Consider the following 258,457-nt stretch of genomic DNA (forward strand, 5'->3'; position numbering starts at 1 on the left):
TCTGGGGTGGCCCCCGGAGGGGATTACCGGAGGGTCTTATTACAGTTCCCAAGTCTGGCCCTGCTAATGAGTTCAGGGGCAGGTGGCAAGGTGAGCTCCCGGCTGTTTCCACGTCACCCTGGGAACAGCGTCCCTTGGACCAGGTGCCGAGAGCGCTTCCTGAGTGCCGGCTGAGCAGACACAGGGCTGGGTTGGCCGTGGCCCAGAGAGCCAGGTGACCACACAGGCAGTGTCCCTGGGCTTATAGGGCTGACGGGCCAGCAGACAGGTGGGCGAACAAGCCACACACCAGCAAGAGACTCTGACATGGTTATGAGGTCGCTAAAGGAAAGGAAGTGGGAAGATGAGACCAGAGGGGGCCTGGCTGGGCAGAGATGCCAGCCAGGGAGGGCCTCCCCTGGGTGGGGGACGTTTAAACCAAGGCTTTGATGACCGGCTGGAGTGGGTCACCAGAGGAGCCTTACTTTACAGCCAGGGCATAAGTGCCAAAGCCCTGAGGCTGGGAGGAGCTGGTGCCAGGAGTGGGAGGGGGCCGCCACGCAGAGGAGACAGAAGCGCCCAGAACCCAGGGGGATGGGTGGGACCTGGGGGAAGCAAACAAGGTCTGAGGCTCGGTGGGGACCTAAGTGGAGGGGTCTAGGCAGGGAGTGACCTCATCTGACTGGCTGTCACCTGGGTCTATGGGGACTATGGATGGAGCAGAAAGGGGCATCGAAGGACCTGCAGGGGTCCCCGGGCCATGTCAGCACAGGGTCACCAGGTGGGAAAGAGCTGCCCTGGGGCGAGTGTGGGGGCCTCTGTGTCTGAGCAGAGGGTGGGCGGGCAGCCTCTGCGATGAGATGGGCTACGGGTTATGCCTGAGCCTGGGTGGCAGCCAGGGGGCAGCACAGGCCCCAGTGATGGGGGGACCAGGCCGTGCCAGGTGGGCTCCATTTCACAGAGGAGGAAACGGAAGGTCAGGAAGGGTCAGAGGCAGTGCCCTGGTGATACGGCAGGGGGTCCAGGCAGGATCAGACCCCGCCTGGGGTGTCCGCCTGCCCTAGTGATGACCAGTGCCGGGGCCCACCCCTCCGGGGGTTCCTGACCCGGGCTAGCGCCCTGTCCCTCCTGGACCTGCAGAGGGGAGCTCAGCCTGGGCACAGCCAGGTCCCCCAGCGCTGGGCGGCCTCTACTGCCCCCTGGCTGCCACCCTGGCCCGGGCAGCGTCAACACAACCATCTATTACCTCGAGACTGTCTGCGCCCAACCTGGGATTTTGCAAACAGGTTCACCAAATTGTCAATTAAGTGAAAATCAATCTCTAGCCATTCATCACAGGCTGCTGGGGCCGTCCACGGGCCGCCATCGATCGGGGCCCCTGGGGAGCGATTGAGGCCAAGTGCAGCCCACATGTGCTGCATCAGGGCAGACGCCGCGATCCATCATCCCAAACGGCCGGAGCGCCCACTGGGGGCCGGGCTTGCCCAGGAGGGAGGGCAAGTGGCAGGGGCACGGCGCCCTTGGAACTTGTCCACACTGTGGCCACGGCGCCGGATCCCTGGAAGCCCCTCCCTCCTCACCAGGCCCCGTGGCCCTGTCCGCTCCCACCAGCCCTTCTCCCAGTGACGGGGGTGGGGGCACTTTGACATCTCTCCATGAAGGGCCATCGCCCTGAGGCCGTGGCAGGGGCTGGGGGAAGTCAGGTGCAGGAGCACGGCCCTCTCCTCACCCTCAGCCTCCTGCCTCTGCTGACCCTGGGGGCGAGCCCCCTCTGCCTGGCAGTGCACACTGGGCATCCCGACTTCTCCTCCCTTTCATCACCGTTTGTCCCCTCCTCTCCCAACCTGGCGCAAGGCTGTGATCCCGGAAGGCACCTTACATGCACTGGGCTGAGCTTCAGGGCCTTCCCCTCTGTGGGGTCAAAGTCAGGTGAGGCCCCATCTAGGGTGTCAGTGCCCAGACAGCAGGGCCGGGATCTCCCCCGAGGGCCAGAGCTCTCCCCGTGACTCCCGCAAGAGCGCCTGCCCACGCTGGGGAAAAGCACCAGCCCGGAAACGCCCGGATTTCCATCATTTCTTTATAGTGGGGTCCGCTGCTTGTCACTTTGATGTTGAGGGGAAGTAAAGCCTCCCCGCCCCTCCTGCAGACAGCCCCCAGGGCCCCCATGCTGGGGCTGGACCAACCCAGACTTCTGGACTCATCTCAGGCTTTCAGGAGCTGAAAGGCCTTTTGCTTGAAGGCTTCCTGGGAACATCATTCATTCATTCATCAAGAAATAGTTGTTAAACCATTAAAGGACTGTTGCTTCTAACCGTGGTGAAATACAGAGGCTGTATTTGTGCTCTGAAGTGCGGTGTATGTGGTTTTCTGACATTGAAAGCTGGGCAGCACCACACGATGATCCCTGGGAGACGGCAAGCGAGGGAGGCAAGCCCTCCAAGTCACCCCACCTCACTGCCAGGCCTCAGTGCAGGAAGGGGAAACCCAAAGAGAGCCCACCGTCCTCCCCGTGTTGACAAAACAGAGTTGAAAAGCTGGGGAGACCAGGACAAAGAGCTGGAGGGGAGAGAGCAGGGTGAAAGGAGAGAGTGAGGCCGGGCACCACGGCTCACGCCCATCATCCCAGCACTTTGGGAGGCCGAGGCAGGCAGATCACGAGGTCAGAAGTTTGAGACCAGCCTGACCAACATGGGGAAACCCCATCTCCACTAAAAATAAAAAAATTAGCCAGGTATGGTGGCACATGCCTGTAGTCCCAGCTACTCAGGAGGCTGAGACAGGAGAATCGCTTGAATCTGGGAGGCAGAGGTTGCAGTGAGCCAAGATCGTGCCATTGCACTCCAGCCTGGGCAAGACGAGTGAAATTCTGTCTCAAAAAAAAAAAAAAAGAAAGAAAGAAAGGACAGAGTTGCAGAGAGAGAGGAAGCGCTCCTGAGACCTGCAGAGGATCCCCTCCGGTCAGCAGCTGAGGACTGACCAGCATGGGTATGTGAGGACAGCTCCCAAGGCTGGGAAAGAACCACAGAGAAGCGGAGGGAGCAATGTTTGGAATCACACAGGGCTGAGAGTAGTTCATGCTTCTGTCAGACACAGTGAAAAGTCCTCGTAACATGTGGGGCATCGGGTGCAGCGCCCTGAAGGGTATTGTTTTAGGATTGGTGCAAAATCATCCCTGAACAGAAGTGTTCTAGCCTAACATGATAAAAGCCAAGGTCAAGCCTCCAAAGGATCCAACCCTTTCCAGTAATTTAGCAATGTGGGGAACAAAGGTCAGGAATGTTTATAGGAACACAAAACTAACCCCAGCACACAACGAGACACAATTCACAAGGCTGGCGTCCAAACACAAATGATCAGGCATGACCAGAAGCAGAGGAGACAGAACCCATCCTGAGGTCCATCGATGCAATTACTCAGAACTGGCACCGATGAGAGAATTGGTCAAGGACGCAGAGCCACGTTCCATAGGTTCAGGAAGGCAGAGGGAAGACGGAGCATGTTAAAGAGAGACGTGGAGGCCGGGCGCGGTGGCTCAAGCCTGTAATCCCAGCACTTTGGGAGGCCGAGTCGGATGGATCACGAGGTCAAGAGATTGAGACCATCCTGGTCAACATGGTGAAACCCCATCTCTACTAAAAATACAAAAAATTAGCTGGGCATGGTGGCGCGTGCCTGTAATCCCAGCTACTCAGGAGGCTGAGGCAGGAGAATTGCCTGAACCCAGGAGGCGGAGGTTGCGGTGAGCCGAGATCGCGCCATTGCACTCCAGCCTGGGTAACGAGAGCGAAACTCCGTCTCAAAAAAAAAAAAAAAAAAAAAGAGAGAGAGAGAGAGAGAGACGTGGAAGACAGCAGAAGGCTTCGATCAAATTCTTAAAAATACACGGGGTACAATTAACAGCAGAGCTGACATGCAAGAAGAAAAGGTGAGTGACTCTGAGAACGTAGCAAGAGAGAAAAAGACCAGAAACGTGGTACAGCCTCACGTGGCCTAATACACCTGCAGTTGGAGTCCTTGAAGGAGAGAAGAGATGATGAGTAACTACATTTTCCTCCTCACCATTGTTTTAAGATTTTTTATTTTACTGTGTCTCAGTGTCCATATCTCTTGTGATTGGGATTTGTTGAGCTTCTTGGGCTTGTTGGTTTATAGATTTCATCACATTGGAGAAGTTTTTCTTTTCTTTCTTTCTTTTTTTTTTTTTTTTGAGACAGAGTCTTGCTCTGTTGCCAGGTGCAGTGGCGGGATCTCAGCTCACTGCAACTTCCGCCTCCTGGGTTCAAGCGATTCTCCTGCCTCAGCCTCCTGAATAGCTGGGACTACAGGCACACACCACTACGCCCAGCTAATTTTTGTATTTTTAGTAGAGACAGGGTTTCACCATGTTGGCCAGGCTGGTCTCGAAATCTTGACTTCATGATACACCCGCCTCAGCCTCCCAAAGTGCTGGGGTTACAGGTGTGAGCCACCGTGCCCGGCCAGAAGTTTTTATTTTCTTTGATACAGGGTCTTGCTCTGTCAACCAGGCTGGAATGCAATGGTGAGATCTCAGATCACTGCAGCCTCGACCTCCTGGGCTCAAGCTATTTATCCTTCTACCTCAGCTCCCTGAGTAGCTGGGATTACAGCTACTGCATCTGGCTAATTTTTGTAACTTTTTTTTTGTAGAGATGGGGGTCTCACTGTGTTGCCCATGCTTGTCTCAAACTCCTGGGTTGGAGCAGTCTGCCTGCCTCCGCCTCCCAAAGTACTGGGATTGCAGGCATGAGCCACTGCACCTGGCTGGAGTTACTTATACTGTACATGAAGTACTATAATATCACTTGAAGATAGATTGTGATAAATTTAAGATGTGTAAACCTGAAAGCACCCACTAAAAACACAAAACAAAGGGTTATAAGTAAAGCCAAGAAACAAGATAAAATGAGGCTAGGCGCGGTGGCTCACGTCTGTAATCCCTGCACTTTGGGAGGTCGAGGTGGGCAGATCGCTTGAGGTCAGGAGTTCAAGACCAGCCTGGCCAACATGGTGAAACCCTGTTTCTACTAAAAATACAAAAACTAGCTGGGTGTGGTGGTGGGTGCCTGTAATCTCAGCTACTTGGGAGGCCGAGGCAAGAGAATCACTTGAACCCAGGAGGCAGAGGTTGCAGTGAGCTGAGATCGCACCATTGCACTCCAGCCTGGGCAACAGAGCAAGACTCCATCTCAAAGAAAAAAAAAAAGAAGATAAAATGAAATAATAAAAATACTTAATGAAGCCTGGGCAACAAGGTGAATCCCAGACTCTACAAAAAAAAAATAAAATAAAGATTAGCTGGGTATGATGGTGTACACCTGTAGTCCTACCTACTTGACAGGGCTGAGGTGGGAGGATCACTTGAGCTCAGGAGGTTGAGGCTCTAGTGAATGATGATTGTGCCACTGCATGCCAGTCTGGGCAACGGAGCAAGACCCTATCTCAAAAAGAAAACAAAAAACAGAACAAAACAAACAAATAAATAAAACCACTTGATTAATTCAAAGGAAGGTAGAAAAAAGGGAAAAGAGAATAGAGAACAGATGGGAGGAATCAAAACAAGTAGCAGGTGATATCAATAATCACATTAAGTGTAAATGATCTAAACACCCAATTAAAAGGCAGTGACTGTTATTCAGTTATAAAAGAAATGGAATTTTGACACATACTACAACATGCATAAACCTTGAGGACATTTGTTGAATGAAATAAACCTGTCACAAAAAGACAAATACTGTATGATTCCACTTACATGAGGTATCTAAAGGAGTCAACTTTGTAGAGACAGAACGTAGAAGAGTGGTTACTAGGAACCAGGAGAGGAAAGAATGGGACTCATTGTGTCATGATCACAGTGTTTCGTTTGGGGTGATAAAAAGTTTTGAAAATAGTGGTAGTAGTTGCACAAAAATGTGAATGTATTAAATGCCACTGAATTACACACTTAAAATGGTTAAAATGGCAACTGTTATGTTTCACCTAAATTTTTAAAATTAATTATGTAATATACCAGAACCCACTGAATTATACAATTTAAGTGGGTGAATTACATGGTATGAGAATTATAACTATCAGCTCACTGCAACCTCTGTCTCCTGTGTTCAAGTGATTCTTCTGCCTCAGCCTCCCAAGTAGCTGGGACTACAGGTATGTGCCACCATGCCTGGCTAATTTTTGTTTTTTTTTCTGTAGAGACAGGGTTTCACCATATTGGCCAGGCTGGTCTCAAACTTCTGACCTCGTTATCTGCCTGCCTTGGCCTCCCAAAGTGCTGGGATTATAGGCGTGAGCCACTGCATCTGACCAGAATCTATTTTAAAAATCATCCCATAGGTACTGTGTACCAGGCACTGTTCTGACACTGAAGATTGAGCAGGAAACAGAAGCCAGCTTGGTGGGGCCCACCTGCTGGAGGTGGGACAGGCAAGAAGCAGGGAGTGGAAAGGAGGGAGAGAGGTGACTCCCTGAGGGGCTGGGTGGGCCTCCCTAGATGGGACCCTCTGGCTAGGAGGGACCCCCATGGGCACCAGGGAGAGACAGAGCAGCCCAGGGGGCCGCCAGGCAGAGGCTGCTGCACTGTACCTGCATGGACATGTCATTTACAAAGGCAAAGAAATAGCATCCCAGCCTGGCATGGTGGCTCAGGCCTGTAATCCCGGCACTTTGAAAGGCCGAGGCAGGCCAATTATTGAGCCCAGGAGTTCAAGACCAGCCTGGACAACATGGTGACACCTCGAGCCTATGAAAAATACAGAAATAGCTGGTGCAGTGGGTCCTGCCTGAGTCCCAGCTAATCAGGAGGCTGAAGTGGGAGGATCACTTGAGCCCAGGAGGTGGAGGTTGCAGCGAGCTGTGATCCCACCACTGCACTCCAGCCTGGGACAGAGAGAGATCCTGTTTCCAAAGAAAGAAAAGAGGGGAGGGGAGGGGAGAGGAGAGGAGAGATCCTCAAAAGGCCTGGAGGAAAGGGAAGGCTGCTCAGGGTTTTATGCTGCAGCCCATCCCCTGAGTTTCTGTAGCTGTTACAAATACATTTTTGAAAAAGAGAAGTAGGATTCAATAACTTGGGGAAATGTCTGTTACATTGGGTAAAAAACAGGAAGTAAAACTGATAATGTGCAGCTAATGTGCTGCTAAAGCACAGCACATGCCCACACACTACATACGCATATGTGCCATGTATACACACATGCACACGCCCACACACTACTGCACACACACACATGCCATGTACACGCATGCACACGCCCACACACTACTACACACGCACACATGCCATACACACACATGCACACGCCCACGCACTACTACACACGCACACATGCCATACACACACATGCACACGCCCACACACTACCGCACACGCACACATGCCATACACACACATGCACACGCCCACACACTACCGCACACGCACACATGCCATACACACACATGCACATGTCCACACACTATTACACACGTACACATGCCATGTACACACATGCACACGCCCACGCACACGCACACGTGCCATCTACACACATATGCATATACCACATACATGCATGTGTACAGAAACATACTATGTGCCATCTACTACACACGCACATGTGCCATCTACACACACATGCATATACCACATACATGCATGTGTACAGAAACATACTATGCACACCACACACATGCACACACCTAGACATGCACACACCCACACACATGCACACATCTACACACATGCACCCACACCCACACATGCACACACACGTGTACACACATGCACATGCCCACACACATGCACACACACCCACACATGCATACACCCACACGTGCACACACACGTACACGCATGCACACACCCACACATGCACCCACACATGCACACACGTGTACATACATGCACACGCCAACACACACCTACACACATGCACACATCCACACAGCACACACATGCACAGCCACACATGCACACATCCACACATGCACAACCCCCACACACACATATGCACACACTCACACATGCACAGCCACACATGCACACACACACACATGCAGATGCACCCACACATCTCCCCTGCAGATGAGGGTTGAGGCCAGGCAATGTGGTGACCACTTGCCTAGGGCTAGAGAACTGTGTGGTGCCCTCTGGGGCGGTCCCTTCCCACCAGAGTGCCTCCTCATGGCTTCTCTCAAGGTTGACTCCGCCCCAGAGATCTGGTGACATCTCCCTGTCACCATGACTGCCGCTGGCTGAGCAGTGAGACCCCTGCCCGGAACCCCAGCCAGGCCAGGCTGTGCCCCATGTCAGGGCATGTAAACAGCAAGGGCTTGGCCCGTATCCTCAATGCGCTGATCCCGCCGTCTCAGGAACAAATTAGAATCTTACTCGAATCCTCATAAATCTTCCGTTCCTGACAAATCCAAGGGAAGATGGGGGAGAAGGGCAGGGGGAGGGGAGGGAGCCGGAGTCCCTCGCTAATTCCTCCAAACTGCTGTTTATTGAAATGAGACACCAGGGATGAACGGGAGCAGGATCAATAAAGGCCTGTCTAATACAATCAGCGGCCGCCAGCTTCCTGCCCTCCTTCCAGGGGACACGGGAGGGGGGCGAGGGGCCTGAGGAGTGCAGCCAGGACTTCCTGCTCCTGGGAACCTCCCCTTCCACACTGCCCTGAAGAAGCCGTTCGCCTGCTGACACGGCCCACGGCACGTTCCTGCAGCTGCTTCTTCCAGGCTGCCCCTCAGCTGGGCCAGCCTCCCTGCAGGTGTCCGCTCCCCAGGGAGAACCAGAGGGGCCAGCTCATGGGAAGCAGGGCCCAAGACCAGCCCTCTGATCCCCACCATCTCCAAGCCTCGTCTCTGCAGCGCCCAGCCACCTCCCAACACACCCCACACACTCCAGCTTGCTTGCCCCTCCTCCTGGGCACCTTGCTGGGCGGGGGGGTGGGCCCTCAAGCAGTGGCTTCTCCTGAGTCATCCCCACACCTGCCTCAGGTCTGTCCTGGGAATAACTGGCCACTCCTCTTCCTGGGTAACTGCGAGTCCCATACTGGGGCCTGGGCTCTGAGCAGCCCCTTCCGCGGTGCAGGAGCTCTCGGGGTCAGGAGGCTCACTCGGTGCTGGGCTCTTGGAAGGGGTTTTCGTTTTACTTAGGCAAGCAGAGGCTGACGGGGTCTTCAGGGCTGGACTGTTAGCCGGCTGCCAGTGGTGGAATCCCTGACACAGACTTCACCCAGCCCAGGCCTCCCACATGCTCTGACCCAGCTGGCTCCAGGCACCTGCCACACACTGGCAAAGGCCTCGGGCAGCCACTTCAGGCTCCCGTTGTGGGGAGATGGGCAGCAGGAGAGGGGCAAACAGCCCCCCTGGCAGGAGCCTACATCTCCATGCAGCAGATTTGACGCTCTCAGGTGCACCAGGCCCTGGCCGCCTGGTCACATCCAGGCCTCTGACCCCTGCAGCAGATTCCGCTGAGGGACCCAGGCAACCCCGAATCCGTCTCAGCAGATCTGGAGAACGAGCAGGGGGCTCTCGGGGTGCAGGAACCCCTCAGGCCAGCTTGGAAGACTTGGGGTCATCTAGGCTCCAGCTCCTAGGGTGACAGACCCCCGCTGCCCCAGCCTGCCCCCAACTCTCCCAATGAGGGTCCTGCTTTCTGAGCGTCCCCCTTTCACCTTCAAAGTTGACATCTGAAAATAACTAGGATTGACAACCTCAGTGAGCCCTGAATGAGTGTTTTCAGGAGAGCGTTCCCCATTCCCAGCCGTCAGCTGTGGAATTTTACAGGTGGGAGGAGAAGCAGAAAGCCCCACAGTGCAGCCGTGGGTGATCTACGGCCGCGAACGTCGCTGCAGAATTCATCAATTGTTTGAAAAATAGGCCTGCGTGCCCATGTGGCCCGCTCCACCAAGGCTCTGAAGATGCGCCCGGTCCGTTGTCTGCCAGGCAGTGGAAATCGATCTCCGCACAGCGGCCACGTCCTGGCCAGCACAGCCCAGGTGTGCAAATGTCCCTGTGGAATACCCCGAGGGAGGTGGATTTCATTACAGAGCTGGTCGGCCTTGAATCTCAGAGCCCTCGGCCGGGCTTCCGGGACAGGCAGGTGGGTTTGCCTAATCCTTCCCAGGTCCATGGGAGGGAGGCCAGTCCATACCATCTCTCACACGCGTTTTGGTGGTGGGCTGGGTTAGGACCGGCGGCTGCGGTGCGTAGGGTGAGGGTGGGGTCAGCTGTGCTGTGCAACAGGCCGCTCTGGGGAAGGGGTCAGGAAGTTTCATGTCAATCAATCAGTCACCAAATCCAATGCCGAACTTGGATGGAGCTCGAGGGTCAGGACAGCACCTGTGCAGACCTTGATGAGCGAACTTTGGGAGGCTTATTGTCTCTGTCCAGAAGGCTCCAAGACAAATGTACGTGTTCAGCTCCATCAGGGTGCACGGTTAAGGGGTGAGCGCACAAACGCGCAAACGCCCAAGGAGGCCAGTTTTCGAGGGCCCCCCAGCTGAGGGACGTGACAGCCCCGCTTCCTGGCTGCAGAAGCGGAAAGATGAATGGGTTGAGCCCCTGGCCGTGCTTCTCCCACAGGGCTCCATGCACCCGTTCTGGCAGATGCAGGCTTTTCTGGAGCCGCCTGGCCCAGAGCGGGGTGTGCCTATGTCACCCTGCAGGGACACAGCAGCGCAGCAGCCAGCAGCGAGGCACAAGGCCTGGCCTTCACCCATCACAGGGTGGCCACCCGGCATCTCTGGCCCTTTCTTCCTCCAGGAAGCGTCTTCTCCATGGCAGGTCACACATGCTTTCCTCCCTGTGGCCACAGGACAGTGCTACTGCAGACACTCGGTGACCCTCACGAAAGAGACCCGGGGAAGGGGAGGCCACCTGGGCCACCCGGAGATGCTGAGCAGCCACCTCCGGGCCCCTGTTCCTGGAAGCCTGGGCCCAGCACTCCTCACCGGGGCTCCCGCTATAGGCAGCGACATCCCTGGAAAACCCAGCAGCAGCCGCAGGAATGAAACCACCTTTGTACTCTGGCCCCTTACCCCGAGTTCTTTAGTCCACGAGTGACCCTGTGGCCCCGCCAGTGTCCCCGGGGCTGCCCTTGGCAGGCCCACATGGCCCGGAGGCCTGCAGCACACGGGGGAACAGCAGAGACTCTCAGCAGGTGGGACCCCGCAGAGCCGCCCAGAGCTGCAGGGAAGTCACTCCCAAGGAGACCTTTGGTGGCCCAAGGGTTGAAGGGACGGCATTGTACTCACATAAAGTCAGGCACTGCGAGGCAAGGCCTCCCACGCATGGGATGGTTGCCTCCTGTCCTTGCCCTGGAGACCCCAACTTAGTGGGCCTGGGAGGAGCAGAGCATCTGGGGGTCGTGAAAGCCCCCAGCAGGGCTGGACCTCAGAGGTAGGAGCTCTGACCCGGCCTTGGCCATTGTGACTCTGTTCCCATGGTCTCCACAGCGGTCGGAGTCCTGTGCTTGTGTCCACGCCTTCCACCAAAGCCAAGCCCACCCTGGGTTCAGCTCCACTTCTGCCTATCTGGGGAGACCGTCCCCTCTGGCCCCAGCTCCCCTCTGTAGGGTGAGGGGATTGCGACTCCTCTCTCTGGTTCTGCTGCACTGACGCTGATCACTAATTGAAGCATTGTTCGGCAGGAGGAGATGGTTCGGTTTCTGCAAGCTCAACTGAGGGACGGTGCGATGGTTTTGTTGGACACCCGGTTTTTTAAAAGCCCCTGGTAACGGACGAGCTAATTGGGAAATCTTGAAGAGAGAGGGCTGGGGGCGTGGGAGGTGGCCACGCTGGGAGACGACCCCGTCAGCCATCAGTTGAGAAAAGACCCTCTCTAAGTAGACCAGCCGATACCGAGTGGGGAGCCCCCCGGCAGGTGCCCTGACAAAGAGGGGGCCCCACCACGCGAGGGCCCGGGGCTCCTAAATGATGATGGTGGGGGAGAACAGAGGCTACGAGGAAATCAAAAGCAAATTATTTTCGGGATTATAGCTCTTGAGCCCCAGCAAGATATTACCCATTTTTCACAGCAGACAAAAACATTTTCCAAGGGATCAATTTTGCCTGCGGAAGTCGCCTTCTTCCAACCCACAATCCATCATATTTCCCCATTTGCAATTTCTTGGTGTCTGAGTGTTTTAAGTTTCCTATGAATTATTTTATAAAGCTTTCTTTCTTCCTGCCGAAATGAGGTGTTCTGGCCCTGCCGTGAGGGCCTGACGCCATTGGGTGGGGGACGGAGGGGCCGGCAGTGTCCCAGCGGGGACGTGACAGCTGGGGTGGACTTGGTCAGAGCCAGCCCTGGTGGCCCCCAGACCACCCCCAGCTCAGAGCCAGCCTCCTGGGACCCAGGGAGGTGTCCAGCGGGGACCAGGGCAGAGCGTCCCAGCCCAGCCAGCCGGAAGGGACGCAAGTGGGCACGGCCCTGGAGAGTTCGGGGGAGGCCACCAGCCACTCGGGGCCCAGGGGAGGTGGGCCCGGGGGAAAGTTTTTGAAGAGATTTATTCTGATGCGCTGCTGAGGGGGACTCATCCTTCAAGAGGCGGCGTGTGTAAAAATTCCCCGGCCTGTTGATTGGTCTGTCACGGTGATTTGTGGCTCTTCCCCCAAGGTAATGGGAGCCACAGGGCCGGTGAAAGGCAGCCGGACAGATTGCTGAACAGAGCGGGCGGGAGGCCGCACAGCCGGCGAGATTTATTGACCTCAACCCACGGAGGTCCCTTCCAGGCTTTCAATCCCGCCTTTCAGCCGTCACTCTGGCAATTGCCACCCGGCAGGTCCTGGAGCCCCACAGCGAGGAGGCACCAGATGAGGGTGCTGCACCCCAGGGGACCTCGCCATCTGTCCCCCGAGGAGGAGGGGAGAAGGGAGGGCGCCGTCCTCGGCTGCCCTGATTCACCGTTCCCTGGGGCTGCTGCTTTTTTGAACAACGGCTTTGCTGAGATGTAATTCACAAACTGCACAAGTCACTCGTTTGAAGGGCGCCGTTCAGAATACGCTAAACACAGGGGTGTTCTGTATATTGACAGAGCTGCACAGCCATCAGCACAGTCCAGCTTAGAACCTCTGACCTCTGTGTCCCCTCAAAAAGAAAGCCTATGCCTTCGGTCACCTCCCCGGCCCTCCACGCCAGCCCTGGCAACCTCGGCTCTGCTTTCCATCCTACAGATGTCTCTGTCCTCGGCTCTGCCTGTACGTGGCGTCTCACAGCGTGGCCTCTGTGCCTTCTGGCTTCTTGCCCTCGGCGTGACGCAGCAGGCTCACCGATTTTTCCCGAGTGCCAAAGCTGAGTCCTTTTGACGCCTAAATCACGCCCCACAGCGCGGTTAGACCACATGTTAGTCCCCCCACCTGCCGGCGGATGCTCGGGCTGTTTCCACCTTCCGGCTGCTGTGAATGACGCTGCTGTGACCGTGGGTGTGCCCGTCTCTGTGGGCCTGCCTTCCCTCTCTCGGGCAGACCCTGGGAGGGAGTTTCCGGGCTGTGTGGTGACCTGTGTTTAACGCAGCAGCCTGAGGGAATGGCTGGGTTGCTGACTGCTGGCCTCTTCGGTTTCATTCTCCACCTTTTCCTGATGATCCAAGTCAGACACGCTCATCATCCCAACTGTAAAATACAGAAAACTGTGAAGAAACACCACGCCCCTCCCCGTCCGTCCACAGGTCCCCGGCAGCCCCTCTCCTTCATTTTCTGCTGTGTGCTCTTTGTACGCTGAGAACATGATCCCATAGATCCCACTTCCGAGCCAGCCTTTGCTCGCCGCGGACCTCCCTGTGTTATTGGAAACTCTCTTACATGTCATTTTTGACAGCTGCATAATACTCCATGCCATGGAAGCCCCACCACTTGCTTCGTGGATCTTCCCAGGAGCTCCCAGGGCAGAGAGGATGATGATGCCAGGGGCTGAACAGCCATCCCTGGGGGCCGGCGTCCACGTACGTATCCAGTTCACCCCTTCTAGGAGCCAGGGCCTGGCTATGGCCTTGACCGGCTTCAGGTCCCAGTGGCGGAGACTAGGGCCGACGCACAGGACCCAGAATGCATCTGGACTCTCTCTCCATGGCAATCTGTTCCCACAGAGTCCTCTCTTCCATCTGGGCCTCGCTGACCCTGGGGGGTATTCTCCACAGGGTCCAAAAGGCACCACTGACCCCCGAGCCCCTCACGGATGGCTGCCAAAGTCAGCGGGAGGGCAGGAGAGGAGAGACGGGCCATGGGGCTCCCTTCTTGTTCCCACGGATGCTCATCCAGCGTCTGAAGCTGGTTCTGGAGCAGATGCAACTGTCTTCCAAGCAGACCCGCTCCTCTCCTAACACGCCTGGCACATGGAGACCTAATTCCTCACAGACCTAGCCGCCCGCACAGGCCCATCCTGTGTGCTGGGCTCTGCGCTAAGCCTCTGACATGGGACTGCTTGCTTCAGCACACCACAGGGTAGCGGCTGCTGTTCATCCATTTCACAGATGAGCCGACTGCAGGAGGAGAGGCGAAGCCAGCGGGTGGCAGAGCCTGCCCCGCCCCGTGTGGCACCTTTTATGGCAGTGTCTCTGCCACCTGCCAGGCAGCCTTTCCAGGAGGGTGCAGCCAGGGTGACCTTCTGCCCTTGCCCAAAGCCGAGACCAGCAGGGCAGCCGCTGGCACTGAGGGCAGGCCGGGAGCCTAGGCTGCTTCTCATGCCAGGAGTCTCACCACTGGGTGGACACATACACCCAAGCTCAGCCTCAAGTGCCACGGACAGCAAAGCCACTCACCAGCTTTGGGACATACTGGTTGCAGGCTCCGAGCCTCAGTTTCCCTTCATGAAAAATGAAGTCTTGGGCCTGTGATCAGCTCAGCGGGATCTCTGAGCTGTGTATCCCTCTTCCCCTGACCCCTCCAGCCTCCGACGTGGGTAACAGCGTTGAGAGGTGGGCGCCGCCCAGGCAGCGACAGTGGGACCCTGGTCCTGGGAAGTGTCTGGGCTTCTGGGGGAGGGTTACAGAGCTGAAGCTCTCTTCTTCCCACAGTGAATTCACTGGATGGTCAGGGTGAGCGTCTACCAGGCTGAGGGCCAGCGACGAGGCTCGCCTGTGACCTGCCTGGCAGCTCCACCTCCTGAGCCCACACTCTGCTGTGGTAGAGGGAGAAATCCACTCCTCTGGCCTCTATGGAGCCTCATTCTCCTTCCCAACTCCTCCAGCCTCCCTGACCTCACTTCTGCTCAGCCATCCCTTCCTGACCACAGCCACACACTGAGCCCTGTTCCTGTCAGACTCTGACCGCCGACCCTGGCCGTCAATCTAAATCTCTGTCTCAGACCAGGCCCTGATCCCGCTCGCAGACCAGCCCCCGATCCCAGACACAGACCAGGCCCCGATCCCCATCACAGACCAGACCCCGATCCCCATCGCAGACCAGGCCTCGATCTCGGTCTCAGACCAGGCCTGGGACTCGGGACTGGGGCTCCCCAGCTGCCTCCTTCACAGGACTAAGTCCCCTTTCTCCAGAGCTCCAGTGTTCACATTTCAATCGTAACTTCAGCTAAAACCAGCAGTGGGACAGATGCTGACAGGAAGTGACACAGAGCTGCCACACAGTGCTCCCAGAGACCCTTTCCTGAAGCTCCTCCGCACAGAGTTCTGTGGGCGGCCGCAGCACCGCAATCTATTCTGAGTTTGCAAGTGGAAATTAAATTCTCTGTAGCCAAAATGAGCCTCCGCTTCAATCAGCCTGAAGCCTGTCCTCCCATTCCCCGCCGCCCTCCTTGGCAGTATCTTTTAAATATGCAAATGGAGACACCTTGCTAAATGGTCAGCAGGATTGATCCTGCTGTTTTCATCAAGGAAATAAAATTAAAACGGAATCTGGTGGCTATTGGGCTGCCCTGAGCGCTCCCCAAGGGCTGTGCCCTTCAGCCGCTTGGGTATTCTCCAGACAGACGCTCTCCAGGCCCCGACCCTGCCCCTCAGGGGACCTCGCTGACCTTGAGAACTTCCGGAGGGGCTGCTGCTGGCAGGGGGCTTGGGCACCTGCCTCCGGACCCCAGCTGTGTCTGATCCCACAAGAGCCAAGTGGCAGGGTCCCAGCTGTGCCCCCACACCGTTTGTTCCTGCCCTGTCCCCTCTCTGAGCTGTTGTTTTTTCAGCAATAAGGTCAGGGCTCCCCAGATCCGAGTCCCACAGCATGGCCTGTGGCCCCCCCTGGGCTGGAGAGTGTGATCACAACTCAGGCCCCAGCCCCCTGCAGGCACCAGAGTCAGGATGGGGGGTGCTGGGGGCTGGCCTGCTTCCTCTTCTGGGGGTTTGATGCACAATCCCTGAAAGACCCAGATTTCTAACACATTTCTTCATTCACTCATCCATTCATTCACTCGCTCATTCACCCCGCAGACGTCTGGTGTCTGGTGTACTGGGTCCTGAAGACACGGATAAGATGGACTGTGCCTCCCAGGCTGCTCACAGCCCTGCCAGTCAGACCGGCTTTCCACCAGGGCCCTGGGAGAGGGAGGGGCTTCCAGGCTCAAGAGAATGGCTCTGGCGTAGTGGGACCTCAGGCTTGGGAGCAGGGGGCTGGAGGGACCTGTGGCTGAGCCTCCTCCCAGGGCCCTGACCCCAGGCCTGCAGAGAGGGCCGACTCCTGTCTGTCCCGGAGAGCCTGGTGGCAGCTGCCTCCCAGAAAGCAGAAGCCTGTTTCCAGGGTGAGGGTGGCCGGAGACAGGTCCAAAGGCCTCCAAGGCCACGGTCGCCTGTCCAGAGCTGTCCCAGTGCCACACTCCACTCAGGCCACCCTGGAGGAGGGACAGGTCAGGCCCAGACCCACCCCAAGGACCCATGGCCCACAGGGTCACAGGCCTGGCCCATGGGACTAATGGTTGTCCAGAGCACAGCGTGGCATCAGCAGCAGCGTCTGGCCCTTCCTGAGCCAAGTCTGCTGCCAGACGGGGTCCCGGAATCCACCGGCGGCTGCCGGGCCTGTTTCCGTCGCTGTCCACATTCTACAGTGCAGTGTGCGATGTGCCAGGTCCCTGCACAGGGCAGAATCAGCCCCCGTGGGCAAACGTGGTGGCTTAATCAGCCCCCGTGGGCAAACGTGGTAGCTTCTCCTGGTGGGTCCTACGTTCCGCCGCTGCCGTGCCAGGCCGTGAAGCGGGAAGGCCCCTCCCCCATCTTTGATTTAAAGCTGTAATGTTAATTATGATGCGTGATTCTCACTGTAATTAAACTGATTCATTTCCAACAATCAAGGCTACACTGAATAATATATTTAATTAGCCAGATCTCCTGTGCACGTGGGCAGGACGGAACTGGCAAGTTCTCGGTGTAATACACTTAATTCCGAAATAAATCATTGTTTGGATTGATGCACACGGGGCCTGCCCCCTCTCAGGGGACCCAAGGCACCGAGGGGTGGGCTTTGGCTCTGCTGCAGTGGGCTGGAATGACCAGCTCTTCTACCCAGTACTTGAGGTGTGGGAGGAGGGCGGAGGCAGGGGTAGGGAAGAGGCTGAGGGGTGGAACCAGCTCCCCCTGGGGCTGCCTGTCGGGGGCTCAAGGCCTGAGGCTGTGTGCTGGGGTCTAGGAAGTGCACAAACCTCTGGGCTGCCATTTTCACAGAGTGAGGACCAGAAAACCTGTCTTTCAAGTAAAGATGGGGACCCAGAAATGCCCCCACATCTCTGCCCCCAACCCTAACCATGGGCTGTGTCCTAGACTACGGTGCCCATCCCGGCCCACTCAGAGGTGCAGCAGGGCTGTGGTGCCCTCCTGGACACCCCCCTTTCCCACCCCGCTGTCTGACGCCAGCCTGGCCTCAGCTCCCCTCGGGGTGCTATGCACCTCTGGGCATGGGCGAGGGGCTTTGGTGACTGGTTCTCCCGCGAAAGTCAGGTGTTGCCAGCTTACCAGCTGCTCAGGGAAGCCTGAGGCACCAGCTCGGGAACACCAGGCCAGGAGTCCCCTTGGCCAGGACAGGCCCCTGGCCTCCGCCCCCTGGGCCCCAGGTCCCTCATTACAGCCTAGCCCCTGGTGCCCAGCACGTGCTGGCTGTCTCGTCTTGGGAGACACAGGTCCGGCGCTGGCCCTCTTTCCCCCACCCCTTCCCTGGCTGGGCCAGGCCCCTGCCCTCTTGGCACCGGCACTGCCTCCGGCTTCCTGTGAGCTCTGCAGGCCCAGGTGCCCCACCCAGAACAGGACAAACAAGGCTGCACCCTCCGTCTGGAATTCAAAGAGGAACAAACGCACTTCAGGATGACATTCTTGGGACCTGAATTATGGGGGCCCTCGGTCCCTTGCAGTGGAATCCTAGAGGGGGGCTGTCCCCGTGTGCCCGGGAAGAGCGACGGGGGAGGGGAGGGTGCCCTGCCTGCCCCGACTCCGGTTACTGCGTGGGCCGCCATCTGCCACCGTGCGGCCTGGCCTCCTGCATAATTCAGGCACCTGAGAGAGGCCCCAGCGAATGAGTATTGACGAGCTGAATGGCCTGATCGGATGTCTGGACACTGGACACTTGCTGAACAGGACACGTGTCCTTTTGCCCCATTTGTGTTGCGGTGACAGGCCAGGCAGGGTGCCGTGTGGTGGTCTCTGTGCTCAGGAGAGGGGGTCGAGTTGGCTGCTGGTGCCACGGAGGCAGCCACGTGCCAGGTGGCTGAGGGCTGAGCCTTGGTGGGTGGGCTTGGTCCCAGCTCCACCCCCCCACACCTACTATGTGGCCTTGATCGGGTTGCTGCCTCCTCAGGCCTCAGTTTCCTCATCTGTGAAATGGACCCAGGGCAGGACCTGGCTTCGGTGGTGGGAGAGGGCATGAGGATGACTGCCAAGTGGCCCCTGGAGGCCCAGCAAGGTAGGGCAGCGCGGGGCTGGAGTTTTCCAACCTCAGCTCTGGCTCTGGCCCTGAGGATCCCACTTCTCCCTCCACGCTGCACCCTCTGCTGTACGAAGTCAGAGAGGCAATTCCACCCTCAGGTTCAACTCTAAAATGAGATCTTGGACCTTGGCATGCGCTGCCAGGGACCCACGGGGGCCAACAGCATCTCCGCCTAGATGCACACTGCAGCTGCCATGCCGGTGTCCCGAGGCCATGGGCTCACCCTCCTGGCCCCACCAAGGGTGGGCTGGCAGCTCAATGCTCACTCGCCGTAGAGGGAATGGGGGGAGGTCAGCCTCTCACCGCCCTGCCGCCAGCCAGCCCCAGCGGACAGTGAGGGGCTGGACACAGGGCACAGAGGAGCCAGCCACAAGCCCTTAATTCTGCCCTCCCAAGACATGCGCTACCCCCTCCCACCAGGAAGCGCAGCCCATGAGCAGGCACAGCCCCCTCTGTCATCCCCTCCGCCAGGCACCCTGGGGGGCTGTTGTGAGGATCAAGAGATCAGAGCCCCCGAAAGTCCAGGCAGGGAGGGAGTGCAGGAGAGGGTCTTCCAGCTGAGGGACCCTCCCTCCTGAGCAGCTGTACCAGGAGGCTGACCCAGCTCACTGAGAGGCCTGGGGCTCTGCTCCTCCCTGCAACCGAGTTGGCACCTGCAGACCAGGTAACCTGAGGCGCTCCTGTGTGCTGGTGCTGCTGCTTTTTTTTTTAAGAAAAGAGGGAGCCCTCCCCTTAAATAATTGATGAAAGATATTAACAATTGAATCCTGGAGAACATCTGGCAGGTAGGGAGCTTTTCACCCTGGCGGCAGCAATCAGATTAAACCAGCTTTGAGAGGCAGGGGCACTGGCTGGGTGGAGGCGGGGACTGCCCTGCCGGGATCTGGGAGGTGAATCCTGCCCACGCACTGCTCTGCGGCCGCTGCCCCTTCCACACTGCAGGTGGCCTGTGCCTGGAACTTCATCAGCGAGGGGGCTTTGTGGACTCCCAGAGCCGCCGCTTTCAGCCTGGGCCCCGTCTCCCAAGGCACGCGTGGACTCATATGCACGGCCATGCACCCACATGTGGCACACATCACACAGTACGTATGCATTTGTGCACACGCACACACACATCACATGTGCATGCTTGAAAACTGTCTACCACGTGTATGCACATCTGCTTGCCTAGGCACATGCACACACCACACAGCACGCATGTGGGTTTGCACACAGATCATGCATAGACACGCGTACACACGTGTGCATGTAGGCCACTTGCCCATGCGCACATGGACTTGTTCACGTTTATACATCACACACACACAGATGCACGTGCACAAGCAGTCACACTGTGGACACACACCACACACACAGGGACACTTCCTTTCCTGAAGGTGACCCGCCTTCCTCTGCCCTGAATCTGGGGGCCCATTGGAGGCTCCAGGGACCTCAGGGTAAGAAAAATCCCTTCATGGCTCTGCCCTCCGAACTTGGGAAGAAGGACCGTGGAGCCGGGAGGCCGTGGGCCCTGCCCAGTCTGGCACCTCATTGTAGAAGCAGCAGCTCTTTCCTTCTAAGTCCCTAGAGGAGGGGGTCAGGGGTGGGGGCCTGGTGAGCAGGGTGTGGCTGCCGGGGCTGGAGTGGCAGCCAGATGGGTCCTCAGGATGGCCTCTGTTTCTTAGAACCACCTGAGCGTGGAGACAGGCATCATCTTGAGGCGCTCCCTTAGGCATCCCCAGCGTGGCTGCTCTCAGGACAGAATGAGCCAAGCCCCTTCCTCTCACTGGATTCTCTTTAAGCCTCACAGCCTGGCCTCATTGTTCCATTTCACAGATGAGAACACTGAGGCCAGGGGTAGGGAAGAACTTGCCCAGTGCTACCCAGCTCCCAACCAGGTGGCCAGATGTCCACAGCCAAGTTCCGAAAGCCCTCCTGCCACCCATACCCTGACCTCGGGGCTCTGCTTCCCGACACAGTGATAACGGGGGCTCCACCATCCCCCAATGTGCCAGGCAGCCAGGGCAGCTGGCGAGGTGGGGGTCCCCTGCCCATCGGAGGCCCATCTGGATGGTACCACTCCAAGTAGATTCACTCCAGTTCCACCTGGAGGCCCCAAGGGCAGGCAGCCTGAGCAAGGGGCTTCCTAACAGGTGAGGGAGGCCAAGGTCTCACCTACGGGCTGAGTTGGGGGAAAGCAGCTCAGGCTCCAGAACCTTCCAGGGCTTGAGGACTGGGTGTAGGAGTGATGTCTGCAGAGAGGAAATGGAAGAGGATCGCAGTCAGGCAGTGCCCCCGGCGTGGAGGATGAGGAAGGGAGACGGGAGCTGGTGGACTCACACGTCCTGTCCCGGGAGCCCAGGGTAGGTGGAGAAGAAACAGATGCCCAAGTTCTGCTCAGAGCGGACGCCGTCTGGGGGCCTGGGGCGGCACCCCTTCTTTCCTGCCACTCCCCAAGTCCCAGCCACACCCATGGGCAACTCACACCTGCGGGTCACTGTCCAGTGGGTCCTACAGGACCTGTCCAGATGCCAGCCCCCCAGCTCCGGTGATGGTGCCCTTCTAGGCATGCCCCAAACGCCCCCATGAGAGTCAATGATTTCCTCCTTACAGAAACACAGCTGCAGAATCCCTCAATTGTGCCTAAGCTACTGGGCTTTGGAGGACCAGGACTCTGGGGCACACTGGCCTGCTGGAGAGCCTCTGATGCCCTTGGCCTGGGCAGAGCTGCCCGGGCCTTCTAAGCAGGTGGGCCACCGGGCACTGACAGCAGCCTCGTCCTGAGAACGCTGACCCCTGGGGAACTGCCGGGCAGAGAGGATCCCAGAGGCATGCGTCTGTGTTGCGACCAGGATTTGAGCCTGTGTCCTTCCTGTGGGTGCCTTCTGGGGCCTCAGCATTCCCACCTGTCCAATGGGGCTGGAGTCCCTGACGTCCTTCTTACAAAATGCACTCCTAATGCTCAATCCACACAGCACCCCGAGGACGCAGGGTGGCTGGACCGGAGCTCCGGGGATTTATCTCCTCGAGTCCTTGCCATCACCCTGGCCTCCCCTGCAAAGCTCAGACCCGTTGTGCAGATGAGGAAATCAAGACCTGGGAGCGGAAGCCACCTGCTTCCTGACCTGGTGTGTTTGTAAGCGGCGGGCTGGGCCGCAGAGCGGGGCCAATAGGCCGGAGCGGGTGGCGGGTGAGGCATGCGTGTGCTTCAGGAGAACCCGGGCGGAGCTATTCCCAGGAGCTGAGCGTGGGTGGCCAAGGCCTTTGTCCCCACCTTCCAAGCCAAAAGTCAAATGGTGGAACACTAATTGGCAAGCAGCATCCAGCCATCCGGCCACTGGCTGGGGCTCCTAGACGGTGCTGTGGCCCAGCAGAGGGAAGGCTCGGGTTCTCCATTTGGTGGACGTGTCACCCTCTGCAGAGGTCAAAGCCAGGGAGCCCAGGCGGGTGGGGAGGGCAGGAGCCTTTGCCCTGGGCCCTGGCAGAGCCCCCTCAATAGCCTCTCCCCAGGCCTGCAGGAGACTCCAGCTGCCAGGCCCTTCCAGTCCAGACTGACCAGCTCAGGGCCTGAGCAGGTATGCACCGCAGAGCCAGCCAGGGGGCTGTTCCTGGCTCCTCCGGGGCCCCAGTATCCCAGCAGCCAACTTCTGTCGGCTCAGAGGCATGAACCCTAGTGCACCCACGGGGAATCTGAGGCCAAGGAGATGAAATCAGGTGCTCCATGAGCCTGCCTGAGACAGGATGGGGTGACCAGGGTGTCTCTGGAGCTACCTAAATGCTTAGAGGGAGAGGGGTGAGGTGGGGGCTGGGCTGCAGAAATGGGTGGGCCTCTGGGGAGCAGAGATTCTGGCTGCTGGGGACCGGGGCAATCCAGAGTGGGCTGGAGGAACAGGTGAAAAGTCGAGGATCCCTCCCCAGCAGGCACAGGCTTCCAAGGCCAAGGCGGGGTCCCAGGCCCACTGGATGTAGCTAGGCTGGCCCCAGCAGGCACGAAGGTCCTACTGTCCCTGTAACTGGTCCCAGCTGGTTTTAAAACCCTCCCAAGCGTGAGCAGTGGGGAAGGGAACCCTCGCAGGGACTGCTTGGATAAATGCCGCTGGGGTGAGGCGCTTGGGTTGGGCCTCTGGGGAGGGGCGATAAAGGGACCCCTCCGGGGAGGCTGCAGGCCTGGCGTTGGAACCCTGTACATGGAGTGCACGTTCTTGCTGGTTCCTCACCCTCCTGGAAGCACAAGGGCAGATCCGGAGGCCAAGGGAAGGCGAGGCCTCAGCTCCCCGGCCCGGCCCCAGGCCGCTCCGCTCCTCCTCTTCCCCCACCCCCATGGGTCCTGTAGACTCCGACTTGGAGGACTTCGATGGGGAGAATCGCGGGCCTTGAGTGTCCCTTGAGCGCCCCCTGGTTTCACAACCACAAGCCTGGGGCCCTAGGAGGGTGGGAGACGTTCCAGGTCTCATGGGAAGAGGCAGAGCCGGGACTCCCTGTTCAGGACTTTGCCTCAGTTTCCCCTTCCACTAGACGGACTGGAGCCCCTGCCTCTCCAGGACCTCTGGGAGGTGGCTTCCCTGGGCAGCCTGAAGGAGAGCACAGGACTGGCCCCCAGGCCGTGGGGCCCGGACGGACCTGTGGCCCAGCCCACCAGCCAGGAACGGGGGATGGTCGTGGCAGCTCAAGCTGAGGGCCTCGGCACCTTGGCACCTTCGTGCTTGAGAGGTTCTCCCCACCTGCATCCATGCCCAGGGCCAGGCGTCCCCACCTGCTTCTGTGCCCAGGGCCAGGACCCCTCCTTCCCTCAGAGCCCAGCCAACCTCAGAGGCCACCTGGGACACATGGAAACAGATGAATAATATGTTTTAAATTTTTCCAGTTTTACAACCTGGAGACAGGCTTTTAAACAGTCTGGCCTGCCAGAGGGTGGGGGTCTCGCTTTCCAAGGGAAGTGGCTGCCCTGAGCAGGCGGGGTATGCCGGCCCCCGCCCTCACCCAAGGATCCTTCCCAAGCCCCCAGGGAGCCCCAGGCCATGAGCGATGATGATTCCGAGAGCCCGGGGGACTGTCCCTTCAGCTCGTAGAATAGTGATTCCGGCCTGCGTGCATTGATCTCTCTGAGTTTTTAAAGGAAATTTTATTTGTTTAGGGTTTCTAGTCATTAAGTTAAAACCAGTAAAATAGAGCAAAATCAATACCTATAGGACCCAGCACAACCAGTCCGCATTACGATGCTAAATAGGCTGAATAAATGGTGGGCTGGGGTTAGGCTGGGGGAAGGGCCTGGCAAGTGGGGGAGCCCAGGGAGAGAGGGAGGGAGCCGGGGAGGGAGGGAGCCACGGGAGGTGGAGAGGGAGCTCGGGAGGGGGGAGAGTGGGGTCCTACAGGCGTCTCTGAGCTTGAGGGGAGCTGCTAGGGCTGCAGGGGCCAGGGCTGGTGGAGGCATCGACTTTGTGGGACAGAAATGGTGATCTCGAAGTCAGAGGATCTCAGGCCTCCCTGCTGCCCCTCACACCCTCTGCCCTTTGAACCCTGAAAGCGCACAGGGACCCTCAGCTCCTTGGGCACACCAGCTGTGCAGAGGATGCCGACTGCCCTAGGCTTTGCCTCCTTCTCAGTAATGTCTGATACAGTAGTGGCAGGAGGAGGCCCTGCCCAGGGTGGGTCCTGCCAGCCTCCCACTGGGAGCCTGCCCTGGGCTGTGTCCCCATGAGGCCGCTGAGAGGTGGCATTGCTGTCTGGTCTGCAGGGAGGATGAGCCCTGGGCTGTGGGCTCCTTGAGGTGGGCACTGGCCACAGATGGGACTAGGTGAGAGCAGAATTAAACTTTGGAGACTGGCTGGGACTGCAGTTGCTGCGTTGGAAAGCTCCAGAATGCTCTGGAAAGCTCCCCGTGCTGCCAGGAGCCCAGAGCTGGCAGGAGCTGAGGGTGAGCTGGGGTGGGTAGAGACAAGGGGGCTCTGCCGGGGTGGGGCAGGCTCAGCAGGGAAGGAAGCTGGCTCACTGGCTCAGTGCTGGGTGCCATGAGTTTCCAGAAGCTTCTTGTCTTGGGGGAGCCACATGTGTGCCTCAGCCAACAGGGCCTGGCTGGAAAATCCACAACCTCTGGTCTCTAGAGCTCAGCCCCTCACAGGACAGGGAATGAGGCAGGCAGGTGGCCGGCATGCAACCTCTGTATTTTATTTATTAATTTTTTATTTTTATTTATTTTTATTGTTTTTTTGAGGTGGAGTCCCCTCTGTTGCCCAGGCTGGAGTGCTGTGACAGGATCTCAGCTCACTGCAACCTCCGCCTCCCAGGTTCAATCGATTCTCCTGCCTCAGCCTCCTGAGCAGCTGGAACAACAGGCATGTGCTGCCGCGCCCAGTTAATTTTTGTGTTTTTAGTAGAGACGGGTTTCGCCGTGTTGGCCAGGCTGGTCTCAAACTCCTGACCTCAGGTGATCTGCCACCTCGGCCTCCCAAAGTGCTGGGATTACAGGTGTGAGCCACTCCACCCAGCTGACTTCTATATTTTAAATAACAGCTTTATTGAGATAGAACTCACGTCCCATCCGACTGATCCAGTTAGAGCTTATGAGTCAACGGTTTTCTGTGCGCTCACGGACGTGTGCAGCTACCACCGCAGTCAATTTGGGAACATTTTCTTCACTTCAGAAACAAACTGCAGAAAATTCTGGCACGAGCTGCGATGGGGATGGGCCCGGAGGAGCTGTGCTCAGGGAAAGGAGCCAGCTGTGAAAAGACAAGGCCTGTGTGATTCCTCCTACGAGAGGCCCTGGGGACAGACGGCAAGGGATGCGTGCCAGAGCGGGTGGGCACAGAGCTTCAGTTTGGAAAGATGGAGGGTTCTGTTGATGGAGGGAGCTGATGTTTGTACAGAAATGTGCATGTGCTTACTGCCACTGAAGCGCGCGGCTCAAAATAGCGAAGACGGGAAGATGGTTTTTTTTTTTTTGAGACGGAGTTTCGCTCTTGTTATCCAGTCTGGAGTGCAATGGCGCGATCTCAGCTCACCGAAACCTCTGCCTCCTGGGTCCAGGCAATTCTCCTGCCTCAGCCTCCTGAGTAGCTGGGATTAAAGGCACGTGCCACCATGCCCAGCTAATTTTTTTTTTAATATTTTTAGTAGAGACGGGATTTCACCGTGTTGACCAGGATGGTCTTGATCTCTTGACCTCGTGATCCACCCGCCTCGGCCTCCCAAAGTGCTGGGATTACAGGCTTGAGCCACCGTGCCCGGAGGGAAGATGGTTTTTGTTTGTTTGCTTGTTTGAGACGGAGTCTTGCTCTGTCACCAGGCTGGAGGGCAGTGGCACGATCTCGGCTCACTGCAACCTCTGCCTCCATGGTTCAAGTGATTCTCCTGCCTCAGCCTCCCGAGTAGCTGGGATTACAGGTGCGCACTCCCACACCAGGCTAATTTTTTGTATTTTTAGTAGAGATGGGTTTCACCATGTTAGCCAGGATGATCTTGATCTCCTGACCTCGTGATCCGCTCACCTTGACCTCCAAAAGTGCTGAGGTTATAGGCATGAGCCACCGCGCCTGGCTGATGTGATGGTTCATTTTATGTGTTAACTTGACTTGGCTGCTGAGTTCCTAGACATTCGTTTGAAGATTTGGCCAGGTGCAGTGGCTCACGCCTGTAATCCCAACACTTTGGGAGGCTGAGGCCAGAGGATCGCTTGAACCCAGGAGTTTGAGACTAGCCTGGGCAACATAGTGACACCTGGACTCTACAACAATAAATAAATTAGGCTGGGCACAATAGCACACGCCTGGAATCCCAGCCCTTTGGGAGGTCAGGGCGGGTGGATCACTTGAGGCTAGGAGTTTGAGACCAGCCTGGCCAACGTGGTAAACCCCATCTCTACTAAAAAATACAAACATTAGCCAGGCGGGTGGTGCACACCTGTAATCCCAGCTACTTGGGAGGCTGAGGCACAAGAATTGCTTGAACCCGAGAGGCAGAGGTGCAGTCAGCTGAGTTCATGTCACTGCGCTCTAGCCTGAGCGGCAGAGTGAGACTCTGTCTCAACAGATAGATAAAGATAGATAGAAAGAAAGAGAGAGAGAGAGAGAGAGAAAGAGATAAAAATTAGCTGGGCATGGTGGTATGCACCTGTAGTCTCAGCTACTCAGGAGGTTGAGGTGGGAGGAACGCATGAGCCCAGGAGGTCGAGGCCGCAGTGACCTGAGATCACGCCACTGCACTCCAGTCTGGGTGACAGACTCCATCTCAAAAACCATCACACTTCTGGGTGCGCGTGAGGGTGTGTCGGGAAGAGATGAGGATTGGAACTGAACTGAGACAGCCCTGCTGAGTGTGGGGGGGCTCGTCCGTCTATGGAGGGACCAGAGAGAACGCAGGCCTCGGAGGGCATGTCCCCGCTCTGCCTGCTCCAGCTGAGGCCTCGGTCTCCTGCCCTGGGGCTTCCACCCTCGGCACTCTGAGTTCAGCCTTCAGACTTGAATGGGAACCACGCAGGGCGTTCCTGGGTCTCCAGGTTGCAGGAAGTCAGCAGGTCAAGGGGCTTCTCAGTCTCCCTCATCACACGAGCTCACCCCTCAGAATAAATCTTTCTACATATACCTACATCAATATAGCAAGAGATTTATTATGATTTTTTTGAGGGTCTCGCTCTGTCACCCAGGCTGGAGTGCAGTGGGGCCATCACAGCTCACTGCAGCCTCGGCCTCCTCCGACCTCAGCCTCCAAGGTAGCAGAGATAACAGTGGGTGTGGCCACCATACTAAGCAAATTGTTTTTTTTTTTTTTTGGTTTTTGTAGATGTAGGGTCTCAGTTTGTTGCCCAGGCTGTTCTCAAACTCCTGGGCGCAAGCAATCCTTCCGCCTCAGCCTCCCAAAGTGCTGGGATGGTGGGCATGAACCAGCATACCCGGCTATTACAGTCTTTAAGGATGAGATTTTTGCAGAGGAGACAGATAGACACTAGTAGAGATGGTACAAGTTTTGTTAGCTTTCTTCAAATCACAGTTTTCACCATGATAAAAAGGAAGGAAAGAGAAAGGGAGCTTGTGGCCACTGACCCACGTCCTGTCTCCAGGGAGCATTCCCTGTCCGTGGAATCGTGCGCCCCGTGGCCTGTGCCTGTGGCTCTCCTCACTCAGCCAGTGTCCTCAAGCACCACATTTCAGCATCAATTGGTAATTCGTTCCTTTTTAGGTCCAAATCAGTTCCTGCAATAGATCCATTGTTCACCCACTCACACCCCCCCCCCGCCACGGGCCTGGGGGTGGTCTCCATGGCTTGGCTTTTGCGAGTGATGCTGCTGTGAAGATTCCTGGGCAGGTTCTTGGGGGGACCTGTTTTCATTTCTTGTGGGTTCGAACTCGGGAATTGAATTGCTTGGTCACAGGGTAACTGCCCTTCAGAGTTTGAAGAACCACCAGACTGTTTTTGCAAAGCTCAATTATTTTATTGTATTGTATTATTTCTTTTGGAGACAGAGTCCTGCTCTGTCGCCCAGGCTGGAGTGCAGTGGCTCGATCTCAGCTTACTGCAACCTCCACCTCCCAGGCTCAAGCAATTCTCCTGCCTCATCCTTCTGAGTAGCAGTAATTACAGGCATGAGCCACCATGCCCAGCTCATTTTTGTATTTTTAGTAGAGAAGGGGGTTTCACTATGTTAGCCAGGCTGGTCTTGAACTCCTGACCCCAGGTGATCCACCTGCCTTGGCCTCCTAAAGTGCTGGGATTACAGGTATGAGCCACCACGCCTGGCCCTTATCTCTGTTTGATTGGTTGATTTTTGGTTTTTTTTGTTTTGTTTTGTTTTTGTAAGAGACAAGGGTCTCACTCTGTCATCCAGGCTGAAGTACAGCAGTGCTCTCACAGCTCCTGGCAGCCTTGAACTACTGGGCTCAGACAATCTCCCACCTCAGCCTCCTGAGTAGCTAGGACTACTCAGTGCACCACCACACCTGGCAATTTTTTTTCTTTAATTATTTTTTGTAGAGATGGAGTCTGGCCATGTTGCCCAGGCTGGTCTCGAACTCCAGGCTTCGATCAGTCCTCCCACCTCGGCCTCCCAAAGTGCTGGGATCACAAGCATGAGCCCCCATGCCCGGCCACCAACCTCTAGTTTTAAAAGCGGCTTTTATGCTCTACCCCAACTAGGAAAGAGAAATTTCCTCCCGCAGAAGGTATTCTCCGGCCCTGGAGGAGCCGAGTCCCAGGTCACCGGTGCGTACTGGATAGGAGGCCTTCCGTCCTCCTGAGGTTGCCGGAGTTCCAGATGCTCCGGGTGGCGGTGGGGGCTTTAATTTCCAGGTGAGTGGGAGGCTCGTGCATCCTGCAGAGGGCACTGGTGTTCTCGGGAGACAGGTAAGTGGAGGATTCCTGGGCGCAAACACCCCACTGATTTCTTTTGTGTCCCGCTCCTTCCTGAGGACATCAAGCCCCGGTGCAGCCACCCACGGCTTGGTGCTCTGTCCTCTAGAGGCCTGGCTGGAGACACGTGGAGCAGGCCTACAGGAGCAAGGCAGGGCTGAAGGTGGCCAGGAAGGACCAAACTTCCCAAAAATAACCCACAAAATGGATTCCCTGCACCCCACATCCTCATCCCCATCCAGAGGCCCCCCTGGGATCATCTAAGGAAACCCCTCTCCACCGCCAGCCTGGGGACCAGCAAAGACGTGTGCCACCGTGGGATTTCCAGGAACCCCACCTGGCAGCAAGGGCGGCCTTTTGGTTGGGAAAAACCCTTGGCCAAGGGAAGGAGGTTTTTTGGGGGGCAGGTCCGCAGGGGATTCTGCCCTCGCGGCTGCGAGACAAAACCTCACCCAGTGAGGCAGGATTTTCCTTTTCGGCCCTCTGTCTCCACCTGCCAAAATTCAGGAGCTCACACAATGGAGGTGTTTGGCACTTGAATTCCACAGAAAATTAAATCAATTACCAAGTCTAATAAAGAACTCCAGGTTTTTAATTAAACTAAGTTTAATTAAATGGTGAGCATGCCGTTCTGTCGATGCCCTGATCGGGCTCTGGGGGCTGGGAGCGTCTGAGTGGCCCGTGCTGGTGCTGGCCGCTGGCAGGGGTGTGAGGGGGGGATCGATGGGTTGCTTCAGAGCAGTGCATGGCAGGGTGACAGGCAGCCGGGGTCCCAGCCTGCCCCAAAGAACCAGACTCTGCAGAGAATTGGGGACTTGCAGCTGGACAGACCCTGGCGACCTCCCAGCCCTGTGACAGATGGGGCCTGCACCACTGAGCCAATGGCACGCCAAAGGTTGGGGTACCCCTGGAAGCCCCGCAGCCCAGCCCCCACCCTCCCCTCTGCCTGCAGGTGGCCAGTTTCCAGGAGTCTTGGCCGCACTGGTGGGGTCTCTGCCTGGTGGCTGCTTGCAAAGCCCTGGGCTGGGCACCCTGCACCCAGTTCCTTACTGGGACTCTTCCCTCTTCCCTGCTCACCTAGCCCTGCCCGTCCCGGTTCCTGGTGCATTCTTGGTCCTGAGCCCAGGTCCACTAGCAGTCGGAGGAAGCAAAGGCCTGATCCAGCCAAAGGCTGCCATTATTTCCCTAGAACCATCTGTGCCAGAGCCATGACCCAGGCAGGGGAGACTCAGGGAGAAAACATCTCTCCCAGGCGCCCACTCTGCCAGACCCAGTGCCCTGCTCCCGCCGGACCTCAGACCGCCTACTGCCAGCCCTAGGTGCTGACTGCTGCAGGGTGCCCCTGACCACACGCCCCTGCCTGGTCTGCAGTGGGCAAGCACAGATAGACCTGAGAATGCTTTCTGGGTGTGAAGGCTCAGGAAGGCACAAGGACTCTGCTTCAGAGCCTAGGGAGGGCCACGGCCCGCAGGAAACAGCCCCGGTTTCCAGCGCTGCTCGCCTCGCTGTGACTTCACGCTCTGGGCTCTGCAAGGTGGAGGTGGGAACAGCCCTGCTTCCCGGCTGGCTGCGTGCGGGGTTCAGCTTCATCCCAGGCAGGTAATAGCCCCGATTCCCAGCCCGCTGCAGGGTTCCCAGGCACGTGAAGTGCTCATGGAGGCCCCACAATGGCCCACAGAACCAAGCCAAATCCAAGGTGCCCAAAAGAGATCCCGGCAGGCCCCCTTTCCACCGCCTGCCCCCCACCAACCTGAAACCTCAAGAACATCAGGGATCGCAGGTCTGCTGGTTCTGATGAAGTCTCTTCTCTTCTGCTCAGGCAGCACCAGGGGCAACTGAGTGGCCCTTGTCCCAGGCACCTCTACAAGGTCACCTGAGTGGCCCCTGCCCTGGACACCTCCCCTGGGCAGCACCAGAGGTCCCACTCTGCAGTGGGGACCACCCCAACCCACCGGCCCTGCAATTCCAGCCGAAGTGCTCAGGACGCCGGCATGCCCATGGGGTCTTCAAGCCTCACCCTTTCCCTGAGGCGGCCTTGTGTCCCCTCCCCAACTCCACTCAGCCCGCCTGGGCCCCCGAGGCTGATGGATGTGTGTCGACAGTGGTGTGCTGGGAGCATCCCACCCCTGGCACCAAGAACCAAATGCATAATAAAAAAATAGAACCTTCACTGCAATTGTCTGGTCTATATTTATTTCATAACATGCAGAATTAATAAGATACTGGATTTAAAGCTACCATGGCAACCGAATGCAGAAAGGCCTGTCCCAGGAAATAGATGAATTCATAAATAACCCCGAAGTGCTGATATCAACAGTCTCGGGACCCCCCTGCACTGCTAATTTGACGCCCATGCCCCCTGAGGCCTGTGTGCGGAGCATGCTGGGCGTCTGGGGCAAGGGATGCTTGTGGCTTCCACCACAGGTGTCACTCCAGGGGCAGCAGACCGGATGCTGTTTCCTGGAGTCTGGATGTGATGGGTGAGTCCTCAAGGCCGGACAGAGTGGAGCCCTTGCCAAGCTCTGCAGACAAATGGCCATCGGGAGGTGGTGCGGTGGACACAGTGGGCCACCCTATCGCCCCATAGTTCCGACAGCCAGGTAGGGAGCCTCTGGTCCTGCCTCTGTAGGCAGCAAGGCAGTTCACGGAGGAAGGCATCCGCTCATTCACGCCATCAGGCATTCCTTTGATGAATGCCTCCGGGCCACCAAGCTTGTGGGCACACAGCCAGGCAGGCTGGGCGGGGAGCAGCCTCTGGACACTCAAGCAGCTGACTCGCCTCACTGGCCGACGGTAGGAGGTGCTGGGGCCACATCAGTGTGGGTGAAAGGTCTCACAAGTGCTGAAGCAAGAGACTGAAGCCTCAGCCAGTTCCTGTTTAAATAAATAGACTACAGAAAGAAGAATCTAGTCAGGAATAAGTAGCATGAGTGATTAGATATCAGTCTTATTAACATTAAGCCTTGATTAAAGCCTTCTTGTGCTTCACGCATGATTACCTGGGAACTTCGGGTTGCTGTGCTCAGGGACTGACAGGGACACTGTGCAATGTGGCCACGAGGCAAGAGGACACCTGTCCGACGTGGACTGGGGGCGCCCAGCAGGGACAACCTGCTGAACGCTGAAGCCCAGTCCTCTGTCACACCCGCAGCAGGGCTTCAGGAGGACGTCTAAAATCTCTGCGGCAACGTCAGTGCTGGGGAAGCACCCCTCACTCAGCAGACCTCGGAAGGGAACGTCCCTGTCCTCCGGCGAGTCGGAGAACACTCCACTCCCCCGCGCTCTTGAGGCAGGACCGAGCTCGATCAGCCCGACGCAGCTACCCGGGGGCTTCGCTGTCTCTATATGGTGTGTGCTCTGTTGGTCACAATCTGGGTCGCTTTCCCTCCCTACTTCGGCACCTGCTTCCTCTTTTGTAGACAGCAAGAAGTCGCATGATTCTGGAAGCCGTTGTTCTCACCTGACGGGCCTAACGCGAAGTGCTGACGCATCCTGCGGCCCCTCACGTCGGCTGCTTGCAAGCCCTGGGCCACTTGCTCTTTAGACTCGTGGTCACCCTGCTTGCCCTGCCCCGTTTTGTACCCAATAAAAGTCAGAGCGTCCGGGTAGTTGGGGCCACTGCCGCTCTCCGAACACTGGTGGCGATGGTCCCCTGGGCCAACTGTTTTTCTCTTGATTTCAGTATCCTGTCTTTACTTCCACGGTCTCTCGTCTGCGCACCCGTAGATAGTACCCTTGAGACCCAGCAGGCTGGACCCCACACCTCACGGCTGCCTGCTCCACACCAGGAGACAGCCCTGCTGCTGACATTCGCGGAGCGCGTGGCTAAGAGCGGGTCACCTGCTGCCTGTGCCACTGTGGTCCTCCACGACCCTCGTGTTCCACAACAGAACAGCTCCCCGTGGCCATGATTGTGCCAAGGGGCATGAGTAGCCAGCGGGACCATGGCAGCTGCCCGTGGGACCGCCCCCAGGATGGGGCTAAGCCATATTTCCAGGGGTGTGGCCCTGGCCTCAAGTCAGTCCTCAGGTCCAGGAGCCTGTCTCCTGTCTGAGTGAGGTGAGAACCTGCCCCCGTCGGGCCAGAATCCCGAGAAAGAATCCAATAGAATCAGGGGAACCCGAGGCAGGGGTGAAGGTGGCATGCAGTGAGCCAGGGATTCTTAGGGCGGGAAACTATTGTGAAGAGTGAACCTAAAATTGCTCTAAAAAATAAAGTCTAGCCGGGCGCGGTGGCTCAAGCCCGTAATCCCAGCACTTTGGGAGGCCGAGGCGGGTGGATCACGAGGTCAAGAGATCGAGACCATCCTGGTCAACATGGTGAAACCCCGTCTCTATTAAAAATACAAAAAATTAGCTGGGCATGGTGGCGCATGCCTGTAATCCCAGCTACTCAGGAGGCTGAGGCAGGAGAATTGCCTGAACTCAGGAGGCGGAGGTTGCGGTGAGCCAAGATCGCGCCATTGCACTCCAGCCCGGGTAATAAGAGCGAAACTCCGTCTCAAAATAAATAAATAAATAAATAAATAAATAAATAAACAAACAAATAAATAAATAAAGTATAGTCCAGGCGAAGCAGCTCACGCCTGTAATCCCAGCACTTTGGGAGGCTGAGGCGGGCAGATCACTTGAGGTCAGGAGTTCAAAGCCAGCCTGGCCAACATGGTAAAACCCCGTCTCTACTAAAAATATAAAAATTGGCCAGGTGTGGTGGCTCATGCCTGTAGTCCCAACTATTTGGGAGGCTGAGGCAGGAGAATGGCTTGAACTCAGGAGGCAGAGGCTGCAGTGAGCCAAGACTGTGCCACTGTACTCCAGCCTGGGCGACAGAGTGAGACTCCAGCTAAAAAAAAAAAAAAAACAACAGTCTATATACACATAATGTTTAGTTTTTCTTTGTTTTTCTTTTTTGGAGGGAAAGTCTCACTCTGTTGCCCATGCTGGAGTGCAGCGTGCAGTGGCTGATCACGGCCTGCTGCAGCCTCCACCTCCTGGGCATCAGCAATCCTCCTGCCTCAGCCTCCCAAGAAGCTAGGACTGCATGTGCATGCCACCATGCCTGGCTAACTTTTAAAAAAATCTTTTCATAGAGACAGGAGTCTTGCCACGTTGCCCAGCTGGTCTCAAACTCCTGGCCTCAAGTAATCCTCACGCCTTGGCTTCCCAAAGGGCTGGGATTACGGATGTGAGCCACGCTCGGACCATGATCACACAAATGCTTTTGTGGGACCGACTCCTTTTTGAACTGTCCCTCCCTGTCCACTAGAGCTAACAAGAGCTTTCTTTCCAGAAAGCTCAGGGCATCATCGACTACCGCTGGCCTGCCAACCTGTCTCCTGTCTGAAGCTGTCTCTGTGTTTGGAAGAGCCATTCACCCAGCTGGTGACTGTCTTATGTCGGAGTTGCTGAGTTGGGCAGCTAGGGACTCTGGAGGGTGGCGATGGAGCTGCTGCCGGCGGGGAGGTGGTGGAGATGACCAGGCTGTACCCAAGCTTCAGAGAACGAGGCGAGCCAGTCCCTGGGCTGTGAGACCCTGTCCACATCTGCCCTCAGCGGCCCAGACCACCTAGAGGGAGGCAGTGGTGCCAGCAGGGACCAGCGGCTGGAGGGTCTTTGTGCAGAGTGCGGGGCACCCTTGAAAGGCCAAGTCCTTTCCCTTGCACCCACTGACCTTACCAGCAGCACTCACTGCCGCCTCCCCAAGGGCTCTGTCCCTGCAGCAGCCTGTCAGCTCCGAGACAGAGCACTTCCTCCCCACGGCCTCACTGCCCGCCCCAGGGAGACTGTGGAGCGTCCTGGGGGAACCCGGGACCCCGCACTGTCTCCTTGGGAGGTGGCCGGTGCCAGCCTGGCTCACCCGAGGCCTGGCGCACAGCAGGGCTTCGCGCCAACCCCATGCCCCTGGCACTCTTGCCCGAGAAGTGGGGTCTCCCTCTCTGTCTCTCTCCCCACTTCTCTCTCTCTCTTCTCTGTCCCGCTCTCTCTCCCTGTCTCTCTGTACCCCCCCACCTTCCTTCTCTCTGTCTCCACACCCCATCCCACTGCTGCTGATTGCAGGGTGACCCTCTGGGGTGGGCGCCGAGCACACACCCGCCCCTGGCCTGGGTCCCCACCCCGAGCCTGTGCTCTTGCGACAAAAGCCCGCTCCCGGCTCTGCCAGCCTCCGGAGGAAGGGAAGGGGCGCAGGGGTGTCGGGCGGTCTCTCCTCCCCAGCACGTGGGGGTCCCGGCGCCGCGGGAAGGACAAGGCCGCCCCCTGGCGCTGGCAAGCGGCGCTGCAGCTCCCGGGACCAGCTCGGAGCCCGCGTGGGGGCGGCGCGGCTGCGGGAGCGGGGCGGGCTGGAGTTAGGGGCGGGCTTGGGGCGGGGCGGGCTGAGGGGTGGGGGCAGGGGTGGGGGCGGGGCTGGGGACGCGAGAGGTGGCAGGGTTGGAGGGGGCACCGGGGCAGGGGCGGGGCAGGTTCCGGGCGCGGTGGACTCTTGCTCTAGGGGCCTTCCGGGCGGCACTGGCACAGCGCCCCGCCTGGGGCTGCCCACGCCCCCCACGCCCCTCTGTCCTCCGCCACTGCACCCCAGGGACTCCGCAAACAGACGGTGCGAGCCCCCGGACTCCGGCTCTGCGGCGCCCTTGCGCGCGGGCCGCCTCGGGAGTCCTGGTTCCCGCAGCAGCGCCGGCCTCGCGCTGAGGTTCCCGAGCCAGGGTTCCACTTCCCGCTCAGCGGACCCCAGGAGTAAACAGGCACACAGAGAGCCGGGTGCGCCGGGGTGCAGGAGCCGCACAGGGAGGATGGAGACTCAACCGGACCAAGGCGGGGACCCAACCGAGCCGCGGACCCCAGTGAGGTCGGGCGCCGGTCCCGGGCCAGGGGCGCCCCCTGCTGGCCACGCGGCGGCCGTTTCCCCCAACTCCCGACGCCTTCGTGGGGGGACACCCCCCCCAGCGGGTCTTTCCCTGTTCCATACCAGGACCGGGCGGCGGGGCGCGAACCCCTACCTGCAGGGATGCGGGGCGCAGTGGGAAGGGGCGCTCTCTCCGGGGCTCAGTCTCCGGGGGTCGAGCAGAGAGGCGCAGGCGGCCCTGCAGGCATCCAACCTGCCTCACTCCTCAAACAGGAAGAAGGCTGGGGCGAGGGGCCTGCTCGGGACAGTCCAGCTGGAAGGAGTGGGCAGCAGTGGCCACCTGCCCACACCCTGCATGAGGCCTGAGTGTCCAGACTGCGCAGGAGGGCTTGGGCGACCCCAAAACACAAACCCTACCTAGCCCTGCGCCTCGGCCCTCCCAGGGGCGTGGGTAGGCAGCCACGGAAGGGAAGGGGTTATTTGGTCCCCAGTGTCACCCAGGGAGGCAGGAGACCCAGCCACCGATGAGAACACACTTCTGAGGACTGGGCTTTAGGACAGCAGCATGTGCCACAGCTGCCCCTCTGTGATGATGGGTGCCTGCCTGGGTTACATTCAGCTTGTGCCCATCAGAGACACACTAACCACCCCCACCCCAACACACACACACACACTGCACAGAGCAGCACTCCAGCCTTGGCCCCCTGGACTTGGGGCGCCTGATCTCAGGGGTCTGTGCCTGGTGATGAGGTTGAAAGTGTCAGGAATCAGGGTTCGCTTGCTCACACGGACCATGCTTTTATGGGACCATCTCCCGTCTGAACTCTTCTGTCCTGCCCCACAGACCGAATGGAAAGAACTTTCCAGAGACCTCAGAACACTGGAGGCCGTCGCTGGCCGGCCCACCCCATTCTTTGTCTGGGAAGACCCCAAAGACAAACCATTCATTCAGTGTCTTCTGATGCCATTGCTGAGAGGCAGGTGACGGGGTGGACCTGCCCAGGGGGAAGATGACCAGGCTGTGTCCAAGCCGCAGCCCAAATGCCCCCAGAAAAGGACACCGTGAGTCAGTCCCCAGGCTGTGGGACTCCCACCTAGAGGGAGACGATGCGTCAGCAGGACCAGCGGCAGGGGCTTCATGCAGCACAGGGCACCCCGACACGCCCCGTCCTTGCTGTTGCAAACACCGATTTTGCCAGCAGCACTAACCGCTGCCTCCCTGAGGGCTCGGTCTGCCTGCAGCCTGTCCAGGCCACTCACATTCACCTCTGTGACACGTCACTTCATACCCACGGTCTCGAAGCCACATCCGGCACCACCCCCAGGCTCCCCTCCCCCAGCACCCACACCCTGCTTAGAAGGCCGTTAGCCTTACCCGAGGCTTGTTCTCCCGAAGGCCCAGGCCCACACTCCAGGCTGCAGGGGGAGCTCTCTCAGGGGCCCGCCCTCCACCCTCCGCCCTCCTGATTCCTGTTTGGCCTTCTCTAGACCCCCGCCTGCCCCATTCCCTACTTGAGTACTCCTAGAGGCAGGTCCAGCATGGCCTTGGTGTCCAGGAACCCTGCCAGGACAGAGGACAGAGCAATGAGACGCAGGGGCCTGCCCGGGACAGCCGAGACAGTGCAGCTGTCAAGAACGTTTTGTCAGAGATGCCCAGAGAGCCTTTCTCTCATTCCAACCAGAACAGCCCTGCCTGAAGAGAGCGCGTGACGAAGCAAGTGACAGGGGTGCAGACAGTCCCTCCCCACCCCCCGCAGCTGGTTCTGGGACAGGCACTGGGTGAGCCAGCCCTAGGTCAGGAAGTCTTCCTGGAAGAGGAGGCCTTGAGCTGAATTTTGAGAGATACAAAAGGAAGAGTTTGCGGGGGGTGAGAGACTGCCAAGAAGTTGGGGCCACGTGGGCAGAGGTTCAGGGGCGTCGGGGGCATGGCCCCTGGCCATGGGCAGCCTGCTGTCCGGGGGGCAGGGTGGCCTCAGCCACGACTGGGCTGAGCTAGAGTCTCTAGATGCTCAGAAAGGAGCTTGGCCTCCGGCCTGTGGGTCAGGCTTGCCTTTGAGAAGGTTCCCGCTGAATGGGAGACAGCTGCTGGAGGACCCGTGGAAGCATCTAGAAGGATGGGGCCGGCGCTATTGGGTGTGATGCGGAGAGGGGACAGATCATAGTTGGAAAGGCGTTGGCACTGCAGGTACAGGAGCAGCCAAGCAGAGACCCCAGAGCCTCCCTGTCCATACCCCCAGGGAGAGCCTCGAAGCTGTGCAGGCGGGTGAGGACGCCTGTGCTCTGCTGCAGAGGGGCTCCAGGACAGACAGTCCAGGCCTTGGGTCCCTGACCACAGAGGCGTGCGTGCTTCCAGCCTGCATGCAAGAGGCAGGATGAGTAAGAACTAACCCTCTGATTCCACTCATGCAGTTCCCAGGGTCCCCAGAGCCACAGAGACAGGAAGTAAGAGGGAAGGGACGGGAGTGAGTGTTCAGGGGACAGAGCTTCGGATTGGGAGGGTGGTGGCGGGTGCAGGACTGTGTGTGTGCTCAGGGACACTGAATCCTGCACTTGGAAGTGGTTAAGACGATACGTTTTGTTATGCATCTTTTGCCACAATTAAAAAAAAAAAAGAAGAAGTAAAGAAAAGGGGAATGAAAACATACATTCCCAATCACAGCCAGGATGCGGTTTGATCTTTATTCATGGAAATGTCATATCTACTAAAAAATTACATCTAAAAAATGATAATGGGGCCAGGTGCAGGGGCTCATGCTTACAATCCCAGCACTTTGGGAGGCCAAGGTGAGCAGATCATCTGAGGTCAGGAATTCGAGACCAGTCTGCCCAATGTGGTGAAACCCCATCTCTACTAAAAATACAAAAATTAGCTGGGCGTGGTAGTGCACGCCTGTAATCCCAGCTACTCGGGAGGCTGAGGCAGGAGAATCACTTGAACCCGGGAGGCAGAGGTTGCAGTGAGCTGAGATCGCATCACTGCCTGCATTCCAGCCTGCGTGACAAGAGTAAAACTCGGTCTCAAAAAAATAAATAAATAAAAGACAGGTCATGACAGTAAGATTGGCCGACAGGAGTGATAGTGAGGAGGGGAGTCTAGGACACCCCTTGTCCCTGCGCCGGGGGTGAGTGGTCTCTGGAGCCCCAGATGCCAGAGTGGGATGGGAGGCTGTTTCCAGCAACAGCTGCGCCGTGGCCTTAGAAGCTCTGGGAACACCTGTCCTTCTACCGTCGGCTCAGGGTCCGTCCATGGTGGCCCTGCTTGGTTCACTGTGAGTGACCCAGCCTGGACCCCGTCAACCTGGCAGCCTGGGAGCCTCCAAAGGCAGGCGTGGGGATGCCCGTCAGGATGTGTCCCGGCCTCCATTTGTCCCAGAGCCTGTCCCGTGTAGACCTGCTTTCCCGGCAGAGCGTTTATTTCAATTCTCTTCAAAGAGAAGCTGCCCAGAGGTGCTGGAATCGGGAGTTTGGATGAAAACGGCTCTCACTGTGACCTTCCAGCCTTCCTCACTTTCCCCAGCCTCTGCCTGGGCTCCCTGTCTGTCCCTTTTGATCCTCCTTTTTTTTCTTTCTTTCTTTTTATTGTGGTAAAATACACATAATTCACCAACTTACTGTTTGTCTTTTTGAGGTGGAGTCTCGCTCTGTAGACAAGGCTGGCATGCAGTGGCGCGATCTTGGCTCACTGCAACCTCCACCTCCCAGGTTCAAGCAATTCTCCTGCCTCCGCCTCCTGAGTAGCTGGGATTAGAGGCACGCACTTGGCTAACTTTTGTATTTTTAGTAGGGAGGGGGTTTCACCACGTTGGCCAGGCTGGTCTTTAACTCCTGACCTGTGATCTGCCCGCCTTGGCCTCCCAAAGTGCTGGAATTACAGGCATGAGCCCCCGCACCTGGCCCGTCTTAAAATTAAGCCCATGGTTCAGTGGCCCTGAGCCCATTCACATGACCGTGCAGCTGTTGCCTCCCTCTGTCCACAGAAGTCTCCATCTTCCCCACTGTAGCTCTGTCTGCATGGAACGCTCAGCGCCCTCCCCAGCCCCCAGCATCCACCTTTCCACCTGCAGTCTGTGGGCATGAAGAGTCACATGGTGGTTTGTCCCTTGGCCTACTGACCCTGGCTGCGGCATGCCAGTGTCTCCTTTCCAGGGATGTCACCCTCCCAGCTTCCAGCCAGGTCACAGATCAGCAGCTCCCCAGGGGCTTCAGGCTTTCCCTTCCAGAGACAGATGCTCCTGAGCCCCTCAGCTCCCCATCTCCTCCCTGCAAGGGGCACGCTCAGCTGCCTGCATTGGAAGTGGCTGATGCCAGTCCCGCCACCGCCACCCTCACCTGCCCTCCCTGGGGTCTTCTGAGAGGCAGCGAGGCTGTTTCTCCATGGCTGGTGGGCAGCACAGAGCTTGCCGGGGCACATGTCAGCAGCCTCAGAAAGGTCTGCCCCACCGGCAGGTCCAACCGGAGGGCGGCATTTGAATTGTGCGTGCGCACAGATTCATGTGCAGGGATGTCCATCACAGCATTACTTATATTAACAAAAAATTGGGGCCGGGCGCGGTGGCTCACGCCTGTAATCCCAGCACTTTGGGAGGCTGAGGTGGGTGCATCACGAGGTCATGAGATCGAGACCATCCTGGTCAACATGGTGAAACCCCGTCTCTACTAAAAATACAAAAAATTAGCTGGGCATGGTGGCGCATGCCTGTAATCCCAGCTACTCAGGAGGCTGAGGCAGGAGAATTGCCTGAGTCCAGGAGGCGGAGGTTGCGGTGAGCCGAGATCGCGCCATTGCACTCCAGCCTGGGTAACAAGAGCGAAACTCCGTCTCAAAAAAAAAAAAAAAAAAGTTGGCACCAACTCACACCCCAATCGGAGAAGAACAGCGGGGTGAATGATGGTGTGTCTGAGCTCTGGGACACAGCATGGCCGCTGAACCAGATTCCTGAGGGGTACTTGGACTTGGGAAAACGTTCATTCCATAAGGTCAAGCAGGGAAAAGCCGAACGCAAGCCTGTGTATGTCCCGTGAGTCCTATTTTGAAACTCAATAAAATAGAGCATTTCACCAGCTGGAGAGCAGGGGCCGCTGCTGAGCGTCCCGGGCTGGGCTGGAGCCTGATCTGCGCAGGGCCCCACGGGGATGCGTGCGGAGGGCTTCACGGAGATCCTGCACCAAGAGGTGGAGGGAAGCGGGGGGTCCCGAGGTGGGTTCAGGCAGCAGCCAGGGCCTCGGACTGCACCAGTGATTCAGCCCACCATCAGCTCAGAACAGGCACGTGCCAACCTCCTCCTCCTCCCTCTGTCTCCATCTCTTTCGTTTTTGTCTCTGTCTCTGTCCCTCTCTCTGCCTCTCCTCCTCTCTCTGCCTTCCTCTGTCTCTCTCTCTCTGTATCATCTCTTCCTCATCCACTAGAATGATGCAATAAGCAGGTTTGACTCTGGTTGAATTAGATTCATTAAATTTCACAAAAACACCCACAAAACTTTGATTCCACTTTTAAGCACAAACACCTGTGTGGGTCTCCTGGCATCATTGCAGTTTGCCTGGGTTTGGGGTTCCTGCGGGACGGGGCAGCCTTCCGCTGTGGCTGAGTAAGCCTGGGGCGCAGCCACGGATGCCTGAGAGGCTCCGTTCCCACGGTGCGGGTCCTGCCTCCAGCCCGTGGTGTGGAGACAGGCCCCTTCCCCCAGAAAAAGACATAACCCTGATTTAATCTGGAGCCTTAGGCAGGCACGGGCGGGCTCTGAGGGGTGACGTGGATGGAAACAGCCATTCTGAGCACATTTGGGTTCTCATTGTTCTGAAAAAGACACGGGGACGCAGGCCGAGGTTGGTGGGGCCAAGCAAAACCAGGGTGGAGCTTCTTCCGGATGGCGCTTCCCAGGTCTGGCTGTTCAGAACGAGGCTGCCCCAAGCCAGACAGCAGTGAAGTCGAACCCTGTACCCAGTGGATAGAATCTACTTCCACGTCGGGGAGTGACCGTGGCAGCTCTTCAGGTGGAAAGACAGCTGGTTCTCGGCGCCCACTCGGAAGGCCTTCCGCTCCAGCCTCGGTGTCCCGTACCCCCCTGGGCTGGTGTTCACAGGACTCATCATTTCCCAGCCTCTAGATTACTCTGGGGCTGATTAAATTAGCGAATGCAATCACCATCTGAAGCAAGTTAATTGAGAGAATTTATTTGGGCCTGACAGTTTTATGCATGTTTGATTAAGTATTATAAGGTTTGTTTTTTATTTTGCATAATTTAACTTTAAATCCTGTGTGTGTGGGGGGGGACCATCAGCCATTAATGATCAAAATAAACCTCTTTTAAGATGCATCTTTTTATGATTTATTTCTGAATGCAATATCTTCCAGGTTTGTTTTTGATGCTATTACCAAAGTGACAAATATGTTTAAATTTTGAGCCATCCCATTCATGCTGTAAATCTTCCAGAATGTATACGATTCATTAAAAGTTTTGAAAGAAGTACAAGTTAGCATTTCTATTGCAACAAGTGACATATAAATGCGTATGTTTGTCTTCCAAGTGTGCCATAAAATATATCCCCGGTGTGAGCTCCCCGGAGCCATACCAATCGTCCACGCTCTGGGGTAATGATGAACTTGGCCACAAATCTTCACTGCTGTCAACACGAAGCTGTTCAATCAACAGGAGTATGAGTTGTGTGTTTTGTGAAATTAGCACAGGAGACAATACAGCCCAGGCCCGGGTCTAGGGACATTGGTGGCACTGGGAGGGCCTCAGCCCAAGGTGAGTGCTAACCTTGAATGCAGGCGTCCTAAGCCCCCTCTGTAATCTGAGTCTCGGTGTTAGGAGGCCACTTGCATTAGGCGGCCAAGGGTCTGCTGCCCAGAGAAGTCCAGAGCCACCAAGAAGACGGGCAAGGAGCCCTGTCCTCCCCACACGGACGGACTGGGGCTTCCACGCATGAGCCAGGCCAATGGGCTGCATTCCACGAACATCGCTGCTTTCCAGTGGTGGAGTTTATCAGCACTTACTCCACTGTGGTGTGTCCACGGCTTCTCCCGTGAGTGATCCCAGAGACCGTAAGGCGGAAGCCTCAAGGCCGCGTGTGACCCAGCCTCGAAGTGCGCATCTTCCTGCCTTGCCCTCTGGCTCACACAGGTCACCCTATCCAGGGTGGTGGGGACTGCACAGGGCAGGGAGCCGTTGTGGGCCACCTTGGGGGCTGGCTCCCCATAAGCTGGGGACAGGCCCTCTTCTGCAGGCTCCATGCAGGCCGGCAAAGCTGGTTCCTACAGCATCCTTCTAAGCCCACGTGTCCTTATCACCACTTTATAGATGAAGGGACTGAGGTTCAGAGAGGCTGGGATTTTGCCCACAGCGAGGAAGTGGTAGAGCTGGGAGTCACATCGGGCTAGGTCTAGAACATTTGCTCTGGGCCACTCTGCACAGCCGTCCATAAATAGTCTGCTATTTCTGTGGCGAACAAAATGTCTGCCTGACATGGGGACATCTGCCAGGGGAGGCAAAGCTGTTTATCCTGAAGGCGGCCATGAGGATTTGAAGTGACACATTCTTTCTCTGAAACCATCTGGGCACATCACAGACCACCCCAGACTTGGTGGCACAAAACAGCCACCATTTAGTGACACTCAAAGAGTCCATGGGGAAGGGCCAGGCAGGGCTTCTCTGCTCCACGCTGTCTAGGGCTCAGCTGGGGAGGCGCAGGGTGGTGGGTGCTCTGGTCTCCCAGAGACTTGTCCACACTGGGGCCAGCTTCTCCCAGCAGGTGCTGGGAGCTAAGAGGAGGCAGTGTGCAGGAGGCAGGGGCAGCCCCAGGTGGAAACCAAAACTGTCTGGCTGCAGGACAGTTTTGCAGGAAAGAACTGGCTTGGTCTCCTGCTGGGTAAGTGGGGAGGTGGCTGCGGAAGGGCCCGGGTGGAGACGTCTGTGCAGCCGAGAGCGCGCCAGTTTCCTGTGCTGTGTCCTTCACTGGCCTCTGGGGTCGGCTCCATGGGGCCACAGGACCCCCTCCCAGAGACGTGCAGAGGGGCTTTTTCAGCGGACTTGAAGTCGCACTGGCCCTGTCCAACCACCGGTTAAATGATCCTGGAGGCATCCATCCCCTCCCCTCCCCTCCCCTCCCCTCCCCTCCCCTCCCCTCCCCTGGCCCCAGCCCTGCACGGCAGCTGGTGTCAGAGATCAGGACTCTGCTCCCCAGGCGTCTACTGTCCCGGCAGCAAGAGCCACTCCCTGCCGGGAACCTGAAGTCAACTGGCTGGACACAATCCCCACGGTGACCCCATCCTCCGCCACCAGCCCCAGCAAGTAGAGAGACAGAGGGATGGTGCTGGAGGGGCTAGGGGTGGGTGCCAACCTGCCCCATACCCAGAGGTGGCACTCCTTCCACGAACTTGGCACCCCTTGTCAGCATGTGCCCTGGGCCAGCCTCGGTGGGGAAAGTGCTCCTTCCAGGTAGGGGTTGGCTCGCTGTCCCTTCAATGGCCCAACAAGTGTTCTAGGCCGTGCAGCCGGAGGGTCTTTCCTGGCTCTGAGTTGGCAGTGAGTGCCACATTCGGCCCCAACTTAAAGTCTCCCATAAACCTGGAGCCACGGGTCCTTCCCGAGTTTGGCGGCACTGTAGGCATCAGCCCAGCAGATGGCGCTAGGCCACTGCCCACAGCATGGCGGGAGGCCTGGCGGGGACAAGGACGGGGAGGAGCTGATGGGGACCCTGCTGGAGTGCGGGGACAGGGACTTGGAGGCTGATGGGGACCCGGCTGGACCTCACGTGCCAGGGTAGCCTGTGGCAAACCCCCAGCACATGGAGGTCCTGGGGCGACCGAGCCGTGGCCAGGCCACAGGTGCAGGAGGGTGCAGAACTCGGAGTGGGTAAGGGGCCAGAGCAGCCGCCGCCGGGGAGGAACGCGCTGTCTGGAGAAGCCACTTGAGCTGTGCACGCGCGGACTGGGTCACGAGGTGGAAACCCATCTCACGGTGGCCACAGCAAGAGAGCACTGGGCCAGAGGAGTCACAGGTCACCAACAGGGGGTCGGCTTTGCGTGTGGAGGAGGGGGAGGCGGGAGCAGTCAGATGCCCCCACCACCGGGGACAGGGGCAGCAGGAGACCGGAGGTGCTTCCCAGAGATGGGGCATTCGAGCTGGGTCCGGAAGGGCAAGTGGGAGCTTGGAAGGTAGAGGAGGGGCACAGAGAGAAAAAAGGCCCCTGTAGAGGGGTGCTCCCTCCCTAACACCCGGCTTCACAGGGAGTTACGGGAGGCTGGCGGGTTCTGGGGGATCAGCCAGGGAAGGGCAACCCCAACTGTCAGAACAAAGACCAGAACCCAAACCCGGGACACAGGCGCTTCCATGGGTGCAGAGCTGGCAGATCTCCAGACAGACAGGACTCGCCCTTTAATCCAAAGCACGTGAAGTGCTTCCCTGACCAGGACACCTCTGTTGAAGTAAAATAATAAACAAGTCCGCACTGAAATGCTTGTTCTCCTGGGAAAGGGCAACCAGGGCTCCCTCTCACTGTCCCTTCATTGTCCCCTTACACCAACTGCTATCCCAACCTTGGAAGCAATGGGCAGCAGGCAGCAGGCTCAGCCTAGGAAGCTGCCCTCATGGCTGGAGTGGCCAACCCCACCAGGGCCGGCAGGGGCTGGCGAGAGAGCGTGGGATCACCAACACAGCCAGGTATGAGGGGTGGCTGCACCCTTGGGAACTAACTCAGGACACAGAGCCCTCCTGCAGGGGGAACACGTGACCGGGGGCCCAGCCTGAGGTACTGGTGAGTGAGGGTCCCCGCTTTCCTGGAGATTCTGATACAGGAACAGGTTCAGGCCACTCCAGCATGTGTCCAAATCTAGCTTTTTTTTTTTTTTTTTTTTTTTGGTCATATTGAAAACATAAAATCAGAAAGTACAGAAATATTAAAAAGAAAGCAAAATGTATTAATTTCTCTAATCCCACCACAGACACATAATCTCTGCTAACATTTATCTGCTTCCAGGACTTCACCCAGAAACGGACACTGGAGAATATGTTTGTGCTGACAAGGGGATCACACCAGACATGACTTTGTGAACCACTTTTGACTCAGCCTGGAGGGCCATCTTCTGGGCTCAGTTGGCAGTGGGTTCACCTGACCCTGAGGTTAGCAGCAGAAGCTTCAAGGCCTATGCCTAATTTTTTATTTGTAATTTTGTATTCTTTTCTTAAGGAAGGTCCCTCAAGCCACAGAGCCTCAGGCCCCACACAACCTGCGTCCACCCCTGCTGTATGACGCTCCAGGGTCCAGGTACAGCCAGGGCCAGCCACAGCCTCACTAGCTGGCTGCTCCCTTCCAGGTCTCCTCATTAGCAGCTCGTGCTGACAGCCACGCCCACCAAGGGAACTCCTTGGCCTTTGGCTTGGGGCGATGCTGACCCACTGGAGGGAGTTCTGGCCCAGCAGTCCCGGGACATCTCCTGTATGAAGATCATGTCTGCCGTGAAACTTGCCACCCTTTCCGGTCAATTGCCCCTTGGCCTGTCCCTGTCACAAGACGGCAGGTGCCTCGAGGGTGGGGACTCTGTTGTCCCTGGGTCCTGGGACCCAGAGCAGGGCAGCAGTGTGGGTGGTTGCCCGGCTCGCAAGCGCAGACACACATGCCATGCTTCTCTGGACGGCTGCACAGAGGGAGGCAGGGCTATCTAATCCAGAGTTGGAGCCAGGGGACTGCATGGCAGGGAGGGCGAGGGAAACCCACAGCCAGGAGGGGGCTGTGGCTCTGCTGCTCCCGTGGCACAGCCACCAAATGGACCAGGTGTGAACCATGACCTACGGACACGCGACCACCCTCACCAGCATAACAGCAGCCCAGAGTGACAGGTGACCACCTGGTTTACACACCATCCTCTTCCTGGCCACGGGTGCTATCTCCCGGTGCCGGTGGCCCAGCAGGAGCTGCATGGGAGGGGAGAATTCTCTCTGGTTTGTTTCTAGTGGTCTTTAAAACAGAAAACAAAAAACGAAGGCAGGCATCAAGATGCTTTTTCTTATCTCAATGTTTTTATTTTTAAAATTTTTGCTGTATTTATTTTTGTGGAGACCATGTTGCCAGCCATGCCGCTCAGGCTAGTCTGGAACTCCTGGGCACAAGAGATCCCGAGGCTGGAATGGCAGGTGTGAGCAGCACACCAGGCCTTACCTCAACGGCTAAACGTGTGGATCGACCTCACATCTGCGGAGGGAGAGAAGTGAACCAGCAACGGGGTTATCGAGAAAGAAAGAAGACCTATTTATTGATTTTAATTTTTTTTATAGAGACTATGTTTGCCCAGGCTGGTCTCAAACTTCTGGACGCAAGTGATGCCCCCGCCTTGGCCTCCCCAAGCAGTGAACCTTCTCCCGACACCTGTTTCTTCTGGAATATCTGCCTCCAGCCATCGATAAAGAAATGGGTTCTTGGCCTTTTTGCTGTGCTACCTCCTGGTGGCCTTTGCTCGTCCAGATGCCCGGGTAAAGGCGGCGCTCTCCCCCCGCGGCGGGGACGTGGGCCCCGGAGCCAGCTTGCCGGCTGGGAGGCCTGCAGCCAATGACGGGCCTGATGGGCAGGGGGGCCCAGCTCCTTGTTCCAGTGCCACGAATCTGAGGGGCCACCCACTTTCTGGTCGCCTTGTGAGCTGCTGACCCGGCCTTCCCTTTCCCCCTCCCACCCAGCAGCGCTCCCCAGTACACTCCTTGCTGGGAAACCCCCAGGACAGCCGCCGGCCTGTCCGGACCGGGCGCAGTGACACCATCGCAGGTGTCCTTCTTTCACTGGGGAGCCCTGGGGCGGCTGCGAGGCCTGCTCGCTCTCTGGGGCTGTCCCCCACTCCGGCTGCCGATGTCGCCGACGGCCCTCTGGGCCTCGCCGCTACTCGCCCGCTCCCTGTCGCCCCGGTCCGCGCGGCGTCGGCCGCCCCCACCCCTCCCCGCCCTCCCGGAGCCTCCCGGGGCGCCCCCATTCCCGCCGCTGCCCAGTCCTCCCAGCCCCAGGCCGGAGGAGCGCAGGGCGCTTCCGGACACGGCCCTGCGCGGACCAGACCCGCTCCCGGGCCCTGGGCTGCCCAGCACCACCTACAAGGCGGCTTCCCCGGCGGCCCGGCCCCACCCCAGAGCCGGGCAGCAGTGCGCCGGGTCGCAGACACCGGGTCGCAGACACCGGAGGCGGGGGCCGGGACCAGGGTCAAGCCGTCTCGTGGAACCAGACGACTCCGCGAGAGCGCGCGTGCGCACTGGGCTGCCTCGGAGTGCGGCGGCGCGTGCGCAGAGGCGCTGCCCAGGACCGGGACGCGCAGGCCAGCTATCTGCGCCTGCGCAGGATCACGCGCGGCGCCGACGCCGGCGAGGAGGCTACGGACAGCTCGCGGTGTGTGCGCGCACGCACGGGCGCACGCCTCGGGAAGCATCGAGTCCCGGACGCCCAGCGCGGCCCGGAGCAGGGGGAAGGGAGGCGCGGCTCGGGCGGCGCGGGCGGAGGGGGCGTGAGGCCGCCCTACGGTGGCCGTCGAGGGAAGAAGTTACGGCGCCCACGCTGGGCCAAACGCCCCCGGCGGCCGCGCCGCAGCGCGCCTTCCTCCGCCGGGCGACCCCAGCCCGGGACGCGTGAGCCACCCCCGCAGCCGCCCCGCCGGCCCCCCAGCTGCGCGCCCCGGCACCATGCGGCCGCCCTGCGCACGGAGCCCCGGGGGACAGGGGCGCCCGCAGGCCCGGCCTCCAGCACCGCCGGCCGGCCCCGAAGTCCGGGACGCCGGCGCCGCCGCGGAGAGGGCACCGGGTGAGCGGCGGGCGGGAACCCGGCCTTGGCGGGGCCGTCTCCGGGGCGACGCGCGGCGCGGGACCCGGAAGTGGCTCCGGCAGGGGCTCTGCGGCCGCGGGGCCAGACGCGGCGCGGGCCCGGTGCTCACGAGGAATGGGCCGAGCGCGGGGCCCCTAGGAAACGGTCCTGGCCCGGCCGCGGGCCTGGCGGGCGTCCGCGGAAAGACGGGGACCCGCGCGGAGCTGCGGACCGCGAGAGCCGGCGGGGACACAGCCCCGCCGAGCCGTGTTTGAGGGGCGCCGCCATGGCTGGGGCTCTGGCCCCGGCGCCGCGTGAAGGAACCGGGCCCTGCGGCGCGGGAGGGTCGGGCGGCCCCGGCCCCTCCCACCTCCGCCCGGCCGGGTCCCCGCGGCGGAGCCCCAGGCTGAACCCGCCTGACGGCCGGCCCGGCTCTTGGCTACAGTCCCCTGCTCCGTGACCAGCTTTCCTTCGGTTTGATACCCCCTGACCTTTGAGTGCATTCCGCTCCGCGGATTACTTAGGCGAGCTCTAAACGGCATTTCCTAGGTGAAGCTAGAGCCAGATGCCACGTGCGCTCTTTGCAGCCGGGTCTGTGGGGCCGCCGCGCAGCCCCTTCCCTCCTACAGGACAAACAGGAGCCGTCTTGGGGTCTTGTGACCTGCCCAAGGTCAAAAGGCCAAGAACCCAAGGGAAGGACAGTGCCGGGGTTCAGGCCCGGCAGGGTGACCCCGGGGCCCCCCAGCCGTCCATTCGGCCCCCGGCACTTGTCAGGCTGCTGGAGGCAGCTGCCCCGCGGGCTCGTTCTCAGTTTACCTGTCTCTCTTCCTGGCCCCGTGGTGGCTTCTTGCAGGTGCCATTCAAGGGCCAATGTCAGCCCTGGGTCAGGCAGCCGCGGAAGGCCAGGGCGGTAACGGGCAAATGCATAAGGGCAGAAGGCGTTCCAGCGAGTGGGGGGCTGCGAGGATCTTGTGGGAAAGAGCCACGCCGGCCCCTTCTCGTCCATTTTGGCATTGATCGCCGCCGCCCCCACCACCGCCCTGAAGGCCTAGAGCAAACACTTTGGCATTCGCAGGTGGCGGGCCCCTTGGAAGCATCCTTGGGAGGGTTTGAGAAACGAGTAAGCCCAGGAGTGCCCGCAGATCCCGCCCTGGACTCCGTTTTCCCTAAGTCCAGGCACTGGAGTTTGTGTCTGCTTTCACCCGCTGATGCCTGAGGAGGGGTCCACATGGCATCCTCACACTGACCAGGGTTTCGTGGTTCTCCCCACAGGCCGACGCCTCCCCTGAGGCTCAGCTGCGGGCTCCCAGGCCTAGGCGCCCATGACCCCTACGCTGACCGCGCCTGGACGCCACCGCCGGGGCCCAATGCCGGTCATGCCCATCCCGCGGCGGGTGCGCTCCTTCCACGGCCCGCATACCACCTGCCTGCATGCGGCCTGCGGGCCCGTGCGCGCCTCTCACCTGGCCCGCACCAAGTACAACAACTTCGACGTGTACATCAAGACGCGCTGGCTGTACGGCTTCATCCGCTTCCTGCTCTACTTCAGCTGCAGTCTGTTCACCGCAGCGCTCTGGGGCGCGCTGGCTGCGCTCTTCTGCCTGCAGTACCTGGGCGTGCGCGTCCTGCTGCGCTTCCAGCGCAAGCTGTCGGTGCTGCTGCTGCTGCTGGGCCGCCGGCGTGTGGACTTCCGCCTGGTGAACGAGCTGCTCATCTACGGCATCCACGTCACCATGCTGCTGGTGGGGGGCCTCGGCTGGTGCTTCATGGTCTTCGTGGACATGTGAGGGCCGTGGGCGCGAGCTGGATTCATTGTCCTGGCCTGTGGCTGTGTTTTCTCCAAGGGTGGGGTTGGCCAGCACCTTCCCTTCTGCCCATCCCGCAGGCAGGCACCGCTGCCTGGGTGCCCGCGGAGAGAAAAGAAAGGGCTGAGACTTAACGTGGTGGGGGTGCGGGTGCTGCCCCTAGGCTGGCTAACTGCACCCACCCTCCTCTCGTGCACTCAGGGGCGGCGCCCACCTCCCGGTGGCTCCTGCTCACACGTCTTCAGGTTGTACTTCGGAGTAGGCCTCTCTCCAGGACCACACCTGCCAGGGACTTTAGACATCACCCTGGGAGACCCCTGGACACAGAGGACTGTGTGCCCAAGAGCAAATCCTGAGGGCCTCCCTCACTGACACACCACACACTGCCACAAAGCTGCTCACTCTGCCAGGGGCCATCTGAGGCCTGGCACTGCCCTCTGTCACCCTGAAGGGCTGTGGGTCCTGAGTCCCAGGCCAGCCTTCAGAGTCTCCTTGGTTGTGTAGATGCAGTCTAGCAGGGGCCTCCGCAGGTTCCCAGCTCGGGGGCTAGCCTGGGGGAACCCTGAGAGCCAGGGGACCGACTCCAGCAACACTGGCCTGTCTGCCTGTTCCGAGAGGGCTGTCAAAATGTCCCGTAGAATCTGTGGATTTCTGGGGAGGCATCTCCATTCCTTTCTGGCTTTTCTTGCCGGGAGTGGGGGATTGGGCCTCTTTATTTGAGGGAACACCCTCAAAGGAAGCCTGGGAGATGGAGGCTGCAGTGAGCTGGGATGGAGACTTTGTCCTGAGTGTCTGGAGCAGGGAGCGGAGGCTTCAGTGCGGCAACCACTGACCTGGAGCCTGTGTGGCACCAGCAGCCTCTTGCAGCCCCGGGCATATGCCAAGGTTCTACCCACGCCGTCCTCCAGTGACTGGGGGCTCTGGATGACAGCACAGGGGCAGGGGGCTGGAGGGGCGCAGGTGCCTGTGTTCAGGGAGGGTGGCCACCGTGGGCCAGGCTCTCACCTAGGGCAGCATGCTCTGTTCCTCAGCCTTGCAGCCACTGCACCACTATGGCAACTGCCCACAGCTGTGTGACTTTGGGGGCAGATGGGAGGGCGGCCTGAATGATGATTGCAGGGACGACGGCAGAGGCCGCCCTGGAGCAGGACACAGGTTGGCAGCGCTCAGATGGTGACCCTAGCTTCACACCAGTCCATGTCCCCACATCCGGGCATGGGTGGACCCTGCCAGGCGGACCAGTGGCCCAGGAGCCGTGAGGACAGTTGTGTGCCGCCGGAAGAAAAACTTTTGGAGAAACCCTAAATCAGGTAGAGAAAGCAAAAAAATACTTGGCCATAAACCGTGCTCTCTGATTTGTTGGCAGCTTCTGTGGATGACCTCCGAGGAGCCCCGCGGCGTCCAGACCCCGGGCAGGTGGGCGGGGAGCTTCCTTGCGGGGGTCTCATTTCTTGCTGCAGAGAATCTTTTGCACTAAGTCACGCTATTTCCTCAAAGAAGCTTTGTTTTTTGTTAACGTGTTACTCAGAGTCGCCCAAGCCCCTTGGCAGAGGGAGAAGGAGTGGCGGGAGGGGCTGGCGGTGCTGCTCACTGGGTGTCAGCACCGCAGGGAGGGGCAGCACCCTGGTGCGCTCTGAGCACCTGGCTGCCTGCTGTCCCCAGTGCCTGTGAATTCGTCATGAGATGAACCACCTGCATTAAACCTATTTTTTTAACATGTTGATGGAGTGATTGCTTAAAGCTCAACTTTTTAATTCCGTTTTTAAGGACATAGTAATCAGCTAGAGCACCATCAAAACCATATTGTCCTACAAGTGGAAAAGTTTTCACAAACTGCTGGGATACAGGGATGCTTGGTAAGGAACCCCTGAGGCTAGGGTTCTTCTTGTGGGAAGCTGCCCTGGGGAGGTGGCCTAGCTGACGAGCAAGGATTTGTCATCATGGTAGTCCCCAGGACACTGCTGTGCAGGCCGGTGGAAATTGCTTTCAGCTGACTGGGCAGTTGAGAGTCTTTGGAGATTTGCTTTTGTCGCCCGGGCTGGAGTGCAATGACATGATCTTGGCTCACCACAACCTCCGCCTCCCGGGTTCAAGCGATTCTCACACCCCAGCCTCCTGAGTAGTTGGAATTATAGCCCCCTGCCACCAAGCCCAGCTAGTTTTTGTATTTTTATTAGAGATGGAATTTTACCGTGTTGCCCAGGCTGGTCTCAAACTCCTGACCTCAGGTGATCTACCTGCCAAGGCCTCCCAAAGTGCTGGGATTCCAGGTGTGAGCCACCCGGCCTACCTAGTTCAGTCTTGGATTAAAGCTGGAGTGGTGTTTCCCATGCTGTTGAAAGGAAAGAAGCCTCGGGGCTGTGAGTGAGCCCTGCTGATGGACCTCAAGGGAAGGTGAACGTGCATAAAAAAAAAGTTTAGAAGAAGAAGAAAACCAAAGTTCTTACCTAAAAACCTGTTTGAGGCCAGGTGCAGTGGCTCACACCTGCAATCCCTGCACTTTGGGAAGCCAAGGCAGGAGGGTTACATGAGCCCAGGAGTTCAAGACCAGCCTGGACAACATAGTGAGACCCCACCTCTACAAAAAATTGGCTGGCTGTGGTAGTGGGTCCCTAGGAGGTCAAGGCTGCGGGGAGCCGTGACTGTACCGCTGCACTGGATGACAGAGTCAGACTCTCTCAAAAAAAAAAAAAAACATAGTTTGAAGATTGAGAGACATGCTCTTCTTCAGTCTTTGCTTCGTAAAGGCTTCCTTAGCTTCAGTGAAAGGAGGAAGTTCACGTTTCTCATTTTTTCACTGGCAGAGGCTTCTAACAACATGAAGATGACAACAGTTTCCCCCCCAGGCAGTCATTATGGCCAGAAAGTGCCACTTAAGGGGAAACCAGCTGGGTACAGTGGCTCACACCTGCAATTCCAACACTGGGAGGCCAAGGTGGGAGGATCACTTGAGCCCTGGAGTTCCAGATCAGCCTGGGCAGCAGAGAGGGCGACTCCGTCTCTACAAAAAATATTTTAAAGTTAGGTGTAGTGTGTTCACCTCTAATTCCAGCTACTTGCTTGGGAGGCCGAGGTGGGACGAGGTGGAGGCTACAGTGAGCCATGATTTTGACACTGCTCTCCAGCCTAGGTGACAGCAAGACCCCATCTCAAGAAAATAAAGGAAAACTATCCATAAACTGTTTCACTAAACTAAATTTTTGGGGTTTCATTTTTGATGGCAGAGTTTGTGAAATCCTTACCAGAACTTTGCCCCAAAAAGCTTAGGAGGGTGACATTTGTTTCACCAAACCCAGGGCTAAGGCTTGATGTGGGGCACTGCTTCACAGACCAGGCTTCTGATCTGAGGGTCTGGGGCTCTGTGTGCCCTACAGGGGATGCCGGGCCGCAGCCGAGCCCCGAGGTGGGCGCAGGGCCAGATACACAGCAATAGCTGTGCGCATGAAGCTGGGGCAGTTAGCAAACGGGCCGCTGAGACTCGGCCAGGGACAGCAGCCGGCACATGGCTTTGCCGGGTGGGTGTGGGTGAAGGTGGCTCGGCCCTTGATGGCGGTCACACCTGGCCACACACCACACCTGAGAGGCTGTGCGGGGCTCCTGCCTTCCCCGGGGCTTCCTTGGCCCTCCCCACCCGGCTTCACTCTGGTTTTCAGTGGATTTGGCATGTTTTCAGATGTTCCCTGCCTGGGCCATCCCCATCTGACAGAACTCCCGTGACCGTGGCAACACCTCATCTGCACTGCCTCATACAGGAGCCACCAGCCCACGGGGCCACTGAGCATGTAGACAGGCGCCACTGTGACCACGGAATGTCTCATCAGACCCAAGGAAACAGTTCCTACAGAAGGAGCCACTCATGGCTAGATTATAACAAGAGCATTTTTTTTTCTTTTTTTTTCAGAGATGGGGCCTTGCTCCATTGCCCAGGCTGCAGTGGCATGATCACAGCTCATTGCAGCCTCCACCTCCTGGGCTCAGGCTGTTCCCCTGAGCAGGGGCATGTCACAGGCTCCAAGAGCCAAGGAGCTTCCCCGTGGCCACGATGCGCGGCCTTGTGGGAGCCCCGCTGAGCCGGCTCCTCTGGGGGCTGAGGAGCCCTGTGGGGGATCTCTAAGTGGGGCAGAGCTGCTTACCACCGCTCCCCAGCAGACCTGCCATCCTCAGGCTGTGTTAACCAGGCGTTTCCCCTGTTTTATTTTTTTGAGACGGAGTCTTGCTCTGTCACCAGGCTGGAGTGCAGTGGCACGATCTCGGCTCACTGCAACCTCCACGCCCTGGGTTCAAGCGATTCTCCTACCTCAGCCTCCTGAGTAGCTGAGATTACAGGCGCCCACGACCGCGCCCGACTAATTTTTGTATTTTTAGTAAAGACGGGATTTCCCTGTGTTGGTTAGGATGGTCTCGATTTCTTGACCGCATGATCTGCCCGCCTCAGTCTCCCAAAGTGCTTGGGTTACAGGCGTGCACCACCGCACCCGGCCCGCCCTGTTTGACAGGTTCCGTTTTCAAAGTTGTTCTCCCCTTGAGGCCCCACATGACAGGCTGAGCTGTGCCGGGGCTCCTCGGAGGTTGTCCCCTGACCCTTTGTCCTCAGTGACAGACACGCAGACCAGACCATGCTGCAGTGACTGGTAAGGGCAAGCCCAGAGAGGGATCTCCAGGGCCGCCCATGGTGCTGCATGTCCGGGGCTGTCTGTCCTGCGCAGCCTGGATCCTCCTAGCAGCTGGGTGGGAAGACACGCCAGGACCACTGCCTGGGGACCAGGGCATTCCACGGAATCGTCGCATTTAGAGCAGCCTGGTTTGCTCATGATGGGCTCTATGTGTCTGAAAGCATGCGAGTGATCTGCACGCCTGGAGGCTTCCAGGGGCGTCCAGCTGTGGTGAGGAGTCAAGGACTGGGATGGTGTTGAGAGGGAACCAGGCCTGAGCACGCGGCTGCCGCTGCCTCCTGCAGAGGTCTCAGGCGGTGCGCAGCCGCTTTGCAGGGAGCTGGGAGCTGGATAGGAGACAGGATCCATGCTTACGAGGCAGTCCACTCAGCTGTTCCCTTCCCGCTGCAAGTGGACCAGGTTGTGAGGGAGAGAAGTGGCCTGGACACTCAGGGTGGCAGCTGGACCTGAGCGAGCTGGGAAGGACAGGTGTGGGCAGGGAGGGCCACTGGCTGCTCCTGGGGACGTGGGAAGTGGAGGTAGCTGCAGACCGGCCTGGAGATCAGGAGCATGCTGGGAAGGTTCTGGAATCAGAGCTGCCCAGCACAGGCTGGATGAGAGGCCCCAGTAATAGCACTGGATAGCAGTGGATTTGGGAGTCATGGCTTTGGGAGAGGAGCCTGGCACCAGAGCTCCCTGTTCGTTCTGGAGGATGGGAGAGGGTGGGCAGCCCTGGTCCAATCCCCTGGACCACAGAGAAGGCCTCTCCGCTAAGGCAGGGGTGAAGCTGAGGGGAAGCAGGGTGGGCTGGGGTGGGAGAAGTGAAGAGTCAGAGCGTTCCTAGGGAGGGCAGCCCCTGGGCAGAGATGGGTGGGAGGGAGGCCTGGAGGTGCAGAGCGGCTCCGTATCAGGCTGAGCAGAGTGCAGAGTCAGGAAGTCACAGCCAGGCACGGGGTGTGGAAGAAGCCACCATAGCCAGCCCAGGGCTGCTGACCTAGTGGGGTCTGATTTTCAGTCTGTCCCTAGCCCAGGGGGATTGTGCCAAGTGGCTCCCAGAACCCCCCATTCCCCATCATCCATCACACGGGGACAGCAGCTCGGGCACAGACCAGGGGTCTCTGTTTCGGAAGAGGGGAACCCGAGCCAAGGAGCCAGTAGAGGGCGGGCGAAGGCAGGAAGGGGTCGCTGGGGATCTGGAAAGGTAAGATGCTGGGCCGAGTGCTGTCCCGTCCACAGCGCTGGGTGCACAGGGGGCCTCGGAAGGCTGCCCTGGCAGAGCCCCTTCTGCAGCTTCCGCAGGCAGAACCACCCAACACATACACACACTCAGGAATGTCATCCACCTCCCACCCCTCCCAGGCGGCAGGACGGGATGGCAGGGGCTGAGGGGGAAGGGGCCGGGCTCCAGACACGCAGCTCCCAGCGGGAAGGACGGCAGGGCCAGGCACGGACCAGAGCTCGACCCCCGGCTGCCGCATCGATGCTAATATTGATGCTCCGTGACCTTGGGAGGGCCTGTCCCCTCCAGCGTGCAAATGGAGGCGGGTGAGGGCCCGGCAGTGCCATGAATGCTGATTCAGCATTTTCTGGGGGCGGCAAACGTGCTTTGATCTGCAGAGGCCAGGGCGATGCTCTTCTTCCTTACGGGTCTCCTTTGGGAAGGGCCCCTCTCTGCCCAGGCCCTCCCCGCAGGCCTCCACGCATGCCCTCGGAGGCTGGGGCCGCTCTGCCCCCAGCCCCCGTGAGTAGCCTTTCTCATTCAGGCGGCTGCAGAGGCCCAAGTCCAGAAACCCACCCTCCACCCAGCCTGGCGTGCCTCCTGACAGTTCCCAAAAGAGCGAGCGCCCTGCAGCACCAGCATCCTTGCCCAGGCGGGGCGTCCGGGTGCAGCTGATTCAGCGGCTTCGGGCCCGGCGCCCCTCCCCCAGCCCAGCTGGGCAGCGTGCCCGGGCCTGCCAGCAGCTGTGTCACACGGGCTCTGGCAGGGCTGCTGTGGCTCGAGGTGTGTGGCCCGCACTGCGCCTGGGGGCGGGGTGGCAGGCTGCTGCCTCTGCGGGCGGGCTGCCAGGCGCCCCCTCCCTGTGGGGCCGCTCCCCCTGCAGTCCTGTGCAGCCTCCTGCAGAGGAGAGGCAGGTAGGAGGTGGGTGGGCGGCCGAGCTGGGTCTTGATGCTCTCGCGATACATCAGCCCCCAGGAAATAATCACGTCTGACGCCCTGTCAGCGGGTCCACGGCCGCACTTGGAGTCTCCCCATAGCCCAGGTTGGGCATCGTTCCTCCATGTCAGGCCAATCCCGCTGCGGCCACCTGCCATCCTGACCTGGGCAGAGACTGGAAGGGGCGGGTGGGGCAGGGCCCCCGCAGAGCCCCACTCGATCGATCGATGGGGACAGCTGGGGCGTGCAGGGGTGAGCCACAGCACCCAGAGCCCCTCCTGCCGGCCTCACCACGCCCAGGAGCTTGGGTTTGCCTCTAGCTGAGGGCACCAGGCAGGCCTGGGAAGCCGGTGGGTGCTGACCCAGCCCCAGGGCCCAGGGGAGGAGGGTGCCAGCTGTTTGGAAAGTGGGCTCTGTAAAGGGGCTTGGTTAGTTTGTGCAAGGACTTTGGTGTCCCTGTCCTGTGAGGGCCATGGGTGTGGGGAGAACACAGGGTAGGGAGGGGAGAGGGGTCAGGCTGAGCAGGAGAAGCAGGGGTGAGATCAGGGAAGAAGATGGGGGTGAGGAGGGCACAGCTGGCCGAGGCTGGGTCGGGTGAGGACACGGTGGCAGGCGAAGGCCATGGGGCATGTGGGGTGGCCAGGAGGTCCATGGTCAGAGGGTGGGTGCTGGCGGGGCCTGGAGATGGCCGTGCTGCCCCTGCCCTCCCGAGCCTGGAGGCCTGATGAGTCCACAGCCACCGTGGCGTCAGCAGCACGGTGACCGTCGCTCAGTACACGGGGAGGGTGTCCGTTCCGCTTCCTGAGAATGTTAAGGACGGTCCCCGCAGAATGCTGTATGAATATTCATATGGAGATCAATCAAGCCTGGGCTGGCAGATGGCTCAGGGAAGGGGCCGTGACAGGCTGGGCCCAGGTACCAGTGGGCACACCTTGGCAGGGCGTGGCTGTAAGTCTCTGCCAGCTCCAGCCAGGATCCGCCTCCCTCAGGATGGGATGGGCCTGGGCCTGCTGTTGGCCACAGCCACAAGAGACCAGACGGGTGACATCCTCACTCAGTGACCGCCCTCGTCCTGGGGCCCGGAGGCTGGGGCGGGGCTCCTTCCAGAGAGACCCAGAGAAGTTCATCTCAGGTTTAACAGGGGCACTGCTGCCTCAGCTGCTGGGCAGTGTAGGGGGAGGTCCCTGTCCTCACTGGGGCCTGCAGCCGAGGACGGGCCACCGAGGCCCAGGCCAGCCACAGGGATGCTGAGTGGCCCGGGGAGTCCCGTAGCCCCTTGGGCCTGCCTGCCCCAGGCTCTCACGGTAGGAGAGGCTTCCTCCCAGCCTGGTGGCTGAAGCACTGGTGAAGGAATTTGCAGGCCAGGAGGACATGGACTTCCAGTTCTTCCCAGCGGGTGCATACAGGCCGGCACCCTCTCCCTCACCTTTGGGGAAAACTCGGGTGCCGATAGACCCTTGGCCCTGCTCACCGTGCTGGGCCTCGCTCCACCCCCGTTTCCTCCCAGCAAGGGTGGCCGCTGGGCTCCTCTGAACCGGGCTGCTTCCAAGTTTGCTTCTCAGCACCAAGCAGGACTGGCACTATGCCCTGCCTACCTGTCCAGGGGTGGGGGCTGCCCTTTGAAGCTATCAATCTGGATTTTAAGTGTGGATTCATTATTTACAACACCATGACATCATGCTGGCATGAATTATTTGTATGTTTTTGAAATTGTGCTGTGATAACCCTGGCTGCCTTCCTGCTCCCGCAGTGGATAAAAGCATTCTAAAGAATCCGCGTCTCCCTTCCCCCTTCTCCTGCAGCTGGGCCAGCCGGAGCTCGGTCACCACCTGTGCACGGTGCAGCCTGCCTTGACCCCACCTCCTGCACCTGGCTGGGGTGCATGCCTTGGTACACGTGTGTATGCACGTGTGTGCATGTGGGTATGCGGCACCGTGTGCCCCAGCGTTTCCGGATGCCCTGTTCCACTTCCCAGCCCTGCCGCCCTCCCTCCGTGGCTCCTTCCCATGCTCCCTCCAGAGTACAGAGGGACGGAGGCCCCTTGAGGAACCGGGAAGCCCCTGCCTGGGTAGCCATTGGCAGGTGAGTCCCCTGTTCCTGCTCAGAAAAAGTCTACTCTCAAACGTGGACAGGCAAGGACTCCTTTTGTGGTCCCCGCACTTGGGGTCGCCAGTCGCTGGGCTGATTGGCCGGAAGTGGTGGGGCTCCCTGACCCCCAAGCCCCTCTGGTCTGCCCCTCTCCGGGCCCAGCTCTTCCTGTGAGATAAGGGGGCGGGAACCCAGGGAGGGTGGGCCCACAGCCTGCAGTGGGGTGGGGCGCTGGACTGGCTCTTCCCAGGCCGAGCCCAGGGAAAGCCCCAGGCCTGATTTCTGTCCCCAGGTGGCAAGTGCAGGGAGGAAGAACCAGGGCTGGGGCTGGACTCGGGTGAGGGTTCACCACAGCGCGGCCGCTGCAGTGGGCCAGGGAGCTCCAGATTCCCTGGTCACTGTTTTCCCAGGGCCTGGGGCGGGGCTGTGGGACCCTCGATGCCACACTGGAGGCTGCGCTCTGCTCCTGCTGGAACTGGGCAGACCCTCTCCGTGAGGGAAGGTGCCAGGGGCTGGCTGCATGCCCTGCCTGAGGCACAGCTGATGACCCTGGGCCAGGCCAGCATGGCCGCCTGTGGCCCAAACCCTTTCCTGGGGCTTGTTCTCAGGGACGCATCCTGGTGCTGGGTGTCTCCAGGGGTCGGTTTATAGAACGCTAGACCTTCTCTTGGAGCTCTGAGCCTGACACTCCGCGGTCAGGTGAATGATTGATTGAAGGGACAAACCCAAGAACAGGTGGGTGTCCCATGGGTCCCTGGGGCCTGGGGCATAGCGGGCCTTCAGCACTCACTCTCTGAATGACTGTGCCAGGGCAGTAGAGGCCTCGGTGAGTGTGACTTGCAGCAGGATGTCTCCCGGGAGCTGCTCGTCTATTGCCAAGTTACAACTAACCCCACCCCCAGGCCAGGTGTGGTGGCTCTGCCTGTAATCCCAGCACTTTGTGAGGCTGAGGTGGGTGGATCACCTGAGGTCAGGAGTTTGATACCAGCCTGGCCAATATAGTAGAACCCTGTCTCTACTAAAAATTCAAAAATTAGCCGGGTGTGGTGGCATGCACCTGTAATCCCAGCTACTCTGGAGCCTAAGGCAGGAGAATCACTTAAACCTGGGAGGCGGAGGCTGCAGTGAGCCAAGATTGTGCCACTGCACTCCAGCCTGGGCAACAGAGCAAGACTCTGTCTCAAAAACAAACAACTACCCCCGCCTCACCGCCCAACACCCACCAGAAAGGCAGCCCTGCTGTTTGGGACTCGAACCCTCGGAGTCCTTCCGTCTGTCTTACCTGGGAGCCTCCAGCTGTTGCCAAGGGCTTTCCCAAGCCTAGCTCTCACGTGTGTCCTGCAAAGGGCACTGGCTGGCCCCTGAGCCTGACTTGGCCAAGGGGCTCTGCAGTGTCCCCCAGGAGGAGGTGAGTCACTGCAGCCGCCCGACCTCAGCCCTCTCTGGAGCAGGAGGCAGCAGCTGCTTCACAGCTGCGTAAAACATTAGAGGGAAATTTAGGACAAAAGAGGAAGACGATTAGAGCACCCAATTTAAACCGAGAGAGGGCATGCGGAACCCAAAATGGCACTGCCCTAATTCAGGAGCAGAGGGAGGCTCGGGCTCTGCAGCCGCGGACGAGAACCAAAATACTCACCCGTTTCTCCTGCGAGACCCAAACGCGCCTGACAAGGAGCCCACAGATGTCCCGGCCCTGCGGGAGCCGACCTCCTCCGCGGAGGATGATGTGGCCTGTCCCGTGCCCATGCCAGCTGGCCCTGGGCACAGCAGATGCCCTGGCTCACCATCCTTCCAGGGACCTGGCTTAGGACCCTGGGATGTTCTGTTCTTTCTGCCAAGATGCTGTGGGCACTGCTGTGGCAGGTCCGAGCAAGGTTGCGAAGTGCCAGGGAAGCAGCCACATTCAACCGTGCAGGGAGCCCCCCGGCTCCATCCCTGCTCTTTGCACTCCCTGGACCGACGGGCCCAGTCTAAGGCCGTGGAGGGCCTGCACAGCAGGGTCTGATCCCAGCCTTCCTGGGCCTGGGTCACCGCACTCTTCCTCTCAGGGCAGTGCCTGCAATGGTGCCTTCGTCCCGGGGACAGGGGCGCGACCCCCTTGGCTGGTCAGCTCTGCCGTGCCCCTCGGCTCTTGCCCTCAGCTGGAGAAGATGATCCCGGGAAGCAGAGGCTACCCCCAGAGGGGGCTTTTTGGGAGGAGTGTGAGGCTTTCCGGAAGGGGTGTGGGGCCCGATGAGCAAGTGTCTATCCCCAGACCAGCCTTCAGCAACCTCCAGCTTCGAGATGAGGACACCGGCCTCACTAACCACAGGCCCGTGCTTTTCCACAGGGGAAAGCAGAACAAGCGAGGCTGGTGGTTTGGGGACCCTGGCGCTGCCCTCGGGAACACACTGGACCTGCCTGCTGGGGTTGGTCTGTAAGCCAGTGAGCACTCCCACTCACCATGCACCAGCACCTGAGCTCCTGGGGTCCCCTTTGACCCCGGCAGTGCAGGTGTGCTGGTGCCACTGGCCATTTCCACGGTGCTGGGCCCTGGCTTAGCCTCCTGTGGAGCCGGGTCTACCAGATGACCCCAGCCCCGGGCTGGAGAAACCGAGGGAAGTGAGACCCTCTCAGCGGGAGACTCCAGGGAACGCAGGAATCTCTGAAGCAAATGCAGCTTCAATCACAGACCACTGCTTGAGCAGATTAGCAGGATGTGAAACCGACTGACATTCCTGCCCTTGGTCCTTGTAAGGTGAAATCGCATCATAAAACAAATGTGCTCTGCCCAGGTTTGTGGAGGGGAGGTGGTTTATGTGACCATCAGCTGCCTGTTTCGTCCTTCGGCTTGTCTGGAAGAAGCACCAGGAAACACCCCTCCCCCATGGACACTAAAGCGGGGACTGTTTTGTCACAGAGCCCCCACCTCCAGATGTCTGTGCGCCTGCACCCCGGCTGGCACACCTGCCTGGAGCCAGGTACACTCCCTGTCCCTGGAGAAGTGCTGAGCTTGCTTGCGCAGGCTGCGGGGGAAGGGGGGCAGGCTGGGGCGGGACATCACTGCTCACTCTCCCTGAGACCGTACTCCTGGGACCCGGCACGAAGGTCGCAGATGGGCAGTGTTTGGCCACATTTGCTGGGGGCTTCGGGGCTGCTCTAGCAGCAGCAGGCTGTGCCCGAGCCCAGCATCTGGGCAGGCACTCAGCAGGGTGGCTCCCTGGCCCTGCGCTGCTACTCTGGAATTGACACCCGAGTCCCTGGTGACGCTTCACTCTCCCATCCCTCCATGGCACAGAGGCCCCGGCTGCTTTGTAAGATGATGCTCTGGTTGCTCTGGGATACATTCCTGGGAGCCTGGCCTCCCCTCCCACCCTCCCAAGTTCCTTGAACCACGACAAACACACGGCCATGAGGCCGGCAGGCAGGAGGCCAGAGATTCAGCGTGGATACCTTGGGGCCCCTATGCACAGGGTGTGGGGGCAGCACTCATCCCGCTGGGGTGCACCAGGGTGGACAGAGAGTAGTCAGACCGTGGGCACCTGGAGGAAAGGGCTCTGCTGGCACCTGTGCCACTGTCTGCACCCCCAGCCTAGAGGGGACCCATGTGCCAGCTCCCTCTTCTCCTGGTGGGGACCTTCCCGTCACCTCTACCGCCCTGGGCAGCTCTTCTCCCTCACTCACGCTCGCTCCATGGCAGCTTTGGGAGACCAAGAGCCTCCCTTTCCTCCTGGGGCCAGATCCCGAGCTGGCTCCGCAGGTGCCAGCAGGTCCCAGGAAGGAGCCCACTGCCCTGCAGCTTGGAGCGGAGGACAGGCTGCGCTCAGGGGCTGCCCCCAGGTTCCATCTTGGACTCCAGCGTGCACACCGGTCACCTGAGATTCGGATTCAGTGGGCCTGGCCCTGGGACTCTGTGATTCCAACGGCCCGGCCTGTCTGAGAGGCAGCTGCTCTGCCCTGGGGGGCTCGAGGGCCGGAGGGCGGGCAGAGGAGGAGCATCCAAGAGGCTGGAAAGCCCAGGAGAGCAGAGTGGCTCCAGAGCCACTAGAAGAAGGTGGAGGAGGGCCGAGTGGCTGTGGCCAGATGCAAGAAGGTAAGGCAGGACCAGGCACTGGGGGCGGATTTGGAGCAACGGTTACCACGAGTTACCTCTGGCCCCCAGTGGCCTCGTCCAGCCGTAGAGACCATCCCTGCATCATTGACCCCAGCCCGGTCTGGCCCGGACTCCCTGGACACTTGAGAATCCAGCGGCAACTGCCTGTTCCTACCTGGAGGGCCACAGCAGCCCGTCTGTCCCCATCTTCTCCATCCCAGGACGTGGTGTGGCCTTCATGGGTACCTACCTGCCTGGCCTTGGTCTGAACACTCCCCACCTCCGCTTCCCTCCCAGTCCCTCTCGCTCCTCGTGGCTCCGCCGCCACCCCACCCTCACCCACCCCAGGGAGAGAACCCACAGGTCCCCTGCAGCCTTCCCCGCAGAGTCCCGGCCCAAGCTTCTTCCTTCACCACTTCCTGCCGCCTCCATGGCAGACCTGGGTCTCTTTTTAACCAGCCTGCCACCCCGGATACTAGAACAGGAGGAGCAGGGGCCAGTGACCTTGTTCTCAAGGGGGCCAAGTGCCTTCCTGTGCCTCTGCGGAGTCAGGGGTGCCGGCCCGCCCACGTAGCCCAGCAGGATGGAGGGCCTCGCCTGCAGCCCTACTGGCCGCCTTCCCTCTTGGCCAGCTGGCCTCCAAACCTGGCCCTTCAGGGAAACTGCAGATGCCTCTGCTGTGGCCACTGGGCTCCTGGCTCCTCCAGCAAGTGGTCCCTCCTCATCTGGGGGCCGGTGATGTAAGTTCAGCTGCATCAAGGGTCCTGAGGAGGGACCCTGGTGCTGGGAGGGCCACTGGAGCATCAGAGACCGCTTTCTGATGTCCTGAGTTGGCCCTGGGTGCAAACTGGTGCTCACCTGCCACCTGCCAGAGAGGGGGTCCTGGCAGAGGCAACTCGGGAGAAAAGGCCCTGTGTCAGCGGCTCAGAGAGAGCCCAGCTGCTGCAAGGGACAGCGTGGGTGGAGGGACGGAGGCTGGGGAGTGGGCGAGGTCAGCAGCTCAGGTTGGGAGGGACGTCCCTGAGCACAGAGGGACAGCTTCGCTACAGGGCAAGCTGGGTCCTTCCGGCCTCCTGGAGCTAGCCCTGTCCCCTCCATGCAGCCCAGTGCCTGTACACGGGCCTCAAATGGTCAGCCCCGCAGGCAGAGGTGGGAGCTGCCAGGGTCAGCACGCTGGGCTTCGTGGTGGTCACAGCAGTGACACCAAAAAGAGCCAGCAGGATGGCAGGTGTTCCCAGTATCCGTGGCCCATGGAGGTGCCCTGGAGCCCAGCAGGGTCCTAATCAGGGTGGGGACCCCCGAGGGGTGGTGAGCCCAGGGCTGCCCTGCCCAGGCTTTGAACCCATTTGCCAGAAAAACCGCCCTAAAGACAGAAATGGCAGTGGGAGGGGGACGGGCTCTGGCCAGCTCCGCAGGAGACACAGGGGTCTTGAAGTGTCACAAACACCGCCGGCATCTCCCATTGTCCTGCGGGTGGGTGGAGCCGCCACTCCCTAACCCTAACCGCACCCTCACCTGCAGCTGGGGGTGGGGGCGGGGCCAGCTGGGCTTGGTCTTGCAAACAGCATGCCTTCTAGGAGCTGCTCCAGAACCAAAGAGGGGGGTGGGTGCCTCAGGACCCCAAGGAGTGGTGCTCAAGGTGGACTCCCTGGGGGCCTGCCAAGGCCTGATGTTCTGAGTGGGGCTTTGGCTGTCGTGTGGCCTGGGTCCCTGGGTGGCCAGGTGGGTGAGGCCCTGTCCAGCATCTGGGTCCCTGGGTGGCCAGGCGGGTGAGGCCCTGTCCAGCATCCAGGTCCCTGGGTGGACAGGTGGGCGTGGCCCTGTCCAGCATCCAGGTTCCTGGGTGGCCAGGCGGGTGAGGCCCTGTCCAGCGTCCTGTGCCATTCTGCTGTGCACAGCCCTCATCCCCTGGGCTCTGGGGGCCCCAGCCCCTCACTGTCCTCCAGGGTTCAGCAGGCACCACCCTGGGCTCCTGGGCTGACTTCCTCCGGGAGGAGGCTGCCTCCGGGAGCAGCCTGGGAGCTAGAGGATGGGGACTGTTTTACTAAAAAAAAGGGACAATGGCCTCAATTTGAACCCCAAGCTGGAGATACCAGGCAAAAACCCCAGTTGGTAAAACTCAGGGCCTGGCTTCTACAAATTTGGGGACTGCACCCAGGGCCCAGGGTGAGGTTGGTGGGCCCAGCTCAGCCCCCAACCCAATGGCTGGCACAGAGCAGGGCCCTGACAAGCGAGGCACTGGAGCAGCCAGGGACTTCTGGAGCCTCTCTTTAGCGAGGCAGGAGTGGGGCAGGAGCGAGGCTGGCACTCTGATACATAACCATGGACTCTGATGGGGGAAAGGAACGGGCAGGGAAGCAGAAAGGGGGCCTCACGCAGAGCATGGAGGAAGCGCTGCCAGGAGAGCCCTGAGCGCGGGAAGCAGGGGAGACAGCGGGCAGGGACCAAGGCTGCTTGGGAGGCCTGGGAATGTGCTGAATGCCACCGAGTTGTTCACATGGGAGTGGCTGCTGTCAGGTTACGTGAATCTCACCTTGAGTTGGAAAACAATGCAAAAAAAGGGGAAAGAGCCCACTCTAAGTCAGTCTCTCCCTTTCTGGTTCAGAGTCTGCGGCCCTGCCTGCTGGACCGCAAGCCCTCTGAGGCCAGGCATTGGGGCAGCTTCACAGGACAGACCCCCCTTGGGTGGAGGCATGGGTGCCGGCCCTGGCGGGCAGGGGTTACCGTCACGCCTCCACCCCTGCAGACCCCCACCTCCTCACCCATTCCTCGAATAGGAGCAGGCTTCTCCCACCATCTCACTGAGTGCACATGTCTTCATGGGCCTTTATCATCCGCTGCATGTAAGCCACAAGGCCGGGGCCTGGCCACCTCTTCCCTAAACCCACTGTTGGGACTGGGGTGTCTGCGGGGTACCCCCAAGGCTCCCAGTGAGCAGGAAAGCCCTCCCTCCGCGCAGGCCCCACCCCAGGAAGGCAGAGGTTTCTCTTGCCCCAGGTGAACTGCCCTTCAGGCACTGAAAGCGGCTTCCTCCGGAGATGGCCTCACCACTGGCCGTCTCACCGAAGGCTGTTCTGCTCCTCTTTTCTGTGTTGACAGGTGAGATGCAAGAGAGAGAGTGGGCACGGAAGCCCTCTGGCCATCCTCCTGACTCAGGGTGCGGTGGCTCGGGGAGCTGCCCGGAGCGCAGCTGACAGCCTGCGCTGGGCTGGTGAGAGGCTCCGGGTCCTGCTGGGGTCTTCTCAGCCCAACAGCCCTGGCCAAGGGCTGACCCACACAGCAGCACCAGGGAGGTGCCTGCCACTTCCCTTTCTGCTGACGGAGCTCCCTGGATGCTCTGAGGACTGGGAAGAGGCACCAGAGCTTGGCGGGTGGAGGGGGCTGGGGCACAGTATCCCCAGCATCCCCTGGAAATGGGGCAGAGAGAGATGGAGCCTTAGGCTCCAATTCTGAGAGTCCTCAGGGCACCTGCTCTGTGCCAGGCACTCCACTGGGCCAGTGAAGAGACAGTGGACAAAGTGGGAGGCTGTACGGATAGAACCCAAGGGAGGACCAGTGTCAGGACGGGGTCTGGGGTTCCCATTGCTGATGGCCATGTGGCTCTTTTATAAGGAAGGGTCAGGGAAGGCTTCCTGAGCCAGGGATATTGGGGCAGAGACTCGACGGAAGTGACAGAGCAAGCCTTGGAGACACAGGGGTGGAAGATTCAGGCAGTGGGAAGAGCAGGTGCAGCGAAGCCAGCGTGGGAGAGGATGCCGCGGGGGTGGGATGTGGGGCATGGGCGGCGTAGGGGGGTGAGGCAGGGGTGGGGAGCTGGATCCAGGTCACACAATCACCTGGGCTGGTGCGCCGAGCAAGAAGTGCTCTGGGGAGCTCTTGGGGGTTCTGAGCTGGTGGGGGTGATCCGACAGGTTTAGAAGCAGCCCTGTGCTGCTGTGTGGTGACAGGCTGGTGGCGGGTGGTGGCAGTCACTGGAGAACAGGGCAGCTGCAGACCAGGAGGGTGGCACTAAGACTTTAATACACAGCTGTTAGGTTGGGCACAGACTGGATCTGGTGTGAGACTGGGGTGGGGTGGGTGTCAGCACCTACACAAGAGCAGCAGCACCTGGAGGCCCCCAGAGGCTTCTCCCATCCAGGGGAGGACAGGCAGGTGGCCACGCCAACAGGCTGGTCCTCTGTGTGTGGCTCCCGAGCACACCCAGGGGCTCCGCAGTGTCTGCAGATGTGGTTTGTGACCGCCTGCACCCCGCCATGCTTTCTGGATGGAAGGGGAAAAATCAAGCTATGAGGCCATGAGAACTCAGGCCCAGATCCCGGACGGGGCCTCTGCGCGGAAGGCCCAGGGCAGCATGCTGCTGTGCTCAGATGGGACTGTGGCCACCAGGCCCTCGTATCGCCAGGAATCAACAAGCTCAAACACCGGGAGAGATGCGGAGGATGCCCTTGCTCTGCGACCTCCACTCAGCCCAGGTCCTGCTGGGGACTCCTGAGTGAGTGAGCCCCAGGCTAAGCTGTAAAACAGGAATAAGGCCGGATGCAGTGGCTCATGCCTGTAATCCCAGCACTTTGGGAGGCTGAGGTGGGCGGATCACCTGAGGTCAGGAGTTTGAGACCAGCCTGGCCAACATGGTGAAACCCTGTCTCTACTAAAAATACAAAAATTAGCTGGGTGTGATGGTGCATGCCTGTAATCCCAGCTACTTGGGAGCCTGAGGCAGGAGAATCTCTTGAACCTGGGAGGTGGAGGTTGCAGTGAGCCAAGATTGCGCCACTGCACTCCAGCCTGGGCAATAGACTGAGACTCTGTCTCAAAAACAAAAAAAATAAAAAATCAAATCAAAACAAAACAAAAAAATGGAAATAAACAGCTCACTTCATGGGACTGTCGTGAACGTTAAATGCGGTAAGGTGTACAACATCAGTGTCACAGGCCTGGAACTCAGTAGGGATGCAGGGTTTGCTTTAAAAGGTGCAAGTCAGGCTGAGCTCGGTGGCTCACGCCTGTAATCCTAACACTTTGGGAGGCCAAGGTGGGTGGATCACGAGGTCAGTAGTTTGAGACCAGCCTGGACAGCATAGTGAAACCCCGTCTCTACTAAAACTACAAAGAATTAGCTGGGCATGGTGGCAGGTGCCTGTAATCCCAGCTACTTGGGAGGCTGAGGCAGGAGAATTGCTTAAACCGGAGAGGCAGAAGTTGCAGTGAGCCAAGAATGCACCACTGCACTCCAGCCCAGGCGACAGTGTGAGACAGTCTCTAAAAAAAAGTGTATGTTGATGAATGTTGGTGTACATACATGTAGACAAACGAATATTGGGGTACTGATTTTTGAGTATCCGAGATCTTCTAAACACTTTGCCATGCCTTCCAAATATCCTTCACTGAAGAAGATGTCTTTAATATTTAGAAAATAAAAGTGATTAAAACAATCAGTCCCATGCCTGCAGGGCCGGGGGTTATAGCGCGTAGGCTCTTGGGGTCTGCTCCGGGACTGGAAGCAGCTCTGGGCATCTGTGTCTGGGATTCAGGATTCCCGGGGGCCTGGGCGAGCCCTGCTCACTGAGAGAGCCTGCAGAGATCGTAGTCAGGCTTAGGAACCACTGAACCCCGAGGCTGCTGAGCGGCCTGGTTGTGGGAGGTGCTCGGAACCCTCCTTCCCCACCTGGCGCCCAGGGCCTCCCGGCTCCACCTGTGCTGAGCAGGTGACACCAATGCACAGCTGTTGTCTGTCCACCTGTCCCTCTCACCCTGCCCCTTGTGGGCCAGGACCACAAGTCCACACACCAAGCCACGTGTGGCCAAGTGTCTCCAGCCTGTAGAGTCCTGCCTCCTTCCCAAAGTAGACAGTGCTGCAGTTTGGCAGTGGCAGTGGGCAGGGTTGGGTGTGGGACCTTCGACTGCACTTAGGCCTAGTGGGGTGGGTTCTGAGGGAGAGCTCAGAGTCCCTTCAGGGTTCCATACTCGCCCCCAGAGGGCAAGCCAGGGAGGGAGCTTGGTGTGTGGGTGTTCTGGCCAGGGAGCTGAGTAGAACCTAAGGCTGTGGTCAAGGGCCAGCCTGTGGCCGAGATCAAGGGGCTAGCCTGAGGCTGGGGGAACGGGAACCTGGCCAAGCTCTGCTGATTTGTCCAGGGAATGACGCTGGCTGGCTATGCCAGGGCTTTAGCCCCAGGCCTCTGATCCCAGAACTCCAGAGGCTCTGGGACACGGGTGGGCTTCTCCTTCTCAACCCTTCTCCCAGGGTCCTCAGTTGGGGCCGCTGAGGTGGTATCACGCCATTCTCCCGCCAGGACTCTGGAGCCGGCTGTGGGGGTGAGGCTGGCTCGGCCTCCGAGGACCACTGCAGCCTGTCTTGATTTCAGGCCCCAGGTTGGGGGGCAGCTGTGGAGGGGTCTCTGGGTCCTTTTGGGTGTGTGGCTGGTTTTATTTTCCTTGTGCCCTTGTTTTAAAACTGCACCTCTGTCCTCAGGAGCGTGGCCTCGGGCAGATGGAGAGCTGCGTGGCCGGTACCTTATGGCTGTCTATGCGCCAGTGCACCCGTATCACACCAGGCCTGAAGGCAGCACCGGGCCACATCCCGGCAGCTTGCAGTTCCAGGGCCGCAGGGACGGGCGACGGAGCCCCGCAGAGGTTCGCCCGAGGGCGCTCCCGCACTCACGTCTTCCAGGGCCCGCCCGAGCGTCCAGGGCTGCTGCGGATGCCCGCACTTCCCGCCAGGATCCCGAAGGCCGCACGGTGCAGACGCGGTCCCCGCAGGGAGGGCGTGCGCGAGGGGGTGGGTCGGGGGCTCTCCCGGGCTTAGCGAGTCCGGCGGGGCCGGGGCCGGGGAGGGCTGAGGGCGGCGCTCCAGGTCCTTCCCTGGCCCAGACGTCGAGCCCCGTCCTCTGCACCCCGGTGTCCGGCTTCCGTCTCGCCCGGTGTCCCGCGCAGGGTCGGCCGCCGGCAGCTCCGGAAGGAGGACACGCGAGGGGCGAGAAGCTGCCGCCTCCCCTCCCCCGCGCTCGGGACCCCCCCAGCCCCGCCGGACCCCTCGGGACCCTCCCGGCCCCCGGTCCCCCCAGACCCGGCCCCCGGCGCCCACCTGGCTGCCAGTGCGCGCGCGCGCGCGTCCGGCGCGCTGTCCCTTTAACGGCCCGCGGGCACCTCCCCCGCCGCCGCCCCGCCCCCGCCGCGGTGCGGCCGCCGGTGCTGGGCGAGGTCGGAGAAAGTCCATGGGAGCCGGAGCGCCGGGACGCCGAGCACTTCCTGCCGCGGGCGGCGCGCCGCAGCTGCCCAGGCCGGACCGGGCCGGGCGCCCGCAGGTACCGCCAAGTTGGCGCGCGCGGCCGCCCCTGTGTTGCGCCGCCGGGCGGGGTCGTCCCGCGACCGGGCCCGCACTTCCCGCAACTCCGCGGCCGCCCAACTTGGCGCGGACCGCTGCCGCAGTGCCGGCCGCGCGGGGCGGGTGCGGCCGAGTTCCGCGGCCGGGCGTGCGCGCGGGAGCCGGGCTCGGGAGCCCGCGGAGGGGGCCGGGCGGGGCCGGGGAGTCCCGGCGGAGGCGCCCGCGACCCGGGGCTCGGAGCCCGCACAGCGCGTTCTGGGGAGACCACAGCCCCGGGCGTCCCGGGGCGCTCCTCCCCCCGTGCCCCCTGCTCTCCGGGTGTCTCTGAATTTCTGGGGACCCGCGGCCTCCCCGGGGACCAGACTGGCCGATCCAGCCCTCCGGCTGGGGGAAGCCAGGGCCACAGTGGCCTGGAGCCAGGGCGGAGCGACCCACCCCTCCCGGCGGGGTCCGAGGCCCGCGGCGCATCTGCGCAGCTGCCTGGCTCGGCCCGGCCCGCGCCTTGCCCTCCTGGTCCAGGTGGGCCCGTTCGTGGATCGCCACTGCCTCCCGCTCCTCCTTCCCGCGGGCCCCAGCCTGGGTTGAAACTGGGGTCGGGCCGCAGGGAGCGGGGGCTCCGCCTCTCGCCGGCGTCTGGTCTCTGCGGAGCTGAGGTCTGGGGGCCCAGCCTCTTTTCTAAGAAACTCAGCGGAGCCCCGGGCCGCCGGGCACCCCGCACGGCCTGGGCGGACCAGGTCTTCCCATCGAGTTTCCTGCTTCTGTTGCTGGGACAGTGTGGGGTCGGGGGTCAGAGATCACCTCCCGGCCCCTCTGCCAGGCGCTGGGGGAAGTTTGGTCTTGGCTTCTGGTTGTGGAGCCGCTTGAACCTGTGGGTCTGCGGGTCCCTGTGGTTGGCCTCCCCGGCCGCTCCACTCCCTCCCCCACCCCGCGCGAGGCCTCCGGATTGGAGGTGTTTCACCCACGTGCTGTGGCCCCGTCTCCCTGGGCCGCTGGGCGCCCTGCGCTGTGTTCTCTGCTGCGCGTTCCTTCCTGTGTGTGGCGGGGTTGTTGACCTGGGGCGCCCCAGGCAGCCGCCTCTCTGCCGCCCCGACTGCCATCCCTGGAGCTGCCTCCGGGAGCCTGCGCACCTTTGTGTCCCTGCCCTCCTGCCAGCATCCCCGCCCTGTCCTGCAATGATCCGGGTCCCTCCAGGTCGCCCCTTCTTCCCACCCACCCCTCTTTTCCTCTGGCCAGCTCCTGACCCCCTTCCCCGCTGCTCTCTAGTGGGACGCTCACCTCAGCGCTCTGCGGGGGGGTTTAGCCTGTAGCACCCCCAGCAGGGGTGCTGGAGTCAGGTCAAGGGTCTGGCAGCCCGCCCACCTCTCAGCCACCCGCCCCTTCTTCTCCCGGCCATCTTTGGAGCCCTCCTCCCGTCCCCTGTGGGGCCTTTCCCAGCCCCTCCCTTCGGGAAGGCCTCTTGGCGTCTTCCCCTGGTGTCACTGTTGGGTGGCAGCCAGGCCAGAGTCCAAGGAGAGGAAATAGAAGGAGCTGCCACCCAAGGTGGTGGCCCCCTGTCCTTTCGGCAGAGCGACTTGGAATGGGCTCAGAAAGTAGAACAAGATATCACTTGTCACCTCTCAGTGGCCAGGGATCTTTTTGCAGTGGTCACACCCAGGACACGATGGCGCTGGCCCTGGACTGGCGGCAGGGCGGGCCGCTGCAGCGGAGGAGCCTCCCGGGAGATCCCGTGCTGGGAGCAGGGGGAGCTGGGCTGCGGTCCGGCTGCAAGAACAGCCTCTGTGCTTTACTGCTGGCTGCTGGAAGGGTGCGCAGGGCCGCTCTGCCCTGCGCTGGGGGCTGGTGGTGAGTTTTTAAAAATTCCTCAGTCCTCCCTGTGTTTTCCAACAAGAACACGAGCCTGCAACATTCATGAAACAGCCGTGCTGCTCTCTGAGTGGCCTTCCAGGCCTGGGTTCCTCTCGGCCTCCACGTCTGGAGTCGGCTTTCCTAGTTTTGAGCCGTGTTCTCTGGGTCGGCCTTTCCGGATGTTGAGTTTCCAGGGCTCCACTTCCCCTGAGGTCTGTGCCTCTGACCTGTGTCCTTGGGACGCACGGGGCACTGAGTGCCCACCGGCCCCGGCCACCGTCAGTGGGCAGAGCCCCTGTTCCTTCCTCAGCCAGCCTTGTCCTTGCCGACCCCACGCACTGTCCCCAAGCTGCCTCTCTGCATGTCACGGCCCCTCTGGGTCACTCTGTCCCCTTTGCGGGGTCACATCTTCGGTTCTGAGGTCCAGCTGGACTGTGGCCTGTGGAATGAGGCTATGAGTCCATGAGGGGGGGCAGCAGGTGGCACCCCTTACTCCAGGATACACCAGTGCATTTCTCCGGAGGACCAGGGCCTGCTACAGACGCCAGCGTAACGAACACACTTTCGAACTTGACTGCGGGGCCTGACTGCCGCTCACACTGCCAAGTAGCCCGAGTGCCTGCCTTGGTGGTCCAGGCTGGCCGACCTCCCACTGTGGTTCTCAGGACAAGGGGGCCGCCTTCCACATCAGGGTCACATTTGGCCAGGGCTGTCCGGTGGCCAGAAGTGCCCTGGGCTGAGGAAACCTGGGGCTGGGCTTCCAGGCCTGGACTTTGAAGAAGCAAAGCCACGGCGCATCCTCCGAGGCGGGCAGAAGCGCCAGCCCCTGTCTGGACGCGAGACCTGAGCCGCCTTCTGATGCGTGTGGGTGTCTGGGCCGGTCCCACCGTGGGACTTTGTGAGGTTGGTTGGGTCTGGGTCGGACTGGGGGCTGTGGACGTAGCACGGGCTCTCTGGGACCTCTCGCCCCAGCTTCCGTCAGGCTGTCTGGCCACGAGTGTCTGTAGACCCGGCTCTCTGGGTTCTGGGCCTTCTCCTCTCCCTGGCGCTTCGTTCCTCTCCTGGCAGCTTGTCTGGGCACACCCTTGGTCCTCCCAGAGGTAGGCAGTCAGGTCTGGGGCCGGGGAGCTTGGCCGGCCTTTCTCTACTGTCGCCCGACTGCACCCCAGTTCAGAGCTGCGTGTGGCCCCCACGCCGGCCTCCCCTGAGGCTCCTGCTAAGCCCCACACGAGTCTTTTCCCTTCCAGCCTGTCCAGAGTCACCGAGACGTGATGGAAGGTTGTATTGTCTTTGGGCTTGGGCCTTGGCTCTGGGGCCCGGGCGCGGGTTTCCCAGGCCGGGGCTGCTGCTCACACCTGCCCCCGCCTCTCTCACGGGGCAGGGATCCTGGGGACCTCTGTTACTTTTTTCGCAAATCCTTGCTCGCACCAACCCTGGCTCTTGGTAGGATGAGATCATTTGCAAAATATGCTTCTCGGCTGGCCAGGGCTCTCCCACTGTGTCACCTGCAGCTGCTCATTTGCTGCCCGTCCCCCTCCCCCACCCGCCCTCAGCTTCGGCCTCACTGCTTTTGTTTAGAGTTTGGCTTTTGGAAGCACACTCCCGTGTGTAGGGTCTCAAGGGCGCAGGTGGGTGGGCGGGCGTGGAGGTGTCTATCTGGAAGTACTGGGTGCTTGTCATCTGGGGACATGAACTCCAGGACCGGCCCTCACCCCTGTCTGAACAGGGGTCAGCCTGGGCGCCGGTCTGAGTAGGGAGGGCATTTGGCAGCCCTGACCCAGGGCTCTTGGGACCCCGCCCCATCCCCAGTGTCTGCTTGCTGGGCCTGGGTCCTTACTGGAGCACTTGGCAGCCAGAACCCTGGGTTCAGGTCTCCTGGGAGAACTCCAGCCCCGGCTGTGTGACCTTGAGTGAGGAGCCCGTCCTCCGAGGCCATCCTGCTACACAGTAGCATCCTCTGCCTCCTCCTCCGAGGGAGGCTGAACGTGGCAGCCCTGCCTTTCCGCCTTCACGCTGGCAGGGCTGGCCTGGGGGCTGCTGGGGTAGTGAAGCCCCGGAATCCCGGGCGAGGCTCATTACCCTTTAGGAGGAAGCCGCCATTGAGTCTCCCGGGAGAACCAGGGGCAGGCTCTTCTCCAGATGTTGTTTGCAGGGACTCGGCGGGAGGAGAGGCTGGCTCCAGGTCTCTCTGAAGGAATCTCCCCTCCCCCAGTGCGGGGCCCTGGCATTCAGGAGGGCACAGGGCCATGGACAGCCATGAGCTCCTGGGCCCGCCCAGCTCCTGCCCCTGTGCCTGGGAAGCAGGCAGGGCTGGGGGCGGGGAGCAGCGGGGCCTGAAAGTGCCCATATATAGTCACCGGGGTGAGCACTGAGCCACGCTGCAGGGATGTCTCCCAAGCCCAGCGCTGGCCGGCCCCAACCCAGCCTCTGGGTCCCCGAGGGCAGCCTGGCCCAGGGCTGGTGTTGGCCTCTTGGTAGTCTGTGAAGGGGCAGAGCATCAACTGCAGCATAGCCATGCCTCAAGAAATGTTTGTTGATTGAAAATAAAAATCTCCCCAGCCCTCCATAGTCAGGCTTGAGTACTTTTCAGGAGCCCATGTCGGAAGCTGGAGGCTGGAATCCGTGGCCGTGCTGTTGGCCAGAGCTGCCTGGGGTCCCTCTCGCAGGGTGGAGGCCACTGGGAGCTGGGTGCCTGCTGAGAGGAGGCTCGCTAGAAACCCAGCCCCACCCACAACATGTCGGAGCCTCCCTCATTACAGTGACACTTTAGATGTCCCCTCCCCACCCGCGCTGTCCCGTAGCTCCCTCTCAGTTGGCTGGTGTTTTCTGGGAGAGTTCTCTCCTCACTCCTGGGTGCTGCCTGGAGTCCAGGCAGCTATGGGCCTGCCTTGGTGTTTCTTGGGTGTCCCCCTGAGGCATCCCCTCCGGCCAGGGCCCTCACCCAGGTCCTGGGCATCTGCCCAGCAGGCCGTGCCCATCTCCCTTCTCCCACCTAGCTGGTGTTTGTGCCAAGAAGGAAGTAACCATCTTTGCTGCATTCTGGACTTCTGTGCTGTCAAAAAATCAGCCTTAACGGAGTTTTGCTCATTTCATTTCATTTCCATTGCACAGCTAAGCGCCTTTGTTAAATTTTGTATATTGATACTTTTTGTTGTCGTCAGCAGTTTTTTTCTTCCTTTTTTTTTTTTTTGGATATAAAGCCATTAGGGTGAGAGATTAAAAAGATACATTACAATTAAAATGTTAATGAAATCCGCATCACACAACTTCTGAAACCCTTCAGGCATTAATCTTGCCCGTGTCATGTCCATTAACTTTGGCTATTCTTATTCCACACTGACCCCTGCTGAGAGATTTGTGCTATAATTGGATTTTTTTTTTTTTTTTAATAAAAAAGGGAAAAAAAGCTTTTAAGAAAATAGAGGTTGAGTGGTCGGCAGTGGCTCCTAAATGAGGAGGGAAAGCAGAAGAACATGACTGACTGTTTGGGCTGGGGTCCCCCTTCTGAATGGGGAAGAGTTACTCAGGGGCTTCCCCAGCTGTGGTTATGCCAAGGGGGGTAGAGGTACAAGAGCTGGGGGAGCCTCAGAGGAGGGAGGGCACCCTAAGGCTGAGTTCACCTTCCTGGGGAGAGGCCCCAGTGTTGGGGGAGGGGGAGACAGGATCCCCCAGCAGGCGGGGTTGGGGGATAACACGGAGGCTCAGGTGCAGCAGAACCTGAGGGCTTTGAGTTCTCTGAAATCTGTATACCCCCACCCTTCGCCTGGCAGGTGCCAGTTTTCCAGCAAGGGGGTTGGCTATGGGGAGGGGAACCCCCCTCCTCTCCCTCCTAGGGCCTTGGGGACCTCAGGCAGATGTGGGCCATGGGTCCTCCTTTGAGGTCCCGGGCCCTGGCCAGAGCCTGATGAAGATCTGGGTGGGGTCCGTGGCTGGGAGGGTCCCCTGGCAGGGGGAGGCTCTGCGGTGGGGGCTCAGGGGGGGCCTGTGGCTGCCTGCCTCCCCGCTCTCGCCGGCTGCAGCGCTGCACACGTAACCGCGGTGCCGGGAAAGCTGGTCAGGTGGTTGGCAGCGGGGCTGCAACAGACAGATTTCGTGTCTGTGTGTTTTTGCAACACCTTTCTATAAAGGGAAACATAATTTAAAATATGATTACTTAGTGTTGTAACAGCCTCCTCAGCCGCTCCACGCGATGCCGATGCCGAGATCATTATCAGAGGCTGATATTAACTTGCAAAGAATATTATGCAAATTGCCTGCTGTCTCCTCCGGGAAACCTTCTCCCAGGATGCGGGGGGGCTGGGCTGGCTCCCCTCGGGGCTGGGGTAGGTCCCTCTGTGGGATAGCCCAAACCTTGTTCTTTCTGCCCAACCTGCCCTCCATGCCCAGGCCACAGCCCTCCTCTGTGGCAAGGGGACTGTAGGGGCACGGAGCTGTGGGTCAGGAAGGACAAGTCCTTTTCCTCCCTGCGTCTCAGTGACTCCGGACCACTGATGCCTCCTGGCCGGCTGGGTAGGGCCTCACTGAGGCCACTGTGGTGGGGATGGCAGTGAAGCCCCTGCTGATGGTTAACCAAGGCTGACTTCTGTGGTCACTGGACCTGGGTCTTCACGAGCCCCAGGTGCCCCCAAGAAAGGGTCCCTGGCCACAGACTGGGCCACGTCCATGCACAGTGGCTCATCCTGCCGACCGACCACTGTGGCTTTGCAGCTTCCAGGAGCTCAGGGGCAGCTACCAGGACAGATGTGGATGGTGGCTGGGGCCCAGCATGGCCATGTGGACTCACATTTTTGCCCTAGGGAAGAGAGGCAGGGAGTGGGGTCTGAGGGTCCCTGCCACCCCGATGAGGTCAGGGTGTCCCCTGCCCATGTCAACCCCTCCATCTGGGCCTGATGTGAGCAGTGGTGCAGTCCCCAGCTCAAAGATTCTCCCCAGAGGCTTTGTCCAACTGTAAGGGAGCCAGACAGAGCATATTTAGAGCAGAATTCCCCTGATCCCGCATAGCCAGGGGGCCAGTGATGCTCTCTCTGAGCCGGTGTCCACCTGGTGACCCTAAGAGCCCCAAAGTCCCAGAATACTGCTCACCTCAGTGCCGTGAAATGACACCACTGGGCATGCCCATCTTCTAGGTCTCCTCCTGGGACTTCTCAGCATAGTCCCCAAGGTGGGAAGCTGGGTCTGCCCAGGCCATGGCTCTGGGCTAGGGCAGCAGATGAGGGATGGGGAGGAACAGGAAGGGCTTGCCCTCCCTTGAGCAGCTCAGACCAGGGAGGACAGGGCGCTCAGGGCCTCCACAGGGATCTTCCCGGAGCCGTCCGGGCTGTCCTACGCTGAGCGGCCACCCCCAGGGTTGGAGAGCAAGTGCTTGCTTGGGATTGGAGCCCCCTCTCCCTCCGGGCTGCGGTGGAAGCTGGCAAACACCATGGCCTCCCTGGGCCTCAGTTTTCCCACGGTGAGCTCCAAATGGGGAACAGTACCCCGCTCTCCGGTTACCAGGAAGGTCTGGGGCCAGCCCAGGGCAGACCCAGAGAGGGCTCCCAGGCGGCCCCAGAGGCTGCAGGCCCCTTCCCCAGCCAGGCCCTGCGAGTGCTGGCTGTGCTGCCCTCCCTTCCTGTGGAACTGGCCCCACCTCTGCGGATGCCGCTCTGGGGGTTCCCGTGGGGGTCTGCCAGCTCCAGGAGGGCAGGGTGTCTGTTTGCACGTGCGAAGGTGACAGGCCGGGAGGAGGAGGCAGGACGCTTTTCCAGCAGCCTGGGGTGTGATTGGAGGGGCAGGGTATCCGTCTGCTGGGGCCACCTCGACAGAGGCCACAGGTTTGGTGGCGGGAAGCCTCAGAGGGCGCTCCTGCCCAGGCTCTGGAGTCCAGAGTTGACACTCTGCATCAGGGCTGGTTCCTCCCGAGGCTCTGGGGGAGACTCCGTTCCATGCCACCCTCCCGCTCCGGAGGCTGCCGCTGTCTGGGGCCTGCCTCGGTTTGTGGAACATCGGCCCCGTCCTCAGAAGGCCACCTTCCTTCTGTGCCTCTGTGTCCAAACTTCTGTCTTCTTCCAAGGCAGCGTGTCGCCGGAGTCAGGGCCCACCCGAAATCCAGGATGCCCTCATCTTGCCTGCTTCTCACCAATGATACCTTTTCCACAGAAGGCCGAACTCAGAGGGTCAGGCAGGTGCCCACCCCCAGTGTGCTGGGGAGGGGCAGAAAGCCTTTAGTGCATAGAGGGCATTGGGAGCTGCCTCTGCTTGCCCAGGATGGCGGCGGGCAGCCAGGCACAGACTGTAGCCGCTGCTGGGACGGCACCTGGACGGGCGTGGGAGCAGTGCCGCCAGCCAGCCCCAGGACGAAGCTGAGCCGGGGTCAGGGGAGGGAAACGGGGCCACTGGTGGGGGAGGGTTTTCCTAGGTGTCTGCAGTTACATAAGTTTGGGAACAGGATTCGTGTTAATTGTTGTAACCCAGTTTAGGTAGTCCATGTCATATGAAGTGGCCTGGAAATGACTGTGTGGGTCACAGCAGAGCCTGGGTGGGGCCGTGGCTGGGTGCTGGTAGGCGGACGGCTGTGGGGAAGCTGGGGGCACGCGACGACCCTGGAGCCCAAACCAGGCCAGACTTTGGGGAAGCCCAGCCGTTCTCAGACCTGGGACCTCGAGAGCCAGGCCGGGTGCCATCCAGACCAGCAGCTGCCCCAGGGCCCAGCCCTAGGCCTCCCAGGCTCCTCATGACATGGGAAAACGGAGGCACCCCCACCCCAAACACCTCCCAGCTGTGAGTAGGGGCCTTGGGACACGTGCTGTTAGTCCTGTCCCCGGCTGTGGGTGTGGGGGTCCTCTCACAGGAAGGCAGCCGCTGCGCTTTGCTGCTCTGAAGGCCCGTGGAGGGTCCTGGCCACGGTCAGGGAGTGGCCTTAAGAATGAATGTCTGGCGAGGGTCTGCAGGGGTGACTTGGTTTTCTCCAGCTGGAGGTGAAGGGCCTGGAGGTGGCCCCTGCGAGTCAGAGCTGCCTTGTGGGGTGCCCGGCCTTGGGGCTCTGCCCACCCCTTGTCCCAGGCCTTGTGTCTACAGCAAGTCATTGTGGAGGATTGTGGAGGGATGGGGAGGATTGTGGAGGCACCTACCCCACCGGGCTGCCCAGCACGGGCAGGTGGGGACTTTGCTTCAGATGTTTAAGAAAAAAGGTAGAAGATAAAGTAATTAAACTTACGGAAAAATGGCACATATTGTACAAAGAACATTTTCCCGAACCATTTGAGATACCTGCGTGTCTTGTTTGCACATGGGCTGAGGGCTGCCTGCCACTGGCCTGCACCCCCTGCTGCTGGCAGCTGACCCCCAGGCCCCTCCCGGCCTTACAGCAGCAGGTCCAGTGCAGACCCCACAGTACAGTTACTTGTGTCTCTTTTTAAATTTAATTTGAAACTTTTTTTTTGAAATAGAGTCTTGCTCTGCTGCCCAGGCTGCAGTGCAGTGGCGCGATCATAGCTCACTGCAGCCTCAAACCTGGGCCCAGGCGATCCCCTCGCCTCAGCCGCTGGAGTAGCTGGGACTGCAGAGGTGTGCACCACCACGACTGACTGATTTTAAAATTGGTTATGCACCACCACACCTGGCTAATTCAAAAACAGTTTTGGGGAACTGGGCTTCTGTGTGATGGATGACTCCCCGAAGCAACCCTGGAACCCTCGAGCAACCCCACCTTTGCTGAAGGCCCCAGGTGTGTGTGGGGGCAGGGCTGGACACGGGAAGGGCTGGGATGTGCGGTGGGGAGGGGTCAGCTACCTAGGACCAGGTCTGGATGTGGACGACTCGGGTCTCTGTTGTGGAAACAGGGAGGTGGCAGGCTGGTGAGTCGTGTTGGGGTCCCAGAAAGATGGGTCCCCTCCTGGCTGGATCCTTGCCTCTCAGGTGTCCCTGGTGCCACTGTGAGTGAGTGACGGCCCTGGCTGGCACCGCCTTCCCCACCTCCCCGCTCAGGCTGTGGGGCTGTAGAGAAAATAGGGAATGTGGTTGTGCCAAGTCGTAGGTCTCCCTGCCGAGGGATGAGAGGAGGTCTCCCTGCCGAGGGATGAGAGGAGGTTGGGGCGGGGCGGGAGGCTCTTTCAGCACCTCCTCTGTCTCTGGGCCCCAGAGCCGCCTGGGCTGGCCGGGGTCTTGGCGGACGTCATCTGTCTGACCAGATCTGCCCTCAGCCCAGCTGGGCCCGGGGCCCTGAGCAGCCGTCCAGGTGAGCATCCTGGGCTGCCAGAACACGGCACCACTAATGGGTGGTGGGGCGGGGAGGCTTCAAACAGCCCGAATTTCTTGCACAGTTGTGGAGGCCAGAAGCTCCAGGCCATGGTGTCTCAGGCCCCCGCCTACCCCCCAGCTCCATGTGGTGCCGGCCACCTGTGGTGCCCAAATGCCCGAGGCCACGGTGACTTGGGGCCCCTGCCTGGCCCCTCAGCTCCACGTGGTGCCCTGGGCTCCAGTCCATCTCATGTCAGTCTCAGCCTGCTGTCAGTGCTGCGTTCCTTACAGGTGTCCACGTTTTCCTCTGTTCAGAAGGGGCCTCCGGACCTGCCCAGAATCTGGGACGCTCTCCTGAACTTGATCTGACATCTGCAAAGACCCTGGCTCCAAATACAGTCACATTAGAGTTTTGGGTGCATGTGGATTTTGGGGAGATGCTATTCCCAGTACAGGGGTGAAGGCCAACTCACCCACCTTCTCTGTGGCTGCCTCCCCTCAACCCAGCCTGGAAAGGAAGGGAGGGCGGTGCTGCCCCCCTGAGCAGCGAGGTGACCCCACGTGCCTAGGCTCAGGTTGGGGTGAAGCAATGGCTGCTGGATGCAGGAGAGCAGCTCCTCAGGGCCCTCACCCCTCCAGCAACCCTGAGCCCCGTGTCCACTGGCGCTTCTGATGGGAGCGTGTGATGTCCACAGTGTCTGCTTCGGCAGGGTGGCTCCGTTCCTGGCATCAAGAAGAGGGTCCCCAGGTTTCTGCTGTGCTGCCGGAAAGGCTCTGCCGTGTGAAGTGCTTGGTCGTCAGATCAGTCTGGCCCTGTTCACATGAGCGTTCATGTCTAATGGGGCAGAAGTTACGGCAGCCATAAAACACGGTGTCTCCCCTCGCCCTGAAATCTGGCAGCAGTAGGGCAGGCAGCACGAAGCCCTCGGCCTAGAGAGGCCGTGCTCGGTGGGAAAGGAGCAGAAACACACTCAGCTGCTTATGGAAGATGGCGTCTGTATTTCCATCTGGGGAGTGGGAAGGCAGTCAACACCCAGAGAACGGACCGGCCGTGGGATCTGCTGGCCACGAGCCATCCCCACGAGACAGCAAGGGGGCCGTGATCGGATGGTGTGCACACAGGGTTGAGGGCTGCGCCCTGTTGGGGCTGGGTGCTGGCAGGAGGGGCGCTTTGTGGGAGGCTGGTTCGTGGATGCAGCACAGGCCTGGGGCAGGGGGTCCTCAATCGGCTCAGCTGCACCTTCGAAGACACCTCGGCTCTGCCTGCTTTTGTTTGTTGGGCCCTGAGGGCCGGGCCCGGTGCTTCACGGATGGTGGCTGCCCCTCCCCGAGGTGAAGGTTGTCAGCTCGGCCCTGTGCACACCTGCCCAGGTCTCCCCCCGGCATGGTGGGGAGGCAGGTGAACATACCAGAGGCTCAGCCCTCAGCTCAGTGCCTGGCACAGGCTGGCAGAGCCCGGACTTGGCATTGGGGTGGCCTCTGCTTCCCAAGCCTGTGCGGGACCCAAGGCTCCCCGCCCCTTCCATCAGGTCATGGCATGGCCACACCGTAGGTTCTGTGGGTGAAGGCCCTGGGGAGACAGGCAGAGGGGGGCACCCCCAAACCTGGCCTCTCCCTTCTGCAGACAGTCCTGGGCGGTCACCTGCTTTAGTGATGAGCTGACCCAGGGCCCTGGCAGCTCGTGTTCGGGCAGAGAGTCTTGGAAGAATGTCTGGTGCCGCCATTTCGTGAAAGGGGAAATTGGCCCAGGGAGGTTGGGAGGGCCTGGCCAGGCTCGTCGGTCTTTGCTGCACCTGCAGCAGCTCCACTGACCTCTGAGTCCTGCAGGGGCCTGGGGTTTCCGGGGTTTCCGGGGCACTGCTGCAGGTGGGCTGGGCTGGAGGGAGTGGTACAAAGGCAGCAGGGGTCCAGTGGGCGGGGGTGGGGGCTGGCTGCCCTCTCGGCCCTGCCCTCGGCTGGTGTTGCCTGGTTACCTGGGCCAGGTGCCACCCAGGTGGAGGGAGCTTGGTCAGGGACCAGCTGCTACTGCTACTGGGTGGGGATGGCGCCCAGGGGCTGAGCTGGGAGGGGTTGTGTGTTCCTGGCCTGGGGGCAGCAGCCACCCTCCGAGGGCCATTGGGTTTTCCCAGAGGCCTCGGCTCATCCTCGCTTTAACTGTGCTTTCGTAATAATTACACCAAAACCGGGCAGCTGAGAGGCCTTTGCAGCGATGCGGCAGCTGTGATTACAGCCACTGATTTCCAAGAAACGTCACGAGGGAATTCTGTTACGGCCCGAGGTGGAAGCTGACACCCGGCACCGCCTTCCCGGGCACCCCGAGCCGGGAGAGCAGACCCGAGTGCCGAGTTCCTGGCCTGGAGGCCACGTGGAGGAGTGGACGCTGTGCTGTGAGTGGGCTCAGACGCAGGTCAGCTGCACCTGGCCCTGCTAGGAGGCCCTTGTGGTCAAGCTGTTGGCTTTTGCAGGGCATAATGGCATGGGCTTGGGCTGGCAGCCACACCCTGGGTAGGGAGTGTGGTTCTGTGTCAGGCAGAGCGGTGACTGCCGTGGCTGGCCCAGGGTGCGGGCTTATCAGGTCAGCCCCAGGCCTGGCTCAGGCGGCCCCAAGGCCAGTGGAGCCCGTCTGCATCTGCAGCTCTCCAGAAGAGCCCCTGGGAACAGGTGGCAGGGCTAGCGCCATGGCCTGGCCCCTGGGGCCTTGGGGTCCTGGATAGTTGAGACTTCCCTGGTTGCCTCCTGTCCTGGTGGCCTGAAATCTTATAGGCTTCAAGATTCCAGTAACTTTCTTGTTCCCAGTAGCACAGTGGGTGGTGGGAGGCCTGAGACCGATCTGGCTTCTGCAGCCACACTCTGGGGCTCTGGTGACCCCGGAGGGCATTTGGGAAGTGCCAGCCACGGCAGGGCCCCAGAAAAAAAGGAGCTCTGGGGGGCCTCTGGTGGCCTCCCTCTTGCCTTTGGTTGAGGGCCAAGTGGCCTTTCCACTCCAGCGAGTCAGCCTGGTCCTTCATGCCATTCTCAGGACGCCCAGGCCTGCAGGAGAGGAGGGGCTTGCTGCCCCCACCTGCTGGCTTCAGCCGGTGCAGCCTGGGCCTGACTGGAGATGCTGGTTCCCTGGCTGCACCTGCGGGGCCCCCAGAGCTATGCCTTGGCTTTCGCCATTGGCGCCTTGTGCTCATAGGAGTGTTCACTGCCTGGAAGCCGGAGGACGGCACCACAGCTTCAGGACTGAGGGTGGCCAGGTGCCAGGCAGCCCTTCCTGGGTGGGGGACTCTGGGCAAGTGCCCTGCCTCTCCCAAGTGTCCCCGTCAGCTCGGAGGGTGCAGTGCCCGCCCTGTGGGATGTCTGGCCCTTGTGGCCTCCTCAGCCCCTGGCCCTCTTTGCTCAAGCTTTCTCTTGCTGAGGACAGGATCCTCAGACATGCGTGAGTAGTTTTCAGGTGATGTGTCCTAAACTAATGCCGCATGCGCTTAGAAAAGCCATGATTGAAGTCAAATTAACATATTTGCCTTTAGTGCTCCCTCGGGAACCGTTAGGGACTCGCAGAGGTACAGCGTCGCAGCATCGCGCCGGCGACAGTGCCAGGGCGTCTGCTGCCCGCGGGGACGGTCGTGTGCTCCTGAGCCTGCCGGGGCTCCCATCACCGCCCACAGGGTCGCCTGCACAAGGGGCGAGAGGCCCTGCCCTGAGAACCTCAGTTCCTGGAGGGGACGACGCTGGGGGTGTGTGCTGGGGACCAGGACTCGGCGGGGGCCAGGGTGCCGCACTCTGATGGCAGCCCTGCCCGAGGGGCTTGCCTTGCTCAGCCCAGATATGGCTGAGACCCAGGTGTCTGACCTGTCCCCCAGCTATTCCCATGCCCCTTCTGTCCCGCCTCTGGGCTGGGCTGGCCCTCTGCCTCACACAGGTTTAGGGCCAGGAGCACACTCCCCTGGGGTCCTGTCTGTGCGTCCAGATACGATTCCAGGGCCAGCAAGCGACGACATCCTAACTCCAAGCCTCAATTTCCTCATCTGTACAGTGGGGCAATGGTGTTTCTCCTGAGCTTACTTTAAGGATTAAGTGGAAAAGCCTGTACTGAGGATTGCCCTTTAGGGATTAAATGGAAAAGCCTGGGTGTTTTGTTTCTGGCACGGGAGAGTAGAATGATTTGGAGAACCTGCCTCCAGATGTGCCTGTTCCCCTCGTGGAAACTGAATCCTGCGTTCTGAGGGACTGAGCTTTATGGACTTCTGGTGTCTTCTGGCCTGCAGGCAGGTGGGGCTTGCCACAAGGTGTGGGGGGTCCAGGAGACCCCCGGCCTTGAGGATGAGGATTTGAGTGGGGTCCTGGTTCAGCCCACCCTCTACCACTGTGTCTGTAAACTTGTGCATGGATTGTTTAGAGGCAGTACAGCAAACCTGGTGATTGTGAAACTGTGATTATTTACACGGTTTTCACTCTTAAAAGCACACCTCTGTGTAGTGAAGCTCAAGCCACTACTTAGCATTAATTCCTAATTGTTTTCAAACGACATTCACTTACCTTTTACTACCTTGTGCTAGGTACCTTGTAAATAGTTTTAAGCACAATTTTATAGTCCCCTTGTTTCCCCGGTGTGGGGGTAGCCTGAGTCCTTGGGGGTCCCCTGGAGTTTCTCTGTTGACAGCAGGGGTGTCGCTGCCTGGGGACCTTCTCTTCTGTGAGGGGCCGTTCTGGGCTTTTGCCGCTCCCTCCTTTGTGAGTTTCTCTGTTCTTGATTGATTTGTGGCATTTGCAGAATTCTTTGCATACTCTGACCACATACCCTTGACCGAAGATAAGGCGTGTTGCAAACCTCTGTCCTTCTGGCTTGTGTTTTTTCTCTCTCAGTGTTGGTCTTTGTTTTTCTCTATTTGAATGAAGTTCGATTTATCCACAATGTCCTTTGTGCCCTGTTAGGGTCTTTTTTTTTTTTTTTAAGATGGAGTCTTAGTTTGTTGCCCAAGCTGGAGTGCAATGGTGGGATCTCGGCTCGCTTCAACCTCTGTCTCCCAGGATCAAGTGATTCTCCTGCCTCAGAATTACAGGCACCTGCCACCATGCCTGGCTAATTTTTGTATTTCTAGTAGAGATACGGTTTTGCCATATTGGCCAGGCTGGTCTTGAACTCCTAACTTCAGGTGATCCACCCGCCTCGGCCTTCCAAAGTGCTGCGATTACAGGCATGAACCACCGCCCTGGCCTCTCTTCCTAAAGCTTTATTCTTTGGCTTTCACATGCAGAATTTGATCAAAGTGTAACTTTTAAGACCTTTTATTTATTTTTATTTAAAAAAAATTTTTTTTTTTGAAGTTAGGGTTTCATTCTGTTACCCAGGCTGGAGTGCAGTGGTGCAATCATAGCTCACTGCAGCCTTCACCTCCTGGGCTCAGGTGATCCTCCTGCCTCAGCCTCCTGAGTAGCTGGGACTACAGGTATGTGCCACCAAGCCTGGCTAGTTTTTAAATTATCGGTAGTAACCCAGTTTTGCTATATTGCAACATCCTGGGCTTCAAGCAATCTGCTGGCCTTGGCCTCCCAAAGTGCTGGGATTACAGGTGTGAGTCACCGCGCTGGGCAATACGTTTTTTTAAAAGTTGTAGTAAAATATACACATTAAATTTACCTTTTTTTTTTTTTTTTTTGGAGATGGAGTTTCGCTCTTGTTGCCCAGGCTGGAGTGCAGTGGTGCAGTCTTAGCTCACCGCAACCTCCCCCTCCCAGGTTCGCACAATTCTCCTGCCTCAGCCTCCAAGTATCTGGGATTACAGGCCTGCGCCACCAAACCCGGCTAATTTTGTATTTTTAGGAGAGACAAGGTTTCTCCATGTTGATCAGGCTGGTCTTGGAACACCTGACCTCAGGTGATCTGCCTGCCTCGGCCTCCCAAAGTGCTGGGATTACAGGTGTCAGCCATCATGCTCGGCCGAAATTTACCATTTTAACTATTGTTAAGTGCACAGTTCAGTGGCAGTAAGTACATTTACATAGTTGTGCAACCCTCATCTGTGTTTCCAGAACGTTTTCATCATTCCTAACCGAAACTGCACCATTGAACACTGACTCCCCTTCCCTTCCCCCAGCCCCTGGAAACCTCTGTTATGCTTCTCGTCTCTGAACCTTCCTGCTCTGGGCCTGCGTGTCAGTGGAACCCGTGGTGTTTCTGTGTGTGCATGTGTGTGTGTGTCAGTGGAACCTGTGGTGTTTGTGTGTGTGCGCGTGTGTGTGTCAGTGGAACCCGTGGTGTTTATGTGTGTGTGTTTGTGTGTGTGAGTGTGTGTGTGTGTGTGCATCTGGTTGCTTTCACTGGCATAATGTCTTTGGGGTTCACCAGGCTGGGGTGCATCAGGATTTCATTTTACTTTGCCATGGCATGGACAGGAAAACTGGCTCAGAGAACCTTTGAGGAACTGGGTGTTTAGAGTCATTGAGGAGAGGAGGCTGGACAGATTGTCGGTTAGTTACAGCATCGCTTAGAGTTCTGCAGGGCGGGGAAACCCTGCCCCTTGGGGTTTTCTTTGCTACTGGATGGAAATCATTTGCTTCTCTTTTGGTCGCCTGTATGAGAGTTAGGATGCCATGGAGTATGGGATGTCATCATTCCTGAATTGCAAGTCAGGTGGAGGCTGTGAAGGACCCGTTTGCTTTATTTCCAAGTTTTTGATGACTGTTCTTTGCAGGATCTCTTTGTGACCACAAATAACCCCCAGGTAGGGCTTTGAGACGCAGATGTCACAGAGTTTTGTCACAGATGCAGCAGAGGATGGGGCAGCAGCGCTAGGGCCAGGGGCACTGGGCCCGTGGAGGCTGGGGGCTGCTCCCGGGCGCTTTGTAGAAGGCCTGGATTCTGTTTTCAGCAGCCTCTCACTTTTACTCCAGAGGGGACAGCTTTGTTCTTATTGGATCTTGTGTCCTGAGCCTCGGAGCCCAAACCCAAGACCCCTGTCTCTGAGGTTTCGCCGGCAGGGCCTGTGGATGTTGGGTGAATCTCTTCCCCTCGTCGCTGGGTCTGATGGGGGTGCCCTCCCCGCTGTGGAAGGCCAGGCGCGAGAGCTCAGGACAGCACCAGTGTGGTTTTCCCGGGAGGGCCCTGCAGGCTCCTCTGGCAGGTCCTGTGACCCTGAATCCTGAATGTGGGCATGTGCCTATCCTCAGTCACCACAGCCCAGGCTTGGCCCCGGCCGCAGGTCTATTCGAGAAACTGTACTGTGATGTGAAGACGGCAAGTTCTCACGGAGCCACTGCGGCCCACCGGGGAAGGGAAATGGCTCCGGGAGGCGTTCGCTTCCGAGTTCCCGGCCTGGGGAGAACAGACGGACACCCTGTGACCAGCGCTTCGGTCACTTTGCAGCAGCTGGCCTCAGGGGAGCCAGGGAGGGCTTTTTCTCCCCAGGGTCCCAGCCGGCCAGCCACAGCCAGCTCACCCTCCTCCCGGTCAGCGCCGGATGGGACCAGAAGGTGTCCGGAGTCCTGGCCCCTTCAGGAGCCCTGTGACAGCTGTCTGAGGCCAAGCATATGTGTTTGGGTTGCTGCACCCACAGCTGGGGCTGCTCACTTCCTGGCCTGCCACCTCAAGGGAGCAGAAGGTGCTGTTGAGGACAAGGTGGCATTGGTTCAATTCGTGCAGAACCAGCAGCACCAGCCTGGAGGAGGGCACATCCTCTACATCTGTCTGTTTCACGAGGGACCAACAGCATCGGCCCAGGGCAGGCTACATCTCTATGTTGGTTCATTTCACGCAGAGCAACAGCACTGATCCAGAGGAGGTTACATCTCTACATCCATTCAGTTCACGCAGAACCAACAGCGTGGGCCTGGAGGAGGCCACATCCTCTACTGGGCCTCATGTCACTGTTTCGTGAGGTTCCGATTGCTGTCCCCCCAGCCCCAGACACAACAGTGAGTGGGGTGACAGAGCTCCAGGGCTCCCAGAAGGGGATCATGGGAAAGCTCATTCCCGCCAGCATCTCCTGACTGTGCCAACTCGGCCTCGGCTGGGAAGGTCACGCTTCCTTGCTGCTCTGTTTGAGATGTGGACGGGGAGGCTCAGAGCGACACAGCCCTGAGCCCCGCCATGATCTGGGAAGAGAATGTGAACCCCGACACGGGGCCCGCTGGGTGTCACAGAGGATGGTCATTCGGAAGATCCAGGGTCTGACTTGGCAGAGGCAGAGTCAGTGTTGAGTCAATATTGAACCAGAAAGATTTGGTCCTTGAGGAAGGAAGACAGCTTTGCCATGCCTGAGAACCAGGAACGGTTTGGACCTGCCCATCTGTGTTAATTGAAGGGATAATACATACTTTTTTTTTTTTTTTTTTTTTTTGAGACGGAGTTTCGCTCTTGTTACCCAGGCTGGAGTGCAATGGCACGATCTCGGCTCACCGCAACCTCCGCCTCCTGGGTTCAGGCAATTCTCCTGCCTCCGCCTCCTAAGTAGCTGGGATTACAGGCACACACCACCATGCCCAGCTAATTTTTTGTATTTTTAGTAGAGACGGGGTTTCACCATGTTGACCAGGATAGTCGCGATCTCTCGACCTCGTGATCCACCCGCCTCGGCCTCCCAAAGTGCTGGGATTACAGGCTTGAGCCACCGCGCCCAGCCGATAATACATACTTTTAAATAACCTCAAATTATTAACACCTTTGTAAGGAACCTTAAGGTTTCCAAATGAAGAACTTTGACCTCCCTCCCTCCCTCCCTCCCTTCCTTCCTTCCTTCCTTCCTTCTTTCCTGACAGATCTTGCTTTGTGGCCCTGATGGAGTGCAGTGGTGGGATCATAGCTCCCTGTAGCCTCGAATTCCTAGGCTCAGGTGATCCTCCTGCCTCAGCCTCCTGAGCAGCTGGGATTACAGTTGTGTCCCACCATGCCTAGCTAATTTTTTAACAAATGATTCATGGAGACCATAATCTCACCATCTCGCCTAGTCACCATCTCCTGGACTCAAGTGATCCTTCTGCTTCAGCCTCCCAGAGTGCTGGGATTCCAGGCATGAGCCACTGTGCCCAGCCAAGAACTTAATTAAAAAAAAAAAATAGTCAAGGACGTGACAGGATCTGTGCAAAGCCCTCTTGGTTACTCCGGTGAGAGCCAGGGTCTGCCTTCAGGGCAGAGGGAAGGATCGTCACTTACTGCCGACCCTGATTCTGGGCAGACCAGACACTCCGAGACCAGTCATCATTTTAGCAGACAGAACACATCTTCTGCTTGGATGCAAATGGAGTACTTGGCAGTAGAGAATGCACAGGCACCTTTAAAGCAATTAGGAATATACCCATCAAAACGGAGGGAGTGGTGCCAGAATTGTAGCACATACGGCCTCGCTTCCTTCCTTACAGGTGCCGTAAACCGAGGGATGTAAAGTCACTTTCTGCAGACAGCCTTCGGTTGTGCATATGTCCACTGGAGTCTTTTTTCTGATTCTCCTTGGCGTTCTAGACCAGTTGCGCGTTTCACTTTGAGACAAGCACCTCTTCTTCCTGATGGGCAGAACTCTGCTTTGATACAGTTCGATCCCTGCTCACAAGCTCTGTCCGCTGCAGCTCCCACTGGGGTCCTCGTTTTCTCTTTTTTGATTACATTTTTTTGAGACAGTCTTGCTCTGTCATCCAGGCTGGAGTGCAGTGGCGAGACCACAGATCCCCGCAGCCTGGACCTCCTAGGCTCAAGTGATCCTCCCGCCTCCACCTCCCAAGCGGCTGGGACTACAGGTGCGCTCCACTGTGCCCAGCTAATTAATTTTTATTTTTTGTACAGACGAAGTCTCCCTGTGTTACCTAGGCTGGTTTTGCACCCTTGAGGTCAAGTGATCCACCCAGGCCCCTATGTAGCTAAGACTGCAGGCACGCGCCACCACACCCAGCTAATTCCTTCTGTATGTAGTGCAGGTATCAGTCCTTTGTTAAACGTGTTGCTGGCATGTCTTTTCTCCCACCCCGTGTCTTCCCGTTTCCAGCATCTTGTGCTGAGCTGAGCAGTTTTTAACTTTTGAGAGTCCAGTTTACCAGTTTTTCCTTTTATGGAGAAGTCTCTGCCTAGCTCCAGATTCTGCAGATATTCTGTTAGGGTTTTTTCCCCACAAGTTTTATGTTTAAATCTCCATTCATTTGGGGACAATTTTCTTTTTTTTAAGACAGTCTTGTTCTGTTGTGCAGGCTGGAGGGCAGTGATGTGATCTCCGCTCACTGCAGTCTCCGCCTCCTGGGTTCAAGCAATTCTTGTGTCTCAGCCTCCCAATCAATAGCTGGGATTGCAGGTGTACGCCGCCACACCTGGCTAACTTTGTATTTTTAGTAGTGACAGGGTTTTGCTGTGTTGGCCATTCTGATCTCAAACTCCTGGCCTCAAGTGATCTGCCCCCATGGCCTCCCAAAGTGCTGGGATTACAGATGTGAGCCCCTGTGCCCTGCCTTTGGGTAATATATATATATATATATATATATATGTTTGTTTGTTTGTTTGTTTTTTAAGGCAGAGTTTTGCTCTTGTTGCCCAGGCTAGAGTGCAATGGCATGATCTCAGCTCACTGCAGCCTCCACCTCCTGGTTTCAAGTAATTCTCCTGCTTTAGCCTCCTGAGTAGCTGGGATTATAGGTGCATACCGCCACACCCAGCTAGTTTTTATATTTTTAGTGGAGACAGGGTTTCACCATGTTGGCCAGGCTGGTCTCGAACTCCTGACCTCAGGTGATCTGCCCGCCTTGGCCTCCCAAAGTGCCAGGATTACAGACCTGAGCCCCTGCACCTGGTCTTTGGGTAATTTTGAATGGGGTGTGAGGCTTGGGTGGAGGTCAGCACTCCCGTCTTTGGGCATGCAGTTGCCCCAGCTCCCTTGGCTTCAAAGGCCAGCCATCCTCCCCTGAATTGCTTTTATCTCTTTTAAAAAAGAATCCGTTGGGCAAATTTTGTGTGGGTCTATTTTGGGGTTTTTTATTCTGTTCCATTGATCCATATGTCTGTCCCTCTATCCATACCACACAGTCTTGATCATTGTAGTTTATAATAAGCCTTGAAATCAGGTAGCCTGATTTCTCCCATTTAATTGTGTCTCAAAATTGTCTTTGCTATTTTAATTCCTTTGCTTTTTTCATATGTATTTAAGAATGACCTCATATATATTTACTAAAGGTCTTGTTTGAGGTCTTGCTGTTTTTTTGTTTGTTTTAAAACAAAGGGTCTTGTTTCATCACCCAGGCAAGAGTGCAGTGGCATGATCATAGCTCACTGTAACCTTGAACTCCTGGGCTCAAATGATCTTCTCATTTCCACCTCCTGAGTAGCTAGGACTACAGATGCATGCCACCCTGCTGAGATAATTATTTTTCATTTATTTCATTTTGTAGAGAAAGGGTCTTGCTATGTTGGCCAACCTGGTCTTGAACTGGGCTCAAGTGATCTTCCTGCCTTGGCCTCCCAGTGTTGGGATTACATGTGTGAGCCACGGCACCTGGTCCTTGCTGGAATTTTGATAGGAATTGTGTGACACTCGTATATCGACGTGGGGAGACTTGACATCTTTACTATGTTGAATCTTCCAATCCATGAACATGGTACATCTCTTTATTTAGATCTCAGTTTCTTTCATCAGTATTTTGTAGTTTTCAGCATACAGAGTCTGTGCATGTTTTGCTATGTTTACATGTAGATATTCCCCTCTTTTTGAATGATCATAAATGGTATTTCAAGTTTTAATTATTGCTAGTATACAGAAACAATTGTTTATTTTGTAGCCTGTGACCTTGGCTAGCTTATTCATTCTTGGAGGTTTTTTGTGGATTTCTTCAGATTTTCTACATGGACAGTTATGTCATCTGCAAATAGGGACAGTATTATTTCCTGTTTTCCATTCTGTGTGCATCTTACTGACCTATGGCACTGGCTAAAACTGATAGCACTGTGTTCAGTGAGAATCATGTGAACACATTCTTGCCTTACCTCCTCCCGATCTTAAGGAGAGAGCTTTAGCTGTAGGATTTTTTAAGATGCTCCTTATGAAGTACATGAAGTTCCTATCTATTCTTATTTCTCTGAGAGGTGGAGTGCAGTGGTGCAGTCATGGCCCACTGCAGCCTTGATTTCCTGAGTTCAAGTGATGCGCCTCATCCTCCTGAGTAGCTGGGACTGCAGGCACATGCTACTATACTCGGCTAATTTAAAAATTTTGTATAGTGTCTCACTACGTTGTCCAGGCTGGTCTGAAATCCAGGGCTCAAGGGATCCTCCTGTCTTAACCTCCAGAGTAGCTGGGATTGCAGGTATGCCACCATAACCAACTTTTTTTTTTGGAGACAAAGTCTAGCTATGTTTCCAGGCTAGTCTTGCACTCCTGGACTCAAGCAATCTTCCTGCCTGAACCTCTCAAAATGCTGGTATTATAGGCCTGAACTACCACACCTGGTCATAATTTTTTTATATGTTGCTAAATTCTGTTTGTTACTATTATGTTAAAGATATTTGTATCTATATTGATGAGGGATATTAGCATGCTGTTTTCTTTTTGTACCATTTTTGTCTGGTTTTGGTATATGGATAATACTAGCTTTATAAAATGAACTAAGAGACACTCCTTCCTCTAATTTTTGGAAAAGATTGTATGTAATTGGTGTTAATTTTCTTTTTCTTTTTTCTTTCTTTTTTTTTTTTAAGATAGGATTTCACCATGTTGGTCAGGCTGGTCTCGAACTCCCGACCTCAGGTGATCTACCCGCCTTGGCCTCCAAAGTGCTTGGATTACAGGTGTGAGCCACCATGCCCGGCCGTTGTTAATTTTCTTTAGACATTTGGTAGAATTCTTCAGGGAAGCTAATCTGGTTGTAAATATTTTGAAAATGTTTAAATTACAAATTCAATTAGCTTATATAGGTTGAGGATCCCTTTTCTGAAATGTTTGGGACTAGAAGTGTTTTGGACTGTTTTTTTTTTTCTTTTTTCTTTTTTTTTCTTTTTTTTTCAATTTGGAGTATCTGCATTATACATACAAGTTGAGCATCCATCCCTCTTCCAAAAATCCGAAATTCTCCAATGAGCATTTCCTTGAGTTGTCATGTCAGTGCTCAGAAAGTTTCAAATTTTGGAGCATTTTGGATCAGGTTTTCAGATGAGGGATGCTCAGCCTGCAGTTAGAAGACTATTCAGTTGCTGTTCCATAGTGGCTGAATTGTGGTAGATTGTTGTTCTTTTCTTGAAGACTTAGTTCTTTTAATTTAGGTTGTCAGGTTTATATTTGTCAAATTGTTCTTCTTCTTTCCACATTATCCCTTTGGTATCTGCAGGGTCTGTAATTATATTCTCTGTTTCATTTCTGATACTAAAATTAATTTGTCTCTACTCTTTTCTCTTTGTCAGTCCTGGTAGAGGTTTGTCAATTTCATTGATCTTTTCCACAAAGCAGCTCTGTTTCTTTGATTTTTTTCTCCTCTATTGTTTTTGTTTTCAATTTTATTGATTTATGTTCTTATTTTTATCATTTATTTTCTTCTGCTTGCTTTGAGTTCTAGGGTTTTTTTCTGATTTCTTGAGATAAGAGCTTATATGATTGATTTGAGACTTTTCCTTTTTTCTAATATACGGATTTAATGCTATAAAATTTCCTCTCGGCTCCACTTAAGTGGTGTTCCACAAACTTTGATATGTTGCATTTTTCTTCTCATTCTATTTGATTTCCTTGAGAGTTTTTTTGGACAAATTGATTACTTAGATGTATGTTCTTTATTTCTGCTTGTAGATTTCCCTGTTACCTTTATGTTACGATTTCTAGTTTGATTCTATTATGGTTGGAGAACATACTCCATATAATCTCAAGTCTTTTAAAGTTCTTGAGGTTTGTTTTCTGGGCCAGAATATTGTCTATCTTGGCATATGTTCCACAGGCACGTGGAAAGAACATATGCTCTGCTGTTATTGAGTGGAGTGTTTGGTAATGTCAGTTAGATCCTGTTGATGCTGTTTAATTTGCTCTGTCTTGGCTGATTTTCTGTCTAATTGTCGTATCATTGTTGAGGGAAGGTTGTTGGAGTCTCTACCAGAATTGTGGGTTTGTCTTTCTCCTTTTAGTTCCGTCAGTTTGTGCTTCATGTGTTTTGTAGTTCTGTTGCCTGTTGCACATTTAGGATTGCTGTGTCTTAGTGAATTGATGCTTTATGTCATGTCCTACTCTAGCTCTGATAACTTTCTTTGCTTTGAAATATGCTCTAATTGATGTAAATAAAACAACCCTTGCTTTCTTTTATGTTTGCATGATTTATCTTTTTCTATTTTCATTTTAACCTACCTGTATCATTATATGTGAAGTGAGTTTCTTTCTTCTTTCTTTTTTTTTTTTTTGAGACCGAGTTTCACTCTTTCATCCAGGCTGGAGTGCAGTGGTGTGATCTTGGCTCACTGCAACCTCCACCTTCCAGTTTCAAGGGATTCTCCTATCTCAGTCTGCCACTGGGCCAGGCTAATCTTTGTATTTTTAGTAGAGATGGAGTTTCACCATGTTGGCCAGGCTGGTCTCGAACTCCTGACCTCAGGTGATCCACTTGCCTTGGCCTCCCAAAGTGCTGGGATTACAGGCATTAGGCACCGTGCCCAGCCTGAAGTGAGTTTCTTTTAGATAGCATATAACTAAGTCATATTTTAAACTGTATTCTATAGGCTGGGTGCAGTGGCTCACACTCCTGTAATCCCAGCCCTTTGGGAGGCCAAGGCGGGTGGATCACGAGGTCAAGAGATCGAGACCATCCTGGTCAACAAGGTGAAACCCCGTCTCTACTAAAAATACAAAAATTAGCTGGGCATGGTGGCGCGCTCCTGTAGTCCCAGCTACTTGGGAGGCTGAGGTAGGAGAATTGCTTGAACTCAGGAGGTGGAGGTTGTGGTGAGCCGAGATCGTGCCATTGCACTCCAGCCTGGGTAACAAGAGTGAAACTCCGTCTCAAAAAAAAAAAAAAAAAAAAAAAAAAAAAAAGATGTTATATAAATCTCTGTCTTTTAATTGGTATATTTAGATCATTTATATTTAATGGAATTATTGATGTGCTGAGGTGTTGTCTCCTATTTTCTTTTTTGATTCTATTCTGTCTTTTTTTTTCTTGCCTTCCTGTGAGCCACTTGATTTAAAAAAAAATTTCATTTTGATTTATCTATATTTTTTTCTTTTTGAAATAACATCTTTATTGGGACAATTTACATGCCATACAATTCATTTATGCATTGTACAATTCAGTGTTTTTTAGTATATGGTCACACATTGCATAACAACAGTTCAGTCAACAATGGGCAGCATATACAGTGGTGTAAAGCTTCTCATGAGATTATAATAGAGCTGAAAAGTTCTGTTGCCTAGTGACATTGTAGTCATAATGTCACTGCACTATTACATTTTTTTTTTTAAGACAGAGTTTCGGGGCCGGGCATGGTGTTGCATGCCTATAGTCCCAGCTACTCGGGAGGCTGAGGCAGGAGAATTGCTTGAATCCAGGAGGCAGAGGTTGCGGTGAGCCAAGATCGCGCCATTGCACTCCAGCCTGGGTAACAAGAGTGAAACTCCGTCTCAAAAAATAAAAAGACAGAGTTTCACTTTTGTTGCCCAGGCTGGAGTACAGTGGTGCAATCTTGGCTCACTGTAACCTCTGCTTCCTGGGTAAGTGTTACGCCTGCCTCAGCCTCCTGAGTCACTGAGATTACAGGCAAGCACTGCCACGCCTGGCTAATTTTTGTATTTTTTAGTAGAGACGGGGTTTTGCCAATGTTGACCAGGCTGGTCTTGAACTCCTGACCTCAGGTAATCCACTCTTCTCGGCCTCCCAAGGTGCTGGGATTACAGGCATAAGTGACCATGCCCAGCTGCACAATTACTTTTTTGAAAAAGATAAATTTTGTGTATCCTAAATGTACAGTGTCTATACCGTCTTTATTAGTGTATGGTGATGTCCCAGGCCTTCGCATTCACTCACCGAGAGTAATGCCCAGTCTTGCAAGTTCCATTCAGGATAATAAGTGCCCTGTACAATGTGCCATTTTAATATTTTATCCTGTGTTTTTACCGTGCCTTTTCTATGTTTCGATGTACAAATGCTTCCCATGGTGTTCACTTGCCTGCAATGTTCAGTACAGGAACATGCTGTGCGGGTTTATAGCCTAGGAGCACAAGGCTGTGCCACAGACCCTCCGTGTGCAGTAGGCGCTGCTGTCTACCTTTGTTTCAGTGTGTTCTGCAATGTTCGCACAACAGCAAAATCACCTAATGATGCATTTCTCAGAATATATCACCATTGTCCATCAATACGTCTGTATTTAGAGTTATGCAACCATTACTGTAATGAATTTTAGAACATCTTCATCACCCCCTCAAAACCCATCCTTTTGTAGGCATTTTCATCCCCCATCCCTCCCTCACCCCCACTGCTCCCAGCTCTAGGCAACTACAAATCTTTTTTTTTTTTTTTTTTTTAAATATTTTTAAGTGACCTGTTCTGGACATTTTATATAAATGGAATCTCATATGTAACCTTTTGTGACCGACATTTTTTTTTTACACTTAGTGTAATGTTTCACTTGGCGTAAGGCTCATCCGCCCTATGTCAGTACTTCATTCCTGTTATTGCTGAATGACTTCATATGGATATTCCACGTGTTACTTACCCATTCAGCACGTGATGGACATGTGGGTATTTCCACTTCTTGGCTATTGCAAGTAATACTGCTAGGAACACTCTGTGAACACGTTTCTGCATGGGTGCCTGCTCTCCTTCCTCTTGGCTGCATCCCTAGGGTTGGAACTGCTGGGTCATGTAGTAATTCCCTTTGATCTTTTGAGGAAATTGCAGACTTATGGAAATCAGTGGCTTTAACATTTTATATTCCCGCTACATCTTTTTACATTTCCACCAACCTTTGTTTTCCGTCTTTTCTGTTAGAGCCATCCTAGTGGGTATGAAGTGGTATCTCTTTGTGGTTTTGATTTGCATTGACGGCTAATGATGCTGAGTATTTTTGCGTGTGTATATTGGACATTTGTGTATAGTATTTGGAGAAATACCTCTTCAGATGCTTGCCTATTTTTAAATTGGGTTGTCTTTTTATTGTTGTCAGAGTTCTTTATATATTCTGGATATAAGTCTCTTGTATGCTTGGCAGATAGTCCCTTTTATTCTTTGGTTTCTTTTTACTTTCTCTTTATTTTATTTTTTTTTTTTGAGACAGAGTTTTACTCTGTTGCTCAGGCTGGGTGCAGTGGCACAATTGTGGCTCACTGCAACCTCTACCTCCTGGGCTCAAGTGATTCTCCTGCTTCAGCAGGAGCTCCCCAGTAGCTGAGATTACAGGCACATATCACCACACCCAGCTAGTTTCGTACTTTTAATTTGAGACCGTGTTGGCCAGGCTGGTCTCAGACTCCTGACCTCAGGTGATCCACCCACCTCGGCCTCCCAAAGTACTGGGATTACAGGTGTGAGCCACCATGCCCAGCCTTTTTCTACTTTCTTTATGGTATTTTTTTGAAGCACAAAATTTTCAAATTTTGAGGAAGTCTATCTGGGTTTTCTTTTCTGTTTGTTTTGTTTTGTTTTGTTTTGTTTTGTTTTGTTTTGTTTTGGAGACAGGGTCTCCGTCGCTCAAGCTGGAGTGCGGTGGCATGATCATGACTCCAGCCCCTTCCTGCAGCCTCAGCCTCCTAGGTTAAAGTGATTCTCACACCTCAGCCCCCTGAATAGCTGGGACTAGAGGCAGGTACCACCACTCCTGGCTAACTTTTTATTATTTGTTTGTTTATTTGAGACTGAGTCTTGCTCTGTTGCCTAGGCTGGAGTGCAGTGATGTAATCTTGACTCATCACAACCTCTGCCTCTCAGGGTTAAGCAATTCTTTGCCTCAGCCACCTCAGTAGCTGGGACTACAGGCGTGTGCCGCCATGTCTGGCTTATTTTTGTGTTTTTGGTAGAGACGGGGCTCACCATGTTGGCCAGGCTAGTCTTGAACTCCTGACCTGAAGTGATCCGCCCACCTCAGCCTCCCAAAGTGCTGAGATTATAGGCATGAGCCACCTTGCCCAGCCTAACTTAATTTTTTATAGAGATAAGGTCCCACTATGTTGCCCAGGCTGGTCTTGAACTCCTGGGCTCATGCGATTCTCCTGCCTCAGCCTCCCAAAGTGTGGGATTACAGGCGTGAGCCACCATGCCAGGCCGGGTTCGTTTTTCCCTTTTGTTACTTTGCTCTTGGTGTCATGTCTAATAATCCATTGTTTAACTCAAGACCACACAGATTTACCCTTATATCTTCTTTTAAGAATTTTATAGTTTGAGCTCTTACATATAGGTCCTTGAAATATTTTAAGTTAATTTTTGTATATGGTGTGAGGGAAGGGTCCAGCCTCATTCTTTTGCATGTAGATGGCCAGTTGTCCCAGCACCATGTTTTGAAAGGATGATTCTTTCCCCATTGAATGGTCTCGACACTCTTGTGAAATTAATTGACTGCAGACACATGAATATGTTTATAGACTCACTTCTCTTCCGTTGATCTAAGTCTGTGTGCTTAGATTAGCACCACGCCGTCTTGATGACGGTAGCTTCATCACACATTTTGAAACTGGGAGGTATGACTGCTCCAAATCTGCTCTTCTTTTTCAATATTGTTTTGGCGATCCTGGGTCTCTTGCATTTTATATGGATTTTTAGCATCAGCTCCTCAATACTGGCAAAGAAGTTAACCAGGATTTTGGTAGAGATTGCATTGAATCTGTAGATCAATTTGGGGTGTATTCCTTAATTAACATTATTAAGGAAGACGTTAATCATGTTAGGTCTTCCCCTCCCATGAATGTGGATATCTCTTCATTTATTTAGATCTTTCATTTCTTTCAACAGAGTTTTGCAGCTTTCAAAGTAGAAGCTTTACACTACTTTTGTGAAATGTATTCCTATGTATTTTATGCTTTTTGATGCCGTTGTAAGTGGAATTGTTTACTTGATTGTATTTTTAGATTGTTCACTGCAAGTGTGGAGAAATACTTGTGACCTCTGTATACTGAGTTTACGTTCTGCAGTTTTGCTGTGCGTGTTCCCTCATTCTGGTAGTTTTTAAGGGTTAGGATTTACTTTTGTCTTTTTTTTTTTTTTTTTTTTTTTGAGACAGGGTCTCACTCTGTCACCCAGGCTGGAGTGCAGTAGTGCAGTCATAGCTCACTACAGCCTTGATCTCCTGGGCTCAAGTGATCCTCCCCCCTCAGCTTCCCGAGTAGCTGGGACCACAGGTGCACAACACAACACTCAGCTAATTTTTAAATCTTTTGTAGAGATGAGGTCTCACTGTGTTGCCCAGGCTGGTCTCAAACTCCTGGACTCAAGTGTGATCTTCCTGCCTTGACCTCCCAAAGTGCTGGGATTATAGGCCTGAGTGACCATGCAGGCCTGCAGTTTTATTGTATTCTGGGAGTTCTAACCGTGTTAGATTTGTGAAGTTGTGCAGTATCTGCTATGCTAGCCAATGAGGGCACAGCTCTTTAAGAGATTTTTTTTTTTTTTTGAGACTGAGTGTCGCTCTGTTGCCCAAGCTGGAGTACAGTGGTGTGATCTTGGCTCACTGCAGCCTCCACCTCCCAGGTTCAAGCGATTCTTCTGCCTCAGGCTCCTGAGTAGCTGGGATTACAGGAGCCCACCACCACACCTGGTTAATTTCTGTTTTTGTTTTTGTTTTTGTTTTTGTTTTTGAGATGGAGTCTTGCTCTGTAGCCTAGCCTGGAGTACAGTGGCATGATCTCGGCTCACTGCAACCTCTGCCTCCTGGGTCCTGGCTCAAGGAATTCTCCTATCTCAGCCTCCCAAGTAGCTGGGATTATAGGCACAAGCCATCAGACCCAGCTAATTTTTGTGTTTTTTAGTAGAGACGGGGTTTCACCGTGTTGGCCAGTCTGGCCTTGAACTCCTGACTTTGTGATCCACTCGCTTGGCCTTCCAAACTGCTGGGATTACAGGTGTGAACCACTGCACCTGGCCAATTTTTATGTTTTTAATAGATATGGGGTTTCACCATGCAGGCCAGGCTGGTCTCAAACTTGCGACCTCAGGTGATTCGTCTTGGCCTCCCAAAGTGCTGGGATTCCAGGCATGGACCACCACACCGGCCTCACTTTTCTTTTCTTTTCTTTTCTTTTTTTTTTTGAGACGGAGTTTCACTCTTGTTACCCAGGCTGGAGTGCAATGGCGCGATCTCGGCTCACCGCAACCTCCGCCTCCTGGGTTCAGGCAATTCTCCTGCCTCAGCTTCCTGAGTAGCTGGGATTACAGGCATGCGCCACCATGCCCAGCTACTTTTTTGTATTTTTAGTAGAGGCGGGGTATCACCATGTTGACCAGGATGGTTTCGATCTCTTGACCTCGTGATCCACCCGCCTCGGCCTCCCGAAGTGCTGGGATTACAGGCGTGAGCCACCTCGCCCGGCTTGGCCTCGCTTTTCTTAAGGACTGTGGTGCAGCTGAGCTTGCTTTCCTCTGCTTCCAGGGCATGTCCCCGCCTACTTGGCTCCTTGCCAGGTAGACCTCTGACCCGCCTCTTCAAAGGGTGTTGCCACTGGCTGTATGAGGGCTGGGGCTGGGGCTGGGGCTAGGGCTGGGGACTGGGTAGACCTGCTGGGTGCAGGTGTGGGCTGCACAGAGTCTTAGCCACTGAGCGTGAACTTCCTATCCTTCTGGGTGTGGCCAGCACAGCCCACCCTTCCCCCGCTGCCTTCCCTCTGCCTCCAGCCCCTTCCTGCGGCCAAATGCCATGGACCCCTCAATGGCCACAGTTCCTGGGTGAGAGGGGCTACCTGGGAGCTGGGCCTGGTGACCTCCAGCATCTGAGCCAGGAGGGAGGGAACCTCTCTATCTGAGGGTTGTGCCCCCGTGTGGTGAGTGCCCGGGAGATGGAGCTGCTGCCATGGGCTGTGCCTGCTGTGGGTCCCAGTGGCTGTAGGCCGGGCAGCCTGTGCTGGGTGACCACTCCAGCTGGGGTGTCGGGGGTCCTGGCCTGCCCCTGCACCCACAGTCTCTCAGGGGTTGGCTGTGCTGGAGGCTTCCAGATGCAGAGGAGAAAGCTCTGGTCAGCTGGCGGACCCCTGGAGAGCTATGTCTGGAGGGAGGGGTGAGCAGCGGAGGGCTGAGGCCTGGAGGCTGTGGGCTGGTGGGGACATGTCCAGGGCTCTGAGGGTCCCCGAGGGCTCAGTGCTCACCGTCTGTGTTTTCCATGCTTCACTCGGGAGCGTCCCGCCGCCCCCACTGGCACCTCTGAGACCTGGTGGGGGTCCGGCCTTGGCCAGGGAGGGTCAAATGGGATTTGGTCTTCTCGGGCCGGGGCCTGGACTGGGTGAATCGGGGAGGGTGGCATCCCCTACCTGGCCCCGTGTGGAGCACTCTCAGGGAAGGGAGGGCGATAGGCCTGGCCTGGCCCTGCCTTCTGGAAAGAACCGCGTGCTGCCAGTTTGGCGGTTCCCGTCCCTGAGCCGTAGAAGTTGGGTGTTTTATTTATGGTCTTTATTTTTCATATCGGTGATTACCTTTTATGGCCCCAGCTTCAAGGCAGCCCAGCCAGCTCCAGGGGCTTCCCGCGATCCTGGAGCCAAGTGCAGCCTGCCCCGCCTCCTGCCTTTTTCCCTCTTTTACACAAGATTCTTTAGTGTTGCAAAAGAGCTTTGGGGAGATCTGGGTTTTGTGGTTAAGACTCTCACACTGGAGCACGCGGACAATTACGTGCAGCGTTTATTTGGCCCCCAGGATTCTTACTACATTATCCGTATTTCCTTTAATTTGTGGGATTTCTAGTAAATGGACTTAAAAATAGGTCTGGGCCTGCTGCCAGGGCAGATGCGGGCAGCAGGCATCACTGCATCCTCATGTAATGGCAGCGCGGGGTCACCCTGTGTTCCTCGGGCCTGTGTCTCCCACGGGTACCCCGGGGCAGCTCCCAGTGCACCCTAAGGAGGGGACAGGTGGCAGACCCCGCTTCTGGTTGGGACATCTGAGTGGGTCTTGGCTGTGGTTGAGTTAGGGTGGAGGGGTTAGGGTCGAGTTAACTTGGCGGGGAGGTGGGATCTCCCCAGGAGACTCTGACGGAGCAGGTCAAGCGAAGAGCTGGGGAAGCCAGGTGACATGCTTGTCAGCCACATGGTCATGCACAGAGGCCCAACAATTCCCGTGTGGCCAGCGGCCCTGCCCGAGACAGACTGTCCCTTCCCTGTCCCTGTCATGGAGAGAGAACCGAGGCCAACCAGATGGAGGCCATCCCTGCAGTGGGCTGGGAAGTCCAGCCAGCAGCCTGCTCGGGTTCCTCGCTGGGCCTGCCAACCTGGACACGTTGCAGGACAAGGACTTGGCTTTTTTTAATGCCTAGTGACCTTGGCACCCCCTGGGTCCCCCCTGCCCCCCTGGGTCCCTGAGTGTCTGGACCACACACCCCAGGAGGTGGCCAGAGTGCAGGTGGTTGCCCTCAGGCTGCTGCTCTCCACGCGTTCTCAGGAACACCAGGTCCGCCAGCTCCTCTCTGGAGGTGCTGACCTGGCGAATCCTCAGGGCCCTGCTCCAGACGGGCTGCTGCACGCATCTGGATGCCAAGCGTGGCTGTGCCCGTTGCTCAGCTCTGCAGCTCCTGTGCAGCTCTGGCCTGGGCACCTTTGCCTTAGCCCTGAGGGTACCCCTAGTCCCTGGGGATGGCCCTGCTCCTGGATTCACTGGGTGACAGTTTTCCCCCAGGTGTCCTAGCTGGAGCTTGGTCTCCAGGGACCCTGTGATTGTTTCCGTGCTGCTTGCCGGGGTTGGGGCCATCTCAGGCTGTGATGTGGGTTCCAGATCACGCTTCTTCCCTGTCCCCGACCTGGCACCTTCCCTCTGCAGCCCCTGTGCTGCGTCTCCCTGCAGACGGGACAGCTGGCCCAGAGCCATGCCTCCTCCCCTGGGCCTCGGCTGCCCGTCCAGGGCCAGTGCTATCTGCTGGGTGGGGTGGCAGTCAGGAGACCATCTTGCCCCCCCATCCCCCACGTGGCTTGGTCTCTGCCCAGGATGTTTGTCCAATCGCATGCCCCAGCGTGAGGCGGTGCCCGGAGTGTGCAGGTGGGGGATATTCCGAATCTCTGGCGCTGTGTGAGTTGAGTCTTTTCTTTTTTTCACCTTTTGTTGTAGACTCAGGGATACATGTGCAGGCTTGTCACCTGGGTGCATGGGGCCATGCTAAGCTGGGGTGGATTGAGCTCATGACTTGGGGGGTGGATTTCAGCCTCTGCCCAACTCCCTCTCTTGTCTCGTCATCCCTAGAGTCTGTGGTTCCCATGTTTATGTCCATGTGTCTGACGTCACATCTTTCTGAAGCACTGAGAAAGCCCAGGTCCCAGACGGGAATGTCCAGGGGGTACATGGATGGCCAGGGCCCTGGGGACCTCTGGGCCTCCTCCTGAGCAGGCGCCTGCTGCTTCCGCCAGAGACCCCTCGGATGGGGTGCAGGGTCCGTGACTGGGAAGGGCCTGGGCTGGGCGTGGGGTCCAGGCAGGGTGGGGTGGGGCAGGGATGGAGGTGGCTGTGAGGTCCTGTGGGCGTCTGCCCTGCAGTTCGCCCTTTGGCGCAAAGACAAGGCGAGGTTGGTGCCCCCAAGGAAACAGCCCGGGTCCCCTACTGCCCGCTCCAGGCCCGGGTGGCGCCAGCATCCCTTTTGCCAGGGTCCAGAGGCGGGCAGTTGGAGGCATCGTTGGGCCCCCCACCCCCAGCGGCTGATGTAGTGTTTCTGTGTCGCTCTGATTTACATGAGAGTTTTAAGCATAATTAGAAATGCAGGGGAGCTTTGTGTCTTACCTCGCCTCGACTATTTATGGCTTGATATGCAAATGAGGAGAGCTATGAATATTAACCATGAGCGAGTGCCACGAAGTCGCCTTCTCTAATGGGCTGGGTGACCGGTGGCGGGGCCTGGCTGGCACCAGACTGCTTCCCAGCGCCCACCTCTGGCCGCTGGTGCCTGGGGTCCCAGGCTTCCACAACCCCCGGGCCCAGGTGGTAGTGATCAGGCCACAGCTGCTCCAGGCCATCAAGAGAGGGGGCGGGCGAGCAAGGGGGGCGCTGCCCCTGCTCGGCCGCTCTGCCTGGGCAGCCCCAATCTCGGCTTCCACCTGGTGGAGCCGGTGCAGGAGGACCCTGCTGCAGCCCTGGGAGGCGGGGGGGGGGGGGGGCCTGCGCTGGAGCTGGCGAGAGCTTTTTAAGTTATTAAACTATGCCCGAGGGAGACACTCTTCAAGCTTACGTTATTTAAATTACAAATATGGGTGAGGGAGACTGTCGGCTCTTTTCAAAACACAGCTTAATTCTTTGAAAACCTTCTAGAATGTCTTGTGGCTTGAGGGAGCATCACACAGTGACCACGGTGGGTCTGTGGGGGGGGGTGTTTGGGGCCTCAACAGGGCCACCCCAGCCCCTCCTGCCCGCCCCTCCCTGTGAGTCCCTCTTCCTCGGAGCCGCGCCTGTTGCTGGTTGCTGTTTGTCCTCTAAGTCCTCGTCTGTGAGAAAGTCGGAATATTCTTCTAGTAAAGGTTACAGATGCCGTGTTGGTGCCTGGGGGCCGTGCCTCGGGTGAGCGGTGGTTGCTCGGGTCATTCCTTGGAAGCACAGGGCTCGGCTGAGTCACACAGGCCCCCGGACCAGACCACCAGCGACAACCCCACGGGCACCCCATCAGGCCCTACGGGACGCCGAGCCTGCTGCTGTGATGGGGCGTCCTCCCAGCGCGGCCCCGTGGTCCTAGCTGCTGGAGGCCTGCCCGCGGCCCTGGGGGTGGGGGCTGGGGGCTGTGCGGTCCGGACGCCCCTGCCATGTCCCTGGCTTTGCGCCTCTATCTGTGGGCCTTGCCACGGGTGGCCGTGGGGAAGGGCTGATAGCCGAATTGCGGATTTGCAGGTCCTGGAGTGCTGCCCTTCTCCATCTGAGAAAAACGCTTCCAGGCAGGTGTTCGTGAGCCCGGTTCCCGCCAGCTCTCCCGGCCGAGGCTGCCCCGGCTTGTGGTCTGGGTTAGAAGCCGCCTAGGGACCCGGCTGAATGGAGAGAGCCCAGCCTGGGTCTGGCCCTGCACAGCTCTCCTCCACCTCCAGGCTAGGGTGACAGTGACAGTCCGAGGGGGCTCGTCATCCTGGAGACCCCCGCACCTCTGTGACTCTGAGCTGGGCGCCTACACAGGCTGGGTGGAACTCTCCACTCCACTGTAGACGCTTTGGAGCCCTGCCAGGTCGGGGTCATGGCTACCTGGGGTCTCTTGGGCAGAGCCAGGCCTCCTCCTCTGACTCTTGTGACTTGATGACCAGAGACCACCCAGGAAGAGTGATGGCCGGGCCTGGGTTCAGGTCCTGGTCCAGCTGCCTCGGAGCTGTGAGCTCTGTTTCCTCATCTGTGTGCCCAGTGAGGAGGGGCTGGGGGCTGGGAGTTGATCACATGGCACACGCTATCCTGGTTTGTGTGGGGGCCGCGGGGTGGGGGTGGGGGGAGTTCCTGGCCGCTGAGGGCTCTCTCCTAGAGCTCCTGCATCTCATCTGCTTGGAGCTGGTGGTTCCATTAGCAGCCAGGCCTCCGGGCAGCCCAGCTCTGCTTTCTGGTGTCTTAAAAGTTTAATGCAAACCTGAGGGCTAAGCTGGTGCCTCGCCCAGCTCCCTGGGGCCCTGGCATACCCGGAGCTGGGCCGCCTCTACCCCCCAGGGTTAACCTCCGGGGCCCCTGCCAACCCCTTGTCCCCCTTAATGCCCCTCATCCGAAGGTGTGGGGTCAAAGAAAATCCCCCTGCGGCCTGCGCTGTGTAGGAAAGGGAAGGCATTGCTCTGAGGCGGGCAAGGTCCCTGGGGAAGCAGCTCCCAGACTTCGTTCCTGACCCCCTGTGTGCCCCTGCTGACTCCACAGCAGCTGGCACAGCCAGCCCGTCCCGTCCCCACATCACTGCATGCTCCAGGAGCCCCTTTGATTGACCTTTTAGGAGATGTTCTCCCTTTCTGCCAGGCAGTCTCCATGAGGGGCTGGGGCATGGCTGCTTAAGGGCGGGCGCGGCTGGGGGTACAGGGAACAGAGGGGCTGTCTCCTCTGCAGAACGCCTCCCAAGCCCCACCTCTCCCTTCCTCTGTCGTGTGTTTAATGGCTGTGCATTTGCCGAAGTCCAGAACCTCTTTATTAGATTGGTAAAATTAAATCCTGCAAGTTAATTTAATTTAATTTCTCTCGCCTCCCTTCCCCTTGCTGGTGGTGATCTGTGGAAATTCAGGGCTGCATTCCTCTAGTTTGCTGTGCCCGGCTTAGGAAGTGCTTTAGAATCTGGGGGTGGAGGGCGCGGGGTTTCTGGGGACTCTGGGCGAGGCCTTCAGACCTTGGAGCCCTGGAGCCCCCTGGCTGGGTCCTGGGAAAGGGGTTCCTTCTGTGGGACTGCCAGCTGGTCCCTGTCCCAGTCCTCTGGGCTGGGGGATGCCTTCAGGGGACCTGTACCTGCGGGAGCCTCTGCTCCTGGGTACTTGACGCCGGGACCCAGGTTCCCTGGCCTGGCACCAGCATGGAAACCTGTGTCCTTGTGTGAATCCTGCTAGGAAGACACTCAGGCAGGGGTATGTTCTGGAGACGCCGCCCCAACCCATGTGCACGTCCGGCTGCAGCTCCAGTGAGCCCGTCCTCCTGGAGGGCTCCCACATCCACTGGCCTGTTGCTGGGTGTGGGGCTCATCGTGGTTGACGACCCCTAACCCCAGGGCAGGCCTGGCCTGGATCTCAGCCTTCCTCAAGTGAGGCTCTGCAGAGAAGAGACCCTCCCACCGCCCAACCACCTGTATTTTCTTCTTCCTGGGGGAGGCCTCTGTGTGTGTCTGTGTCGGGTGGGGCACAGCTGCAGGGGCTGGATTCCGGCTGGGTCAGCTGCAGGTTTCCCAGAGTGGGTTCCATTCTGAAGGGCATCTTGAGGGTGAGGGGGTTGGTGCCGCAACTCTGAGGGGGGCTGGGGTCAACAGAATTGGTGGCCTCTGACTTCCTGCCTGGCCCTGCAGAACTTCCCATAAGCGAATGGATGTGGTGAATCTCACCGAGGTGGGGAAACAGAATAGGAGGTGTTGCTTGGGAAGCAAAGTGGGGAAACTGAGTCACCAGAGAATGTGGTCCTGGGCAGGGCTGACCCCACTGTGCAGACACGAGTGTGGAGCCCTGGTGTCTGGAGCCAGCCTGGGCCCCGCCCTCCTCAGCAAACAGCCCTGCTCACCTCCCTGGGCCCACCTGGGCCCTCGGGCCTCTCCGGCTGCAGCAGGAGGGTCAGCTCCCTGCGGCATCTGCTTTCCTGGCTCCAAAGGCCTGAGCCAAGCCTTTATTTTATTGTTTTCTCCTAAAGTTCAGCTTTGTTCTTGAGCCTTCCAAGAAAGCAACCTAAAACCAGCTCCTGCCCGGCTCTCGGCAGGCTGGGGTGTGGGGCTGCAGCCTCACCCGTGCAGGTGGCCTGAGGACAAGCCAGCAAAAGTGCCAGTTGTCCTCTACCTCCAGGGACCACACGGCCCCATCACCTTCAAAGGGAATAATGGTCCCTTCTCTGAGAGAGCTGGTCTGGCTCCAGCCCCTGAGGTGTGGACACAGGCCGAACTGGGCTGGGCGCTAAGACGCCCACCTGGACGCCAGGCTGAGCACTGCTGTACCACCCAGGTCACAGCAGGTTGCAGGCATCACCGGCTTACTCTGGGTGAGCCAGCAGCTGCGGGCTTTACAAACTTGTTCCATTCACCCCCAGGAGCCATCTGAGGGTAAATTTTAACCCCAGTTCACAGCTCAGCGTCCAGGGCTGTGGTGTCCTTACAGGAAGTGGCTGGTGCTCCCAGCACCTAGAATTCCAACCTGGACAACAGGCCAGGACCCTCTTGCTGCTGGAAGGGACAGGCGGAGAGCCCACACTGCCCCTTGCTCTCTGTGTCAGCCCCTGAGTGCCAGGCAGTTGGGACCCCAGGAGCCAGTGCACTGTGCTGGCCTCTGCCTGTCCCCTTTCATGGCACAAGAGCCCCTGTCTGACTCAGACATCCCTGCCCCGCTTTCCTTGGGGTGAAGCCATGGGCTCTCTGGGAGGCTCCTGGTGGTGAAAGCAATGGGTCTGTGAAGGGGGCCGTTCGGGGGCCTCTGTCCTCTGCACTGTGTCACTGGGTGGCACAGGCCCCTCTCCTGTACCCACCACCTGGGCTGTGTTCAGCATTCAGCCCTCGCCCAGCTTACCAGGGCACTTGGCAGACTTGGAGAGGAGGCAGCAACTAGGTGGGGACCTGAGGGTGGCGGGCATGGCAGGGAGGGCAGCAGGGCTGAGCCCTGCTTCTCCGGGGCCCAGCTTCTCCGGGAAGCTGAGCTTACTTTGGGGGCTGGGAGCTGGCATTTACTTGGGCTCCTGCTTCTCCGGGGCCCAGCTCATCAGAGTGGCTGAGAGGGGATGTTTCTGTAGAGGCCTCCGTCCCAGTCCCCCTGAGTTGGCACCAGCCCCTTGTAGGAGGCAGAAAACCAGGCCTTTGCCCGGCAGCTTCCCTGCACCTGGATCTCTTCCCGTCCCCATTCAGTGGCTTTTTGTCTGATCTGGAGAAGCTGAGCCCACGGTGTGTGACTAGGGAGGAGCCAGATGGCCTTCTCTCTGGTCTCCGGATGCCTCAGAGGGACGCTGGGCGTGAGGGGCAGGGTGGTGTCGCATTGCCTCCCACCAGGCCTGTTCGGAACTCTTCCGGATACTGCTACCAGCGTTACCCTGAAGGTGGTGGAGGCGGCTGCCCAGGCCAGAGGGGCTCACCTTGCAGCCTTCAGCCGGGACCCTGCCCCTTCTTTTGGGTGGAATGTGCTCTTCCTTGGGGTCAGAGCTGGCAGCAGGGAAACTGAGGCTGGGAAGTCCAGAGGTCAGCCCCAGGGCCCCACGGCCCCATGGCCCCACGCAGCTTAGCAGAGGGTAGTGTGAGCCCAGGATGAGGTGCACATTCTCTGGAGGGGTCCCGGGGCCACCACAAGCCCTGCATGACACCCCTTCCCAGGAAAAGGCTCAGTAAGGGCCAGACGCTGTGGACCTCTTGGGCAGGAGGTGCAGCTGGTGTCAGCTGAGCAGTGGGTCTGCCAGGAGCCTGCGTGGCTGCAGCCGGGAGCGCGGGAGGAGCGGGCAGCTGCTTTGCCCTCTGCTGGGACCTCTCAGGCGGGGCTGCCCCTTCCGGCTCCTGGTTGCCCAGCCACAAAGTCGCTCTTTTTTTAAAGTGCCAGGAGGACGCGGGGAGGGGTGCTGGGGGTGGACTGCCGGGCCTAGCGCCTGGGCAGAGGACATAGCTCTGAGGGCCCCAGGACCTGGGGTGCTGCATGGCCCATCAGCCGCCTGCCGTTTCTGTGCCTCTCTTCACCCCCTGCTGTACCTGCCCCCACTTTCCTTGGCTTCCCCCCTCACCTGGCTCCCCCTAACTGTCCTGACTCCTCGACCCCTCCCCCGGCACCTCTGCCCATCCCAGCCTGCCCTGCCCGTGCTGGAGGAGTTGAGCTCTGCCAGCTCTGCAGACTGTTTGGAATAGTTTAAATGCTTTGACACTGGGGCTGTCCTGGAAGGCCGGGAGGCAGTTTACTGGGTAATTCATATGCAAAACTGCACCATAAATTTCCAGGCCGTCTCAGTTGCCGTGGCACCGGGAAGCATTCTCCTCTACTGTACAGTATTTCTGCCATCTTTGTTTGCATTGCAGTGAGTCATCAAAAGTCTGTGTCGTACCAGCACCCGGGCCGCGCATTCCTCTGGCACCAACACTCCACTGTTTTTAAAGCCGGGGCTGGGAGCTGGCATTTACTTCGGCTCCCAAATCAAAGGCGGCTATTCATTCCCGAGCCGCCGGAACGTTCGTCTGCATCCGGCCCCTTCATTGAGATGCGCTGCGCTGCCCGGGAGGGCCGGCCTGGGTGCAGCTGAGCTGCGGCCGCGAGCCCGGCGCCCAGGCGCTCTGCCCTCCTCCTCCTCCTCCTCCCGCATCTCCTCCTCCTCCTCCTGCATCTCCTCCTCCTCCTCCTCCTCCATCTCCTCCTCCTCCTCGCCGGCTCCCCGCGCCCTCCCCGCCCCAGGGCTCCCGCGCCGTTTGCTGCATTCGCGGAGCAGCTGGGCAGGCGGGCTGGGCTTCGAGCGTGCGGGGAGCCTGTCCTGCCGGGCAAGCGGGCAGTGGTGGAAGGTAGGTCTCCCCGCCCGGACGGCAACTTCTCCGCAGCGGGGGCACTGCGGGTTGCCCCCGGCGCGCGTCCACCTGCCCGGCTCCCCGCGCGGTGGCTCCGCCCTCCTCCCGCCGCCCGGCGCCTCTGCGGCCGCCCGCACTTTCCTCCCGCGGGACACAGCGGCCTTTGTGCGGCCCTGCGGAGTTGGGCCAGCGCCTTCTGGGCCGCCCCCGCCCCCTGCGGAGTCCGCGCCGGATAAACAGCAGCGCCCGCCCCAGCTCCCAGCCCCGGGGTCCGGGCAGCCCGGCGAGGGCGGGGACCCCCGAGTCACCCGGGCCAGGGCCGGGGCCGGGCTGGTCGGGATTGGCCCGCGTGGGGAGCGAGGCGAGCGGGGGGCGTCCGCGAGCGGGGCTGCGACAGGCTCCCAACTCCTGCTCTGGCGGCGGCGCGGGGACCTGGGAACACACTGGAGAGCGGAGCGGGCGCGCCCAGGGTGGTCTCTGCGCGGGGGAGGAGCGCGTGCCGCTTCCGCTGACTTCTCGGAGCCCCCAGCTCCTCCCCACCTGCCCAGGAGCGTTGGGGGGGATCCGGGGACACCGGCCCGCCTTCCCCTCAAGGGCCCTCTGAGAGGCTGCCCAGAGGGAAGAGGCGAAAAGAAGCCAACCGCTAACTGTACCGCTCCAGAGACCACCACCCCCGCCCTGCCCACTGCTCCAGAGGGGCCCCTCCCGGGCAGGCGGCGTGGCCAGGGGCTCCTGTGCGGGCTGGAACTTTTGTGAGGGGCAGAAAGTGGCTGCAAAGCTGCCAAGGGGCGTCCTATCCACCCCGCTTCCCGGCTTCCCTGCCCCCCTGCTCCCCCCGCTCCCCCGCCTCCAGTCTGCTGGCCCGGGGCAGGTCCAGGCCTGCTTCCTTCTCGCTTGCTGAGGCCGGGTCTCTGAAAGCAGCCCCCCGGGAGTGGAGTGGAAGTGCTGCTGGCGGGCAGCGCCGTCCGGGAGTCTGCAGCTGCGCAGGCTGGGCCATCTTGCCCTTTAGCCAGGGGGTCTCGTAGACCCCAGTCCCTTCTCTGGGGTGTCCCGGCAGGGGAGGGTGGTGGGGAAGGCTCGCTCTTTGTAGGCCCGTGGCAGGGTAGGAGTGTGGGAATGGCCCTTCGGGCGGGAGCCTTTGCCCCGGGGGGTGGAGACTGACCACGTGCCTCCTGCCCTGCAGATGAGCCCCGCTAGGGCCGCCCCGCGCTGAGAGCCCAGCCCCGCCGCCCGCCCGCCCGCCATGTCTCAGATGCTGCACATCGAGATCCCCAATTTCGGGAACACCGTGCTGGGCTGCCTGAACGAGCAGCGCCTGCTGGGCCTCTACTGCGATGTGTCCATCGTGGTCAAGGGCCAGGCCTTCAAGGCCCATCGCGCGGTGCTGGCCGCCAGCAGCCTCTACTTCCGCGACCTGTTCAGTGGCAACAGCAAGAGCGCCTTCGAGCTGCCCGGCTCCGTGCCACCCGCCTGCTTCCAGCAGATCCTGTCCTTCTGCTACACGGGCAGGCTCACCATGACGGCCAGCGAGCAGCTCGTGGTGATGTACACGGCCGGCTTCCTGCAGATCCAGCACATCGTGGAGCGCGGCACCGACCTCATGTTCAAGGTGAGCTCGCCCCACTGCGACTCGCAGACCGCCGTGATCGAGGACGCCGGCTCCGAGCCCCAGAGTCCCTGCAACCAGCTGCAGCCGGCCGCCGCCGCCGCCCCCTACGTCGTGTCCCCCTCGGTGCCCATCCCGCTGCTGACCCGCGTCAAGCATGAAGCCATGGAGCTGCCGCCGGCTGCCGGCCCAGGCCTGGCCCCCAAGCGCCCGCTGGAGACGGGGCCCCGGGACGGTGTGGCGGTGGCCTCGGGGGCCGCGGTGGCGGCAGGCGCAGCCCCTCTCAAACTGCCCCGAGTCTCCTACTACGGGGTGCCCAGCCTGGCCACCCTCATCCCCGGCATCCAGCAGGTGCCCTACCCCCAGGGGGAGCGGACCAGTCCGGGTGCCAGCAGCCTACCCACCACTGACAGCCCCACCTCGTACCACAACGAGGACGAGGAGGAGGACGATGAGGCCTACGACACCATGGTGGAGGAGCAGTACGGCCAGATGTACATCAAGGCCTCCGGCAGCTACGCAGGTAACGCGCAGTCACCTGGCTGTGAAGCGAGGCATGCCTGGGACCCGGGCGGCTCCGGAGGCCACTGGGCCTCAGGAGTTAGTTTGGGGGCCACAGGGGAGCCCCCCACTGAGCCAGGAGAAGGTGGCAGAGCTCCGTCACCATGGGGTCTGACTTGGTGCTGGGTGACACAGGAGATCTGGGTGACTGCCAGCCTGTAGGAAGGGTCTTGCAGGTTTCCCTGGCCCAGCGGCCTGCCCGAGGACTCACATGCCCCGTCTGTGAGGGCCTGGCACCACACCGTGTCCGGGAGGGTCCGCCTCCTTTCCCTTTAACCTTAGCCTGTGCCTCACCTGGCGAGGTCCGGAGATTCCCCTCAACCCAGCCCCTTTGCCGCCGCCTCCCCAGGCCCGGCATCAGGGACAGGCCTGGAAGTGCCCGCTGAGCTGAGCTGAGTGAGTGAGTAGTTGTCCTTTCAAGGAGGGCTGCTCCCCCTCCAGGACCCAAAAGGTTGCCATAATTTGAGGTTCAGTCTCTGGAGACTGTTGAGGATTTGCTGGGCAGAGTCCCACAGGTGGGGTCTGGGAGCCAGTGTCCCTGCAACCTGACTGTGTGTCTGGGCTAGCTGCCTGGCCGGTCTGCACGAAAGGCCTGTGTGCAGTGGCCTGGGCCTGGGCACATAGTGCCAGCAGTGGGCAGGCGGTGACCCCGAGGGGCAGTGTGGGGACTCGCTCCACCCCATACTTATTCTCTAGCCCTGATGGGACACCCCCCTGCCCTTCCCCTCCTGTAGTGCTGATGGGGGCAGAGGGGGCTGGGATCACCCACCAGCTTGGACTCCTAGGACAGCTGGATCCCTGTGCAGCAGCCACCACCACGGCCTGGACAGCAGGGTGGCCCCTGCTTTAGCCAACCTGGCTCCCTCTCTGCCTTCCCAGCAGGTGCTCTGGGCTCCCTGGTGTCTTCCTGAGAACGCCTTACTTTATTTAAATGCATATTGCGGTGTTTGCATGAATTCCGCAGAATGCCAGCTCACAAGGCCACCTAGATCTGGGCCTCGTACCTTTGGTTTTCTTTTAGTGGTAGGGATAGGGCTTGATTGTTCCTGAGAGCAGGCACTGTGCTAGCTACTGAATTGGCCCTTCCAAAGGGCAGATCACACAGGTTCCGGCTCACCGCAGAGGCTGTGCGGGCTGTCGGTGCTCCTGCGTTGGCTGGCCGAGGCCTCCGGGGAGCCTGCTCCGTGTGCACCTTCCCTCTGCCCCCGCCAATAACTGCCCTAGGGGAGGCAGGACTGGCCAGAGGCTGCTGGGGAAGGCTCCTAAGGCCCACCCAGGGTCCCTGTTGGGAAGGGGCTGGCTCTGTCCCTGGGCTCCAGTTCTGGGGCAGAACCCCAAACAGGCTGGGCACCCCTACAGTCCCTAAAGACTCCCCCCAATGATGGCAGCCAGACGGTGCCCTGCCAAAGTGTCAGGGAGCTACACCATGGAACTGGGAACAGACCTGACGCATCCAAACATCTTCCCAGGTCCTCCCTGCACAGACCCCCGCTGCTCCGGGGTGACCTTGGGCCCTGCCGTGTTTGGGGTGATGGGAAGCAGGGCTGGGTGCTGGGTTTGCCGGGAGTAGGGTGAGCCTGGTGACTTGTCCCACGCATCTGCCCTTGGGCTCTTGGTCAGCCTTAAGCCCACGTGTCACCTGGACTTCGGTGAGCTAGGAGCCCTCACGCCTTGACGTGTTTTCGGGGAACCGGCAGGACAGCAGCCAGAGGAGGCTCTGTGGAGTCCCGAATGGGAGGCGGCCGCCTGGCGAGGCCTTCCCTCCAACTCCCCCATCCTCAGACTAGATGAGGTAGAGTGCTGCTGAGGCTGAGGGGTGGGGACGCCCCCAAGGCCGTGTTCCTGGAGGGCTTACCCGGGCCATGGCCGCTTCAAGGCAGTCTCTGCTTTTGCACGGGTGTTGGTGATGCCAGCATGGTGGGAAGTGGGCGGCCAGGGGGCCAGGCGTGCTCCCACCCACCTGCCGTACAGTTTGGCTCTGGATGCCACAGTCTGGGTTTCTTGTCGTGGTTTTTCTGTTCAGCAAGCCCATAAGTGGGGCAGAGAAAGGGGGTGTGTGATTTCTTGGTTAAAATCTAGGTTACTGGCTGTGACGTCGCTGGCGTCGCTGGGTGTGCTGGGCGGCGGTGCCATGGGGGGGGGGGCTGGCAGAGGGAGGGGCTGTCCCCTGACCCGGAGCTGCCCCTGGGTGCTGGCTCCCCATGCCCTGGGGAACGTCCTCACACCCACGCAGGAGGCTGGCTGCCACCCTCGCTGGGCAGTGGGGGAGTGGAGCTGGGCAGCTGTCTCTGAGCTGGTAGGACCAGCGTGCTCTGAGGTCCCTGCAGGCTGAGCTCCTCCTCCTCTCTGGCCTCAGTCCCCCCACCTGTCGAGTGAGAGGTGGGCCTGAGCGGGTGCCGAGGGCCTCGAAGCTGCACCTCAGCGTGCCGTAATGCGTGCGGCTGTTCCACCCTTTCTTGCGTTAAGCATCACGGACAGCTTGTCCTGTAGTGTTGTTCTGTTTTTGACATAAATCAAAGTGTTACAGGTAAAGTTAATTGCCTTTCCACCCCCATGTAGCCCCTGCCCGCAGTCTCTGTGGCCTCACGGCAGGGTCTCCACACAGCGCCAGTCCCGTCCTCTCCTCCCTCCCTCCAGGTCCTGCTCGCCTCTCAGGCAGGGTCCCCATGCAGCGTCAGTCTCATCAGTCCCCTGCCTCTCCTCCCTCCCTCCAGGGCCTGCGTCTCACCCGTCAGAAGGAGCCGCCACGTCTGATTTATCCAGTGCCCTATCAAAGGACGTTTAGGTTGTGTTCAATTTGTTGCAGTCAGGAGCGAAGCTGCTGAGAAGGCGCCATGCATGGGGGTGTGAGGTTGACAGGCGAGTTCAGGCCCCCACCCCCAGCAAAGCAGGCCTGACCCCATCGGGCGGATGCTGGCGGGGGCGTGCAATGCTTCCTGCCCACCAGTCCCCATCTCGGCAGCACTCACTTCAGGCGCCCTCCTGGGCCTTAAGCCCTCACCCCTGCAGCGGGCAGGGAGCTTCCTCGTTGCCCTGTGGCCGGCAGTGGTGGGAGACCCTGGAGCAAGATGAGCTGGGGGTGGGGTGCACTCAGAGGTGAAAGAAAAACGTGGTGTCCACCGGAAGTGAAATGGCCAGTGCAGCTCCCCTCCGGCCGAGCGGGGAAGCTCTTGAAGAGTGAGGCCGAGGCATCCCCAAGTCACATTGTCAGGGGCCTTGCGTCTGAGCTAGAGATTGCAAAACACCAGCATCTGCCTCCCGCACATCCCCACCCCTACCCCCTACCATGAGGGTGAGACGGGGGCCAGGCCCTGGAGAGAGCGGGAGGTGGGCTGGGCAGAGGGAGCCGGAGCCTTGGACTTGGTGGTGCTGCAGCCTAAGCAGCTCCCCCCTTTCCTCTCTAGGTCCCCTTCCTCGATTACCCACTCTGTGTTCATTCCCCTGGAGCGTTCGACTGCCTTCCTGCTGGGGCACCGGCTCGGGGGTATCTGAATGTCCAGCAGTGACTCTGGGAGCCAGAGGCTGCCCTGGGCAAGGCAGTGGGCTTGGCGGGCAGTGCCAGCCAGGTCTGGGCTCAGGGCGGGGGCTCCCCGACTGCACTCAGGTCTGTTCCCATGGTCTCCCTGGCACATTCGGATCCACAGGTCCCTGCAGCGTGGCCTAGACGGGCATGGCTGCTGCTCTCACCCCCTGAGCAGATGACAGCATGGGGCCCTGGCTGTTATTCATCGTGGTGGGGGGGGGCATTGTCACCCACGCTGAGCACAGGCACCTTTGTCATGGCAGGCCGATGAGGTCGAGGGACGGTGAAATGGAGCTGGCAGAGGACACAGCGAGGGGTGGAGTGGTGCCATGCTGGGGCGTCTCTCCTGTCCTCTGAAGGAGAGGGGGCTGCCCAGACCTGCAGCTGTACCCCTTCCTGTGCCTGATGGGGCTCGCCTGGTCGTCCCTTTCATGCCCTCAGCAGAGGGCAGAGGCTTCAGGCAGGCAGATGTTTAATTGCAGCTGGCAGATGTCACTCTGTGTAGCTACGGAGACAAAGCCATGCTTGGGTATTGACACCAGCCGCACACTTCCCCGGTAACCCTCTCCCTGCAGGGGACAGCTCTGGCCCAGGGACTCTGGGCCCATGATGGGAACCCTATCCTGGGAGGGGACAGCTCTGGCCACAGGGCCTGTGGGCCTGTGAGCAGGTGGCCCTGTGCATTTCCACTTCCCCTTCCCTTCTGGGCTCCCCCTAACATCCCTGAGGTCCACCCGGTGTCTCCTGTGTGCCTCTCCACAGGGCATGGGACGGCATCAGGCACCCATCTGTAAGCTTGGTACCCACTTCCATGGGGCAGCCTGATCTTGGGCAAAACAGGCAACGTTGGAACTGCTCAGGGCCTGAGAGGCCCTCCTATCCAGCCTCAGCCCAGCTGTCCTGGACCCTGGACAGACACTGCTGGGCGTGGGTCCTGGCACACCATGGCACATCCATCCTGGCTATGCCCGTCGGAAGAGGCCTGCGCCGGGCCCCACCCTTTCCAGGGTGACCTGCAAGGTCAGCGCTGGCCCCACCCATCCCTCGGCTGAACACTCAGGCTTGGGCGGCTGCTCCGGCCCTGGGCCACAGAACCCGGGGTCAGCAGGGCTGCTGGGTAGGGTGGTCTCCCTTGTAGCCAGCCACCCCCCACCATTGCCCCTCCGGAAGGTACTCCTGCCTGGGCAGCGAGCAGGGCTGTGTCTGAGGCTGCTCCCACCAGCAGCTCAAAACTCAGGACTGCCGTTTGGGGTTCCCAGAGAAAAAAAGAGAAGAGAGGCTGGACTTGGGGTTGCTGGGTATGCAAACATACCCGCGGCCTGGGAGGGGACACATCCATACTGTCAGAGTCCCGCTCAGGGAGCAGAGGGTGCTTTCATTTCTGGCCTGGATAGGGGTGAGGCCCGAGAGGAAGCCCCAGGCAGAGTCAGGCAGACGGGAGAACGATGTTGGCTGCAGCGGTGGGAGTGGAGGGTTCCCTCTGCTTTAAATGGCCAACACCCCTGCAGCGCATGCAGGTCTTCTGAGGAGCTGAGACCACACTTGTGTGTTGCTATTCCCAGCTAGTTTTGTAATTATTTATAGAGACGGGGTCTCACTATGTTGTCCAGGTTGGTCTCGAGCTCCTGGGCTCAAGCGATCCTCCTGGCTCAACCTCTCAAAGTGCTGGAATGGCAGGTGGGAGCCCTGCACCGAACCCTCTGGCTGCTTTAGTCAGCATCATGCATGTGTGGCTCATGATGGTGTGGCCCGTCTCCTCCCTGCCTTTTTTGCTTCTTTAACTATTTATATTGGCCAGGCATGGTGGCTCACGCCTGTAATCCCTGCACTTGGTGGGCGGATCTCTTAAGGTCAGGGATTTGAGATCAGCCTGGCCAACAGGGCGAAACCCCGTCTCTACTAAAAATAGAAAAATTAGCCCAGTGTGGCAGTGCATGCCCGTAATCTCAGCTACTCGGGAGGCTGAGGCAGGAGAATCGCTTGAACCTGGGAGGCGGAGGCTGCAGTGAACTGGGATTGCACCACTGTACTCCAGCCTGGGCAATAGAGCGAGACCCTGTCTCAAAAAAACCCAAAACTCAAAAGTATTTGTATCTGTTGTAAAGCCTGCAGTCAGTGAGTTCACAGTACAATCAAGTACAATGTTGTAATCAAGATACAGAAGTTTCCTCCTGTAGAATGTTCCCCTGGGGTTTTTTCAAGGGGTGGTCTCTCTTGCAGGCAGGAGTATCTTCCGGAGGGGCGATGGTGGGGTGTGACTGGCTGCAAGGGAGACCACCCTACCCAGCAGCCCTGCTGCCCGTGGGTTCTGTGGCCCAGGGCCGGGAGCAGCCGCCCAAGCCTGGGTGTTCAGCCAAGGGATGGGCGGGGCCAGCGCTGACCTTGCAGGTCACCCTGGAAAGGGCGGGGCCTGGCGCAGGCCTCTCCCGACGGGCAGAGCCAGTATGGATGTGCTGCGGTGTGCCAGGACCCACACCCAGCAGCATCTGTCCAGGGTCCAGGACAGCTGGGCTGAGGCTGGGCTGAGCCTGGATAGGAGGGCCTCTTGGGCCTTGAGCAGTTCCAACGTTGCCTGTTTTCCCTGAAATCAGGCCGCCCCATGGAAGTGGGTACCAAGCTTACAGATGGGTGCCTGATGCCCTCCCATGCCCTGTGGAGAGGCACACAGGAGACACCAGGTGGACCTCAGGGATGTTAGGGGGAGCCCAGAAGGGAAGGGGAAGTGGAAATGCACAGGGCCACTGGCTCACAGACCCACAGGCCCTGTGGCCAGAGGTGTCCCCTCCCGGGATAGGGTTCCCGTCATGGGCCCAGAGTCCCTGGGCCAGAGCTGTCCCCTGTAGGGAGAGGGCAAGGCTGCTGTCAGTACCCAAGCATGACAGTTCTCACCCTGGCCCTGTGCGACCCCTACCTGCTGCCTTCTCCTGCCCTTTTGCTTCTCATAGGCCCCTGTGCGTGGGACTGGCAGCGGTAAGTCATGTATGTTTCTGGGTATCATGGTTTTGTGTTCATCATGCAGGTGAACCCAGGATGCCAAGGGGCTGTGTGAGGCCATTCTCCTTCCCACCAACAGCCCGTGAGAGCAGCAGGCACCCCATTCCCTTACAAGGGTGGGTGTCTCTGTCGTCTGGAGGTTTCAGCCATTCCTAGTGGGTGAAATGCCAGTGGCATCCCGCTGTGGTCTCCATCTGATGGCCGGTGCCGTCGAGCACGCTTCACAGGCTGAATAACTGTTCTTTAGCACTCTGTTTTGCTGTTATTTCTTCAGATCTTTTGCCCATTTCTTAAAAATTGGGTTTTAAGAGTTTCCTGTGTAATCGGCAGGTGAGTTTACATATGCATATTGCAGGTACTCTCCTCTGACCTGCCTTTTCTTTACCGTGATGGTGACTCTCAAAAACTGGAAATCTCAAATTTTGATGAAGATCAATTAATGTTTTATTTTATGGCTAGCCGTTTTTGTAGCCTGTTCAAGAAATCCTTGTCTCCCTAAAATTCTCTGTGTGTGTGTGTTTTCTTGTGAAAATCTTAAGAGTTTGTGCTCTGATGTTTTGGGGAATGGTTCATCTTGGACTCATTTTGCAGAAGGGATCTGGTAGGGGAAGGTTCACTTCCTTCCGCTGTGGATGCCCAGGCATTCCAGCACCAGGTCTCCACTGAATTCCCTTCACACCTTTGACAAGAATCAATCGGCTACGTACGTGCAGGCCTATTTCTGGGTTCTGTTCTGTTCATTGATCTGTGTGTCTCTGCTTATGCCAAATATCCCACTGTCAGGACTCCTGGAGCTTTAAGTAAGTCTGGAAGTCAGGTGGGGTAGGTCTTCAACTTCATTCTCTTATTGAAAATTGTTTTGGGCTGGGCATGGTGGCTCACACCTGTAATCCCAGCACTTTGGGAGGTTGAGATGGGCAGATCACCTGAGGTCAGGAGTTCAAGACCAGCCTGGCCAACATGGTGAAACTCTCTCTGTACTAAAAATGCAAAAATTAGCCGGTTTTGGTGGTGCGTGCCTGTAGTCCCAGCTGTTCAGGAGGCTGAGGCAAAAGACTCACTTGAACCCAAGAGACAGAATTTACAGTGAGCCGAGATCATGCACTCCAGCCTGGGCCACAGAGTGAGACTGTGTCTCAAAAAAAAAAAAATTGTTTTGAAGGATTATTGTAGTCCTTTGCTGTTTGCCGATCTCTAAAAGATTACTAAAATGTTGATTGATGTTGCAAGTGAATCTGTCGATCAGTTTGGGAATTGACCCCTTAACAATATTGAGGCTTCTCTCTCTCTCTCTCTCTTTTTTTTGAAATGTAGTCTTGCTTTGTCACCCAGGCTGGAGTGCAGTGGCATGATCTCGGCTCACTGCAACCTCTGCCTCTCAGGTTCAAGCAGTTTTCTGCCTCAGCCTCCTGAGTAGCTGGGATTACAGGTGCCTGCCACCACAACTGGCTAATTTTTGTATTTTTAGTAGAAACAGCGTTTCATCATCTTGGCCAGGCTGGTTTTGAACTTCTGACCTTATGATCTGCCCACCTCCACCTCCCAAAGTGCTGGGATTACAGGCCTGAGCCACCGTGCCCGGCCATGTCTCTCAATTTCTTGCCACTGTAATTTCCCCCAGCTTTTAGTATATGGATGTTATTTATATATGTAACAGCTTTATTGAGACATAATTCACATGCCATACTGCTCATCCATTTAAAGTAATAATCCAGTGTTTTTTTGTATATTCAGAGCTACGAGGCCAGCACTACAATCAATTTTAGAATATTTCTGTCATCCCCCAAGGAAACCCCATGCTGTTTAGCAGGCATTTCTGTTCCCCCATATTCCCTTTGGCCCTAGACAAGCATAGTCTACTTTTCCTTATTCTGGGCACTTCAGATAAATAGAATATATGATATACTGTGACTGGCTTTTTTCTCTTGGCCTCCGGAATTACCCGTGTTGAAGTACATGTCAATACTTCATTTTTCTTTCTTTTCTGCAACCTCCACCTCCTGAATTCAAGCAATTTCTGCCTCAGCCTCCGGAGTAGCTGGGATTACAGGTGCCCACCACCATGCTGGCTGATTTTTTTGTGTTTTTAGTAGAGAGAGGGTTTCGCCACATTGGCCAGCCTGGTCTCGAACTCCTGACCTCAAGTGATCTGCCTCTCTTGGCCTCCCAAAGTGCTGGATTTACAGGCATGAGCCACCATGCCCAGCCAAGAATGCATGCTTTCTTGCTTTGTCTCCCTTCTTTCCCTCTTTCCCTCTCTCTTTTTCTCTTTCTTTTCTTCTTGACAGGGTCTTCCTCTCATTCTGTTGCCTGGGCTGGAGTACAGTGGCACAATCTCTGCTCATTGCAACCTCTACCTCCCAGACTCAAGAAGTCCTCCTGCCTTAGCCCCTAGAGTAGCTGGAGCTATAGGCATGCGCCACCATGCCTGCCTAATTTTTTTTTTTTTTTTTTTTTTTGTATTTTTGTAGAGATGGGGTTTCGCCATGTTGCCCAGGCTGGTCTTGAACCCCTGGACTCAAGCCATCCACCTGCCTTGGCTTCCCAGAGTATTAGGATTATAGGTGTGAGCTACTACGCCCAGCCATTTTTTTTTTCTTGGGAAGTCAAATTCCATTGTGTGGATAGTACCATGTTTTCTTTATCAGTCAGTAGTTGATGGACTTTTGGAATGTTTCCACTTGTTGGCGATTTTGAATAATGTGACTGTGAATGTTCATATACAAGTCTTTACAGACACATTTTCCACACATTTACCCACATAGCTAGTAGTAGACTTGCTGATGCTACATATTTTTTGCAAATATTTCTCCTTTCTTATATTTTAATTTAGGGCTTTTGTGGATTATATTGTTTATAATTTCATTTTCCAGTTGTTTATTGTCAGTACATAGGAATAAAAATTTTTTTTTTATATGTCGACCTCATATTCTACAACCTTGCTGTCTTTAGCGATTAGCGATTAGTTCTAATAGCTTTCTGCAAATGCCTCAGCATTTCCTACATAGGCCATCGTGCTGTTTGTGAACAAAGACAGTTTTACTTCGTCCTTTCCAGTTTGCATGCCTTGTATTTCTGGATTTCCACTCCAGGTTGAGTGGAAATGGTGGGAGCAGACGTCTCTTTGCCATGTTCTCTCTCTCAGGGGAAGAGCATTCAGTCTTTCTTGTTACCTGTGATGTCAGCTGTAGGTTCTGCATAGCTGCATTTGACCAATTTGTGGAAGTTTCTATCTATGCAAGTGAGAATGTGGGTGTTCTTAATTTTGTTAACGTTGTGTATTGCATCAGTTACTGTTCAAATATTGAACCACCCTTGCATTCCTGGGATGAACCTCACTTGGTTATTTTGTATTACAGTGTTTATATATATTGCTAGATTCAACTTGCTGATAACTTTCTCAAGGAATTTGCCTTTATGTTCATGAAGTTTATTGATCTGTAATTTTCCTCTCATGTGTTTGTCTGGTATTGGTATCTGCATAATGCTGGCTTTAAGTTCCCTTCCTTATTTCTTGAAAGAGTTGGTGTCAGCTTGACTTGTTTAAGTGTTTGATAGAACTATCTTACCAGTGAAGCCACTTGGGCCTGGGGTTTGTTGCTGTTAATTGTGTGAAGACTTTTAATTACCAATTTAATTAGCGGCATTCTTACGAGTTACAATTGACTTTAATTACCAATATTACTTTAGACATCGAACTATTAGGATTTTCTCTTTCATCTTGTCCTAGTCGTAGCAATTCGTGTCTTTCATGTGATTTATCCGTCTCCGAAGTCTACTTTGATGTCACTATAGCATTTCAGCTTTCTTAGATTTAGTATTTGCAAATTTTGGCTCTTTCTCCTATTCCTTTTAACCTACCTGTGTCTTAAAGTGTATTTTTTAGAGACGGCATATTGCTGCGATGTGCATTTTCATGCAGTCTGACAATCTACCTTTTATTTGGAATCTTTAGACCATTTACATTTGGTGTAACTTTCAGTGGCTGTAGGTGTATGTCTGCCATCTTGCTGCTTGTTCATTGGCCTTTCTCCTTTTCCTCCCTCCCTGCATGTCTCTCTGGGGAATAGGATTCAGTGTTGGTCTGCAGCTCCACGATTGCTTACCAGCTATTCCTGCTGCTGCTTCCGTGGTTTAGCAATGGCTCTAGATCCCGCTGCTGCAGCTGCGTCTCTGACCTCCCTCAGCTCCACTCCCTCAACTGCACCACGCTCCTCATGCATAACTTAAAGACTCTTAAAGCAGCGTGTTCTCACGTTCCTCCTCCAGGCCTTTGTGCTGATGTTGTCCTGCATTTTACTTCTTCATGTGCTATAAGCCTTATGTTATTTTTATTATAAAGTTATCTTTTTCTATTTTTAATAACTTTTTAATTTTACGTATTGTAAAATTTACTCTTTGTACAATTGGAGGTTTAAGACAATTTTTATTATTATTACGTTTTGAGACAGCATCTTCCTCTGTCGCCCAGACTGGAATGCGGTGGCACGATATCAGCTCTCTACACCCTCTGCCTCCCAGGCTCCAGCCATCCTCCCATCTCAGCCTCTCAAGTGACTGAGACTACAGCCACATTGCCACCACGCCCAGCTAATTTTTGTGGATTTTTTGGTTAGAGACAGAATTTCCGCATGTTGCCCAGGCTGGTCTTGAACTCCTGGGCTCAAGCAATCCACCTGCCTGGTCATCCTAAAGTGCTGGGATTATAGGCATGTGCCACCATGCCCAGCCTGGCATTTAAAAAAACGCATATAGTCATGTAATTACCTCCCCAGTTTAGATCCCCACAATAGAGAACAATCTCATCACCCTAAACTCATCTTGCTGCATTGTGGTCATTCCCCCCACCCCACTCCAGACTCCCAGCCACTGCTTACCTGTGTCCTGCCTTATAGGTGGGGTTGTATACAGTATGTGGCCTCTTGGATACAAATGCATTTCAGATTCATTCGTGTTGTGTGTGTTAGCATTTCATTCTCTTTTGTTGCTGAGTAAGTAGTATTCCATTGTATGGCTATACCACAGTGTGTATACTCATTCACCAGTTAAAGGACATTAGGTTTTTAGTAATTATGAACTAAGCTGCCGAAACATGTGCATACATGATTTTGTATGTACTTTTTTTTCTTTTTTCTTTCTTTCTTTTTTTTTTTTTTTGGAGACAGATTCTTGCTCTGCTTATTGCAAATTCTGCCTCCTGGGTTCAAGCAATTCTCCTGCCTCAGCCTCCCAAGTAGCTGGGATTATAGGTGCCCGCCACCACACCTGGCTAATTCTTTTTGTATTTTTCAGTAGAGACGGGTTTCGCCATGTTGGCCAGGCTGGTCTCAAACTCCTTACCTCAGGTGATCGACCTGCCTTGGGCTTCCAAAGTGTTGGGATTGCAAGCATGAGCCACTGTGCCTGGCCAAGTTTTCATTTCATTTCTTTTCTTTTTTTTTGAGATGGAGTTTCGTTCTTGTTGCCCAGGCTGGAGTGCAGTGGCATGATCTCGGCTCACCACAACCTTCGCCTCCTGGGTTTAAGTGATCCTCCTGCCTCAGCCTCCCAAGTAGCTGGGATTACAGGCATGTGCCACCACACCCAGCTAATTTTGTATTTTTGGTAGAGACAGCGTTTCTCCATGTTGGTCAGGCTGGTCTCGAACTCCTGACCTTAGGTGCTCCACCCACTTCAGCCTCCCTAAGTTCTGGGATTACAGGCATGAGCCACAGTGTCTGGTCCCAAGTTTTTATTCCTATTGGGTCAATCAATCTAGGAGTAGGATGCAGGTTGTATGTTTATAGGAATTGCCAAAACTGTTTTCCAAAGTAGTTCTATAATTTTCTGTTGTAACCAGCAGGGCAGAGATCTCTCATCTCTCTGTGTTCTCGTCAATTCTTGTTTTTCTCTTCTTCAGACTGTCCCAGTAGCTCCATGGTGGTATTTCATTGTGGTTTTAATTTGTCTTGTGCCTCTAACATCTGATGTTGAACTTCTTTCATATATTTATTTGTCATGTAAAAATCTGCTTATTGATAGCTTTGGGTTTAGTATTTAGGTCCGTGGCTCGTTTTCGAGTTAATTTTTGCATGAACTAGGTCTTCATTTGTTTTGTGATAATCACAGAATACCTGCAGTGGGATAACTTATGCAGAGGTTTATTTAGCTCTTGGTTCTGCAGGCCAGGAAGTTCAGGAAGCATGGTGCCTACATCCGCTCAGCTTCCAGTGAGGGCATTCGGGCTGCATCACAGCATGGTGGAAGGTCAAAGGGGAGCCTGATGGGTATGGAGGGGCAAGACCCGAGGGGCATCCTGGCTTTGCAAAAGCCCACTCTCTTGGGAACACTCCCAAGAGAACTACTCCAGTCTTGCAGAGTGTATGAGCTGTGCCCTTTGTCATGTCCGCAGGCTGGCTGCCAGTGCTTAGATTTATCATGCCTTGAAAATGGACCATTTAAAATATTTTCTCACATATCAGGTTGAGTTTCTATCAGGTACCATTCTCTTTCTGCCTGAGAATTTCCGTTAACACTTCTTACAGCCCTAGTGTTAAGACAGGTGATGCGTTCTGAAAAGGTATAAAAATGTCTTTATATTGGCCAGGCGTGGTGGCTCACACCTGTAATCCCAGCACTTTGGGAGGCCAAGGTGAGCAGATCACCTGAGGTCAGGAGTTCAAGACCAGCCTGGCTAACATGGAGAAACCCCATCTCTACTAAAAATACAAAAATTAGCCAGGCGTGGTGGTGCATGGCTGTAATCCCAGCTACTCGGGAGGCTGAGGCAGGAGAATCACTTGAACTTGGGAGGCGGAGGTTGCAGTGAGCCAAGGTCTCACACTACACTCCAGCCTGGGCAACAGAGTGAGATTCTGTCTCAAAAACAAAAACAACAACAACTTTGTATCACCTTTTAAAAATACCTGCCTAATTGAGGTATGCCTTACATACAAAGTCATCAGCTTTTCTTGTGTAATTTATTGTCACCTTCATTTTTCAAGGAAACTTTTGCTGCATATAGAATTCCGGGTTGACAGTTCTTTGCTTTCAGTGCTTTAAGGATGTCGTATTCTTTGTCTTCTGGATTGTCCAGGAAATCACAGTCATCCTTATCTGCATCCTCCTGTGTTTATCGTGTCTTCTTTCAGGCTGCTTTTATCTCTGACTTGCAGCAGTGTGACTGTTGTAAGCCTTTGTGTTGCTTTGTACTTATTCTGCTTAGGGTTTGTCAAGCTTTCTGAACATGTGCATTTATGCTTTTTTTTAAAAATCGAAGTTGTGATTTTAAAAATTGTTTTTTATTTTTCTGCCCCTCACCCTCTAAAACTGAAATGTATGTTTTTGTCACTGAGGTTCTGTTTATTAATTATTTGCCCTTTTTCTTCTATAGCCTTTCAGCTGAATAATTTCTACTGTGGTTTCTTCATGCTCAAGGCTTTCTTTTCTCAAGTTCCATTTTGTTCTTTTTTTATGCTTTTCATTTCTCCCCTCATTGAGTTTCTGTTTTAAAATCCTCTGATCATGTTTATAATAGCAGATATCAGCCGATATATGTGTGTATGTGTATATATGTGTGTGTATGTGTATATATGTATATGTATGTACGTGTGTGTATGTGTATATATGTATGTGTATATATATATATATGTGTGTGTATGTAGGTGTGTGTATATATAAAATAACCTTTATCAGCTACTGCCAGCATTTCATCATTTCTTGGTCTGTTTCTGTTTACTGATTTTTTTTCTCCTTAAAGTGACCTTTCTGTGGTTTCTCTCTTATTTTTTTAATAGATGCTGAACATTGTAATTGTTACTTTTTTGGGCATCTGCAGTTTGCTGCCCTTGATTCACTCACGGTTGTGTTAGGTAGAATTTCAGTAACAAGTAATGATACTGGGCACGTTTTCACAGGCTTAGCCACTTGGGCATCCTCCTTTGTGAAGGAGGAAAATATTTTGCCCACCTCTTCCTGGAGTGAGTTATCTGTCATTTTCTTGTGACTTTGCTCGTCCCGTGCTGTGAATTGGCATCCTTTGTCAGACACCTAAGTAGCTTCTCCTGTTGTACAACTTTGTTTCTTAAAATAATTTTTATAGTGAAGTTTATCAAACTTTTTGTACGATAGCAGTTTTTATATCATAGTGAAAGAAATTTATTCCCCCTCAGATCATTATGATGTTCTATGTTTATTAAAAAAAAATTTTCTCTCTCTCTCTCTCTGTTTTGAAATCACTTTCAACTTGCAGAAAAGTTGTAAGATAAGGACAAAGAACTTCTGTATACCCTCCACAGTTGGTAAGAATTTGCCATGTCTGCTCTATTGTTCTTTTTCTCTTTACACATGCAGGTTTTTCACTAAACCATTTAAAAGTAAGGTACAGGTATTATGCCCTTTACATCAAAAGGCTGAACTTTTAAAAAATAAACAAGGACATTCTCTTACATAATCACAATACGCTGTGCAAAATTCAAGACATGTCATCTCAATGCATCATCCTCACGTAACTACAGACCGTACGTTTTCCCACAGGATTCAATATTGTTCTTTAGAGCAGTGTTTCTTTCCCTGGTCCGGTATTTAATCCAGAATCACACATTGCATTTTATGGTTCTTCTCTTTCATCTGTTTATTTTAGAACCATTTCTCAGCCTTTATCTTTTCTGACACTGATCTTTTGCAAAGCACAGCTCATTATTTGTAGGCTATCCCTCTCTAGGTTTGTCAGGTTTCATCTCGGGATTGGGGTCAGGTTGTTCGTTTTGTCTGCAATTCACGACAATGAAACCGTCTCAGTTCATCGTAGGAGTCACGTGGCATCACTTTGGCTCAATATTGGTGATGCTCCTTTGATGGTTTGGTGCAGGTAGTCGCTGTTCTTCCCTTTGTGAGAAGAGGCTATGTGAATATCCTGAGTGTCCTCAGTCTTCCATCCATTAATTCTAGTATTTATTGGTGACTCCTGCCTGAATCAGGTACTGCTTGGATGGGTGCAAATATGATTGGTTTTTGTTTTTTTGTTTTTTTGAGATGGACTCTTGCTCTGTCGCCCAAGCTGGAGTGCAGTGGCATGACATTAGCTCACTGCAACCTCTGTCTCCTGGGTTCAAGCAATTCCCCTGCCTTAGCCTCCCAAGTAGCTGGGATTACAGGCGTTCACTACCATGCCTAGCTAATTTTTGTGTTTTTAGTAGAGATGGGGTTTCTCCATGTTGGTCAGGCTGATCTTAGACTCCTGACCTCAGGTGATCTGCCCTCCTCAGCCTCTCAAAGTGCTGAGATTACAGGGGTGAGCCATCGCGCCCGACCCCCAAATATGATTATGTGTAACCAACCCTGTAACTCCTACATTTACTAGTTAGCAGTCTTGTGGGAAAGAGCTTCCCCTACGTCTCCCACTGATTGGTCTTATTCCTCCATTCATTGTTATTTATTTACTATCAGTGTAGAGTTTTGGGTTGGTTGGTTGGTTTGGTTTGGTTTTTGACACAGAGTCTCGCTCTGTCGCCCAGGCTGAAGTGCAGTGACACAATCTAGACTCACTGCAAACTCTGCCTCCTGGGTTCAAGCAATTCTCCTGCCTCAGCCTCCCAAGTAGCTGGGATGACAGGTGTGAGCCACCACGCCTGGCTAATTTTTTGTGTTTTAGTAGAGACGGGTTTCACCGTGTTGCCCAGGCTGGTGTTGAACTCCTGACCTCGTGATCCGCCCACCTCGGCCTCCCAAAGTACTGGGATTACAGGCATGAGCCACTCTGCCCGGCCTGGGTTTTTTTTTAAAAAAGTATTTTCTTGCTGCCTTGTTCAGCAACATATTCCAGGTTTATCCTACACTTTCTGGTCCCTAGCCCTGGAATCAGTTATTTTTCCTTTTAGCAGGGAATGTTGTTGAGAAACCAAGATCTTGGTGCTGGTTCGTTCACTGCCACTCGCCGTTTCTGCTTTTATAGCCTTTTAGCAGTCAGAGCTGGGAATGTATGTGTTTAAGAATGGTGGGGCCAGGCGTGGTGGCTCACACCTGTAATCCCAGCACTTTGGGAGGCTGGGGCGGGCGGATCATGAGGTGAGGAGTTCAAGACCAGCCTGGGCAACTGTGGGTTCGTACTGATACTCCCCAAAGCAATCAGCACCCTAGGGTTCTTCCTGACCTTCCTCTCTCCCTTTTCTTTTTCTCTCCTAATAGTTAAGATTCAGATTCTTGTGAGTTCTTACTAAAGACTTTCGGATGTGTAGTGTGTCTGGTGTGGATTTTGGTGCGTAGTGTGATCCAGGGCTCAAGGCTCACTTGTTCCTGTTTCACTTTCCCGTTGACCTGTGTTTTCACCGAGAAGGTCTCTTTTGCTGCTGGACTGCAGGGCCCTTTGTGGTGTCTCAGGTGTCTGTAAAATGACTGAGTTTGTATTTGAACTCTGCTCGATACCCTTCATCCCTCTTTTTTTCCTATGCCAGTACATGTTGTTGTTTTTTTAATCTTTTTTTTTTTTTTTTTTCTAAATCTTTCTAAATATTTTCTCTAAATTTTTCAGGTTTGAGTTCCTTGTGATTTGCCTTGCGTTGGCTATTTTTTGCATTTTCATATACTTTTCAGAAGTAGATTGCCAAATCTCTCTCTCTCTCTCTCTCTCACACACACACACACACACACACAGACACACACACACACACACACACACACACACACACCCTGCTGGAATTTGATTGGGATTGCATTGACTCTGTTGCTTGATTTGGGGTGATCTGACATTTTTATGACATTGGATCTCCCAGTCTATGGGCACGGCATACCCTCTGTTTATCTGCATCTGTCCCCATTTCTTAGAAATATTTTGCAATTCTCTGCACATTTTTTAAAGACTTATTCCTAGAAGGTCATTTTAAAATTTGAATTACATAGTACTTTCTTTTTTCATGTTTGTTACTAACATACAGAAACAAATTGGATTATCTTAGAAGTCTGCTTACCTTGCTAAACTCACTAATTTACTCTGAGATTCTGCCTGCAGATTATTTTGGATTTTATTTTATTTCTGAGACAGGATCTCACTTTGTTGCCCAAGCTGGAGTGCAGTGGTGCAATCTCGGCTCACTGCAACCTCAGCCTCCTGGGCTGAAGTGATTCTCCTACCTCAGCCTCCCAAGTAAGCAGGATTATAGGCGCATGCCACCATGCCCAGCTAGTGTGTGTGTGTGTGTGTGTGTGTGTCTGTGTGTGTGTGTTTAGTAGACATGGGGTTTTACCATGTTGGCCAGGCTGGTCTCTAACTCCTGACCTCAGGTGATCCACCTGCCTTGGCCTCCCAAAGTGTTAGGATTATAGACGTGAGCCACCACACTTGACCTAATTTTTGTATTATTAGTAGAGATGAGGTTTTGCCATGTTGGCCAGGCTGGTCTCAGACTTCTGACCTCAGGTGATCCATCCACCTCAGCCTCGAAAATGCTTGGATTCCAAGATTGAGCCACTGCACCCGACCTGCTTTGGATTTTTCCGTGGATACAGACATGTCATCTGCTTAATGCCACAGTTTCTTTTATTTCTAATCTTTTTTTTTTTTTTTTTTGAGACAGAGTTTCACTCTTGTTACCCAGGCTGGAGTGCAATGGCGCGATCTTGGCTCACCGCAACCTCCACCTCCTGGGTTCAGGCAATTCTCCTGCCTCAGCCTCCTGATTAGCTGGGATTACAGGCACGCACCACCATGCCCAGCTAATTTTTTGTATTTTTTAGTAGAGACGGGGTTTCACCATGTTGACCAGGATGGTCTCGATCTCTCGACCTTGTGATCCGCCCGCCTCAGCCTCCCAAAGTGCTGGGATTACAGGCTTGAGCCACCGCGCCCGGCTCCTTATTTCTAATCTTAATCTTTTTGTTTCCTTTCTTGCCTGATTGAACTGGCCAGAACTTCTTACATATCCCTGTCTCCCTAACCTCAGGAAAAGCCTTCGCTTTTCCTCTTCAGGATATTTGCTCTAGGCCTCATTGTGATACGTTTTATCAGATTGCAGAAATTACTTTCATTTCCTAGGTGAAGAGGTTTTCCCTAAGTGCTGCATTGTAACAAAAGCCTCTCTAAGGATGGGTTCCCTCCTGCTCTGTTAATGTGCTTAGTTGCATTGACTGCTTTTCCAAATGTTGGAACGACTTTGAGTTCCTGGAATAAACTGAGCAGAGTTGTGCTGTGGCAGCCTTCTGTTACACATTCCTCTGGATGCAGCTTGCTAATATCCCTTCCCCTCCTTTTGGGCGCCTCTCCCGAGCCTTCCATCCTCCCCAGTAGTAAAGACCTTGACGGAGCCTCAGACAGAAAAGGCAAGTGAGATCCCAGGAGTCTGGCGGGAGGGAAATCATCCCTTCCGTGGCCAGACCTGTGCCGTGAGCACTGGTGGTGCGGCAGAGGATGCCCCTGCTCTTTTTTTTTTTTTTTTTTGAGACGGAGTTTCACTCTTGTTACCCAGGCTGGAGTGCAATGGCGCGATCTCAGCTCACCGCAACCTCCGCCTCCCGGGTTCAGGCAATTCTCCTGCCTCAGCCTCCTGAGTAGCTGGGATTATAGGCACGTGCCACCATGCCCAGCTAATTTTTTGTATTTTTAGTAGAGACGGGGTTTCACCATGTTGACCAGGATGGTCTCGATCTCTTGACCTCGTGATCCACCCGTCTCGGCCTCCCAGAGTGCTGGGATTACAGGCGTGAGTCACTGCACCCGGCCTTTTTTTTTTTTTTTTTTGAGATAGAGTCTCACTCTGTTGCCCAGGCTGGAATGCAGCAGCGTGATCTCAGCTCACTCCCACCTCCGCCTCCCAGGTTCAAGCGATTCTCCTGCCTCAGCCTCCCAGGTAGCTGAGATTATAGGCACCCACCATGCCTAGCTAATTTTTGGTATTTTTTAGTAGAGATAAGGTTTCATCATGTTAGCCAGGGTGGTCTCGATCTCCTGACCTCGTGATCCACCCGCCTCGGCCTCCCAAAGTAGTAGAACAGCCTGCCCTGTTCATTTACCCTGAGCCCCAGGGGTGCTGCAGAGGACACCCCTTGCCCCTCACCTCCACCCCCGGTCACTGACCCTGAGCGTCAGGAAAGCTGCTAAGGAGCTGCCCATACACATCAGCTGTGGGTTTTGGTGCAGATGCCAAAAACCCACAGTTGGAGGAGGTGGGAACGCAGAACCAGGGCCTGGAGGCAGCAGTAAAAGCCATGTGGTTAAATCGGTTCCATGCATGGCCACTAGCCTGTGTGGGGTGAGATCATACATTTCTTATTTGCTAATATTTTCTTTAGGATTTGTGTTAACCATGTTCACAAGAGAGATTGCCCTTTAATTTTCCTTTAAGGAAAAGTTCTATGTTTTCTTCTTTTTTCTTTTTTTAAAATGGGGCTGTGGGCTGGGCACAGTGGCTCTGCCTGCAATCCTAACACTTTGGGAGGCCAAGGCGGATGGATCATTTGAGCTCAGGAGTTTGAAACTAGCCTGGCCAAAATAGAGAAACTCCATTTCTTCTAAAAATACAAAAATTAGGCCGGACACAGTGACTCACACCTGTAATCCCAGCACTTAGGGGGGCCGAGGTGGGTGGATCACAAGGTCAAAAGTTCAAGACCAGCCTGGCCAAGACGGTAAAACCCCATCTTTACTAAAAATACAAAAATTATCTGGGTGTGGTGGCGGGTGCCTGTAATGCCAGCTATTCAGGAGGCTGAGGCAAGGAATTATTTGAACCCAGGAAGCAGAGGTTGTAGTGAGCCAAGATCATGCCACTGCCCTCCAGCCTGGGCAACAGAGCGAGACCGTGTCTTTAAAAAAAAAAAAAAAAAAAAGTAACTCAGCATGGTGGTGCATGCCTGTATTCCCAGCTACTCAGGAGGCTGAGGCACAAGAATTGCTTGCACTCAGGAGGTGGAGGTTGCAGTGAGCTGAGATCATGCCACTGCAACCCAGCCTGGGTGATGGAGCAAGACTCTATCTCAAAATGAATGAATGAATGAAGGAATGAATGAGGCTATGGAGGGAAGGAGAGGAAATGGCACTAACACTGATAATGATGCTCTTATCTCTTTACCATCCCAAAGTCCTATGGTTTGATGCCAACATTATCTGACCTCATTAAATGAATTCAGAATTATTTCCTTTTCTTTAATGATCTGGAACAGTTTGTATAATGCTGTGCTATTTCATTCTTAAATGTTTGAAAAATGTCACAGGCAAAGCCATTTAGTTCTGCTGTTCTTTGTAGGGAGATATTTATTTAGCTTCATTTTCTTGAATAGCTGCAGGAATAGTTCGCATAATCTGTTTCCTCCTGTGTCTGTTTTGGTAAATTGTGTATTTCTGGAAGTTCATCGGCTCCATCTAAAGTTCAGATGTGTTGGCCAGACGCAGTGGCTCACTCCTGTAATCCCCAGCACTTTGGGAGGCCGAGGCAGGCAGATCACTTGAACTCAGGAGTTCAAGACTAGCCTGGGCAACATGGCAAAACCCCATCTCTACCAAAAATACAAAAAGTTAGCCAGGCACGGAGGTGTATACCTGTGGTCCCAGCTACTGAGCAGGCTGAAATGGGATGATCGCTTGAACCTGGGAGGTGGCGCAGGTCATAGTGAGCTGAGGTGACACCACTTTACCCCAACCTGGGTGTCAGAGCGAGACTCCCATCTCAAAATAAGTTAAAGTTCAGATGTATTGACATGAAATTGTTGCAGTACCCTCTTTAAGATCTTCTGAATGTCTGTAGCAGGGATGAGCCTCTGACAGTGGCAGGTCTGTTCCGTGGCCTGTTTTTGTATAGCCCACAAACTAAGGATGGGGTATATATTTTTAAAGGATTGCTTTTAAAAAGCAAGGAAGAGGCTAGATGCAATGGCTCATGCCTGTAATCCCAGCACTTTGGGAGGCCGAGGAGGACGGATCATGAGGTCAAGCGATGGAAACTATCCTGGCCAACATGGTGAAACCCCATCTCTACTAAAATACAAAAAAATTAGCCAGGCGTGGTGGTACTTGCCTGTAATCCCAGCTGCTTGTGGGGCTGAGGCAGGGTATTGCTTGAACCCAGGTTGCAGAGGTTGCAGTGAGCCGGAGCCAAGATCGAACCACTGCACTCTAGCCTGGCTGCTGCAGAGTGATACTCTGTCTCAAAAACAAATAAATAAAAAAGGCAAGGAAGGGCTGGTACGGTGGCTCACACCTGTAATCCCAGCACTTTGGGAGGCCCAAGAGGGCGGATCACTTGAGGTCAGGAGTTCGACACCAGCCTGGCCATCACGGTCAAACCTTGTCTTTACTAAAAATACAGAAGTTAGCCGGGCGTGCTGGTGGGTGCCTGTGTCATGGGATCTGTGGTGTGCTGCTTTGCCAGCCGAAAACCTCTGTGGCCAGTGGTGCCTTCACCTGGGTTTTGCTCGTGCCTGCCGGGCCTGTTGCACCCATTCGGCCTGCTGGGCTGTGCTTGGCTTGGGCTGTGGGCCCCGATCCCACACCTCTGAGGGCGAGCCAGGAACAGAGCGGCAAGGAGTGCGTGAGCTAGCAAGCGAGGGGTCCAGCGGCTGCGTGGAGCCAGGCACGCCGGCTGCAGTGGGATGGGCAGCTCCAGGCACTGGCACAGCTGCAGCTGTGCCCAGGAGGGTGGAGCTCCCACCCCTCCAGCTTGGAGGCGGGCAGGGCTTCTACGTGTTCCTGGCTCCCTCCAGCTCCAAGGAGCGTGCAGCCCTGGCCACACCCTACCCAGTGCAGCTGGCATCATGGCAGTGGCCGCACCGGATGGGCCACTGCTGCCATCACCTGTAGTCACAGCTACGCAGGAGGCTGAGGCACAAGAATCGCTTGAACCCATGAGGTGGAGTTGCAGTGAGCCGAGGTCACGCCGCTGCACTTCAGCCTGGGTGACAGAGACCCTGTCCCCCCCCCCAAAAAAAATGAAGCAAAAGCGAAGTGGGACACATGATGGATCGTGCACGTGGTTAGCCTACCGGAAGAGTTTCCTCTCCAGCCACTCCCAGCAGAAGTTTGCCGGCCCTGTTCTATAGAATCTGTTGTGTCGTGTTCTCGATGTTGTCTTTTTTTTTTTTTTTTGAGACTGAGTTTCCCTCTTGTCACCCAGGCTGGAGTGCAGCGGTGCAATATTGGCTCACTGCAACCTTGGCCTCCCATTCAAGCGATTCTTCTGCCAAGTAGCTGGGATTACAGGCTTCCATCATTATGCCCAGCTAATTTTTGTATTTTTAGTAGAGATGGGGTTTCAGCACATTGGCCAGGCTAGCCTTGAACTCCTGACCTCCACCTACCTTGGCCTCCCAAAGTGCTGCGGTTACAGGTGTGAGCCACTGCACCTGGCCGATGTTGTTAATCTTCGTCTTTTCTCTTATTCTCCTCTCTCAGACGTGCTAGAGAGTTTCCATTGTGTTTGTCTTTTCAAAGAATCAGCTTCTGGATTTTTTTCTCTTATATATGTATTTATATATATTTTTGTTTCCGTTTATCTCTACTTTCTTTGTGTTTATCTTGCTATTTATTTTCCCTGGATTTTGAGATCTATAGATCATTGACATCTCAGCCTTTTAAAGTAAAGCTCTTGGGGCTTGCCTCTCCTGATGAGCACTGCCTAATTCTAACACATTTTCACATGTCAGATTTTCATTATTATTCAGTTAAAAGCATTTTCTAGTGAACTGTGATTTTCCTCCCCTTCGCCCTTGTGTTGTGTGCAATGTATTGCTTAATTTCCAAACCTTTTTGGATTTTCTGGTCATCTTTTTTGTTATGAATTCCGAATTAACTTCCCAGTGGACACAGGATGCACTCAGCCGAGTTCATTGCTCTGGAGTTTGTTGAGACTTTAATGCTCCTGTCTATGTTCCGTGCGCGCTGATGAGATTGCGTGAATGGTCCCAGTAAGGATGGCAGACGCATGTTCTTTCAGATGTGTTGTCATCTTCCTGTGTCGGCTGCAGACGTGGTGAGTTACAGTCTCTAAGCCTGGCTGTAGCTGTGACCATTTCTCCCTTTAGTCCTGCTACTTACGTTCAGTGCATGTTAATCTCAGGTGTTTTACCTTCCTGTTGAGTTGATGCCCTTATTATTAGGAAGTATTCTTCTTCGGTGCTGCTAACAGGTCTGGCTTTAATGTCTGCCGGGTCTGATACTAGCAGAGTCACTTCCAGTGCCCTTTGATTTAATATTTACATGGTACATCTATTTTCATCATTTGTCTGGTTGTTTAAGGTTTTCTCTTGAGTTTCGCTTTATTCATTCTTCACAAACATTATTTTTGTTTGTTTGGAGACCTCGTGTTGCTCCATCATCCAGGCTGGACGGCAGTGGCACTATCTCGGCTCACTGCAACTTTCACCCTCCAGGTTCTAGCAGTTCTCGTGCCTCAGCCTCCCGAGTAGCTGGGATTACAGACATGAGCCACCACACCCGCCTAATGTTTGTATTTTTAGCAGAGACAGGGTTTCACCATGTTGACCAGGCTAGTCTCGAACTCCTAACCTCAGGCGATCTGCCTGCCTCAGCCTCCCAAAGTGCTGGGATTACAGGCGTGAGCCACCGCGCCCGGCCAACAAGCATTATTTTCGATTGGAGTGTTTTGTTGACTTCCATTTCATGTGGTCACTGACTGCTGGGTCGCATCCACTGGTCTCTGCTCTTCCCCTCTGACCTTCTGTTGCTCCTCCTTTCTGGTTAATTAGGTATTCTATTCCGTTTTTCCCTTTATGTGCTTATTTTAAGTTTTTACACTATTGTGGGTTAGGGGTTGCAGCATTCATCCTGAGGTGGAATGTGCTGTGTGTCAGTTCCGTGTATGTCATAAGCACCACTAGGCCTGCTGCTGCCGTTCCAAATCATCGTGTTTCTATTTATCTGCACGTTTCCCCCCACGCTTTTCACTTTCTCCTGCGTTACCTCACTCCTCTCTGAGATCACTTTCCTTCTTCACGGGGCTCTATGTCCTTGGTTGGTCTGGGGACTTCTCTGTCTCTTCACAGCCTCAGTCTCTTCTTCTTCTGGGGCTCCAGTTGCATGGACATTAGGCCTTTCCCAAGTCCTGCATGTTCCATGTGTCTTTTATTCTGTTTCCTGTGTTTTGTTTTCTTTTTTTTTGAGATAGAGTTTCACTCTTGTTGCCCAGGCTGGAGTGCAGTGGCACCATCTTGGCTCACTGTAACCTCTGCAGCCCCCCACCCCCGGGTTCAAGCAGTTCTCCTGCCTCAGCCTCCCAAGTAGCTAGGATTACAGGTACACACCACCACACCCGGCTAATTTTTTGTATTTTGAGTAGAGACAGGGTTTTGCCGTGTTGACCAGGCTGGTCTCGAACTCCCAACCTCAAGTTATCGGCCCACCTCAGCTTCCCAAAGTGCTGGGGTTACAGGCGTGAGCCACCACTCAGCCTATTCTTTCTTATTCTGTGTCAATCTGGGTATTTTGTATTAAATTATTTTCCAGTTCACAAATCTCATCTGCACTATTTAATTTTCCCCTAAATCATTCTTTTGAGTTCATAATGTGAGTTGTTGGATTTTTGTTTTGTTTTGTATTTGAGATAAAGTCTCACTCGGTCACCCAGGTTGGAGTGCAGTGGTTGGAGTGCAGTGGTATAATCTCAGCTCAACGCAACCTCTGCCCTCCAGGTTCAAGCGAGTCTCCTGCCTAAACCTTCTGAGTAGCTGGGACTACAAGTGCACACCCCCACACCTGGCTAATTTTTTGTGTAGTTTTAGTGGAGACAGGGTCTCACCATGTTGGCCCGGCTGTCTCAAAACTCCTAACCTCACGTGATCTGCCCACCTTGGCCTCCCAAAGTGCTGGGATTACAGGCGTGACCAACCTTGCCCAGCTGCATTTTTTTTATAGGACTTAATCCTTTCTGTTGATCCTAGTTTTCTGGTGAAATTTTCCATCCAGCTGCCTGCATTTCTTGTACACAGTAAGAATTGTTATTTTAAAGTTGGCGTCTGCTAATTGTCTGATGTCCTTTTGTAAATTGTTTTTTATCATTTGGTCCATGGGTCCACGTCTAACGTCTCTTAGTGAGTTGGTTTCTGTCATTTGGGGCTGCTTTCTGGGATTCCTGGCCCTTGCTTGCGGCCGGCCGGACATGGTGTGAAAAGCGTGAGATGCCCTAAGCAGGCTACTCCGGAAACGGTCTGGGGACTGCTGGTTGGAGGTCTGCAGTGAGAGGAAATCTGTGCCATCCAGCAGCACCCGTGCCCACACCAGCCAAGGCTGGGTACGTCTGGTTTACCCCCACACCCCAGGCCTTCCAGGACCTCAGCTGGAAGCTTGGTGTTCCCCAGAACCCTCGTCTTTGCTGGCCCTGAGATCAGTCCGGTTTCATCTCTCCAATGTACAAGAGGCCAAATTCTAGATTCCATTGTTTTTAGTTTCATGGCAGTTATTTTCGCTTAGTTGTGGCCTGTATACGTGGCTACTTAGTAGTCAGTAAATATCCAAGGGAAAGTTCCGAAACTGCCCCCAGAGGCTCCCGACTCCATGAGCCTCTGCTGGCTCCAGGCCCTGCCGCCTCCGTCTGCTCCTCCCCAGGGCTGGGAAGTCCCTGTCCTCCGGATCTCGGCCTCTTAGGGTTTCAGTTAGTTTTTTGACAGTTTTAAAAGTTGTTTTTGATGAGGGAGTTAGTCTGATGTTGGCTGCTCCCTCATATCCATGATGGGAACCTCTGGGGTGTTTTAGAAGTTAAATATATTTATTTTTGCATAGCTAATGTGTGTTCACTGTCTTAAAGACTAGGAAAAGGTCATGGAGTGAAAGCCATTCTCCCCCGTGGTCCTCACGCATACACTGTCTCCTGGAGGAACTCACAGCTGCCGCACATCCTGGGGGCTTCCTCCATGACTGATGCATGTGCATGTGTGGGGGGGGGGGAGGGAGCTTTGCATGTGTGTGGGGGGGGCGCGCACATATATATGGTGGTGGGTACGCACCTGTGTGGTGTGGGCACCGCCCCATGCATTGATATTCATTTGTCCTTAGTGTCCTGGTCAGCATTCTTACCACACACACAGTCCTGCTAATGTCTTCGCAGTGACCTGTGCCATGTGCTGTGGTAGGTGGGATTGGTTGAACCCATGCCCACGGCTGGACAAGCTCTTGCAAAGGCAGGGCTGCCTGCTGTCTTGAGGACGCCCTTGGGCGAGTGTGAGCAATGTGTGGATGGATGTGGAGCAGGAGCGCGATGCAGTCAGATGAGCTTTGATAAACACAACCGCTGGGAGCCCTGCGGAGGCTTGGACGACGTGGGGACTTCTCGAGTCTTCAGGACCAGGCTTGATGCTGGCAGGAACGGGTGCTGGGATTTGTAGGAGATAAGACAACAGCACCTGCCAGGCCTGGAGGGAGCCTCAGCTCTAGGGAGGGCACTGGCCAGGTGTGTGGGTGGGGCAGGGTAAGGCCAGGTTTGACGGGACTGTTGAGCTGGTCAAGCAGAAGTCGCTCAGGGATCACATGTGCTCTGAGAGCTGCACAGTGGGGCTGGTCGAGCAGGCCCAGGTGCCCTGGCGGGCTGCAGGATTATGCTGGCCCCCTGGGGGTGCCGGGGAGGTTTCCATCTCTAACTGGCCCCCACATCTTCCCCTGCAGCTGTACCCATGAGCGTAGGCACAGGGACTCGAGAGACCAGCGAGCACCTTTCTCTCCAGGTTCCCAGGAGACCAGAGAGGCCAAGATGTGTGCACGGCTCCTCCCTCCCTGACTTGAATGCCCCTCTCCACCTTCATTTTTCTTCCTCCTGGCATTCCCGGTTGGACTTTTGTGCATTTCCCATGTCTCAGCATCCATGAAATGGGCCGCGTCTTAAAAGTGTGTTGTGGTTGAATTTGTGATCGTTTTGCCTTCCCAGTTGTGGCGTGGTGTGGCCAAATTGGTGGCACCTTTGCTCTGTGGCACATGAGAAAATGGCATGCCTTATAATCGTGGCCTCTGTGCTTCCAGCAAGTACAGCGTTGAAGTCATTTCTGGTCTTTCTGGAGGGTGGCAGAGGCACTGCCCCAGCCAGCACTGGTAGTGATGGGGACTGTGTGTTAGGTGCATACTGGGTGCCAGGCCCTGGGGACGCTGACCAGCAGGGTGAGCCCCGCCTCTCTGCCAGAAGCGCTGGGCCCAACTGTGACCCTATTGGGGCACAGAACAGGAGGCTGCCCACAGACAGACCCACGTGGCCACGCTTGATCGGTTTTTGACAAAGGTGCACCAGCCGTTCCACGGAGGAGGTGGCAGTCTTCACAGACGGGCCGAGCAACTGTCCGTCCACACGCACAGCACCAAAACTCCCTCCGCCTCAGCCCCGCACCCCACACAAAAACTGATCGGGAGCTAAGTGGAAAACTAGCAGCGTGTTGTGTGGATGGTTCCGGCGCCTTTGTCCACAGGCCCGTGGCAGGACCTGTGGGCTGCGTGTAGCCTGGGACATTTGTGAACAGAGCAGGGATAAGCCTTCCTGTGCAGGCTGCCTTTGGAGCTAAGTTCCCAATTTTCTTGGGCAAATAGCTAGAAGTATAATTCCTGGGTCATAAGCGTATGTTGAACTTGATAAGAGACCACCAAGCAGTTCTCCAGAGTGGTGGCCATGCCACTCTGCCCTCTCCCTGGTGACGCCAGGACATCCTGGCTGCCCCTTGTCGTCAGCTATCGGCGGTTTACATTTTGCGATACTGGGAGGTGGGACTGTCCTGGCTTGATTTGCCTCTGTCGGGTGGCTAAGGATGCCGCGTGCCTTTTCATCTGCTAATTTCCATCTGTGAGTCCCCTGGGAGGGGGAGTCTGTGCAAATCTTTTTTGCCCATTCTTGAAACTGGATTGTTTGTTTTTAACTATTGAGTTTTGAGATTTCTTTATATTTTTTTTGATGCAAGTCCTTTGTCAGATATGTGATTTGCAAGTATTTTCCTCCAGAATGTAGCAAACTTATTCTGGGGTGAGTGAAGATAAGTCACTCACAGATCAGAAGTTTTTCATTTTGATGTATTCCGGCTCATCAGTCATTTCCATTGTGGATTGTGCTTCGGGGGTCATGTCTAAGGCTTCACCTTAACCTAAGACCAGAAGGACCTTCTGCCTGCTGTTTTATTCTAAAAGATTTGTGTTTTACCCTTAGCTCCCTGATCAGTTTTTGTGTGGGGTGCAGAGCTGAGAGGGAGGGGGTTTTGGTGCCGTGCATGTGGACAGCCAGTTGCTCAGCCCGTTTGTGAAGGCTGCCACCTCCTCCGTGGAACAGCTGGTGAACCTTTGTCAAACACTGATGGATTGTGGCTGTGTGGGTCTGTGTGTGGTTCTGTGGCGTGTGGGTCTGTGTGGGGGTCTATGTGTGGGTCTGTGGCATGTGTGTCTGTGTGTGGGTCTGTGGCGTGTGCATCTGTGTGCGTCTGTGGCGTGTATGTATGGGTCTGTGTGTGGGTCTGTGGCATGTGCGTCTGCGTGTGGATCTGTGTGTGGGTCTGTGGCATGTGCATCTGTGTGTGGGTCTGCGTGTGGGTCTGTGGCGTGTGCATCTGCGTGTGGGTCTGTGGCATGTGGGTCTGTGGCGTGTGGGTCTGGCATGTGGGTCTGCATGTGGATCTGTGTGTGGGTCTGTGGCGTGTGCGTCTGCATGTGTTTGCGGCGTGTGTATCTGTGTGGGTCTGCGTGTGGGTCTGCGGCGTGTGCGTCTGCATGTGGGTCTGGCGTGTGCGTCTCCGTGTGGGTCTGCGTGTGGATCTGTGTGGGTCTGCGTCATGTGGGTCTGCATGTGTGTCTGCGTGTGGGTCTGGCGTGTGCGTCTGCATGTGGGTCTGCAGCGTGTGGGTCTGCGGCATGTGGGTCTGCGTGTGGGTCTGTGGCGTGTGCTTCTGCGTGTGGGTCTGCAGCGTGTGGGTCTGCGTGTGGGTCTGTGGCATGTGCGTCTGCGTGTGGGTTTGTGTGTGGGTGTGTGGCGTGTGCGTCTGTGTGTGGATCTGTGTGGGTCTGTGGCGTGTGCGTCTGCGTGTGGGTCTGTGTGTGGGTCTGTGGCATGTGCGTCTGCGTGTGGGTTTGTGTGTGGGTCTGTGGCGTGTGCGTCTGCGTGTGGGTCTGCCTGTGGGTCTGTAGCATGTGCGTCTGTGTGTGGGTTTGTGTGTGGGTCTGTGGCGTGTGCGTCTGTGTGTGGATCTGTGTGTGGGTCTGTGGCATGTGCGTCTGCGTGTGGGTCTGTGGCGTGTACGTCTGTGTGGATCTGTGTGTGGGTCTGTGGCGTGTGGGTCTGCAGCATGTGGGTCTGCGGCATGTGTCTGTGTGTGGGTCTGTGGCGTGTGTCTGTGTGTGGGTCTGTGGCGTGTGGATCTGCATGTGGGTCTGGCGTGTGGGTCTGCGTGTGGGTCTGCAGTGTGTGGGTCTGTGTTGTGTGGATCTGTGTGTGGGTCTGTGGTGTGTGGGTCTGTGGCGTGTGCATCTGCGTGTGGGTTTGTGTGTGGGTCTGTGGCGTGTAGGTCTGTGTGTGGGTCTGTGGTGTGTGTGTCTGCGTGTGGGTCTGTGGCGTGTGGGTCTGTGGCATGTGGGTCTGTGGCGCGTGGGTCTGTGGCGTGTGCGTCTGCGTGTGGGTCTGTGGCTTGTGCGTCTGCGTGTGGGTCTTTGGCAGGTGCGTCTGCATGGGTCTGTGGCATGTGCGTCTGCGTGTGGGTCTGTGGCAGGTGCATCTGCATGTGGGTCTGTGGCATGTGCGTCTGCGTGTGGGTCTTTGGCAGGTGCGTCTGTGTGTGGGTCTGGCAGGTGCGTCTGCGTGTGGGTCTGTGGCAGGTGCGTCTGCGTGTGGGTCTGTGGCAGGTGCGTCTGCGTGTGGGTCTGTGGCATGTGCGTCTGCGTGTGGGTCTGTGGCGTGTGCGTCTGCGTGTGGGTCTGTGGCGTGTGCGTCTGCGTGTGGGTCTGTGGCGTGTGCGTCTGCGTGTGGGTCTTTGGCAGGTGCGTCTGCGTGTGGGTCTGTGGCATGTGCGTCTGCGTGTGGGTCTGTGGCGTGTGCGTCTGCGTGTGGGTCTGTGGCGTGTGCGTCTGCGTGTGGGTCTGTGGCGTGTGGGTCTGCGTGTGGGTCTTTGGCAGGTGCGTCTGCGTGTGGGTCTGTGGCAGGTGCGTCTGCGTGTGGGCCTCTGGCAGGTGAGTCTGCGTGTGGGTCTCTGGCAGGTGCGTCTGCATGTGGGTCTGCGGCAGGTGCGTCTGCGTGTGGGCCTCTGGCAGGTGTGTCTGCGTGTGGGTCTGTGGCGTGTGCGTCTGCGTGTGGGCCTCTGGCAGGTGCGTCTGCGTGTGGGCCTCTGGCATGTGCGTCTGCGTGTGGGCCTCTGGCAGGTGCGTCTGCGTGTGGGTCTGTGGCAGGTGCGTCTGCGTGTGGGCCTCTGGCAGGTGCGTCTGCGTGTGGGCCTCCTGTTGTGTGCCGCTGACCTGTCTGTCCACTTCCCTGGACCGAGCAGGCTTACTGACTGGAGCTTTACAGGAGATCTTCAAATCGGTGTGATTCAGCACTTTTTCTGTCAGTTTGGATTTAAGGTGTACGTTTCTACATCATTAATACTGGGGGTTCCTTTTCTTTTCTGTGTTTTAACAAATGGCGTATACTTTTAGGAGTGGGCCTCGCCCTCTCCCTCCCACCCCTGCCGAGGCTTTGCTGGGCTCCACCAGGCGACCCTGCCACTCGCCGGCCGCCACCCATGTCCACAGGGACTCCCTTGGTGGGGCTGCCTGTGGGATCTCTGAGGGTGTCACCTGGGGAAGTCCTCAATGACACACTCCAAACTGGGGACAGGCACAGGGCTCGCCACCCAGGATGTGGTGCTGTCCTGTGGACAGGTTCGCGTGTTCTGCCTGGGGGCGGGGATGTGGAGCCTTCAGACCCCAGTCAGTGACTGGGGAATTGAGAAGGGTCAGGGCGAGGCCAGAGAGACCTGGTTGCCCTCCAGACCCACATGCCCCCTCCTCCTGCCGTTTGTGCGTTCTGTCTGAGCATTGTGACTATGGTGAAGTGCACAGAAGGTTGGCCATTGCAGTGGCTTTTACATGCACAGTTCTGCGGTGCTGAGCACGTCCCACTGTTGGGGGAGCATCACTGTCGTCCGTCCAGAACTTCCCATCTTTTCCAGATGAAACTCCCATCCCCATGAAACGGTCCCGCCGGTTCCCCCACACAGCCCCGGCACCCACCCTCTGTTTCCTACCTCTGTGGACCTGACGACTCCAGGGGCTGCCTGCGAGTAGAGCCCCAGGACGTGTCCCTATGTGTCTGGCTGCTTTCTGAGCATGGCGTCCTCCCGGCTCAGCCACCCTCTGCCAGGTCCCCCTAGTGTCTCCAGGCTGGGAGCAGCAGGGCCTGGAAGGCATGGTGGGAGCTCCTTCTGGATCCCTGAAGGCCCCACCCCCACGTCCCAGGCAACGTTTGTCCTTGTGTTTGCTTTGCCCTGCGTGGTTCAGGGAGGCTGCCCGCCTGCCCGCCCGCCCTCGGTGGCTGGGCCCTGCTACCTGGGCGGCTGCTGCTCTGGGCCCTCCCGTTGTGAGCCTGGTGTACCCTCCCCTTGGGGAGCGGTTGCTCACCTCCATGCCGTTGGCTCATTGCTCTTTATGAGCTGTTCCCAGGTGTCACCGTGCTAAGAGGTTTGAAGGGCACCATCCTGGCACCTGAGTGTCTTCACAGGGCTCTCGAGGGTGAAGGCGGCAGTTTCGCTATGGTGACCAATCCTGGGGTGACAGGAGGTCATGGGGTCCCCCAATACCTGGGACCCAGGCTCAGGAAGGACCTTGGTGTGACCAGTGGGGGCCTCTTCCCTGCTCAAATGCCGATTGAGGGGCCTCCTGCCGTCCTGGGAACCCAGCACTGGCCCCCACTCACGGGGCCTCTGAATGGCCCATCCAGGGGCCACCAGGGATGAGCCGTCCTATCTCCGAGTGAACAAGTCTGTCTCTGGGTTTTCTTTCAAAACCCAGTTGTGACTTGGACCTTGAAGCTCAGCTCCTGTGGAGGGCGAGTTGGGGGCCGGGAGGGGCGGCTATGGGGAGACATCTCAGGCACCTTTGCAGATGAGCCTCGATGGGGCGCGGGTATGTATAGCCCACGGCAGCCAGTGCACGGCAAGGCAGAAACAGAAAAGGGATTTTTGGCCGCCCTGGTGCTGACAAGTCTCTGGCTCTTGGGGAGCGCAGCAGGGGCTGGGCAGGTTGTGGGGGGGGGTGGGAGGGGCGGGTGTGCCAAGCGCAAACAACTTCTGCTGTTTAGAAAAACATCTCTAGACGCGGTGGTTGTGGATGGGGAATTATTTCTGTTGGTGAACTCTTTATGTAAATGCCACGCACTGCGCTGCTCCTCTGCGTGTGTAATCACAGCAGGCTGCCGGGGGTGGGGGTGCGTAATTATGTTTTAAAATATCACCCAGATTGTTTTGCTGTGTTCCCTGAGCGCTCGGGTAATTCTGGGCTTATTCTGCGGTGCTCTGCCCGCCGGGAAATGCTGCCCGACCCCTGTAGCGGCCAGGCAGGGGCTGTGCACCCAGCTTCCAGGGCCCCTTTCTGGCCTCTGCTTGGGTGTCTGTGTGCCTTGGGAAGCTCTCCCTCCTCCCTGCAGGGACTGACAGGCACAGCGTGCACCACACTCGTCCTGGGCAAGTGGGTACCTGGGGAGGGAGCATCAGGGCGACTCCAGGGTGGGTGATTTCAGACCCCACGTGGTTCTCAGGAGTAGAACCCACACGGCCTTCAGTGGCGCTCTTGCTGTGGATTTAGGATGCGGGGTCCTCAGTAACCTAGCTGTTGGCCCCCCAGGGCCCGGTGGCGCTGCCCCTCCCTGACAGGGCTCAGTGTAAAAGTGAATCCTGGTGACTCCGGGACCTCCCGCCCTCCTGAGGCTGCTCCACAGCGGTCCCCTTGGCAGCCCCCAAGCCCCAAGGCTCAGCCGCCCCTTCAGAGTTTTTCTGTGACTCTCCAAGGTAGGGGTCATGGTTTGGAGGGATGGGGAACACGGACAGCATGGTCAGGAGCACCTGCCTCTCAGCATTCTGGCATGGCCGCGGGCGGGATCTGCGTGGCGCTGCCTGCCCTGAGCCTGCTGGATGCACAGGTTCCACCCTGCCCCTCCCTCTGCACATCTAGGACCAGCAGATTCTGCAAGCTGCTCCTCCACCCCAGGACTTCCCATCGCACTGAGCCTGCCAAGGGAACTGTATCCTGCCCATGGCAAGCAAAGCCCAGCCCTGGGTGGCCGAGGGCCTTTCCCACCAGCAGGCCGCCCTTGTGAGATCGGGCAGGTGGAGGCTGGACTGTGGGCCCTTCCCTGCAGGCCTTGCAGCTCAGCAGGGTAGGCAGGGGCCCAGCCCGGGGCAGGGGGATTCCCTAGTGAAGGCAGCAGACCAGATGGGTGGTCCTCTTGGGGATCTTGCCTTTTGTGCTGTGACATGGGAATGAGGGAGGCGGCGCTCTGTCCTCACCTGGGCAGGGTGGCCCTTCAGGCGCCCGTCAGGCTGGGGTGTGAGGTGTGCTAGACTGACTGGTGTCCATGGTGGCATGTGAGTGCTGGTGGCCCACTCATCAGAGGCGATTTTCACCCTGGAGCCCTGCCAGGCTGTGAGGACCCTCGTGTGAGGGTGGGGCCTGCAAGGCTTCCTGGGATTCGGGGCGGTGGAGTCATGGCAGGCAACAGGGAAGTGGGGTGCTGTGGGGATGTGGGGGGCCCAGGTATTGGCAGGCAGGATTTGGGGGCAGGGCTGTGTTTCCTTGGCTCCATGCGCCTGGTGTGTGCTGGGTGTCCAGCAGGTGGTCATCAGATGAGGGGTCTTGGCCCTGGCCCTCCATGAACACTCTAGAGGGGCTGCTTTTTTTTTTTTTTTTTTGAGGCGGAGTTTCGCTCTTGCTGCCCAGGCTGGAGTGCAATGGCACGATCTCGGCTCACCGCAACCTCCGCCTCCTGGGTTCAGGCAATTCTCCTGCCTCAGCCTCCTGAGTAGCTGGGATTACAGGCACACGCCACCATGCCCAGCTAATTTTTAGTAGAGACGGGGTTTCACCATGTTGACCAGGATGGTCTCGATCTCTTGACCTCGTGATCCACCCGCCTCGGCCTCCCAAAGTGCTGGGATTACAGGCTTGAGCCACCGCGCCCGGCCTAGAGGGGCTTCTTGACCCTGACAGCAGAGTCCTGCCCGAGGACCCTGGGTGGCACCACTGGCTGTGTGGCACAGGAGCCTCCGAGGGGCGTATTTCAGATGCACGGTGCCATTGAGGTGTCGCTGCGCAGCTGTGGGTCCTGAGGGTGCAGGGTTCCTGGCTGCTGTCTGCCACCCATCAGGGTGCACTGTGCATCTGCAGGTCTTGTGGGTACAGGGTACCTGGCGGTTATCTGCCCCAGCTGTAGTTTGTCAGGAACATTCTCAGACGGTGGGCGGGGGGTAGGGGTGTAGGGGGGCGGTGGCAGGAGGCTGCCCCTGGTGGCAGTGGCCTGGCTGATGGCCTGGCTGTCGGCAAGTGTGTAGGGAGCTGCTCCTCCTCAGGCTGGCGCCGTCCCATGGCTGAGTTCTCGGACACACTGAGTCCTCGTGTCCTTGCCTGTGAGTTGGGTCGGGCGGCCATGCCCCACTGCCCATTGCTGGGAGCTGCTGGGAGAAGAGTTGGGGGCCACAGTACCTGCCACCCCCGTCCAGCTCCCCGCCTCACCTCCACCACGCGGTTTTTGTGGCCCCACAGGTGACCGCCCTGCTGGCCCCCAGGCTGTCCTCCATCCTGTCACTCACTGCACTCTCCTTTGGGGGCCCAAGTGCTGAGCTGTCACTGCTGCACGGCTGGCAGGCTCTGCATACACCTCCCGGGAGCCAGCCCTCAGCAGCTCATTCCCTGGGCCTGGCCGGACAACCCTCCCCTCACGTCTTCTGCTTACTCGTTCACAGGGGCTTCCCTGTGAGGGCAGGACCAAGTGGGCAGGAGGGCACCAAGTGGGGAGTGGGCAGGCCGATGCCAGTCTGACCCAGGCCAGCAGGAGAGTAGCACAGTATGGCCTCACCTGGGCCCAGGTGGGCAGAGTGGGTCTAACCCAGGGCCCGGAGAGCATGGAGGGCAGGTGGGCAGACAGAGCAGTCTGGCCCCTGGTGCCCACCTGACTAGGCTGGTTCTGGGCCCACAGTGCAAGAGAAGCCTGAGCCAGTGCCCTTGGAGAGCCGCTCCTGCGTCCTCATCCGCCGTGACCTCGTGGCCCTGCCTGCCAGCCTCATCAGCCAGATCGGGTACCGCTGCCACCCCAAGCTCTACTCGGAGGGGGACCCCGGCGAGAAGCTGGAGCTGGTGGCAGGTGAGGCCGCCTCCCACCGCCTATTGTATGCAAATGTCCTCACTCATTTATTTATTTTTTTTTTTGCAGAGCCCTGAACAATGTACTCATCACCAATCAGTCAAAAAAAAAAAAAAAAAGAACATCTTAAATTTCCCGTAATTTCCTTTTAGAAGAATGTATCATTAAGAGGAGTTATTCAATTGAATTAATTTAGCATTTTAATTGAATCCCCTGGGGTGGTCGCACTCCTGATTGGCAGGGGCTGCAGTCACAATGTATTTTAATGTAGGTCACAGATAAAACCGTATTTGGTGTGGGTGCCAGCGCCCCCGCCCCCGAGCGTCCACTGCAGCCTTTGAGGGTAACAGCCAGGTTCTGAGTGGCTGCTGTGGTCAAGGCGGGTTCTTCTGGTAGAAGAAACATGGCTGGGACCAGGAGCCCATGGGGCCGGGCCTCACTCAGAAATATTTACCTTTCCTGTTGGATTCTTTTTTTTTTTTTTTTTTGGACAGAGTTTCACTTTTGTCGCCCAGGCTGGAGTACAATGGTAGGATCTTGGCTCACTGCAGCCTCCGCCTCCTGGGTTCAAGTGATTCTCCTGCCCCAGCCTCCCGAGTAGCTGGGATAACAGGTGCCTGCCGCCATGCCCAGCTAATTTTTATATTTTTAGTAGAGACGGGGTTTCACCCTGTTGGCCAGGCTGGTCTCGAACTCCTGACCTCAAGTGATCCACCCACCTCGGCCCCCCAAAGTGATGGGGTTATAGGCGTGAGCCACTGCGCCCGACCTTCGTGTTGGATTCCTTTGGCCTCATAGCTCCTTGTAGATTTTTATGGCTCTTCAAGGAAAAGATGGAGTGGTGCTGCGGGCATCCTCTCCGGTGACCACTGAGCCATTTTCCAGTGATTTCTTCCCAGTTTGCCAAGAAGCCCCAGGCTTGAGCCCTTAGGCGCTTTTTTGGCCACAGCCTGAGCAGTTCTGCCCCAGCCATGCCCAGTCCCTGTCTAGCCGCAAAGGCCACACCTTGGGCAGCATCTCAGGATCCTCCCTCCTAGCAGAATGAGTGCCCCATGTGTGAACCATCGCTTGAGGGTTGCCAGTGGCCTGGGCTGACATCCCCTTCCAGCTGCCATGGACTTCAGTCCTCGTGGGAGAATGGCCTAGTGGGCTGTACCTGGTGGTGTTGGGCTGCCCTGGCTAGGAGGGGTGGGTAGGGGCCCACCTGGCTGTGTCCTGAGCCCCCACCCTGCCCCTGGGCTGCCAGGGCTGGGTGGGCCTCTGGGGTGCTGGTGCCATGTTGACCCCAGTGCTTGCCACGTAGGTGTGGTCCTGTGGTCCCAGGAAGACACTCTCGGCCACCCCAGCCTCCAGCAGCCGTGGCCTGTGTTTGGGGTGTGGGGCTGATGGGGCTGGAGACGTGCTTCATGTTTTTGAGCTCCCCAGGAGAGTTCCTGCAGCCGGAGCCTGGCAGGAAGGGCGTGTAGCGGGGATGGGTGGAGGGCAGGAGACGGGGGCTGTGGCAGGAAGAGGCCATGGGCACCCAGGGCTCCTGGAAGCGGGCGCACCTAGACATCAGTGTCCTTCAGGATGTGGCATCTCCGTGCTCATTGAGCCTGGCTGTCCCCAGAACGCAGTCCCTTCCCATTGTTCCCCGCAGGGTCAGTCCTGCTGCTGGTCCCAGCCCTCGCTCACCCATATCCTGGTGGGACAGCTGGGGTGTGGCCAAGTTTCCTAGGGTAAATAGCACAGCATGGACCTCCCTGGCCACACCTCTGCCCCAGCTGGTTTTCCCTTTCACACGCACCCAGAGGAGGTCAATGCTGGCACCCTCCAGCCAGGCCTTTGTGTCTCCCTCACGGTTGCTGAGGCTCTTGGGTATCTGGGAAGGAGCAGAAAGGCAAGACCTGAGTGTTTCCCTGACTCAGGACCAGAGTCAGTCCATCAAAGTGTTCCCATCGGCCAGGTGCGGTGCCTGACACCTGGAATCCCAGCACTTTGGGAGGGCGAAGTGGGAAGGCTACTTGAGGCCAGGAGTTCAAGACCAGCCTGGGCAATGGATGAGGTGGTGGCGCCTGTGGTCCCAGCCACTCAGGAGATTGAGTGGGGAGGATCACTGGAGCCTGGGAGGTGGAGGCTACAGTGAGCCGTGATTATACCACTGCTCTCCAGCCTGGGCAACAGAGTGAGACCCCATCTCTAAACAACAACAAAGTGTGTTCCCAGGGAGGGGGCTGAGGCCAAGGCCTCCGTGTGGCATGGAGAGCTTGGAGTTCGGGGCTCACTGGGGAGGGTGGGCGCCGTGGCTTTCCCCATCCCCCACTTAATTCCACGTGTGACTTGGGACCTGCTGGAGCTGGCCTTGGCCATGGCCTCCCCTGGTGACCAGCAGGTGGGACCTCAAATTGCTTCTGCCCAAGAAAAAGTTCTAAAGGCCTCCAGCTTCTCCCCTCCCCTTTGCCCCTCTCTGCGCCTCTTCGGGCCCTAGTATCCCGGGAAGGCCACAAGCCCCTTTTCTGTGTGACGGCTGCAGGCTCTGGGGTCTACATCACACGCGGCCAGCTGATGAACTGCCACCTCTGTGCGGGGGTGAAGCACAAGGTCTTGCTTCGGAGGCTTCTGGCCACCTTCTTTGACAGGTAGGTGGGGGCGGGGGTGCTGGAGGGCACGGTGGCTCCTGTAGCTGTGAGCTGTGTGATTGTCCAGGGTTTGGGCACTACAAGCCCCTCGAATTCCTGACTTCATGCCCTGGAGGGGCCCATCTTTCATGACCTTTCTCAAAGGGTTTTATGGACACAACCCCCACAACAAAAAAGAGCGAAGCGCCACACTTACTCTGTTGTGCGGATGGGCCGAGAACCCTTCTCCGGGACACAGCCGCTTCCTCAGGCGCCCCCCGAGTCCTTTTGGACAAGGCTTGGGACTGACCCGGTCACCCTGCCGCCCCGCCACCCAGTCACCTTCTCTGCCCCGATCTTTTCCTTTGTCCCGTCCCTTAGAGGGTGGTCGGGCCAGCTCCTGCCATGGGACCCCGACCTGGGGCACACAAACCAGCCAAGGGTGGGGCCAAGTGGCCTCCCAGCAGGGCATTTGCATGGGCGGTCACCTCCGGGCTCCCTCTCTCTCATCCTCATCGTGCCTGCTCTTCCGGTCCCTCCACCAGGAACACACTGGCCAACAGCTGCGGGACCGGCATCCGCTCGTCCACCAGCGACCCCAGCCGGAAGCCACTGGACAGCAGGGTCCTGAACGCTGTGAAACGTAAGCCTGGGGTCTCCTGGGTTGGGGACTGGGGCTGGGCTAGGATCCCAGCCAGAGGAGGACAGGGTGGGCCCCGGGGGTGGTCCTGGCCACCTGCAGCTTCCACCCCCGGGGGCCAAGCATGGCTGCAGGATTGAGGGGAAGATTGAGGACCGAAAAAAGAGCAGCTTTCAGAAGCCAGGTCTCGAGGTGTTAACGTTCTTGGTAGGTTTCCAAGCGTGATGAATTCAGCTGCGAAACTATTTTAATATGTGAAATAGATCTAATTTTCCTTTTTGAACAAAACCCCTTATTTACATTTTGCGGTTATTTTGAGCCTTTGCCATCTGTTCGGCCGGCTTCTGCCTCCCGCTCCTGGGCGTGTGGGGGCGGAGCCCGGTCCATCTCTGGGGCAGACTGCCGCCCCCGGCCCGCACCCCAGATGTGGAAGAGGCTGCCTGCTGCCCGGCTCGCACCAGGTGGCCAGGAGCACAGCCTCCTGCGGCCCTCAGCACAAGCAGCACTATCTTGTTTTTTTCCTAAAAAAAGAAAAAAAAAAAAAAAAAACTTGTGAGGCAGATTCTGTTTTAGAGCAAAAAGGGCCCTTTGCAGCCAGCAATTACAGTCCCAAAGCGTGGGGTGGCAGCTGGGGCTCTGGGAAGATTCTGGGAAGGACCGAGGCGGACGTGGCCCCTGGGACCTGCCTCTGGGTTTGGCGCCATTGTGAGAATGGCCCAGCACTGGCCTGGGCTCTGGTGGAGATGGAGAAGAAGGCGAGTGTCCCTGAAGTGGTGAAGCTGATGCCTTCTGTCACTCCCCTCCTCCAGGCTGGGACTGGGACAGGGAGGGGTCTCCACAAGCCACCGTGTCACTTCTTGTTGCTCCAAGATGGGGATCCTCTGAGCAGTTCCTATTTAGCAGGTGGGGCTGGGGAAGCCCTGAGAGGTTAAAAACGGGCCTGAGCCTCACAGCTGGCAGGTGGCCAAGGCTTCAGGGCCTCACCAGGCCAGAGACCGTTCCAGTGGAATGGGGCAGGGAGGCCTCCCAGGCCCAGCAGTGAGAAAGGTGACCTCTGGTCTTCCGGCTGAGCCCAGGAGTCCCCCAGGCAGTCACATGGTCCCCATGGGCCTCAGGAGTGGCCAAGGAGGCTCTTCCAGGGTACCATGGTCCTGTGGCCTTGGGGAGGGGTGGGCCGCTCGGTGGGCAGGTAGCTGAGCTCATGCCGCCCCATCCTCACAGTGTACTGTCAGAACTTCGCCCCCAGCTTCAAGGAGAGCGAGATGAATGTGATCGCCGCCGATATGTGCACCAACGCCCGCCGCGTTCGCAAGCGCTGGCTGCCCAAGATCAAGTCCATGCTGCCGGAGGGCGTGGAGATGTACCGCACGGTCATGGGCTCCTCGGCCACCAGTGCGCCCCTCGACCCCGAGTTCCCGCCCGCCACCGCCGCACAGGTGTTCGAGCAGCGCATCTATGCCGAGCGGCGGGGCGACGCCGCCACGATCGTGGCTCTGAGAACTGACGCCGTGAATGTTGACCTGAGCACCGCCACCAACCCCGCCTTCGACGCCGGCGAGGAGGTGGATGGGGCCGGCTCGGTCATCCAGGAGGTGGCTGCCCCCGAGCCGCTGCCCGCCGGTGCCCAGAGCCCCCCGCAGCCCTTCGAGCAGGGTGGGGGCAGCCCTAGCAGGCCCCAGACGCCGGCAGCCGTGGCCCGGAGGCCAGAGGGCACCTATGCAGGGACTCTGTAAGCGGAGCTGGGTGGCTGCGCAAGGGACCGAATACTAGAGCTGCTTGCATGCGATACTAATACAAACAAATGTGATCAAGCCACTTACCTACTGAACTGCTACTGTTGCCTGAGAAAAATGTGATTTTTATTCTGCTTGTATTTAAAATTGATGAAGGAAACAAATGCATTCATTATACTGTAAACAATTAGGCCACTGGCAGCCTCCTGCGAGGAAGGGCCAGGGCTCCCTTTTGATATTCACAAGGTCAGTCTCCAAGTGTAGCTTCCCTCCCCCTTCTTGGGGAGGGCTGGAGGCCGCCAGGCCCCTGGTGCCCAGCCCTGCCCCTTCCTCCCCGCCCTTCCTGCTCCTTCTGCCCGGAAGATGAAGCAGGGGCTGGCGGCGGCCTGTGGTATGGGGGCTGGTCGGTGTGTCACCGACCCTTGCTTCCTGACCCATGGAACCCCTCCGGGGTGGCAGGGCAGGGCTCAGGCCCCAGGGCCCTAACTCCTCATTTTTCCTTCTTTCTGAGACTCGGGGCCAGGCCCACGGGGCCCTCCACCTGTGTGGGGTGTGTGCACGAGTGTGTGTGTGTGTGTGTGTGTGTGTGCGCGCGCGCGTGTGTGCGTGTGCAGGGGGCATGGTGAGGGGGTGGTGATGGCTGTGGCCACCCCTTAGGGGTGGAGAAAAGGGTACTTTATTCTGCCCCCATGCCCCGTCCTTGTTCTGCCCAGTCCCTCTTGGCTCTGCAGCCCCTTGGTCCCTGGACCCCCAGGGCACCACTGACCCCGCCTGGCCTCCCACAGTCCTGTCCGTGGGACGTGCACAGCTGATGTAGCCCACGCCGCCCTCTGCCGCCTCAGCCACTTTGGGATTATGCTTGTCTTGTTTTTTTAGGTTTTGTTGTAACCTAGATCTATTTCACATATGGTTTAGAAACTTTCAGACTCAATAGAGCAAAAACTTTGGGTGGGATGGGTGTCACTGTCCCCAGCCACCGTGGCTTGGGGCGGATCATCTGTGGCAGTCAGGGCGCATCCCCCTGCCCCCTGCCTGGGGCCGGGGACCACTCGTCTCCCAGTGGGGGGAAAAGGGGGTCCCGGATGGGCTACCAGTATTTGTGGAGCTAAGCTCAGGGCCAGGCCTGGGGAGAGGGTTCCAGTCGGGCAAGAGGCGGCGGCTAGGGCTAGGCCAGGGTGCAAGTGGTCCTTCTGGTGCTGGGCGCTCCATCTGCCTTTTGGGGTGTTCGCCAATGGAGGGTGCCTGAGGCTGCAGGTGGGGGAGACCAGGACAGGCCTGGGCTGGGGCAGTTGCAGGTGTGGGCACTGGTAGGGGACAGAGGGTTGGGGCTGCATGCTGGGGGCCAAGGACAGTGGAGGAAGGGCCCATGGAAGATGGGGCTGGTTGGATTGAGGCTGGAGTGCTTCCTTTGAAATTTAATCATTGTTTTTTAAGCGGTGGGGGTCACAGCCTGTGTGAAGTCCTGTGTGAAGTGCTGGTGTGGCCACCTGCCCAGGTGCCTCTCCCTTTTGTTTTGGGGGCCGTGCCCTTGTCCGGGAGCAGCCTTCCTTCCTAGGTATGGCCAGAGGAACCCCCCATCCCAAGACTTGAAAGGTCTGTTGCTCACCTCTGTCCCTCCAGAACTCAGCTTCCCCATCTGCTCATGCAAAACCAGCACTGCCCTGTGCCCGGCAGCACCCCTCCCGCGTGCACTCGGGCTGGTGAGCGGTGGCCCAGCTGCGAACCCCACTTCCCCACTGCTGCAACCCTTAAAGTGGAGGCCGCCCCCCAGGGGAGGAACATGTGCTGCGCCCTGGCCTGGGGACCGTCAGGGTGTGGGTGAAGCACATTCCCACTGGGCGGCTCCTTTCTGCCACGCAGCCCACCCCCATGGCTTGCCCTGGGAGACCTTTGGTGGGGCTGCCTCTCCAGACTGCACTCGGGCTCCGGGCTTCCTCCAGCCAGGCCCAGCACGTGCCTGCCCTCCAGAAAAATATGTTGCTTTCCGGAAGGAGGTAGGGGACCATGGGCAGGCACTGGACGCCCGCCTGGGCCCCGCCACCTGTTCCTCAGGGCCCACATCCAGGGACACCACGGCCTGCATTCCTAGGACTGGAGGTGGCTCAGCAGTGCTGAACTCGGAACCACCCCGCCTGGAGGGAGCCTCTCTCTGCCTCTTCCCCCCGTCTTGGGCCCTGGTGGGGTTGGAGCCTCCATGGGGCCCCCTGGGAAGCTGGACCAGGCTTTCCTTGGAGCTGGGAGGAGGCCACGGGGTAGGTGAGGGTGAGCTGCCCTGAGTTCCGTCTGGAGTTTCCTTCATCGGCCCCACACCCAAATTTGCACTTTAATTTGACCATCCTGGGGGCCTGGCGCTGCTGACAGAAGGGCTGTCTCTGCCCTCCACTCCAAAGTGGGGCCCCCCACCCTTGGCCAGGACAGGGAGGGAGCCGCTGGCCGCCGCCGGAGGACGCCTGACCTCGGCTCAGGCCTGCACAATGTTCCGGGGCCCCTGCCTCGCTGGTTTGTAATCGCCGTCTGTTTTGTTTTCTGGGTAAGGAAGGCAAGAGCTATAGGTAAAACGTAAATAATGATGATTTAATGTGAATGGGTTCTGAGCTCTCCCTGTGCCCCGGGCGGGTCAGGCTGAGCATTTTGCACTAATGTGTCCCACGGTGGACGTGAGTCGGGAGTGTCTGTGGACGTGCGCTCCCTCCTCGTCCTGAATGTACTGTGGGGCGGGGGGCGGCGGCCCGGGCTCGGAGGGGCCTTCCAGAGTGCCTTAGCATCCTTTGATCATTTTTCCCAAGGAAACCAATTAAGAAAGCCGGACCCTTCCCTTCTTTGTTTACAAGATGACTAATTCCAGAATCCGGGGTTGTCCCGTCCTGTGAGTGTGACCATGACTCATCCAGACCCTGTAGAGACGAGCCATCAGTATTTATGAGATGTCCGCACCTTTATCCCCAAGCCTGACTATTAGCAATACGCATATCCTATAGAGAATCTATTACAGAGCTACGTTATCTCTGCGCCTTCTGAGGAGGACAGAAGGGACTGGACCGCGTTGGGGCTGCTGTGTGGCGGGTGGCGGGCCTGGGATCCAGCGCCTCTCCCGCCCTGCCCAGCCCTCCCCTCCTCTCCCCAAGGGGACAGGCCCAGGAGGCAGCTGGGTCACGTGCAGAGGTCCAGGAGGGACCGGAGGTGTGACAGATACTGTGAGCCTGGCAGGCCATGCCTGGCTGGGCGCCTCGGTACTTGAATTCTGTCTCGTTTTCAGCACTGTGTCTGCCCACCCGAGTTCTCTGTCGTCACTTAACTTTGCATTGGATTTGGTTGTCATACTTTGCCCCTGAATGTGGACAAAGCTGTGGGTGAGAGGCTGGCAGGACCCGCCTGGGTGTCCTGGTATTCACGGGTCGGGGCTCCTAGAAGGGAGGAGCCGGCTGCCTGACCTCCTGTCTCCTTCAGGAGAGTCATTCTGTGGCATTCGTATTTGGAGCCAGGAGGAAGGTGGAAGGTAGGGACGGAGAGCTGGTCAGCCCTCGGGGCTGGCTCCTCGGAGGGGACACTAGTGTGCCTGACCCTGACCTGTCCTCATTAGGCAGCCGGAGCTGTAAGCGCATCCCCTGCCCCAGCCAGCCATGGTACTACCTGGGTTCCCCTCAGAAGGGTGATTTTTATGGAAACATCTTGGTTGCAAGTGGGAAAGTCTATGGCCCTTGAACCAACTGAAAACTCCAAGAAACCTCTGTTTGACTCTGCCAGCAGCCAGTCCCAGACTCAGACCTGAGAGCGCATAGCTGTCCTCAGCTGTACCTACTGTTTCGGAATGTTGCTGCTGCATAAATTTGTCATTATGTCAGCCAGCCAGCTCCGTGTGTGAGCATGAGTGCGTGTGTGAGCGCGTGTGTGAGCGTGCGTGCGTCACTGCACCGGAGCACTTAGGAGTTGGTACTAGATGTTTCTAAAATGGCAAAGGTTTTTTGTTTGTTTGTTTGTTTTGTTTCTTTGGAAGAAGAAAAGGAAAGGAAAAATACGCAGAATCTAAAGTATTCAGATTGGACGGCCTGCTTGTGTCCTGATCAATCGCTTCCCTTGTTAGCGTTTTGCACATGATTGTGATTTTTATGTCAAAAGAAGCCAAAACTCGCAATACTATTTTTAGCAGACAAAAAAAAAAAAAACTAAGTATAAAATGTATAAATATTTTTGACTTGAACATTTGGATGGCATGGGGTGCGAGTAGAATATCCATCCTTCGGACGGAATGTTTGGAAAAAGACTTTTAAAAAGGAGACAGTTGTTTTAAGGAGTCTGTTTAGGGGTTAAAGTACTGTAACTCACGACTGTTAAAAATAAATTTTCCTGTGCTGTCAAGGAAGGTTTCACAGTACCACTGAGTTAGATTTCAGCCGCAGAAGATGCTTCGCTTTTTTTTTGTCTTTTGTTAAGGAGGAAGCCTGTGTTTCGTTTTCCTGAGCCCTCGCTCTCTTTTTTGTGCTGTTACTCGGTAGAGTCAAGACTGTTACTTTTTAGCCATGGCTGACATTGTATCAATAACTAAAATGGAACCATCCAAAAGCGACCAGGGAAACCGAGGGCTTCAAGCGCTCAGAGCCGTTTCAGATAGTGGAAATCCATGACAGGCAAACAAAAGGTTGTGATCATTAATTGTAAAGCGCTTTGTAAAATTCACATTTACAAAATAATAAAGTCAGTTCAAACCTACGTTTCCTAGACTTGGCATGGCCCAGTGGGGTTTGGGGGAGACACAGAAGCCAAGGTTGGGTTGTGGAAGGCAGGCAGGGTGGTCAGCAGTCCCCCAGGGGACAACCTCAGGACCCCCGCCCCTGATGGCGGCATCCCCAGGCCAGCTGTCCACACAAAAGGGTAAGGATCTGGCTGTGGGATTCAAGGCCCCCTGACCCATCTCTTGTTCTCCTGTGTTTTATGAGGAAGGAGGCAGGTAGGCAGGATGTCCTGTGGGTATTAGTGTGCTTGTTAGAGGGGGCCCTGTCCAGACCCCCAGGTGACCTGGCCAGGGTTGGGGGGTTCCCCTTTTTGGGGCCTTGATTTTATTGTCTGAGAAGTGGGGCAGCCCCTTCATCTGCCTCACCTGCCACCCAAAAGCAAGGTGCCTCCCTCTTCCCTTCCCTTCCCCCACCTCGTCCTGGGCCAGCCCTGCCCCCAGATGGACAGAGAGACAAGTGCAGGTGGGCAGGGCCAGGCCCAGAGGGTCACCCTTCTCAGCTCTGGGGCTGATGTCTTGGGGTTCAGGGTGCGTGACCAGCCCCACTCCCCTTTGCTCCTGTGCTGTATCCACAAGGACAGGCTGGGTGCTTTGTAATCTGTATCCCCTAGACCTGCAGTCCTGCCGGGCCCTTGATGGGCACCTCCAATGTCTGGAAACACTTTCCTCTGGACACTCCCATGGTGGGCTCCTCACTTCCTGCCATCCTGTGAGGGTCTTTTCCAGGGGCCATCCCTGATCACCTTATGGGCACCCCTCCCTGGCCTCCATTCCCCTTCCGCAGGGCTCATGGCACCTGCTTTTCCTGAGGGAAGTGGTGGATTTATTGGGCAGGGCTTCATGGCCACGTTCCCAGAAGAGGATCCCCTGGCACCAGCATGGGGCAGCCTCTGGCATCTTAAATGAATGGATGTGGTTTCCAAATGGGTCCCCTGGATGGCAGAGTCCCTGTGGCAATGGGGATGTGGGCTTGGGGTCACCCTGAGCCATTGCCTTCTATAGGAGCCACATCACCACACTGTCCCCACCAGGAATGCCCAAGGGGCCTGTTCCCTGGTGGGGGCCCAGGAGCATGGAGCATTCTGGTTCCCATCCCACCGCCAAGCCCAGCCCCAGGCCTCCAGGGTAAGTATGTCGGACGCAGCTTGCCTAGAGAAGGAGCAGAGCTCCCAGCTCTCAGGCCCATCCTCCACTCACTGTTGCTGGCTGCCCAGCCCCACTCCGCCAGGCCGACTCTGCCCCAGACAAGTGGCACGTGCCCTTCACCCCTGGTCTGTTCGTCCACCTGCACTAGGTGGACTCAAGTGTCCAGGTACCTGGCTGGCTGGTGGGGAGCTCGGTGAGGGCAGACAATTGGATGCACCCCTGCAATCCCAAATACCCCACCCAGGTGGTCCCAGGCGCCCCCAGCAGCCAGGACTGCTGAGGCCTGGGCAGCCCAGTGAGGGCAGGGAGGGTCGTGGAGCGTGCCCCAGCTCACCGCAGGAATCCCACCACTCTGGGAGGTGCTGAGTTAGCCCTGGTTTTCCAAAGAGGAGGTGGAGCTGGGCACTGGCCTCCGATGCCATCCCCTGTGCCCCTTCCCCGTGCCTCATCCTTTGGGCTGGCTGCCTTGCCCTTGCTGCCCTGACAGAAACCAGCTGAGGCATCAGAAGCTTTGCATCGGCCTCTTTGATTCTGAATCCTCGGCCTCCCCCTCCCAGCGCCCCTTTGTCAGTTTGGACAGGAGGGCGCTGAGTCAGCAGGACCAGTGGCTTTGTCCCCGCCCTTTGTGGTTCTTCACAAAAGGGTTAGGAGCCCTGGGTGGGGGAGGGGCCATTGAGGGAGCTGAGCCGGGAGCCTGGGAAGGGAAGGGCATCTGTGGGGAGGCCCAGGGACTGGGTTGGGGCACTGTGATCACCCTCCTCCTGAGCCACTTTGGGTCACTCGTGCCTTCTGGCACCCATGGGATGGACAGACCCCACTCTGAAGAGGAGATGGAGGCTCCCCAGCTGCTGGTGAGAGAGTAGCCCTGCCTTCACTACCACCCGGCCTGATTCCGCTGTTACAAAGGGCAGAAGGGCTTGGGGGGCATCCAGCCCTGGCCTCATCCACTGCGTGATCTGACTCTGCTGTTACAGAAGGCAGAGGGGAATGGGCATTCAGCCCTGCCCTTACCCACTGCCCAGTCTGATTCTCCTGTTACAGAGGGACTAGGGGGTGTCCAGCCCTGCCCTGTGCCCATCCCACCAGGTGGCCTGTGAGGGGTAGGCTGGCCAGACAGACTGTTTGGCGGTGGACACAGGCCTCGTGGAGGGGCCATGGCAGGGGTGGGGGAATTTGGGTTGAGTGCAGGGACCCCTCAGAAAGCAAACAGCCAGGCTGAACCAGCAAAGGAACTGGGTCTCTGCCAGGCGCCATTCCCAGCCGCCCTTGAGACCCAGGACACAGGAATGTCCAGACTGGGCAGAGCAGGCATGCTGAGTTCGGGGCAGGGCTTCTCACATTTACTGTGCCCCAACCCCCTGGGCATCTTGTTAGCTTGCAGATCTGGCTCTGGGGGTCTGGCTTGGCCCTGGACTGCATTCAACATCCTGGCCACACAGAGTGAGGTTGTAAGGGCATCCCTCCTGCCCAGAGAGGACAGCCCACACTCTGGTGGAAAGACTTGGCTTTTCCCTCTTACAGCACAGACTTGTGCGCAGAGAATGCAGGGACCCAGGTGCAGACGGACGCAGGTACGCACGGACCCAGGTGCAGATGGTCCATACTCTCCGGTAGAGACACCTGGCTTCCTGCTCGTACAGCACAGACTCGCGCGCAGGGAATGCAGGGACCCAGGTGCGCACGGCCTCACGCAGCGATGACACACTGGCCAGGTCCAGATCGGGGTGCTCCGGACGTCTTTCCTCAGCTTCCCTTTGCTGACTCATGGGAGCGCAGGGGTGGGGGCGTCCTCACCACCCACCCGAGAGGCATCCATGGTCCTCGAGGGGAGATGTGCCCACATGCCGCCCCCTTACCAACGCCCCCTTACCAACACCGGGGCTTTCAAATGGTTTCCCTTTTTGCCAGATGGATGAGGGTTTAAAAAAAGCTTCCTCTGACCTGCGTGGTAGCAAATCCCAGTCAGCCGTTGTACTCCCACGCCCACGGCCATCCTGCGCCTGCCATGGCCACGGCATGCCAACTTAGCCCAGGCGCTGGCCAGGGGGCAGGAAGCTGACGGCAGCATCCCTCCTCCACCGTAACAGTGGCTGTGAAAGAAAGAGGTCCCCAGGCCCAAGCACAGAGGGGCTGGCTCCTGTGCCTCCCTGGAGTAGCAGGGCTGGCGGCCTTGGTTCCTGACAGTGCCAGGGGAACCCGTGGAGCCTCCTCCTGCTCCTCCTGGTTCTCTGTGCCCACCCCACCCAGCTCCAGCTCCTTGCACCCAGGGGAGGAGGAATGGGGGTCGCCTCTTGTTGGAGTCCCTGGCTTGGGAGCCACTATGGTCAGTAGGGAAGCTTTGAGGGGATACTGCATTGGCATTAAAACTCAGGGCTCCCTTTGATGGGAGAGAGGAGGAGACACTCGGAGACCCCCATCACCCCACCCACAGGTGTGGTCACCCACAAATGCCTGGATAGTCCCCGGGGGTCCCACAGCTGTACAGGCACCCCCAAGTTGCTGCAGCTTCTGGGAGCACCACCTGAGGGTGCAGGTGGTGGTGCCAGGCCGAGAGCTGAATGGCAGGGGTCCTGGGGCCTTGGGCAGGCCACCCCTCTCCTCACCCACCTGAAGTAGTCGGAATGTGAACGTCCCTGCCAGCCCTGAGGGGCTTCTGGTCTGTCCCTCCACACAAGCTCCGGGGGAACCATGGGGTCCAAGGCGATCACAGCTTCAGGACCGACCCCCCCATACCCCTTCCTGTACCCCCAAGGCAGTGGTCCAAGCAGACCCAGAAACAGCATACATGGAGCAGACTCTTGGGTCGGCCGTGTGGAAACTCCAGCGGCCTTCAGCCCCAGGCTGGAGCATGCAGGAGGAAGTGGCCAGCCAGCTCCAGGCTGGGCCACAGCCGAGGGGAGCAGCAGGAGCTGCAGGAACAAAGGCGACGGCCAGGGACAGGCCAGGGACAGGCGAGGCTCCGGTGGGACTCGATGGGAAGGAAATCCCATCACTCTGGCCCTCCCTGTACCAAGCCGTCCTGTCAGATGCAGATGAGCCAGGAGCGGGCTGCCCCTCCCGAGCGGGAATGCATGAGTGAGTGCCGAGGCCTGAGCACTCAGGCCATTTAGCTGTCACTGGGCCGCCGAGAGGCCGGCGGTGCGCTGTGTACTGTGCAGTTTGATGGTGCATTCATACCGAGCTCCGTCTGCTAAAACAGCATTCCTGGAATGGAGCGGATGGCGGGACTCATTGGAATGGAAATCAATTTGATTAGAGAGCAGTCAATTACCGCTAGGACCACGGCTGTGATCCGGGCAGAGAACCGGCTCGGCAAAAATGCGTAGGACTTTCCGGGGAAATGCTGCAGAGAGGAGCCAGAGGGGGCCGGGAGGCTGCATGGCCATGCCCAGGGCAGCGCTGGGCCGGGCCTTGGACTGGGAAGCCGGGGGTCCCTGGGGTGCTCGCCTCTCATTTGGCCTTGGCGTGTAGCTCAGCTCCCCTCAGCCTCAGTGTTCGCCTCTGTAAAATGGGGTGACACTGGTGCCCACCAGCAAGGTATGGGGGCTCAAAGTGGCCATTTTTACAAGCACACAGCAGTAGAACAACCTGGGAAACACCCGGCCAGGTGGGCTCTGCTCAGGCCGGGCGGAGGCTCCGCTGCCCGACACATGCTCAGCCCCCAGAAGGATTTCACTGAGAGACTCTGTGCCAAAAACCGAGAAAAAGCTAGATCCAAACACCATAATTACCCAAGATGGGCGCGTTGAGCGGAGAGGACTGTGAAGGGCCGTGGGCCTGGGCGTACGTCCCAGCCACCCGGGGCCTCTGTGTCCTTCTCTGTGAGGCAATGACAAGCTCCCTGGTTGGCCAGGGAAGACTGATCACAGAAGCTTCCCTTCTGTTCCTCCCAGAACATGGAGGGCGGGAGCCCACAGCCTTTGCCCCACACGGAGGCTGGCACCGTTCTGTGCCGCCTTTTCCCTCATGGGCTCTGGTCAGGGATGCAGGCCTCTCTCCATCCCCTACCCTTGTCTTGCAACAGAGGCAAACGGTGCCCAAGGTGGACGGAAGGTGAGCCACAACACGGCGTGGGCCCCGGACCTTCCGTGGCCATCACAACAACGGGCACCTGGGCAGAGGCAGCGCCTGATATATGATGGTGGGGACTAAGAAAGGATGGGGACTAGAGATTCGCCCCTTCCTCCCCTTCAGCTGAGTGCCCTTGTGCAGTGAGCAACCTGCATACATGTGCATGGCTGCCTAGCAGTCGGGAGCCAGGTGGGCCTGAGACCAGGTCCCAGCTCCATCTCCTTTCCAGGGGACTTTCAAAGTCAGTTAACTTCTTTAAGATTTTGTAAAATAGGGTAACAATTGCCATCTTACGGCTATGTCACAGAAATTAGAAACCACTCGTCCGTTCAGTATTTATTGAGAAGCTACTGTGTGAACCGAACTCAGTGGCTGATGCATTGCAGATGCCCCACACAGGACCTCCGATTCTCATGATTTTCATGGGTCGAGCCAAGAATGACGTGTCCACCTGGAGCATCAGGCCAGACCAGCTGCTGCTGCAAAGTCAAGGCAGGCGTGACGGCGCTGCATGGGCTCGAAACAGCTCGGCAGGGCCCTGGGGCTGCAAGTGCCCTCAGCCGTGCGTCAGAGTCCCTTTGGCCCTGCTCAGTTCCACAGCTCACTGTAGAGCAGGCTTGGTGCTTCCTCCAAAGGCCAGGCTTGTGGGTCACCACGGTGACAGAGCCGAGGCACGCCCTTGGCAAAGCAGACCCTATCCCTCCCTTGTGCATCCTCTCATGCTGCAGACGGAGGCTGTGACTCCCATTTAGCAGACCGGAACATGTGTCTTCCAGAGACTCAAAAGCTCATGGTCAGGATGGCAAATGGCGCACTCAGACCCAGTGGAAACAGGTCTCAAGAAGTTAAACACAGGGCCAGGTGCAGTGACTCACGCCTGTAAGCCCAGCACTTTGGGAGGCCGAGGCGGGCGGATCACAAGGTCAGGAGATCGAGACCAGCCTGACCAACATGGTGAAACCCTGTCTCTACTAAAAATACAAAATCAGCTGGGCGTGGTGGCGGGCACCTATAATTCCAGCTACTCAGGAGTCAGGCAGGAGAATTGCTTGAATAGGGAGGCAGAGGTTGCAGTGGGCCGAGATCGAGCCATTGCACTCCAGCCCAGTTGACAGAGCAAGACTGTCAAAAAAAAAAGTTAAACACAGAATCACCACATGACCCAGCCGCTCCCTCCGGCTGTGCACCTGAGACAGCCAAGACTGGAGTGTCATTGCAGCGTGTGCATGCGTGGCGACAGCCACAGCAGGGACGACCCTTGGAGACATGCAGCCAAGTGAGGGGAGACCTCACAGAAGACAGTGCTGACTCCGCTGACACGAGAGGCCCCAAGCAGGCAACTCGGCAGAGACAGACGCTGGACGGGGTGGCCAGGACCTGGGGCCTGCGGCCGGGGAGCTGTGGGGATGGCTGGAAAAAGGACAGTGGGGAGGGCTTGCCAGGAGCAGGAAGAGGGCAGCAGGGAGGTGTGGCTGTGGCTGCTGAATGGGGTCAGGCTTTCCTTTTGGGGAGAAGATTCTGGAACTAGATAGTGGTGTGCGTTGCACAATAATATTATGAATGTACTACTGAATGCCACTGGATTATACAGTTTGCAGTGGTTAAAATGGTAAAGTGTATTTTGTGTATTTTACCACAATTTTTAAAAAGCTAAAAACACACCTCATGGCTAGTGAATGGGGGAGCTGAGATGGAAAATGAATCAGGCCACTGCATCTGTGCCCCTCCCCCCGCCCCGCCCTGTGTCCGGACCTGGTGCTGGGAGGCTCAGCTGGGCCGGGTGCCCTCAGCAGGGCTGGCTTTGAGTGGGATCTGGCGTGCCCGGGCTTGCACATGGGCAGGTGGCCGGTGGCCCCAGCTCCGTTCACCTCCATGGTGAAGAGGCTTGGGGTCACCACCTCCCAGGGCTCCGAATTCATCCTGCAGAGGATGGCATGGTGAGGGGTTAGCCTGGGCTGAGAGTCCAGCCCACGGGACATTATTGGTCACAGGGAGGAGCTGGCCCAAGGCTGAGGGCTCCCTGGTAGAGGAGGGGCTGTCCCTGGGTACTCTGGGCCCAGGCAGGGCCACCTGCCCTCCCTCCCAGGCCAGGGGTGGTCTCGGCCAGGAGGGACCACAGATGGTGGGAGTGGCAGCCAGCCAGCAGGCAGGGAGGAGAGGGCCGCAGAGCCCAAAGACCCCTGCCCATTAAAGCTATCAGACAAAGATGCTGGGCTGACCCCTCCTACGCCCTTGCAGCCCCGTGCCCCCTTTACAGAGAAGGCAAGGGAGCTGTCCCAGGCCACAGTGATGCTTGGGGAAGCATTTTGGCTCAAAGCATTTCTCTAAGCACCCAGGGCTGGTGGCTCAGAGTCCAGGGTGCAGGGTGGGGGCCCCTGCCGAGGCAGCCATAGGTACCAGTGAGTTCACGGGGAAGGAACTCCGGGCATCACCAGTCAGCCCTGGCTCATGTGGGATCAGGGAGGAGGCAGAGGGCGGTGGTCAGGGAGGCAGGGGAAGTCTTCGCACTGGAGATGCTGAGAAGCAGGCTCTGCAGGGTGTCAGGAGGGAAGGGCGGGCAGGCGGAGCCATGGCCTGAACCTGGGTGGGATGCTCAGAGCCCTGGCCTGCTGCAGCCCCACCAGGAGGGGAGGAGGGCCAGGCTGCCACGGAGCTCCTGCAGCCTTGAGTGCTGGGTCAGGAGCAGACACGTCTCCCTCCTGGCTCTGCAGTGTTTGGGGGCTGCTGCCCACAAAGAGCCAGCCAGGCCAGCCAACCCTGCAGCCGCAGGAGTGGCACGCGCCGCTCCGGGACTGCGCTTCTCTGCGGCCGCCCGGAGTTACGTGCTGGCTGTTTTTGCGTTTAGAGAGCGGAGCAGATGGTGTGCCCAGTAACACTTTAAATTAAGGATTCCAAATACACATTAAATTTAGATTTAATAAGACAGTTATTGTATGGAAATCGGGCCCACCGATTATTTTTGAATATTGGAGTCTGATCACCTACAGCACCGATGGTGGGATATCCATGGACGACGTGGTGGGGGAGGTGGCGGCTTCCCCAGCAAAGCCCCCGAGGCCCACACCCTCCTGCTCCAGAGCCTGCTCCTCCACTCCTTCCTCCGGGCCCAGGAGGCCAGCGAGGAGGGGAGCGTCACCGTGGCTCCCGAGGGGTGAGCCCCCACGGCCTGGAGCTGTCCTTGTAGCCTGGAAGATGCTCCCGGAAGCTCCCCCGGAAGCTGCCCGTTTTGTCTATTTTGCAGGAAAGGAAAGCAAAGCTCAGAGGGGAGAAGCCATGTGGCCCAGCCTCCTCTTTTTTTAAATGAGTCTTTAATACTGTATTAATTACTTAATACAAAGTAATAATTACTTTTATAAATAATACTGATTTTTTAAAAAATTTATTTTACTTTAGGTGCGTACTGTATCCGGCATTTCTCCCCATGTTATCCCTCCCCACACTCCTCTCTCTCCCCACCCCCCATTGTCTCTCCCCTACCCCCCCAAAATGTCCCCTGTGTGTGATGCTGCTCTCCCTGAATCTACAGGGAGAGGGACCCAGTGCTGTGAGGTCTCACCCATCTGCAGGGCAGAGCCTGGGCCTGGGGGTGGAACCTGCTGCCACTGGACACCCTGGGCCTCAGGGACAAGCTTTGAGGCCTAAATCCCCAGCCTCTCCCGGCATGTCCAGGTCGGGTCTTCTTCCATCTCTCCCAAGAGAAAAGCCTCGCCGGTCAGTCGGTCGAGGGCAGTGGGGAAAGGGGGCGGGGTACTTCAGAGCCACAGCCCCTCCCCCAGCAGCAGCAGCCTCTGGTGCTCCTGATGGGTGGGGCAGCTCGGGAAGCGGGGATTCCGGGAGCTGGCCAGCCCCCACTCCCTGCAGGCCAGCTCCACTTCCCCGAGCCCAGCCCATCTCAGCCCCCACCACCCCAACTTCCCCTCAGACCAGGGGCTGGAAGCTGCTAAGTGCTCGAACCATCTCATGGCCGTGATAAATCTGGTCTTTTTGTTCCTCCGGAAAAAGAAGGGGGGACCCGTCAAGTCTCCAGACCGGACGAAGCCTGAGCCCTCTCGACTGCCAGCAGAGCCACGCCCGCCCTCCCGGCCGCGGTTCCTGTAACCGGCAGCTGCGTTGTTCGTAATCACTGCTTGGCAGGCATTTATCACCCGACCCTGGGAGTGGAGAAGCCTCAGTGCGGGCTGGTGGCTGGCCGAGGGCTGGGCTGCCTCGGGAGCCACATGGCCTCTCTGTGCCTGGGCGGGAGGCTGGGGTGCTGGGTGTGTCTGGGGCCTGCAGAGCGTCTCACCAGGGGCCACCTGCTACCCGCAGAGGCCAGAGACCCCTCGACCAAGGTAAAGCCCCGCCTTCCTCCAGGAAGTGGGCACTGGCCTGGGGCCAGGCTCAGCACTTTCCTCTGAACCTCTTTGTCACCTCCGAGACAGGACCTTGGGATGAAGGAGCCAAGAGAGCCCAGAGGGAGGTGCTGCCCTCCGTGAGAACATCAGGACCCCCCAGGGCAGGGGTGAGCCATGGAGGGGGGTCTCCTCTGTGACCAGTTAAGCTCCAAGGGTTTGTCCCTCAGCCCCTGGCTAGGGAAGCTAGGGGGAATACATAAAAATACTTAATACCCAATGAAATTCACATTTCATATTAACTAGAGATCAATTTCTAGTATATGTGCCATCCAATTTTGGGATATATTTCTATTTTAAAAATTAATTGTTTATTTGAAATCAAAACTTCGGTGGGTGTTCTGTGCTTTTCTGGTAAGCTTCCCTTACCCCATGGGGTCTCCCCACCAGCTCTGCTCCCCTCCAGAACCCCCCATTCTGCCTGTTCCTCTGCCTGGTCTCTGCCTTGTGGCCTTGGCCACCCTGGTCCTTCTGCTGAGAACCCCTTCCCTTGTGTCCTGGCCGCCCCAGGAGGGAGCCTCTTCGGACAGGGTGTTGCCAGTGACTCTTCTGTGACAGGGCACTCCCAACTCCAAAGACGTCCTCTGCACAGTCCGGTCCTGTTTTACAAGAACTCCTGTTTGTTTGTCCTTTATTTATATTTCCCGACAGGGTCTTACTCTGCCGCCCGGGCTGGTGCAGTGGCTCCATCTCCCGGTTCGCTGCAACCTCCACCTCCAGGACTTCAGCGATTCTCCCACTTTAGCCTCCCAAGTAGCTGGGACCACAGCTAATTTTTAAAAATTTATTTAATAGAGATGGGGGTCTCACTATGTTGCCTGGCCTGGTCTCGAACTCCTGAGCTCAAGCAATCCGCCCACCTCAGCCACCCAAAGTGCTGGAATTACAGGGCTGAGCCTCGGTGGCCTGGACTCATGTTTCGAGATGGGTGTCTTCCACTTGCTTTGCACACAGGGGCTCAGGACCGTGTCTGCCCTGCCATCCTCCTGGGTTGGGCATCAGGGTGCCCCTGCACCCCTGCACCACTGCACCCCTGCCCATCACGACCCAAGAGCTGGATGTCACTGGCTCTCAGAGCCTCCCTTTCCTGGTTCCTAAAGAGAGAGGGCAGTGCTGGCCTGAAAACTTGTCTTCCAGTGACAGTGGCAGATGACACCTCTGCTTTTCTCAGGGAATGGTGGCAGCCTGTGGAGTCATGGGGAACACAGGAGAAGGAGGCCCAGAACCCCCAGAACAGAGGGACCTGTGTGTCCCTACCAGATTCACAGGCACAGGCCACCAAAGAGGCTGGGCCCAAACCCTGGGAGCTGGCAGGGGCCTGCCTCCACCCCAGGCAGATCACAGGGCTGAGGTCTGTGCCCTGCCATGGGAGCCTGGGGAAGCAGCTAGGGCCCCCCGCCTCCAGCTAGAGGTGCATAGCAGAGAGGGCCCTCCATGCAGGGGCACCCCAAAACTGGCAGGACGAGGGAGGAGGACAGGGGTCTGTATGTGGCATCTCTGGGTTCTTGGGAGATCAAACAGGACAGGGTGGTGATGACTGACCTCAAGGCAGGGGAGAAGAGAGGAGAGAGGGAAGGGAGGGGAGGGTGGGGCAGAAGGGGAGGGGCTAAAGAGGGGAGTGGAGAGGGGAGGGTGTGGGGAGGGCAGGCTGGGGAGCTGCTGCACCTGCAGAGGCCAGAGACTGAGAGGGTGGCTCTGGTGCTAGCTCTCTGCTCCCCGTGCCACCTTCTGAGGTGACCGGCGGTGCTGTCCACACCACAAAACAGCTCCGTGCATGCTTTGTGGATGTGTTTCCTGAATTAAAAAACAGCCACAGTGACAAGTGGCACCAGTGCCACAGCACCTGTCCTGTCTCATGGCACCTGCCCCGTCTCACAGAACCTGCCCCGTCCCACGGCACCTGCCCCGTCTTTGCCTGCAGCTGCTCCCACCGCTCCTGGGGAAGGAATTTACCCTAAATGGGTTGGGGGTGTTCTTCGGCCCACCCCTGCCCTGCAGCCCACCTGGGATAACAGACAAAGAAGGGCTTCTCATCAGAGGGGTCTGAGGCCCCCTCCCACGGAGCCCCCCGCATCCTCCCCTGGTGCCCATCACCACTGCCCCAGAATCCGGAGTCCGGGAGCCTGAGGGTGTGGGGTGCTGGCTTGGATCCAGGGCCAGGCCAGGCCTAGAGCGGGTGGGCAGGCCTAGGGGGAGGACCCACAAGGGCCCAGCAGCCCCGGCAGCCCCTCTGCCGCCTCTCGCCCCTCCGGGGCCCGCCCGCAGGCGCTGCTCACTCCTGCGTATTCTAAGCAGGGCGGCTTCAGCCGGGAAGCTGTCGGCGGCAGTCTGCAAACATCCCCTTCCCGCCGCCGCCTGCCAAGTGCCGCCAGCACTGACAGCTTGCCGCGCAGTCGGTCGCACAAGCTGCCTGGCCTGGCACCGGGCTGCTCGCCGGCCTCCCACAGGAGCCAGCCGGAGTCTGTCCCTGGGCTGCGCTCAGCCTTGCAGCCTCCCCCGGGGCTCCAGGCCCTGTCGTGTTCCCATTCTGTCCAGGTCTGTGTCCCCCACGCTACCCCCACAGCCACCTCTGCAGCCCCTGAGTCTCCGCGGACCCTGAGGAAATCCAGAACCCCTGTGGCTCGAGATGAAAGGGCTTTGGGAGATGGGAAATTTGGGAAGAGCTGAGGAGCCCTAGAAAGGAGCACAAGTGTCACCGAGCCTTGCGGACGGGCCACCCTGTCACCTTTCCAGGTCAGCCCTGCAGCGGCGCCTGAGATTCCACCTTGAGCCTCCATACAGAAGCTGATGTCTGCGTGTCCGGATTGTGGCTCTTCAGGGATCTGGCATCTGCTCTGCCTTTGGGGTCCTTTCTAGGGGTCCCTGCAGTTCCTCTGAGGTGCCCTGCCCAGCAGACAGTGACCACCAGCACCTACTCTGGCTAGGAGAGTGGTTGTGGGCTTGGGTCCCAGCCAGGTACAGAGTAAAGCTTCCCCCCCACCCCACTGCTTTGGGAAGGGTTAGGCCACCCCCACGTGGGCCCACTCTGGCAGAACTGGCCCTAGTGGCTGTGAGGAATGGCACAGACATACCCGCATCAGCCCTAGAGCACGCTGACAGAGCAGCCTTGGGGGGGTCCACAGCCCTGGCCCCACCCACACCCCCATCAGCCCACTGGAGGTAGCCTGTAGCCTGGACCACGCCAGGCTCTGCAGACTCATCTCCCTGAGCCTCTGCTGAGGAAGGGGGAGGTCCGGGCCACCCAAGAGTCTCTCAGCCTCAGGGCCCTGTGCGCAGCTGAGTCTCTGAGCCCCGGCTCCTCTGGCTCTCCTGAGCCCCTGGGATAGCTCTCCAGGCTCAGCCTTCAGGACTGGGCTCCAGAATTTAAAATTAATAATCGTGCTGTCCCGTGGCCTCATAATTAAGTGTCTGTTCATCCCCATTATTGTCAGAGAGTGATTTGTTGTTCTCTGGGCACTGAGAATCAACCTGCTGAAGGGAGGGGCCTGTGAGCCACCGGGACAGAGCTGCCCAGGGAACCCGATGTGCCCACCTCCCCCAGGGGCCCGGAGGAAGGGCCCGGCTCCCATGCCTCATGCTGGGGACCCTCGGCCTCTGCTTTCTTACCACGCGCTATGGATGTGGAGGTGGCTCTGGGGTTCTCCCACTGCCTTGGGGACTGCCAGCCAGAGCTCCAGGAGGGGCTTGTTTTCCAGCAAGCCGGGCCCGGCTGCCTTGGGCTGAGACTGTGAGCAGATTCCGAAGGCTCTCGGGTGCCATGTTCACTCTTGTACCCCAACACGCCTGCACACACACACACGTGCGCACCCACACATGCACGCACGCACAAGGGAATACATGAAGACTAAAGGCATCTCCAGGCACCTCCTCTTAGGAGTCCTGCTTGTGCCTCAGCTTCTCTATCAGGAGCTGGTGATGATCCCCTGCCTTCCCCCACCTGTTACTCGTGAGGTTCTGCTGAACGGGAGTAGAACCAGCAGCCTGCTAGCCTGTCTCCAGGAGACCCCACCCAAGTGAGCCCCACCAGGCCATGCACTATGGGGACAGGAACACCTCGCTGGCCTCTGCATCGCCTCCTGACTGTCTGGGCCCCTGCCTGTTCCCAGGAAGCAGTGCCCCGGAGGCACCTTCCAGGATACCTGGTTTGTGAGCCGGGTCTCTGGGGAGCAGCCCCTAAGGCTCTGAGGGACTCTGAGAATTCCAAAGCTGGCCACATGCTTCCAACCCAGGGAGACTCCCCACGAAGGGAGGGGTGTGCTCATCATCTGGAAAAAATCTAACAGATGCTCAGGTCCTGGATGCTCTCCCCTGTGCTTTAGCCCTGATTTTTAAAATGCCAGAAGGGGCCGGGCGAGGTGGCTCACACCTGTAATCCCAGCACTTTGGATCATCTGAGATCAGGAGTTCGTGATCAGCCTGGCCAATATGGTGAAACCCCGTCTCTATTAAAAATAAAAAAAATTAGCCTGGCATGGTGGCGGGCCCCTGTAATCCCAGCTACTTGGGAGGCAGAGGCAGGAGAATTGCTTGAATTCAGGAGACGGAGGTTGCAGTGGGCCGAGATGGCACTCCAGCCCGGGCATCAAGAGCGAAACTCTCTCCAAAAAAAAAAAGAAAAGAAAATTGGTACAACGTGACCTTCTAATAAGAATTGACGTTAAAATTATGGTTATTATCCATATTTCCTCTCAGGAGCAGTTAAAGACGCTTTTGAAGGTGAGACAATTAATTTTTGAGTGTGTATTACGCATTATCGCACAGTGGGCTGTTAGCACGTCGGTGACATTAACGGTGATGTACTGGGCAGAGGCAGCGGTGCACGCTGGACGGGCGGATCCCAGCTTGCTGGGCCTGGACAGAGGGGCTGCACCGAAAGGTCTCCAGCCGGCGGGGGCGGGGGCCCAGCTCCACCGGGGATGGCAGTGGAGGGCAGGACCACCAGAGGCCCCGGCCAGGTTGTCTGCAAGGGTGGCCTGCTCGGACCCTCCCGCGACTGCATGGCCAACAGCTTGACAGAGGCTGGTGAAAGTCCAGTCAAATGCGGGGCTTCATGCAGGCTGGGGTCAGGGGTCAGAAGTCAGAGATGAGGCCTGGGCCTCTGTGAAGCCTGAGTTGTGACCGGGGAGCTCTGGGGAGTCCCTGGCTGCCTGGGAGCCAGCGCTGAGGGCTGAAGGCTAATGACAGACTTGGCATGGGTCCTGGAGGGCTGGAGGTTGATGGCGGACCCCGCACAGTGCCCCTGCACTGCTCCAGGCCTGTCAGAGCCAACAGCAGGAGGTGCCACCTGGGGCACAGACACCCACAGATGGGCTGGCCTCCATCCTGGGATGTAGCACTGGGCTTCCCCTGGGGGCACTGAGGGGAGCCCCCACACAAGTGCCACAGGGACCACCCCAGGGCACCCCATCTAGGGCAACCACCTCATGGACCTCAAGTGCCAGAGCAGGCTCCCCAAACTTGGCCAAGCTCTTCCAACCCCCTCCCCAGCTGCCTGACACAGGTGAGACCAGTCTAATACCATGTATGCTAGGGCAGGCCTGGGGGGCTTCCTGGAGGAGGTGGGGCTGGAGTTGCAGGGTGGGAAAAGAGAGAACATTCATTCATTCATTCAATCATTCCCTCCTTCAACAGGGATGCTCCTGGGGCCCTGTGAGGCCAGGCCTGTTAAGGGGCACAGGCATCCTGCCTGAAGTGGCGGGTGCTGCCTGGGCTAGGCCCTGTGGGGTCTCTGTGCTCAAGTCCTGTCTGTGGGCCTTGGGCCACTTACCTAACTGCTTGGGCCTCTGCTCTCTTCCCTGAAAATGGGGACAGTCATACCCACGGCTGGAGGTTGCTGGATTGGGTTTTGGCAAAGGTGCGTCAGGGGCTGGGCTGGGCTAGCTTGAGGGTATTGGGCAGCTGTCCTGTTACGCTCATGTCCCCGACCTGTGGCTGCAGCAAGAAAGCCCACAGCCTGCAGGGCTTAACACAACATTCTAGAGGCTGGACGTCCAAAATCAGGACCAACCAGGCTCCCTCTGAGGGTCCGAGGGGAGCCCCAACCCTCCTGATGCTGCCCACCCTGATGCAGGGTCTGGGGCTACAGGTCTCCCGTCCCCACCCCGAGTGCCTGTGTCTCTAACTCCCCTTCCTGTAAGGACGGTTTGTGGGGGCACATTGGATGAGGGCCCCCCACTCCAGGATGGCCTCAACTGAACCAATTGCCTCTGCAATGACTCCATTCCCAAATAAGGTCCCCTGTGGAGGTTTTGGGGGTTGGGACTTGAACGCGTCTTTTTTGGAGGATGCAGGTCAGCCTGTGGCAGGCGCCACACACTCGGATCTCACCTGTTCTTGTCTGGCATCCACGGCTGGAGGCGGGGGTTAGGGATTAGAATGTTTCCTGAGACTTCACGCCTTTAAATGCTAAAATCGGCTGGGCACAGTGGCTCATACCTGTAATTCCGGCACTTTGGGAGGCCGAAGTAGGCAGAACACGAGGTTAGGAGTTTGAGACCAGCCTGGCCAACATGGTGAAACCCCATCCCTACTAAAAATACAAAAATTAGTTGGATGTGGTGGTGAGCACCTGAAATCCCAGCTTCTCGGAAGGCTGAGGCAGGAGAATCGCTTGGACCCAGGAGGTGAAGGTTGTAAGTGAGCCGAGATCGCACCACTGTACTCTAGCCTGGGCGACAGAGCAAGACCCCGTCTCAAAAATAACAAATAAATGCTAAAGCCTATTAAGCTACTTTTTGTTGGAAAGTCTGTTAAAACTCACCTCCCAGTGCCCTGCCTTCTCTGGAAGAGCCTGGGAGTGTGGTGGAAGCCGTGGCGGATAGCTTGGGGCATCACCTGGAGGGCCATCGTGGGCAGCTGTGCGAGGGGCCGGTCTAGCTGCTCCACTCCCTTGTTCCCTCCAGCCCCTCTCTGCTTTTTGGCCTCTGCCAGGCATTGGGGAGGTGGGTGCTTGAGCCTGGAGGTGCTGGCTACAGTGAGGAGGACGCACAGGATGTGGGCCACTGTGTCAGCCCATCGCCCGGCACTCCCTGTCCACCCTGTAGACCAGCAGAGCCCCCTCCTGCAGGTTCGCCTCCTAGCGGCTTCGCGGCCCCTCCTGCCCTTTAGGGTCAGGTTGGGGTTGGGGTGCATCACCGAGGACCTGACTTGGCTGTTTCCCCTCCCCTGTCCTCCTCTGAGGACAGGGAGGCTGGCTGTAGCTGAGCAGGGGTGCAGGGGGAGGGGTCCCGGGCAGGGGCCCCCACATCTCACGTGGGCCCCCTCCAATGAGACTCAGATGGACTTTGAAGTCTCGTACCTATAACTTTAAATTTAAAAAGCCATGTGCTGCTTATGGGCTCTCCTGGCAGCTCGGAGCGGCAGCCCCATAAAGACCGTATCAGAGTACAAGCCATTATGCCGCCAGTTTACTATCTATACATTCCTGAACGGTTCAGCGAACAGCAGCCTACTTACGGGCAGGGATGGAGAACTGCTTCATTTGGAGTAACAAATGATCCTTGATTTGATTTTAAATGCAATGACAGCCGAATTTATTTCTTATTTAATCACTTCCCTGCGCAGTTGAGAACAGGGTGATATTAAACTCCACAGTGCAGAGCCGGCTCTGGAATCAGCTGAACGAGGCACATGAATAGATTATGTTTATAGGGCGGCGCGGGCTTGCAGCGCAAAGCACAGAACCGGAATGGGTATTTTTGTCATTTCTACAGTAGCTTATATCATTATTTCTTCCTGCTTCCAATTTTTCAGTAATAAAAATATAGGCAATGTGATTCTCTTTGCATTACAGATAAACCATCTTGATTCTTTATTAAATATTTTTATTAATCTGAAGCATTACAAAGCGTCTGAGCAGATAAATCAGGCCGGGCACAGTCATTTTCCCTCTGCTCGTGCTCCATAAAGCGGCTTCATTTATGAGTGAGCAATACCAGAAAAGAAGGTTTCCATATTCATCACCGAGCTCCCGTATGGCTCTGCTTCGCAGCCATGTGGATTCGGCAGAAGTGATGCTAAGGGGATATTTGTTCTTCAAAATCCCATCGGTTTGGCTAATGGCTAGACGAGCCCCTGTTTTGTGTTCTATTTAATTAGGAATTACTACGCGGGCACCACTCTGGGGCGCCAGCTGGGAAACACGGCCCCCTTGGCTGCTGGGTAGGGAGGGTCCCCTGGAGCGCAGGAGAGGGGAGGGCTGGGCAGGACCCAGCGTGTGCCTGGGGTCTCAGAGGCCACAGAGCAGCAAGAGGCCACCAGGTGTGCCGTGGAGCCAGCCTACGGGGCTCCTGGGACGGAGGCGGGGACAGAGTGGCAGGACACACCTGCTGTCCTTGCTGAGTTTGGGACAGGTAGGTGAGAGGGGCAGGCTGGGGTTCCACTTCTTGCTGGAACATTCTTTCCTGCCCCTGCCGTATACCACCACAGCAAGAGGTAGCAGGAAGCTGTGCCCCCCAAATGTCTTCCCCTTCCCTCCCCTGGCTGCTCTGGGTCTGAGATGACAGCACAATAGTGTGGGCCCAGGACCGCTCCTCCTGGCTGATGGCCATCTGTGCTGGTGGCTCTAGGACATCCCCGGGTGGCTGATCACTTGTCAATAGCAGGAATGATGTAGAAACTTGGTCTGAGACCTAACGAGGCCCTAGAGAAGCTGCCTCATTATCTGCGGGTCCCGTTAAGCTCCAATACCCTGGCCTACCCCTTCCCGGCCAGCCCAGGCCAAGCCACCATTGACTCTCACCACCCACCAGTCCCCCCAGTGACAAGGCCCCACTGTCCCCTCACTTCAGGAGGGGACAGTCTGGGAGCAGCCCTGTCCTCCTGCTCCCCGAATCCTCACAGAGGTGGGACAGCTGAACTTACGGTCACGCCCAGGCCTAGAGACCTGGGTCAGATCCTGAGCTGCCATCCTAGGTCTGGTGACCCTGAACAAGCTCTGGCCCTCGTCCAACACCCTTCTCTCCTCCAAAGAGTGGGATCTCAATGTCCACTTTGCTAGCCTCTGGGAGGGGGCGTTGTCCTCCTGGCTGGAGGCCATGTGGCCATGACCTCAGTTCTAGAAGGACGCCCTAGGTCCATCTCGGCCAGATGATGCTGGAGGTGAGCCGTGGGGAGGCTTCGTGGCAGGGCTGCGCCGTGGAAGGCTGGTGTTTCTTGGAGCAAACTCGTGAGCCAAGGTTGGGGAAGGAACAGGTTTGGGGAGTTCTTAAGGGAGCGTCATGCCTGCAGCTCCTGGGGACCTGCGCTGAGAGGGGCACCATCGGGACACTTCCCAGCACCCCAGGCATGGCCACGTGTCCCATGACAACCTGTGAGCAGGCTAGGGGAGGGTCCTGTCCTGATTTTCCAGCCTGGGGTCAGTGGCGTCCAGGCCCAGCCCCTGTGGGGTCCTTGCCCCCCCTGATGCAGGGCAGTGGGGCTCCCCTATCACCTCCCTCACCTGTGTTACTGTCTCGTAGGCTGGCAGATGGCACCCTTGAACCCTGGGCTGCGGACAGTGTGTGTCTGGGAGTGGGCAGGGCCTGAGACTTCGCTGCCACTACTGAAAGTGCCCGAGCGGAGGAGGGCAGGGGCCAGGCAGTCTGGCCAGGCACCAAGAGAACGCTGTGTTCCCGCTGCCTCCTCGTCAGGAACCAGATCTGAATGCAGCTCGTGTGTCCAGGCCCAGCCGTGGTGCCCAGGCTGCTGATGCCAGCCTGGCCACTGGGGGAGGGGTGAGGCCAGAGGAGGAGTGGGAGTGAGGCATGAGGCCCAGAGACCACCCCCAACCTGAGCCCCAAAACCTTGCTGGGGGGCCCTGCACATTGAAGTCAGCTGACTGAGGGGGCGCCTCTCAGACCCTGCACCTCCTGAAAGTTCTGGTCTTGCTGGAGGGACGGGGGTAGGGGTAGGGGTAGAGGTGGGAGCAGGGAGCCCATTAATTTCCAGGAAGCACCCAGCGCAGCCAGTCATCAGCCTTCTCTGTGCCTCAGTTTCCCCATCTCTTAGTAGTGGGAGTGATGACCGCCTGCAGCTCGTGCTGCCAGCCAGAGGTGGGGTCCCGGGGGCCGGCACAGCCAGGTGGGTGGGTGCTGCAGCCACCGTGGGATTGAGTCCACCCACAGCTCTAGGGACCCCCCAGCACCCTCCCCGAGTCTGCAGTCCACTCCTCGCTGCAGTCCTGGGCCCCCCTCTTCCCAGCCCGGCTCGGTTGCCCCATATGCTGTCTAAGGGTGTGGGAGGGGTGAGGGACCCAGGCTCATGTCCTGCCTCCATGACATGGGAGCTTCGTGAACAGGACTGTCCTCACCCACAAACTCGGATGGAAATGCCCACCCTGGCCAGGCGAGGTGGCTCAGCCCTGTAATCCCAGCACTTAGGGAGACTGGGCAGGCGGATCACTTGAGACCAGGAGTTCGAGACCGGCCTGGGTAGTGTGAAACCCCATCTCTACTAAAAATAAAGAAAAATTACCTGGGTGTGGAGGCAGGCACCTGTAATCCCAGCTACTCTGGAGGCTGAGGTGGGAGAATTGCTTGAACCCAGGAGGTGGAGGTTGCAGTGAGCCAAGATCGTGCCACTGCACTCCAGCCTGGGTGACAGAGCAGGACTCTGTCTCTCTCTCTCTCTCTTTTTTTTTTTTCGTTTCCATTATCGACGCAAAGACTCTGTCTCAAAAACAAACAAACAAACAAAAAAACAAAGGAAACGTCCACCCTCCTGGGCCATGCCTTTGGGCCCTTAGCACAGTGGGGCCAGCGGTGAAGATGGAGATGGGGATGACGCCAGTCCCTAGCCAGACTTTGGGGCGGGAGGAGGAGGCAGTGAGGGCCAGGGTCCCGCATGGCCTGCTAGGAAGCTCTGGCCATGCAGGCTCAGCCATGGGTGTTTCTCGGACGCCAGGCCTCCCTGGGTGTCCCTGGAGGAAGGGCAGGTTTGTCTACCCCTGCCTGCCTATGGTGGTCTGCAGAGCCAGGACTGCCATCCACATGGCCCCAGGTTGGGACAGGCCACCACTGCCTGCAGCTGAGTCCCTGCCAGCCCCCAGGGTCTAGGTTCTCCCAGACACCCTAGCAGGAGGCTCATGCCTCAACTGGGGGCGGGGCTGGACGCTGTGTGCCCGGACCCTGGAGCCAGATTGAAACCCAGTGTCCTCGTTGCTCATGGCCACACTCCTGTTTCCAACAGTGAAGGGGTGTCCTGGTGCCAGGCCAGCCTTCTGGTGGGAGAGAGGAGGGGACAGGGCCCAGGGGAAGTCAGGGAAGGCTCTGGCAGGGTCTGGCTGAGGAAGGAAGGCCACCCCCTCTTTTCCCTGCAGCGGAGTCCCCTGGGGCAGTGGGGTGAGGGCCGTGGGAGGGGCCCATGCTTTCTACTGGGCTGCTGCCCGCCCCCAGTCCTGTTTCCTGGGCCTGGCTGGCCGCCTCCCTGGCCATGCTGCTGTCATTGGTTCCCGGCAGCAAGACTCTGCCCCCGTGTCTGGGGACTCAGTTTCCCTCCCTGATTGTTTGGTCTTCTAAGGGCTCTGGGGTGGTTCTGGTGTCTGGGTGCCTTGGTGTCCCCTGGTATAATTCCGTGATGTGTGGCAGGGCCCCGGCTGCCACACCCTGACCCAGGCACCTCTGTTGTCTGAGCTGCTGGTCATCCCTGACCCAGAGCCACCCGGACCTCTGCCCTCAGGCTTGGAGTTGTCTGTCTGGTGGCTGCCAGCTGGTGCCAGGCTGGAGCTGGAGCTGCAAAGGGCTAGTCCTGGTTTGCAGACAGGAGATGGAGTCCAGGTGGAGACTGAAGTTTGCCCCTGGAGCCCAGTGAGTCGGGATGGGGAACTGACTCCTGGCCCAGAGCTTGGCCTCTGAGGGCTCCTGTCTCTTGTCCTTGCAGAGGGGCTGATACCTAGAGAAGCACAGAGTGCCGTAGACACCTGGGAGGCGCAGCACCTGGACTTGCCCCCAGGCCCTTACCTGGGGTCGCTGTGGTCTGAGAGCTCCTGGGAAGGTAGAGAAGCTGGGGCCCTAACAGGTGTCCAGGGCTGCTGAGGAGAGGATGGGGTTTGTCCCAGGGCTGCTGAGGGGGAGATGGGGGTGGGGTGTCCCAGGGCTGCGGAGGGTGCGGGGTGTCCAGGGCTGCTCTCAGTTAGTCAGTGAATACTTCCCTAGAAGAGCCAACGGCACAAGGAGGCCCCTCCGGCAAGGCCGTGCATTCCACAAAGCGATGAATTTTGTGTTCTTCAAGCCCAGCCTGCACTGCACATGCCGGCTTTTCTAAGAGGGTCTGGATAGTTCTGGTTTTTGTGATTTTACAACTTGAGTTCTGGAATATTCCAAGGCCCTAAGGCACCATGGGGCCAGAAGCCCACCCCTGCAACGTGAGAGGCCCCGAGGCTGGGATGGAGGCCCCAGAGCCTGTGACCTGGGCCCAGGCTGGGCGGTTTCCCCACCGCCATGCCCTACCTTTGCCCACCACCCCCACCCTGTACCAGGGAGAAGGTGTGAGACCTCTCTGCAACCCCTCCTTATCCCCAGGCCCAGGCCCTCCCAGCTCTCAGTGACATTGTAATGAGCTGGCAACAGCTGTGTGTGGAGAAACGCTCCAGCCGAGAGGGACCTTGCCCTCTCGGCCCAGCTGGCTGTCCAGGGGAGCGGGGGTTGGCTAGGAAGCCCCTGGGCCTGCATGCCACCACCTGCTGCCCTCCGCCTCTCGAGTGGTGACTTCCCAGGAACCAGCAGGCTCTGGAGTAGTCAACAAAAGGACTTCAGGGGTGTTTGTACACCGCCACACCCTGACACCAAATGTGTGGATTTTCCATGCCGAGCGATTCCCCAGGTCTCTGTAGACACCAACCTGGTGTCCAACAACTCAGTTCAGTGCTGACACCAACTGCCCAGAGTTAGCACAGACCCGGGAGGCAGGCTCAGTCCCTCAAGACTGCCCTCACCAAAGCTGCCAGCCCCTCCTCGGGGCCACCCTTGCTTCTGACCCACCGGCTATCGAGGGTTCCCACAATGTATAGGCTCCTCCTCTTTTGCTAGAATGACTCACAACACTCAGGAAAGTTTACTTACTGCTACCGGTTTATTACAAAGGATCAGGTCCAGAACAGCCAGCGGGAAGAGATGCCAGGGCGAGGTGTGGGGTGGGCAGGGCCTCCGGGTCCTCTCTGGGCACACACTCTTCACACCTGGATGGCTCATCAGTCCAGAAGCTCCCTGGACCCCATTGTTTAGCAGCCTTTATAGAGGTTCCATTACATAGGCCTGATGGATGAAACCAACCATCCGGGACTGACTCAACCTCCAGCCCCTTCCCCTCCCCAGAGTCAGGGGGTGGGGTTGAAGATCCCAACCTTTTAATCAGCGGTTGGCCTTTGGGGGCACCACCACCACCCTGAAGCTATCTAGGGGCTGCCAGTCACCAGCCATCTCATCAGCATCCCAAAGGCAAGCTCAGGGATTCCAAGGGTTTTAGGAGCCTGTGCCAGGAATCCTGAACAGAGAGAGAATCGATATTTCTTTCCTTTTTTTTTTTTTTTTTTTTTTTTTTTTGAGATGGAGTTTTGCTCTCATTGCCCAGGCTGGAGTGCAATGGCTGGATCTCAGCTCACAGCAACCTCCGTCTCCTGGGTTCAAGCGATTCTCCTGCCTCAGTCTCCCAAGTAGCTGGGATTACAGGCATGTGCCACCACGCCTGGCTAATTTTGTATGGAATAAGTATTTCTTTTTTTTTTTTCTTTTCTTTTTTTTTTTTTTTTGGAGACGGAGTTTCACTCTTGTTACCCAGGCTGGAGTGCAATGGCGCAATCTCGGCTCACCGCAACCTCTGCCTCCTGGGTTCAAGCGATTCTCCTGCCTCAGCCTCCTCAGTAGCTGGGATTACAGGCATGTGCCACCATGCCCAGCTAATTTTTTGTATTTTTAGTAGAGACGGGGTTTCACCATGTTGACCAGTATGGTCTCGATCTCCTGACCTCGTGATCCACCCGCCTCGGCCTCCCAAAGTGCTGGGATTACAGGCTTGAGCCACCGCACCCGGCGGAATAAGTATTTCTTACATTCATACTTTTTAAGAATTCATGGGGGCATTCAGCCTTAAAAAGGTAGGAAATTCTGGCACATGCTCCAGCCTGGATACTCCGAGGTCCAGGGATGAACCTAGAAGACAGTGTGCTAAGGGAAATAAGCCTGGCAAAACGACCCATACTACCTTTGAGGTCCCTAGGGTCATGGAGTCCATAGTGACAGAAAGTAGGATGCCGGGTGCCAGGGGAATGCCGGCTAAGCGGGAACAGGAAGTGAGTGTTTAATGGGAAAGGCGTTTTCATTTTGCAAGGTGGGACGTTCTGGAGATGGATGGTGAGGATGGTTCTGGAGATGGCCACTGAAGTGTGTGCCTGAAGATGCCGCAGATGGGTGGGGTACAGTGGTTCACACCTGGAATCCCAGTGCTTTGGGAGGCTGACGTGGGAGGATCTCAGCCTCCCAGGAGTTCAAGGCTTCAGTGAGCTATGATAGCACCACTGTACCCCAGCCTGGGTGATAGAGGGAAACCCTGTCTCTAAAAAGAAATTAGCTGGGAGCGGTGGCTTAGGCCTATAATTCCAGCACTTTGGGAGGCCGAGGAGGGCAGATCACCTGAGGTCGGGGGTTCGAGACCAGCCTGGCCAACATGGTGAAACCCTGTCTCTACTTAAAATACAAAATTAGCCGGGTGTGGTGGTGGGCGCCTCTAGTCCCAGCTACTCGGGAGGCTGAGGCAGGAGAATCGTTTGAACTGGGAGGCAGGCGCAGTGAGCTGAGATCAAGCCACTGCACTCCATCCAGCCTGGGTGACAGAACGAAACTCCCCCCAAAAAAGAGAGAGAGAGAGAGAAAACATGGTAAATTTCATATTATGTGTTCCTTACCATAATTAAAAATGTTAGAAATATGTTTTTAAAATTTGTTGGGGGGGAATCAGATGGGGATAAGGCGACCCAGGGCCAACCTGAAAGAGCTCCTGGTGCCATGGCTGGGACAACTTGAGCGACAAAATTAATCACTTAGTCCTAGGTCACAACCCACAGTGTGACACGGGGACACATGAGTCCCTTCTGCTATGAATTAAAGATTAAATCATCAAGTAGTGGGAGATAACAGATGCGTCTCTCCTGCAGAATTCCAAATAGTTTATGTAGCTAACGCCCCCAAGGAGCTGGCCCTAAGTCTCCACCCCTTAAGTGTGGGCTGTGCTCAGTGGCATCTTCCAGAGAAGACAGTGTGTTTGTTGGGGGGTCACGACAGAGCAAATAGCAGCAAACACTCCGCGGCCAGGTGACCGAGGTCAACGTCGATGCGAAGGCCGCGCCCACGGCGTCTCCCTACGTGGTCCGTGCGCAGGCCGCGCCGGTGGCGTCTCCCCACGTGGTGTGCTGGGAGGTGTGTCACCTCCATGCTCTGCCTGCCAAACTCATCAACCAGTCCAACTGTGAGGAATACTGAAGACAGAGCCCAGCTGAGGGACACCTGACAAACACCTGAGCGGCAATTCTCAAAACCGTCAAGGTCGACTGGGCGTGGTGGCTCATACCTGTAATCCTAGCACTTTGGAAGGCCGAGGTAGGTGGATTGTGAAAGGTCAGGAGTTCAAGACCAGCCTGGCCAACAAAGTGAAATCCAGTCTCTACTAAAAATGCAAATATTAGACTGGGCACGGTGGCTCACACTTGTCATCCCAGCACTTTGGGAGGGTGGTCAGATCACCTGAGGTCAGGAGTTTGAGACCAGCCTGGCCAACATGGTGAAACCCATCTCTGCTAAAAATACAAAAATTAGCCGGGTGTGGTGGTGTGCGCCTGTAGTCCAAGATACTTGGGAGGCCGAGGCAGGAGAATTGCTTTAGCCTGGGAGGCAGAGGTTGCAATGAGCTGCGATCATGTCATTGCACTCCAGCCTGGCGGACAGAGCAGGACTCTGTCTCAACAAACAAACACCCGTCAAGGCATGAGGTGTGCAAGTCATGGGCTTCAAAAGCTGGGACGTCTGGACCAGGGCTTGGGAGGGTTCCTCCAGCCCCTGACCCCAGGCCACTTTGTAGCTGGCTGGTGTGGCAAGTCCCTGGCCTTGGCCCTGCCTGGTGTCACAGAGCTGTCACGAATGCCTCCATCCCCATGTTGGAGCCCCCACTGCGCGCCAGTGCCTGCTGCATGCACAGGTAACACCTGTTCCAGACGAGGGAGCCTCATTTAGGAGGAGGTGGGCCCCTGGGGAGACAGGGCCAGCAGGGAGACTGCAGGGACTGGCGTAGGGGGATGGCGCTTTACAGCGAGACTGGGTGGAATAACCACATTTTAACCTATCATCATGTGGATAGTTTTGTTATGAAAAACACCAGAAAGCCATTAATGTAAATCATGAAATATTCAGCAAGGAAGTCACTTAAATGTCTCGTGTTCCCAGAAACGGTGCCGAATGCTTCCTGCATCGGGGGCGCCCAAACGTCAGCTATTCTGTGCATCTTCAGAGGCCATTATCACAGAACTGGAAGCATTAGATCATCACTGCAGACGGTGGGCCTCCAGTGGCTTAGCTGATGAGCGGGCAAGGGAAGGAGGAGCTTCTGCAGGCAGCAGCCTCCCCTGAGTGCGCCAGGTGGGACAGTCACCTTCGTGCACAGCCCTCCGCGTTAAAGTCCTCCCTCCCACACGAAGTCCTGCCTGGCACGAGGGTGATGAAAACAGCTGCCCCGGGTTTCCTTCTGCTCCACACCCCATGCTCATTTCCTCCTTCCCTCTGAGAACGGTCTCAGGTCACGAGTGGCTGAGCAGTGAGGCCAGGCTTGGGTCCAGTTCTGTTTGGCTCCAAAACTGTGTTCACCACCATCCTGCCTGCCTCTAGCAGCTCCCACTGCAAAAACACAAAGCGGGCTGGGCGAGGTGGCTCACGCCTGTCATCCCAGCACTTTGGGAGGCCAAGGAGGGCAGATCACGAGGTCGGGAGATTGAGACCATCGAGACCATCCCGCCCAACATGGTGAAACCAAGTTTCTACTAAAAAATACAAATATTAGCTGGGTGTGGTGGTGCACGCCTGTAGTCCCAGCTCCTTGGGAGGCTGAGGCAGGAGAATTGCTTGAACCTGGGAAGTGGAGGTTGCAGTGAGCCAAGATTGCGCCACTGTACTTCAGCCTGGCGCCTGGCAACAAAGCAAGACTCTGTCTCAAAAACAAACAAACCAAAAACAAAGCGAAGCAAAGCAAAATGCAGTCAGAAAAGAAGGCGGTGACACATCAGTTAAGACGGTGCACCACCCAAACCAGAAAGCAACAAGCCTTGGCGAGGATGTGGAGAGACGGGAACCCCTGTGCTCTGCTGGTGGGAGCGTGAACTGGATGTAAACAGCACATTCAGTGGGAAAGTGTGGAAAAGAGTGATGGGATGGTAGTTCTTCAGTAAATTAAAGACTTGAGCCCGGGAAGTCCAGGCTGCAGTGAGCTGTGATTGTGCCGCTGCACTCCAGCCTGGGTGACAGCGAGACCCCATCCCAAAAAAAACAAATTAAAGATAGAGATAGAGTTATGGTATGGTCCAGCAATTCCACTGCTGGGTCTGCACCTAAAAGAAATGAAACAGGGACATGCAGAAATACTTGCACACTCATGTTTATAGCAGCAGCCACCATAGCCAAGAGGTGGAAGCAACCCCGGTGTCTGTCAGTAAAGTGGTGGGTAGACAGGTACGGTCCATTCATACAATGGAATATTACTCTGTCTCAAAAAGGAAGGAAATTCTGACACAGGCTACAATGTGGATGAATCCTGAGGACATTGTGCTGAGTGACATGAACCAGTTGCAAAAGAACAAACGCTCTATGCTTCCAATTATGAGGTGTGGAAACTCGGAAAGCTCCGTTTTAAAGTTTCCTTTCTTGTTAAAGAGTAAGTGTGCTAATAACTTTGTTAAGCCCTATCCTCTGCAGCTGTTAGACGCGCCATGCTTACAGGCACGTAGTACATTCTGTGTCCTTGTACTTTAATCAAGATATCTGTGCTGGATGTGCTCACAGGCATGTCCCGGCTCTCCACTGCTTTTACCTGTTTAGAAAAATGTTAAGTTATTGGTCAACCAGGTTTTAGTTTAGATTGTGAGTCTGGCACCAGCCAATGGAGATCAGACACAGCAGTAAGGACGACCCCACATGCATAAGGGATAAATTTGTGTGTTTTCCTTTGTTCATTGTACTCTCTGGCAAGATGGCTAGCGAGGGAACCCTTCCTGCAGTCCAGGAAGTAAAAGTTGCTTTGCTGAAAGCTCCTTTGTCTCAGTGCTGGTTTTTCTTGGCGGAACCGAGCATGTTTCCAACATGGAGATGGATGAACAACAGTGGGAGTGTGTGTAACCCCACAGAACTGCACATGTAAGGCTGGACTTGGTGGCTCACCCTGTAATCCCAGCACTTTGGGAAGCTGATGAAGGAGGATCGCTTGAGACCAGGAGTTTCAGACCAGCCTGGGCAACATAGCAAGACCTTGTCTCCACTAAAGAAAAAAAAGTTAGCCAGGTCTGATGGTCCCAGCTGCTTAGGAGGCTGAGGCAGGAGGACTGCATGAACTTGGGAGGTCAAGGCTGCAGTCAGTCATGATTGTGTCGCTGCCCTCCAATCTGGGCAACAGAGCGAGACCTTGTCTCAAAAGTAAGCAGGCAAATAGGCTGGGCACAGTGGCTCACCCCTGCAATCCCAGGACATTGGGAGGCCAAGATGGGTGGATCATGAGGTCAAGAGTTTGAGATCAGCCTGACCAACATGGTGAAACCTCGTCTCTACTAAAAATACAAAAAACTAGCCAGGCAGGTGGCGCCTGTAATCCTAGCTACTCGGGAGGCTGAGGCAGGAGAATCGCTTGAACCTGGGAGGTGGAGGTTGCAGTGAGCTGAGATGACACCACTGCACTCCAGCCTGGGTAACAGAGCGAGACTCGTCTCAAAAAAATAAAAGAAAAAAGGTAGGTAAATAAATGAACTGCATATTTAAAAATGGTAACTTTTATGTTACGCATATTTTTCTAGAATTTTTTTTTTTGAGGCGGAGTTTCGCTCTTGTTGCCCAGGCTGGAATGCAATGGTGAGATCACCTCGTGATCCACCTGCCTCGGCCTCCCAAAGTGCTGGGATTACAGGCGTGAGCCACCGCGCCCAGCAAAGTCACATTTCTTACCATTGTTCTGAAAAGTGGGTTGTGACAGAGGTTGTGTAAATAAAAACATAATTCACGGGGACCGTTCTGTGAGCGGCTCACACTCCGTAAACACGTGTTATCTTCAGGGAAACCTGCGTTGCTGGCCCTCTGGCAGTTCATTCATTCATTCGCTCAAGAGCAATCCGGGGCAAGCGCAGGCATAGCTGTTACCTGCCCCCAGGCCAGTGCAGTGTGGGAACTGGTAAGACCCGGACTTGTTCTGTTAAGGGCAAGAAGGGGTGGAGGGAAACAAGGAGAAATGGGGGACTCAATGCCCTGATCCCATAGGACCTGCATATGGGGGACCACAACACGGGGACCCTAACTGAAGCCTGAAGAGGCTTCCCACTGAGTAATGGGGCAAGGGGAGAGGGCCAGGCTGGAGGGGCTGGGCTGTAGATGCCAGGGGGAAGCTTCATGGGGGCAAAGGGTGTGGAAGTCAAGGACAGCCCGTAGCCAGTCTTCTTAGGGGCCAGCTAGGGAGGTGATCCCATCCCGAGGGGCCGACATGGTGGGAGCCTTTGGGGTTTCTGGAGGAAAGCTCCCTCTGGCAGCAGCTGGGGCATAGGGAGGCCAGCAATGGCATTGGTGCGGAGTCCCAGAGGAGGGACGGTGTAAGGAGGGCCCTTCCCGATTGCCACCACCCATCTCCGGAAAGGCAGCACCAGGAGGAGCTCCTCCTCACATGAGCAGTTACGGAAAGGAGTTGAGAAATCGGATTTTCCACTTAAACACGTAGGCAGTGAGCTGCTGCAGTACTCCGGGCCCTTGGAAGCACCTGTAATCGCATTAAGTAATAGAAACCACCTGGGAAGCTGCTCCAGCGAGGCCGTGGTGGTTCTGTTCCTCAAACCAACTTTCCGTGCCATCATTTCTGCCCCATCAAAATAGAAGATCTAAATTTCAGGCCAGTGGGGCCTGGTCCTGGGTCCCTCTGGATCCAAGGCGGCAGAGGGGCAAAGAAACATCGGCCCTGGCACTGGGTGAGCCTGGGGTCCAATCCTGGTTTGCAATTCCATTGTATAGATGAGGCCATCAAGGCCCAGAGAAGTTAAGTGATTTGCCCAAGATCACACAGCCAGCAGACAGCAGTGTCAGGATTTGAACTTGGCGTCTGTCTGACTCCATGGCTATGTTCCCCAACATCAGTTTGCCTACAGTGAGACTACTGTGGCCCAATGCACAGAACGGCTGCAAAGACATAGGAACTGGAGGGAGACCAGCTTATAAACTGGTAAGTGCCAAGGAGAGGGCCACATGTTAACTGCTGTTTCTGTGGGCTGACTGTAGTTGGGAACTGGTGGCAGGGTGACCTGGCTTCCCCTCTCTCCCACGTGGTGGGGACCAGCCCCATTGTGTCAGTGAGTTCCCAGCTCCCGGCTGGCCAGAACGGTCATCAGCATTTTATTATTTAGGGGCTGAAAAATTACTATTCATGACAGCAAACTTAAAAATGAAATAATAAGGCTGTCCTTTTAAAAAGCAAATTGCGTCTCTGGAATATTCATGAGCTGTGACTTCATGGGAAATGGCAGCAGCAGGGAGATTATCATTTGGTTAAGTCAGCAGCCAAGGAATTTAGGGAAATGCACTTGGCAGTCTGAGGAAATGGGTGATTAATACTTTCCTGTTTGTGGGCCCCTTACCCGGCGCATTTCTAATGTAATAATTAATTAACCTTGGGATCACTCACATCTCACAGGCTCCCAACACCTTTACTCCTAGAGGGGGTGGGGGTGTAGCCACCTTCCTGCCCACCAATCCCATCCCATTCTGCCTGCCGGCACACTCGGAACTGACCCCGCTCTGAGGTCATGAGGTCTGAGACCCTGGCTGAGGACGAGGCCAGAGCTCATAGGAGCAGTGAAGATGGGTTGGGCCTGTCCTGGGCAAGGACGGGCAGGGCTGTTGAGTCTGGGTCGGGGTAGTGGGGCCACGCTCTGCCCTCATGAATGCCCATAACCTCTCCGTTAGTGCAGTGAGTTGAGTAGGGGGCCCCAAAACTCCTGTCCACTTGCAACCTCTGAATGTGGCTTTATCGGGAAATAGGGTCTTTGCAAATATCATTAGTTAAGAATCTCAAGATGATATCCTGGAATTAGAGTGGACCCTGAATTCAATGGCTGGTGTCTATATCCGAAGAGAAGATGACACAGAGACAAGAACACGTAGGACAGAGGCAGGGACCGGAGTGACGTGACCACAGGCCGGGGAGTGCCAGGGAAGCTGGGACAGACCCCCGCTCCAGAGCCTCAAAAGGGGCCAGGCCAGCCAGCGCCCTAGCTTAGGACTTCTGGCCTCCAGGCCGAGGAGGACGCGTCTTTCTTGTTTTAAGAACCCTGGTTTGCAGGGCCTTGTTCTGGCAGACCCAGGACCCTCCTCCAGTGGCTGCCCCTTTTTGGGGCTGCTGGAGAGCAGCGGAGGGAGGCCTCGTGGGCAGGGTGGGGGACCATGTCCCGAGAACACTGGGAGGCTCCAGGGACCGGCAACGCAGGGCCTGGTGTTGGCTTTTGCAGTGAGCAGGACGAGTGACTCGATGCTCATCCGCTCCTCTCTGTGGCTGAGTGTTTCCCACTGCTGAGGGTTGAACCAGAGCTGTGTTTTTCAAGCTGGGTTCCCCAGCATACCCATAGGGTCCTGGAACCCCGAATGCCTCAGTGCTGCTCTCCAACCTCCTCCCTCCTGCTGCCTGCAGAACTCTTGGTCATCCTTTACAGCCCATTTCCAGCGCCCCTTTTCTGGGGGTGCTGGCCTGAGTCATCTGGGTCCTCAGAGCTCTGTGCACCCCCCACCCCTGCAGGCCAGTTCCTGCTCCCAGCACAGGCTCTGGCATGGGACCCTGCAGGGTTTGTGGATCAGAAGTGGCAATACCAGGCCCCGAGGTCCTGAACCACTCACACACACGGGCACATATGCACCCATACATACATGCACACTGACGCGCACGCACACACGTGAACACGCACACATTTGCATACATGGTACACATGCATGCACACACAGACACATGCATACATATACATATACACAGTACACACATGCACATGCACACAACACGCCCACACACAGGCGCCCACAAATGCACACACCAGCACACGCCGGTACCCCCCACCACCATCACCTCACCCCTCCAGGCAGGCTGACAGCTCACGTGCACCCTCTAGTGGCTGGCATGAGGCACCACGGCCAGGCTGCTGCTTGTTGAGTTTCGGGTTGGGTCCAGGCCACCTGGGGGTGCACAGGATGAGAGCAGCATACCCCACCTCAGTCACACTTGAAGCCCCCTCTGCCAGGGGACCCTGCTTGGCCTGCCCATCCAGGTGCTGACACCATATTGGGGTTGGGGCTCTGGCCATGTCTGCCCAGCTAGCTAAGTCGAGGCAGGGGTCGAGGAGACCGTGGGCAGGATGGCTGTGTCCTTAGCTGCCACCACCCAGGGTAGCTGCATCTCTGCCAGGGAACTGTCAGCATCACGGCAGGATCCAGGCTGGGTGGGGTGGCCTCACTCCAGACCTCAAGCCAGGACTGGCTCTGCCTCTGCACATGCAGGAAATGTGTTACCTGGGCCCTCGCTGGTTCCCTGCAGGGACTTGGGCAGCTCTGCCCAGACCGAATGAAGCAGGGGGGCTGGGAGGCAGCTCCAGGAGGACGCACCTGGCCTGCCCCTTCCTGAGACCTGCGGGGAGTCCCAAGGGCTGACCCTGCCGCCACCCAGCCTACCCCTGGAGCTGTGGTTGGGGCTGGGGTAGGGTGCCTGGCATGGCCATGGTGGTGGGCTCTCCTGGAGACCCCTCTGCAGCATGGCTTTGGGGCCCAGCCTGGTCTTCCTGGCTACAGAAAGTTCTGAGAGTGCTCCAGAAAGCCATCCATGAATTCCTTTTCTGCCTGAACTGGGTAGAGCTGGGGTCTGTTGCTGCAACTACAAGCCTCCTAGAACTCACCTGGGACCCTGAAGTGGCCCCCTCCCCTACCCTGGGAGCTTGGGGCTCACTCTCCACCACAAGGGGACCTTGTCTACCTTCTTCCTGCTGTATTCTGAGCCTAAAGCGGCACCCAGCACACATTGGCACTAAATAAATACACAATGGAGCAATGCACTGAGGGAGGCCTGCCTGACAGATGCCCGGAAGCAGAGGCTGAGATGGAGTTTGGGGTGCCTGCTGTGCCTTGGGGACTACACCTGTTGGACCGGGCCAGGGAGGCAGCGTTGGGCAGAGGGAGAGGCCGAACCCTCTCAGCCGGGGGGTGGGAACTCGGGGAGGGCTCCCTGCTGGTGGGGCTTTCCACCCTACTCAGCTCCGCCGTGCAGGGAGGGCTGCGACCTCAAAGGTGGCATCTGAGGCTGAAGCTGAGAGCTGGGGGCAGCAGGTCTTCTTTCAGAGGGTACTCTGGGTGTTGTCTCCACGTCCACATCAAAGCCTAACCCTTGTAGAAAGAGAAACAGGGACTCAGAAAGCCACTGCGGCCGGGGCGGTGGCTCATGCCTGAAATCCCAGCACTTTGGGAGGCCAAGGCGGGCAGATCACTTGAGCTCAGGAGTTCGAGACCAATCTTGCCAACATGGGGAAAACCTATCTCTATTAAAAATACAAACAGTAGCTGGGTGTGGGGGTGGTGCCTGTAATCACAGCTACCCAGGAGGCTGAGGCATGAAACTCACTCAAACCCAGGAGGAAGGGAGGGGGGAAGGGGGCAAGGGGGGAGCTGGGGCAGGCACCCCACGAGCACAGCTGGGATCGGCCCAGCCTACCTGGTCAGCAGCACCACCCAGCCAGCTGTGGACTTGTGAGAAGTGACAGAGAGTTGTTGTTTGTTTTAACCGCTGAGTTTCAGGGTGGTTTTGTTATGCAGCATCACTGCTGCCTGCAGATAGCAGATCCTCAGCCAGGCAGAAACCAGATCCGCAGCCAGGCAGGCCCCAGATTCTCAGCCAGGCAGAAACCAGATCAACAGCCAGGCAGAAACCAGATCTGCAGCCAGGCCGGCACCAGATCCTCAGCCAGGAAGGGACCAGATCCTCAGCCAGGCAGAAACCAGATCCTCAGCCAGGCAGAAACCAGATCCACAGCCAGGCAGGCACCAGATCCTCAGCCAGGCAGAAACCAGATCTACAGCCAGGCAGGCACCAGATCCTCAGCCAGGCAGAAACCAGATCCATAGCCAGGCAGGCACCAGATCCTCAGCCAGGCAGGGACCAGATCCTCAGCCAGGCAGAAACCAGATCCACAGCCAGGCAGAAACCAGATCCTCAGCCAGGCAGAAACCAGATCCTAGGCTGGCAGAAACCAGATTTGCAGCCAGGCAGAAACCAGATCCTCAGCCAGGCAGAAACCAGATCCATAGCCAGGCAGGTACCAGATCCTCAGCCAGGCAGAAACCAGATCCATAGCCAGGCAGGTACCAGATCCTCAGCCAGGCAGAAACCAGATCCATAGCCAGGCAGGCACCAGATCCTCAGCCAGGCAGAAACCAGATCTGCAGCCAGGCAGGCTTGAGCCCCAGCCCCTTTCTGGTCCCTGGAGACGCTCACTGAGGTGACACGATATTTCTGGGTCTTCTCTCATGGGCCCCATTTTCTCCTCAATATCTTCCCCCGCTTGGGTTTGACAGCCACACTTTGGAACTACCCTAGGACCATGTTTTTCTGTTTTCTTCATGGGCTCCTCTGCATGTAAAGGGGGTTGGGCAGCCCCTTAGTTCCATCTGCCACTGATGTGCTCATGACTGGCCAGTCTTTTTGTGTTTGTTTTGCTGTTTTGAGACAGGGCCTTGTTCTGCTGCCGAGGCAGGAGTGCAGCCTGGTCCTCCTGGGCTCAGGTGATCCTCCTACCTTGGCCTTCTGAGTAGCTGGGACCACAGGTGTGTACTACCACACTCAGCTAATTTATTTTTTACTTTTTGTAGAGGGACTCGCTATGTGGGCCAGGCCGACTGCCCCATCTTTGTCTCCAGCCCAGGCCTCTCTCCTGAACTTCAGTCCTGTAGGTCCAGCATGCCACCTCCACATGAATGCCCCCTCCACATGAATGCCCCTGCCACATCCAACCCTGAGTCCAAGCTGCTCAACACCTTCCTGGCCAGTGGCTCCTCCTCCTCCTGCCTCCTACTTGAAAGGGTGGCATTGCCCTGCCCTCTGCCACCCACGCTGGAAGTCTTCAAGTCATCCTTGATTTCAATCTTGTGTCTACACCCTCCAATTCTGCTGGCCTCCCCTCCCACAGGCTATTGGAAGCCCCTTGTCCTCTTCCCCTTGTTCCCCATCGCTCCCCTGGAAGGACACCCTGCCCTTTTCCCTGTCCCCTCCACAGTCACCACCGTTCCTTCTGCCACCTGGTCACCCCTTCTGTGGCTCTCACAGCAAAGTTCGAATGCTCTGACCTGGCTCTCCAAGCCCTCTGGCTTCCCCTACTCTCCTCTCTCCACATTGGTGTTCCTTCCCCTCCCCCTCCACCAGCTTCCATGATACTACCACCACCTCCACCAGGGTCTCTGCTTCCTGTGTTAAAAATGCCCCATTCTAGGACTGTATCCTGGTCTCTGATCTTAATCACTACCATATTTTCACTGAGTAGCAGAGGCTCCCACTCATGGCAGGCAATTAGTAAGTTCTGAGCTGGACACATGGAATCTGGACAAGGCTGGAATTATCACAGGAGGAAAACGAGGACATGTGTGCAAAATGGCGTGGAGAGAATAGAAGCCTGCAGTCGAGGGTCAGAGATGCCTCTGCAGTTAGACTGCTGACCTCTGAGAATGGGAACCGTGCCTTATTCGTCTCTGCGAAGTAAAGGTTTTCTAAACGAATGGGGTGAATGAGTACAGATCAGTCAATGCTCGACGTCTAACCTGAACTGAAAAATTCATATTTAGGAACATGGTAAGAAAGATATGCTACTGGGGACTGTTGAGGTAGGTACTGAGATCACAGCCATGGGGTGGGGGGTGCAGGGGGGACAGAGATCAGGCTCAACTCCAAATACCACAAGGGCAAGTGGAAATGTATAGCCAAGGAGCAGGGAGGGGTCAGTGAATGAAAAATTAATAGGAGAAAACATCAGGGGTGAGGGTGGTGCTGGCTAAACTGACCTGACAGGGTTCTTGCTGAGAGGCTGGAGTGATCAAACAGCACCGGGGAGACGGTGGAGGACGAGGAACCTGATCAGACATCGAGGTTGTTGATAAACTCATTTATCAAGGCTCTTTGCTAAAACTGGATTTTACAAGGAAGTGCGCAGATGGTCTAGAAGGTTCTGCCTAAGTTTCACCAAGCAAAGACTCCTTGTTACACTCCACAGAAAATGAGCTCGCCTGGTACAACCTGCACTACAGAGTGGCTTTCCTCCCCTTTGGGTGCTCCGAAAACCTAGGCTTCGCGGGAACAGTGGCTCTCTGACCTGCGTGTGTATCAGACAGACCTAGGCTTGTTAAAGCCAAGTTCTTTGGAAGCCTCCTTTCTACAGCAGTGGAGTCCAAAAGAAACATCACAGCAGCCACGTAGGCAATTTAAAACTTTCCGTCTTAAATAGGTTAAAAGAAACAGGTAAAATTAATTTTAATGACATTTTTACTTAATAGATCCAAAATATTATTTCGACATGTAATCAATATGAAAACATTATCGAGATGTCTTACATTCTTTTTCACCTTTACTTCTTTGGGATCTAGGGTGTATTTTACCTTTAGAGTCCCTGCGGTCCCACGTGGTTAGCGCCCCAGGTGGGAAGCGCCTGCAGGTGCGGGAGAAACCAGGCGGCCAGAGAACTACAACTCCCGGCATGGGCCGGGCACGCCCCGTGACGCACTTTCTTTGTAGCGGCCACAGCGCGCCCCCAGCGGAGCGAGCGAGGCGCTTGCCAGAGAACCACAGCTCCCGGCATGCGCCAGGCGCGCGCCCGTGACGCACATCCGGTGCGGCGGCGACAGCGCGCCCCCGGTGGCTGCGGCGGCGGGAGCGAGGCGACCGCTGGGACCGAGGCGAGTGACGGCGGCCCGGCCGACGGGAGCCAGGGCGGGGCGGTGGCGGCCCAGCGAAGGAGCGCGCGGGCGGCCTGGCTCCGCCCCCGCCCCGCCCTCCCGCCCGGTGACCTTCAGGGGCTCAGGTGGCGGCCTCAGGCCCCTGCGGCGGCGGCGGCGCGATGTTCGTGCAGGAGGAGAAGATCTTCGCGGGCAAGGTGCTGCGGCTGCACATCTGCGCGGCCGACGGCGCCGAGTGGCAGGAGGAGGCCACCGAGGACACCTCGGTGGAGAAGCTCAAGGAGCGCTGCCTGAAGCACGTAAGGCCGCGCCGGGCCGGGACCCGCCCCGGACCCCCAGACTGCGGACCCCACCCCAGTTCCCGACCCGGGGTCCGCCGCCCGGCCGCAGCTCCCAGGCCCTCTTCTCCGGGGGTGGAGGCAGCGCTTCCTGCCCGTTCGCCCAGCTCTCCCCCTTACGGATCCCACACCTCTGGACGCTTGTCCCCGGTGCCAGCCGCCCGGCCGAGCCCTCTGCACGCCAGCCTCTCGGTTAACTCTGTAGCTCTGCAGGGAGGTAGGGGCAGATGGGGAAACTGAGGCCTGGAGAGTGAAGTCGCCGATGGGAGCAGGGCTTCAGGATTTTCCAGCCGTTGTGCCTTTTTGCTGTTGGGGTGAGTTTTTTTCAGCAGCTCCTCTGAGCGCTGAGAGTCAACGCAGGCCCCTTCATTAAGAGGTCCCTTCTCTTCTCCTCTTCCCCTTTCCCGCAGAGCCGGCTGCTTGGAGCGCTTTTCCTGGCTGGCGCAGCCGGCCTTGACTGCGGCCTCTGTGCCCCTTAGCTGGAGTCATTGAAATAGTGCCGCTGCAGGACAAGGCTCTGCGCCCCTGCTTTTCTGCAGAGGTAACATTGGTCAAGAGGGAAGGTCCAGGAAAAGGGTGTCCTCGCTGAGACACTTCTTAGAGTTGATTCACCTGAACTACCCTGTGTATTTAGTTCCTTAGGTTGCTGATTTTGGGAACTAGTTCTCGAGTCTCTAAAGGACTAAGGTCAGCTAAGAAGCCTGTCCGTGTGTCAGACTGACATCCTATCTCTACTTGACATGATCTGAGGGTTGGCAGAATTTAGGTTGAAGGAGGGGGCAGGTTTCTAGCAGCGGCTCCGTGCGATAAGCTGCATATCTATGCGTTGACAGATTGGCTGCCTTAGACGTTAGCTAAGTGTGGCCTCTCAGGATAAGCTTCACTTCTTACCATGGCAACCGCTCACATGGAGGACTTTCGCGTTGCTTTGGTGAGCGTGGTTCTGTGGGGTTCTGGAACTGTTGGAGACAGGCTTGGCAAGCCCCCTTCTGGAACGGTGGCTGTGAGCAACTGGGAGGTGTTGGTCTCAGGGTTCACACCGAGGAGCGGCTGAGCCTCCCAGGCTCAAGGGCAGGTGTGTTTTGGCTGCATTCTTGTTTTTCTTCGGGCCCAGTCTGTGTGGTTTTCCTTTGGGACAGCACTAAGGTCAAGCGCCGGGACCTCCATGGGCATCCAGGCTGTTGGACCAGGCGTTGTTGCTTGTCTAGCACATGTGTTTTTAAAAATCTTCCCTGAGGTGCTGTGTCCTCCCTGAGGCCAGTCCAGAAGCTCCTCGCAGGCTTGGCTGATATCCGCAAGTCCAGGACCAGGCTCAGAGTAGCCCCAGAACAAACTGTGGGTTAGTGGAATAGGCAAAAATATCCTGCTGACCCACACTGCGTGGACGTGGGATGTCGCCCGCGTTGGTGTGGCATTTGCCTAACTCACTGAAGGTACAACGTACATGGCCATCGTGACATTCTTTTATGAAAGGAAATGGGAAATGACAACTGTTTGATCCACAGATACTCCTGAGCACTGGGGCCAGTGAGGCAGCCAGTTCCGTGATGATGCTCACTGTCGGTCCCTGGTATTGTTGAGATGTTCCATTTGGGGTTTTTTGTTATGATCCTGCTTTAAATTGAGATTGTATTCCACTCTGCAGTCTCCACAGGTGTGGAGGATTTTCACACCACAAGAGCCAACGAACTACAGGACTCCAGAGCTGAGCATCAGAAAGGCTCCCCATCGCCACATCGCAGCATGTCCTGCAGGCAGGGCCAGAATGCAGTAGTCAGAAAGGCAGGTCCTCAAGTTGTCTTTGAATGTCTCTCTGGAAGCCGGTCCCTGGATGTCATCCTGCTGCAGGCAGGGAGGCCTGGTGTCTGTCTCAGCTGCGTTCCTCCTCAATGCGTGCTGATGCCCTCGTGATTTTGTCCCTCCTCTCTCCTCTCTGCCTGGAGGGGGATGGCATCGGCTCCCACCCCTGTGCTCACGGCTGTGCCTGCTGAAAGGAGGGTTTATGATAACAACTCTTGCTGTCACCTTTCCCTGTTCTGTTTTGTGCAAATTGGGATCACCGTGGTGGACTCTAGCTTCCATTGCCCTGGCGTGGAGAAGCGGGGCAAGATAACCCACCTTGTACAGCAGGTGGCTAATGAGTAAGAAACTTAAACCTGTGGTGCAGTAGAGTTTTTGGTGTGTGTTGTAAACATTCGTGAAATTCCAGCCTGGCCAAGAAGGCGAAACCCCCATCTCTCCTAAAAATGCAAAAATTAACCGGGCGTGCTGGCAGGCTCCTGTAATCCCAGCTACTTGGGAGGCTGAGGCACAAGAATCACTTGAACCTGGGAAGGGGAGGTTGTAATGAGCGGAGATTGCACCATTGCACTCCAGCCTGGGTGACAGTAAGATCCTGTCTCAAAAGAAAAAAAATGTTTCATGAAATTGCCAAAATAAAATACAGTACTTGCTAGTATGGCTGTTAAATTTTCAATTTCCTAGATCACATGAAGATGGGTCTTCAAATGACAGATTGCATTGGGTACAAGCAGAAACGAAGGCACTATTCTTCCGGGAAGGAGCAGGACGTAGTGGTGGTGGGGGGTGTGGGAGCCTCCTACCCCAGCGGCCTGTGTTGGGGAGGCGCCGGACGTAGTGGGGTGGGATGTGGGAGCCTCCTACCCCAGCGGCCTGCGTTGGGGTTCTTTTGCCACCATACCCCAGCTTCTGCTGAGAACAAAGAAACAGAGTGACTTAGTTGTGCTGGTGCTGGGGACACGTAGCATTCTTTCAGGAATCAGTATGAGAATGATTTTGGAAAATTGCATCCTGTAGTCTGTATTCTGAACTTGACAAATGATCTAGCATGTACCCCCAGTATTTCAGGGAGTAGAACCATTGTCAAATTCAGAGGCAGTCAAGGGACTGTCTGCCCTGTCGTAAATGGCAGGAGCGTGTCTTGCCAGTAGCTGCTCGCCGGCATGTCCCCTTGGCCTTGCCAGCTTTGTGTGAAGGGATGACAGCCTCTGAAGGATGCCATAATCCCTTCTTCAAAACTGTTTTCTGTCTTGAGAGTAATAGAAAATTCAGTTTCTCCTAAAATGCCTGTGTTGAGAGGTGACGTGCTCAGATTTTCTTTTCAGCAAGCAGTTGTGTTGTGTGTGCTGGGTGTTTCTGAGCCCCTGTGGCAGCAGAGGGAGGTGGAAAGGCAGCTGCCAGCAGGGCCTTTGCCCGGCCACCTGAGACATCTGAGGACGGCCTGTCCTGGGATGTGCCCCGGCCCCTCTCCAGGCTGGGCCACGCTCCTGACCCATGGGCTGAGCCCGCTGCCAGGTTTAGAAAGTGCCCAGTGAGGGTTTCATCCTTTCCTGATCTTCAAGGAATTCTACCATCTAACCTCAGGGATCTGTAGGAGCAAGAAAATAGCCTTCCCTCTGCCCAGGCTCTGAGTTCCGAAGGGCTTTCAGGCCAGGCTATGGAAACTGTGGGCATTTTCTGAAGCATAAAAGTGCAGCCTCACTCCTCCCACTCCAGGCTTCCAGCTGCTGGGGAGGCGCCGTAGTTGCGAGGGTGGGCACTGTTGTCTGGTCTGGTGTGGTGTGGCGTGGTGTGGTGTGGTGTGCTGTGTCGGGCCATGTGGTGCTGAGGCAGACAATAGGGTGGAGTTGTGGAGTTCTGGACTTGGGCAGGAACACGCAGGCACATGTGCTGACCTCGGTTCTTCATCACACGGGACCATCAGTGCTTGCCTGGTCTTCACAGAATGGTGAGCGGACACGCATAACCCATGTCCAAAGGAAAGCAGAAAGCCTGCGGTCCGGTGCCACGTGGCTGAGGGGAGGAGCGGGGTCCACCTGCCAGCAGCTGGCCGTGAGGTCTTCGTAATGGCAGGGCTGGAAGGGATCATGGCCATCCGCTTCAGCTTTCTCCTGGAGTTTGCTGTCAGGGGCTGTCAAGATGGCTTCCCAGGTCACCCATGAGTGCTGGTCAGAGGTGGCCGTGGTGTGTGTGAGGGGGTCTCCTCACTGCTGCCCGTGTGTTGCCTCCCCTTCCCTGCCCGGGTGTTGCAGGGTTTCCAGGGCCCTGGTGACTGTGTGCCCATCAGTCCCCTCCAGCCGCCCAGGCCTCAGCATGGCTGTTGCTTAGTGAGCTGGAGCCACGCTGAGAGCAGCCATGCTAAGCACTCTTCTTACCCCGGTTTCGTGCTCTCTGTGAACAGCCTTCTTTCCTGGCTGCCTTTCTGGCCCTTTCGTGTGTCTGTGGAAAAAGGAAGCAATTCTGGTGGCCACGAATTGTCAGTAGGGGGTGGTGTGTCAAGCTGTGAGCTTGCCTCCGGAGTACTCCAGGGGCCGGGGATCAGCCCAGTGGCCCCGGGATCTGGCGCTGCCATGTGTCATTTGGCATCTGCTGTTACCGGGAATTCTTGAATTTCATCCATGCTGTAGTTTCTTAAGAAAACCCAGTAAATTCCTGGTGTGGCTTGGGATGCCAGATCCTATGTTATTAGAATGACGATTTACTGATTTTCTATCTTGAAATATCTGTTTTTCCCCAGTGTGCCCATGGGAGCTTAGAAGATCCCAAAAGTGTAACCCATCATAAATTAATCCACGCTGCCTCAGAGAGGGTGCTGAGTGATGCCAGGACCATCCTGGAGGAGAACATCCAGGATCAAGGTAGGGCTGCGGCGCGCAGGTGGGTGTGGGTGCTGCGCCCGTGGGAGTCAGTATTCTGAGCTGGACAGGAGCGCAAAGCAAGAGCTGCTGAAAGCGTTCTGTTCTTCCTTTATTAAAGAGTTCTATTTTCGAATGTTCGTGAAAAGCAGCAGAAATTGAAATTGAACATGCAGCAGACATTTGAGAAGCCAAATGCGAATTCTGTTTTTGGTTCTGTTTCAAAGCAAAGCCAGAGCCTGGAGACTCCAGGGGCTCTGCAGGTGTTACTCTTGAATTGGACGTGGCTGTGGTGATGGTTGCAGGCATCTTAGGGCGGTGTTAGACGCACACCTCTGTTTAATTGCTATGGTTTTGTGTCTGGAGGCTCTCGAAGAGCAAACCTCAGTTTTGTGTGTATCATTCAAATAATGCCTTTACTTATGGAATTTCTTGAAGTAAGCGATTTTGAAAATCCTGAAAGTATTGCTAACAGATATCCATTGAGATGACCATCAAGCTCAAAGCCAGCACGGGACGGCCACCACCATGGGCTGAGGGTGAGCCGCATCTCAGGTTTTGACTCATGAGGGTTCAGACTTTTTCAGAACTGAGGCGGTTAAAATGAGAGTGCTTTGCAGGATTGTGGTCAATTCTTTGCGCTATTATTGGGGCCATGCTGTGCACGCCTTCCAGGCCATGGGTCCCCTGGGGGTTCTTGCCAGGCCTGGGAGCTCGTACCTCAGTCATGGTCATGCAGACACCATGAAAAAGTGAGGGACGGCTGATGTAGATGCTTAGTTTGGGGGGGGCCAGAGGAACCGCTGCTCTTTTGAGACAGGGTCTCACTGCTGCCCAGGCTGGAGTACAGAGGCACAGTCAGGCTCACTGCTGCCTCGACCTCCTGGGCTCAAGCAGTCCTCCCACCTCAGTCTCCCAAGTAGCTGGGACGACAGGCACGTGCCACCATGTGCAACTATTTTGTGCACTTTCATAGAGACGGGGTCTTGCCGTGTTGTCCAGGCTGGCCTTGAACTCCTGGGCTCAAGTGATCCGCCTGCCTCATCCTCTCAGAGTGCTGGGGTACAGGAGTGAGCCACTGCACCCGGCTGAACTCCTGCTCTTCTTCTTTTTTTTTTTTTTTTTTTTTTTTAAAGACAAAGTCTTGCTCTGTTGCCCAGGCTGGAGTGCAGTGGCGTGACCCCAGCTCACTGCAACCTCTGCCACTGAGGTTCGAGTGATTCTCCTGCCTCTGCCTCCTGAGCAGCTGGGCTTACAGGTGTGCGCCACCGTGCCTAGTTGATTTTAGTATTTTAGACGGGGTTTCACCATGTTGGCCAGGCTGGTCTTGAACTCGTGACCTCAGATGATTTGCCCACCTCGGCCTCAAAGTGTGGGGATTATAGACAGGAGCCGCTGCGCCTGGCCGAAACACGTGCTTTCTGTTCTCAGGGCATCCAGCACCCTTTATGGTATCCTGTGGCTGTGAAACAGTAACCAGTGTGATGGATATGCATGTTGTTTTTTTCTAGATGTCCTATTATTGATAAAAAAGCGTGCTCCAGCACCGCTTCCCAAGATGGCTGATGTCACAGCAGAAGAAAAGGTAAATTTCAAAGTTTGCAGAAGGGGACCTTGATTGGTAGAAGTCTACATTTAAGAATTATGAAGAAGTTCTCTTTGCTCGTTGTTCACCAGCCCACACATTCGCCATTTACAGTAGATGTGGATGGAGGGGTTCTTGCTCCTGGAGGAGCCTGTTTAGTCCATGTCAGTCCTTGTCCCTGCTCATGGGACCAGCACAGAAAACCTGCCTCTGAGTTTTCTGAGACAGAGAGGAGAGTCGGGGCATGTCCTTTGTGACGGTTCTTTCCCTTGCTGCTGTCCGCCTTCACCTGCGGGTGCTCCTGTCCCTCCTGAAGCAGCCGAGTCAGCCCTGACAGGACTAGAAAGTTGGTAACCAGCCGCCATACAGAATAAGGGATGTGCATGCAGAGAGCGGCGGGCGAGGGGGCGCGCTCACATGCTCCACTTGCACCACGCGGGCTCAGCATCCCCATCCGAAAATCTGCATGCGGAAATGCACCGAGTACCGAAATGACACTCAGTGGAAATGCTTGTGTGTGCTTTGGGGTTTATTATTTGGAATGTACATATTCCCAAATCTGAAAAAAACCCGAAGTCTGAAATAGTTCTGGTCCCCAGCACTTCAGATGGGGGATACGCAATGTGTACTCATAATACTAAGAGATGCTGAGTTTTGCCTGTCTTGTCTGTTTCTTGCAAAACAACTGGATGTCCTTGGAGTTAATTCCCATGTTACTGATTCACAGTCTGTGCCTTCCACGTATCGCGTGTGCCTTAGGAAACTGTGAAGCGTGTTGCTTGCTGGCTGCCCAGAAGCCCATGCTTTGGAAAGCTCCCTGAGCAAAGGAAGACGTGTCCTGTGAGTGGTGTCTTTGAGTCACCGGCTGGCGCCGAGCCCATGCGGAGAATGGAGTCTGCCGTCTAGAAGGGCAGCCACTTGCCTCTGCTGTCTTTTCATTACTCATCCTGAGGGTAGAGTTTCTCATTTGTGCTTTGAGAGGCTAAGGAGAGCATTCACCCCAGTGAAAGGGTGGGCCAGACTCTTCTGGGCAGGGCCCAGGCCTGGTAGTGCATAATCTATTTTCGGGTTTCATCTGGGACCATGGGTCCCCAGGAAGAGCGCCCTGGGCTTGGGTCCCCGCCTTATCTTCAGCCACACTTGGCACATGTGAGTGACACACAGGCTGCTGCTCCACCGTCTGCATGGACAGATCTGGGCATGCCTCCGCCTGCTGTCCCGAGTCAGGCCTGTTTCTGGGAACTGCCGCAGGCACTCACAGTTCTCAGATTACAGTTTGACGGTTGGTGTTCAGACTACAGGCTCGTAACTCCTAAATGGCAGGTCTGACCATCCGGCCATTGCCCCGCAGCCTCCTGAATGGGTAGCTTGGAGCTCACTTGAGGAGCTTACCTTTTCTTTTCAAATATTTGCAAGCTGAAACATTGTAAGACGTTAATTGATATTTTTTGAATTAATTTTTAATTTTGTTTTTGTTTTGGCGACAGGATCTCAGTCTTGCCCAGGCTACAGTGCCATGGTGCAGTCATGACTCACCTCCCGAGTAGCTGGGACCACAGGTGTGTGCCACCACACCCTGCTCATTTTTGTATTTATGAATTAATTTTTAAGTCAAAGTAACATGTCTCTAAAAGCTCAAATAATAGTACAGATCTTTTAATTAAAAGGTGGCCCACGCCTGTAGTCCCAACACTTTGGGAGGCTGAGGTGGGAGGATCACGTTGAGCCCAGGAATTTGAGACCAGCGTGGGAAGCGTGATGAAACCCTGTCTCTAAAAAAATATATAAAATATAAAAAATTAGCTGGGCGTGTTGGCAAAGCCAGGCCCACACCAAGCTGGAGTGCAGCGGTACGATCTTACCTCACTGCAGCCTCTGCCTGCCGGGCTTAAGCCATCCTTCTGCCTCAGCCCCAGGAGTAGAGTAGCTGACACTGTAAGTGCACACCACCACGCCTGACTAATTTTTGTATTTTTTGTAGACGTGGGGTCTTGCCATGTTGCTCAGGCTGGTCTTGAACTCCTGGGCTCAGATGATCTGCTCACCTTGGCATCCCAAAGTGTTGGGATTACGGGCATGAGCCTGCATGCTTGGCTTAACCGATCATAACTCTTGTTATCTCTAATAATTCTCAGCTGCACACCGTAGCTCATGCCTGTAATCCCAGCACTTTGGGAGGCTGAGGCCGGGAGATCATGAGGTCAGGAGATCGAGACCATCTGGCCAACATGCCGAAACCCTGTCTCTACTAAACTACAAAAAATTGATTGGGCATGGTGGTGTGTGCCTTGTAGTCGCAGCTGCTTGGGAGGTGGGGAATTTCTTGAACCTGGGAGGCAGAGGTGGCAGTGAGTCAAGATCGCCCCACTGCACTCCAGCCTGGCGACAGAGCGAGACTCCGTATCAAAACAACAACAGCAAAACCAATTCTCTTCCAGATTTGTAAATAGTATACGTATATCGTCATTCCTTGAATCAACTTTAGTCTCTATTGACGTCTTAATGGAGAGGATACAGTGCCTCCCTCCCTCCTCCCTTGAAGGTTAGATGGGAATTTTTGTTGAAGAGCTCAGGGTTTTTGTTACTATTATAACTGAAGTGTAGCTTTCAGCTGTGAGCGGAACATGTTGAAATTATCCATCCTGCTCACACAGCTTTGTTTGTCCTGGAATTCATACTCGCCTCATCTTTTCGTTTGCTTGTTGAGTTTCTCATAGGCTTATTGCTGATTTTTTCATGCTCTTCTACAGAGCTGATAAAGCTTCTGGAAACATGGTCACAGAAGTGAGGTCGCCGGGGTGCTCCATTTCTTGGGGCGCTGTCCCTCCAGATTCCTCTGGCCCATGCTCTGTCTGAGTCGCTGCCTTTCAGGCAGCCTGGCTTTCCTTCCTCTCTCCTAGGTTAGAATTTGCTATCCGTGTAAGTTTTCTGTTGCCATCTAACAAATCGCCAGAAACGTATCTGCTTAAAACAGCACTTGTGGGCCGGGCACGGTGGCTCATACTTGTAATCCCAGCACTTTGGGAGGCTGAGGCGGGTGGATCACGTGGTCAGGAGTTGAAGACCAGACTGGCCAACATGGTGAAACCCCGTCTCCACTAAAAAAATACAAAAATTAGCTGGGCATGGTGGCTCGTGCCTGTAATCCCAGCTACTTGTGAGTCTGAGGTAGGAGAATTGCTTGAACCGGGACCCGGGAGGTGGAAGTTGCGGTAAGCCGAGACCACGCCACTGCACTCCAGCCCGGGCTACAGAGCGAGACCCCATCTCAAACACCAGTGACACCAAACCAGCACTCGTGTTGTAGCTGGCATTTCTGTAGGGCGGAAGTCTGCGGGGGGAGCTCAGCGGGTTCCTGTGCTCAGGGTCTTGAGCTGAAATCAGGGTGTCGAAGGGCTGCGTTCCTTTCCGAGGCTCTGGGAAAGAGTCCGCTTCCAAGGTCTGCCGGCGGTCGGCAGAGTCCAGTTCCAACCCATTTTCTTCTCGGGGCTTGGGTGCAGCCCGCATTCCTTCCCACATGGCCTCCTCCTCCTTCACAGCCAGCAACAGGATTTCTTAAGTGTTGAATTTCTTTCCAGAAAGAGACCCATCCCTTTTAAGGGCCTGCCTGACTAGGTGAGGCTCACAAAGCGTCATGCTCTTTCCCCAAAGTCGGCTGTGCTACGTGACATAACCTGACCCCACAGCGGACCAGGTCCTGCTCACGCTCTGTGGTCATGTGCAGGTGAGTGCCAGGCCTGCCACAGGACCAGGTGTCTTGTTCTCGACCTGTCCCTTGGTGACTCCTTCTAGTGCCCGGGAGGAGAACCAGCTGGCCTCGCATTCCAGCGCCGGAGCTGTGGAGGCGGTGCCAGGCGTGTGCAGTACTCCAGGCTCTGAGCTGCGCCTCCCTACGCCAGCTGCCTCCCTTCCTGTACTCCTTCTGGAACCTTCTGCCATCTGGTGTGCTTTACTTTTCTGGAATATTCCATGGTGTCCTGCTGCAGGTCCTTTTCTCTTCGCTATGCCCGGCACATTAACTGGAGATTCAGATGTCTGAGTTCCAGCAAATTTAATTCTGGAAAAGTTCTGAATTGGTTTTTTCATCTCCTTGTTTTCTTTTCTCTTTCTGTAACTCTTTTTGTTTTTTTAAAGACAGAGTCTCGCTCTGTTGCCCAGGCTGGAGTGCATCTTTCTGTAACTCTTACGGGTTGGCTGGTGGGCCTGTTTTCTGAGGGATTCTTTGACTTTATCTTCCAAGCATTCTGTAGCCTTTTTGACCTGGCTGTAACATATTTAAATTCCTCGGCGGCTTCTCCTCGGCTCACGTCTTCTAGCGCTCAGGTGTGTTCCTCATGGCCTGCAGGCCATGTGTCCTGGCTCACAGACGCTCTCCTCTTCCCTGCTGGCTCCTCCTTTGTGTTCCTTTCTGTTCCTGATTTTTGTTTGTTTGAGAGTGACACCCCCAGCACCATCGACAGCAGCAGGGGCGTGGGGGCAGGGACAGGGAAACCCAGCAGCAGGGCTGCAGGCCACTCTGTTACTCACCCAGGCTTTAGTGCAGGCAGTGGCGCGATCTCAGCTCACTACAACCTCCACCTCCCAGGTTCAAGCGATTCTCCTGCCTCAGCCTCCCAGGTAGCTGGCAGCCATCAGCAGGGGCTCCTCTCAGGACCTGTGTGCAGCCCGGATTCCTTCCCACACAGCCTTCTCCTTCAGAGCCAGCAACAGGATTTCTTAACTGCTGAATCTCTCCAGAAAGAGACCCATCCCTTTTAAGGGATTACGGGTGTGCATTGCCACACCTGGCTTATCTTGTATTTTTAGTAGAGATGGGGTTTCACCATGTTGGCCAGGCTGGTCTGGAACTCTTGACCTCAAGTGATTCACCCACCTTGGCCTCCCAAAGTGCTGGGATTACAGGTGCGCACCATTATGCCCAACCTGTTCCTGTTCTCATCTGGATTTTTGTCTTTCATGCTGGAAACTTTCCTTAAACATCTGGCTGGCTGTCCATGGCTGAACGCCACCTTCCAGAGGATCTGGATCTTGTTAGCAGTGCTCTGGGACTGGGTGCTGCCCTGTGGGTGCAGACCCTGCCATTTTGTCCCCTCCCACCTCATGACTGTCTCTGTCCTGTACCCCTGCTGCTGGGCCTCCCTGTCCCTGCCCCTCACCGCTGCTGCTGGTCTCCCTGCCCCTCACCGCTGCTGCTGGTCTCCCTGTCCCTCACCCCTGCTGCTGGGCCTCCCTGTCCCTGCCCCTCACTGCTGCTGCTGGTCTCCCTGTCCCTGTCCCTCACCCCTGCTGCTGGTCTCCCTGTCCCTGCCCCTCACTCCTGCTGCTGGTCTCCCTGTCCCTGTCCCTCACCCCTGCTGTTGGGCGTCCCTGTCCCTGTCCCTCACCCCTGCTGCTGGTCTCCCTGTCCCTGCCCCTCACCCCTGCTGCTGGTCTCACTGTCCCTCACCCCTGCTGCTGGTCTCCCCGTCCCTGACCCACGGCCCGGCTGCTGTCGATGGTGCTGGGGGTGCCACTTTCCCTCTCATGAGCCTAGGGCTCTTGGCTCGGCATCTCAAGCCCAGCTCTCTGGGAGTTGCCAGCAGGGCTGGGTGGCAGGGAAGTGTAGGGCAGGGTGGCAGGGGATGGAGCACTAGCTCCTGAGGCTCGCTCCCTGTCCCTTGCCACCGATGCAGTTGTAGGAGGCTGGAACGGTGTTGCGTCCGTGCTCTGCTCTTGACCTGAGCCTTTGCAGCTCTGCTGGTCCCTCCGTGCTTGGCCGTCGTTAGAATGTGCTGTCACTCTTCCGGCTCTCTTCCGCTCCCATCGTTGTTCTTGCGAGTTTCTGTCGCCATTACTGCGCATGAGGAGCTTCCAGAAGGAGCAGAGATGAGTTCGCAGTTTTGGCCTCAGGGCTGAGTTGCGGGCCGGGTGGTTCCTCTGGAGTCGCTTCCCTCGCCGCAGCCCTGTGTGACGGTTGTTCTGCGGCCCTGGCTCCCGCTCTGCCCCTCACCCACTGCTTCACTCTCATTGACAGCAGAGCAGTTACGTCCTTGGCATCACAGCTCGTCTGCTGTCCCGGGGCCTTGCCCAGAACTCTCCAGGCTCTCCCAGCTCATCAAGGAGTTTACATCTCTGGCTCCTAAAGGAGACGGAGTCTTTCCTGGGCAGAACTCTGCCAACCCAGTTTTCATCATCTTGCCCTTTCTGCTTTTACATTTATATCTGACTTTCCGGTTGCTTTTCTGTGTAGAAAAAACAAGACCAGAAAGCTCCAGATAAAGATGCCATCCTCCGGGCCACTGCCAACCTGCCCTCCCACAACATGGACCGAGCCGTGGTTCAGACCAACATGAGAGATGTGAGTGTCGGCCCAGAGCGGCAGGGGGTCCCCGTGGGGCGGGGCAGCAAGAGCCGATCCCCTAGATGTCTTTGGGGAAGCCGGTGAGGGCTCTACAGGACTGTACTACTTTGCATGTTTTCTGTAAATCGAAAATGATCTCTAAGTAAGAAGTTGGAAAGCCATCTGAAGGCAGGACCAAAAAGATAGATGCCCCTGGGAGAACCTCAGTCCGGCCCTGAGTTCGGCAAAACTCTTAGAAATCTGAACCCGTGAGTTATTTTGGATCAGAACGTTCTAAGTTAAAAAAGAAAAGTGTTTGCAGTGCTCACGTGGGTGCCCAGTAGGCAGGGCGGGCGTGAGCTGTGCCAGGGTAGGAGGACTGCTGGCTTCCAACTTCATCTGATGCCAGTCCGACCTAAGGGCACTGCCCTGAGCACTGGTTCGTTTTAGGAGTGAACTTCTTGGGGTCTCTTCCAGAGGGTTCCATGCTGACCAGGGCACGGTGGCTTTTCCCCAGTGGCCAGCGTGTGTTTCTCCCATCTTGTGTGTGTCTAGCTCAGAGGTATTTCTCTAGTGTGGTGTCCACACCAAGGCTCACGCTTGTGTGAGAGAAGGGATGGCTGACCCCCGACTTCTAGGCCCCGTAGTCAGGAGCTGTCCTGGAGGGCGTCTCTCGTCCGTCCCAGCACTCCTCCTGTGGGGGGAGGACAGTGACGGGCCGCTGCAGAGGCTGAGGGGCAGCCACACCTCCGCTGAGGGCTGGCAGAGTCGCGGCTGTGGAGCCTCAGATCAGTCTGTGTTCTTCAGTGAAGCCGAGAGGGGGCTTCAGCTTGCCCCACACCCGCGCCAGCTGGGCCAGTGGTTTCCTCACTGGCTCAGGCTGAGCATCAGGCCAGCGCTGAGTGACCGTCACCAGGCGTTCCTCTCCCTTTCTGCTGGCTTCATGGGAGGCTGTTGGCCCTGCTGATCCCCCGCGTTGTCCTCAGCTGATCCTGCTGTCTTGCCAGAAGGCAGTGTCATCTCTGCCGTCAGAATCAGAGTTCCAGGACAGGGGAGCAAGTCATGCATCCAGTACATCCAAGCAGGTGTGCTGCACAGTTAAACTGATCTTTTTTTCACCACAGTTCCAGACAGAACTCCGGAAGATACTGGTGTCTCTCATCGACGTGGCGCAGAAGCTGTTAGCGCTGAACCCGGATGCGGTGGAATTGTTTAAGAAGGCGAATGGTATGAGCCAACCCCGGTGACAGCAGGTGCTTCATTCTCGCTGGAGAATTCTCTGTGGAGCCTCCATGCTGATGAGGGCCTGGGGGCTGCCTCACTGCTATCCATACGCCTGAGGGTGGGCGGGCAGGTCGAGCTCAGATACCGGGAGGTCTCAAGATAATTGCTGGAAGTGTTTGTGCTCAAATAAGGCCCCTGAGCCCAAGGCTGCAGCCCTCATGACCCTGTCATCTCCCCTCAGCGATGCTGGACGAGGATGAGGATGAGCGTGTGGACGAGGCTGCCCTGCGGCAGCTCACGGAGATGGGCTTTCCCGAGACCAGAGCTACCAAGGCCCTTCAACTGAACCAGTGCGTGGGAGTCACCCCTGCCCTTGCCGAGACACGTGGGGCCTGGTCTTGTGGGACTCTCCCTGCGGGTGACGTCCTCCCACCCTAAACTCTCTGTTTGGTGGAATCATTTCTAATATGTATGGGGTTTTGAAGAGGTTTCTTAAATGTGTGCCTCCAAAGTGTTTTTGGGGTGCATGTGAGAGAACAGTCGTTCTGTGAATTCTCTTTGGGCCATTGTATGAGAACTCCAGGTGAAGCCTCTAACAGTCTTCTTTGGGTTCCCGCGTGAGTCACCTGCCCTGCCTCTGTGTTCAGATCTAAAATGAGTCATCTGTAAGCCCGGGGCAGCCATACCTAAGCTCTCAGCAGAGACCTCTGGGTCCGCTTGCCTCTCCTTAGAAATGGGCTTCTGTTTCTGCCCAGGGTCTCAAAGTAGTTTCAGGCAAGGACCCGAGCTGCAGCTGCACCTGTGTTCATGCAGGTTCTCACCATAAGGGTCAGCGGCTGATGCTGGAGAAGTCACTTCCATAGCAGAGGCTCTTGCTGGGAATGGACGGGGGGCAAAGGCCCTGCTCCGTTAGGCTGGGGGTGTTGGAAAGAAGACAGGAGAGGAGAGGAGGGGAGGGCAGGGGAGGTGAAGAAGGTCCTGTCCAATTCCTGGGAGTGGACAGGAGGGGAAGGTCCGTTAGGCTGGGGGTGTTGGAAAGAGTCTCTTGCCTTGCAGCATGTCGGTGCCTCAGGCCATGGAGTGGCTCATCGAACACGCAGAAGACCCGACCATAGACACGCCTCTTCCAGGCCAAGCTCCCTCAGGGGCCGAGGGGGCTGCAGCAGCCGCAGCAGCCACCTCCGAGGCCACTGCAGGCACCAGCAGCACCGACGAGGAGGCCAGAGATGAGCTCACGGAAATCTTCAAGAAGATCCGGAGGAAAAGGGAGTTTCGGGCTGATGCTCGGGTATGTGTTACTAGACCTGTTGCCAGGCAGAGTCGCTGTGTCTTCCCTTGAGGTCGCACCGTGTAAAGGAGACTGGGGCTGTGAGGCTGACCTTGGGCTGAGCTGACTCTTGTCGCAGGAGAGACGGAAGCTGGGGAAGGCGTTTACAGGCGGGCCCGGGGTCTGTGGCCTGAGTTCCTGAGCATGCCTGTGCGTCATCCTCGCTCGAATCCGGACGGCCCCGGCCCAGCGTCCTCCGCGTCGCCATATTTGTCACCGTTTGAAAACCTCGCCGTTTTACAGTTCCTGTGGGCCACACGCCGTACCTGTTCGGCAGCCTCTCTGTGGGGGGTGCCCTGCCCAGAGACCAGAGGCTCATTTGCCGTGGGGTTGCCCGTGAGCGAGGGGCAGCTCAAGCCCTCCAGCCGGTGCCGTCTGCAGAGGGCTGAAGGGTCCCTTTGCCTGTGCATGTGGACCTTCCTCGCTGGCACCTTGTGGTTGACGTCACCGAGTCTCCCTGTTCTTCGATTCGAGTTTACTTCCTCCTTTGAGGTTCTGTCCCACGAGCTTAGATGGTAGATCCGCTCCCTCAGGCGTTTCCGTCTGTAGGCTCTCCTCATCTCAGTGGCCCCACCTTCGGGGCTTGTGTTTCCCATGGAGTTCCAAGTGGCTAGGCTGTAGACATCCACCTGGGGCGATTCCGAGTTGCTTCCGCTGGTTTTGCGTGCGGCCCTGCCCCCCACGGCCTGCAGTGCAACCCCTGGCTTCCCAGCTCAGGTCTTCCCTGCACAGGGTCCGTGGAGACAAATGGTTTTCTTTCTTTTAAAATGTAATTTAATTTAAGTTCCGGGATACACGTGCAGGACGTGCAGGTTTGTTACACAGGGAAGTTTGTGCCGTGGCGGATGGCTGCACCTGTCAAGCTGTCACCTAGGTATCAAGACCAGGGTGCATTAGCTATTCACCCTGATGCTCTCCCTCCCCAGCCCCTGACAGGCCCCACTGTGTGCTGTTCCCCTCCCTGAGTTCTCATTTTTCAGCTCCACCTGAATACGTGAGGTGTTTGGTTTTCCGTTCCTCTGTTAGTTTGCTGAGGATGGCTCTCGTTCCTTTTTATGGCTGAATAGTATTCCATGGTGTCCACATTTTCTTGATCCTGTCTGTCTGGTGTCTTTCCTTATCCATGGGCATTTGGGTTGATTCTATGTCTTTGCTGTAGTGACTAGTGCTGCAGTGAACATACGTGTGCATGTATCTTTATAATAGAATGATTTCTATTCCTGTGGGTATATACCCAGTAATGGAATTGCAGGGTCAAATGGTATTTCTGTTTCTATGTCTCTGAGGAATCACCGCATGCCACAGTGTCTTCCATAGGGGTTGAACTAATTTGCATTCCCGCCAACTGTGTAGAAGCGTTCCTGTTTCTCCACAGCCTCACCAGCATCTGTTGCTTCTTGACTTTTTAATCACCATTCTGACTGGCGTGAGATGGTATCTCATTGTGGTTTTGATTTGCATTTTTCTAATGATCAGCGATGTTGAATTTTGCTCTGTCGCCCAGGCTGGAGTGCAGTGGCGTGGGCTCAGTGCAGGCTCCATCTCCCAGGTTCAGTTGATTCTCCTGCCTCAGCCTCCCAAGTACCTGGGACTACAGGCACACACCACCATGCCCAGCTAATTTTTGTATCTTTAGTTGAGACGTGGTTTCCCATGCTGGCCAGGCCGCTCTCCAACTCCTGACCTCAAGTGATCTGCCTGCCTCTGCCTCCCAAAGTGCTGGGATAATAGGCACGAGCCACTGTGCCCGGCCAGGTGTCTTCTTTTGAGAAGTGTCTGGTATGTCCTTTGCCCACTTTTTATTGGGGTTGGTAGTTCCTTGTAAATGTGTTTGTTCCGTGTAGGTCTGGGTATTAGCCCTGTGTCAGATGGCCGGATGGCAGAAGTGTTCTCCCGTTCTGCGGGTTGTCTGCTCACTCGGAGGGTCGTTCTTTGCTGTGCAGAAGCTCTTCAGTTAGATCCCGTTGAGACAAATGCTTTTCTAGACCGTCTTCTCTTTTCAGGGTCCTGGTTTTGAGCGAGGGTCTCAGTTCCCACTTCCTACCTCCCATGGGCCCAGGGTGCACGTTCTGTGTGTGGACATCAGATCCTACCCTCCCGGGGCAGCCCTACTCACACCCTCTCACAGGGCTAGCTTTCTGTCTGTTCCTTCTTGGTTTTTATCACTTGTAGATATCCCTTTCTTGTGAGTTTAGTTGCACATTTAAAAGTTTCGTTTCATCTTTTTTTTTCTTTTGAGACTGAGTTTCACTCTGTCACCCAGGCTGCAGTGCAGTGGCACAGTCATGGCTCACCGCAGCCGTGACCTCTTCGGCTCAAATGATCCTCGTGGCTACCTCAGTCTCCTGAGTAGCTCTTGCAGGTATGCACCACCACACCAGACTAATTTGTTAATTTTAAAAATTGTATACAGATAGAGATCTCCCTGTGTTGCCCAGGCTGGTCCTGAATTCCTGGCCTCAAGTGGTCCTCCTGCCTTGCGCTCCCAAAGTGCTGGAATTATAGGCGTGAGCCAGTGTGTCCCGCCTAAAAGCATTTTTGCTTTATTTTCGTCTAGCGTTTCTAGGTGTAGCAAGAAGTTTGTCTCGCTGTCCTTGACTCCCAGGGAGCCAAGTTCACATGTGATCCTGGAAGCCTGTCTGGGCGGAGCGGCCGCTCTCCAGCTGGTCCTTCGTGCTCTGAGGTTGGACTTGGCACGCTCCTGTGTTGTGGTTCTGCATGGGCTCTGAGAGGTTGTTACCCATATTCTTTCTTGGCATCTTAAGCCTTTTTGTTAAATACAGATGCTCATTCTTAACAATTTTAATGTGCTCATTTTCCCAAGATCTTCCTCATTGCCGTTCCTTCTGGTCGTCTCTCTGTGTCAGAACGTTCCATAGAATGTCTTCTTTGATGACAGTCATTCAAGGTGGTCCGGGCTTGAGGGGCCAGCATGTCAGCCCTTCTACCCTTCATCTTCTTTCCAAGTTGTGAGATCAGGCAGTGGTCAGGCAGGGATCGAGAAACTAGCTTAGTTAGCGGGAAAGGGTTGGAGAGCTCTGACTTGAGGCCAGACAGCCTTCCCGCTGCCCCTCCCCCCAGCGGCAGACAGAGTACGTACCTGCTGTCCAGGGGCAGAGCTGGCAGGGCCCCAGAGTGCAAAGCCCCTCTCCCAAAGCTGCCCAAGTCTTTGCCCCATGACCTGGGAGGCAGGGCGGAGCTGGCAGGTGTTGCCTCAGGATTGCTGGGGATCGTTTCCCGGGCTGAGGTAGAAACGAGGGCGAGGGCTTCCTGTTTTTGAAGTCGGTAGATTCCAGGCTATTTTTTATGACTTTGATATCAAAATATTGATTGTATGGTGGGTTCCTCTTCCAGAGTTCATTCATTGTTGGAGCTCCTGGACTTAGGGTGTGGCTCAGGAAGGCAAGTGCGATGGGCCATGAGTAGAAGATGCAGAGTTGTTTTTTATTTTTATTTTTTAGATGGAGTTTCGCTGTTGTTACCCAGGCTGGAGTGCAATGGCACGATCTCGGCTCACCACAACCTCCGCCTCCTGGGTTCAAGCAATTCTCCTGCCTCAGCCTCCCGAGTCGCTGGGACTACAGGCGTGCACCACCACGCCCGGCTAATTTTTGTATTTTTAGTACAGACGGGGTTTCACCTTGTTGACCAAGATGGGGTCTCGATCTCTTGACCTTGTGATCCACCCGCCTCGGCCTCCCAAAGTGCTGGGATTATAGGCGTGAGCCACTGCGCCTGGCGAAGATGCAGAGTTGTTTTCTTTTTGAGACGGAGTCTCGCTCTGTCACCCAGGCTGCAGTGCCGTGGAGCTGTCTCCGCTCACTGCAACCTCCCAACTGCCGGGTTCCAGTGATTCTCCTGCCTCAGTCTCCCAAGTAGCTGGGATTACAGGTGTGTGCCACCATGCCCAGCTAATTTTTGTATTTTTAGTAGAGATAGCATTTCCCCACTTTGGCCAGGCAGGTCTTGAATTCCTGACCTCAAGTGATCCACCTGCCTCAGCCTCCCAAGGTGCTGGCGTTGCACGCATGAGCCACTGCACCTGGCTGGGACTTTTGAACTGACCATGCGCAAATTTATCTTCAGCCAGCATCCTTCCTGAGCTCTACCCATAGCTGAAGTCTTGTTCTACTCGGTTCCCTTTGAAGCATCTGACAGTGAGTTCAGACTGGCTGTGGATGCGCACGGTCTGTGGGGTGCGTTGCTGCATGAAATCAGCCCGGGGGCTGCTGGGAGTTCTGTGGGGCCAGCACCCTGGGACCAGCTCACAGTGGCCGGAAAACTGCCAAAGAGAGAGAGGACTCTGGGGGCTTCAAGAGGGTCGGGGGGCTGACCTTGCAGGGATTAGGAGTGGCCCTTGAAATGTTGATGAAGCCTTCATTTTATTCTATTTTTTTAAAATGGACCCCTTTAAACATTGTGTTATAAATCTCCAGGGTAAAGGGTGTATTATCTTGTTACATGATTTCTGTCCAGAAAATGTATGTCCTTCCCCCAGAATGAGTTAGCCTGTGTTTAGTTGTAGTTTAAGTTTTGTTCAGTAGTAAAAGTTAAAAAATTAGTGTTAAGATTTTCTAAGATAAAAATCTGAATAAAACCTTTTTTCACAGATCACGATGCCATGTTTGTTTGCACAGAAATTGCATTTTCTGACATGGCCTTTGTTAATGCCACTTACTCTTGGCTACCAAGGCCCTCTGGGGTCCGCCTGCAGTGTCTGCGGAGATAGTCTCATCCACGTAGGCACCGGGACAAACCTGAAAGAGTCTGAGGTTGGCCTGACCGCCTCGTGTCCACATGAGCGATGCGTTTCTGCAGGCCACAACCTGCGGCTCCCTGAAGACAAGCCCGGGGGCTGCACTGACCCCCTGGCTCTGCTGACTACAGTCAGACCGGCATTCCTGGGCTTTAGGATGCCTCAAACCAAGCTGTGTTTCAGTAGAGCTGTGAGGGGGGAGAACTCGGACGGAGAACGTCCGGTGCTGTTCAGAGCCCCTCTGCTAGGGTGCCGTGGAGCAGAGCAGCCTCCCTGCATGTGGGTGCTGGTGCCTTGGCCTCCTGCCATGCAGCGAGCTCACGGCTGTGCTCTCCTCCAGGCCGTCATTTCCCTGATGGAGATGGGGTTCGACGAGAAGGAGGTGATAGACGCCCTCAGAGTGAACAACAACCAGCAGAATGCTGCGGTGAGTGTTGGGCAGCAGTGAGTGAGTGCTGGGCTGAGTGAGTGAGTGCTGGGTTGTGGTGAGTGAGTGCTAGGCTGGGTGAGTGAGTGCTGGGCTGGGTGAGTGAGTGCTGGGCTGTGATGAGTCAGTCCCTGTCTGGGTGAGCGAGTCCTGGGCTGGGTGAGTGGTGGACTGTAGTGTGTGACTGCTGGGCTGTGGTGAGTGAGTACTGGGCTGGGTGAGTGAGTGTGTGCTGGGCTGCGGTGAGTCAGTCCCTGGCTGGTTGAGTGAATCCCGGGCTGGGTGAGTGCTGGGCTGTGGTGAGTCAGTGCTGGGCTGGGTGAGTGAGGACTGGACTGGACTGGGTGAGTGAGTCCTGGGCTGGGTGAGTGTTGGGCCGTGGTGAGTGAGTGTTGGGCCGTGGAGAGTGAGAGCTGGGCCGTGGTGAGTGAGTGCTGGGCTGTGGTGAGTCAGTGCTGGGCTGGGTGAGTGCTGGGATCTAGTGACTGCTGGGATCTGGTGAGTGAGTGCTGTGCTCCGGTGAGTGAGTACTGGGCTGGGTGAGTGAGTGCTGGGTTGGGTGAGTGCTGGGCTGGGTGAGTGAGGGCTGGACTGGGTGAGTGAGTCCTGGGCTGGGTGAGTGTTGGGCCATGTGAGTGAGTGCTGGGCAGTGGTGAGTGAGTGCTGGGCTGTGGTGAGTGAGTGCTGGGCTGTTTGAGTGAGTGCTGGTCTATGGTGAATCAGTGGTGGGCTGGGTGAGTGCTGGGATCTGGTGAGTGCTGGGATCTGATGAGTGAGTGCTGGGATCTGGTGAGTGCTGGGATCTGATGAGTGAGTGCTGGGATCTGGTGAGTGCTGGGATCTGGTGAGTGCTGGGATCTGGTGAGTGAGTGCTGGGCTCTGGTGAGTGAGTACTGGGCTGGGTGAGTCAGTGCTGGGCTGGGTGAGTGCTGGGCTGGGTGAGTGAGTCCTGGGCTGGGTGAGTGTTGGGCCATGTGAGTGCTGGGCCGTGGTGAGTGAGTGGTGGCCCAAGGTGAGTGGGTGCTGGGCTGGGTGAGTGGGTGTCAGGCTGGGTGAGTGAGTGTCAGGCTGTGGTGAGGGAGTGCTGGGGCTGTGGTGAGTGAGTGCTGGGCTGGGTGAATGCTGGTCTCTGCTGGGTGAATGTCGGGCTGTGTTGAGTGAGTGCTGGGCTGTGGTGAGTGCTAGGCTGTATTGAGTGAGTGCTGGGCTGTGGTGAGTGGGTGCTGGGCTGTGGTGAGTGAGTGCTGGGCAGTAGTGAGTCAGTGCTAGGTTGTGAGTGCTGGGCTGGGTGAGTCAGTGCTGGGCTGTGATGGGTGAGTACTGGGCTGAGTAAGTGCTGGGCTCTGGTAAGTGCTGGGCTGTGGTGAGTGAGTGCTGGGCTGGGTGAGTGCTGGGCTGTGTTGAGTGAATGCTGGGCTGTGTGAGTGAGTGCTGGGCTGGGTGAGTACTTGGCTGTGGTGAATGAGTGCTGGGCTGGGTCAGTGCTGGGCTGTTGTGAGTGAGTGCTGGGCTGGGTGAGTGTTGGGCTGTGGTGAGTGAGTGTTGGGCTTGGTGAGTGCTGGGCTGTGGTGAGTGGGTACTGGGCTGGGTGAGTGCTGGGCTGGGTGAGTGCTGGGCTGGATGAGTGAGTCTTGGGCTGGGTGAGCGCTGGGCTGGGTGAGTGAGTGCTGGGCTGGGTAAGCGAGTCGTGCTGGGTGAGTGCTGGGCTGTGGTGAGTGAGTGCGGGGCTGTGATGAGTTGAGTACTTGGCTGAGTGAGTGCAGGGCTGTGGTGAGTGCTGGGCTGTGGTGAGTGAGCGCTGGACTGCGTGAGTGAGTGCTGGGCTGGGTGAGCAAGTGCTGGGCTGGGTGAGCGAGTGCTGGGCTGGGTGAGTGCTGAGCTGGGTGAGTGAGTGCTGGGCTGAGATAGTGTCAAGCTGTGGTGAGTGAGTGCTGGGCTGTGGTCAGTGAGTGTTGGGCTGGGTGAGTGAGTGCTGGGCTGTGGTGAGTGAGTGCTGGGCTGTGGTGAGTGAGTGTCAGGTTTTGGTGAGTGCGTACTAGGCTTTGGTGACTGCTTGGCTGGGTGAGTGAGTGCTGGACTGTGGTGGGTGAGTGCTGGGCTGAGTGAGTGCTGAGCTGTGGTGAGTGCTGGGCTGTGTTGAGTGACTGCTGGGCTGTGTAAGTGAGTCCTGGGCTGGGTGAGTACTTGGCTGTGGTGAGTCAGTGCTGGGCTGGGTGAGTGCTGGGATGTGGTAAGTAAATGCTGGGCTGTGATGAATGAGTGCTGGGCTGGTTGAGTGAGTGTCGGGCTATGGTGAATGAGTACTGGGCTGGGTGAGTCCTGGGCTGTGGTGAGTGAGTGCTGTGCTGTGGTGAGTGCTGGGCTGGGTGAGTGAGTGCTGGGCTGGGTGAGTGAGTGCTGGGCTGTGGTGAGTGCTGGGCTGTGGTGAGTGCGTGCTGTGCTGGGTGAGTGCTGGGCTGTGGTGAGTAAGTGCTGGGCTGTGGTGAGTGAATGCTGGAATGGATGAGTGAGTGCTGGGCTGGGTGAGTGAGTCTTGGGCTGGGTGAGTGCTGGGCTGGGTGAGCAAGTGCTGGGCTGGGTCAGTGAGTCCTGGGCTGGGTGAGTGCTGGGCTGGGTGAGCAAGTGCTGGGCTGGGTCAGTGAGTCCTGTGCTGGGTGAGTGCTGGGCTGTGGTTAGTCAGTGCTGGGCTGTGATGAGTTGAATGCTCGGCTGGGTGAGTGCAGGGCTGTGGTGAGTGCTGTGCTGTGGTGAGTGAGCGCTGGGCTGTGTGAGTGAGTGCTGGGCTGGGTGAGTGATTCCTGGGCTGGCTGAGTGCTGGGCTGGGTGAGTGAGTGCTGGGCTGAGTGAGTGAGTGTCAAGCTGTGGTGAGTGAGCGCTGGGCTTGGGTGAGTGAGCACTGGGCTGTGGTGAATCAGCGCTGGGCTGGGTGAGTGAGTGCTGGGTTGTGGTTTAGTGAGTGCTGGGCTGGGTGAGTGAGTGCTGGGCTGTGGTCAGTGAGTGTTGGGCTGGGTGAGTGAGTGCTGGGCTGTGTTTAGTGAGTGCTGGGCTGGGTGAGTGAGTGCTGGGCTGTGGTCAGTGAGTGTTGGGCTGGGTGAGTGAGTGCTAGGCTGTGTGAATGAATACTGGACTGGGTGAGTGAGTGCTGGGCTGGGTGAGTGCTGGGCTGGGTGAGCGCTGGGCTGGGTGTGTGAGTACTGTGCTGAGATAGTGTCAAGCTGTGGTGAGTGAGTGCTGGGCCGTGGCCAGTGAGTGTTGGTCTGGATGAGTGAGTGCTGGGCTGTGTTTAGTGAGTGCTGGGCTGGGTGAGTGAGTGCTGGGCTGTGGTCAGTGAGTGTTGGGCTGGGTGAGTGAGTGCTAGGCTGGGTGAGTGAATGCTGGACTGGGTGAGTGAGTGCTGGGCTGGGTGAGTGCTGGGCTGGGTGAGTGAGTGCTGGGCTGAGATAGTATCAAGCTGTGGTGAGTGCTGGGCTGTGGTCAGTGAGTGTTGGGCTGGGTGAGTGAGTGCTGGGCTGTGGTGAGTGAGTGTCGGGTTTTGGTGAGTGCGTACTGGGCTTTGGTGACTGCTTGGCTGGGTGAGTGAGTGCTGGACTGTGGTGAGTGAGTGCTGGGCTGGGTGGTGTGCTGTGGGTGTGAGTGCTGGGCTGTGCTGAGTGAGTGTTGGGCTGGGTGAGTGAGTGCTGGGCTGGGTGAGTGCTGGGCTGGGTGAGTGAGGGCTGGGGTGAGATAGTGAGTGTCAAGCTGTGGTGAGTGAGTGCTCGGCTGTGGTGAGTGAGTGCTAGGCTGGGGTGAGTGCTGGGCTGTGGTGAGTGAATGCTGGGCTGGGTGAGTGCTGGGCTGGATGAGTGAGTGCTGGGCAGGGTCAGTTAGTCCTGGGCTGGGTGAGTGCTGGGCTGGGTGAGTGAGTGCTGGGCTGTGGTGAGTGAGTGCCAGGCTGTGGTGACTGAGTCCCTGGCTGGGTGAGTGAGTCCTGGGCTGTGGTGAGTGAGTGCTGGACTGTGGTGAGGGCTGGGCTGTGGTGAGTGAGTGCTGGGCTGGGTGCTGGGCTGTGGTGAGTGAGTGCTGGGCTGGGTGCTGGACTGTGGTGAGTGAGTGCTGGGCTGGGTGAGTCAGTGCTGGTCTGAGTGTCAGGCTGTGGTGAGTGTGTGCTGGGCTCGGTGAGTGTGTGCTGGGCTCTGAGTGTGTGCTGGGCTCGGTGAGTGTGTGCTGGGCTGGGTAAGTGAGTGCTGGGCTGTGGTGAATGAGTGTCAGAGTGTGGTGAGTCCCTGGCTGGGTGAGTGAGTGGTAGGCTGGGTGAGTGAGTCCTGGGCTGGGTTAGTGCTGGGCTGTGGTGAGTGAGTGCTGGGCTGGCTGAGTGAGTGCTAGGCTGGATGAGTGAGTCCTGGGCTGTGGTGAGTGAGTGCTGGGCTGGGTGCTGGGCTGTGGTGAGTGAGTGCTGGTCTGGCTGAGTGAGTGCTGGGCTGGATGAGTGAGTCCTGGGCTGTGGTGAGTGCTGGGCTATGGTGAGTGAGTGCTGGGCTGGGTGCTGGGCTGGGTGCTGGGCTGTGGTGAGTGATTGCTGGGCTATGGTGAGTGAGTGCTGGGCTGGGTGCTGGGCTATGGTGAGTGAGTGCTGGGCTGGGTGATTCAGTGCTGGTCTGAGTGTCAGGCTGTGGTGAGTGTGTGCTGGGCTCAATGAGTGAGTTCTGGGCTCTGTGAGTGTGTGCTGGGCTCAGTGAGTGAGTGCTGGGCTCTGTGAGTGTGTGCTGGGCTGTGGTGAGTGAGTACTGGGCTATGGTGAGTGAGTGGTGGGCGGGGTGGGTGCTGGGAGCCTCAGTCCTGACTGCCTGTGCATGGTGGCGGCCGTGTGTTTGCTTGCTTCCACGTGCAGTGAAGTGAGTGGCTGTTTAAGTGAGATGATAGGGTAGCTGTCTCAAAGAATAAAAAAATGTAAAAACACAAAATTCCAGTCTTTTTTTTTTTGAGATGGAGTCGTTCTCTTATTGCCCAGACTGGAGTGCAGTGGCGTGATACCAGCTCACCGCGACCTCTGCCTCCTGGGTTCAGGCAGTTCTCCTGTCTCAGCCTTCCAGGTAGCAGGGATTCCAGTCATGCACCACCATGCCCAGCTAATGTTTTTTGTATTTTTAGGAGGCACGGGGTTTCACCACGTTGGTCAGGCTGGTATTGAACTCCTGACTTCATAATCTGCCTGCCTCCCAAAGTGCTGGGATTACAGGCATGTGCCACTGCGCCCGGCCTAGGCCTTGTCTTTCTAAAACGGTGCCTTATGTGTGCATACTCTATGGATAGGTAATTGTACATTTATCTTTTTTTTTAAATTGTTTTAGGAGTCAGGGTCTCACTGTGTCCCCCAGGCTGGAGTGCAGCTGTGTGATCACGCTCACTGCAGCCTCGACCTCCTGGGCCCAAGTGATCCTCCCGCCTCAGCCTCCTGAGTAGCTGGGACCACAGGCATGCACAACCATGCTCGGCTAATCGATTTTAGTTTTTTAGAGACGAGATCTCCCTTTGTTGCTCAGGCTGGTCTTGAACTCCTGGCTTTAAGTGATCCTCCTGCTTTGGCTTCTGAAGTGCTGGGATTACATGCATGAACCACCACACCCAGCCCATTTATATTATTAAACTGACTCAGAATGATTCCCGTCCTGTGCCTGTGTCCAGCTGGGCTGATGAAGCTCTGCCTGGGGAGGGCCCCGTGGTGGCCAACACCACCCCCCACTAACCAGCAGAGCTGGCAGCTCACAATTCCGAGACAGAGATGAGCCTGTATCCTAATGTCTCCAGCACTACTGACTGCCCCTATCAGGACCACAGGCAAGCTGGGTGCTTGGTACGTTTGTTAATTGCCTTCCCAACACTCCTCGGTGGACCATGCTGGCCCAGGTAACCGGGGAAGTGGCAGTAGTCAGTGACCTCTGCAATGCCAGGGTCTGCAAAGAAAAGCAGACCAGCTCTTCCTTCTCTCTCTGGCCTGGTCTGACATGCACAGCAGTGAATCTGGGCTGGGTTTGTCTTCATGGTAGGGTCCCTTCCAGTGAGAGCAGCCTTGGGGCCTCAGCGGGAACTCAGCAGGGTGCTTGCTCCTGGTGGTGTCTTGCAGAGGCACTGAAGGGCTAATGGTGGCATTGGTGCTCTTGCCTTTGCAGTGCGAGTGGCTGCTGGGGGACCGCAAGCCCTCCCCAGAGGAGCTGGACAAGGGCATCGACCCCGACAGTCCTCTCTTTCAGGCCATCCTGGATAACCCAGTAGTGCAGCTGGGCCTGACCAACCCGAAAACATTGCTAGGTACGTGCACCTTCTTCACATTCACTCGCGGTGGGGGAGGCTGGCTGTTCCCCCGAAGGACACGCAGGTGCTGTGGAGGCATCGTGGAGGATCCCACACTGAGGGTCACTGTGCCCTGGTGGCATGTCCTGCCATACACCTTGGCATCCCGCAGGTATAGCTCTGCTGTGTCACTGTGGGTCCTGCAGGTCAGGTTCTGATTGCAATGTGACTGTCTCCTGCACAATGAGTCTGATACAGTCTTCAGAAAACCAGTGCCAGTGGCTTTCTGAGGGCAGCAGGGTGGAGACTGCACCAGCAGCTTAGGAACTCACGTGAGGACAAGGAGTGGTTTGGGCTTGTGGTCTTACTCTTTGTCAGGGACTTCACTGGTAATTGTTTATTTTTGTTGTGAGATACCTACATACAAAAGTATATATAATGCTATAACTTTAAATAATAAAACTAATAGCCATGTATCTACCATTCAGCTCTGGGCCTGGGGTGCCCCTCTCTCCACTGTGGCCATCGCTGTTGCCATGGCTTACTTCTCTGCTTTTCTGTAGCATTTTCTTGTATTCTTGTCTCCTCAAACAATCTCTCATTTGTTGCTGCCTTTGTGTAAGTAGAATCACATTTCAAGCAGGCCTCTGTAACTGACTGACTGCATTCTTTGTGGGAGTTGTGGAGTAATTCGTTGATGGAAGGCACCAGGGATCTGACGGTCCTTGGGTTGTCTGCATGTAGTGCTGCTCTTAGTGTTCCCATTGCCAGGGAGCTGGGATGAGGGTTTCTTTAGGCCGAATACCTAGGGCTGGGATTGCAGGGTTCCTGTTGGTCCCCAGGAGCCAAGGCCCTGGACGTTGGGAGGGCCTTTGCTACCTAAGTAGGCTGAAGGTGTCTCTGGTGCTGTAACAGCCATGCCCTGATATTGATTAAAGGCTGGCCTTTCAGAAGCGTATTGGCCACCTGTAGGACCTCGGCCGTGAGAGGGCTTCTGCTGGGCATTTGGCCTGCTTTTCTCTTGGATTGTTTTCTTATTCATTCAGAAAGGTCCTCACCTCCTAGATCCTGACCCTTTCCCCATTATTTGTGCTGCAGATGCTATTGATTAGATTCTGACTTATTTACTCATGCTGATGGGCAGAATTCTGTGTTTTAATGTCCTTAAGTGTGTCTGTGTTTTCTTTTAGAATGTGAACCTTTAAAGAAAACCCTCCTATTCCAAAGTCAGAAATACATTTTCCTTAATTTTTTTCCAAAAACATTGAAGTTTCTCTCATTTAAGTCCATAATCTACCCAGAAGTATGTGTGTGGTGTGAGGTAGGGATCTTCTTTGTACCCAAATTCTAAAACCTGAGAATGGTCTTTGTGAGTTTATTTTTATTCTTAGTGATTCCTTTCACACTGAGAGCATATTCCTCCTAGCTCTCCTGCTGCTTGTATACCTTAGGATATTAGTGTGTGCTGCCTCGGAGTCTGTCCAAAAACCTTTTTTCTTTATTTAATAGAAACATGATCTTGCTTTGTCACCCGGGCTAGAGTGCAGTGATGGCACCACTGCCCATGCAAAATCTGTCCCCCAGCACACACACTCGCCTACCTCCATGTCATAGACAAGACCCCCATTGTTTTAATTTGTATTCCTTTTAGTTATTGGCAGTGTTGGATATTTTCAGTTAGCCATTGCATTTCTTCTTTTACGTATTGCCTATGCCTGTCATCTGGTTTTTTTCTTTTCCTTTTTTGGAGACAGGGTGTTGCTCTGTCACCCAGGTTGGAGTGCAGTGGTGCAGTCACAGCTCACTGCAGCTCTGACATCCTGGGCTCAAGTCGTCATCCTCCCAGGTAGTTGTGACTATAGGCACACACCACCATGCCCAGCCAATTTTGTTGTTGTTGAGATGGGATCTCGTGTTTTTTGCTCAGGTTGGTCTTGAACTCCTGGCTTCAAGCGAGCCTCCCACCTCTGCCTTCCAGAGTGCTAGGATTGTAGACGTAAGCCATTGCGCCTGGCCCATCTGTTTCTCAATTGCAGTATTAATCTTAGAGCTTTCTTAATAGCTTCTTGTATGTTAGGGACATCTACTTTTGTTGCCTTTTGTAAACTGTTTTTGCCCTCTAATTTTGTGTGGCATTCTCTGACATACAAAAGTTAAGATACACAGAAGAAAGTCTTTCCTCAGGTTAGGCATGGTGGCTCATATCTGTAATCTTAGCACTTTAGGGGGCTGAGGTGAGAGGATTGTTTGAGCTCAGGAGTTCAAGACCAGCCTGAGTAACATAGCAGGACCTTCTATCAACTAAAAAAAAAAAAACAAAAAACAGGTCGGGCACTGTGGCTCACACTTGTAATCCCAACACTTTGGGAGACTGAGGCGGGCAGATCACAAGGTCAGGAGTTTGAGACCAGCCTGGCCAATATAGTAAAATCCCATCTGTACTAAAAATAAAATACAAAAATTAGCTGGGCCGGGCATGGTGGCTCAAGCCTGTAATCCCAGCACTTTGGGAGGCCGAGGCGGGTGGATCACAAGGTTGAGAGATCGAGACCATCCTGGTCAACATGGTGAAACCCCGTCTCTACTAAAAATACAAAAAATTAGCTGGGCATGGTGGCGCGTGCCTGTAATCCCAGCTACTCAGGAGGCTGAGGCAGGAGAATTGCTTGAACCCAGGAGGCGGAGGTTGCAGTGAGCCGAGATCGCGCCATTGCACTCCAGCCTGGGTAACAAGAGCGAAACTCCATCTCAAAAAAAAAAAAAAGAAAAAGAAAAAATTAGCTGGGCATGGTGGTGTGCACCTGTAGTCCCAGCCACTCAAGAGGCTGAGGTGGGAGAATCGCTTGAACCTGGGAGGCAAAGGTTACAGTGATCCTAGATGAGCCACTACATTCCAGCCTGGGCGACAGAGCAAGACTCCGTCTAAAAAACAAGAAAAAGAAAAAATAATCAGCCAGATGTGGTGGCATACTTGCTACTCAGGAGACCGAGGTGGGAGGATCACTTGAGCCTGGGAGTTCAAGGCTGCAGTGAGCCATGATCACTCCATTGCACTCCAGCCTGGGCAACAAGGCAAGACTCTGTCTCAAAAAAAAATTCAAAAAGGAAAGTCCTTCCTCAGATGAATAATCATCTGTGTGGTTTTTCATATTTAACTCCCTTTCTTCGTCTTTTTGTTCATCTCTTTGATCCTTCCAGAATTTATTTTGCTGTTTGTTGAGAGGAGATGAAGTTCCCCGCCCTGTGTGGGAACAGCTGCTTTGTACCTTACAGTTTGTTCTCAGAGACACTGGGTTGGCGTTACCTTTCTTGGTCTCTTTCTGAGATTTTGAAGTAGTTTTCAGGGACTTTAAATCAGAACACCAAGGGATTGCTTTAGGGCCTGGGGGTTGTCCAGTCATGAACAGAGCCAAGTCAGGTTCACTCTGAGCTCTGCTCAGCCACCGGCTCCTGGGCCGTGAATGGCTGTGAATTCCTGTAGTGAGCACTTTGCCTGGAGCCTGTAAGTGCTCCCGTGGGTCTCAGGTCAGAGTGGAGCCATCGATCAGGCAGAGGGCCGGCAGCCAGCAGACCCTGTGCTCCTTCACAGTGTGGGGAGCGGAGAGCTGTCTGCTAAAAGGCAGCTGCTCGGGGAAGCAGTTGTATAAAGCTTTTCAGAAGACCCACGTTTTCGTTTGGAGGAAGTGCTGTGCTGCATTTTTAGAGTGCTGGTGTTTTAAAGAAGTCATTTTTCTAAGGCTGCGCATTATGGTTTTCCAATTTATTGTTAACTTTGCAGCAGTGCCTTTGTATGACCTTTTTGCATCTGCTGACCTTCTCAGGGTGGGATTGGAAGTTGAGTTGTTGGGGGAGATGATTTTTGTGCCCTGGCGGCTGCCCGCCAGAATTGAGTACGTGATTGTGATCGGATCTCCTGATCTGATCGGCGCATCTGATGGAGCTGGGTGGGTTTCAGGCCGAGAGTGCACAGTTCGCAGGGAGCTCTGTGTGGCCTTTGCCCTGGAGACACGCCCTCTCCATTAGGAAGCTTCGTCACGCCGGGGCCTGTGGGTTGAGTTGGGGGCATGGGCACTCAGGCTGGCTCTGTTTCTCCTGCAGCATTTGAAGACATGCTGGAGAACCCACTGAACAGCACCCAGTGGATGAACGATCCAGAAACGGGTCCTGTCATGCTGCAGATCTCTAGAATCTTCCAGACACTAAATCGCACGTAGGTGGCACTGCTCCACTCAGCTGTCCGGCCACAGCAGCCCCCAGCGCAGCCCAGGGCAGAGCGGACGTCGCCTGGAAACACTTCAGCTCCTCGGCCCTGGACTGTTGGTGGCACCGCGGCTGCTCCTGTGCTCTGATCTGATTGCTTATAAACTCTGGTGATGGTAGTGTGTAAGGCCGTATTTTTGGCATCTGACAGGTGTTTACAAAAAAGTGCTTGTGGCGCTAGGAAGTGGAGTGATGGCTTCCTCCCATGCTCCTCTGGGCTCTTGAGTTGCGACTTGAACTGCCCCCAGACGTTTGCTTGGAGAGTCCACGTGTTATTATTTGACGGAGGCAGGTTTCAACCCAGAGTGTTAATGTCAGGCATGCTAATTTAACTAGTCACTCACAGATGACTTTAATAAATAAAGTCCCTTTTCCTATTTCCTGTCTTGGTCTTTCTTGGTGCTGTGGGAGAGGCCCGTGCCTCCCTGGGGGACTGCACCCCGGGGCTCGGTGCTCACTGCTCCGACCAGGGGCAGGTGCTGGGGCTGCCGCAGCACATAGGCGGTCTTTCGGCCACATTTGGTTGGCAAAGCCTCGTGTTGTATTGGGTTTAAGGGACTGGAGCTGAGCCCGTATTCCCGGGACACAGGTGCTGGGCATGGCAGCTCCCGCCTGCCTCTGGCTGCCGCCTCTTTTTCCATTTCTTTTTTAAAAACATTACCTGTGTCTTTTTTTTTTTTTGGAGACGGAGTTTGACTCTTGTTACCCAGGCTGGAGTGCAAGGGGGTGATCTCGTCTCACTGCAACCTCCGCCTCCTGGGTTCAGGCAATTCTCCTGCCTCAGCCTCCTGGGTAGCCGGGATTACAGGCTTGCGCCACCATGCCCAGCTAATTTTTTGTATTTTTAGTAGAGACGGGGTTTCACCATGTTGACCAGGATGGTCTCAATCTCTTGACCTTGTGATCCACCCGCCTCGGCCTCCCAAAGTGCTGGGATTATAGGTATGAGCCACCGCGCCCAGCCATTACCTGTGTCTTAAAATGAGAGACTGAGTTTTGTGTTTTGTGAACTCTGCTCATGGTTCTTGTTGGGGGCAGTCAGTTCTGAGCTGTTTGTTTTCAGCTCCTCTTCTCAAGCGGCCCCTGCCCTCTCCTGCCCTCCTCTGCCCTCCTCTGCCCTGCCCTGCCCACCTGTGTGGGAACCTTAGCTGAGTTCTGGGTGCACGGTAGCTAAGAATGTTTGCGGACAGTGTTTCTTTTCACGCATCTAGGTCTTTTCATTGTTTTTGAGATTTAGATTTAAAACTAAATTTAGTTTAAACCATTTGGGCAGAAATATTAAAAATGATTTTTAAAAGTAGTGAATCTCACATCTAAGCCTACATTAAGATGGTCGTATAGTCGTACTGAGGTGGGAGGCTCTCGAGCCCAGGAGCTTGAGGCTGCTGTGAGCTGTGATCGCACCACCGTTCTCTAGCCTGAGTGACAGAACAAGACCCTGTCTCTGAAAAGCAGTTATAAATATCTCCCTGAAGCAGCAGAAAGCATTCTCAGCATTTGTGCTACACTCGTTTACTATTATTTTGCCTGCGTTTCTTTTTTTTTTTTTTTTTTTTTTTTTTTGAGACACAATCTCACTCTGTTGCCCAGGCTGGAGTGTAGTAACGCGATCTCGGCTCACTGAAGCCTCCACCTCTCGGGTTCAAGTGATTTTTGAGCCTCAGCCTCCCAAGTAGCTGGGATTACGGCGCACACCACAACACTTAGCTAATTTTTTGTTTTGTTTTGTTTTTGAGACGGAGTCTTACTCTGTCACCCAGGCTGGAGTGAAGTGGTACAATCTGGGCTCACTGCAACCTCCATCCCTGGGTTCAAGCTATTCTCCTGCCTCAGCCTCCCCAGTAGCTGGGATCACAGGCATCTGCCACCATGCCCAGCTAATCTTTGTATTTTTAGTAGAGATGGGGTTTTGCCATGTTGGCCAGGCTGGTCTGAAACTCCTGACCTCAGGTGATCTACCTGCCTCGGCCTCCCAAAGTGTTAGGATACAGGTGTGAGCCACTGTGCCTGGCCAATTTTATATGCTTAGTAGAGATGAGTTTTGCCGTGTTGGTCAGGCTGGTCTCGAACTCCCAACCTCAAGTGATCCAGCCACCTCGCCCTCCCAAGGTGCTGGGGTTACAGGTGTGAGCCACTACCCTAAGTCTGTGTTTTGTTTTTTAAATGGCAACTAAATCTTTTATTCTGTGGGTTCAAAGTACATGGTTTGTGAGCCTCATACCTGTTTGCTTTCCTGTGTTGCTGGGTGTGAAATTGCCCTTCCTGAAGCTGTGAGCTGGGCCCTGCAGCCTTCCTGCGCACCTTCAGCTGAAAACACAGCCTTGGACAGGGCGCTTAGGGCTCTGTGTTTCCACACAGAGGAAAGTCCCCAGCTGAGAATGTCCCAGGGGGGCTGGGCTGACCCCGGTACATCCCAGCCCTGGGCAGGTGTGGGTGCAGGTAAGGGAGTCGCCCTGGCGGCGGGCCTCACATGAGCTCATGCATCTTTCCTGTTAAGATGTTTCGGAAGGCTGGGCGCATGGTGGCTCATGCCTGGAGTCCCAGCATGTTGGGAGGCCGAGGATCAGCAGGAGAATCACTTGAGCCCAGGGGTTTGAGACTAGCCTGGGCAACAGTGAGACCCTGTTTCTATTAAAAAAAAAATACAGGTCGGGCGCGGTGGCTCGCGCCTGTAATCCCAGCACTTTGGGAGGCCGAGGCGGGTGGATCACGAGGTCAAGAGATCGAGACCATCGTGGTCAACGTGGTGAAACCCCGTCTCTACTTAAAATACAAAAAATTAGCTGGGCATGGTGGCACGTGCCTGTAATCCCAGCTACTCAGGAGGCTGAGGCAGGAGAATTGCCCGAACCCAGGAGGCGGAGGTTGCGGTGAGCCGAGATCGCGCCATTGCACTCCAGCCTGGGTAACAAGAGCGAAACTCCGTCAAAAAAAAAAAAAAAAAAAAACAAAAATCAGCAGGGCAAGGTGGCATGCAGCTGTAGTCTCAGCTACTCGGGCAGCTGAGGCAGGGATCACCGGAGCCCAGGAGGTCCAGGCTGCAGTAAACCATGATCCGGATGCTGCCCTCCAGCCTGGGTGACAGAGCAAGACCCTGTCTCAGGAGATCCCTGAGAAAAGAAAAGCCTACTGGGGCCAGGTGTGGTGGTGTACACCTGTAATCCCAGAACTTCAGGAGACCAAGGTGGGTGGATCGCTTGAGCTCAGGAGTTTGAGACCAGTCTGGGCAACATAGTGAGACACCGCTCTCTACAAAAAAATACAAAACATTTGCCCCATGTGGTGGTGCATGCCTGTAGTCTCAGCTACTTAGGAGGCTGAGATGGGAGGATTGCTCGTGCCTGGGAGATAGAGGCTGCAGTGCATTGAGATCGTGCCACTGCACTCCAGCCTGGGCGACAGAGCAAGACCCTAGCTCAAAAAAAGAAAAGCCTCTTGGTAGCTGTCAGCACAGCCGTGTTCATTTTGGTTATGTCCTGTGCCTTTGCCACGCCTGGAAAGGGGGCAGGAGTCGGTGACCTCGAGGGCCTTCCTCTGTGTCTGACCTGCTTCCCGTGTTGCTCTTGGGTTTGAGGGCGGGGAGAGGACGGCCCCCAGGTGCTCCGCGTCTCCCTGTGGGCTTCTGCTCCTGAGAGGTCGATTTCCTTGCCCGTCTGGGGACCCAAAGCTGTGACGGCCCCAGAGGGGTTGGGGGTCTGTCGAGCGGATGAGACACAGCTGCCCGTCTTGTGATTGGGACCTGAGGTGAAATTGGCCTCGTGGACCTCCCTCGGATTCGTGGACCTCCCATGGAGTCGCCTGTGGTGCGGGTTGCCTGCTTGTTTCCAGCGCCTGCCCTGTGGATTGCGGCCCCCCTATCCACAGTGGCTCCTGCTGTGGGACCTCTGCTTCGTGGCAGCCTCACTCGGGTTCAGGTGGAGCTGGTGGTATTGAGAATGGCCCCAACAACACCCCAGGTGCTGGGGCCCACGGTTCTGGAGTGTCTGATGTGGGCGGCTCCTGTCCCGGGTAGAAGTGCCATGTTGGGCTTCTGTTGCCAGGCTGCCCGCCCAGGGCATTGCTGGTGCCGTGAGTCTGTGCAGCCTTGTGGCACCGAGCCTGGCACCGGGGCCTGGGTGGGGCCAGGCATTTCAGCCCTCTGTTTATAACAGAGCTCCTCTAAATCCTTCCTTTGCTTTCTTGCAATGAAATTTAGAGAAAATACAACCTGTATACGTGCCTAGCTTTAAAAACCCATTTACCGGCCAGGTGCGGTGGCTCACACCTGTAATCCGAGCATTTTGAGAAGCCAATGTAGGCAGATCACCTGAGGTCAGGAGTTTGAGATCAGCCTGGCCAAGGTGGTGAAACCCCGTCTCTACTAAAAATACAGAAATTAGCTGGGCGTGGTGGCAGGTGCCTGTAATACCAGCTACTCGGGAAGCTGAGGCAGGAGAATGGCTTGAATCTGGGAGGCGGAGGTTGCAGTGAGCCGAGATTGCGCCACTGCACTCCAGCCTGGGTGACAGAATGAGACTCTGGCTCAAAAGAAAAAAAAAAACCTGCTTGTTTAAAGTCCCAAACAGGCCCATTCTTGGTCTCAGCTGCCGAGGGCTGGGTAGGCCCTGGGAAAGCTGGGCAGGATGAGGCCGTCCCGTGCCAGCTCCTTGGGCCCAGCTTATCCCCTGGGGCAGAGCTAGGCTTGCTGAGGGTCCTAGTAACGGGAGGAACAAGAACCAGCAGGGCAGCGGCTCCGATGCATCCACAGACCCTGCTCTGCGTGCCCCTTGCCCTCGCGGGCGTGCACAGGCTGGTTGTGTGTGGCCTCGTGGGGACCGTCAGGAGGCACAGTTGAGAGGTGGATACCCTGCATTTTCCGGTCATGAGGCTGGGCAGTTACCTGTAGAAATGTACCCGGTGAAAAGCTTTGTCCCTTAAAGCTTCACATGTAACCCAGCTTGATGGGTGTTAGTTTCAACATAATGAAGCCAGTGTGGAAACCCAGTGGTGTTTCCAATCAAACGCCGGTGGCCCAGTTTTCTCGGCGTGTTTGGTATCAGGGAGGCAGCAGAGGTGAGGAAGTGCCTGGAGACCCTCATCTGTGGTCAGCCCATCTGGACGGCTCTGCCCAATGCAGGTGCTGCTCGGTAGGAGTGGGCAGGGCTGCGGGCCTGCGAGGCCTGGGCCTCCTGCACCAGGACCTGGGTCCAGGGATGCCCGTCTCCTACCCTGCCACCAGGCCATGGGGCCCTCGGTCCGCCCCACGCCAGCAGGGTCTGGCCAACCGCAGTGTCCCCCTCGCCCACCGTCCTCTTTCGGCAAACTTGTGAGTCAGAAGAGAATGCTCTCCTCATTGAGGTTGTCAAGGTTGGGAAAGTCCTTCCGAGGAACCTCCAGACAGGTGCGTTCTCGGGCCGGCTCCCGATACTGTGGCTGCAGAGCCGCGCTCTCCAGGAGTCCACCGACTGCCCGGCTCATCTTGCTGTGGCCTGAGCACCCACACCCGCCTGATGTGGCAGCCGTGAGGAGGGAAGTGTGTGCCGGCCGTTCCCTGCAAATGATGAGTCTGCTCCCGTCCCTTGTCCCTGCACACGAGGCTTCCCCGGTGTGCCTCCTCCACTGGCCCTGTGTTTTTCCACACCCGCCTTTCAGCCCTGGGGTCAGAGGCCTTGGGGTTGGGGATTCGCGTTCTCACCAGCCCTGTCCTCTGGTGAGATGGATCCATGTTTTAACCTGGTTGCGGTTTGCATGCAGCTGTGGAGTTCTGGGAAGAGCCGCAGCGGGGTGGGGGGTAAATGCCAAGGGCTGTCAATGCCTTCACAGGGGCCGCGGGCTGCACAGGTAGGTTCCGGAAGGCACGTTGCAGCTGCCTTGGTGAATGTGGTTTCCGCTTCTGCGCCGGCTGCAGGGGGCACACTGGGCCTGGTCACGGTCCTGCTGCTTCTCTGGGGCCAGGGTGTCAGCGCGAACATGGGCGAGGCACCGCACCTGTGGACACAGCCTGTGTCAGGCACCTGTATTTTAGGGCTAAGGTTGTCTCTTAGAGGGTGAGATGAAATGACCAGCAGACTCTAGAAATGCTTCCTTTACGTGGACTTCAGTTCCACCACCAGCAGTGCCACTGTCCAAGTGTGCTGTGGTGCCCCAGCCTGGCTCCGAGTGCAATTGCGTTCCAGCTGCTGAGGCCAAGTGGCTTCTCGGCCTAGCTTCGGGCCGCCGCTCTGGGAGGCATGGGTACTGGGCCAGGGACACTGGCTCTACACAGCTGTGCCAGTGCACACGGTTCTGTTGAGGTAAAGGCTGTCTGTGTCACTGAGCTTCTGCGAATTCAGGGGCCTGTGGAGCAGGACCCCTGAGCAGGCCCCTGTGGCCACGTGCAGGGCTCTAGACCAAGGTGTGTCGCTGAGGGGGTCGCGTGTGCACCAGTGAAGGTGGAGGGAGTCAGAGCACTCACCTGGCCGGCGTTCCCTCCTGCTCAGGTGGCCGAGCTCAGCGATGACACACGTGTTTCCTGGTGGAGTGGGATCACACTGAGGCTCCACAGCAGAGTGGGTCCGCCACCGGAGGGGTGACATTCCCTGACGGCATGGAGACATTGCCACACCCACTGTGGGTGCCATCCATGCAAGTAGGGGGGTCCTCACCTCTGCACAGAGAGAGGTAGCTGAGCCACTTGGACCACTACAGCCAGGTGGCATGGCAGCGGGAACCCGGATGAGGAGTCTGAAGGTGGGGGTGGGGTTCACTGTCAGCTGGTGGGGACTGGGGGAGCTCCCCAGGAAGGACCAGATGTTGGAGAGGCTGGGGGGTCCACTAGCTCGCGGTCTTCTCAAGGTCAGGGCCCTGCTCTGTCCCCAGGTCCAGGGCTGGCTGGTCATGGAGGAACTTGGAAAATGCTTGATAGAGCAGGCAGGTGGGAGGTGGGGCCGGGATGCAGAGGGAGTACACGAGCTGCAGACCACAGGAGCACGACTCTCAGAGGAGTCCTGCTGGGGGCGTGGGGACAGTGCCATCAGAGGACAGTCCTGCTGGGGGTGTGGGGACAGCATCATCAGAGGACAGTCCTGGGGACATGGGGACAGCACCATCAGAGGACAGTCCTGGGGACGTGGGGACAGTGCCATCCGAGGACAGTCCTGCTGGGGTAGTGGGGACAGCGCCATCAGAGGACAGTCCTGCTGGGGGCATGGGGACAGTGCCATCAGAGGACAGCCCTGGGGACGTGGGGACAGCCATCAAGAGGACAGTCCCGCTGGGGGAGTAGGGACAGTGCCATCAGAGGACAGTCCCGGGGATGTGGGGACAGTGCCATCAGAGGATAGTCCTGCTGGGGGAGGGGGGACAGCGCCATCTGGGGCCTCAGTGCATCCGTGGAGCAGGTGGGGCCTGGCTGGGTCAGCCTCAGCCCAGCTGTGGGGTTCACTCCCATGCCCTGCGCTGCCCCTGGAGGCGTGCTTGGTCCCACGGGAAGGCAGGAGGTTGATCTGACGTGTGTGGGGTGTCAGGTGGGCAGAGCATGCATGTGTTGGGCACAGCCTTAGCCAGAGCAGAGGCACGGTCAGTGTTGTGGCCCCAGTGCAGGCTGGTGAGAAGGAGCCCCACGTGCAGAGCTGCAGTGAGCCTCCTAACATTGAGAGCGTACCACCCAGAGATGGCGTGTGGCCCGGTGGTGCCCCTGCCCACCCAGGGGCTCTTTCCTGGGGTTAGGGCCGGGGGTCAGGTGTGGCACCTGCAAGCAGCTTTCTGTGCTCAGTAGAGGCTGGGGAGGTGCAGCTGCCTCCAGGTGAGGAGCCTGGTGCCTGGCTGGGGACTGACTCCCAGCGAAGAACCCAGCCCTGTGGCTCTGGGGGACTAGGGCCTTTGGGTGCTGCAGACTGGGCAGGGCTGGAGACTGGGCAGGGGTGCCACCCAGCCCTCGGATGTCTGAGCTGGTGAGTGGCTCTTCCAGGGCTCTCAGGGCTAGTCCTGCTTTCCGGCCTCACCATCTACACCTGCACAGTCACACTTGAGTGGGGTCCGGTCTTGCCCCACTCCCAGGTGGGCTGGCTGGCCTGGCACACTGGGAGTCTGTGAGAGCCCCTGCAGGGTGGCGGGTGGTGGTACCTGCATTCTGGGCTCCCGAGAGCCGGCCCCTGCAGGGGAACCTGCCGGTGCACCCCCTGGCAATTTGTTGGGATCGAGTCTCTGCCAGAGGTGTCTCCTGGCTGGGTCCTCAAGGGCCTGCCAGCCTCACACCCTGCAGGGCATGTGGGCTCTCCTAAGCCAGGCAGGGCCATTTTGCTGGTTTCAGCCTAAGCCCAGGCCTGGCAGGGCCAGAGCCTGCAGGTGGGCTGCTCAGCACCCTGGTGGCAGTTGCCGGGGGACATGGCTGAGTGCCCCGTCCCCTCCTGTCACCACTCACACTACTAAGAGTGGGCCCAGGGCATTCTTTGTCCAGGAGTTGCCCCCGTCTCTTCTCCACGTTCCCAAGAGGGGGCTCCGTTCACCCACAACCTGTCCTTAGGGGCTCAAAATGAGCCCCAGCCTGCGTGGGGCCCCACGTGTGGTTCTCCCATCCCTCCCAGGCAGTGCTCAGAGCTGTGGGCAGCTCTGGCATCAGTGGAACATGAGCCTGGCTCTCCTGCAGCAGCAGGGTCTCCGTCCTGGCCTGCGTTGTGCCCAGCCTCCCCCAGGTGACTGTGCTCTTCCTCCCAGCTACCAAGCCCTGATGGGCCGTGTGGCCCCACCCCTGCCCTGCAATTGCCCCTTCTGTGGGGTGGGCAGGGATGACACTGGTGTCTGCCACCCTCCCAGTGCCGCCTCCTGGGCACCTGAGAGCTGTGAGCCCCGTCCTGGCCCCTGCTTCACCCAGAGGCTGTGGACTGCACAGCCCAGGCACGTCCCCAAGGGAACTCCAGGGACCTGGCTGGCCCCTTGTGGGCTCCTGAGTGACAGGAGCCTGGTGGGTGAGGATGGACCCCACCCACCCCCAAGAGCACACTCCTGCCCCGATGTGAGCCTCAGGCACCAGGGCCACAGCCAGGGATCAGGGCCACTGCCGAGGGCTGTGGCGGAGCAGGCACTGGACTGTGAGCCCTGTGGCCGCAGCAGCTCGGCAAGCTGGCAGAGTCCTGACGAAAGCGCTGGGATCTGCGCCCCTGTTCCTGAGTGGAGATGGAGACAGGCAGCCTGGCGAGGTACTAAATGCCTGGGGCCCGCGTCCTGGCTCCATCACCCCAGGATCTGCTGTGGCAGGTCAGGGTGAGCCTGACTTCCAGGGCCCAGCCTCAGAGTCTAGAAAAATGGTTTTACCTGGGCTTAGGGGTGGGGGGACACAGGTGCCACAGAGCAGGTGTGGTCAGGCCGGGTGTGCTCAGCAGGAGGTGTGGTCAGGTGGGGTGTGGTCAGCAGGAGGTGTGATCAGGCAGGGCCTTGGCCCCAGCACCTGGGGCCTTTCCGCCCACAGCACTGGCTCTGTTACTGGGAAGATCCTTCCTCCTCACTGTGGCTGAAGTGAGCTGGAAGTAGGCTTGGGGTGTGGGCTCTGGGGCTGTGGTGCACCCTGCTTGCAGCGTCATCTGTATGTGGTCTGTAAGATGTGTGCATGGTGGTGTGTGCGTGTGTGCTCTTGTGTTTATGCACAGGTGTGCGTGTGTGTGCACGGGTGCCTGCATGTGTGTGCACGCGTGTGTATGTGCTTGTGTGTACGTGTGTGCATGTGCGTATGCAGTTGTGCTCTGTTTACGCACAGGCGTGTGTGTGTGCATGTGTTGTCCAGGGGAGCATCACGGGCAGGCCAGGGGTGTGCCGGCTTCCCCTCCAGCTGCCCCATGGCTCCCGTGTGACTGGGGCCTCTGGTGTGGACCGGCAGTTCTTGGCCCCCAGTGTGGATAGAGCAGCTCCAGGGGGCCTGGAACAGGGCTGGCCCTGCTGGCGCAGGCAGTAGGATGGGCGAGGCCCCTGGGGACAAGGACAGAAGCAAGGCTACAGACACCTCCAGGACAGACCAGGACAACTTCTTGGCTTCCACACAGGCTTTCAGAGAAGTGCCACAATGCTGCCTCTGTTCCAGGCTTTGGAATGTCCTACAGGTGCTTCTCAGGTGGCCAGCCCTCTGTCCTTCGCTGGAACCTGGAGAGGCAGGGCATGTCCCCAAGGCCATATCGCCACAGTCACAGAGCAGGTCAGGGCAGGTGGGGCTCTGGCTGGGTTTCTGTCCCTCCAGTGGCACTGGGGGAATCTCCACCTGGCCTGCCCGGGAGAGAAAGGGCTCTCCGTGTGGCCTGGTGCCAGCGTCCTGGAGGAGCCTGTGGCCACAGGTTCTCAGATCTCCTCCCGTCAGGTGAGGTCTCTGGCACCTCTGCCTCTGATTCACTGGCCACCAATGGTGTCAGCAGAGGGAGCGGGAGTCCCTTGCTGCCCCAGCAAGGCCCTCTGGTGCCCACCTGGCTGTCGGGGCCTCTCGCTTTTGTTGTCCTGAGTCACCGCCATGTAGGAAGCCACATTGCCCTGAGGCAACTGCATTGCCAGGAAGCCCAGGCCACTTGGAGAGGCACTCTGAGAGACCACGTGGATGCACTTAGGGTGACAGCCAGAATTCACTGCCACACGTGGAAGGGAAGAACACACTAAAGATCCCCACTGCAGTCGGATCACCGGGCTGTTCCCTCCACGGCAAAGTGGAGGCCACCATTGCCATGGGGCTCCGCCTGGGTTCCCTTCCTGCAGCCCTTGAGTGTGGCGTGATAAAGGTTGTGTGAAGTTGCCATACCCGGTGTCACTGGTCACTTGGAGTCACCGCAGTACCCGCTGAAGGAGATACGGTCCGGCTCAGCTGAGAAGCCGCTTCCCATCCAGCGGCTGGAGGCAACTTTGTTGGAGAGTTTTTCAGCCTGGGACGGATGCAGGGGAATGTGGAGACTGATCCCAGCCGGAGTGAATCCAGGGCATGGGAGGTGCCAGGTCAGCGCGTCCCACAGTTCCTGGCACCTTCTGGCCACTGAATCCCTCTGAGGCTGGTCTAAGGAGGGGCCAGCAGGGCTCTCATTTCTTTCCCCCCCACCCAAATGGAGTCTTGCTCTGTCACCCAGGCTGGAGTGCAATGGCACAATCTTGGCTCACTGCAACCTCCGCCTCCCAGGTTCAAGCAATTCTGCCTCAGCCTCCTGAGTAGCTGGGATTACAGGTGCATATCACCACACCCAGCTAATTTTTTTGTATTTTAGTAGAGATGGGGTTTCATCATGTTGGTCAGCCTGGTCTCGAATTCCTGACCTTGTGATCTACCTGCCTCAGCCTCCCAAAGTGCTAGGATTACAGGCTTGAGCCACCGCACCCGACCTCTTTCTTTAGGTTTTATGTACTTACTTTAGAGATGACGTCTTGCTCTGTCACCCAGGCTGGAGCGCAGTGGAGCCGTCACAGCTCCTTGTAGCCCAGAGCTCCTGGGCTCAGGCCATCCCGCCTCAGCCTCCAAGGTAGCTGGAACTTCAGGGGAGTGCCACTGTGCTCAGCTAGTTTCAAAATTTTCTCTAGAGACGCCACCCTGCTGTATTGCCCAGGTTGGTCTTGAACTTCTGGCCTCAAGCAATCCTGCCTCTTACTGCTTTTTGAGAATGAGCTGCTTTTTTCCTCCGCCCGGAAACCTGAACCTTAACGCTCCTGGAAATGCCCACACACTTGCATTCTGAGGCTGAGTTAATCACCGCGTGATTTATTCAAGTGGCTGCTCTTGCCAGCCAAGCACTGAGGCCTCCAAACTCAGTCCCAGGATAGAGGTGGTCAGACCCTGTGCTTTCCTGGATCTCGCTGGGGGAGGGACTCTGACCCCACAGGCCCTGCCCAGGAGTGAGCCCAGGGCCAAGGGGACCCTCCCAGACAGCAGGATGCTCTGGCTGCCTCCTCCTATCCATGCCGGCCCTGCCACACCCACGATGCGGCTGCCCTCACGCCACTGCCAGCCCCAGGGCTGTCTGCTGTGGTCCCTGGCCCCTCAGAGTCTGGGGAGCAGGTGATGTGTGGTGGGGAGGGGCTGCGGATGGTTTGCAGCCCCCAGGGGCAGGAAGGGGTTCGGGCTGGTGGGTTTGAGCAGGGCCCTGTGAGGGTGGTGAGGATGAGGACAGGGCAGGGGCACCTCAGTGGGTGCCATTTACGCCTGGGGATTTTCTTGAAAAATGTGCACAGCCCTGACTATGGGGCGTGGGTGCTCCTGCTGGAGGCACTCACTGCAGAGGGGGTTAGTGCCACCCACCTGCATGGATGACTGTGCTCTCCTCACCTGGCCTTTCTCCCCAGCCATCAGTGCTGACACTGGCCGTCCAGGCTGCATCCTGTGATGCACTGCACGGGGGTGCCCCGGTGTAACCCCCATGAAAATGGCTCAGATTCCCACGCCACTCTACTCGGAGCAGAACCAAACCTCGCCGCCCCCAGCTCTTGGCTTCTTGCGATGCCCTCATGAGCACACTGCCTCCGCTCGCACTGGGTCATTGTGGGAAGGATGGTGCTGTCCTTTGTCAGAGCATCCACCTCCTTCGAGCATGCAGGTATGTCCCCCCCCACGTACACACACCCACATGCATGCACATGTATGCACATCTACATGCATGCTCACACACCACACACACCCCTACGTTCATGCACATGTGTGCAGGCCTACATGCATGCACACCTACATCCATGCATATGCATGCATTCCTACACACATGCACACACCTGCATACATGCGTGCTCACACACCACACACACCCCTACGTTCATGCACATGTGTGCAGGCCTACATGCATGCACACCTACATCCATGCATATGCATGCATTCCTACACACATGCACATACCTGCATACATGCATGCTCACACACCTACATTCATGCACATGCCTGCACATACCTACATAGCTGCGTGCACACACACACATGCACCTACATAGCTGCGTGCACACACCTACATACATACACACACCTGCATATACACACACACCTACATAGCTGCGTACACACGCCTGCACACACCTGCATATACACACATATCTACATAGCTGCATGCACACGCATGCACACACCTGCATATGCACACATACCTACATAGCTGCGTGCACACACACATGCAAACACCTGCATATGCACACACACCCACATAGCTGCGTGCTGCACACACACATGCACACACCTGCATATCCACACCTACATAGCTGCGTGCACACACCTACATACATACACCTTCATATACACACACCTACATAGCTGCGTGCACACACGCATGTACACACCTGCATATACACACGTACCTACATAGCTGCATGCACACACCTACATACATACACACACCTGCATATATACACACACTTACATAGCTGCGTGCACACACATACATGCACACACCTGCATATATACACACACCTAGATAGCTGCGTGCACACACACGCATGCACATACCTGCATATACACACACACCTACATAGCTGCTTGCACACACATGCACACACCTGCATATACACACACCTACATAGCTGCGTGCACACACACATGCACACACCTGCATATACACACCTACATAGCTGCATGCACACACATGCATGCACACACCTGCATATACACACACACCTACATAGCTGTGTGCACACACATGCACACACCTGCATATACACACATACCTACATAGCTGCGTGCACACACCTACATACGTACACACACCTGCATATGCACACCTACATAGCTGTGTGCACACACGCATGCACACACCTGCATATACACATGTACCTACATAGCTGCATGCACACACCTACATACAGACACCTGCATATGCACACACACCTACATAGCTGCGTGCACACACCTACACACATACACACACCTGCATATGCACAAACCTACATACACTTACATGCCCGAGCATGCACATTCATTCACAGCTCCATGCATGCACTCAGACGTGTGTGTGTACGCACATGTACTACGTACACTTGCACACATGCACTTGCACATATATTTACACAGGTACACACAGTGCACACATATGAATTCCCTCTTTTTGCCTCCAAGGCCCAGCAGTGCTGTCCAGTTGAACTTCCTCTTGGAGGGAAGCACTCTACGGTGCCCTGCCCAGTACTGTCGTGCAGGCTGCCTGAGACTCGAGCACTGGAGGAGCTGAATTCTTCCTTAAGTGAGATGGCCAGTGTGGCTGGTGGTGTCTGTAGGGGGTGCATGGTGCTGGCCAGGATCTAGAATTTAGATTCGTGGTTTTTCCTGGCACCAGTGCTCAGAGCATTTTAGGTGCTGCAGAGAAGAGGTGCTGTTGGTTGGCACCTAAACAGAACCAAAGGACTGCGAAAGGCTCAGTCTGACACCCACTGTCCCGGCAGGGTGGGGAGCTCAGCGGGCAGGAGTTGGTGGCACCCACACAGTGGCTGTGGCCAGCACAGGGTAAAGGAAGCTCCAGGCACTGTGGCCATAACTGAGGACCGCAGATTGGGTGCCCCACAGCAAAGAAGTGGGCTGTGTCCCAGTTCTGGAGGACGCAAGTCTAAAGTCCAGGAGTCACAGGGCTGTGCTCCCTCCTGTCTCCTCCAGCCTCTGGCGGCTCCAGCTGCTCCTGGGCTCGTGGCCACATGGCTCCAGCCTCTGCCTCCGACTTCCCACGACCTCTCCTCTGTTCCCCGGGCATTTCTAAGAACACTTGTCATTGGATTTAGGGCCACATGGATGACCCAGGGCGACCTCATCTCAAGATCCTTAACCACATCTGAAAGACCCCTTTCCAAGTAGGTCTCAGCCACAGGCATGAATGGGGGACATGAACTTAGAGGGCCACCATTTACCCCATTACGCACAGCCGAATCTCCGCAAAGCTCCCAGTCACCATGTGGGCTTTTTTTTTTTTTTTTTTTTTTTTTTGCCTAGGAATCACCATGGTCTCTGGTTGGCAAGAGCTCCCCTATCCCCAGATCCAGCCAGTCCTCTTCAAGACACCAGCCTGGGCTGGGCAACAGGCCCAAGGCCATAGCCAGCACTGGGTTTCTGGGCTTCTGACCGAGGGAGGGGCGGGGTCTGGAGCTTGGCTGCTTCAAGAGGGAGAGCATGTTCACTCCGTGGTGGGCTCTCCTGCAAAGGCAAGGGGCTGTGCCAGGACCCCATGCTTTTGCGCAGAGTCGCCTGGGGGTGTGAGCACATATTCTCAGGACTGCCTTCCTCCTTCAGAGAGGGCCACTCATTTACCTCCTAAGACCCCAGAGAGCTGGTGGTCCCAGGAAGGGCTGTGGAACCCCAGCCCCTGAGGTCACCAGCTCTATTCAGCACAGAGGTGTGGTTCCAGCCTCCCCGTTTCCCTCTGTGGATTCGCAGATGTCCTTTGTGCTCACAGGGAGCCCAGCATGCCCCGTGAGCATGCAGCTTAACAGTGTCCCCTGTGTGGGTGCCAGGACTGACTGGAAGGCTCATTGTCTTGTCCTTTGTGTAAGAAAAGCTTGATCGGGCATGGTGGCTCATGCCTATAATCCCAGCACTTTGGGAGGCTGAGGCGGGTGGATCACCTGAGGTCAGGAGTTCGAGGCCAGCTTGACCAACATGGAGAAACCCCATCTCTACTAAAAATATAAGACTTAGCTGGGCTTGGGGGCACATGCCTGTAATCCTAGCTACTCAGAAGGCTTTGGCAAGAGAATCACTCGAACCTGGGAGGCGGAGGTTGTGGTGAGCTGAGATGGTGTCATTGCACTCCAGCCTGGGCAACAAGAGTGAAACTCTACCTAAAAAAAAAAAAAAAACAAGAACTTTACTGGGCTGTACCTGACATGAAAACAAGCTGTGTGTTTGAAGTCTACAGGTTGGAGCTCCTGACACAAGTGTGCACCTGGGAGACCGTCACAGTCGAGGCCCGCAGCGTGGGGGACCTGCAGACACCTGGTCACAGGGCTCCTGACTCCTGAGACTGCAGGCTTTTTCACCCTCCGCAGACTCAGCATGGCTGGGTGTTTCACACCTTGAAACTACAAGGGTGAATTTGAAAGTCAGTTTGAAAAGTCACAGGGGTTCACAGCAGCCAAGAGATGGAGACGACATAAAGCCCAGCGGTGGAGGAGCGGGCGGGCAGCGGGTGGTCGCCCAGACGATGGGGTGTTCTCCACGTGAGGAGGCGAGTCCTGATGCAGCCATGTGTGTGAACCTTGAAGGCATCACGCTGAGCAGGATGCGCAGAGGTCCACGTGTTGCCTGATTCCGTGTCTGAAATGTCCACAACAGGCTGGTCCACAGAGACACACAGATTGGTGGTTACCAGGGGCTGGGGGCGGGAGGAATGGGGAGTGAGTGCTGATGGCGGGAGGGCGTTTCCTTCGGGGGGCATGACTGTTCTGGAACTAGATGCGAGTGGTGGTTGTGATGCATCAGAATACATCAAGTACCACTGAATTGTCCACCGTAACGTGGCTGAGTTTGTTATGTGAATTTCACCTCAATATGAAAAACTTTAAAACTTGCTTCCAACTTTCTTTCTGGCTTGTAATCTTTGTTTTTGTTTGTTTTGTTTTGTTTTTTTTTTTTTTGAGATGGGGTCTTGCTCTGTCTGTATCCCAGGCTGGAGTACAGTGGCGCGATCTCGGCTCACTGCAACCTCTGCCTCCTGGGTTCCAGTTCAAGCAATGCTCCTACCTCAGCCTCCCAAGTAGCTGGCATTACAGGCATGAGCCACCATGCCCAGCTAATTTTTGTATTTTTTAGTAGAGACAGGGTTTTGCCATGTTGGCTTGTCTGGTCTTGAACTCCTGATCTCGTGATCCGCTCACTTCGGCTTCCCAAAGTGCTGGGATTACAGGCGTGAACCACCATGCCCTGCCTCTAGCTTGTAACTTTTGTGATTTTTAAGGCGTTGAACCCAAACCCTTTGTTTTACACCCTCTACGAACTAATCGATGCCACCAAACTACTAAATTTCATTTCCTAGAAAGTTAATGAAAAACCAAGACTCCAAGGAAGAAAAACTTGAGACCCAAGCCCCTTGGAGGGGGCGTGACCGGGACGCAGCCTCTGGAGGTCTCTCCTTGAAAACATCACGGCACCACCCAGACGTCCACACGTGCTGCCAGCCCTGCAGTATCTGTCATGAGGAGCGGGTAGGAGCCTGTGTCCGGAGCAGAGGACGCTGGACAAAGAGAGGGTCATGGAGAGCCACGTAGTTCAGGGCAGACAACTTCTCCCGTGGGAGGACAGAGTGGAGCTGCTCTTGGGGACGGAACGTGGGTGAGGCTGAAACTCAGGCATTCACCGGGTCCTGGGTGGCACAGACATCTTAGCTATTGCAATGGTATGACAGTTCAAAGCTCACCCCTGCCTGGCAAAATTGCATTCTCACAAGGGAAAAATTGAATTTCATTCACTTAATTAAGTTTAAATTAAATTAGCATTTCCTCCTAGGGAGAGTGATAACGTGGTAAGGCCAGGAAGCCCTGCTTTAAGTGTGCCTGGCTCAGCGCTGCCTATGCCAGCCTGGAGTGACCTGGCTGGAGTGTTAGGAGCTGTGGTGTCGGGTGGGTGTCCAGGTCTGATGGGAGATGGTCCGACTCCCTTGCATGCTTGTAGAGAGCAGCATTTTTGAGTGGAGGCATCCACAGGTTTCCTCCCCAGCAGTGGGTTAGCCATGGGATGGGTGGTCTGTGAGCACCCCTGCAGAGTCCTCCCAGGGCTGGGCCCACACCCAGCAGACAGTGCCAAGCCTAGTTCAGGCCTCAGGAGAAGCAGCCCTGAGATTCACAGAGGCCAATGTCCTTGAGTCTCTGAGACTCAGTTTCCACATTTGCAGGGACATCCTAGGGCCTGGGTGCGGCTCCCAGTCCTGGGTCGGCACACAGCAAGTGCTCAGGAGCAGCTGGCGATCTCTGTGTGCCAGGATCTGAGCCAGCCCTGAGGGACTGGGGATGGTGCCCCCAGCCTCCAAGACTCTCCGTGAAGTGGGGACCCATCCTTAGGATCCATAGACATTGTGTGTGTCCAGAGAGAAATGCAGCAGTCACGGGGGCACCTCCCAGGTCCCTGGGATAGCTCAGCTTTCAGTGCTCATGGAGCATACCCCAACCCCGGCCCCTCATTGTTCCTGCTCAAGTGCTCATTGCTGTGGTTCACAGGCTCTAAACTACCCCTACTGGCAGAACATTCCCGTGGGCCAAAGCAATCCTCCCGCCTCGGCCTCCTGGGTAGCTGGGACCACAGGCACATGCCACCGCACCCGGCTAATTTTTTTTTTTTTTTGGTAGAGATGGGATCTTGCTATGTTGCCCAGGCTGGTCTTGAGCTCCTGGGTTCAAGTGATCCTCCTGCCTCGGCCTCCCAAAGTGCTGGGATTACAGGGGTGTGCCATGGCCTCAGCTCCTGTTTTTATTTAACAGGTGGGGTTTTGCAGTGACTCCGATAGAGGCCAGAGGGGCCAGAAACCTGCCTCTGAGCTACCCTTTCCACATTACTCCTGGACTGGGGGCTTCTGGGGCACCTCTTGCAAGTCAGCATGAGAGTCCTTCCTCCTGTGGAAGAGTCCACAGGGGCTCTGCTGACGTCCTTCCTGCTCCCTTGTCTTCTGCTGAGGGTGTTTTTTGGTAGGTTCAAGATGCCTGGTGAGCTGGGATTTCCTGGGTTCCAGCAGCCCCTGCCACCTCCCCAGGAGATGGGACTGCAGGTGTGCCCACAATACCAGCTCTATTTTTCTTGGGGGAGGGGGCGGGCAGAACCTGGGAGAGAAGGGCCAAGACAGGGTAGGCGGAGCAAGGAGGGGCACATGGGGAGAGAGGTGGGGAGTTGTGCATGGTGTGGTGGGGAGCAGGTGCAGGGCCCTGGCCTGAGCTGAAGCTCCAACCCCCAGCAGATCTGATCCTGGCAACTTCAAGAGGCTGCTGTGCTGTGCATCCCAAGATGAGAGGGGCCTGGCACCATGGAGGTACCCGCTGGAGGGCAGAGATTGACCATTGCAGGTGCACAGGTCAGTGGCACTAAGCAGAGTCACAGCAATATGGGACCATCATTTACCTCCATCCACAGAGCTCTCCATCTGCCCAGATACTCTGTCACCAAGAAATACACTTCCGTCCCCTCCCCAGCATGGCACCTGCCTTTCTACTTCCTGTCTCTATGAACCTGATGACTTTGGGGACTGCCTATGAGTGGAACCACAGGATGTGTCCTTTTGTGACTGGCTCATTTCACTCTGCATAATGTTCTCAAGACTCATCTGTATTGTAGGTTGGGTCAGAGTTTTCTTCCTTTTTAGGGCTGAGTAGTAATCTCGTGCGTGGTGAGGTCCCATTTTCCTTATCAGTTATCTCTGCACAGACATGTTGGAAATAAGAGCTCAGAGTCGCAAATAAAACGAGCACTGAAAGGATTTCTCAGCAAGGCAAATTTACTTCTACAGGAGGGTGCTGCTCACACTTCTGGCTGTTGCAAGAGCACACTGAACAAAGGAGGGAAGGAGCTGTATCCCTAATGCAGTCAGTCCCTGCTACTGTGTCTGATCCCCATTGGCTGGATTTAGACTGCACATTCTAAGCTGATCCCGATTGGCTACTTCAGTTGGAGCAGGGGTGGGGGCTATAGCAGCCAAATAGGAACAGATGTGGGTTACAGATTGGGAACAGATATGGGACTGGCAGTAAGGCTGATGACTGTAACTAGGGGCAAGGAGGAAAATAGAACCTTTGAAGTGGAACTGACTGTATCTAACAATTTCCCCACTTGATGTTCATAATTTGTTCTCTTCAAACTTTTTTAGCATGTCTTAACTCTGCTGTTTTGCTTGGTTTTCTAAAAGTCATAAGGCCAGGGAGAATTAAAGGGTTTGGTGAGAGCTGTTTCTATGTGTCTGCGCTAATCCACGAATACAGGGTATGATGCAGCATCCAACAAGAATAAGTACACCTGTAACAATTGCAAGAGAAGTAAATATGGACGCCATAAGCCCTTTCCATTTACCAAGCCATGAGACTTGTAAAGGGGTCGTTTATTCCAGATGAAAGTACAACGCTGGGTTCCAATCATGACACGAACTCCACGCTTTTCCTGCTAATATCATGTCTAATGCTATCCTATTCTCCCAGGCCATTTGGCTAGTAGTCCCTAATTGCTCAGCTGTAAGGGATGGCCAATTGAATCAGAGCACAAGTGCTGCTCCAGTTACTCAGCAGAGTATCCAGTAAGGGTCCACTACAATCTCACCGTGCTTTTGCTTGGGGATGACTGGTTGGTAAGCTCTTGGAAGGGCTGAAGCTCACTGCATCCTGTTAGGTCTCCAAAGAATGTCAAGTTTTCCCCCGTCATGAGAAACATGAGGTAAAATTGGCGTTGGGAGATGGAGGCTGTATGGCCCTCAGGGACTGACCCACAATTGTCAGACTTCAGAGAATAGCAGAGAGGGCTCGGCAGAGTTCATTACCCCACAATGTGGGGTCTTGGAAAAGAGGCATCGTACAGCTCATGCCTAGTCTTCTGGAAGACCATCTGAGTGGAAAGGGGACAACCTGGGCCTCTGGCCGACTGTGCATACAAGCATAACAATCACTTTTATTTAGGGTGTGGACGGAATATTTAATCCATTCCATCCAGGCATTTGCATCTTGGTATCCTGTCGGAATTGCTAGAGTCTGCTTTAAATCTTTTCACTTCTGATTGGCCACGTCGATTTTGCCATTGGGTAAAGAACAGCTGTAGCAGGTGATACCAGGTGGAGGGAAACAGAGGAGCAGGTTGCTCCTGAATCTATTAAAAAGGTTATGTACTCATATTTGGGTCCCACATCTAAATTTACCAAGGGCTCTTGGTGGGACTTGATGTAAAAGAGACAGAGTCTCTGACCTCCCAATTTCTTCTTCGAAGGCCATAAGCGGGATCACTTCCTTCTCTCTTTCTCATTCAGGGCATTCCCTCTCAAAGTGACCTACTTTTCCACATTTGAAACATTTATTCCGTCTTTTCTCCCTTTCTGCTCTGGGATTCCTTGGCTTTGCCTCCCTTTGTCCCTTATATGGCTTGGCAAGTGAGGGCTTGGGTCCTTTACAGGTTCTGGTCCCCTGGAAACTTTGTCTAGGAGCCTTATCTTTTGGAGCACTGTGCTGGAAGGTGAATAACATAATTTTTGCTTTTTGTTTTTGCTTTTCTTCATCCCTCCTTATGTATACTTTCTGAGCTTCTCTAAGGAGTTCGTTCATGGGATAGTCTTTCCCATTTTCTATCTTTTGTAATTTCTTTGAGATGTCTGGCCAACTATTAGTGACAAAATGAAGCTTTAGCATTCCCTGGCCAAGGGAATCTTCTAAATCTAGGCCTGCATATTTTCTCATTTGCCCTTTTAGTCTGTCTGAGAATTCCATAGGTCCTTCATCTTTCCCTTGTTGCATGTCAAATGCTCAGGAAAGATTTTGGGTTTGGGGTACTGATTCCTGAATTCTTTTTATTATCATTTCCCTAAGGTCTCACATATTTTCTGTGAGCTGTGTCCCACCAGGGGTCTTGGGCAGGGAATCTTTGGTCCGTGGTGGGAATGTTTTGACTGGGAGGATGTTCACATTCCCAAATTACCACAGTAGCCCTATAGATCATGCTCCTTTCTTCTCCTGATGCCCAGCATGGACATTAACTTGGCCCAAGTATATAACTGGGGTCCTAAAAATTGGTCAATTTGATCTGCCACTCCATAAGGGTCATCTAACAGTGGCTTGAGTTCTTTTTTCAAATTTCAAACTTCTGAGCTGGTTAACGGGCATTCATTAAGCCAATGGCTCCCTGTCCTAGGGGCACTTCTCTTAAGGGGAAGACGGTTGGAGCTGATTCCTTAGAGGTAAAGGGGAAAGGGAAATTCTGAATATCCTTTTTAATTTCATTGCTCTACCTCACATTTAAAGTCTTTTTAGGGAAGGGTACTTAGGAGCAGGCTCTTGGGATGATAATTCCTAAGAGTCAGGGTTATAAGGAGGAGGAGCATCAGGGGCATTAAATGGGGGAAGGTGGTCTAGGGGATCCCACATGCTGGTGGACTGTTTTGGGGTAAGGATCCTATTCTTCTGCGAGGACTTACTTTCTTTAGTTTTTATGGGGTAAGGGAGGACAGGCCCCTGCCACCAAATCAGGGCATAATCTATTTCTTCCTGAGACTGGACTCATCATTAACATATTCTATTAAAAGATGACAAACCCAATCCTCATTTGACCCAAACTTTGGCCAGAAAACTGAGGGTTTCAGGATTGGTTCTTGAGTCCAAATGAAAACAACAATATTTTATCATCTGTTGCTTTTTGTGTGTGTGTTTAGCCCTCTCATTATCTTCCCAATATTTTAACATGAGACCTAAGGGCCTATCAGGAAGAATATTATTGTTATTAGCTTTATCCTTTTCATTTTCTATCTCACTTGGGGCATTTCCCATCCTGGAGATTTGACCTGAGGCTCAATCCCTTATCCTAGAGATTTCTTGCCTTTCTTTTCTCTAAAGGTTCAAACCTCCCCCGCCTTACTGGAGGTTTCTTGCCTTTCCTTTCTTTAGAGGCTCAATTGTGCATCTCATTCATGCATTTTCAGCCTTCGAGATATCCCAACCACCAAGGAAATACTTTGTCGCCCCTGCAACATTTCTTACTTTGGTCTGTGCACAGTTACCTGGTTGCCACGGTAAATGAGGATCCTTTCTGCCCACATTACTGAGTGTCCAGGGCCATTTGTCATGCCATGTCATCCCCTTTCCCAAGGCCACCACAACAAGGCAGTTGTGAGGGATGCATCTCTTCACAAGAGATGATTGGGGACCTCTCCCCAGAGGAGAAAGGAAATCCCAGACGAGCCCCCAAGTTGTTGAACATAAAGAGGTTGGAGTCACAAAGAAAATAAGCACTCAAAGGATTTCTCAGCAAGGTAAATTTACTTCTGCAGAAGGGTGCTGCTCACTTTTCTGGCCATTGCAAGAACACACTGAACAAAGGAGGAAAGGGGTTTTTATCCCTGATGCAGTCAGTCCCTGCTACTGCGTCTGGTCCTCATTGGCTGAAGTCAAACCACACAATCTAAGCTGACCCTGACTGGCTACTTCAAATGGAACAGGGGTGGGGTCTACAGCCGCAAAATAAGAAACAGATGTGGGTTACAGGTTACAGGTTGGGAACAGATGTGGGACTGGTGGGAAGGTTGTTAACTGTAACTAGGGGCAAGGAGGAAAACAGAACCTCCAAAGAGGAACTCACTGTATCTAACAGACAATTCAGCTGTTTCCACCCAAGTGGAATAAGCTGCCATGAACAGGGCGTACAAACACCCCCTGGAGACCCTGCTTTCAATTATAGGGTCCCATGGTAATTCTGTTTAATTTTCTGAGGAACATTCATGCTGTTTTTCACAGTGGCTGCACCATTTCACATTCCCAGCAACAGTGCACAGAGCTTCTCGTTTCTCCACATCCTCCCCGGTACTTGCTATTTTCTAGTTTTTTTTTTTTTTTTTTTTTTTTTTTTTTTTTTTTTTTTGTAGCAGCCATTCTAGTGGCTGGTAGGTGGTCTCTTGTGGTTTTTGGTTTGCATTTCCCTACAGACTAGTGATGTTGAGCATCTTTTCATGTGCTTCTTGGCCATCTGTGTATCTTTTTTGGAAAAGTGTCTATTCAAGTCTGTTGCTAATTTTTTAACCATGTTGTTTGGTTTTCTGTTGTTAAGTTTTAGGAGTTCTCCACATGTTTTCTGGATATTAATCCCTTTTCAGATACATGATTTGCAAATATTTTCTCCTTTTGTGGGTTGCCTTTCTACTCTGTTTTTTGTTTGTTTGTTTGTTTGTTTTTTAGACAGGCTCAGACTGTCACCCAGGCTGGAGTGCAGTGGCACAATCTCCACTCATGGCAACCTCTGCCTCCTGGGATCAAATGATCATCTTGCCTCAGCCCCCACCCTCAAGCAGCTGGGACTACAGGAATGAGCCACCAGGCCTGGCTAATTTTTGTGTTTTTTGTAGAGATGAGGTTTCACCATGTTGCCCAGGTTGGTATCCAACTCCTGAGGTCAAGTGATCCACCAGCCTTGGTCTCCAAGAGTGCTAGGATTACAGGCATGATCCACCATGCCCAGCCTCTGCTGATAGTATCTTTTAATTCAAGAAATGTTGTAATTTTCATGATGTCCAGTTTCTTTTCTTTTGTTGCCTGGGCCTCTGGTGTCATATCCAAGAAATCATTGCCAAATTCAGTATTGAAGCTTTTACTTTATATTTTCTCTTTTTTCTTTTCTACAGGGTCTTGCCCTGTCACCCAGGCTGGAGTGCAGTGGTACAACCATGGCTCACTGCAGCCTCAAATTCCTGGGCTCATGATCCTCCTACCTCAGCCTCCTGAGTAGCTAGGACTACAGGCGTGCACCACCACACCTGGCTACTTTTTAAATTTATTGTAGAGATGGGGTCTCTCTCTGTTGCCCAGGTTGGTTTTGAACTCCTGGGCTCAAGGGGTCCTCCTTTCTCAGCCTCCCAAATTGCTGGCATTACAGGTGTAAGCCCCTGTGCCTGGCTTTGCCCTTTAATTTGTTCTTAGAGTTTTATAGTTTGGGATCTTACATTTAGGTCTTGGATTCATTTTGAATCTTTCTATCTGGGTAAGCACGAAACTTTATTTTTCTGTGTGTGAATATCTAGTATTCCCAGCACCATTTGCTGAAAAGACTGTGATTTCCCCACTGAATGGTCTTGGCACTCTTGTTAAAAACCATTTAGCCATGTACGAAGGGTTTCTGGGCTTGCTATTCTATTCCACTGGTTAATATGTCTGTCTTTATGCCAGTGCCACACTGCTTACTGTTGCTGTGTAGAAAGTTTTGAAATCAGGAAGTGAAAGTCCTTCAACTTGTTCTTTTTCAGACTGTGTTGGCTAGTCAGGATCCCTTGAGTTTCCATATGAATCTTAAGATACTTTTCTATTTCTGCAAAAAGTGTCATTGGGATTTTATAGGGATTACATTAAATCTGTAGATTGCTTTGGGTAGTACTGACATCTTAACCATATTAAGTCTTCCAGCCCATGAACACAAAGCATCTTTCCATTTATCTGTGTCTTTTTAAATTCCTTTCAGCAGTGTTCTGTAGCTTTCATTATACCAGTCTTTCACCTCCTTAATTCTTGTTTTATTCTTTTTTTATGCTATTGTATATGGAATTTTCATAATTTCCTTTTTGGATTGTTCATTAACGTACAGAAATGCAACTCATTTTTGCATGTTGACTTTGTATACTACTCTTTGCTGAATTCATTCATTAGTTCCAACAGGTCTTTTGTGGAACCTTTAGGATTTTCTTCATAAAGGATCATATAATCTGTAAACAGAGATAATTTTACTTCTTCCTTTTCCACTTGGATGTCTTTTATTTTTCTTGTCTAATTGCCCTGGCTAAATCATAATAGAAAAGGCAAAAGTGGACATTTTTGCCTTATTTCTGATTTTAGATGAAAAGCTTTCAGCCTTTCATAGTGTCAGATGTGGGCTTTGCATAAATGGCTATTATTATGTTGAGGTAGTTCCCTTCTACTCCTAATCTGTTGAGTGGTTTTATCATGAAATGGTGTTTTGTCAAATGCTTTTTCTGCATCATTTGAGATGATCATGTGTTTTTTTTTCCTTTATTGTGGTAGTATAGTGTATTACACTGATTTTTTTTTTTTTTTTTTTTTTTTTTGGTATGCTGAGCCATCCTTGCATTCCAGAAGTAAATGCCCTTGGTCACAGTGTATAATCCTTTTAATATGCTGCTGAAGTTTGTTTGCCAGTACTTTGTTGAGGTTTTTTGCATCAGTGTTCCAAGGAATATTGGCCTGTAGTTTTCTTTTCTTATGCCTGGCTTTAGTGTCAGGGTAATGCTGGCCTCATAAGATGAGTTAAGAAGTGTTCCCTTCTCTTGAGTTTTTTTGAAAATGTTTGAGAAGGACTGATATTAGTTCTTCTTTACATGTTTGGTAGAATTCACCAGGAAGCCATCAGATCTTGGACTTTTCTTTAAGATTCAGATAATGCTTTTAATGCCTACAAAGATTAAAAATGAAATTAAAATAGTTTCATAGAAAATTTTGAATGGTGGCACAGTACTGCATATGCTGCTTTTTTTTTTTTTTTTTCACTCGTTGCCCAGGCTGGAGTGCAATGGCACGATCTCAGCTCACCACAACCTCTGCCTCCTGCGTTCAAGTGATTCTCCTGTCTCAGCCTCCCGAGTAGCTGGGATTATAGGCATGTGCCACCACACCTGTTTAATTTTGTGTTTTTAATAGAGACAGCATTTCTCCATGTTAGGCAGGCTGGTCTTTAACTCCCAACCTCAGGTGATTTGCCTGCCTCAGCCTCCCAAAGTGTTGGGATTACAGGTGTGAGCTGCCACATCTGTCTGCATGTGCTTATGAATGTGTTAAATAATGTAATTGAGCAGCTAGCCTAGTAGTTATGGTAATTTTGAAGCAATGATGAGCAGAATGGTATTCTGTGATATCTGCAGCAATGGTGATGTGAGACATCCTTGACTTCTATAGGAGGTAGAGTCCTGGACACTGCTGATGCCACTGCCACAGCTGGTTGTCTAGATTTAGAATTCAGGAAAATGGTAAATTTTGGTTAAAGGCCAGTGACAATAAAGATGGTATTTTTTCCTGTCCCGGTTCCCAGTATCAACCTTCTTGGCCTACTGGGTATGGTGACTATCCCAAACACCTCCATGGGCCCATATCACACATGAACATCTTCTGTCACATCTTTCCAGAAAAGAAAAATGCTGAGAATCACCACACTAAGGGATGTTCTACTTTGAAACATTCACTGGTGTACCCAGCCCTGACCAAGGGCCATGAAGAGGCTGGAGCGGGCAGGAGCAAGGGATGGTGCCCTGTGCAGGAGGGTGGCCTTGGCTCCTGGGGTGCACAGGTGTGGCCTCTCTGCAGGACCTGTGCTTCCACTAGGAGGCTGGGGTGGTTACATGCTCCTGAGTGTATCTGGGGAAGGAACTCTGTAATTAATCACCATGTGTATGCATTTCCTGCAGCTGCTGTGGCAAATTACCACAAATTCAGTGGCCAAAACACAAGGATTTATTCTCTTACAGTTCTGAGGTCAGAGTCTACATTATTTCACTGTGGCAAAGTCAAGGTGTTGGCATGGCTGTTCCCTTCTGGTGGCTCTGTGGGGGAATCTGTCCCTGCCTCTTCCAGCTTTGAGGAAGCCAACCTTGGGCCAGTGTCACTGCAGGTTGCTGTCACTGCACTATTTCACTAGCAAGGAGTCCAGGGGCCTCATCCTGTTGCTTGTAGAATAAGCCACATTCCTTGGTTTGTGGCCCCTTCTTCTGCCATCAAAGCCAACAGGCTAAGACACCAGATAAGGTCACACATTCACAGTTTCCAGGATGTGGACATCTTTGGGAGGGGGCGGCTTTGTTGTCACTGCACTATTTCACTATCGAGGAGTCCAGGGGCCTAATCCCGTTGCTTGTAGAATAAGCCACATTCCTTGGCTTGTGGCCCCTTCCTCTGCCTTCAAAGCCAGCATCTTCTCTCCTCTAACCCTTGCTTCTGTGGTGACATCTTCTGTCCAACTCTGAAGCTCCTGCTTCCCTCTCATGATCATGATTACATGGGACCTACCTGGATAACACAGGATAGGCCCCACCTCAAGGACCTTCACTTAATCCCATCTACAAAGTCCCTTTTGCCAGGTACGATGATTTAAAAGATGTCATTCTCTCCAAAATTCATGTGGAAACTGAAAGTTGTCAGAATCAAAACAGAGTGACCAATGTTAAGAAAACCCTAACAAACAGAGCTAGGGAAGGCCATGAAGAGAGGGTTTGTATGCCTGATAACAAAAACTATCACAAAAGACTGTAAAAACCACAACCTTGTACAAAGGCCATTGAAATCTTATGTTTTTTTTTAAATTTGAGACCGAGTCTCCCTCTGTTGCCCAGGCTGGAGTGCAGTGGTGCAATCTTGGCTCACTGCCACCTCTACCTCCTGGGTTCAAGTGATTCTCCTGCCTCAGCTTCCCAAGTAGCTGGGATTACAGGCATGCACCACTACACCCAGCTAATTTTTGTATTTTTAGTGAGGATGGGGTTTCACTATGTTAGCCAGGCTGGTCTTCAACTCCTGACCTCAAGTGATTGGCCCACCTCAGCCTCCCAGAGTACTGGGATTACAGGTGTGAGCCGCCATGTCTGACCAAGGCCATTGAAATCTTACACAATAAAATTCTTCTGCAAGGACACCTGCCCAGCAGCTACCTTCCAACCTTGGGCCAGTATCACCCTTGATATTAATCTCTGTGGTCAATGGTAATCATTTCAAAATGATTATGTAATTCTCCTGCTTCTTTCCTTTAAAATCTTTGTCTTCCTTGAACATGCACAGTTACTGTAGTATGTGTGCTTGCATTGCAAGGCTCTATTCCTGAATAAATATCTTTTTAGAGAGCCTGTTTGTTGTTTAGGTTGAATAATAACAAACTTGGTCCCTACTGTGGTGAGAGAAGAGGTGGGGTCATTTAAAACTAGGTCACGAGGGCTCCTCTTACAAAAGTGGAATATGGCCTTTTCTTGCCCCTCTGCCCATCCTACCTTGTGAGGACACAGCATTCTTCCCTCCAGAGGAAACAGCAACAAAGTGCCCTCACCAGACACGAGACCTGCCAGCGCCTGGATCTTGGACTTCCCAGCCTCCAGCACCATGAGAAACAAATTTATATTGTTTATAAATTACCCAGTCTGTGGTATTTTGCTATAGCGGCACAAATGAACCAAGACACCGGGAAAGGTCACACATTCGCAGGGTCCAGGAATTAAGATATGGACATATTTGGGTGGTCGGGGCGGGGGGTGGCTTTGCTGTCACTGCACTACTTCACTAGCGAGAAGTCCAGGGGCCTCATCCTGTAGAATAAGTCAACGTGCACTTGGTGGGACCCTCAGGATGTGTCTAGGAACAAGGGGGGATGGCAGAGCAAACAGGATGAGCTCTCCTCGTGCCCTCCATGGGCAGGCGGGAGCCCCTGAAGGAATGTGCCCACCAACTCCGCCCCATGGGCTGGGCCCTGGTTCCTGGAGCTGTGCCTGAGCAGCTGCTCTACTTATAGCTTTCTGGGCACCTTCCCTCTACCTTCATCATGTCTAATGATACCGTAACCTAGTCTCAACATTAAAAAAGAAAAGAAGGTCAGCCTGTTTTGCCCTCGCAAAAATATTTTTTCTTTTTCTGTTTTTTTGAGACAGGGGTCTTGCTTTGTTGCCCAGGCTGTAGTACAGTGACACAATCCCAGCTTACTGCAGCCTTGACCTGGGCTCTAGTGATCCTCCTACTTCAGCCTCCTGAGTACCTGGGATCACAGGTTCACACTACTGCTTCCTGCTATTTAAAAATCTTTTTTTGTAGAGGTGGGGTCTTACTTTGTTGCCCAGAATGGTCTTGAACTCCTGGGCTCAAGTGAGCCTTCTGCCTTGGCCTCCCAAAGTGCTGGGATTACAGGCGTGAACCATTGTGCTGGGCCAGAATTAGACTTTTTTTTTTTTTTTTTTTTTTTTTTGAGATGGACTCTCCCTCTGTCTCCCAGGCTAGAGTGCAGTGGCACGATCTCAGCTCATTGCAACCTCTGCCTCCCAGGTTCAAGCAATTCTCCCGCCTCAGCCTCCTGAGTAGCCTGGGTGGCACATGCCACCACACCCAGCTAAGTTTTGTGTTTTGTCCCCACCCAAATCTCATCTTGAATTCCCACGTGTTGTGGGAGGTAACTGAATCATGGGGGCAGGTCTTTCCCCTGCTGTTCTTGATAGCGAGTCGTGTCACAAGATGTGACAGTATTGTATAAGGGGGGGTTTCCCTGCACAAGCTCTCTCTTTGCCTGCTGCCATCCACATAAGATGCGACTTGCTCCTCCTTGCCTTCTGCCATGATTGTGAGGCCTCCCCAGCCATGTGGAACTGTTAAGTCATTAAAACTCTTTTGTAAATTGCCCAGTCTTGGGTATCACTTTATCAGCAGTGTGAAAACGGACTAATACACCACCGTTCCGCAAAATCCATGCTCACCAATTCTGAGTCAGCCCCCATGCCTTAAGAAGGCGACCCCTCTCCTGGCCTCTCACCTCTCAGGTTGGCTTCTCCCAAATGCTGCCCCCAGGCCCAAGCACCATGCCTGGACTTCCCCTCCACCTGAGCAATGGCTCCTTGGCCCCTCTTCTTGCCTCACAGCTCTAAAGGCTCTGTCTGTGGTGATACCTCCCAGCCTCCAACCTGGGCCACGCTGCTGCATCACTCACTCATCCAACTGCCACCAGCGTTTCCATGAGGGGGCTCAGCAGGCATCTGAGATGCAACACATCCAAACTCTGACCCCTCCCCTGTACCACCCTGCCGTGGCCTTTCCCATCTTGGCTAGGGATACCTTTGTCCTTAAAATTGCTTAGACTCAAAACACTGGAACTTGGACAAAAATGGACAAATTCCTCTGAAGACACAAATAGATGATCTGAATAGACCTATAACAAGTAAAGAGATTGAATTATTAATCAAAGTAAGTAATCAAGATCCCCAGACACAAATGGCTTCAATGATGAATCCTATCAAACACTTAAAAAATTAAAGCTGGGCTCAGTGGCTTGTGCCTGTGATCCTTGCTACTCAGGAGGCTTGAGGTGGGAAGATGAGTTGAGGGCAGGAGTCGGAAACCAGCCTGGATGATATGGTGAACCCTATCTTCAAGAAAAAACAAACAAACAAAAAACAATTATTCACAAACTCTTTCAAAAAATTTAAAAAAACAGAAGAGGAAGGAATATTTCCAATTCATTTGATGAGGCCAGTAGGACCCTGATACCAAAACCAGACACAGATACCACAAAACTTTAGACTAGTATCTATGATGAAGATGGATAAAAAAATCACTCAGCCAAATGGTATTAAACTGAATCCAGGAAGAGAGCTACTCCATGACCAACTGGAATTTATGTTCTGACTGCAGGGGATACATATCTCTTCAATATCTGAAAGTCAATTAATGTAACACACCACATTACCAGAACAAGGGAAAAAACACCATGATCATACAGAAAAATCATTTGACCAAATCCCACACCTTTTCATGATAGACACACTCAACAAAGTAGGAATAGAAGGGTACTTCCTCAGCCGAGCACAGTGGCTCATGCCTGTAATTCCAGCACTTTGGGAGGCCGAGGCAGATGGATTACTGGAGTTCAGGAATTCAAGACCAGCCTGACCAACACAGTAAAACCCTGTCTCTACTAAAAATACAAAAGTAGCTGGGTGTGGTGGTGTGCACCTGTAATCCCAGCTACTTGGGAAGCTGAGGCAGGAGAATCACTTGAACCTGAGAGGCAGAGGCTGCAGTAAGCCAAGATCATGCCACTGCACTCCAGCCTGGGCAAAAAGAGCAAAACTGTCTTTTAAGGGGTACTTCCTCAACCTGATAAAACCTATTTTTTTTTTTTTTTGAGACAGAGTTTTGCTCTTGTTACCCAGGCTGGAGTGCAATGGCGCGATCTCGGCTCACCAGCAACCTCCGCCTCCTGGGTTCAGGCAATTCTCCTGCCTTAGCCTCCTGAGTAGCTGGGATTACAGGCACGTGCCACCATGCCCAGCTAATTTTTTTGTATTTTTAGTAGAGACGGGGTTTCACCATGTTGACCAGGATGGTCTCGATCTCTCGACCTCGTGATCCACCCGCCTCGGCCTCCCAAAGTGCTGGGATTACAGGCTTGAGCCACCACGCCCGGCCTGTTTGTTTTTTTTGAGACAGTGTCTCACTCTGTCTCCCAGGGTGGAGTGCAGTGGCACAATCTCGGCTCACTGCAACTTCTGCTTCATGAGTTCAAGTAATTCTCCTGTCTCAGCCTCTTGAGTAG

General features: G+C 55.9%; 3 protein-coding genes across 5 annotated transcripts; all 3 read left to right on the forward strand.

Moving 5' to 3' along the window:
• Positions 1 to 48,286: 48,286 nt before the first annotated feature.
• Positions 48,287 to 52,280, forward strand: TMEM250 (transmembrane protein 250). Its single transcript, XM_039461524.2, has 2 exons — positions 48,287 to 48,752; positions 50,025 to 52,280. The coding sequence occupies exon 2, from the start codon at positions 50,075 to 50,077 to the stop codon at positions 50,537 to 50,539; it is 465 nt and encodes a 154-aa protein (XP_039317458.1). The 5' UTR covers positions 48,287 to 48,752; positions 50,025 to 50,074; the 3' UTR covers positions 50,540 to 52,280.
• An 18,410-nt stretch (positions 52,281 to 70,690) lies between these two features.
• NACC2 (NACC family member 2) lies at positions 70,691 to 158,671 on the forward strand. 2 transcript variants are annotated; one of them, XM_039461428.1, is made up of 6 exons: positions 70,691 to 70,825; positions 112,245 to 113,190; positions 148,830 to 148,994; positions 151,507 to 151,612; positions 152,137 to 152,234; positions 153,453 to 158,671. In XM_039461428.1, the coding sequence occupies exons 2-6, from the start codon at positions 112,305 to 112,307 to the stop codon at positions 153,962 to 153,964; spliced, it is 1,767 nt and encodes a 588-aa protein (XP_039317362.1). In that variant the 5' UTR covers positions 70,691 to 70,825; positions 112,245 to 112,304; the 3' UTR covers positions 153,965 to 158,671. The 2 variants fall into 2 exon arrangements, with proteins under 2 accessions (XP_039317362.1, XP_039317363.1); XM_039461429.2 differs by lacking the exon at positions 70,691 to 70,825 and adding an exon at positions 110,157 to 111,058.
• Positions 158,672 to 195,403: 36,732 nt separating this feature from the next.
• UBAC1 (UBA domain containing 1) lies at positions 195,404 to 226,991 on the forward strand. 2 transcript variants are annotated; one of them, XM_074394511.1, is made up of 11 exons: positions 195,687 to 195,755; positions 197,440 to 197,576; positions 200,332 to 200,452; positions 201,961 to 202,034; positions 208,264 to 208,371; positions 209,478 to 209,580; positions 209,819 to 209,927; positions 210,634 to 210,865; positions 216,001 to 216,087; positions 222,234 to 222,372; positions 226,453 to 226,991. In XM_074394511.1, exons 2-11 carry the CDS (start codon positions 197,538 to 197,540, stop codon positions 226,566 to 226,568), a joined length of 1,128 nt encoding a protein of 375 aa, XP_074250612.1. In that variant the 5' UTR covers positions 195,687 to 195,755; positions 197,440 to 197,537; the 3' UTR covers positions 226,569 to 226,991. The 2 variants fall into 2 exon arrangements, with proteins under 2 accessions (XP_039317356.1, XP_074250612.1); XM_039461422.2 differs by lacking the exon at positions 197,440 to 197,576 and having other exon boundaries at positions 195,404 to 195,755.
• The last annotated feature ends 31,466 nt before the right edge of the window (positions 226,992 to 258,457 follow it).

The sequence above is a fragment of the Saimiri boliviensis genome, chromosome 2, assembly GCF_048565385.1.
Source record: "Saimiri boliviensis isolate mSaiBol1 chromosome 2, mSaiBol1.pri, whole genome shotgun sequence".
NCBI lineage: Eukaryota > Metazoa > Chordata > Mammalia > Primates > Cebidae > Saimiri > Saimiri boliviensis.

Bases quoted from the DNA above. Each gene is read 5' to 3' on its own strand.
- TMEM250 (XM_039461524.2), top strand. From the start codon at position 50,075: ATGACCCCTACGCTGACCGCGCCTGGACGCCACCGCCGGGGCCCAATG.
- UBAC1 (XM_039461422.2), top strand. From the start codon at position 195,618: ATGTTCGTGCAGGAGGAGAAGATCTTCGCGGGCAAGGTGCTGCGGCTG. The intron at 200,453-201,960 runs GTAGGGCTGCGG...GTTTTTTTCTAG, and splicing joins GGAGAACATCCAGGATCAAG to ATGTCCTATTATTGATAAAA. The intron at 208,372-209,477 runs GTGAGTGTCGGC...TTTTCACCACAG, and splicing joins TTCAGACCAACATGAGAGAT to TTCCAGACAGAACTCCGGAA.
- NACC2 (XM_039461428.1), top strand. From the start codon at position 112,305: ATGTCTCAGATGCTGCACATCGAGATCCCCAATTTCGGGAACACCGTG. The intron at 113,191-148,829 runs GTAACGCGCAGT...CTGGGCCCACAG, and splicing joins GGCCTCCGGCAGCTACGCAG to TGCAAGAGAAGCCTGAGCCA. The intron at 152,235-153,452 runs GTAAGCCTGGGG...CCATCCTCACAG, and splicing joins GGTCCTGAACGCTGTGAAAC to TGTACTGTCAGAACTTCGCC.